The sequence below is a fragment of the Lithobates pipiens genome, unplaced genomic scaffold (genome assembly GCF_037356315.1).
Source record: "Lithobates pipiens isolate NorthernLeopardFrog02 unplaced genomic scaffold, aLitPip1_a1.2 Scaffold_27, whole genome shotgun sequence".
NCBI classification, from domain to species: Eukaryota; Metazoa; Chordata; class Amphibia; order Anura; family Ranidae; genus Lithobates; species Lithobates pipiens.
Genome location: NW_027507788.1, coordinates 6,987,859 through 7,241,742, shown reverse-complemented (window position 1 = coordinate 7,241,742; position 253,884 = coordinate 6,987,859). Strand labels below are relative to the sequence as shown.

At 45.7% G+C, this 253,884-nt stretch overlaps 5 protein-coding genes and 1 long non-coding RNA gene across 6 annotated transcripts in view; 2 read left to right on the top strand and 4 right to left on the bottom strand.

Moving 5' to 3' along the window:
- Positions 1 to 10,458: 10,458 nt before the first annotated feature.
- On the bottom strand, positions 10,459 to 60,645 carry LOC143933347 (serine protease hepsin-like). The gene is given in 15 exon segments (XM_077456212.1): positions 10,459 to 10,584; positions 10,586 to 10,633; positions 10,802 to 10,819; positions 10,821 to 10,945; positions 11,015 to 11,110; positions 11,188 to 11,369; positions 13,608 to 13,775; positions 14,877 to 14,915; positions 15,190 to 15,312; positions 16,237 to 16,366; positions 16,758 to 16,799; positions 17,766 to 17,864; positions 21,196 to 21,265; positions 25,372 to 25,445; positions 60,497 to 60,645. Coding segments are annotated over 13 exon segments (1,236 nt in total). The 5' UTR covers positions 21,236 to 21,265; positions 25,372 to 25,445; positions 60,497 to 60,645.
- Positions 60,646 to 65,744: 5,099 nt separating this feature from the next.
- On the bottom strand, positions 65,745 to 134,012 carry LOC143933461 (polymeric immunoglobulin receptor-like). The gene is made up of 11 exons (XM_077456364.1): positions 133,872 to 134,012; positions 106,104 to 106,219; positions 95,706 to 96,050; positions 91,967 to 92,290; positions 87,018 to 87,344; positions 80,943 to 81,251; positions 78,857 to 78,944; positions 74,061 to 74,176; positions 71,929 to 72,048; positions 71,793 to 71,815; positions 65,745 to 68,253 (listed from the first exon to the last, which is right to left on the bottom strand). Exons 2-11 carry the CDS (start codon positions 106,159 to 106,161, stop codon positions 68,176 to 68,178), a joined length of 1,788 nt encoding a protein of 595 aa, XP_077312490.1. The 5' UTR covers positions 106,162 to 106,219; positions 133,872 to 134,012; the 3' UTR covers positions 65,745 to 68,175.
- Positions 114,803 to 149,818, top strand: LOC143933462 (uncharacterized). The gene is made up of 3 exons (XR_013263099.1): positions 114,803 to 115,273; positions 133,319 to 133,494; positions 149,673 to 149,818. It is a non-coding gene; the product is annotated as an uncharacterized LOC143933462 (long non-coding RNA).
- On the bottom strand, positions 149,745 to 204,329 carry LOC143933459 (polymeric immunoglobulin receptor-like). The gene is made up of 13 exons (XM_077456363.1): positions 204,183 to 204,329; positions 198,080 to 198,239; positions 197,528 to 197,857; positions 195,669 to 196,007; positions 192,244 to 192,570; positions 189,823 to 189,918; positions 162,601 to 162,711; positions 162,412 to 162,516; positions 160,178 to 160,252; positions 159,299 to 159,458; positions 156,056 to 156,171; positions 152,699 to 152,830; positions 149,745 to 149,890 (listed from the first exon to the last, which is right to left on the bottom strand). Exons 2-13 carry the CDS (start codon positions 198,129 to 198,131, stop codon positions 149,883 to 149,885), a joined length of 1,851 nt encoding a protein of 616 aa, XP_077312489.1. The 5' UTR covers positions 198,132 to 198,239; positions 204,183 to 204,329; the 3' UTR covers positions 149,745 to 149,882.
- A 7,248-nt stretch (positions 204,330 to 211,577) lies between these two features.
- Positions 211,578 to 229,991, bottom strand: LOC143933346 (sacsin-like; the record flags this gene model as incomplete). Its single annotated transcript, XM_077456211.1, has 4 exons — positions 211,578 to 222,599; positions 224,890 to 224,978; positions 226,645 to 228,043; positions 229,829 to 229,991. Coding segments are annotated over 4 exons (12,465 nt in total), but the record flags the coding sequence as incomplete, so codon positions are not given.
- A 5,917-nt stretch (positions 229,992 to 235,908) lies between these two features.
- The window catches only part of SELENOH (selenoprotein H), a 19,221-nt gene continuing 1,245 nt past the window's right edge, over positions 235,909 to 253,884 (top strand). The window contains exons 1-3 of the mRNA XM_077456210.1: positions 235,909 to 236,136; positions 248,006 to 248,238; positions 253,283 to 253,428. Of these exons, the coding sequence (XP_077312336.1) occupies positions 235,909 to 236,136; positions 248,006 to 248,238; positions 253,283 to 253,428 (607 nt within the window). The remainder of the gene's footprint in view (positions 236,137 to 248,005; positions 248,239 to 253,282; positions 253,429 to 253,884) is intronic.

Genomic DNA, 253,884 nt, shown 5'->3' with positions numbered 1-253,884 from the left:
TCCATTTTCTCCAACCCCTTACTCACTCCTGAGGACCATCCATTTTCTCCACCCACCTACCCACCCCTGAGAACTATCCATTTTCTCCATCCCCTTACTCACTCCTGAGGACCATCCATTTTCTCCACTCCCTACCCACCCCTGAAAACCATTCATTTTCTCCATCCCCTACCCACCCCTGAAAACCATTCATTTTCTCCATCCCCTACCCACCCCTGAGGACCATCCATTTTCTCCACCCCCTCTACTCACCCCTGAGGACCATCCATTTTCTCCACCCCCTCTACTCACCCCTGAGGACCATCCATTTTCTCCATCCCTTACCCACCCCTGAGGGCCATCCATTTTCTCCATCCCTTACCCACCCCTGAGGACCATCCATTTTCTCCACCCCCTACCCACCCCTGAGGACCATCCATTTTCTCCAACCCTTACCCACCCCTGAGGATCATCCATTTTCTCCACCCCCTCTACTCACCCCTGAGGGCCATCCATTTTCTCCATCCCTTGCCCACCCTGAGGACCATCAATTTTCTCCACCCCCTACCCACCCCTGAGGACCATCCATTTTCTCCAACCCTTACCCACCCCTGAGGACCATCCATTTTCTTCAACCCTTACCCACCCCTGAGGACCATCCATTTTCTCCAACCCTTACCCACCCCTGAGGACCATCCATTTTCTCCACTCCCCAATCACCCCTGAGGACCATCCATTTGCTCCAACCCCTACCCACCCCTAAGGACCATCCATTTTCTCCGCCCACCTACCCACCTCTCAGTAGCGCCCCCTTCAGAGAATGCAGACTCAAATATTATTTTGTGGTGCTAAATATTTTTTATGGAATGTGTTAATGATAACACGAAAGGCAGTAATAATAGATCCCCTGCAGCCAACAACAATAGACACCCCCTCCCCAACAATAATAGATCCTCACCTGCAACAATAGACCCCCAGCATCAACCTAGCTCTCAATTGTCCCAACTGATTTCAAGGGACTGTCCCTGATGTGGAACAAAGTCCCTCCTTTCTCCTCATTTGTAGAAGTCTTTAGCGGTCTCCTGTAACATAAGCAGTTTCTGGTAACCTATAAGCAGTCTCTAGCAGTTTCCGGTAACTTAAAAATCAGTTTCTAACCGTCTTTAGGTAACTTGGTCTCCTGCAGTCTTCTAAAAACTCAACAGCGGTCCCTCAAATCCTAAACTCCTACAACACGTCCCTTTCACTAAGTAGACAGAACCGTCCTGTGGTGTTGTGGACCTTAAGTGACATGACAGAAGTCTCTTGTACCTCTACAGGTACAAAGGCGTTCAAAGCCGGGTTTTCTACAGGGCGCCAGTCCTGGGGGGGGGGGTGACTTTGGAAACACACAGGCACAGGCCTAAAATTCAATGACTTAGGCTTCAGGTCACACCATGCAGCTTTGACGAAACGCGTGCACATCCATTTCAATGGGCTGCCCTACAGGAGCAAATGAAGTCCATAAAACCTTTTATTCAAAATTGGTAACACCGCAACGTATGGTTCTGCGGCACTATGCATTTTGGCATGTGCATTTGCAGATGTGTGGAGGTGCCATTAAGAGGTAATGGCTCCACCGGGCATCTGCTGAAGGGCAACGCGTTTCTTCAGGTGTCAGGAAAGCATGCACTTTTGTGTGCATTCCTGACATGTGCAAAGTATGAAAGAAACCTTAAGATTAATGATTGATATGATTTATATCAGTGAGGAGACAAGGCCCTTTAACACCCAAGGTGAAAAGGCCAAAGAGAGCCCCCTCTCCCCTGAACTGCGAACTACTGCTACAGCGTAGGTTGTACGTTACTGGTGCCAAACCTGCAGCCCTTTGGTATATGATGTGCAGGTCTCGAGCCCAGTACTGGGACAAGCCCATCTAAAGCCCAGAGCGAACATGCCAAGCTGCACCCCCCCCCCCACAGATGTATGAGCACCATGCGTTGGATTTCCCCCTATCCAACCTCCTAGCACAAATACCTCCCCTCCCAATCATCCCTACTAGCACAAATCCCCCTTCCTAAAATTACCCCTCCTAGCACAATTCCCCTACCCTCCCCCCCACACCATTTCACCTCCTAGTGCACAAACTCCCCAAATCCCCCCTCCTAGCACAAATCCTCTTCCCCCATCCTCCCTCCCAACACAAATCGCCCCAAATCACCACTCCAGGCACACAGCCCAAATTTCCCCTCCTAGAACAATTCGTATCTCCTGTTCCCTCCCAAATTCCCCAACCCAACACAAATCCCCCCCCCCCCCCCCAATCTCCTTGTGGCACCCTCCCCCCCACCTCACAGGCTACCACAGTGCCCAGGCCAGCTGCCCATCTTGCCCACCCCTTTGTCCTGACCCTGCTCGGACCTCAGCAGTCTGTAGTGGGAACAATGAGGGTAGTAGCATTCAGTACCGGGACAGGTTTGTCTAGCGCCCAGGGCAAGGATGTAAAACTGCCCTTCCCCTATCGTTAATGCATGCCGTAGAATAGGTTTTTACTGTCCTGTGTCCATTCTCTGCCCCCATTGCTCCGCTGTACTCAAGGCACCTGCCCCTCCTGCCCACCCATTGTCCCACACCTTGATCTCTACTAGCCTCATGTAACATCTTCCCAGGTTCATATGGTCTTCTGCAGCATCTCCCCTGCCAACCATGGATCCTGCCCTCACCCTCTATTAGCTCTGCACTTCAGCATTACATAAACTGAACATTATGCACGGCCCTTTGGTGATGTCAGGGGCCGCATTTGAGGCCCCCCTTTAGCTCATAAGCTGACAACCACTGTTGTAGCTCCTACAACTTTTGCGCCCCCTGCCTGCTAAAGTGCTCAAAGACAGCCATCTGTTCTGCCTACCCCTCGGCCCCCGGCCTTTTTCGGTCTTCTCAATGCTACCATGAGTTTGATCCAACTGGTGATTGGTATCGCCTCCCTGATTCCTGAAAAAAAATGTTATTTATTAAAAAAGATACTATTAGACTATAGAACAGCCATTCTCAACCTGGGTTCCGTGGAACCCTAGGGCTCCTCCAGAGGTGGCTAAGGGTTCCTTGAGCTGTGGCTAAATGACCTTGTCATGTGATGGTGCCTGCATGGTTCCAGGTCCAACGCCACTTGGCATAGCCAGAGCCATGTCTGCAAAAGGAGCATTTTTTCCCACTGTCCACCGCCACCGGAGGGGGCAATTTCTCTAAGACCACCAATGGACTACGTTTAGCAGGGATTCCCTGGGACCTGAAAATGATTGCAAGGGTTTTCTTCGAGGGTAGAAAGGTTGAGAAAGGCTGCTATAGAAGAAAGACAAAGTGCAAAGAGCAATCATGTGCTACAATGTATCCTGTTGGTCAGCCCTCTTCTGATTGGCTGATAACACGCCGGTTTCTTTGCACTATTTTATTAAATAAAACTGATAGTAGATCAGAGTTCTCTATAATAAAACACATAACTTCTTATACTATAAAATACTTCTATCTATACAAATCTTTGGTATAAAGCTGATTGGTATAAACCGTCAAAAGAGACCCCCCCCCCCAAAAAAAATGAACATATAGATTTAGTCCTTTCATGAGGACCCATTCACACTGAGGCTCACGTTATAAATCTGCTATTGGATTAAGATTTAGCTGGAGCTTAAAGTGGACCTGTCATCAGATATACTATTTCATGTTAAGTGCAGTATGCATAGTAAGATTTCAGTGTAACAATTCCAAGTATTTATTCTTTATCATAGTAACCCCCTCCCCCGCCCCCCCCCCACCCCACCTCACCCCACAAATGCCTTCATCTGCGTTATTTCTCCAGAAAGAAAGTGCCATCTTTGTTCAGGCATCATCCAGGGTCACCATTTACTTCGTGGACTGAGATGTCGGCTCAGAGATGACACAGATATTGGTGCCTGTCTGACAGAAACTAGGTAGGATGGGATTTTAAAGGTTCTGTTTTGAGCCCACAAACCAAGTATAAAAATCATAATATTTTATTTGTACAAAGGTTAAAAACCAAATACATATAGACAAATTCCATATATATAACAAAAATTTCAGCCGTTGCTTGATTTTTTAGATTTGATTCCATACTGGCAATAATTAAACACTTCCTGAAGAAGCCATGTTGGTGAAACATGTGGAAGACTACATGTTTCTCCAAAATTACTTCTTCAGGAAGTGTTTAAAGTGATTGTAAAGTTTAGTTTTTTTTTCTATAAAAATAACAAACATGTTATACTTACTTGCTCTGTTGAAGTGGATTTCCTCAGAGCAGCCCAGATCCTCCTCTTCTCGGGTCCCTCTTCTGTGCTCATGGCCCCTCCCATGTGGAAGACTACATGTTTCTCCAAAATTACTTCTTCAGGAAGTGTTTAAAGTGATTGTAATTTTTTTTTTTTTCTATAAAAATAACATACATGTGATACTTACTTGCTCTGTTGAAGTGGATTTCCTCAGAGCAGCCCAGATCCTCCTCTTCTCGGGTCCCTCTTCTGTGCTCATGGCCCCTCCCATGTGGAAGACTACACGTTTCTCCAAAATTACTTCTTCAGGAAGTGTTTAAAGTGATTGTAAAGTTTGTTTTTTGTTTTTTATAAAAATAACAAACATGTTATTTTGTTACTTACTTGCTCTGTTGAAGTGGATTTCCACAGAGCAGCCCAGATCCTCCTCTTCTCGGGTCCCTCTTCTGTGCTCCTGGCCCCTCCCATGTGGAAGTCTACATGTTTCTCCAAAATTACTTCTTCAGGAAGTGTTTAAAGTGATTGTAAAGCTTTTTATTTTCTATAAAAATAACAAACATGTTATACTTACTTGCTCTGTTGAAGTGGATTTCCACAGAGCAGCCCAGATCCTCCTCTTCTCGGGTCCCTCTTCTGTGCTCCTGGCCCCTCCCTCCTATTGAGTGCCCACACAACAAGCAGCTTTCTACGGGGGCCGAGTCACTGCTCCCTGTGTCCATTCAGACATGGAGCCGCGTCCCCGCCCCACCCCCTCTCCTGATTGGCTAGCTGACTTTGATTGACAGCAGTGGGAGCCAATGGCGCCACTGTAGTGTCTCAGTCAATCAGGAGGGAGAGTCTCGGATGGCCGAGACACTTCTGGACATCGCTGGACAGAGATGGGGCTCCAGCAAGTATTAGGGGGATGAGGGGGGTGGGGGATGCGTCACACAGAAGGCTTTTTTCTTACTGCATCCTACCTTCTGACTTTACAACCACTTTAAGTGTTAATAACATAACTAAATGAAAAAATTATCACAATTAGTACAAATACATACGTGGGTCAGTTCATGTAACATATCAAGTACAACATCACATACCAAATCCTCCGATGGTCTGCACCCAGATGGAGTCAGCGGGCCAAGGATGGAGGGGAACGGAAAGCATTATGTAATGCGGCTCTCTGAGATTATTACTCCTCCATCCTTGGCCCGCTGACTCCATCTGGCTACAGACCATTGGAGGCTTTGGTATGTGATGTTGTATTTGATATGTTACATATACTGACTTATATATGTACTTCTTCTAATTGTAATCATTTTTTTTTTATTTATTTCGTTATGTTATTCACACTTAAACACTTCCCGAAGAAGCCATTTTGACGAAACATGTAGTCTCCTACATGTTTCGCCAAAATGACTTCTTCAGGAAGTGTTTAATGTTAGTCCATATGGAATCAAATCTAATCTAACAAGCATTGGTTGAAATTATTGTCAGATATATGGAATTTTGTCTATATGTATTTGTTTTTTAACCTTTGTACAAATAAAATATTATAATGCTATACTTCGTTTTTGGGCTCAAACAGCACCTTTAAAATCCCATCCTACCTAGTTTCTTTCTCTTATCGTTATATCGGGATGTGATGGAAGTCACCATTACAATCTTTAGCCATACAGTGTCCACCTTTTTGAAATTAGTGCCTGCCTGTTCTTTGCTCACAAATGTCTTACACAGATCAGGTCCCTGCTGCCACCCCTCATCTTGTGACTTGCTACAGTGTTGCAGTCTGACCACTGGGGGGAGACTGAGGAAGTGCTTCCTCCTGCCTGCAGCAAACTAATGACATCATCTCACAGACTGGAACTTTAAGCTGGACTCGGGGATAAGCAAATTTTGGCTAAATCCATTCATCGTGTGTATTCTTCTTGAATCTCGGTGAGCTTTGTTTATTTCTTCCAGATCTGTGCAGTAGTCCAGTGAGAGGTAGGTGCTTACTGGTGCTGCAGAGCTATACAGGTGGCTGATATAAAGACAGATTCCGATATTTATACTAGTTTTATGTAAGTATGCATTGAATTAATTTTTCTGAGCATATAATTGCATTTAATGTTTGATACAGATCAGCCCCTGCTGCGGCCTCTCACCTTGTGACTTGCTACAGAGTTACAATGTACAGTCTGATCACTGGGGGAGGGGGGATTGAGGAAATGCTTCCTGCTCCTTCTACAAAGTTACAATGTACAGTCTGATTACTTGGCGAGGGGTGACTGAGTAAATGCTTCTTCCTCCTTCCACAAAGTTACAATCACCGGGGGAGGGGAGACTGAGGAAATGCTTCCTCCTCCTTCTAGGAAGTTACAGTCTGATCACTGGGGAAGGGGAATGTACAGTCTGATCACTGGGGAAGGGGAGACTGAGGAAATGCTTCCTCCTGCCTGCAGCGGACTGATGGAATCATCTCAGCCTAGGCAAAGTCACTAGCCGGAGCTCAAGGTTTATGTGCACCGGTACAAGTATATACTAGTTCAAAGTATTGAACCAGAGGACCAACATATCAGCATTTCCCTCATCGTGGGTTTAATTTAAAGCCAAGCTCCAGCCAAAACTTGTATATTTTGTTTCAGATAGAGTGGAGAAGGGTTAGAGCCTCTGTCTGGGTTTTTATTGCCTTTATTGTCCCTTTTAGCGAGATATTTTATATTCCCATAACAATAAACACACTTTGTGTTTCTTCTTTGGTCTGATGTGGAAGCCAACAGCCGGCCCCTCTCCTGTTATTTACTATGTACAATGTGGCAGTACCAGGGCAAGGATCCAGAATTGCACCCTCTCTCCCACTGTTAACACATGCCTTAGAATGGGTGTACCACCCTGCGTCTCTTCTGTCCCCTTGCTTGTCTGTGCCCGGGGCAGCGGCCCCGTCTGTGCCCGGGGCAGCGGTCCCTCCTGCCCCCCCCTGTCCCCGGCAATGCAATGTGGCTGGTTTCAGTCACTGAGCACGTGCGCACTCTTCACAGTCACCGATGAAATGTGATACACAGTTCAATCCTGGGAAGGCAAGAAGAGAGAGAAGCCGAAATATCGTCATGGATTACCAGAATTAATAGAGCAGTCGATTGGAGGATTAGGAGGGGGGGGGGGGGATTCGGATGAAGATGGAGTTTTCCTTTCAAAGTGTCTGAGTGCTCCTCAGTAGGTTGTCCTGGATCGTAGGGTTGTCAGACTCCTGAGTGGCTCATGACCAGAATAATAACATTGTAGCAGCGTATTTCTTTAAACCTTATATAATGACGATTATAAAACGTGGCAACAAGGACGCGAGATCCGTCAGTCACTGCCGCCGCTGCTGGTTCCGTCCGGCAGAAATCTAGATCCAGCCATTCCATTGTTGGCGGGTGTCCTTTATCATTGCATCTCCGTGATCCCCGTGGCATCTGCTTTGGTCTAACAAAAAATAAATACATATATATATATATATATATATATATATATATATATATATATATATATATATATATAAAAGTTCAGAAGGGTGAGATGCACATCGGTCGAAGTAACAAGTGCAAGAAATCAAGCCCTCCTTTTATATATATATATACAGGCTTATATTATAGGAAATGAAAGGAAATGAAATGCCTTTTTGAGGCATTGCTGCACAAAAAAAGGTTTAAATGAAAAATATAATCAAAAAATCCAAAGTATATAGGCCATCATAGTGATTGATGACGGCCAATATACATTGGATGCTTTGATTATATTTTTCATTAAAACATTTTTTGTGCAGCAATGCCTTGTCGTTTCCTATATATATATATATATGTGTGTGTGTGTGGAGAGGGAAAGAGGGAGAGGGGAAGAGGGAGAGGGAAAGAGGGAGAGGGGAAGAGGGAAAGAGCGAGAGGGAAGAGGGAGAGGGAAGAGGGAGAGGGAAAGGGGAAGAGGGAGAGGAAAATAGGGAAGAGGGAGAGGGAAAGAGGGAGAGGGAAAGGGGAAGAGGGAGAGGAAAATAGGGAAGAGGGAGAGGGAAGAGGGAGAGGGAAAGAGGGAGAGGGAGAGGAAAAGAGGAAGAGGGAAAGAGGGAGAGGGAAAGAGGGAGAGGGAAAGAGGGAGAGGGAAAGAGGGAAAGGGGAAGAGGGAGAGGGAAAGAGCGAGAGGGACGAGGGAGAGGGAAAGAGGGAAAGGGGAAGAGGGAAAGGGGAAGGGGGAAAGAGCGAGAGGGAAGAGGGAGAGGGAAAGAGGGAAAGGGGAAGAGGGAGAGGAAAATAGGGAAGAGGGAGAGGGAAAGAGGGAAAGAGCGAGAGGGAAGAGGGAGAGGGAAAGGGGAAGAGGGAGAGGAAAATAGGGAAGAGGGAGAGGGAACGAGCGAGAGGGAAGAGGGAGAGGGAAAGAGGGAAAGGGGAAGAGGGAGAGGGAAGAGGGAGAGGGAACGAGCGAGAGGGAAGAGGGAGAGGGAAAGAGGGAAAGGGGAAGAGGGAGAGGGAAAGAGCGAGAGGGACGAGGGAGAGGGAAAGAGGGAAAGGGGAAGAGGGAAAGGGGAAGGGGGAAAGAGCGAGAGGGAAGAGGGAGAGGGAAAGAGCGAGAGGGAAGAGGGAGAGGGAAAGAGGGAAAGGGGAAGAGGGAGAGGAAAATAGGGAAGAGGGAGAGGGAAAGGGGAAGAGGGAGAGGAAAAGAGGGAGAGGGAAAGAGGGAAAGGGGAAGAGGGAGAGGGAAAGAGGGAGAGGGAGAGGGAGAGGGAAAGAGGGAAAGGGGAAGAGGGAAAGGGGAAGAGGGAGAGGGAAAGAGCGAGAGGGACGAGGGAGAGGGAAAGAGCGAGAGGGAGAGGGAAAGAGGGAAAGGGGAAGAGGGAGAGGAAAATAGGGAAGAGGGAAAGGGGAAGAGGGAGAGGAAAAGAGGGAGAGGGAAAGGGGAAGAGGGAGAGGGAAAAGAGGGAGAGGGAGAGGGGAAGAGGGAAAGGGGAAGAGGGAGAGGGAAAAAGGGAGATGGAAAAAGGGGAAGAGGGAGAGGAAAAGGGGAAGAGGTAGAGGAAAAGGGGAAGAGGGAAAGAGGGAGAGGGAAAGAGGGAGAGGGAAAGGGGAAGAGGGGAAAGAGGGAGAGGGAAAGAGGGAGAGGGAAAGGGGAAGAAGGAGAGGGAAAGAGGGAGAGGGAACGAGGAAGAGGGAAAGGAGGTAGAGGGAAAGGGGGAAAGAGGGAAAGGAAAGAGGGAGAGGAAAAATGGGAGATGGAAAGGGGGAGAGTGTAACATAAAGAGGGAAAAGGGGAGAGGAAGGGAGGGTGAGAAAGAGGGGGGAGGGAGATGGAGAAGGAAAATGAGGGAGAGGGAGAGGGGAAAGGAGGAAAAGAGGAGAGAAAAGGGGAGAGAAAAGGGAGAAAGGAGAGGGAAAGATGAAGAGAGGGAGAAGGAAAGGGGGAGAGGGAAAGGGGGGAGGGAAAATGAGAGAGGAAAAGAAGGGAAGGGAAAATGGAAGAGGGAAAGGGGGAGAGAGGAAGAGGGAAATAGGGAGAGGAAGAGAGAGTGAGAAAGAAGTGGAGAGGGAGATGGAGAAGGAGAAGCAAAATGGGAGAGAGGGGAGGGGGAGAGGGAGAGGGAGAGGGAAAGAGGGAGAAGGAAAACGGAAAAAAGGGGGAGAGGGAAAGATTGAGAGGGGGAGAGGGATAGAGAATGAGGGAGAGGTCAAGATAGGAGAGGAAGAGAGGGTGAGAAAGAGGAGGAGAGGGAAAGAAGGAGAGGGAGATATAGAAGGAAAGAGGGTGAAGGAGAGGGAGAGGGGGAAAGGAGGAAAAGGGGAGGGGAGAGGGAAGTGGGAAGAGGGGGAGGGGAGAGAGTGAAAATGAGAGGAAAAGAAGGGAGGGAAAGAGGGAGAGGAAGAGAGTGTGAGAAAGAGAGAGATGGAGAAGGAAAAGAGGGAGAGGGAAAAGAGGGAGCTGGGGAGAGGGGGGGGGGGGGTGGTGGAGGGCAAGAAAGAGGAGGAGAGGGAAAGAAGAAGGAGATGTAGAAAGAAAGAGTGGGAAGGAAAGGGTGAGAGGGAGAGAGAGGGAAGGGGAGAGTGACAGAGGGGGAGGGGAGAGAGGAGGGGGAAAGAGAGAAAAAAGGAGAGAAAGCACAAAAATTAGACAATAGTGTATATAGAGTAGAAATGTTTTTGCTCTTCATTGCAGACAGAGTAGGTAACAATTTTCATCACAATTTTGATTTTATTTCATTTTTTATTATTTCTTTTTTTTTCATTTCAGAATTGGCTCACCCACCCTTCATGGCTCTGTAGATCCAGCTCTGGTACTGATCTACTTTAGCGTACACCCCAGGCTTGTTTGGAAGAGCGCAGCCAATTCCCCAGCTGACAATGCCACACAGCCGCCATCTTGACAGTGCGGGAGATGGTGTCCTCGCACACGAAGGGGCCGCCGCTGTCCCCCTGTAGAAAACACAGACACGGCAACTGAGAGACCCGTCCCGAGCGGCAAAATATTCCACCGATATCACTGACCAAAACCAAATGGACATCACTGAGATGGGAACCGTCTACAATAAGCCCCTTTTATACTCCAAAAAATATGTCTGATCTATCCCCTATCCCAATCACCTGGCAAGCGTCAATTCCCGCCTTCTGTGTATCCCGCGCAGAACATCTTCCCGGTGATCTGGTTGTCGTAGTAGTCCGGCTGGTTGCACACCGTGCCGCTGATAATTGGCACCGACGCCTCTTGCAGGATGTCGGACTGTTGACCTGAGAAGAGATATTTGCGATGTAAAAGTCATATTTCCATTACAGGTGGATCTCACGGAGGATACTCACCGTAGTACTGGGTGTTGCCCCATCCGGTGACCGTACAAATCTTCCCGTCTGTGATCTGCTGGCCCAAGGCTGGAAGGCAAACCGGCTGCACATATTCTGGTAAAAATCAATCCTGGCATTAATATATAAAGATGTAGAAAAGGCAATTAACACAAAGGAAAGGTTGGCGGTACCTGTCAGAGTGAAGGGGGTCAGGAGATGCACCAGCGCTATGTCATTGCTGTTCTCTTCGCTGTCTGGGTAGATGAAAGGTAAGTAGCCAGCGTGGTACACAACGCCCTTCACTGCCAGTTGTTGCCCCTGTAAGGAGCTCTGTGACACACCTCCCTGCCACAGACTCACGACGCGGTTTCTCCTGCACAGATACAGACATCATAATCTCTGTTACCTTGAAGGGGAACTGTTTTCAGCGAGGAACAAATTTCAAGTAATTGCAAATGCCGTTCCACACGGTATCTCACAAAAGTAAGTACACCCCATTACATTTTTTGTAAATATTTCATTCTATCTTTTCTTGTGACAACACTGAAGAAATGACACTTGTCTACAATGTAAAGTAGTGAGTGTACAGCTTGTATAACAGTGTAAATTTCCTGTCCCCTCAAAATAACTCAACACACAGCCATTAATGTCTAAAGCATGGCAACAAAAGCGAGTACACCCCTAAGTGAAAATGTCCAAATAGGGCCCAAAGTGTATTTTGTGTGGCCGCCATTATTTTCCAGCACTGCATTAACCCTCTTGGGCACGGAGGTCACCAGAGCTTCACAGGTTGTCACTGGAGTCCTCTTCCCCTCCCCCATGATGACATCACGGAGCTGGTGGATGTTGGAGACCTTCCCCTCCTCCACCTTCCGTTTGAGGATGTCCCACAGATGATCAATAGGGTTTAGGTCTGGAGACATGCTTGGCCAGTCCATCACCTTTATCCTCAGTTTCATTAGCAAGGCAGTGGTGGTGTTGGAGGTGTGTTTGGGGGGGTTATCATGTTGGAATACTGCCCTGCGGTCCAGTCTCTGAAGGGAGGGGATCATGCTCTGCTTCAGTATGTCACAGTACATGTTGGCATTCATGGTCCCCTCAATGATCTGTAGCCCCCCAGTGCCGGCAGCTCTCATGCAGCCCCAGACCATGACACCCCCACCACCATGCTTGTCTGTAGACAAGACACACTTGTCTTTGTCCTCCTCACCTGGTTGCCCCCACACACGCTTGTCACCATCTGACACCAAATACCTTTATCTTGGTCTCATCAGACCACAGGACGTGGTTCCAGTAATCCATCTCCTTAGTCTGCTTGTCTTCAGCAAACTGTTTGTGGTTCTTTCTTGTGCATCATCTTTAGAAGAGGCTTCCTTCTGGGATGACAGCCATGCAGACCAATTTGATGCAGTGTGTGGCGTATGGTCTGAGCACTGACAGGCTGACCCCCCACCCCTACAACCTCTGCAGCAATGCTGGCAGCACTCATACATCTATTTCCCAACCAAGACAACCTCTGGATATGACGCTGAGCACGTGACCTCAACTTCTTTGGTGGACCATGGCGAGGCCTGTTCTGAGTGGGACCTGTCCTGTTATACCACTGTATGGTCTTGGCCACCGTGCTGCAGCTCAGTTTCAGGGTCTTGGCAATCTTCTTATAGCCTAGGCCAGTGATGGCGAACCTTGGCACCCCAGATGTTTTGGAACTACATTTCCCATGATGCTCCACTACAATGCAAGGTACCAGAGCATCATGGGAAATGTAGTTTCCAAAACATCTGGAGTGCCAAGGTTCACCATCACTGGCCTAGGCCATCTTTATGTAGAGCAACAATTATTTTTTTCAGATCCTCAGAGAGTTCTTTGCCATGAGGTGCCATGTTGAACTTCCAGTGACCAGTATGAGAGAGTGAGAGTGATAATACCAAATTTAACACACCTGCTCCCCATTCACACCTGAGATTTTGTAACACTAATGAGTCACATGACACTAGGGAGGGGAAAATGGCTAATTGGGCCTAATTTGGACATTTTCACTTGGGGTGTACTGACTTTTGTTGCCAGCGGTTTAGACATTAATGGCTGTGTGTTGAGTTATTTTGAGGGGACAGGAAATTTACACTGTTATACAAGCTGTACACTCACTACTTTACATTGTAGACAAGTGTCATTTCTTCAGTGTTGTCACATGAAAAGATAGAAGAAAAGATTTACAGAAATGTGAGGGGTGTACTTACTTTTGTCAGATACTGTTTTTCCATTTTTAGATTTCATATACAGATACCCCCACTTAAAACTTTATATTGTTAAGTGTTACCAATTTGCATTTCTAAAGATCCTGCAAAAGTCTTACGTGAACTTACGGAACTTTTTACACACCCATACACCCCTAGATACCAATAAGGGTCACTTAAAGTGATATTCGGGTCGCATTGGACAGTCCCTCCATTATCCCTCCGTTATCCCTCCATTATCCCTCCATTATCCTCCATTGTCCCTCCATTATCCCTTCATTATCCCTCCATTATCCCTCCATTATCCCTCCATTATCCCTCCATTATCCCTCCATTATCCCGGCATTGTTGGGCCTTTCACACTGAATACTCACTCAGGGAAACAATGCGCAGCCGTGAGGACCCACTCACTGGAGATCAAGGAGCCCCCACACAAATGGGCTCCATTGTAACGTAAGCTGACCTGCCATGGCCAGCGACCCAGAGCGGCGTTCTGTCCGCCCACAATTCTGTCCACCGCCATCTTCCTGCGACCGCAGTCTGAGGACACATGATAAAAAAAAAATGAGGATTGGAGCAGAGAAGAAATGGAGGCAAAGAAAAGAAGAAGGAGAGAAGAGGAGAGGGAAGGGGGAGGGGAGGAGAGGGAAGGGAAGAGTGGAGGAGTGGAAAGGGAAGAGGGGAGGGGAGAAGAGGGAAGGGAAGGGAAGAGGGGAGGAGAGGGAAGGGAAGAGGGGGAGGGGAGGGGAGGAGAGGGGAGAGGAGGGAGGAGAGGAGAGGGAAGGGAAGAGGGGGAGGAGTGGAAAGGGAAGAGGGGTGGGGAGGAGAAGAGGGGAGGAGAGGGAAGGGAAGAGGGGAGGAGAGGGGAGGGGAGGAGAGGGAAGAGGGGAGGGGAGGGGAGGAGAGGGGAGAGGAAAGGAAAGGAGAGGGGAGAGGAAAGGAGAGGGGAGGGGAGAGGGAAAGAGGAGAGGAGGGGAGGGGGGGGGAGAAGAGAGGGAAGAGGGGAGGGGAGGAGAGGGAAGGGAAGAGGGGAGGAGTGGAGAGGGGAGAGGGAGGGGAGGAGAGGGAAGAGGGGAGGGAGGGAGGGAAGAGGGGAGGGGAGGAGAGGGGAGAGGAAAGGAGAGGGGAGGGGGAGAGGAGAGGGAAAGGGGAGAGGAGAGGGAAAGGGGAGAGGAGGGGAGGGGGGGAGAAGAGGAGGGTAGAGGGGAGGGGGAGAGGAGATTATATAAATATATAATAAAAAAATATATAAAAATTGATATATAAATCGTGTATAAATAATAATAATAATAATAATGAGAAGAGAGGGGAGTGGAGAGGAGAGGAGGGGAGATGGGGATGATTTTGGAGAACAGGGGAGAGGAGAGGTGAGCAGAGGGATGAAGAAATGAGGAAAGGTAAGTAGATGGCAAGGAGGGGAGTGAAGGTGGAGTGGAAGAGGTGAGGAGAGGATGGGAGGGAGTTGCATAGGGAGGAGAGAAGAGGAGAGGTGAGTGAAAGAGATGCAGGGAAGGGGAAGGAAAGGAGAAGAGAGGAGGTGGAGTGGATACAAATTGGGTGAAGAGAAGAAGGCAGAGGGGAGGAGAGAAGAAAAGAAAGGGTATGTAGGGGAGATGAGCGAGACCCAAATCTCTTTGTTCCCTTGGCACTGGCCGGAGAGGAATCTCCCACTTGGACAGTCGCTGAGGAGGAAATCAGAAGAATGGAGTCAGTGACAATGGCGGGAGGAATATACTTTATATACTTTGTATACTTTATATTGGTGTTCTTGTGGTCGGTGGGAAGTTCTTGTGGAGACGAGTTTCGGAGACGCTCACTGGGACTGCGGGAGAAATACCGGAAGTGGAATTCTCTTTCCGTTATGTACTAATCTATCACCGGCTTCCTCCTACCCGGACCGGTGAGGTCTGTGGGACGCACCCGTATGTCATTTCAAGTGACCAATCGGAGACTCACCACACTGTGAGGACCTCTAGAAGTCTCCTGGCGCCGGTCAGCTGCGGTTCCTGCACGCAAAAATATCCTGACGTGTCATTGGCTCCCGCTGTCTCCGCTCGCAGCTCCTGATAACTCATAGACCTTATAAGACAACACAGAAGCATGAAGGTTTCTATGACACCGACTGAGAGATAGACAGAGGAAGGAGCAGAGTCCCCCAGCAGAGGAGAGTATTTCAGGAGAGGAGAGTTATAGAGGAAGGAGCAGAGTCCCCCAGCAGAGCAGAGTATTTCAGGAGAGGAGAGTTATAGAGGAAGGAGCAGAGTCCCCCAGCAGAGCAGAGTATTTCAGGAGAGGAGAGTTATAGAGGAAGGAGCAGAGTCCTCCAGCAGAGCAGAGTATTTCAGGAGAGGAGAGCTATAGAGGAAGGAGCAGAGTCCCCCAGCAGAGCAGAGTATTTCAGGAGAGGAGAGTTATAGAGGAAGGAGCAGAGTCCCCCAGCAGAGCAGAGTATTTCAGGAGAGGAGAGCTATAGAGGAAGGAGCAGAGTCCTCCAGCAGTGAAGAGTATTTCAGGAGAGGAGAGTTATAGAGGAAGGAGCAGAGTCCTCCAGCAGTGAAGAGTATTTCAGGAGAGGAGAGTTATAGAGGAAGGAGCAGAGTCCTCCAGCAGAGCAGAGTATTTCAGGAGAGGAGAGTTATAGAGGAAGGAGCAGAGTCCTCCAGCAGAGCAGAGTATTTCAGTAGAGGAGAGTTATAGAGGAAGGAGAAGAGTCCTCCAGCAGAACAGAGTATTTCAGGAGAGGAGAGTTATAGAGGAAGGAGCAGAGTCCTCCAGCAGTGCAGAGTATTTCAGGAGAGGAGAGTTACGGAGGAAGGAGCAAAGTCCTCCAGTAGTGCAGAATATTTCAGGAGAGGAGAGTCATAGAGTGGGAGGAGCAGAGTCCTCCAGCAGAGCAGAGTATTTCAGGAGAGAAGAGTTATAGAGGAAGGAGAAGAGTCCTCCAGCAGACCAGAGTATTTCAGGAGAGGAGAGTCGTAGAGGGGGAGGAGCAGAGTCCATTACCTAATAAATCCCATCTCTTCACAGCTTAGTGTTGCCACTGCCTCATTGGCGAGAGACGAGCACACCAAGCGCCACGTCTTTTCCTTTTCATCGTACACGGTGAGCCGGTGATCTGGTGAGTTCACCTGGACTGAGACAACATAGAAGCAAAGCTGGTGAGTACTGGATACATCGCATCGCCCCGTGTGTCCCGTCCAATCAGAGATTGCCCTCCTCAACTGGAATCAAATGTTAAAGCGATTGTAAACCCCGGACACAAAATCTGAACAAAGCACATCCCTCTATGGTGTCTACTTGTCTCAGTCCAGAGCACTAAGTGTCATTTCTGTCCGCTGCCTCCTTCCTCTGCTATCAGCGTGAATCACTTCTGAAAGTTTTCATGACACCAAGAGAAAAAAAGGGGAGGGAGCTCCGGCACACAGCCTGTGATTGACAGCCTCGACTTTGTTACTGTGAGCTGTGTGGAGAGGGGGGGAGGGGGGGTTCCCCTTCCAAACACAATTATCCCCAAGATGACTTACCTATGTAGATGTTTGTTGTCTCGTACTTTAGAACATACGTCACTGTAAGACAAACAGAAAAGGGTGAGGTGGGATTCCGAGAACGGGAACAATAAACCTCAAACATTAAACATTGTTGATATTTAATTGTTTGTCTCCCTCTAATGGGGGTTCCAAAGATTTGCACCCGCCAAAGCCCAAACAGAAAAGCTTATATTTGTAAGACTTTCATCATTTTTACATGTTTGCTTTGTCCATATTTTTCTTTTTTAATAGATGGAATATTGAAATTTGTAGATTAGCCACCAGAGGGAGCTAGCATGCATTGTACTGCAAGCAGCAATGCTCAACTGTTGTGTAGCAATACGACAGCCCGCCCTACCAAAATAAAAATCGGAAAGAATATATATATTTAAAAAAAGCATTCGCCCGCGGTTGCAGCGCAGCCTATTCGCTTACATAGAAGAGTTTGGCGGTAACCACCATTGAAGCTCTTCGTGTACCATTAAATAAATATGATACAATAAATAAATAAAATAAATAAAATCAAATCTAATAATAAATTAAAAAAAAAATCGAATAAATAAAACCTAATAAAAAATAAAATAAAAAATAAATATATATATATATATATATATATAAAATATAATATTTTAATATTAATATTTATATATATATAAATTAAAAATGATAAATATAAGGATAAGGATAAATAAATAAAATCAAATCTAATAATAATTAAAAAAAAAATTGAATAAATAAAATCTAATAAATAAAACCTAATAAATAAACAATATATATATTTATACACCATTAAAAATTACCGCACTGTCCCTGCTTGAAGGTGGGTGGTCAGGGGGCAATAAAAGCACCAATCAACTGTCTGTTTTTAATCATCCCCCCCCCCCCCCCCGGCCACCCACAGGAAAGGAGCCTAAACCTAAAACAGTTACAAAAACACTGTATACAAATATTTTATGTGACATTCAAAAATAAAAACAAAAGAGACAAAAACGGGCTTCGTCTTACCTACTGCCCAAATTGTGACTCCGATTCCAGCCAATGAGATGAAAATGCAGACCGTCATTCCCAGAATCCTCAGCGGGGTCCAGTGACAACCTTTACTCACTAGCAGCAGAAGGAGGCACAGGAAATATGATCAAAATTGGCAAATACAATGAAAGGATACATTGTATCTCTATAAATAGAAAAAAAAAGGATAAATAAAATAAAAAAATCAAGGAAATAAAACCTAATAAAAAAAAATATATCTATCTATCTATATATATATATCTATATATATCTATATATATATATATATATATAGATATATATATATATCTATATATATATATATATATATAGATATATATATATAAAAAGGATAAAAAAAGGATAAGGATAAATAAATAAAATAAAATCTAATAATAAATAAAAAAACTAATAAAAAAATCTAATAAATAAAACCTAATGAATAAAAATAAATATATAAATAAAATAAAAAATTATAAATAAAAGGATAAGGATAAATAAATAAAATAAAATCTAATAATAAATAAAATAATCTCATAAATAAAACCTAATAAATAAAAAAAATATATAAATAAAATAAAAAAGGATAAATAAAAGGTTAATGATAAATACATAAAATAAAATCTAATCATAAATGAAAAAATCTAAAAAAAATAAATAAATATATATATATATATATATATATATATATATATATATATATATATATATATATATATATATATATATATATATATATATATATATGTATATATATATATATATATATATATATATATATATATGTATATATATATATATATATGTATATATATATATATATATATATATATATATATATATATATATATATATATATATATATATATATATATATATATATATATATATATATATATATATATATATATATGTATATATAAATAAAATAAAAAAAGGATAAATAAAAGGATAAGGATAAATAAATAAAATAAAATCTAGTATTAAATAAAAAATCTAATAAATAAAATCTAATAAATAAAACCTAATAAATAAAAAAAATATATACATAAATAAAATAAAAAAGGATAAATAAAGGATAAGGATAAATAGATAAAATCTAATAATAAATAAAAAAAAGTCTAATAAATAAAATGGATGAATAAAAGGATAAGGATAAATACATAAAATAAAATCTAATAATAAATAAAAAAAATCTAATAAATAAAATCTAATAAAACCTAATGAATAAATATATATAGAAATATACATATATATATATATATATATATATATTAAAAAAAGGATAAATAAAAGGATATTGAAAAAGGATAAATAAAAGGATAAATAAATAAAATAAAATCTAATAATAAATAAAAAAATCTAATAAATAAAATCTAATAAATAAAACCTAATAAATAAAACATATATATATATATATATATATATATATATATATATATATATATATATATATATATATATATATATAAATAAAATAAAAAAGAATAAATAAATAAAATAAAATCTAATAATAAATAAAAAAATCTAATAAATAAAATCCAATAAATAAAACCTAATAAATAAAATAAATATACAAATAAAATAAAAGAGGATGAATAAAAGGATAAGGATAAATACATAAAATAAAATCTAATAATAAACAAAATCTAATAAATAAAATCTAATAAAACCTAATGAATAAATATATATAGAAATATACATATATATATATATATATATATATATATATATATATTAAAAAAAGGATAAATAAAAGGATATTGAAAAAGGATAAATAAAAGGATAAATAAATAAAATAAAATCTAATAATAAATAAAAAAAAACTAATAAATAAATAAATAAACAAATACATAAACAACATAAATAAAGTGCAAAATCTGGTGCAGCTCTGCATAGAAACCAATCACAAAATGTATGAAACAAAAATTAGGAACCAATCACCTTCCAGGTTTATTGTCAACGCTCAGCCGAGGTTAGAAGCTGATCGGTGTCTATGTAGAGCTGCGTCAGATTTTGCACTCTCCAGTTTTAATAAATCAACCCCAACAGAGCATTCTACACAGTTCTACACTCGTCATTTCTTTTTTCTAGGCTTTCCCTCAGCTTTTTTTTTTTTCTTATAAATCTTTTTTTTTTCTTTTCTTAAAGCGGGATTCCACCCTAAAGTGGAACCTCCGCTGATCGGATCCCTCCGCTGATCGGATCCCTCACAATTGACACCTTTCAGGGGGGAGGGGGTGGAGATACCTGTCAAAGACAGGTATTTTCACCCACTTCCGGGCATAGACTCCCGTGGGAGTCTACGCCATTTCCTGCCCTGCTGCGCTGTCTGCTGGGACACACACGGGTCCCAGTGACAGCGCGGAGATTTCCTATTGCGCGGCGCGGCTCGCGCATGCGCAGTAGGGAACCGGGAAGTGAAGCCGATTCGCTTCACTTCCTGATTCCCTCACCTAGAATGGTGGCGACAGCAGCCGAGAGCCGAGCGATCGATCGGCCTCGGCTGCCGGCATCGCTGGAACCCGGGACAGGTGAGTGTCCATTTATTAAAAGTCAGCAGCTGCAGTATTTATAGCTGCTGGCTATTAATATTTTTTTTTTTTGGTGGAATCCCTCTTTAACAAACAAACAAAACCAGACAAAACAACACATCATACACCTTGGACCAAAATATTAGTGCAAGTCCAGGATCCGATCACATTACATAGCATAACATTTTTTTTTCTTTTTTAAAAAGAGACTTTGATTGATAACTCCATGGCATGGAATTTAATTCTTTACAGCTATTGAGGCTTTTAAATCTTTTCACAATTTCAAGAAAATAAAAGTGGACTAAGTCTGGTTCCCGACAGATTGCCGCACCGTTGATCCGATCTTTTCATCGCTAGAAACATAGCATCGGTTGGCTGTCAAGATTTATTTTCATAGTTTTTTTTTTAATATGCAATATTCACTATAAACAGGGATAGGCAATCAGCGGACCTCCAGCTGTTGCAGAACTACAAGTCCCATGAGGCACAACAAGACTCTGACAGCCAAAAGCATGACACCCAGAGAGGCATGATGGGACTTTTGGAACAGCTGGAGGTCCGCCAACTGCATATCCCTGCACTAAAATAATCCCCGGTGATCCCACCGGGAAGGTCCTTTGGGTGACAACACTCTGTTCCCTGTCTCCTAATTTTGCTCCTATGTTGTCACCTTGTCATTTTGAGCTTCCGATAGAGACTACAAACGGTGGTTTCAGCTCACGTTACACAGTATGAACGGGGAACGAGCGCAAAACATCACCTCTTCCAGTGCCGCACGCGCAGCCGACTCGTATCGGCAACCGGCCGCTGTAGTTGGCTGAAGGTTTCACCCAAATACTTTGGATTCTGATTTTTATTGTGTTTATTTTTAATTAAAGTGATGGGTAACTCACCGTCTTTCTGTACCATGTCTGAGGACCGGTCATGTACCATCCCAGGAATGTAACGAGAGGTCTGGACACCCTTGAAGAGAGACCTGGGTTAGTATCGGTAATTATCTCCCCATAAGAGCTCCTTTGTCTGCCCCCCCAGCATGTCCTCTTCTTAACCATCTGCAGGCCATAATATCATAAACAGCAGATAATTGGACGGCTACTGATCCACTGTAAGCGGAAATTTTCTACAAGCAGGTTGGGGTACATTCTGGGACCACCACCAGCATTCTGCCTGTTTTCGGGGGTTAATAAATGAGGTTTGTTCCTATTACAGGGCCGAAAAACTTACCTGGGAAATGGGGCCCCCGGGCCTGGGCTGTACACAGCGCCATGACTTTTTTTTTTCCAAGTCGCTACTAAGCCTCGCCCCCTTCCTGGCACTAAGCCCCACCCCCCCAACAATTAACTGTCCAATACCTGAGCTTCTCCTGGCCACCGAGGTGCCAGCACTAGACAATTACATCACACATGGCAAAGCTAATCACCGGGAGATGGCCAGGAGGTGAGGTTCTCTGGACAGCCTGGGCCTGAGATCAAAGGTTCCTGATTGTATGTGTTCCTGATTGCGTGGATTTCTGTAAAGCCCCATACACACTATCAGATTTTCTGCTGATATTTTTTCCTTCAGATTTACCAAAACCATGTAAGGTTTGACCTCATATTAACCACGTAAATCTAAGGTTTGACCTCGTATTATATAGTTTTGGTAAATCTGAAGGAAAAAAAAAAAATTAACAGAAAATCTGATAGTGTGTATGGGGCTTTACTCTAGATTTCTCATTGCACAGATTCTTGATTGTATGGATTCCTGATTGCCTGGGATATTGACTACATTGATTCCAGATTGCCTGGATTCTTGATTACATGGATTCCGAAAGTCCCGGAGTCTTGATAGCATGGGATCCTAACTGATTGGTTTCCTGATTTAATTGATCCTTGATTGCATGGATTCTTGATTTCATGTATTCCTGATTGTATGGATCCCTGATTGCCTGGATTCCTGATGGTATGGATCCCTGATTGCCTGGATTCCTGATTGTATGGATCCCTGATTGCCTGGATTCCTGATTGTATGGATCCCTGATTGCCTGGATTCCTGATGGTATGGATCCCTGAATGCCTGGATTCCTGATGGTATGGATCCCTGATTTCCAGGATTCCTGATTGTATGGATCCCTGATTGCCAGGATTCCTGATTGTATGGATCCCTGATTGCCTGGATTCCTGATGGTATGGATCCCTGAATGCCTGGATTCCTGATTGTATGGATCCCTGATTTCCAGGATTCCTGATTGTATGGATCCCTGATTGCCAGGATTCCTGATTGTATGGATCCCTGATTGCCTGGATTCCTGATTGTATGGATCCCTGATTGCCTGGATTCCTGATTGTATGGATCCCCAATTGCCTGGATTCCTGATTGTATGGATTCCTGATTGTATGGATCCCTGATTGCCAGGATTTCTGATTGTATGGATCCCTGATTGCCTGGATTGCCAGGATTCCTGATAGTATGGATCCTTAATTGCCTGGATTCCTGATTGTATGGATCCCTGATTGCCTGGATTCCTGATTGTATGGATCCCTGATTGCCTGGATTCCTGATTGTATGGATCCCTGATTGCCTGGATTCCTGATTGTATGGATCCCTGATTGCCTGGATTCTTGATTTCATGTAATCCTGATTGCCTGAATTTTTATTGCATAGATTATTATTTTTTTATTAAATTGAAACAAAGCAGCAACTGCTCATCAATCCAGAACCAAGTGGATAAACATATAACCAGCACACAACTGCAGCCTCCACAAGCCGCTAATAGATGCGATCAAACTGCAGATGGAGTCGGGAAACCAGTAAAAAAAACAGTACAAAATGCTTTATTGAAAACTTTGGAGTTAAAAGTCCCAAGATACATGTAAAACACTGACGCATTTCTGCCCTTGAGTGGCCTTAGTCCTAGCTATGACAAGGGCCCCTTGAGGAAAGAAATATATCAGCGTTTTTTGTGCACCACATTTAACTCTGAAGCTTTCAATGAAGGATTTTGTGCCTCTTCTTTTACCAGATTGCCGACTCCATCTACAGTTTGATTGCCTGGATTCCTAATCGCCTGGAGTCTTGATTGCATGGGTTATTCATTGCCTGGATTCTTGATTACATGGATTCCTGACCGCCTGAAGTCTTGATTGTGTGGGTTCTTGATTGCCTTGATTTAAGATTACATGGATTCCAGATAACATGGATTCTTGATTCTTGATTGCCTGGATTCCTGATTGTCAGGATTCCTAATCGCCTGGATTTCCAATTGCCTAGATTCCTGATTGCCTGGATTCCTGATTGCCTGGATTCCTAATCGCCTGGTGTCTTGATTGCGTGGGTTCTTGATTGCCTGGATTCTTGATTACTTGGATTCCTGATCACCTGAAGTCTTGATTGTGTGGGTTCTTGATTGCCTTGATTTTAGATTACATGGATTCCAGATCACATGGCATCTTGATTTCATGGATTCCTGATTCCTCAGATTCTTGATTGCATGAATTCCTGATTGCCTTGATTACTGATTGCCTGGATTCTTGATTGCTCAGATTCCTGATTGCCTGGATTCCTGATTGCCTGGATTCTTGATTGCCTGTATTCTTGATTGCCTGGATTCTTGATTGCCTGGATTCTTGATTGCCTGGATTCCTGATTGCCTGTATTCTTGATTGCCTGGATTCCTGATTGCCTGGATTCCTGATTGCCTGGATTCCTGATTGCCTGGATTCCTAATTGCCTGGATTCTTGATTGCCTAGATTCTTAATCGCCTGGAGTCTTGATTGCATGGGTTCTTGATTGCCTGGATTCTTGATTACATGGATTCCTAATCACCTGAAGTCTTGATTGCATGGGTTCTTGATTGCCTAGATTCTTGATTACATGGATTCCTGATCACCTGAAGTCTTGATTGTGTGGGTTCTTGATTGCCTTGATTTTAGATTACATGGATTCCAGATCACATGGCATCTTGATTTCATGGATTCCTGATTCCTCAGATTCTTGATTGCATGAATTACTGATTGCCTTGATTACTGATTGCCTGGATTCTTGATTGCTCAGATTCCTGATTGCCTGGATTCCTGATTGCCTGGATTCTTGATTGCCTGGATTCCTGATTGCCTGGATTCTTGATTGCCTGGATTCTTGATTGCCTGGATTCCTGATTGCCTGTATTCTTGATTGCCTGGATTCTTGATTGCCTGGATTCCTGATTGCCTGGATTCCTGATTGCCTGGATTCCTGATTGCCTGGATTCCTAATTGCCTGGATTCCTAATTGCCTGGATTCTTGATTGCCTAGATTCTTAATCGCCTGGAGTCTTCATTGCATGGGTTCTTGATTGCCTGGATTCTTGATTACATGGATTCCTAATCACCTGAAGTCTTGATTGCATGGGTTCTTGATTGCCTAGATTCTTGATTACATGGATTTCTGATCACCTGAAGTCTTGATTGTGTGGGTTCTTGATTGCCTTGATTTTAGATTACATGGATTCCAGATCACATGGCATCTTGATTTCATGGATTCCTGATTGCATGAATTCCTGATTGCAGGGATTCTTGATTGCCTGGATTCCTGATTGCCCGGATTATTGATCGCCTGGCTTCCTGATTGCCTGAATTCCTGATTGCCTGGATTCTGGATTGCATGGATTCCCGATTGAATGGATTCCAGATCACATGGATTCTTGATTTCATAGATTCCCGATTGCCTGGATTCTTGATTGCATGGATTCTTGATTGCATGGATTCCTGACTTCCTGGATTCTTGATTATGGATTCCTTATTGCCTACAGATCAGAGAGACCTACATGCAACTATTCAAGTAAGGGAAAAATTTGTAAAGCTTACGACTTTCCTGACTTGATCTTCTTCACTATAAACATTATGAAAACAGGCTTTTCCTGCAACAACTTGTAACGTGTTTGTCAGTTTTTTTCAGGATAAAGGAATTTAAGTCGGTAGTAGACGGCTCCTGTGCTCCGCAACAACATTTCACTGCAAAGTCATCGTGTCTTTGCGCGCACTTTGCCTTTTCTATAGCCTGTGGGAACGATCATTCCATAGGGTGTGAACAGACGTGTAATCTCACCTACCTTACTGGATCTCTGCTGCTTGCTCCCCCTCAAATCTCAGCCGAGGAGGCCGGGGGTCTGTGGCGACCATTCCACTGGAAAGAGAGACAGACGGACGTGAGAATGAGGAGATGTGCTGATAAGGAGAGACGACAGTCAGCTGGGAGAGTGACAGTATTGTCTATAGAAGAGGGGACAGAGGGGCCGAGAGGTGACAGTGTTGTCTACAGAAGAGGGTGACAGAAGAGCTGAGAGGTGACAGCATTATCTACAGAAGAGAGGACAAAAAGTGATGCTATTGTCTACAGAAGAGGGGACAGAGGGGCCGAGAGGTGACAGCATTGTCCAGAGAAGAGGGGCCAAGAGGGGTTGAGAGGTGACAGCATTGTCCAGAGAAGAGGGGCCGAGAGGGGTTGAGAGGTGACAGCATTGTCCAGAGAAGAGGGGCCGAGAGGGGTTGAGAGGTGACAGCATTATCTACAGAAGAGAGGACAAAAAGTGACGCCATTGTCTACAGAAGAGGGGACAGAGGGGCCGAGAGGTGACAACGTTGTCTACAGAAGAGGTGTCGAGAGGTGACAGCATTGTTTACAGAATAGGGGACAGAAGGGCTGAGACGTGACAGCATTCTCTACAGAAGAGGGGACAAGAGGTGACAGCATTGTCTACAGAAGAAGGTGCAAGGGGTGATGGTATTGACTACAGAAGAGAGGACAAAGGTTCTGAGAGGTGACAGCATTGTCTACAGAAGGGGGGCAAAGAGGTGACGGCATTGTCTACAGAAGAGAGGACAGAGGGATGGAGAGGTGACAGCATTCTCTACAGAAGAGAGGACAGAGGGATGGAGAGGTGACAGCATTGTCTACAGAAGAGGGGACAGAGGGATGGAGAGGTGACGGCATTGTCTACAGAAGAGGGGACAGAGGGATGGAGAGGTGACGGCATTGTCTACAGAAGGGGGGACAGAAGGGCCGAGAGGTGACAGCATTGTCTACAGAAGGGGGGACAGAGGAGCCGAGAGGTGACAGCATTGTCTACAGAAAGGGGGGCAAAGAGGTGACGGCATTGTCTACAGAAGAGAGGACAGAGGGATGGAGAGGTGAAGGCATTGTCTGCAGAAGAGGGGACAGAGGGGCCAAGAGGTGACAGCATTGTCTACAGAAGAGGGGACAGAGGGATGGAGAGGTGACAGCATTGACTACAGAAGGGGGGCAAAGAGGTGACGGCATTGTCTACAGAGGAGAGGACAGAGGGATGGAGAGGTGACGGCATTGTCTACAGAAGAGGGGACAAGAGGTGACAGCATTGTCTGCAGAAGAGGGGACAGAGGGGCTGAGAGGTGACAGCATTGTCTACAGAAGAGGGGACAGAGGGATGGAGAGGTGATGGCATTGTCTACAGAATGGGGGACAGAGGGGCCGAGAGGTGACAGCATAGTCTACAGAAGGGGGGCAAAGAGGTGACGGCATTGTCTACAGAAAAGGGCCGAGAGGTGACAATGTTGTCTACAGAAGAGGGGACAGAGGGATGGAGAGGTGATGGCATTGTCTGCAGAAGAGGGGACAGAGGGGCCGAGAGGTGACAACGTTGTCTACAGAAGAGGTGTCAAGAGGTGACAGCATTGTCTACAGAAGAGGGGACAGAGGGATGGAGAGGTGACAGCATTGACTACAGAAGGGGGGCAAAGAGGTGACGGCATTGTCTACAGAGGAGAGGACAGAGGGATGGAGAGGTGACGGCATTGTCTACAGAGGAGAGGACAGAGGGATGGAGAGGTGACGGCATTGTCTACAGAAGAGCGGACAAGAGGTGACAGCATTGTCTGCAGAAGAGGGGACAGAGGGGCCGGGAGGTGACAACGTTGTCTACAGAAGAGAGGACAGAGGGATGGAGAGGTAGCAACGTTGTCTACAAAAGAGGTGTCGAGAGGTGACAGCATTGTCTACAGAAGAGGGGACAGAGGGATGGAGAGGTGACGGCACTGTCTACAGAAGGGGGGACAGAGGAGCCGAGAGGTGACAGCATTGTCTACAGAAGAGGGGACAGAGGGGCCGAGAGGTGACAGCATTGTCTACAGAAGAGAGGACAGAGTGATGGAGAGGTGACAGCATTGTCTACAGAAGAGGGGACAGAGGGGCCGAGAGATGAAGACAACGGGTGAGAAAAAAAGAGAATGAAGAAAAAAAAAGTTTGAAGGGTAAGATGTCTGCGGGAACCTGCAAGGAAGGTGATTTCATGGAAGAGAAACGCAAGTTGCTGGAAGTCCTGAGGGGATGAGGTGGGGAAGGAATGAGAAGATACGGGAGGGGTGGTTGGGGGGGGGGGGTGATGAGAGGCAGGACGGCAGCAGGGGAGGAGAGAACCAACGCACACCTGACAACACCTTCAACCCATCCCCCTTCACCTAGAAGGTGGGGGGGGGGGGGGGCGCTTCCTGGTCACCTGATATCAGACAAAATACAGAAGAGCCCTCTATAGATTCGGCCGGCCTTAGCTGCCTGCTCAGGGGGAGGTGTTCATAAACAAGACAATATTTATTTGTCAATACGGAATACAATTTGTAACAATTTATAACAAAAAAAAAAAGTATTTGTTTATAGTGAAACATTATTACCTCTCAGGGTCCATTCATAGCGCTGGTGGTGCAGGAAACGCACGTTTCCCACGCCACGCGGGAACGCACTTCTCCCTTGTGGGCCTCATTCTTACCTCAGCGTTTTGCAGATCAAACCTCCAAAACGCTGGAGTAGAAAAAAATAACTATTATTTTTTATGGAGATGGTTCACATCTCCAATACAAGTCGCCTGAAGCCAAAAATGTTCTGGAGCTTTTTTTTTTTTTTTTTTATGTTTTTCTTCTCAAATGCAAATAAGATACATAAATAAAAAAAATTATAAATGAATTAATACATAATAAATAGAATAAATAATAATAAAAAAATAACAAAAATAAATGCTTGATTTGCGTGTTTTTGGGCATTTTAGTGTATTTTGTTGCATGTTTTTGAATGTTTTTTCTGCTCAATTGCAATAATTTCATAAAAATAAAAAATAGTAATAATAATTAAATACATTTAAAAAAAATGCATCAATAAATTACAATAATCATAAATAAATAAATAAATAAATAAATAAAAATAAATGAGTAAATGCTTCCCATCTTCACTATAAGTTGCCTGATGCCAAACGCTTAGGCACTAAATAAATAAACATAAAAAAAAAAAAAGTAATGAATAAAAAACAAAACAAATGAAATACATACATAAATAATAATCATCATAAATAAATATATAATAAATATAATAATAATAATAATAAATTAAAAATAAATAATTATTAATAAAAAATAGAGAAATAATAGCCCCAACCCTTAACCCTAACTCAAATTCTAACCCCTAATACTAATCCCTAACCCTAATATTAACCCCTAATCCTGATCCTAACCCTAATCCTAATTTACAAAAAAAGTAAAAAAATAAATAAAAAAATGTAAAAAATAAATAAAAGCAGGTGAAAAAGCTGAGAAACATGGCAACAAGTGATGAAACTAATTATATTTTTCTCTATTGGATCATTTAAAAAAGCCCAAAACACTTTAAAAACGCTGTACAAAAGTGCGCATTCTAATGCCTGAAAGCACTTTGTCCCCATTTTGATGGAGTCAAGGGCCTCTTCCTCACAACCCTGGGCGGTGGTTGTGGGGGTCTGCGGACAGCGGGCTTATCAGAATCTGGAAGCCCCCTTTAACAATGAGTAAAGGTACAATGTACTCCTACTGTCATGGTTATGCAGTGATCTTCCTGTGTTTGCTTACCTTCCCTCGTGTCTTCAGACTAAGAGGCCAGCCACTTCCACCTGGTGGTTTTTATAACCTTTCCTCTAAGCATGGCTCCACCCCAGGCCCTATCAGGGAGCCCTATATTAACCTGTGCACTGCAGGCCATCAGGGCTGATCAACCATTGTGTATTCCTTTGTGTGTTAGCTTCCTGTTTCCTGCCGTGTGCTCTGCTACTGTTTTCCGTTACCGACTTTGGCGTGTCTTGACTATCCCTGTTTGCCCGTGATCCTGACCTTTTGGCGTGTACCCAACTATTCTTGTCTGCTTGTGGCCCCGACCTTGGATTTGTCCCTCACCATCCCTATCCTCCTGTTGCCTACTGTGGGTGTGAGCTGGGAGACCCTGGGGGTCGCGACCTGGAGCCAGCTGCAGCCAAGTCCATCCTCACCACTGGAGGCGCTGGTGAACACCTGCTGGCTCTTAGACTCCGCGCCCCAGGGAATCTTATGCTCTAACCCCAGTGGGATCTGTCCCCCGTCTGCAGCAGTCAGCCGTAGGGTCCACAACCTTGCGGTGCACTCCTGATCCCTACGGTGTGCATCTGTCACCTCGCCTCAAGGTGACCTGACACCTACTCATTCACATAGGGAGGGAGGGCCAGGATCTGGGGGCCCCCTTCGGGTGTTCACCGAACGGGGCAAACAGGCCAATCTCTGCTCGGCTTGAACTCTTTTCGCCCCAACTCTAATCAACAGGTATAATTAAACGCCTCCAATTATATATTTAACCAAAAAGGGGGCAAATACGTTGGGGTTTATATCCACTGACCGCATTTTGCGAAGTTCTTCCCCGCATTGTCTCCGGAGAAGTCCTCCTGAAGTTTCTCTCTCTCTCTCTCTCTCAGTTAATAAATAATAGAAATGGCTGAAGCTTTGGCGACTACCCCACCCCCCCCCCCCCCCCCCTCAGCCACCCAACAATGCGTTATTGTCCGGGGCGGGATGTCTTTCAAGGAGAAGAGATTAAAGATACCTGCCTGCATTTCATTAATAGGAGTGTACAATGGGATTAATTAGGACGGGGGGGATTAGGACGGGCGCTCGGGTTTCAGGTGGGGGAGAGGGCTGCACACAGCGGAGAGAGGGAAGCGGTGCCCGTCGCCCAGCTGGACAGGAGGAAATGAAGAGTCATCATTCGATATTGTAATCGGTGCATGCCGGTGTGATGGAAGAGAAGACGTATCGCTGCGTCCAAGATCTGAACCACGGTCCTGGATGGACGAATACGGAGGAGAACTTGGTACAAAAGGCCATCTAATTTGAAGGACTTTTTGAAACAATTAATGGTTAAGAGTGTCAAATACAGTCAACGTGTTTTGGGGGAAAGGCCTCCTACTTCTTTAGGACTTCTGCAGTCAATATTAAAGTGGTTGTAAACCCTTACAAACCACTTTGACCTACAGGTAAGCCTAGATTAAGGCTTACCTGTAGGTCCAAGCAATATCTCCTAAACCTATATGGTTTAGGAGATATTTGCCCGTATTTGCCCGCATGCGCCGTAGACAGCGGCGCGCAGGCGCACTGAACGCGGCAGTTCCAAAAATGGAGCTGCCGCATTTGTCGACTCCCGTGCGCATGCGCGGGAGTGACGTCATCGCGGCTTCGCCGAATGACAGCGGCGGAGCTGCGAGACGCCACCAGCAAGATGGATGCGGCGGACTACAGGGGACAGCGCGACTTCGCTGGCTCCTGTGTCAGGTAAGTGACACATAATGGGCTACTATGCGATGCGATGCGATGCGATGCATAGTAGTCCATTATGCTTTACCTTTGCAGGGAAAAAAAGAGGAAGTAAACTCATCAGGGTTTACTTCCTCTTTAATAAAAGCTGGGCAGAATGCACTAAGGGACCTGTGAAGGCTTGATGAAGAAAGACTAGAGTCTTCTGACCCAGCCGGCTGACTTTACAAAGATGGTGGTCTTCATCAAGCCTTCGCAGGTGCCCTAGTTCAGAGGTCCCCAACCCCCGGGCCACGGACCAGTGCCGCTCCCTGTTGTATTGGGGACTGAGCCGCGCAGGGGCAAAACAAGCCTGCGCAATCTGCACTGCCACCCTCCTACCACCAGAGGGCGCCTGCTCCCCTTCTCCCTTCCCTTTCTGTGGTCATGTCACTCAGCCAATGAGCTACAGAGAGGAAGGAGGAGAAGGGGAGGGAGGAGAGCAAGGCCAAGGACAGGATTGTCACAGAGCACTGGGGAGCCCTGTACACCGCTATCTTCAGGTGACAGGCTGCACCCCCCCCCCCCCCCCATCTCCAGTTGACAGGCTGTGAACAAAACACCCTTGGTCCATGGAGGGGTTGTCTTTTGCGAGGCCGGTCCCTAGTGCCGGTAGGGTTGGATGAAAGAGCCGCACCACTGAAAGAGGTCCAGATACAAATTGAATTTCTTTAGATTGGGGACAATCCAAAAAGTATCCAATGTGTTTTAAGGGTCCAAACGCACCTTATAAGGACATCTCCATATCAATCCGATATCAGTACAATATGTCCTCCATAGGGTCATACCATTTCAGTTCATCGGTTGGGTAAAAAATAATACAGATGATACTAATAATAAGAATATTAATCATGATAATACATTCTGACTAAAATAGGGACCTAATGAGAATAAATATTTAACTTCTTGCCAGCGATATAGACGAATGACGGTTACAGCGCGATTGCACATTTCTAGGAGGGCGCCTATTGAAGTCCTCCCAGAACCCAGCCCCGCTGCCTGCCCCATTCAGACACAGCTGATCACAGATCGAGGTGAAGGGCCAATCACAGCGGCCCTTCACCATGTGATCAGTTGTCTCCAATCACAGCTGATCACATGCCAGTAAACAAATGGTAGTTATCAGTGTTTCCTTTCCTCAGTGCTGTCACTGTATAAGGCAGGGGGGTAGGCAACCTGGGGCGCTCCAGCTGTTGTGGAATTACATTTCCCACGAGGCTTTGCAAGTCTGTCAGCTACAATTACTCCCAGAGGCATGATGGGAATTGTAGTTTTGCAACAGCTGAAGGGCCCCCAGGTTGCTTACCCCAGAACCGATAACTGGATTTCCTGTAACAGGGCACATTTACACTGATTATCAGTGCAGACGCATCAGTGCCAATCATTGTCCATCAGTGCAACATATCAGTGCCACATATCAGTTCCTATCAGTGCAGCCTCATCAGTGCCCATCAGGGCAGCTTATCAGTGCCCACCAGTGCCCATCAGTGCAGCTTATCAGTGCCCATCAGAGCTGCCTCATCAATGATCATTAGTGTCACCTCATTAGAGGCCATCAGTGCAGCCCCATCAGTGCATCCTTATCAATGCCCATCAGTGCAGCCTTATCAGTGTCCATCAGAGCAGCCTTATCAGTGTCCATCAGTGCAGCCTCATTAGAGCCCATCAGTGTCGCCTCATTAGAGACCATCAGTGCAGCCCCATCAATGCAGCCTTATCAGTTCCCATCAGTGCAGCCTTGTCAGTGTCCATCAGTGTAGCCTATCAGTGCCAATCAGCGCAGCCTCATCAGTGCCCATCAGTGCAGCCTTGTCAGTGTCAATCAGTGCAGCCACATCAGTGCCCATCAGTGCAGCTTTATCAATACCCATCAGCGCAGCCTCATCAGTGCCCATCAGCGCAGCCTCATCAGTGTCCATCAGTGCAGCCTTGTCAGTGTCCATCAGTACAGCCTCATCAGTGTCCATCAGTGCAGCCTTGTCAGTGTCCATCAGTACAGCCTCATCAGTGTCCATCAGTGCAGCCTTGTCAGTGTCCATCAGCACAGCCTCATCAGTGCCCATCAATGCAGCCTATCAGTGCCCGTTAGTGAAGCTTTATCAGCGCCCATCAATGAAAAGAACAATTATTTATTTGCTAAATTTTATAACAGAAATTAAGAAAATGTTTTTTTTTTTCAAAATGTTTGGTCTTTTTTCGCTTGTTTAGCAAAAAATAAACCCCAGTGGTGATTAAATACCACCAAAAGAAAGCTCTATGGCCCCTTTCACACGGGACAGATTAGTAATGATCCGCCCCGTGATGATCTGCTTGCTCAGCGCCGGGGACCGCCCTGTCAGCTCTCCGCTCTCCTCTATGGGGATCGGATGAGCGCGGACCGTCTGTCCGTGTTCATCCGATCCGCTCTGCAGACGGATAGAAAAATAGGATTTTCCTCCGTCTGCAGAATCGGACAGTTGCGGAGGCGGACGATATCGGATGTCTGAGGATGTTCATCCACAGACACCCGCTATCCCATAGGAATGCATGTATGTCTGTATTTCATCCGCGAACGGATGGATGAAATACGGACATAATGTCCGCATGTGTGAAAGGGGCCTATCTCTTTAAAAAAGATATGTGTATAACTTGAGCCATAAACTATAGGACAGGACTACAAACACCCACCCCCCCCCCCCCCCCCCACATACACAAACGTATAAATGTAAATGCACACGTCAGAGGCAGGGGTGTTGCTAGGTCTGCAAAAGATCTGGGGCCTGAGCCCATAGCAGCGGTCACCAACCTTTTTGCAGGCCTTGGAGGGGGGGGCACACGGGTGGTAAACAAGTGGTTCAACTCCATAACCATAATGCAGAATCCGTGGGAGCCCTGGGCATGTCAATTGCCACATCTCCTGCCACCAGATGCAGTGTGTCACTTGCCACCGTCACCTGTCACCAGATGCAGCTTGTTACTTGCCACCGTTACCTGCCACTAGATGTGGATTGTCACTTGCCACATCTCCTGCCACCATTTGCAGATTGTCACTTTCCACGTCACCTGCCACCATTTGCAGATTGTCACTTGCCACGTCACCTGCCACCATTTGCAGTTTGCCACGTCATCTGCCACTACATGTGGATTGTCACTTCCATGTCGCCTGTCACCAGATGTGGATTGTCACTTGCCAAGTCACCTGTCACCAGATGCAGCTTGTTACTTGCCACCGTCACCTGCCACTAGATGTGGATTGTCACTTGCCATGTCGCCTGTCACCACATGTGGATTGTCACTTTCCACGTCACCTGCCACCATTTGCAGATTGTCAGTTGCCACGTCACCTGCCACCATTTGCAGATTGTCACTTGCCACGTCTCCTGCCACCATTTGCAGATTGTCACTTGCCACGTCTCCTGCCACCATTTACAGATTGTCACTTGCCACGTCTCCTGCCACCATTTACAGATTGTCACGTGCCACGTCTCCTGCCACCATTTGCAGATTGTCACTTGCCACGTCTCCTGCCACCATTTGCAGTTTGCCACGTCATCTGCCACTAGATGTGGATTGTCACTTGCCAACTGATGTGGATTGTAACCTGCCATGCCAGCCAGTGCCACCAAATGTGCATTGTCGCTGCATTGGTGGCAGGCTGGCAGCACTGGTCCATTTAGTGAGGGCAGGAGAGGGGTGATGCGGGGCGGGCAGTGGGAGATGACATCGTCTCTCTGCACCTCGCTTCCACAATGAAGAGGCCCGGCAGTGAAGAGCGCTGATGTGGAGCGGTCAGAGAGAGATGATGTCAACTCTGCTCGTCTACCTGCTCGCTTCTCTCCTCTCCTCTCCTCCGCCTCTCTCGTGCAGCCAGCCTGCCTGCCGCAGCCATGGTCAAGGCCCGCTGATTAGGCAGGGACCCTGTGGCAAGAAACTCGGGGCTATGGGCCCCAGATTCGGGGCTATAGCCCCAATAGCCACCCCCTAGCGACGCCTCTGGTCAAAGGCATCTATGTGCAAAAACACTGATTGAGATACAAATTGTACACATAGCCACACACGCCATGGGGTAAGATCAATAATCCGAGGCCCATTACTCACAGTTGGCTTGAAACTGATGACCCGTAAGAGCTTTTAAAGCATCGCCTATGAAAAATATACAGTACTGAAGTTTGTCACCGTTCCCCAGACAGACACAGTTTTAGGTTTTGACATGTTTGGTATCTGTTTACTCGATGCAACCTCCTCTTTTATACTTTACTAAAAAAAATCAGGTAATATATTAATAAGCTGCACTGATGGACAATGACAAGGCTGCACTGATGGGCACTGATGAGGCTGCAGTGATGGGCACTGATGAGGCTGCACCGATGGGCACTGATGAGGCTGTACTTATGGGCACTCACGGAAGGGAGTTTGACAAGACACGTAAAATTAGAAGAAAAGAGGTTTAACCTTAAACTACGTAGAGGGTTCTTTACTGTAAGAGCGCCAAGGATGTGGAATTCCCTTCCACGGGCGGTGGTCTCAGCGGGAGGGCATCGATAGTTTCAAGAAACTATTAGATAAGCAATTGAAGCACCTGAATGTTTGGTATCTGTTTACTCATTGCAACCTCATCTTTTATATTTTACTAAACAAAATCAGGTAATATATTGATAGGCTGCACTGATGAGGCTGCACTGATGGGCACTGATGAGGCTGCACTGATGGGCACTGATGAGGCTGCACTGATGGGCACTGATGATGCTGCACTTATGCGCACTCGCAGAAGTGATTTTATTAAGACACGTTAAATTAGAAGAAAAGAGGTTTAACCTTAAACTACGTAGAGGGTTCTTTAGTGTAAGAGCGCCAAGGATGTGGAATTCCCTTCCACGGAAGGTGGTCTCAGAGGGAGGGCATCAATAGTTTCAAGAAACTATTAGATAAGCACCTGAATGTTTGGTATCTGTTTACTCATTGCAACCTCATCTTTTATATTTTACTAAACAAAATCAGGTAATATATTGATGATGAGGCTGCACTGATGGGCACTGATGAGGCTGCACTGATGGGCACTGATGAGGCTGCACTGATGGGCACTGATGATGCTGCACTTATGCGCACTCGCAGAAGTGATTTTATTAAGACACGTTAAATTAGAAGAAAAGAGGTTTAACCTTAAACTACGTAGAGGATTTTTTACTGTAATGCCGCGTACACACGATCGGAATTCCGGCCAGAAAAAGAACGATGAGAGCTTTTCATCGGAAAATGCGACCGTGTGTACGCTCCATCGGAATTTAGCTGTCCGAATTTCCGCCAGCCAAAAATTGATAGCGCGTTCTCAATTTTTTCCCCCGACGGGAAAACTTTCTAGCGGTAATTCCGATCGCGCGTATGCAATTCCGACACGCCAAAAATCACCCATGCTCAGATACAACTACGAGACGGAAGCTATTGGCTACTGGCTATTGAACTTCCTCTTTCTAGTCCCGTCGTACCTGTTGTACGTCACCGCGTTATAAACGATCGGAATTTGATGTGACCGTGTGTAGGCAAGACAGCTTGAGCCGAATACCGTCGGGAAAACCATCAGAATTTTTTTCCGACGAGAATTCCGATCGTGTGTACGCGGCATAAGAGCGCCAAGGATGTAGAATTCCCTTCCACAGCTGGTGGTCTCAGCGCGCGGGGGGGGGGGGGGGGGGGCATCGATGGTTTCAAGAAAGTATTAGATAAGCACCTGAATGACGGCAACATACAGAGATATACAATGTAATACATAATACTGACATATAATCACACACATAGGCTGGACTTGATGGACTTTTTTTTTTAACCTCGCCTACTATGTAACTATGTGTTTATGTGCACTAAAATGAACTTTAGTGTATTTTTTACTGAAATTTGCGTTTTCCTGAACCATTGTGCTAATATTGTGTGACATGAAATAATGGAACTACCACTATTTTATTCTCTAGGGCAGTGATGGCGAACCTTGGCACCCCAGATGTTTTGGAACTACATTTCCCATGATGCTCAACTACACTGCAGAGTGCCAGAGCATCATGGGAAATGTAGTTCCAAAACATCTGGGGTGCCAAAGTTCGCCATCACTGCTCTAGGGTGTCGACTTTCAAAAAATAATATAACTGTTGTTTTTTTTTTTTTTTTTTGTTGTTGTTTTTTTCAGGAGGCCTAAAGTGATTTTCTAAACGTGTGCAAAATAAAAAAAAATAAATAAAAAAAAATAAATAAAAAAAAAATAAAAATAATAAAAAAAAAAAGGTTCTGGCAGCAGGACATACACTTCAAATGTTTATTTTTTTATTTATTTTTTATTGTAAAGCTCCCCCGGGTTCAGCCACACAGACACAGACATGTATCATCACATAGCTCAGACCTAGATGAGGGACGGCTATGGAGGAGATGATCAGAGGGGTTTGGGTCCAGGAGAAGGACCTTTTTTGGGGGATTGTCCATGTGGGGCGATTGGACGTCCATCGTTTGGCAATATATAGATTAGTCGGGACGAGAAGACAGACAGACAAGCAGCCTCTGCCCCGAGGATACGTTTGGCTGATTTTGTTCTAGTAACTATTTAATTATTAGCTGAGGGTGAAATGTTTCTGGAAGGACTTTAATCTTTGCTGTGCGGTCACTTTGCCTTTCAGAGGACACACCACACACACACACATATATCAGGACACGGCCAGACTGCCCGCTGGGGGGACGAGGGGGCCCAAGGCACGGGCTCAGTGCCTGCAGGCGAGCGGTTTGCTATGTGCAGGTTTCCACAGATTTCTGTTTTACACCCAAAAGACATCAAAAACGGGTTATTGTGTATGAAGCCTACAGAGACCCAAATTTATGAGATGACACATGTCTATGGCTCCGTCTTACTTTCAAAGGTTTTTATTTGTTCAACACAAGAATACATGAAACAACACTACCTCCAGCGACGTATAATAAGAACCAATACGATTATAAGTAAGAGCAACTGTTGAGGTAGGGAAGGGCCGTTATCTCTGGGTCGGCAGGGCCGTTTTTAAGGCAGGGCAAAAGGGGCAGCTGCCCTGGGCCCTGTCATTGTTGTGGGGCCCAAAGCAGCTGCCTCACACTTGCCAAATATCCTGGTTTAAATTCCCTTGAGGTTTTAGTCCCGTGCTATGTCCCGATATCTCCGTGTGAAGTGCTGCTACTAAAGCTCTGCCCTATTTTGGTGTACAGATGATTTACATGTAAATTACCGGAATTCATATGTAAATAGCGGTGGCCGGCAGCATTGATATGTATATAATGCCCCCCTGAGGTCATATCCACAGTAATCTCTAGCAACCAATCAACAAGCAGAAATCATGTGCTGTAACCTCTAGCAACTAATCAGTGAGCCGTAATGTGTGCTGTACCTTTGGGCGACCAGTCAGTGAGCGATAATGATACACTGTAACAACTGGCAACCAGTCAGTGAGCGGTAATGATACACTGTAACCTCTAGCAACCAGAGCTACTAGCTGCTATTTATTGTATGTCTCAGGTGTCAGAGCAGGTGGAGAGCAAAACCGCATGGGGGGGAGGGGCCCCAAGAAATTTTTTGCCCAGGGTCCAATCAATATTAAAGACGGCCCTGTGGGTCGATACTGTATTGCCCGCGTTACATTCCAGCTTTTTGGTATCTGTATCTGGGTATTTGGTGATGCCCTAAAGGGATCACACCATGCCTGGAGAGCCTCCTCCAAACAACCAGAGATTAACATTCACCGTGATCGAGCATTGAGCCTTGCATACGGATAAAGGGTTCAAGTGCCTAGCCTTTATGTCCAAAAGGAAGGGCCCTTTATCCAATAGACCTAGAGGGGCTTCGTCTGAAGGGTCTCTCCGGTTGTCATAGAGGGCCATAGTGTAGAGGAGAAAGGAGGGGAGGAGGGGTAGGTTAGTGGTTTGGGAATAGAAGAGATGGTGATGTGATGTGAGGGTGAAGTGAAGATGGGTAATAGTTATGTCCGTACCCCAGGGATGAGGGAGATGCCCAGGTGTAGGGCCCAGGGTTTCCCAGATCGATTCAAACTGAACTGTGGTATCTAGTAAGATGCTGTTCAATTTCTCCTGGGACATAATCCACCATATTTTAAGTTTGGCAGCTCGGAAGGAGACCCTGGGTTGCTTGCATGCTTTGGCTATTGTAAGCTTGGCACCTAGTAAAATAAAGTGGATTAATTTGTGGTTGGTTTTGGAGGTCTTGGGGAGGTTTGCGTTGAGGAGGGCATTGGCAGGGGTTCTTGGGACCTGGAGGTCCTGGATCAGAGCAAACATCCTCTTCCATAATGACCTTATTCTGGGACATTCTCACCAGATATGGGTCGTTGAGCCTATAAGTTGACTGAAGCACGGAGAGTTTGCTGTGGGATACATGGCAGCCAATTTGGCAGGGGTGAGGTACCATCTGGTCATTACCTTGAGACTCGATTCTATTAGGGATATATTCCTTATTCCCTTAAAGGCTCTAGAAAAGGATGCCTGCCACTTCTCCATGTCCCAGTGTATTTGTAGGCCGTTTTCCACCCCTCTGTCCTGTGGTCTGTCCACACCATATTTCATAGGGTGTGAATCTGGGTGGGGCAGGTTTCCCCTTCCAGATTTTGTGAAAAAAATGTTGTTTCTGATGAAATCAGTAGTGTTTTAGGGTCGGGATCTCCAGCTGGTACACACAGAATTTCAGGGAAATTGGTCCAGAGGAATTGAAAAAGTGTCCGATTTGATACAACCCCTTATCCAACCACCATGTAAAAGCTTTGATATCTTGGCCAGGGATGAAGTCTGGGTTGTTAAAGATATGGGCTAGACTTTCCGAGGTCAGCGAGGTCTCAGTTCTCATCCTGTCCCATAGAATCAGGGATTGCGAGAGGATAGGAGAGAGTACTGGGGGTCGTTCCCTGGGGGGGACCCATAGTAGATATTCTAGGGTGAAGGTAGGGGGTCACCCCGGACCCTTGTGTCAGTGTGTAACCATAGCATTTGAAAAACCCAGCTAATAGTAACTTATCTAATAAACATTGGGTAGAAAAAAATGCAGATAATGTAACCTGAAGAGCTTCTATGGGGGATTAGCCCCCAGGTTCTCCTTCGGGTGTCTCTCCCTCCCCGCAAATAGGGGGGGAGCCCCTGAGGATATAAGAGTGAGCTTGAGGCCCTTTGGTTGTCTGTTGGGGACCCCCGGATCTGGTCATGCCATTGGTCCATTAGTTAGCGTGGACCTCAATTTCCGGGGTTCCCTGTGAATGTCCTTCAGGGAGGGTGAGACCTCTACAGATTAGGGCCCCGATCCCCGAAAAGAACATCATGACTAAAAGTGAAAACGGGACAGGTAGGGGAGCAGAAAAGAGAGTCTCTCCGCCTTGTCCTTTGGGTTACTTGTGAACAAGGACTGCTGAAGAACTTGGAGATTAAGCAACGGGGGGCCAACAATTCGGCAACTTGGGTTAGGAGCGTATATAGCTTCATCAACAAACGGGACTGCTGTACCACTAAAGAGTGCCCTAGCGAGGGCGGGGTGGTGATAGACACGGTCTGCCATCTTATAGAGGTCTACTATCCTTGTATTTCTTGATCCTCGCTTTGTTCCAGAGAGCAGAGACTGGACTTGCTGAAGGGGGTCGCTTGGAGGATCCAGCTGATGCCATGGAGAAGTCCATGGACGCTTCCTGAGATATTAGCTTGAGGTGTAGGAAGAGTTTCTCGCCATCCGGTAAGCTTGAGAAGGAGCGTGCCTTACCCTGGATTGAGAATTTCACTGCAAATGGGAAGGCCCAGCGATATATGTCCTGTTGCGTGAGGACTGTTAGGAGTGGTTTGAGAGTTCTCCGTTTTTTGGATGGTGGAGGGGGAGAGGTCTGCAAAGATTTGTATTTGGTGCCCCTGGCACATCACTTTCGACTTAATGCGTGATTGTCTCATGACCTCTTCTTTTATGGGGTAAAAGTGTGGCTTAACGATGACATCTCTCAGGGAGCCATCTTTTCTGGGGGTTCCTAGGCCCTATGTGCCTGGTCCAGCTCCAGGCGGTGAGGGGGTGTTCATAGCAACACTTGTTTCCTTCTCCCATCTTTATAGGGGTACTTATCTCCTGCCACCCCCCCCCCCCAACTACTAAAATAAACAGAATGGACTACCCAAGCTGAGCCTTACTGGTATCAGAGGGCAGTCAGGACATGAAAGCATCCCAGACCACCAGCCTTCTACATCCAGGGGGGCATTGATTTCATATTTTCACCACTAGAATACATGGATTTTTTTGCACGTGATAAATATGCACAGAACTGTGGCATGTGGTATACATATCGGTGCTAAAAATATGCAGGTAGTGTAAATACACTCGTGTTTTTGAGTTGGGAAATTGTAGACCAAAAAAAAAAACGCCAACTCAGCTCAAATAGCCAAAACTTACTGCACCTTCCCCACCGCCAACACCACACAACAACCCAACTCCCAGCCACACTGCGTACTTACAGTGTATGGCACACATTATGTGGATTTCCCTCCAAATGATGGAGTTTAGGTGTTTCCAATGAAGGGTACTGTCTGTTAATGCTACAGCATACAAAGACATGTGTGTCCCCAAGCTCACGAAAACAGTTTGAGGGAGCCCCCTTTCTTCTACTGTGTACAAAGCCAGCTCCTTTAAGACATGGTTTCACCAGTTTGGGGGTGGAGGACTTTCGTGCACAGAGCCCTGACTTCAATTCAACTGAACACCTATGGAATTGGAACACTGATTGCAAGCCAGGTCATGACCTCCTAAATGGACACAAATTTCCTCAAAATCTTGCTTCGGGAAAGCCTTCCCAGAAGAGTGGAGGTGTCAGGGCTGGCGTAGCCCTTCCTTCTCTGAGCTGGCTGCTCAGCTTTTGGCTGATTGCCAGCTCTTATCTCTCTCCACAGTTACCCAGCTGTTCCTGATCCTGCTCATCTGACCTGCCTACTTAAAGCTGTCCAGCTCACTTCATCTCTGCCTTCGCCCTGGTCACATCACAAGAAACCATCTCCTGCGTACCTGTTCAAAGACTGGCTTGCTGATATCCCTTCTGGCTCCTTAACCTGCTTGCTGTTCCTCCACTTGGATCCCTGACTTCTGGCCTGGCTGATTACCCGATCTGGTTATTGAACCCTGGCTGACTACTCGATCCGGTTACTGGACTCTGGCTATGCTTTGACTATGCTTTCTCTATTTACCTTTTTATTTTTATTTAATAAGCAAGTGTCATTTAATTGTACTTCTGTCTCGGTCTGATTCATGGTTTCTGACAGGAGGCTGTTAAAAAAAGGGGAAGGGGGCAGGAGCAACTCTATAATAATGGCCATTATTTTGGAACAGGCGAAGGATCCTCAGTAGATGCTGGAGAAAGATACTTAGTAGATAGAGGAGTCCTTTGTTGAGTTGAATGGGTTTGGGTTTGGATTTGGATTTGGCAGCTCTCCACAAGGGTGGGGAATGGGGATGGGGGGCAATGGCCATAGTTTTGAAACGGAATGTCCAACAAGCTCACATAGGTGTGATGGTCTGCTTGCCATAAAGTCCACAGAAAGGTGAGAACAAAATGCTGGAGAAGAATCCTAAGCTTAGCAGATAAAGGGATCCTTGGCTAAGCTCAATTAATTTGGGTTTGGCAGCTCTATATATGGGTGGGGTGGGGGGGACTCTAAAACAATGACCATGATTTTGGAATGGAATGTCCAACAAGGTCATGTAGGTGTGATGGTCTGCTGGCCATATAGTCCAAACATAGGTGGGAACAAGATGCTGGAGAAGAATTCTCAGGTTAGTCGATAGAGGGGTCTTTGGCAGAAGCCAAAGAGTTTGGCTTTTGGGTTTGGCAGTTCTCCACAAAGGGGGGAAGGATCTAAAAAAAATGGCATGGTTTTGGAATGTAATGTCCAGTAAGCTCACGCAGGTGTGATAGTCTGATGGCCATATAGTTCGAAGAAAGGTGGGAACAAGATGCTGGAGAATAATCCTCAGCTTAGTAGATAAAGGGGTCTTTTGTTGAGCCCAATAGGTTTGGGTTTGGCAGCTTTCCACAAGGGGGAAGGGGAAGGGGGGATTCTAAAACAAAGGCCATGGTTTTGGAATGGAATGTCCAACAAGCTCATGCGGGTGTGATTGTCTGCTGGACATACAGTCCAAATTAAGGTGGAAACAAGATGTTGGAGAAGGATCCTCAGCTTTGTAGATAAAGGGGCCCTTGGTTAAGCCCAATGAGTTTGGGTTTGGTAGCTCTCAACAAGGGTGTGTCTGGGTGTGGGGGGGACTCTAAAACAATGGCCATGGTTTTGGAATGTCCCACAAGATCATGTAGGTGTGATGGTCTGCTGGCAATATAGTCCAAAGAAAGGTGGGAACAAGATGCTGGGGAAGGATCCTCAGCTTTGTAGATAAAGAAGTCCTTGGTTAAGCCCAATGGGTTTGGGTTTGGCGGTTCTGCACAAGGGGGGGGGGGGGGGCGGGGGCGGGAATAAAAAAAAATGGCAATGGTTTTGGCATGGAATGTCCAATAAGCTCATGTACAGTAGGTGTGATGGTCAGATGACCATATAGTCTAATGAAAGGTGGGAACAAAACCCTGGAGAAGGATCCTCAGCTTAATAGATAAAAGGGTCCTTGGTTGAGCCCAAAGTCTTCGAGTTTGGCATTTGGAATTGGCAGCTCTCCACAGAAAAAAATAAGGAGGGGGGAACTATAAAAGAGTGGCCATGGTTTTGGAATGGAATGTCCAACAAGCTCATTCAAGTGTGATGGTCTGCTTCTGCTGGCCATATAGTCCATGACTCCACAAGATGATGGAGAAGGAACCTCATCTTAATAGATAAAGGGGTTCTTGGTTGAGCCCAATGGGTTTGGCATTCGGGTTTGGCAGCTCTCAACAAGGGGTGTGTGTGTGTGTGGGGGGGACTCTAAAACAAAGAGTTTTGGGCTTTGGTTAAAGGGGTCCTTGGTTTGAGCCCAGTGGCTTCGGGTTTGGCCTTTGGGTTTGGCAGCTCTCCACAAAGTGGGAGGAGGATCCCAGAGACAGAGATAGGGACAAAGGTCATCCAAATTGAGGAGTCTAAACGTAACTGAACCAGAAGGAGAGTCAAACAAACATTTGGGAGTCCAGAAGCATGTTATAATTTCATAGTAGACAAAAGAAAAGCCAGAAGGCAGCCAACACATTTTCAGGGTCAAACGATCCCCCCTTCATCAGGGCTTTAACAGTTATCAATTTTTCTGCAGCCCTGATGAAGAGGGTTTTTTTGGCCCCCTAAATGCGTCGGATGCCTTCTGTTTATGCTTTTATGCACTATGGAATCAATAAAAATACTTCTGGACTCATGAACTTAGTTTGGCTCTCCTGGTTCAAAAATATTGTGGCCTTGTGGTGTCTTCTGTATATGGGATAAAATACCGTATATTTGAATACTTTTATGATAGTATATAATTTATAGTAGAAAGAAAGTAGGAAGTAATTCATGAAAGTAGGAAGGATAAAGGAGATGGCGTTCTTTTTTTCTTTAATGTTACTGAACCCGATCTTACCTATGGGAGATAATATTTTAATATTAATACCTGGGCATTGTACAAGCCTACAAGGAATAAAATGTTCCAACCAGAGACCAAATACACCTAAATAGTCTATATAGTGTATATGCTTATTGTCATAAACCTATCATCCCTTTATACTGAAATAATAAAAGATCGCAGGAAATAAAATGTATACCTTTAGTCCCTCTTGATCTGGTGGTAGAGATACCGGCCATGTTTAGTATTGGCTATGCTGCAATGGTTCTAATGGTCGTCATCATAAAAGTCGATCTGAAGCCACTTTAAAAAAAAAAAAAAAAAGATTTGGATAGCGTATAACACCAATCAGGAGACGTCACTTCCTGTCTTGCGAACACAACAGGAAGTGAGTGGAATTCTCACCAAAGTTAGAGGCAAGCCCCCTTTTTATGCATTATCATCTTTCTCCACCAGAGGGCAGTGACTTTTATTTAGAAAATGTATGCGGATATACTGTATCTACACACACCGGCCACTTCATTAGGTCCCCCTTGCTTGTCCTGAGTTGGACCCCCTCCCTTTGCCTTCATTCCTCGTGGCATAGATTCAACAAGAAGGGAAGAAAAGATTGATCGCACACTTGGATCCAAAAGATGCTGTAGACAAAAGCCAGACAAAATTGCAATGATGATCGGTTGACGCGTTTCACGCGAAAAGAACCGTGCTTGTCCACAATGACTCAACAGGGCGTTGGAAACGTTCCTCAGAGATTTTCCTCCATATTGACATGATAACATCACGTGGTTGCTGCAGATTTGTCGGCTGCACATCCATTCCACCACATCCCAAAGGTGCTCTATTGGATGAGATGTGGTGAGTGTGGAGGCCATTGGAGGACAGGGACCTCATTCTCCAGTGGTGAGATGATTGGAGCTTTGTGACATGGGGCATTATCCTGCTGGGAGGAGCCATCAGAAGATGGGGACACTGTAGTCATAAAGGGATGGACATGGTCAGCAACAATACTCAGGTAGGCCGTGGTGATTAAACCATGATCAGTTGGTACTAAGAGACCCAAAGTGTGCCAAGAAAATCTCCCCCCCCCCACACCATTACACCCCCACCACCACCAGCCTGAACCGGTGACACAAGGCAGGATGGATCCAACGCGCCAAATTCTGACCCCACCCATATCGGAGCTGAAATCCAGACTCATCAGACCAGGAAACGTTTTTCCAATCTTCTATTGTCCAATTTTGGTGATCCTGTGCCAATTGTAGCCTCAGTTTCCTGTTCTTAGCCGAAAGGAGTGGCACTCGGTGTGGTCTTCTGCTGCTGTAGCCCACCTGCTTCAAGGTTGGATGTGTTATGCGTTCAGAGATGGTATTCTGCATACCTTGGGTGTAACGAGTGGCTATTTGAGTTACTGTTGCCTTTCTATCATCAGGAACCAGTCTGCCCATTCTCCTCTGACCTCAACAAGGCATTTTCCTCCACACAACTGCCGCTCACTGGACATTTTCTCTTTTTCTCCCACCATTCTCTGTAACCCTGAGAGATGGTTGTGTGTGAAAATCTCAGAAATACTCAGACCGGCCCGTCTGCCACCAACAACCACGCCACGTTCACAGTCACTTCAATCCCCTTTCTTCTCCATTCTGATGCTCGGTTTGAAATTCAACAAGCTGTCTTCACCACATCTAGATGACTAAATGCATCGAGTGGCTGCCATGTGATTGGCTGATTAGCAATTTGTGTTACCGAGCAATTGTACAGGTGTCCCTAATAAAGTGGCCCGTGAGTAGATACAGTATAAAATAATATGCAAAGTGGTTGGAGGGAAGCTTCCGAATGGCAAAAGATGTTTTCATTACAAATGATGTGAGTCAACTGCAGTTCCCCTTTGGTACTCCTCTCAGGGCCCCTCGGGCCTTGAAGCAAGCTGATGATTGGCCCTTGACAGGAGTTATGAAAATATAAAAATGTCTTGATGGGTGAGTGCAGCTAGCATTACTAGATAGGATCAGGGCCGTCTTTAATATTGATTGGACCCTGGGCAAAACTTTTCTTGCCTCCCCCCCCCCCCCCCCCATGCAGTTTTGCTCTCCACCTGCTCTGAGACATACAATAAACAGCAGCTAGACTCAAATTCAGTTTACTGAATCAGATCAGGCAGCTATTGAGATTGGTTGCTAAAGGTTACAGTGTATCATTACCGCTCACTGACTGGTTGCCAAAGGTAGAGCACACATTACGGCTCACTGATTAGTTGCTAGAGGTACAGCACATGATTTCTGCTTGTTGAATGGTTGCTAGAGATTACTGTGCATATGACCTCAGGGGGGCACGATATACATATCAATGCCGCCGGCAGACACTATTTACATATGAATTCCGGTAATTTACATGTAAACACGGGGCCTGCAGGTGAGCCATCTGTACACCACAATAGGGCAGAGCTGGGCAGCATTAGTAGCAGCACTTCACACTGAGATATTGGGATACAGCACGGGGCTAAAACCTCAAGGGACGAGGGAATTTAAACCAGGACCAGGACCATTTTAACCAGATTGGCAAGTGTGAGGCAGCTGCTTTGGGCCCCACAACAATGACGGGGGCCCAGGGCAGCTGTCCCTTTTGCCCTCCCTTAAAGACAGCCCTGGGTGGGCTGTACTTGCATGATAACACCCACAGGTAAGCCTCCACAAAAATAAAGGAAATACAATAAATGAAAGGGGCGGGGCTCTATCTGACTTTTTGCAGCTTCTAATACACATTGTGAGAAGCTCACAGTGTGCGGCAAAATCAGAGGAAGCTGTTTCAGTCCAGGAGAGGAGACTGATGGGAAGGGGGAGGGAGGATTTAAAGCGTCAGTCCACCCTAAAGTGATATTTTAGCTATTGGCTAAGTCTTCTGGTATTAGTCATATACTGCCTTTTTCAAAACTTCTTTTGGAGTCAAATGGCAAGTTCATCCTTTCGAAGTTATTTTTCTGATGACCCTTAATTTATATCCGAAGGCTCCTGTGTGGTCTCAAATCCAGCGATGGAGTGAGATTTATTGTCCATCATTATGTCTCACACACTTCCCCTTCCAGATACTGCAGCTCCTAGTGGGAGGGTTTTCACCAGCACAATTAGTTCTGCCAATCCAGAAAGCAGGGGGCAGGGCTAGGGGAGGTCTGATTGGGGAGCTACAGGCCTTATGAGTTAGCAATGACAAAGCTGAAAGCCATGCCCCCTGTGATGTCTCCTCCTCCCACTGTAGCAGTCACAGCCTACACAAGAGTGACAACCCTGCTCTGAATTCAGGAGCAGTGCAGCATTGTTGCCACTCCATCAAAGGAAGCTCAAACACACGTGCACAGTAGGGCAGAGGACAGTGTCAGTAGAGCAGAGAAAGGTGTCAGTAGGTCAGTGGATGATTGATGTCAGTAGAGCAGAGGACGGTGTCAGTGGAGCAGAGGACGGTGTCAGTAGAGCAGTGGACGGTGTCAGTAGAGCAGTGGACGGTGTCAGTAGAGCAGTGGACGGTGTCAGTAGAGCAGAGGACGGTGTCAGTAGAGTAGTGGACGGTGTCAGTAGGGCAGTGGATGGCGTCAGTAGGGCAGTGGGCGGTGTCAGTAGGGCAGAGGACGGTGTCAGTAGAGCAGTGGATGGTGTCAGTAGGGCAGAGGATGGTGTCAGTAGAGCAGTGGACGGTGTCAGTAGAGCAGAGGATGGTGTCAGTAGAGCAGTGGATGGTGTCAGTATGGCAGAGGATGGTGTCAGTAGAGCAGTGGACGGTGTCAGTAGAGCAGAGGACGGTGTCAGTAGAGCAGTGGACGGTGTCAGTAGAGCAGTGGACGGTGTCAGTAGAGTAGTGGACGGTGTCAGTAGGGCAGTGGATGGCGTCAGTAGGGCAGTGGGCGGTGTCAGTAGGGCAGAGGACAGTGTCAGTAGAGCAGTGGATGGTGTCAGTAGGGCAGAGGATGGTGTCAGTAGAGCAGTGGACGGTGTCAGTAGAGCAGAGGATGGTGTCAGTAGGGCAGTGGACGGTGTCAGTAGAGCAGTGGATGGTGTCAGTAGGGCAGTGGAGGGTGTCAGTAGGTCAGAGGATGGTGTCAGTAGAGCAGTGGAGGGTGTCAGTAGGTCAGAGGATGGTGTCAGTAGGGCAGTGGATGGTGTCAGTAGAGCAGTGGACGGTGTCAGTAGGTCAGAGGACGGTGTCAGTAGAGCAGTGGATGGTGTCAGTAGAGCAGAGGACGGTGTCAGTAGGTCAGAGGACGGTGTCAGTAGAGCAGTGGATGGTGTCAGTAGGGCAGTGGACGGTGTCAGTAGAGCAGTGGATGGTGTCAGTAGAGCAGTGGATGGTGTCAGTAGGGCAGTGGACGGTGTCAGTAGGTCAGGGGACAGTGTAAATAGAGCAGTGGACGGTGTCAGTGGGGCAATATAATTTTATTTTTTGTTTTTTAGGAGCAGCATTAAGGGGCTTTGGCGAAATTGCAGAGAAGGGGACTGAGGACAGAGATTCCCCAGGTTCCTATCGCTGTAGTCTCAGCTACAGTAGGAGGTAGGGGTGTTGAGCACTGACAGGCTGACCCCCCCCCACCCCTACAACCTCTGCAGCAATGCTGGCAGCACTCATACGTCTATTCCCCAAAGACAACCTCTGGATATGATGCTGAGCACGTGACCTCAACTTCTTTGGTGGACCATGGCGAGGCCTGTTCTGAGTGGAAACTGTCCTGTTATACCGCTGTATGGTCTTGGCCACCGTGCTGCAGCTCAGTTTCAGGGTCTCGGCAATCTTCTTATAGCCTAGGCCATCTTTATGTAGAGCAACAATTCTTTTTTTCAGATCCTCAGAGAGTTCTTTGCCATGAGGTGCCATGTTGTGCTTCCAGTGACCAGTATGAGAGAGTGAGAGCGATAACACCAAATTTAACACACCTGCTCCCCATTCACACCTGAGACCTTGTAACACTAACGAGTCACATGACACCGGGGGGGAGGGGAAATGGCTAATTAGGCCCAATTTGGACATTTTCACTTAGGGGTGTACTGACTTTTGTTGCCAGCGGTTTAGACATTAATGGCTGTGTGTTGAGTTATTTTGAGGGGACAGGAAATTTACACTGTTATACAAGCTGTACACTCACTACTTTACATTGTAGACAAGTGTCATTTCTTCAGTGTTGTCACAAGAAAAGAGAGGAGAAAAGATTTACAAAAATGTGAGGGGGTGTACTTACTTTTGTGAGATACTGTATATCTCATTCCCCTTCTCTCTTACACAGGTGGGTGTGCCAGGTGTGCATGCCTGGGCACACCTAATCACTCTGTGCTGTTCTTATTCCCTCTATTGCCCAGGCTCCCCCCCCCCCCCATGATGCACCCCCCATTGCAGTGCTGCTGGTCCCCTCTTCCCCTCATTTATTCATTTCCAATAGTGCGGGGGATGTTTCAGGGGTGTACTCACTTTTGTGAGATACTGTATGTGCATAGGAAGGGTGGATGAGTCTTAACGCCCAGCCGCCACACGTATGCGTCTATGGAGAGCCACGGATCTGGGTTGAGAGCGCGCTCACTACACACAAACTGCCCCAACTGTGGGCGCTCACTGTGGGACGGATCTCACAATCATGTGACAGCCAATCACCTGATCAGGAAGCCGCCTACTTAAAGGGCCAGCAGCAGAAAAGGGGTCTATGTAATAATTCTGGTTACTAAATGTGCGTTTCTGTTACACACCGTGACAGAAGTAACGCAAAAATCCCAGCAGCGATGGTGGGACCACTTCATAATCAGGTGTGTTTCGGAGGTTTGCTCCTCTGCCAGGTTTTTGTTGAGTCTAAAATTGAAGCTCCACATTGTAATATTCAAGTTCAGATATAAATTTATTTCAAAGGCAAATTGCTTGCAAAAACTAACACGTTTCGGGTCTTAAACCCCTCCCCCCTGCATCAGGGCAGGAATGTAACATGAACGATAAAAAAAATTACGATATGTAGCCATTGTACGCATCAATGTTTGGTGCCTCAATTGTTTTTACATCAATATACGTACAGTAGATATTTAGCATTACTTTTTAGCTTAAAAATGTTTTTTTTTTTTTACTTTTTAGCTTAAATTTTATTTTATTTTTTTTAAACAAAAAACGAAAAATAAATAAATTGAAGTGCAATCTCCGCAACCCACTCCAAAACAACACTATACCTCCAATATGTGATACGTTATTACTATTCTGAATCATTTTAGTTGCTGCTCAAAGCCCTTGTACGCACGGTCGGAGATTCCGTCGGAATGTGTCCGATTGGACCGTTTTGTCGGATAATCCGACTGTGTGTGGTATGCATCGGACTGTTTCCGTCGGAATATCCGACGAACCAAGTTTTCCAACTTGTTGGTAAAATTTTCAGACAAAATGCTCCGATCGGACATACTCCGATCAGAGGCGGCTCTAGACTTTTTGAGGCCTAAGGCAAAACCTATACATGAGGCCCCACCCCTGCCCATAATGGGAAAAATAATTCAAGCGATAAAAAAATGAACTGTACAAATTACATATATTAAGAGCTTTAAAGTGCTGGTGTCAGTGCTCTTGGTGCTGGTGTCAGTGCTCTCTATCTCAGTGCTGGTGTCTGTGCTCTCTATCTCACAGGCAATGTTAAACCGTTGCCGGTCTGAGCTTAATGCCGCAGCGGCATTGTTGTCAGCAGAGGCGGCTCTTCAATTAGGCTGTCAGAAGGCCCCTGTGAGTGCGAGGCCTTAGGCGACCGCCTTATTTGCCTAATTAGAGAGCCGCCTCTGACTCCGATCATGTGTAGAGAATTCCGATCGGACAAAGTGCCACGCATGCTCAGATCAAATTCCTACACCAAAGCGATTGGCTACTAGCCTGAATGTAGTCCCGTCGTAACGAAATAACGTCATCACGTCAGATTTTCCGACAACTTCGTCCGACCGTGTGTATGCAACAGTTTCGGACAAAATCCGTTGGACAAAATGCAACGGATTTGGTTGTCGGAATGTCCGACCCGTGTGTACAAGGGCTAAAGCCGCGTGCACACGACCAGACTTATGTCCGACAGACTTTCGACGGAGTTCTGACGGAGTTCTGGCAGAATTCTGACGGACTTTCCGACTGAGCGGACTTGGCCACACACAATCACACCAAACTCCGACGGATTCGAACGTGATGACGTACGACTGGATTCGAATAAGGAAGTTCATAGCCAGTAGCCAATAGCTGCCCTAGCGTCGGTTTTAGTCCGTCGGAATAGCATACACACGAGCAAATTTTTTGGAGGGACCGGGTCCGCGGAGTTCCGTCGGAAAAATTTGAAGCATGTTCCATATTCTAAAGTCCGTCAGACTTTGGCGAATCAAAAGTCCGTTGCAGCCCCACACACGATCGAATAGTCTGACGGAATCGTTCCGTCAGACTTTGGATGTTGAAAAGTCCGCTCGTGTGTACGGGGCATAACACTTCAATTCCACAACACCTCCCTCATATAAACACACGTGCAAAATGAGTGTAGCCCAACCATATATGACAAACAAAATCTGTGCCAGTCCCAACAACTTGTGCGATTCAATCTTCAATAGAAGCGATGACAAACAAGACCGCCACCGGATGTGCCTGCACCCTGTGGGCAGAAAACCCGCTCACCTCCTTGCAAGACCACATCAAAACCTGCTTGTGCCCCTCCCTTCAAAAATCAGAAGGTAGCTCAGTTTTTTTATATTTTTTTTGGTATCTCCATTTTAACTTCATCACTTGTTCCAGCGTCACACTAATTCTTTCTCCTCCGATTCTCAGATATCCCAGAGACCAGTACAGATCACATGAAGCCATCTTGGAAGGAAAGGTGGTGGTGACCCGAAATTGATACAAAGTAAGAGCTCTTGAGATTATATATCCTGGATTAGTGTGACGCTGGAACAAGTGATGAAGTTAAAATGGAGCGAACTTCTGTTTTTTAAAGAGCGTGCCACAAGCGATTCGTGACCTCTCTATGTGGTCTTACAAGGAGGTGACAAGGTTTTTTTTTGGCCACAGTATGTGTTGTTTGTCATCACATCTATTGAAGATTGAATCATCCTAGTTGTTGGGACTGGCACAGATTTTGTTTGTTAGATATGCTTGCGCTACTCTAATTTTGCATGTGTTTGTGTTACTTTTTATTTGTCATGTTACATTCCGGCCCTGATGAAGGGAGTGAAGTTTAGCGCACTGGATTTGGTATACAATTGGCCTTTAAATAAACTTATCTCTGGACTTAAATATTACAGGTTAGAGCTTCAATTTCAGACTCAGGCCGCGTACACACGGGCGGATTGTCTGTCCAACTTAGTCCGCTGAACCGTGTTTCAGCGGACAATCCGCTCGTGTGTGGGCTTCAGCGGACTTTTTCAGCGGACAATCTGACGAACAAAGTTTTACGGAAATTACTGTAAGACAGTCCGTTCAAACTTGGTTTTGTCCATCCAAACTTGGTTTCAGCGGACAGTCCGCTCGTGTGTAGGCAAGTTGGACGGACTAAGTATGGCGCATGCTCAGAAAGGGTTTACATGGCCGAAGGTTGCATTGCAGTGTATAGGACGTCGTTTTTCTAGTCCCGTCGTACGTGCTGTACACGTCATCACGCACGCTTTCAGCGGACTGTCTGCTCATCGTGTGTGGTCAAGTCCGTTCATGCTAATTTTGAACGGACTGTCTGTCGGATTGTCTGCCGAACTTAGTTGGGCAGACAATCCGCCCGTGTGTACGCGGCCTCATTCATCGCAAACCAATGTGATCATGAAAATCCTTTGAGGTGTAGAAACTGAAAAGTTCATAGTCTCACTACCATCATACTATTGGATGATACCGACAATACAAAATCAATACATATTCATCAATATATCAATACTGGGACTCCAGCTCCTTCCTTCTTTTTTTCTTTCTTCCTTTCTCCCTAACTTTCTTTCTTTTTCTCTCCCTTCCTTCCTACCTTCTTCTCTTTCTTGTATTCATTTTTCCTTTCCTTTCTTCCTTGTTTCCTTCCATTCTCCCTTCTTCCCCGCCTTCCTTCCATACTTCTTTTCCTTACTTTCTCACTACCTTCCTAAAATCCTTTTTTCTTTCCTTTTTCTTTCTTTCTTTCGTTCTTTTTTTCTTTCTTTCTTTCTTTCTTTCTTTCTTTCTTTCTTTCTTTCTTTCTTTCTTTATTTCTTTCTTTCTTTCTTTCCTTCCTTTCTCCTTCCCTTCCTTCCTTGTTTCCTTCCCTTTTCCCATCTTCCCTGCCTTCCTTCCTTCCTTCTTTTCATTCCTTTCTCACTTCCTTCCCTTCTATCCTTTCATCTTCCCTTCTAGCTTTCTTTCTTTCTTTCTTTTTTTCTTTCTTTCTTCCTTCCCTTCCTTCCTCCCTTCTTCCCTTTCTTTGTCCCTCCCTTCCTTCCGTTTCTCCCTTCCCTTTCTTTCTTTCTTCCTCCCTTACTTCCTTTCTCCCTCCCTCCCTCCCTCCCTTCCTTCCTTCCATCCTTCCTTCTTTTCGTTCTTTCTCACTACCTTCCTAAAATCCTTTCTTCTTTCCTTTCTTTCTTTCTTTCTTTCTTTCTTTCTTTCTTTCTTTCTTTCTTTCTTTCTTTCTTTCTTTCTTTCTTTCTTTCTTTCTTTCTTTCTTTCTCTTTCTTTCTTTCTCTCTTTTTCTTTCTTTCTTTCTTTCTTTCTTTCTTTCTTTCTTTCTTTCTGCCTCCCTTCCTTCTTGTCTTTCTTCCTCCCTTCTTCTCTTTCTTTCCTTCCTTCCATTCTTCCTTACTCTCTTCTACCCTTCCTTCCTTCCTTTCTTTCTCTCACTTCCTTCCTTCCTCCCTCCCTTCCTTTCTTTTTTCTTTCTTTCTTTCCTTCCTTCTCCCTCTCTTTCTTCCTTGTTTCATTCCCTTTTCCCTGCCTTCCTTCCTTCCTCTCTTCTTCTCTTTCTTTATCCCTCCCTTCCTTCCTTCCTTCCTTCTATTTCCTTCCTTCCTTTCTACTTCCCATCCTTCAACAAGTGTTATGGTTATTGTGTTGACAGCTAAAATGGTAGTAGGTGAGGTCGAAAAAAGACACAAGTCCATCAAGTCCAACCTATCTGTGTGATTATATGTCAGTATTACATTGTATATCCCTGTATGTTGTGGTTGTTCAGGCGCTTATCTAATAGTTTATTGAAACTATTGATGCCCCCCGCTGAGACCACCGCCTGTGGAAGGGAATTCCACATCCTTGCCTCTCTTACAGTAAAGAACCCTCTACATAGTTTAAGGTTAAACCTCTTTTCTTCTAATTTTAATGAGTGGCCACGAGTCTTGTTAAAGTCCCTTCTGCGAAAAAGTTTTATCCCTATTATGGAGTCATCAGTCCGGTATTTATATAATGAAATCACATCCCCTCTCAGGCGTCTCTTCTCCAGAGAGAATAAGTTCAGAGCTCACAACCTTTCCTCATAACTAATATCCTCCAGACCCTTTATTAGCTTTGTTGCCCTTCTTTGTAGTCGCTCCATTTCCAGGACATCCTTCCTGAGGATTGGTGCCCAGAACTGGACAGTATACTCCAGGTGCGGCCGGACCAGAGTCTTGTAGAGATGGAGAATTATCGTTTTATCTCTGGAGTCGATCCCTTTTTAAAGCGGGAGTCCGCCGGGAGTCCACGTTTTTTTTTTTTTTTTAAAAGCCAGCAGCTACAAATACTGCAGCTGCTGACTTTTAAAATAGTGACACTTACCTGTCCAGCGCGCCCGCGATGTCGGCACCTGAAGCCGATCTCTAGATCGTCTCTCGGGTGCTGTCGCCGCCATCTTGGGTATGGGAATCAGGAAATGGAGCCTTTCGGCTTCATTTCCCGGTTCCCTACTGCGCATGCGCGAGTCGCGCTGCGCAATAAGGACGGTCCCCGCTGCCTCTGGGATCTGTGTGTTTCCCAGCAGGCAGCGGGGCACTTGCAGAAAGGGGCGGGCACTTGCGGAAAGGGGTGTAATCTACGCCCCTTTCCGCAGAGAGCTATCCCGGAAGTGGGTGCAGATACCTGTACTGTACAGGTATCTGCACCCCCCCTCCCCCCTGAAAGGTGCCAATTGTGGCGCTGGAGGGGGGGAGGGTTCCGATGAGCGGAAGGTCCACTTTAGGGTGGACCTCCACTTTAATGCCAATATTCTGTTTTCTTTGTTAGCAGCAGCTTGGCATTGCATGCCATTGCTGAGCCTATCATCTACTAGGACCCCCATGTCCTTCTCCATCCTAAATCCCCCCAGAGGTTCTCCCCCCAGTCTATAGATTGCATTCATATTTTTGCCACCCAAATGCATTATTTTACATTTTTCTACATTGAACCTCCTTGGTCATGTAGTTGTCCACCCCATTAATTTGTTCAGATCTTCTTGCAAGGTTTCCACATCCTGCGGAGAAGTTATTGCCCTGCTTAGCTTAGTATCGTCCGCAAATACAGAGATTGAACTGTTTACCCCATCCCCATCCTCCAGGTCGTTTATGAAAAAATTAAATCGGATTGGTCCCAGCACAGAACCCTGGGGGACCCCACTACCCACCCCGACCATTCCGAGTATTCCCCATTTATCACCACCCTCTGAACTCACCCTTGTAGCCAGTTTTCAATCCATGTACTCACCCCTATGGTCCATGCCAACGGACCTTATTTTGTACAGTAAAGGTTTATGGGAAACTGTGTCAATTGCTTTTGCAAAATACAGATACACCACGTCTACGGGCCTTCCTTTATCTAGATACACCACGTCTACGGGCCTCCCTTATCTAGATACACCACATCTACAGAGCTTCCTTTATCTAGATACACCACGTCTACGGGCCTTCCTTTATCTAGATGGCAACTCACCTCCTCATAGAAGGTTAATAGATTGGATTTGCAAGAACGATTCTTTGTGAATCCAGGCTGATTACTGCTAATGATACTGTTCTCATTACTAAAATCTTGTATATAGTTCCTTATCATCCCTTCCAAGAGCTTACATACTATTGATGTTAGGCTAACTGGTCTGTAATTCCCAGGGATGTATTTTGGGTCCTTTGTAAATATTGGTGCTACATTGGCTTTTCTCCAATCAGTTGGCACCATTCCAGTCAGTAGACTGTCAGTAAAAATTAGGTACAATGGTCTGGCAATTACTTGACTGAGTTCCCTAAGTACCCTCGGGTGCAAGCCATCTGGTCTCTGTGATTTATTTATGTTAATTTTCCCGAGTCTAATTTTAATTCTGTCTTCTGTTAACCATGGGGGTGCTTCCTGTAATGCGCTATGAGGATAAACACTGCAGTTTTGGTTACTGAATCCCCCCGATTCCCTCATGAAGACTGAGGAGAAGAATAAATTCAATACCTTCACCATCTCCCCATCCTTTGTAACCAGATGTCCTTCCTCATTTTATATGGAGCCAATATGGTCTGTCCTCCCTTTTTTACTATTTACATATGTAAAAAAATTTCTTGGGATTTCTTTTTGCCCTCCCCCTCGCTATGTGTCTTTCATGTTCTATCTTAGCCGTCCTTATTGCATCCTTACATTTCTTGTTGCATTCTTTAAAAAGTCAGAATGCTGATGATGATCCCTCAACCTTGTATTTTTTGAAAGCCTTCCCCTTTGCTTTAATATGCATTTTTACATTGAAGTTAAGCCATCCAGGACTTTTTGTTCGCTCTTTTAAATATATTACCCAATGGGATTCATTGGCTAATGCCCTTATTTAATATGCTCTTAAAGCAAACCCATCTCTCCTCCGTGTTCTTTTTTCCTGAGATTTGATCCCAATTCATGCCTTCTAGAAAGGTTCGTAGTTTAGGGAAGTTGACTCTTTTGAAATTCAGTGTCTTTGTATTCCCCTGAAGCCAATTGACCTGTGATCGCTTTTACCTAAATTGCTCCGTATTTCTACATCTGTGATCAGGTCTGTATTGTTGGTAATCAGTAGATCCAGTAACGCTTTATTTCTAGTTGGTGCGTCTACCATCTGACCCATAAAATTGTCCTGCAAGACATTTAGGAACTGCCGAGCCTTAGACGACTGCGAAGTTCCCTCCGCCCAGTCTATGGCTGGATAATTAAAATCCCCCATTATGATAACACTTCCCATCCTTGCTGCTAATCCAAATTGCGATAGGGGACCTGTCTCCCCTTCTTCCCTCAGGTTAGGGGGCCTATAGCATACTCCCAGTACTACTTTCCCCTTAGTTTCCTCCCCTTGTAGCTCTACCCATAAGGATTCCACCTCCTCCCTAGCTCCCTTAGTGATGTAATCTCTCACATTCACTTGTACATTATTCTTGATATATAGGCATACCCCTCCCCCTTTTTTTTCCCTCTCTATCCTTGCGATAAAAGATATACCCTTGAATGGCTGCCAGCCAATTATGAGAGCTGTTGAACCAGGTCTCTGAAATTTCCACAAAATCCAAATCCTCCTCATACAACGGTATCTCTAGTTCACCCGTCTTGTCCGCCAGGCTCCAGGCATTGGTGAACATGCCACGTAGTTTAGACCGGTCGCTTATTATCCTCTTATTGGGTGTTCTGAGATTTCAACTAGGACTTGCTACTATACTTACCTTGGGTTTATGTGCTTTGGTCAACCTACCACTAATGCCCCCAATACTACCCCCTCTGGAATATGTTCCACGCTGACTATCTCTACCTCTGGGCCCTCCCCCCCATCGCCTAGTTTAAAAACCCCTCTAACATTTTGGCTATCTTCATTCCCAGCTGATCTGCACCCTCCTCATTTAGGTGCAGTCCCTCCCTTCTATAGTACTGGTTATCGACTGAGAAGTAAGCCCAGTCCTCCAGGAACCCAAACCCCTCCTTACTATACCAGCTCCTCAGCCACTTGTTTACTTCCCTAATCTCCCTCGGCCTTTCTGGTGTGGCTCGATGTACCGGTAGTATTCCTGAGAATACTACCTTGGAGGTACTTTTCCTCAATTTAGCTCCTAAGTCCCTAAAATCGTTCTTTAGGACACTCCATCTGCCTCTGACTTTGTCATTGGTGCCAACGTGCACCATGACAGCCGGGTCTTCCCCAGCCCCTCCCAGCAATCTGTCCACCAGATCTGTGATGTGCCGAAACCGAGCGCCCGATAGACAACATACAGTTCGGCGCTTCAGGTCTTTGTTACAGATTGGCCTCTCTGTCCTTCTAAGAATTGAGTCCCCTACCACCAGAATCTGTCTTTCCTTTCCCGTCGCTTCCCCACCACTCTCACTGGAGGAGTTCTCCCCCCGGCAGCTAGGAGAGTCCCTCAGCTCCAGCAGTGCTGGTCCCTGACTGGTTTTACGAATGTCATTCAGTGGAGCGTACTTATTGGGATGCTCCAGCCTTGGATCGGCCTCCCTGGCACTTCCCCCTCTATCCTTCCTGACTGGCACCCATCTACTCTTTCCTAGTGCCTGCACCTCTTTGTCTCCACCCGCCTCTGTGCTGGCCCCTGATGGGTACGTTCCCGGCTCTCCTTTAGTCAGGGCCGTCTTTAAGGAAGGGCAAAAGGGGCAGCTGCCCTGGGCCCTGTCATTGCTGTGGGGCCCAAAGCAGCTGCCTCATACTTGGCAACTATCCCAGTGTAAATTCCCTTGTCCCTTGAAGTTTTAGTCCTGTGCTGTGTCCTGATATCTCAGTGTGAAGTGATGGTACTAATGCTGCCCAGTTCTGCCTTATTGTTGTGTACAGATGACTCACCTGCAGACCCTGTGTTTACATGTAAATAACCGCCATTCATATGTAAATATTGGCAGCATTACTAAGTAAATAGAGGCAGCTAGCAACATTGATATGTAAATAAAGGTGGCATTCATATGTGTATCATGCTCCCCTGCAGTGAGGAGATGATGTACTGTAACCTCTAGAAACCAATCAGTGAGCAGTATTACTTAACAGTAATCTCTAGCAACCAATTAACAAGCAGAAATCATTTGCTGTAACCTCTAGCAACTAATCAGTGAGTCGTAATGTGTGCTCTACCTTTGGCAACTGTCAGTGAGCGGGAATGATACACTGCAACCTTTAGCAACCAATCTCAATAGCTGCCTGATCTGATTCAGTGAGCTGTAATGTGTTCTGTAACCTCTAGCAACCAGTCATTAAGCAGCAATGATATGCTGTAACCACTGGCAACCAATGGCAATTGCTGCCTGATCTGATACAGTAAACTGATTTTAAGTCTAGCTGCTATTTATTGTATGTCTCAGAGCACGTGGAGAGCAAAATTGCATGGGGGGGGGGCCCCAAGAAATTTTTTGCCCGGGGTCCAATCTATATTAAAGACGGCCCTGCCTTTAGTATGGAGGGACTTCTCAGTGCTGACAGTTGCTTCTCTAGATTCAGAACCTGGGCTTTCAGGGAAACAACGTGCTTACATTTTGCACAGCAGTATTCACCCTCGATCGGATTATCAAGGGACGCATACATGCCGCAAGATGTACAACGAGTCGCTTCTCCACACCCACCGGGCATCGTACCTATTACATTTAATGAGGATGGGGGATTATACCCCATCCAAATTACCTAAAAACTAGCTTCCTAACACTAATACTCAACAAGATAATACACAGGTACTCGCAGACCTGTGATTTCCCTTTACTTCCTGTAAGGTCTCTAGAACAGGAAATGGGTGGGAATCTATACACTAGGACACTGGCAGTAAGAGGAAACCTGGCATGGGTCCTAACTCCTACTACATCAAAACAATAAAAAAAAAAATGATTTTAGATACACTTTAACGAGACTTGATGAGTCATTATTGAACAGCCTAGAAAACAATCATATAGCTATCTAGGGAATTGGTCAATAATAGAGCTGGTCGAAAAACAGGAAGTCCCAAGGACTCAGGAATTGTCTCTGAGAAATTGGTTACATTTGGTGACATTGTATATAATAACCTCCCCTTGTTAAGAGGTCCTGGTCATGTGACCTGACCACTTTCTAGAGCCCCTTCTCTGTGATGTCCAAGACAAGTGGTCAGCCATGTTTTGACGCGATCAATCCCCAGACCAACGCAGACTACAAAACGCACAATTTTATCCAAAACAGATTCTGGTTCCTCCATATAAAGGAGGGACGGGTCACTTACCCGGAGGGGGGGAGTCTGCAGTCAGCCCAGACAGGAGAAAGGTGGGGGACAGTCGGACATCAGGGCGCTGGATGCGTCGTGTCTGCGATGGTGGTGGGAAGTGAGAATTGACCCTTCGACTGGATTCCCTGTCACTCATTAACCAGACAGGCTGCTGATTTATAACTAACAGACCAACATCACATCTACCCTTCTCCAGATCCTAGAATGTTCTGCTCAGAGGAAATCTAGATAGAAGGAAGGAAAGGAAGGAGGAAAGGAAGGAAGGAAGGAAGGAAGGAAGGAAGGAAGGAAGGAAAGAAAGAAAGAAAGAAAGAAAGAAAGAAAGAAGAAAAGAGATAGATAGATAGATAGATAGATAGATAGATAGATAGATAGATAGATAGATAGATAGATAGATAGATAGATAAAGAAAGCAAAAGAGAAAGGAAGGAAGGAAAGAAAGAAAAAGAAATAGATAGATAAAGCAAAGAAGGAAGAAAGAAAGAAAGAAAGATAGATAGATAGATAGATAGATATAGCGAAAGGAAGGCACAGTGGTGTAGTGGTTAGCACTCTCACCTAGCAGTAAGAAGGTCACTGGTTCGAATCCCAACCATGACACTACCTGCCTGGAGTTTGCATGTTCTCCCTGTGCCTGCGTGGGTTTCCTCCGGGTACTCCGGTTTCCTCCCACAATCCAAAGACATGCAGGTAGGTTAATTGACTTCTGTCCAAAATTGGCCCTAGTATATGATCGTGGGCTCCTTGAGGATAGGGATCGATGTGGGTGTAGCAATGTACAGGGAAAGGGACCATTGTAGACACTCACTCAGGTTGAACTGGATGGACTGGTGTCTTTATTCAACCTAACTAACTATGAAAGAAAGAAAGAAAAAGAAAGAAAGAGACCCATTTCCAGTTCTAGAGACCCAGCAGGCAGTAAAAGGAAATCACACCAAAGTGAAGGGAAATACCGTGTTCATTGTCACCAGAACACGTGTCCCCATTGAAAGATTTCCCTCCACCTCCTGTTCTAGTCACAGTAACCATAACACTTATATTTCCAATCTCATGGAAGGAAGGGCAGAAGGGAAGAAGGAATAAGGAAGGAAGGAAGGAAGGAAAGCAGGGAGGAAGGAAGGAAGGAAAGCAAGGGAATAAGGAAGGAGGTAAGGAAAGCAGGGAAGAAGGAAGGGGGCAAGGAAAGCAGGGAAGAAGGAAGGAAGGAAAGCAGAGAAGAAGGAAGGAGGAAAGGAAAGCAGGGAAGGAAGGAAAGCAGGGAAGAAGGAAGGAGGGAAGGAAAGCAGGGAAGAAGGAAGGAAGGAAAGCAGGGAAGAAGGAAGGAAGGAAGGAAAGCAGGGAAGGAGGGAAAGTAGGGGAGAAGGAAGAATGGAAGGAAAGCAGGGAAGGAAGGAAAGCAGGGAAGGAGGGAAGGAGGGAAGGAAAGCAGGGAAGGATGGGAAGGGAGGGAGGAAAGAAAGAAAAAAACGAGGCATAATAGATAAATAGGTAGATTGATCATTCTCCTTCTCGGCAGCTTCTATCAGGAGCTTCTCGCACAGGTATATAGCTTTCTGACATACTAATTGATAAGAACAACAGATATGGAGGACCCCCCCCCCCAGCATACTGGGAAACTGATCAATGGAAAAATAAGGTGCCACCCACTATAAGGGCAGGGTGTATATACAAGAAACTAGACCATAAAAATTGAAATATGCATTTTAGTGCATTTTGCAGATTTGCACTACAGCCCATTTATCATGGTTTCTTATGGAACACATTCTGTCGGGCAAATCTGCAAAATGTAAAAAGCACAAAAAATGCCCTATGTGTGAATCGAGCCTAAGGCCGCGTACACACGGGCGGATTGTCTGCCCAACTAAGTCCGTCCGACAATCCGACAGACAGTCCGTCCTACTTTCGAATGAACGGATTTGACCACACACGATGAGCAGACAGTCCGCCGAAAGCTTGCGCGATGACGTGAACGGCACGTACGACGGGACTAGAAATACGACGTCCAATACACTGCAATACAACCTTCGGCCGTGTAAATCCTTTCTGAGCATGCGCCATACTTAGTCCATCCAACTAGCCTACACACGAGCGGACTGTCCGCTGAAACCAAGTTTGGACGGACAATATTACGGAAATTCCGAAAGACTTAGTCCGCCAGACTGTCCGCTGAAAAAGTCCGCTGAAAAAGTCCGCTGAAGCCCACACACGAGCGGATTGTCCTAAGGCCGCGTACACACGGGCGGACTGTCTGACGGACTTGGTCCGCTGAAACGTGTTTCAGCAGACAGTCCGCTCGTGTGTGGGCTTCAGCAGACTTTTTCAGCAGACAGTCTGGCGGACTAAGTCTTTCGGAATTTCCGTAATACAGTCTGTCCAAACTTGGTTTCAGCGGACAGTCCGCTCGTGAGTAGGCTAGTTCAACGGACTAAGTATGGCGCATGCTCAGAAAGGATTTACACGGCGAAAGGTTGCATTGCAGTGTATTGGACGTCGTATTTCTAGTCCCGTCGTACGTGCCGTACACGTCATCGCGCAAGCTTTCGGCAGACTGTCTTCTCATCGTGTGTGGTCAAGTCCGTTCATTCGAAAGTAGGACGGACTGTCTGTCGGATTGTCGGACGGACTTAGTTGGGCGGACAATCCTCTCGTGTGTACGCGGCCTTAGAATATGGATCCCCAACACTGACTCCCCTAGAGGAGCCCGGAGCACCCCTCCCGGAAAGCTAGGACAGTGCGACCTCAGCCCCCCTTTTTATTCAATAAATATACATTTTTGAGGAGATAGCTTTTGGGTGTTTGCATAGATTTTTTTTATTTTTTGCAATTCTTATGGACTTTCAGTCATTCCCTCCACCAGCAGATGGCAATCATTTGACTCTTCTGGTATTTAATGTTATGTTCCTTCCTCACACCAGATGGCGCTAACATGTAAAGCAATCCTGTCCTGGGAAAATATCAGGCCTGCTGAACTCTCTTTTGGGAAAATTCTAGTTCTGCTGCCTGTTATGTTGATACAGCGTATCTAATCCCAGTGTTCTGGTGCCACCGCCGGAGCCCAGCTAGCCATGGCAGCACCAGTGATGGGTCAGATCTTCCTTCTGGGCCATAGACACTGACCAAACTGTCCCCCACTTTATCCAATTCTTTTTGTAGAAAAAATAAATATATCTTTTTTTATTTTTATTTTTTTATTATTATATTGGGAAATGGAGGGACTGACTCTGTATGGAGGATCTTTCTTGGAATAGAGAGTCTGTCTTGGTATGGAGGGCCTATTCATTTTTTTTTTCTATTCTATTCCTTTATTTTCTATTCCATTATTTTATATTCTATTCTGTTTTATTCTATTCTATTTCTTTATGTTCTATTGTATCCTATTCTGTTTTCCTTATGTTCTATTGTATTCTATTCTGTTTTCTTATGTTCTATTATTTTCTATTCTATAAAACAGCCTAAGTAGGAATCATTGTCGTATTTCATTTTTATACCTGACTGTATTTGTTTCAATATGTTTCCATTTCTAATTCAAATTTATTTTTGAATTTGAATAATTTGTTTTGTCATAATTTATTTCTGATTCATTGAAATTCGTTACTATTTGCATTCGGGAATTCGGATACATTCCAATCTTCGAATAAGGAAAATTTTGTCTGAATTCGATTCGTAATGAAACGGATCTCACATGTCCATTGAGGGTCTGTCTCTGGATGGGGGGGGGGGAGTCTGTCTCAACATGGAAGGTCTGCTTCTTTATGCAGAATATTAGGCTGGGGATGGGGGAACTGGCTCTGTATGGAAGATCTGTCTCATTATGGAGGGTCTTTCTCTGGATGGAGGATTATGCTCAGGATGGAGACACTGGCTCTGTCTTAAATGTCTATCTCAGGTTTGAGGTTCTGCTTCACTGTATGGAAGGTCTTCGTTTGGGATGGTGGTTCTACTTTGGGATGGAGGGTCTGCCTCTCTATGGAGGTTTATAATAGGGATGAAAGGACCGACTATAGTGAGTATGGAGGGACTTCTTTTCAATGGGGAGTCTGCTTCTGGATAGAGTGTCTTTGTCGGGATGGTGGTTCAACTTCAGGATGGAGATCCTGGCTCTGTATGGAGGGTCTGCATCTTTATGGAGGATTATAATAGGGATGAAGGGACTGACTACGGTGATTATGTTGTTGTATTGAAGGCCTGTCTGTGGATGGGGGGTCTGTCTCAGTATGGAGGGACTTCTTTTTAATGGGGAGTTTTCTTCTGGTTAGAAGGTCTTCATTGGGATGGTGGTTCAACTTCCGGATGGAGATCCTGTCTCTGTATGGAGGGTCTGCCTCTCTATGGAGGATTATAATAGGGATGAAGGGACTGACTACGGTGATTATGTCGTTGTATTGAAGGCCTGTCTGTGGATGGGGGGTCTGTCTCAGTATGGAGGGACTTCTTTTTAATGGGGAGTTTGCTTCTGGTTAGAAGGTCTTCATTGGGATGGTGATTCAACTTCAGGATGGAGATCCTGTCTCTGTATGGAGGGTCTGCCTCCCTATGGAGGATTATAATAGGGTGAAGGGACTGACTATGGTGAGTCTCTCTTTGTATTGAAGGCCTGTCTGTGGATGGGGGGTCTGTCTCAGTATGGAGGACCTTCTTTTTAATGGGGAGTCTGCTTCTGCAAAAAGCGTCTTCGTCAGGGAGTGTGGTTCAATTTCAGGATCGAGACCCTGTCTCTGTACGGAGGGTCTGCTTCTCTATGAAGGATTATATTAGGGATGAAGGGACTGACTATGGTGATTCTGTTGTTTTATCGGAGGCTTGTCTGTGGATGGGGGGGGGGGGGCTGTCTCGGTATGGAGGGTCTGCCTTTTTATGGGGAATCTGCTTCTGGGTGGAGGGTCTCCTCTGAGATGGAGCTCCTGTTTCGGAGCTTCCTCGGTATGGAAGATCTGCCTCTCTATAAAAGATTATACTTAGAATCGAGGGACTGGCTTTGTATGAAGGGTCTATCTTGGGATTGAGGTTCTGCCTCTGTATGTAGGATCTGTGTGTCGAGTACTATGCTCGGGGTGGAGGGGTCAGCTTTGGGATGGTTCCTAGGCCCCGTCCACTGGTTTGCAATTTATAGATATAATGGGGTCTACACGTTCAAGCAGAAATGCTCAGGTACAGGTACTCCGTTTTCCCCTAAAAACACACGTGTGTATTTTATTGAACCCAACACTTTCCGTTTGACCAAAGTAATAACAAAGGCTCTATCTGATAACTGCAAGAATATTTTGTTTGCAATTTTATTTGCAAGGAAGCACAGCAGTAGTTTTGCAGCAAGACATAAACAATACAGCCAATTAATAAGATGTGAATCAAAAGAAAATGGCAACACAAAGCAAATTTTAAAAGGTAGAATTATGTTTATTTAAAAAATGATAATTGATAAGGCAGGCATTGGCTGCTTTAGAACATGAAACCTTTGTATAGAGGTTCTTTGTCTGTATAGGGGAGTCTATCTTTGTATTGAGCGTCAGCCTGTCTAATGGGGGGGTCTCTCTTGGTATGGAGGCTCTGTCCAGGTATACAGGGTCTGTCTCTGCATTGAAGGGTCAGTCCCTGAGTGGAATGTCTATCATGGTATGAAAAGTCTGCCCATTTATAGTAAGTCTGTTTCTGGATGGAGGATCTTCATTGGAATGGTGGTTCTGCTTCAGTCTAAAAGTCCTGTGTCTGTATGGAAGGTCTGTTGGAAGGGGTTGGGTCTTGGTATCAAGGATCTGCTTCTTTATGGAGGATTATGCTGGGAATGGAGGGATTGCCTTTGTGTGAAGGATCTGTCTCAGTGTAGAAAGTTGGTCTATGGATGGGGATCTATCTTGGTATGGAGGGTCTGCCCCTTTGTGAAGAACTTTGGATGGAGGGTCTTCTTTGGGGTGGTAATGATTCTGCTTCAGTATGGATTTCCAGTATGGAGTGTTTCTATATGTATGGGGGGTGACAATCTCAGCATGAAGGGTCTGTCTCAGTATTGAGGGTCTGTCTCTTGATGGTTGTGTCTGTCTCAGTATGGAGAGTCCACATCTTTATGAAGGATTATGCCGGGGATAAAAGGATCGGCTCTGTATGGAGGTTCTGTCTTGGTAAATAGGGCCTGTCTTTGGATGGAGAGGTCTGTCTCAGCATGGAGAGCTTGGGGAGTCTCTCTCTTGGTAGAGGGTCTCCGTTGGGATGGTGGTTTTTGCTTCAGGGTGGAGGTCGTGTCTCTGTATGGAAGGTCCGTTTCTGGATGAGGGGTCGTGTCTTGGTATTAAGGGTCTGCTTCTTTATGGAGGATTATGTTGGGAATGGAGGGTCTGTCCCAGTATTAAGTGTCTGTCTCTGGATGGGGGTGTCTGTCTCAGTATGGGGGGGGGGCAACTTATTTATAAATGACTATGCAAGGATTGCCTCTGTATGGAGGTTCTGTCTTGGTTAATAGGGCCTGTCTCTGGACGGGGAGGTCTGTTTCAGTATGGAGAGTTTGAATTGTAATGGGAAGTCTGCTCCTGGATAGAGGCTCTTTGTTAGGATGGTGGTTCTGTTTTGGGATGGAGGTCCTGTCTCTGTATAGAGGGACTGCCTCTATGGGGGATTATATAAGGGATGAGGGAACTGACCCTGTATGAAGGGTCTGTCTATGGATGGGGTGGTCTGTCTCAGTATGAAGGGTCTGCCTTTTTATGGGGAGTCTTCTTCTGAATGGAGGGTCTTCATTGAGATGGAGCTTCTGCTTCAGGATTGAAGTCCTACCTCTGTATGGAGGGTCTGCCCCTCTGTGGGAGATTATGCTCAGGATGGGGGGACTGGCTCTGTACGAAGGATCTGTCTTGCTATATAGGGGCTGCCCCTGGATGGGGATGTCTGAATCATTATGGAGGGTCTGCCTTTTTATGGGGAGTCTTCTTCTGGAAAGAGGGTCTTCATTGGGATGGTGTTTCTGCTTTCAGGTGGAGGTCCTGTCTTTGCACGGAGGATCTGGCCCTCTATGGGGAATTATGCTCAGAATGGAGAGACTGGCTCTGTATGAAAGTTTTATCTCAGGATTGAGGTTCTTCCTCTCTGGGTAAGAAGCTCAGCTCTAGGATGGTTCCTAGACAATAACTAGCCTAAAGAAAACCCCATCTACTAGCTTGAAGCTTGCAGATATCAAATGATCTAGGTATGGCTCAGGTATAGCAGCTTGCAATGCTTGGGTAAGGGCTTCACACATTGGATTTTAATGGTAACCCATGTTTGCACTTACAGTACAAAATAATAACACAAAATACTAAAAATACATGTTCCTTCACCCTAATCCTTATATCATTATTATTTTATATTTGTATATTTTATTTTTGTAAAATCATATGTGATTTAGAGTTGCATATCAATTACAGGTACTGTATTGAATCATAAGCAGCTGTGGTATTTTCACATAATTTTCTTTTAACAGGCTAAAATACTTCTATTGGTAAGATCTCTGCAGCGAGTTCCCGCCTCACGCACACTTGTTGTGCCCATTATTTTGTGAATTTCCGCATTCACACGCAGGTTGCAGCACATTGAAGGTTATCACATCAGAGTATAGAATTGATTCCTTTTAGCTATTACATTTCATTGGAGTGTGCACAGATCTCTAGCAAGCAGGAATGGCCTAAAAGCACATGGGATGGGCAGAGCGCCCATTATTCAACCACTTGCTCAGTAGGGTTGCCAACATTATTGATCAGGAAGGAGGAATAATCCAGGTTCTCTCGGGATCCCTGTAATGATACACGTGAAAGTCGTTAAGCTGAGGAATTCACCACCATTGTTCTATAGGGGTTGAGTTAATTTTATATATGTTCTCTTGTCTTGTTTTATACTTTACTGGGATAACTGTAAGGCCGCGTACACACGGGCGGACTGTCTGCCCAACTAAGTCCGTCAGACAATCCGACAGACAGTCCGTCCTACTTTCGAATGAACGGACTTGACCACACACGATGAACAGACAGTCCGCTGAAAGCTTGCGCGATGACGTGTACAGCACGTACGACGGGACTAGAAATACGACGTCCAATACACTGCAATGCAACCTTCCGCCGTGTAAATCCTTTCTGAGCATGCGCCATACTTAGTCCGTCGAACTAGCCTACACACGAGCGGACTGTCCGCTGAAACCAAGTTTGGACGGACAATATTACGGAAATTCCGAAAGACTTAGTCCGCCAGACTGTCCGCCGAAAAAGTCCGCTGAAGCCCACACACGAGCGGATTGTCCGCTGAAACACGTTTCAGCGGACCAAGTCCGTCAGACAGTCCGCCCGTGTGTACGCGGCCTAAGACTTAAACGACATAGGAAAAATCAAGATGGATTGTGAGTAAAGCCGCGTACACACGGGCGGACTGTCTGTCCAATTTAGTCCGCTGAAACACATTCGCTCGTGTGTGGGCTTCAGCTGACTTTTTCAGCGGACAGTCTGGCGGACTAAGTCTTTCGGAATTTCCGTAATACAGTCCGTCCAACTTTGGTTTCAGCGGACAGTCCGCTCGTGAGTAGGCAAGTTGGACGGACTAAGTATGGGGCATGCTCAGAAAGGATTTACACGGCCGAAGGTTGCATTGCAGTGTATTGGACGTCGTATTTCTAGGCCCGTCGTACGTGCTGTACACGTCATCGCGCAAGCTTTCAGCGGACTGTCTGTTCATCGTGTGTGGTCAAGTCCATTCATTCAAAAGTAGGACGGACTGTCCGTCGGATTGTCTGACGGACTTAGTTGGCCAGACAGTCCGCCCGTGTGTACGCGGCTTAAGAGTTGGAAGGAACCCTGCTCTTCTGAAATATTTTGTTTAGAGCAGATTATTATACTGAAGGTGATATTACAAGCCATTAATCAAGCCAACGGATAAGATTTTGCAGGCATTGGATGAGCATTTGTACAAGACATAGGGTGAGCCATTGGACAAGCCATTGCAGACACTGGACGAGCCATTGGACAGTTCATTGCAGCCATTGGACAAGCCATTGTAGCCATTAGATGAGCCACTGAACATGCCATTGGTCATCACTTAAGCAAATCTTTTTATAAACCACTGTGCTTATTGAATGAGCCGTTGGACAAGCCAATGCAACCATTGGTCATCCCATGGAGAAATCTTTGGTTGGGCAATTGTGAATATTGAATAAGCCATTTGAGAAGCCATTGCAGCCATTGGTCATCCCATGGGAAAATCTTTGAATAATCCATTGCAGCTGTTCGATGAATCATTCAATAAGGCTATTGCAGCCATTGGATATACCATTGGACATACCATTGGTCATTCAATGGGCAAATCTTTGAATAGGCCATTACAGACATTGGATGAACCATTGGATAAGCCATTTTGGAAATTGTTCATCCCATTGGCAAATCTTTGGATAAGCCATTACAGACATCAGATGAACCATTGGACAAGTCATTGTGTCCCTTGGTCATCCCATGGGCAAATCTTTGAATAAGCCATTGCAGCCATTCGATTAATCATTCGATAATGCTATTGCAGCCATTGGATACACCATTGGACATTCCATTGGTCATTCCATGAGCAAATCTTTGTATAGGCCATTACAGACATTGGATGAACCATTGGACAAGCCATTTCAGACATTGGTCATCCCATGGGCAAATCTTTGGATAAGCCATTACAGACATTGGATGAACCATTGGACAAGTGTTGGTGTCCATTGGTCATCACATGGGCAAAATCTTTGGATAAGCCATTGCAGCCATTGGACAGGTCATTGCAGAAGCCATTGAAACCACTGGACAAGCCATTAGGAAAGCCACTGTGGCATTTGGATCAAGAATTGCAGCAACAGGAGGAGCTCATCACGGCTTTGGTTCTTCAAAGTAAAACAGATCCTCACCAATGAGGTAAATCATTATTTCCGCTAGGGAGTAGTTAAACTGTCATTTATAATTTCTCATAAATTTTGTCAAAAAAGGAGATTTTGGGAAAACGTTGCCACTCCAGCAAAATGCATTGGGGCCAAAATTGCAAAATAAGGGTGTTTTTTAATGAGACCATCCCGAATCCAGTGCACTCTATTGAACTGGCAAAACTTTGCTAAAACCTCCAGATTTTTCCGGACAGTTTGTGAAATGAAAACTTTTTTTATCTGAAATTTGTATGTCCTTAATTTTCAATGCTCCCAGCCTGGAGCCTTTCCAAAGACAAAGCGCTACTACATCAATAGATACCAGTGTTTAATCCCGGCACCATAATTTACTGCCTTACCTTTAGACCAGGGGTAGGCAACCTCGACGGCCCACCAGCTGTGTTCAAACTACAAATCCCATTATGCCTCTGCCTCAAGGAGTCATGCCTGTGATTGTCAGGGTCTTGCAATGGCTCATGGGACTTGTAGTTACAAAACAGCTGGAGGGCCGAGGTTGCCCACCACTGCTTTAGACCATCTCAGAACTGTCAATTATTCTGTATAATGCAGATCATGTAGTGACCCTGTCTAATGACAGCAGCATACATCTTTGGATTTTTTATTTTTTTTTAGGGGGGGGGGGGGGGGGTTATAATTTCTTGACAATATAAAATCCATTATAGCTGTAACAATGTAACTCTGTGAACATAAGAACACAGAGCGAGTATATTGAAGTTCTGCTGTCAGCAGGTTTGCAACTTCCTCCTGTTACTACTCTGAGTGTCTAGACAGGATGTGAGTTGCTCAAACACAGCGACCACGCGGCAAATCACGACCCAAGGCCACGGCGTCCTGCAAACTGCACATGGCCTGAGACAAGTGGGGATAAATATGTATTTCCTGCTAGAAGTAATGGGATGAGACATGTGAATGCTTTCTGTTTTAAGAAGGCTTGGCTGTGCTACACACTGGCAGGAGGACCTTTTTTAGTTCCCTTTAGTCCGGTTTCACCATAACCTATATGGTTATACTCAGGGCCGGGACAAGGGGTGGGCAAGAGTGGAAGCCGCCCTGGGCATAGCAGAGCAAGGGGGCAATGAATGGACACAGGGCAGTAAATACATTCCACGACCTTCATTGAGAGTTGGAGAGGGGGTGCAGTTAGGAATCCTTGCCCCGGGCACTAGACAAACCTGTCTCGGTACTAGTTATACCATCTCATTGGGTTCCAAACCCTACGCCATGGTTTCCGTGCCCTCTACTGACGATGTTGCCTGAACTCTATAAAGGGAGAAGCAGCCCCTTTGTTGGTGCAGCCCATATGTACAGGTCTACCTAATCCCACCCTAATCACCCTCATTGTGTCCTTATTTCTTTAACCTGTCTGGATGGGTGACTTACCTTTTTCTTTGTCTTTGGTGAATCTTAAAGTAGAAATAAAGCCAATGGAAAAAGCAGAAAAAAAGGAGAAAATTAAGATTAGTTAATTATGCATCAACAGTCCAGCTTGAAGGCCACTAAGTAATGAAATTCATACCTTCGAAGCGACTGACATCAGTCTCCTGCAGCTCGGTCACCGCCGGGTTCTCTTTGCCGATGTTGTGGTCCAGGTCAGACATACTTATATTAGTCCGGTAACTACCAACAGAGACCAAATCTGTGGAGGGACAAGAAGGCATAACAAATGAAAATATGAAGGATGCCATTGCTGGGAATGCCAGCTTCCTGGCTGTCTTGTTGATCCACTGGCTTTAATACTTTCTGATTCTCTGTCCTGGGAACAAATGAGCAGCTAGGGAATTCCAGAAACCCAGTTGTACTGAGGTGAGGGGTACAGAGCAGCATGGACACCAGCAAAGTCTACTTTAAAAGTAGAACTGACGTTTTTTCAGGCTTGTAAATCGGCAGTTGCATCACCACCACACCCTGCAACATCATCTTATCCCACTGTACATGGGAGTGACTAGTCTGCTCTGAATTTAAGAGCAGGGCTGACACTCTATCACAGGAAACAGCATTAGGTGGTGTAGCACCCCTCCGACACCCCAGAGGGCAGGATAGCACCTCCAGAGACGGGCTAGCATTTCACACCAGGGCTGAGTCCATGGCTAAAATAGGGGGACTGAGAAAGGATATTGGGCTCCAGTCGTGTTTTATTGCAGAAAGATTAAGGAGGTGAGGGTTAGGGGTCCCTGATACTGTAGTAGCTCACTTACAGGCTCTCCAGCTTCACAGTCTCAGAACCTTTAGGCCAACCCAGCAACACTTTAAACACGTTCCCAAATTTTAAGTGGCCCATGTCTATTTATGCGGTTGTCTCAGTCCCCTGCCAGCCCACTTCTGGGGATTGGCTAAGACTCCATAAATATTCATGACAGCTCCTCCTAACCCCAGCCCTCTAGTTCCAGAACATTCTCCAACCTTCCAGACACCAGGGGGAAGCACCAGAGAGCTGCCAGGGTGAGTCATTCAGGCCTGGCCTCTATTATCCCTGACCCAATTTAATGACTCTGGTTATTCCTGGCCAGAATACAGTATGCTTTTTCCTACTCTCACACTAGTAGCACACACTAGAGGGTGCTGCAGTGGTTTTAGGGAAGGCTAGAGTCCCCATAAGGTCCCCTTTAACCACTTGCCGACCGATGCACGCTGATTTACGGCACAATGGCATCGGTGGGCAAATGGGAGTATCTGTACGTCCCCTTCAAGAGGCGGGGATAGCAGACGCCTGGTACAGCGTGACCGTGCCTACGGGACCGGTGGATTCAATGTCTTCCGGAGCCGCAGGATGGGGAAGTGCCTCTGTAAACAAGGTACTTCCCTTGTTCTGCCTTGTGTCATGACAGGGATCACTGCCCCCTGTCATCGGGAGCAGCGATTGCTGTCATGTGACTTGAAGCCCATCCCCCCCCACAGTTAGAATCACTCCCTAAGACACACTTAATCCCTTCATCACCCCCTCGTGTCAAAACTGTCCGTTGCAGTTCTGATAAAAATTGCAGATCACCACCATTACTAATATAAAAAAAAAATTTATAATAAAAATGCCATAAATCTATCCCCTATTTTGTAGACACTAGAACTTTTGTGCAAACCAATCAATATACGCTTATTGTGATTTTTTTTTTTACCAAAAATATGTAGAAGAATACGTATCGGCCTAAACTGAGGAAAAAAAATATTTTTTTTATATATTTTTGGGGGATATTTATTATAGCAAAAAGTAAAAAATATTGCGTTTTTTTTTTTTTTTCAAAATTGACGCTCTTTTATTGTTTCTAGCACAAAAAATAAAAACCACAGATGTGATCAAATACCACCAAAAGAAAGCTCTATTTGTGGGGAAAAAAAGGACGTCAATTTTGGTTGCAGCGTCGCACGACCGCGCAATTGTCAGTTAAAGCGACGCGATGCCGAATCGCAAAAAAGTGCTCTGGTCAGGAAGGGAGGTAAAATCTTCCGGGGCTGAAGAGGTTAAATACAACGTTTCGTAATTCTCAGACACTTTGCTGCCATTTAACGGCTAGGAAAAGGAACATTCAAATCACACTTTGTGCTGACAAATTTAATAGGTTTTGCACAATTTTATTTGCCCCCCCCCCCCCCCATCAATAAATCATTTTTTTTATAGCGTCATCACAGATTATATGTACGAATGGTCATACTTACCCGAATTCTTCCTCTGTCTCAGTCTGAGGAATAAGAACACAGCACAGACCACCAGTACAGCGGCACACACAGAGACCACAGCGGCGGTGATGGTGCCGCTCTTGTTGACGTCAGAGCTAGAAACGGGCAAAGAAAAGATGTATTCAATAAAAAGCCCCAAAATGTTAAAGTGAACCTGTCTGGTGAACAAGAAACTTTGAAAAGTTAGCATATAACCACCTGAAGAAGCTTAGAGGGGGAGGGGGCTTGGATTCTGGTCTTTAAGCTTTGACTAGTAGTGTTGAAGGCCAACCCTTGCTCCTGCACCCTTCCATTGGCCCGGTCGTCATGATGATGGACGGCTTTACAGGCCAACAGTGAAATAAGAGGTTGTAGAGTAGCAGGAATTAGGAATAAAAAGACTTCTTCACCCTTTTAAGTGTATGGATTGTAAGCGTATGCAAAGTTTTGGTTTCTTTTTGGGTTTTGGATGAAGTAGGGAATCTATAAGACCTTGCCTGTGTCCTGTCAATGAGATTTCCCTTTATTTCATATCCTAGAGACACAGGAAGCAAGAGGCTAGCTCTCCAAATCCAGGCAACATCTCAGTTGTCACCAAAACAGGTTGGATTCTGGTCTTCAAGCTTTGACTAGTAGTGTTGAAGGCCAACCCTTGCTCCTGCACCCTTCCATTGGCCCGGTCGTCATGATGATGGACGGCTTTACAGGCCAACAGTGAAATAAGAGGTTGTAGAGTAGCAGGAATTAGGAATAAAAAGACTTCTTCACCCTTTTAAGTGTATGTATTGTAAGAGTATGCAAAGTTTTGGTTTCTTTTTTGGGTTTTGGATGAAGTAGGGAATCTATAAGACCTTGCCTGTGTCCTGTCAATGAGATTTCCCTTTATTTCATATCCTAGAGACACAGGAAGTAAGAGTCCTAGCTCTCCAAATCCAGGCAACATCTCAGTTGTCACCAAAACAGGTTGGATTCTGGTCTTCAAGCTTTGACTAGTAGTGTTGAAGGCCAACCCTTGCTCCTGCACCCTTCCATTGGCCCGGTCGTCATGATGATGGACGGCTTTACAGGCCAACAGTGAAATAAGAGGTTGTAGAGTAGCAGGAATTAGGAATAAAAAGACTTCTTCACCCTTTTAAGTGTATGTATTGTAAGCGTATCCAAAGTTTTGGTTTCTTTTTGGGTTTTGGATGAAGTAGGGAATCTATAAGACCTTGCCTGTGTCCTGTCAATGAGATTTCCCTTTATTTCATATCCTAGAGACACAGGAAGCAAGAGGCTAGCTCTCCAAATCCAGGCAACATCTCAGTTGTCACCAAAACAGGTTGGATTCTGGTCTTCAAGCTTTGACTAGTAGTGTTGAAGGCCAACCCTTGCTCCTGCACCCTTCCATTGGCCCGGTCATCATGATGATGGACGGCTTTACAGGCCAACAGTGAAATAAGAGGTTGTAGAGTAGCAGGAATTAGGAATAAAAAGACTTCTTCACCCTTTTAAGTGTATGTATTGTAAGCGTATCCAAAGTTTTGGTTTCTTTTTGGGTTTTGGATGAAGTAGGGAATCTATAAGACCTTGCCTGTGTCCTGTCAATGAGATTTCCCTTTATTTCATATCCTAGAGACACAGGAAGCAAGAGGCTAGCTCTCCAAATCCAGGCAACATCTCAGTTGTCACCAAAACAGGTTGGATTCTGGTCTTCAAGCTTTGACTAGTAGTGTTGAAGGCCAACCCTTGCTCCTGCACCCTTCCATTGGCCCGGTCGTCATGATGATGGACGGCTTTACAGGCCAACAGTGAAATAAGAGGTTGTAGAGTAGCAGGAATTAGGAATAAAAAGACTTCTTCACCCTTTTAAGTGTATGTATTGTAAGAGTATGCAAAGTTTTGGTTTCTTTTTTGGGTTTTGGATGAAGTAGGGAATCTATAAGACCTTGCCTGTGTCCTGTCAATGAGATTTCCCTTTATTTCATATCCTAGAGACACAGGAAGTAAGAGTCCTAGCTCTCCAAATCCAGGCAACATCTCAGTTGTCACCAAAACAGGTTGGATTCTGGTCTTCAAGCTTTGACTAGTAGTGTTGAAGGCCAACCCTTGCTCCTGCACCCTTCCATTGGCCCGGTCGTCATGATGATGGACGGCTTTACAGGCCAACAGTGAAATAAGAGGTTGTAGAGTAGCAGGAATTAGGAATAAAAAGACTTCTTCACCCTTTTAAGTGTATGTATTGTAAGCGTATCCAAAGTTTTGGTTTCTTTTTGGGTTTTGGATGAAGTAGGGAATCTATAAGACCTTGCCTGTGTCCTGTCAATGAGATTTCCCTTTATTTCATATCCTAGAGACACAGGAAGCAAGAGGCTAGCTCTCCAAATCCAGGCAACATCTCAGTTGTCACCAAAACAGGTTGGATTCTGGTCTTCAAGCTTTGACTAGTAGTGTTGAAGGCCAACCCTTGCTCCTGCACCCTTCCATTGGCCCGGTCATCATGATGATGGACGGCTTTACAGGCCAACAGTGAAATAAGAGGTTGTAGAGTAGCAGGAATTAGGAATAAAAAGACTTCTTCACCCTTTTAAGTGTATGTATTGTAAGCGTATCCAAAGTTTTGGTTTCTTTTTGGGTTTTGGATGAAGTAGGGAATCTATAAGACCTTGCCTGTGTCCTGTCAATGAGATTTCCCTTTATTTCATATCCTAGAGACACAGGAAGCAAGAGGCTAGCTCTCCAAATCCAGGCAACATCTCAGTTGTCACCAAAACAGGTTGGATTCTGGTCTTCAAGCTTTGACTAGTAGTGTTGAAGGCCAACCCTTGCTCCTGCACCCTTCCATTGGCCCGGTCATCATGATGATGGACGGCTTTACAGGCCAACAGTGAAATAAGAGGTTGTAGAGTAGCAGGAATTAGGAATAAAAAGACTTCTTCACCCTTTTAAGTGTATGTATTGTAAGAGTATGCAAAGTTTTGGTTTCTTTTTTGGGTTTTGGATGAAGTAGGGAATCTATAAGACCTTGCCTGTGTCCTGTCAATGAGATTTCCCTTTATTTCATATCCTAGAGACACAGGAAGTAAGAGTCCTAGCTCTCCAAATCCAGGCAACATCTCAGTTGTCACCAAAACAGGTTGGATTCTGGTCTTCAAGCTTTGACTAGTAGTGTTGAAGGCCAACCCTTGCTCCTGCACCCTTCCATTGGCCCGGTCGTCATGATGATGGACGGCTTTACAGGCCAACAGTGAAATAGGAGGTTGTAGAGTAGCAGGAATTAGGAATAAAAAGACTTCTTCACCCTTTTCGTCATGATGATGGACAGCTTTACAGGCCAACAGTGAAATAAGAGGTTGTAGAGTAGCAGGAATTAGGAATAAAAAGACTTCTTCACCCTTTTAAGTGTATGTATTGTAAGCGTATGCAAAGTTTTGGTTTCTTTTTGGGTTTTGGATGAAGTAGGGAATCTATAAGACCTTGCCTGTGTCCTGTCAAGGAGATTTCCCCTAATTTCATATCCTAGAGACACAGGAAGTAAGAGTCCTAGCTCTCCAAATCCAGGCAACATCTCAGTTGTCACCAAAACAGGTTGGATTCTGGTCTTCAAGCTTTGACTAGTAGTGTTGAAGGCCAACCCTTGCTCCTGCACCCTTCCATTGGCCCGGTCGTCATGATGATGGACGGCTTTACAGGCCAACAGTGAAATAAGAGGTTGTAGAGTAGCAGGAATTAGGAATAAAAAGACTTCTTCACCCTTTTAAGTGTATGTATTGTAAGCGTATGCAAAGTTTTGGTTTCTTTTGGAGTTTTGGATGAAGTAGGGAATCTATAAGACCTTGCCTGTGTCCTGTCAAGGAGATTTCCCCTAATTTCATATCCTAGAGACACAGGAAGCAAGAGGCTAGCTCTCCAAATCCAGGGAACATCTCAGTTGTCACCAAAACAGGTTTGACCATTGGAGGAACACCCCTCTTTTGTTTTTCCAATGAAAACTGAAAAATTTGGGTTTTCCCAACAATTTTGTTCTGCAAAATAGCAAGGGTGAATCTTTCTAAATGGGGACAGCAACAAAAGCCCCCCCAAAAAAGGAGAAAAAAATGGCGGCACTTGACACATTTAACACGGGTGTAAACTTATTGGTCACTTCAGCTTTTAGGTGAAATGCGTCAGCCGTCCCAGACAAGGATTTGGTGTTTGCTGGCCTGGAACAAAAAAAAGTTACACCTACATTGTATTTTAATGGAGTACCGCTGTCTTCTTCTCCTGGTTGAGGAGTTGGATGAACCCTGATTGGCTTCTGGTGCCCAGTCAGCCAACAGAGTGACCCAGTGCAATGGGCTTGGTGAACATATTTCTTCAGCAGTAGGAACCCCACAGGGGTGCTAACTCTTCTACGTTCTACTCAAAACTGGAAAAAAAAAACAAGTTTTGTCTTTACATACACTTTAATGTTTACCATTGGGTATGGTCTAGCTTATGGATGGCCAATGGTGGCCATCAGTTTTTTGTCCATTGCTTTAACTTGTGATTGAAGAATAACCCCCCAGAGGATGGGCTGCATTGCCCCAAAAGAAAAAAAAAACACGTGATGGTGGCTTCTGAAGGTTTTTCCCCAAACAATTGATCAGTGGACATGAAATCACATCTGTGGCCTCATCGAAATTGGGCTCCGAGCACACCGACTGATCACAAAAAAACAATACTTTCACTCTATACTCTATAAAATGTAGGCTTCAACCGGGCCACACCCACAATACTAATCAAATGCAATTTTCTGAACCATAACAGATGTCTCTGCAGACTCGTTCAGGACTAACCTGGAAGGGGTGACAACCACTTGCACGTTTCTTGACTCTCCACCAAGGTTTGCCTGTGCGTTGATATTGGGCACGTCCCTGCTGGGTTCTGGGGTAAGGAAAGACAGGCATTTAGTCAACTGCAACAGTGGTCTCCGAACTGCAGCCATGGGGCCGGATGTGACCCTTTGTTTACTTTTACCTGGCCCTTGGGGCATTATTCCCCGCGCCATCAGTAAAAGTGGGGCATTGTCCCTGCCACTGCCATCGACAATGGGGTACTCTTCTTTCCACTGACACCAATAATGAGGCACTATTCCTCCCACGGACACCAATGATGTGGCACTATTCCTGCTATTGATACCATTGATGAGGCACTATCATGAACTAGATGGGCTTGTGTCTTTTTTCAACCTGACTAACTATGTAACTATTCCTGCCATTGATACCAATGATGGGGCACTATTCCTCCCACTGATACCAATGCTGGGGCACCATTCCTCCCACTGACACCAATGATGGGGCACTATTCCTCCCATTGATACCAACAGTGGTATTAAACAATGCCCCAGCATTGGTATAATTGGGAGGAATAGTGTCCCATCATTGGTGTCAGTGGGAGGAATAGTGCCCCATCAATGGTGTCAGTGGGAGGAATAGTGCCCCATCAATGGTGTCAGTGGGAGGAATAGTGTGCCATCATTGGTATCAGTGGGAGAAATAGTGCCCCATCATTGGTGTCAATTGTGCCCCTTTATTGTGGCATAGTGTCCCATCATTTGTTTCAGTGGGAGGAATAGTGTCCCATTGTTGGTATCAGTGGGAGGAATAGTGCCCCATCATTGGTGTCAATGGGAGGAATAGTGTGCCATCATTGGTATCATTGGGAGAAATAGTGCCCCATCATTGGTGTCAATTGTGCCTCTTTATTGTGACATAGTGTCCCATCATTGGTTTCAGTGGGAGGAATAGTTTTCCATTGTTGGTGTCAGTAGGAGGAATAGTGCCCCATCATTGGTATCAGTGGGAGGAATAGTGCTCCATCATTGGTGACAGTGTGATAAATAGTGTCCCATCATTGGTGTCAATTGTGCCCCATTATTGTGGAATAGTGGCCCATCATTAGTTTTAGTGGGATGAATAGTGTCCCATCATTGGTATCAGTGGGAGGAATAGTGCTCCATCATTGGTGACAGTGTGATAAATAGTGTCCCATCATTGGTGTCAATTGTGCCCCATTATTGTGGAATAGTGGCCCATCATTAGTTTTAGTGTGATAAATAGTGTCCCATCATTGGTGTCAGTGGGAGTAATAGTGCCCCATCATTGGTGTCAATTGTGCCCCATTATTATGGAATAGAGTCCCATCATTAGTTTCAGTGGGAGGAATAGTGTCCCATTGTTGGTGTTAGTAGGAGGAATAGTGCCCCATCATTGGTGTCAGTGGGAGGAATAGTGCCCCATCATTGGTGTCAGTGGGAGTAATAGTGCCCCATCATCGGTGTCAATTGTGCCCCATTATTATGCAATAGAGTCCCATCATTAGTTTCAGTGGGAGGAATAGTGTCCCATTGTTGGTGTCAGTGGGAGGAATAGTGCCCCATCATTGGTGATAGTGTGAGAAATAGTGCCCCATCATTGGTGTCAGTGGGAGGAATAGTGCCCCATCATTGGTGTCAATTGTGCCTCAGTATTGTGGAATAGTGTCCATTCATTAGTTTCAGTGGGAGGAATAGTGTCCCATTGTTGGTGTCAGTAGGAGGAATAGTGCCCCGGACATTTTTTTCTCCACTGGCCACAGTCTGGCCCCCCTAAAATTTGAAGGATAGTCAACTGGTCCTTTGTTTATAAAGTTTGGAGACCCTGAACAGCATAGCAATCCATGGCTCTTTCTGATCCTCAACAATAAAAATGTCTGTAGATATCAATGGATGGTTGGACGTACGACTATGGCGATCCAACAAACACAAGATGTCTCTTGGTCTGGCTCTGTGCATAGATATGAACATGTTTGCCACCCCATTAATGACACCCATTGGTGTAAATGAGGCTCTTGTTTATTTTTGGACTTCGTAATGAGCATTCCTCTCGTTGGGTCAGAACTCACCTACAACAATTAGGCGCGAGGTGATGCTCTCCACGTATCGGCTGCCATCTTTGACTCCACACCAGTAGAATCCACTGTCCTTCAGGGATACGGACCTGATGGTGAGCACCAGCTCCTCGGTCTGGCAGGTGACCAGCTGACTATCTTGAGTATCTTCCACGTCGCTCAAAGGTTCACACTTGTTGTTTCCCCATCGGCACCAATACTTCTCAGCCGTCTTAAACCTACAGGGATAAGAGCAGGTGATTTTGGCCGGATCACCGGCGGGCACTTGGACAAATTTGTTTCCGGACAGTCCTGGGAGGTTTTCTGCAGAAAAATTCAGATTATATTATATACACACGGGTTTTTTTTTTTTTCAGTGTAACGATATTATAGAGCGTAGAATTCCAAAGAAAAGGCTTTTTTAATTTGCTCAGGAAAGAGATACATTTTTTTTGCTGTGTCCTATATAGGGAAATTTCCCTTCAGTTTCAGTCTTGGAGACACTCCAGGTTCTGCTTCAATCTGCACTTCCTGTGTCACCCAGTGCTATGCCTTGAATTGAACTTCTTGTGTCTCTTCAATTCTTGTCTCAGTGACACCAAGGGGGGTCTCCATTAATCTGAACTTCTTGTGTCCCATCACTCCTTGTCCCATGACATCCAGAGCTATGCCTTGAGTTGAACTTCCTGTGTCCCTTCACTTCCTGTGTCAGTGACACCAAGGACTCTCCCTTGGGCTGGATTTCCTGTGTCCCTCATTCTTTGTTCTAATGCCACCCAATGCTATGCCTTGAATAGTTGACCTTCCTGTGTTCCTTCACTTCCTGTCTCAGTGACACCAAGGACTCTCCCTTGGGCTGGATTTCCTGTGTCCCTCATTCTTTGTTCTAATGCCACCCAATGCTATGCCTTGAGTAGTTGACCTTTCTGTGTCCCTTCACTTCCTGTCTCAGTGACACCAAGGAATCTCCCTTGGGCTGAATTTCCTGTGTCCCTGATTCTTTATTCTACTGACACCCAATGCCATGTCTTGAGTAGTTGACCTTCCTGTGTCCCTTCACTTCCTGTCTCAGTGACACCAAGGAATCTCCCTTGGGCTGAATTTCCTGTGTCCCTCATTCTTTGTTCTAATGCCACCCAATGCTATGCCTTGAGTAGTTGACCTTCCTGTGTCCCTTCACTTCCTGTCTCAGTGACACCAAGGAATCTCCCTTGGGCTGGATTTCCTGTGTCCCTCATTCTTTGTTCTAATGCCACCCAATGCTATGCCTTGAGTGGTTGACCTTCCTGTGTTCCTTCACTTCCTGACTCAGGGACACCAAGGGGTCTATCTTGAGCTAAACATCCTGGGTCTATTTCAGTCCCCGTGACACCCAGTGGAAATACTTGACTCCTGATCTATTGTTTTTTTAGTAATATTGGCAAGAAATTTCATTTTTGACAGGCAAACTAGAAAAAACACTGATCCTACCTTTCTCTCCTCATTTGTCCCAGTGGCACCCAAGGCTCTGCCATGAGCTGAATTCAATGTCTCCCATCATCTCTTATCCTGATGCCCTCAGGGCAGTGCTATGAGCTGAACAGTCACCTTACTTCCTGTCCCATTGACACCCTGGACTCCTCTATGAATGGAACGTCCAGTGTCACCTTAACCTTCCATCCCATTGACACCTAGAGTTCTGCTATGAGCTGAACTTCCAATGTCCCCTCACCCTCAGTACGAGTGACACCCCGGGCTCTGCTGTGAGAACATCTCTGGGTTCCATACTTATCAACATTTAAGTCCCAGTCCTTGGGACCGTCACCCCCCGTCACAATGTCCACACTGCAATTCTCTTTATTTGGGATTGCCAAAGATGCCAGTGCAGAAGCTTCAACTCATTCAAAATGCCGCGGCTAGGCTGTTCATGGATGTCCCATTGAGGGATCATATCACCCCTGTCCTCTGCCCCTTGCATTGGCTGCCGGTCTACTATTGCACCTTATTTAAGGTAGGATGTATTATGTTTAAGATTACGAGAGGCCCCCAAGCTATCTCTGCTCTCGTTTTCAGAAACAAGCTCTTGTCAGATCACTCAGATCTACCGGCAGAGATCTCCTTTACATCTCGGTGCCCAAGAAGATCCGGCGTGGTGGTGGGGCCTTCTCCCACCAGGGTGCCGTACTATGGAATAGCCTCCCTGTCGAGCTCCAGGAGGTCCCCACTACTCTGGTCTTCCTCAGGTCACTGAAGACTTGGCGTTTCCTGCCTAGCCTCTTTTTTCTACCCTTCTGCCGCTCTGTGCTGCTTCTGTTCCCTGGGCCCTCTCTTTCCAGGATCTTTGCCATGTGCGTCGGGACTCTTCGGAGGGAAGACCGCGCTATATTAAGATTCCTCTCACCTCACCTCAACTCAACAAGTCACAGCCTCCTAGCACCCACTTATGCCGCGGACACACGATCGGAATTCTCGTCGGAAAAAGCTCTGATGGTTTTCCCGACGGAAATTCCGACGGAATTCAGCTCAAGCTGTCTTGCCTACACACGGTCACATCAAATTCCGATCATTTATAACGCGGTGATGTACAACACGTACGACGTGACTAGAAAAAGGAAGTTCAATAGCCAGTAGCCAATAGCTTCCGTCTTGTAGTTGAATCTGAGCATTGCGTGATTTTTGGCGTGCCGGAATTGCATTCACACGATCGGAAATTACTGATAGAAAGTTTTTCCGTCGGGAAAATTGAGAACATCCTATCAATTTTTGGCTGGCGGGAATTCGGACAGCTAAATTCCAATGGAGCGTACACGCGGTCGCATTTTACGATGAAAAGCTCTCATCGGTCTTTTTTCTGGCCGGAATTACGATCGTGTGTACGCGGCATTAGCCTTGCTGCCCACCTCTGGCTGGGGGATCCATATGAACTCTACATAGAAGAACAAAACAGGGCACATCGGCCTTGTGCGTGAATCATGACACCTTCTATTTAACGATAAAAGGTATTGTACTCACAAAACGTGTGGCGCTTCAAGCCCAATGCAAATTTCCAATAGAACAGCCAGAACTATTAAAACCCTTTGAGAAAGACCAAAATGATGTCCCTGAGTTCTGTAGATACTTATAAGTTTTGAGGGCACCCCCCCCCCCCCATTCATCAGATCTGCCCATTATTACCCTTTTTTGAGTTAATGCCATGCTCAGTAATGCCAATAAGGGTGATGCTGTGATCCCAGGACCCAGGACACTTTTGGGACAGAGGACTGAAATGCGGGACTATCCTGGCAAATGCGGGACTATCCTGGCAAATTCGGGACTATCCTGGCAAATTCGGGACAGTTAGCCTCTATGGACCTCTATTCTCCATATATTCAACAGAGTATTGAAATACGGGACTACCCTAGCTAGTGAAAATAAGGGACTACCCCCCACCCCATTCGATTCGCACCAGAACATACGAACAGGCAAACACGCGAACACCGTTAAAGTCTATGGGACACGAACATGAATAATCAAAAGTGCTCATTTTAAAGGCTTATATCCATGGTATTGTCATAAAAAGTGTTTGGGGACCCGGGTCCTGCCCCCGGAAGCATGTATCAATGCAAAAAAAAGTTTTAAAAACTGTTTTTTAATAATGCTTAAAGTGAAACAATAAAATTGTGATATTCCTTTAAAGTTTGTACCTGGGGGGGTGTCTATAGTATGCCTGTAAAGGGGCGCATGTTTCCCGTGTTTAAAACAGACTGAAAGCAAAATGACATTTCTAAAGGAAAAAAAAGTCATTTAAAACTACTCGTGGCTACAATGAATCGTCGGTCCGCAATACACATAAAAGTTCATTGATAAAAACGGCATTGGGGATTTCCTCACAGGGGAACCCCCGAGCCAAAATGTAAAAAAAAAAAAAAAAAAAAAATGCGTGGGGGTCCCCCTAAATTCCACACCAGGCCCTTCAGGTCTGGTATGGATTTTAAGGGGAACCCCGCACCAAAATGTAAAAAAAAAAAGGACTTGTCAAAAACTGTCTCTTGTCTTTTTTAACCTTTTTGTCACTTTTTGGTACCTCATTACGAATTGATACAGGAGGGGGGCTGGGATCTGGGGGTCCACTTGTTAAAGGGGGCTTCCAGATTCCGATAAGCCACCCGCCCGCAGACCCCCACAATCACCGGGCAAGGGTTGTGGGGAAGAGGCCCTTCTCCCCATCAACATGGGGACAAGGTGCTTTGAGGGGCTATCTCAAAGCACCCCCCCAATGTTGAGGGCATGTGGCCTGGTATGGTTCAGGAGGGGGGGCGCTCTCTCGTTCCCCCCTCTTTTCCTGCCAGATTGCGTGCTCGGATAAAGGTATGGCATTGATTTTTGGGGGGACCCCACACCATTTTTTTTTTAATTTTGGTGCGGAGTTCCCCTTAAAATCCATACCACACCTGAAGGGCCTGGTATGGAATGTAGGGGGACCCCCACACATTTTTTTTTTATTTTGGTTCGGGGTTCCCCTGTGGGGAAATCCCCATGCCGTTTTTTATCAATGAACTTTTATGTGTATTGCGGACCGACAATTCATTGTGGCCGCGAGTTGTTGTAAATTACTTTTTTTCCTTTAGAAGTGTCATTTTGCTGTCAGACTGTTCTAAACACGGGAAAAATGCGCCCCTTTACAGGCATACTATAGACACCCCCCAGGTCCAAAATTTAAAGGAATATTACACTTTTATTATTTCACTTTAAGCTTTATTAAAATCACTGCTCCCGAAAAAACATCAGTTTTTAAAACTTTTTTTGCATTGATGCATGTCCCCTGGGGCAGGGCCCGGGGTCCCCAAACACTTTTTATGACAATACCATGGATGTAAGCCTTTAAAATGAGCACTTTTGGTTTCTCCCATAGACTTTTAAAGGGTGTTCCGTGGCTTTCGAATTTTCCGCGAACACCCCAAATTGTTCACTGTTCGGCGAACTGGCGAACAGCCAATGTTCGAGTCGAACATGAGTTCGACTCGAACGTAAAGCTCATCCCTGATCCTGGCAAATCCGGAGAAAGTTAGCCTCTATGGACATCTATTCTCCATATATTCAACAGAGGACTGAAATGCGGGACTATCCTGGCAAATCCGGGACAGTTAGCCTCTATGGACATCTATCCTCCATATATTCAACAGAGGACTGAAATGCAGGACTATCCTGCCAAATCCAGGACAATTAGCCTCTATTATCCTCCATATATTCAATAGAGGACTGAAATGTGGGACTATCCTGGCAAATCCGGGAAAGTTAGCCTCTATGGACATCTATCCTCCATATATATAGTTACATAGTTAGTAAGTCCATCCAGTTCAACCTCAGTGAGTGTCTACAATTGTCCCGATCCCTGTACATTGCACCTTCACATCAGTCCTTACCCTCAAGGAGTCCATGATCCAAGGTCCCCATTCATATACTAGGGCCAATTTTGGACAGAGGCCAATTAACCTACCTGCATGTCTTTGGAGTGTGGGAGGAAACCGGAGTACCCGGAGTAAACCCGCACAGGCACAGGGAGAACATGCAAACTCCAGGCAGGTAGTGTCATGGTTGGGAATCGAACCAGTGACCCTTTTTACTGCTAGGTGAGAGTGCTAACCACTACACCACTGTGCCGCCCCATATATTCAACAGAGGACTGAAATGCGGGACTATCCTGGCAAATCCGGGACAATTAGCCTCTATGGACATCTATTCTCCATATATTCAACAGAGGACTGAAATGCGGGACTATCCTAGCAAATCCGGGACAATTAGCCTCTATGGACATCTATTCTCCATATATTCAACAGAGGACTGAAATGCGGGACTATCCTGGCAAATCCGGGACAGTTGGCATCTATGCTCTTCTATTCTCCATATATTCCTTTGGAGAATCCATTAGGGGCTAAAAAAACATAAGACAGGGAAGAGAAGCAGAAAGTTTAACTCACAGCAATGCCTCCAGGACAGAAAATGAAGGAAAATCTACCTAATGGGGACAGAGATAGCAAATAAAATAAATAAATAAGTAAGAGCATTGAACTCTTCCCCAATCTAAAGCTTAAAAAGGAAAACTTGGCCAAGGGTTTCTGGTGCCTCACTCACCTGTGGAGATCCTGACCTGCACGGCAGAGGTTTGGTCGTGCTTTTCACCGATCATTACACACCAGTACCAGCCTTCGTCCTTGCTGGAGATGTTGGTCATGAGGACCTGCATCAGCCCGCTTGTAGAATTGTCATGAATGAGTACCGTTCCCTCATAGGAACTCTTCACGTACCCATCGGTTTTTACGATCGGATTGCAGACTCCATCTTCCAGTTTGCACCAGAATTTCTCCGTGTATTTTTTTTGGGGGTTGTAATTGCACTGAGCGGACAGGGACCCTCCCAGCCTGGGGGTCAGCAGATGAGATCCTTGAGGAATGTCCGTCTCTGCAGAAAATAAGTCAGGATTTACTTATAGTTAAATACATGAAGGGCGATATTCCAGAACTTATGCTTTTCAAGAGATTTCAGGAAGCTAATAGAAAGATCACTTGTACTAGCTGCACGGAAATGTATGACATGAATATGAAGGTGGATTGAATTTTGAGGTTATATATCTGCCTGGGAGGGCAACTTTAATGTTAGTGCACCTTATTTTAAAGTGGAACTCCAGGTGAGCAGATAAAGACAGCATTGGGCTACATCCCCGGGATGGTTTTTACTTTCTGAAGGACTTTTCATGTGGTCCAACCATTCTCAGATTCACAAAGCCCTGCCAGATGGAAGTCAGGTTGGTAAGTTGAGTTTTCTTTACCGCAGTTAAGGAGTAAGTTCACCTTCAGGAAGATCCCCCATGCAATTCTACATATGGATAGTACATACCGGGACTCCTATTGTAAATGGTGCACATGCTATTTTGGGGGCCTCTCCACAAAAAAAAAAAAAAAAAACAGATGGACACCCCCCCCCCCCCCACCCCCGGGCTGTTCTTTATACCACTGGCTGAACATTACAGTAATGCGCCCCCCACATGGACTCTTTGGGCTATTTAAACTGTGCACGGTCTCCTTCTCTAGCTGAGCTTACCTAGAGGAGACCCTGCACTGTGCACGAGCATGCATTCGCTCTCTCCTTCTATAGCTGAGCTGAACTAGAGGAGGCCGTCCGCTGTGCAAGCACACACATTCCTTTTCTCCTTCTTTATCTGAGCTTAGCTAGAGGCGGCCCTGCCCTGTGCACGTGCACGCACACACATTCCAAACACATTCCCTTTCTCTCTAATTGGGCTTAGCTAGAGAAGGCCGTGCACTGTGCTTGTGCTGCATGTGCTCTCTTCTCTAGCTGAGCTTAGTTAGAAGAGGCCCTGCAACGTGCATGTGCATGCATGTGCATTCTCCTTCTCTAGCTGAACTTTGCTATATGAGGCCCTGCACGTGCATGTATGTGTTCTCTCCTTCTCTAGCTGAGCTTAGCTATAGGAGGCCCTGCACATGCATGCATGTGCTCTCCTTCTCTAGCTGAGCTTAGCTATAGGAGGCCCTGCACGTGCATGCATGTGCTCTCTCCTTCTCTAGCTGAGCTTAGCTAGAGGAGGCCCTGAAACGTGCATGTGCATGCATGTGCTTTCTCCTTCTCTAGCTGAGCTTAGCTATAAGAGGCCCTGCATGTGCATGCATGTGCTCTCTCCTTCTCTAGCTAAGCTTAGCTAGAGGAGGCCCTGTACGTGCATGCATGTGCTCTCCCCTTCGCTAGCTGAGCTTAGCTATAGGAGGCCCTGCACGTGCATGCATGTGCTCTCTCCTTCTCTAGCTGAGCTTAGCTATAGGAGGCCCTGCACGTGCATGCATGTGCGCTCCCCTTCTCTAGCTGAGCTTAGCTATAGGAGGCCCTGCACGTGCATGCATGTGCTCTCTCCTTCTCTAGCTGAGCTTAGCTATAGGAGGCCCTGCACGTGCATGCATGTGCTCTCTCCTTCTCTAGCTAAGCTTAGCTATAGGAGGCCCTGTACGTGCATGCATGTGCTCTCCCCTTCGCTAGCTGAGCTTAGCTATAGGAGGCCCTGCACGTGCATGCATGTGCTCTCTCCTTCTCTAGCTGAGCTTAGCTATAGGAGGCCCTGCACGTGCATGCATGTGCGCTCCCCTTCTCTAGCTGAGCATAGCTAAAGGAGGCCCTGCACTGTGCGTGTGTATGCATGTGCTTTCTCCTTCTCTAGCGGAGCTTAGCTAGAGGAGGCCCTGCACGTGCAAGCATATGCTCTCTCCTTCTCTAGCTGAGCTTAGTTAGAGGAGGCCCTGCACGTGCATGCTTGTGCTCTCTCCTTCTCTAGCTGGGCTTAGTTAGAGGAGGCTGTGCAATGTGCACGTACATGCATGTGCTCTCTCCTTCTATAGTGAAGCTTAGCTAGAGTAGGCCCTGCACTGTGAACGTGCTGCATGTGCTCTCCTTCCTTAGCTGAGCTTAACTAGAGGAGGCCTTGCACTGCACATGCATCGCACACTGCACATGCGCAGAGTTTGACTGGCACAAAGCGGCTGCTATTAAGCACAGATGGAGCGGGAAGAGTGCTTGTGTGCAGTTTGAATGTCCCAGAGCAACACTAAAGGGTGCAATTATTGTAATGTTCAGCCAGTCCTGAGGGGGATGGGGGGGGGGGGGGGGGGAGTCGGCAATTGGCCCCTCTAACAGTTGCATCTGTAATGGGAGGATGTGTATCATTTACAACAGGAGGATATCGGGTATGTACTATCCATATAGGATTCAGAATGAACCGGGGATTTTTAGAAAATCGTCCTGAAAGTGAACTTACACATTAAATGATGCTTAGATCTCCACCCCAGCCTGTGATTGGACGGCAAAACTCGCTCCTCCTCCTGCCACCATGTTCCTTGTCAGGATGCCGATATCTGATTGGCTCCTATTGCTGCCCTCCCCATCTGAGTGATGTTGTATAGGGGATTACTAGAGGCTAACACCAATACAGATTCAGGTACTTACACTATCTGTATCTGAGTGTTGCATCAGCACCCCTTACATCAGAGTGTCCCATCAGCACCCCCTTACATCAGAGTGTCCCATCACCAGCCACCTTACATCAGAGTGTCCCATCAGCACCCCCTTACATCAGAGTGTCCCATCAGTACCCCCTTACATCAGAGTGTCCCATCAGCACCCCCTTACATCAGAGTGTCCCATCAGCACCTCCTTACATCAGAGTGTCCCATCAGCACCCCCTTACATCAGAGTGTCCCATCACCAGCCACCTTACATCAGAGTGTCCCATCAGCAGCCCCCTTACATCAGAGTGTCCCATCAGCAGCCCCCTTACATCAGAGTGTCCCATCAGCACCCCCTTACATCAGAGTGTCCCATCACCAGCCCCCTTACATCAGAGTGTCCCATTACCAGCCCCCTTACATCAGAGTGTCCCATCAGCACCTCCTTACATCAGAGTGTCCCATCAGCAGCCCCCTTACATCAGAGTGTCCCATCACCAGCCCCCTTACATCAGAGTGTCCCATCAGCACCTCCTTACATCAGAGTGTCCCATCAGCAGCCCCCTTACATCAGAGTGTCCCATTACCAGCCCCCTTACATCAGAGTGTCCCATCAGCACCTCCTTACATAAGAGTGTCCCATCACCAGCCCCCTTACATCAGAGTGTCCCATCAGCACCTCCTTACATCAGAGTGTCCCATCAGCAGCCCCCTTACATCAGAGTGTCCCATTACCAGCCCCCTTACATCAGAGTGTCCCATCAGCACCTCCTTACATCAGAGTGTCCCATCAGCAGCCCCCTTACATCAGAGTGTCCCATCAGCAGCCCCCTTATATCAGAGTGTCCCATCACCAGCCCCCTTACATCAGAGTGTCCCATCCACAGCCCCCTTACAACAGAGTGTCCCATCACCAGCCCCCTTACATCAGAGTGTCCCATTACCAGCCCCCTTACATCAGAGTGTCCCATCACCAGCCCCCTTACATCAGAGTGTCCCATCACCAGCCCCCTTACATCAGAGTGTCCCATTACCAGCCCCCTTACATCAGAGTGTCCCATCACCACCCCCCTTACATCAGAGTGTCCCATCAGCACCTCCTTACATCAGAGTGTCCCATCAGCAGCCCCCTTACATCAGAGTGTCCCATTACCAGCCCCCTTACATCAGAGTGTCCCATCACCAGCCCCCTTACATCAGAGTGTCCCATTACCAGCCCCCTTACATCAGAGTGTCCCATCACCAGCCCCCTTACATCAGAGTGTCCCATCACCAGCCCCCTTACATCAGAGTGTCCCATCAGCACCCCCTTACATCAGAGTGTCCCATCACCAGCCACCTTACATCAGAGTGTCCCATCAGCAGCCCCCTTACATCAGAGTGTCCCATCAGCAGCCCCCTTACATCAGAGTGTCCCATCAGCAGCCCCCTTATATCAGAGTGTCCCATCACCAGCCCCCTTACATCAGAGTGTCCCATCACCAGCCCCCTTACATCAGAGTGTCCCATTACCAGCCCCCTTACATCAGAGTGTCCCATCACCAGCCCCCTTACATCAGAGTGTCCCATCACCAGCCCCCTTACATCAGAGTGTCCCATTACCAGCCCCCTTACATCAGAGTGTCCCATCACCAGCCCCCTTACATCAGAGTGTCCCATTACCAGCCCCCTTACATCAGAGTGTCCCATCACCAGCCCCCTTACATCAGAGTGTCCCATCACCAGCCCCCTTACATCAGAGTGTCCCATCAGCACCCCCTTACATCAGAGTGTCCCATCAGCAGCCCCCTTACATCACAGTGTCCAATCACCAGCCCCCTTACATCAGAGTGTCCCATCAGCAGCCCCCTTACATCAGAGTGTCCCATCACCAGCCCCCTTACATCAGAGTGTCCCATCAGCAGTCCCCTTACATCAGAGTGTCCCATCACCAGCCCCCTTACATCTGAGTGTCCCATCACCAGCCCCCTTACATCAGAGTGGCCCACTGAGCCATCGGCCCACCGGGAAACTCCCGGTAGTCCCGATGGCCAGTACATGCCTGGTTGAACGCGGGTCGCAGATTTTTCTTACCTTCGTTGGTCCTTAAATCAAAACTTGGCGTATATTTGGCTTCTTCTGGGTTGTCTGAGCCGCAGGTGTAGTAAGCGGCGTCTATGTTGCGCACCTGCACCATTTTTACAGTGAAGGTCCCCGCCTCCTTGTCAGCGGAAACTCTCCCTTCGTAGCTGGAGTCCGTCTTCCCCGCGCTGTCGATGATCTCCAGGCAGCCAGTTTTGGTGACCTTGCACAGAAATTTCCTCTGCGGGGCGCCCTGCTCTCTATATTTACATTTAAAGTTGACGGCGCCCCTCAGCTTGACATAGAGAAGTGTGGCGTCCTCTGCGATCTTGTCATCTGTTGTGGAAAGAGCGGAGAAAAGGCTCAGAATGGGTCCATTCAACAGCTGATGGGGGGGCCACAAAAATTCAATGCTACACACGACACAACTACAAGTGTCCGGATAATGTAATTACATCTTTGTTTTAGCCTTTAAAAATGTGCAAAAATCTGGAGCCCCCCCCAGTCTAAAATGTAAAGAACTTACATGTTTTATTCAATGGGGAACTACTTTGATGAAATTAACTTCACATAAGCATTCGTTCCCCCATAACATCTGAGTCTCCGATATCTCTTACATGAGAGCCCCCATCACATTAGAGCCCCTCCATCACCTCCAAGTCCCCCCCCCATCCCCAGAGAGTCTTCTCTTAACATCAGGGCCCCCCCCCCATCAGGAGCCCCTTAATCAAAAGGGGGGCCCGTTACATGAGAGCCCCCCATCACATCAGATTTCCCCCGCCCATCACCACAAAGTGCTTTCATTCAGAGACACCCACACAGTTCCCCCCATCACAGAGCCCCCAATCACACAGTCCTCCCATCACAAAGCCCCCCCAATCACACAGTCCCCCCATCACAGAGTCCCCTAATCACAATGTCTACTCCCTATCACAAACCCCCAAATCACACATTTCCTATCACAAAGCCCCCCAATCACACAGTCTTCCCATCACAGAGCCCCCCAATCACACACTCTTCCCATCACAGAGCCCCCCAATCACACATTTCCCCATCACAGAGCCCCCCAATCACACATTCCCCCCATCACAGAGCCCCCCAATCACACATTCCCCCCAATCACACATTCCCCCCAATCACACATCCCCCATCACAGAGCCCCCCAATCACACATTCCCCCATCACAGAGCCCTCCAATCACACATTCCCCCCATCACAGAGTCCCCCTCACAGAGCCCCCAAATCACACATCCCCATCACAGAGTCCCCCTCACAGAGCCCCCCAATCACACATTCCCCCCAATCACAGAGCCCCCTATCACAGAGCCCCCCATCACAGAGCCCCCCAATCACACATTCCCCCCACCACAGAACCCTCCAATCACACATTCCTCCATCACAGAACCCCCCATCACAGAGCCCCCCAATTACACATTCCCCCCAATCACAGAGCCCCCCATCACAGAGCCCCCCAATCACACATTCCCCCACCACAGAACCCTCCAATCACACATTCCTCCATCACAGAACCCCCCATCACAGAACCCCTAATCACACATTCCCCCCATCACAGAACCCCCCATCACAGAACCCCCCATCACAAAGCCCCCACCACAGAGCCCCCCAATCACACATTCCCCCCAATCACAGAGTTCCCCATCACAGAGCCCCCATCACAGAGCCCCCCAATCACACATTCCCCATCACAGAGCCCCCCAATCACACATTCCCCCAATCACAGAACCCACCATCACAGAGCCCCCCATCACAGAGCCCCCCAATCACACATTCCCCCCAATCACAGAGCCCCCTATCACAGAGCCCCCCATCACAGAACCCCTAATCACACATTCCCCCCATCACAGAACCCCCCATCACAAAGCCCCCACCACAGAGCCCCCCAATCACACATTCCCCCCAATCACAGAGTCCCCCATCACAGAGCCCCCATCACAGAGCCCCCCAATCACACATTTCCCCATCACAGAGCCCCCCAATCACACATTCCCCCAATCACAGAACCCACCATCACAGAGCCCCCCATCACAGAGCCCCCCAATCACACATTCCCCCCAATCACAGAGCCCCCTATCACAGAGCCCCCCATCACAGAACCCCCCAATTACACATTCCCCACCACAGAACCCTCCAATCACACATTCCTCCATCACAGAACCCCCCATAACAGAACCCCCAATTACACATTCCCCCCATCACAGAACCCACCATCACAGAGCCCCCCATCACAGAGCCCCCATCACAAAGCCCCCATCACAGAGCCCCCCAATCACACATTCCCCCATCACAGAGCCCCCCATCTCAGAGCCCCCCAATCACACATTCCCCCATCACAAATCTCCCAATCACACAGTCCCCCATTACACAATTCCCCCATCATATGTCCCCCATCACACAGTCCCCCCATCACACAGTCCCCTCATCACACAGTCCCCTCATCACACAGTCCCCCATCACAGAGTCCCCCCATCACACAGTCCCCCCCATCACACAGTCCCCCATCATACATTCCCCCATCACACAGTCCCACATCACACAGTCCCCCATCACACAGTCCTCCATCACACAGTCCCCCCATCATACAGTCCCCCCCATCATACAGCCCCACATCACACAGTCCCCGCCATCGCACAGTCCCCCCCATCGCACAGTCCCCCCATCATACAGTCCCTCCATCACACAGTCCCCTCATCATACAGTCCCCCCATCACACAGTTCCCCATCACACAGTCCCCGCCTTTACAGAGCCCCCAATCACACAGTCCCCCATCACACAGTCCCCCATCACACAGTCCCTGTCATCACACAAACCCTGACATCACACAGTCCCCCATCACACAGTCCCCCCATCACACAGCCCCCCCATCATACAGTCCCCCCATCATACAGCCCCCTATCACACAGTGCCCTATCACACAGTCCCTGTCATCACACAAACCCTGCCATCACACAGTCCCCCATCATACAGTCCCCCCATCATACAGTCCCCCCATCATACAGCCCCCCCATCATACAGCCCCCCCATCACACAGTCCCCCATCATACAGTCCCCCCATCATACAGCCCCCCCATCATACAGTCCCCCCCATCACACAGTCCCCTCATCATACAGTCCCCTCATCATACAGTCCCCCATCACACAGTCCCCCCATCACACAGTCCCACCATCACACAGTCCCCCCATCACAAAGCCCCCCAGTCACACAGGTCCACCCCATCACAAAGCCCCCAATCACAGATCCCTCCATCGCAGAGCCAGAAGAAGGTGGGAGAGACCAGGTTCTGGCCTCCCTGAATTCTGGGGTTGGCCCTGCAGCCTTGCCCTGGACCAGCTCCATGCGTTGTTGGGGTGTGGGCGCACTGACCACCAACATCTAAGCAGCCAATGACGATGTGCGCCCTGGTCCTAGAGTGTCATTGGTTCTTAGGGTGCTGGTGGCCGGCAACTCCAGGGAAAACTAGACCCTGTGCCCGGAGGGAACCAAAAAGGCACCTCATTTAAGAAACACGGGTATAGAATCCCCCACCCTTCCAAGCCAATTCCGAATTTCGGAAATTTGAAATTCGGAAATTTGAAAATTTTGCAAATTGAAAAATTTCGCAAATTTGTGAATTAACGAATTTGTCAAAATTAGTTAAAAAATTAATTCGAAACGAAACGCGTGAACTTTCTTTTAATAGAATTGGGGGTGTTCGGGGGAAGGGGGGGGGGGGCTGCTGACGTTACAATTACCTTCGACAATGGACAGACTAAGAACTCCTTTGATCCCGTTCTCATCCGGCCCGATGCCGCATATATAAGTGCCTTGGTCTTCCTTCAGTAATCCGGTGATGGTGACAGTAAAAAAACTTTGCTCTCTGGAGTCCACCAGCGCAATCCGCTCCAGGAACTGGTTGGACACATAGCCGCTGTCGGAGACGACCGTCTGTTTGCATCTCCCGGGGCGGGAGCCTTGCAGGCAGCAGAACTTGCGGCTGTATTTGTTGGCCTTGGGAGTCGGGGAGTAAAAGCACTGGAAGCTGACTTCGCCGTACTCCTTCCCCGTCACTTGCCCCGGGCAGGCGATTTCATCGGACTCTGCGTGGAAACAGCAAATAACAGAAATTGTGAAATATCAATTTACTAATTATTTTTTTAACCACTTCAATACTTATACACTTAGACCCCTTCCTGCCCAGGCGCCAATTTTCAGCTTTCAGCGCTGTCGCAATTTGAATGACAATTGCGCGGTCGTGCTACACTGTACCCAAACAGATGTTTTATCATTTTGTTCCCACAAATCAAGCTTTCTTTTGGTGGTATTTGATCAGAATGCATCAGAACTAAAGCCCCCAATCAGAAAGGAGCTTGAGCTTTGCTGGTTGGAGGGTTATAGGTTTGCTGCAGTTTGGTAAAACTTACAGGTCTTGTCCCCCCCCCCCCCCCCCAGGGGCCAATGACTGGGCAGTGATAGGAGAAAACAGCAGACTGATAAGCTCATCTCTATGACACTCTGCTCTCTCCTCCTCACAGTGTGCTCCTTGTCAGGACAAGTCAGCACAACTGATTGTCTCCCGGTGCTGCTTCTCCCTCATCCAATCTAAACTCTGCTGTACGGGGGGACTTTAAAAGGCAGATACCAAGTCACATTCGGGTACTGCTTGCTTTAAAAAAAAATGGCACCTTGTATAAAGGATTACAGAGCTGTGTGAATTATTAAACTACAAAAAAAGAAGTTTCGTTCTAATTAAATCCTTTGGACTTCGGGCCTTCCTTCCTTGGCTCTGCTCGCTGAACTTCAGCCATGCCTGACGAACTGGAACAACCCCCGCCATTGTCCTCCGTTCTCAGCATTTACTTTTATTTTCGATTTGCTGAAAACGGAAACTGAAAAACGAATTTGAAAAAAAAAAAAAATGCTACGATCTTTGGCAGGGGGCGCTATAGAGGAAAGAAAAGAACCTTCCTCCTTTAACCACTTCAGCCCCAGGAAGCTTTGCCCCCCCCCCCCCCCCCTTCCTGACCAGGCCATTTTTTGCCGATAGGGCACTGCGTCGCTTTAACTGACAATTGCGAGGTCGTGCGACGCTGTACCCGAATCAAATTGACGTCCCCCCCCCCCCACAAATATAGCTTTCTTTCGGTGGCATTTGATCACCTCTGCGGCTTTTATTTTTTGCGCTATAAACAACAAAAGAGCGACAATATATATATATATATATATATTTATTTTATTTTTTTCCTTTTTTTTTATTTATTTATATATAGTGATGGACGAACTTCCGACGGGACGTTTCGCGAACGCGAAACGCGAACGGGCACAAACGTTCGCGAAAACGACCGTTCGCCGCGGGCTCCATTGACTTCAATGGGAGGCGAATTTCGCAAACCTTTAGGTCGAATTTGCGGCCACGGGGTAATTATTAGGGGGTAGCACGCAGTCCCACCACCTGGACAATAGCATAATACATGTATGAGGTGAATTTGGGATCGATAACTACAAGCATTTTTTTTTTATTTGGGAAATTGTTCTGACAATTCAGGACTATGGAGCTAATGAAGGCAATGGAGGAGAGGGAAGGTCAGGGACCAGGGTAGGCAAACAAGAGGGTGCAGGAGATACAGAGCACTGACAGCAGCACCGTAATACAGAGCACTGACATCAGCACCGTGACATACAGCGCTGACAGCAGCTCCGTGACATACAGCGCTGACAGCAGCTCCGTGACATACAGCGCTGACAGCAGCTCCGTGACATACAGCGCTGACAGCAGCTCCGTGACATACAGCGCTGACAGCAGCTCCGTGACATACAGCGCTGACAGCAGCACCGTGACATACAGCGCTGACAGCAGCTCCGTGACATACAGCGCTGACAGCAGCTCCGTGACATACAGCGCTGACAGCAGCTCCGTGACATACAGCACTGACAGCAGCTCCGTGACATACAGCGCTGACAGCAGCTCCGTGACATACAGCGCTGACAGCAGCACCGTGACATACAGCGCTGACAGCAGCTCCGTGACATACAGCGCTGACAGCAGCTCCGTGACATACAGCGCTGACAGCAGCTCCGTGACATACAGCACTGACAGCAGCTCCGTGACATACAGCGCTGACAGCAGCTCCGTGACATACAGCGCTGACAGCAGCACCGTGACATACAGCGCTGACAGCAGCTCCGTGACATACAGCGCTGACAGCAGCTCCGTGACATACAGCGCTGACAGCAGCTCCGTGACATACAGCGCTGACAGCAGCTCCGTGACATACAGCGCTGACAGCAGCTCCGTGACATACAGCGCTGACAGCAGCTCCGTGACATACAGCGCTGACAGCAGCTCCGTGACATACAGCGCTGACAGCAGCTCCGTGACATACAGCGCTGACAGCAGCACCGTAAGCAGCCCCAGGAGGAAGTCAGCACAGCACAGGGATGGTGTGATCCCCTCATAATAAGAACCCCCAGGAGGAAGTCAGCACAGCACAGGGATGGTGGGAGCCCCTCATAATAAGAACCCCCAGGAGGAAGTCAGCACAGCACAGGGATGGTGGGAGCCCCTCATAATAAGAACACCCAGGAGGAAGTCAGCACAGCACAGGGATGGTGGGAACCCCTCATAATAAGCAGCCCCAGTAGAAATATGACACCGCTCAACCTCTTCAAAGAGGAGGGTAGGGGCATATAGTACGGTGTGCTTTTTTGGGTCAGGGAAGTGAGCCAAATGAATTAAGAAGGTCTGTGTGCTTGATTCCAAAAATTGTTTATAGACATATACATGGTCTACTGATCACATGTGTTGAATTCCTCCGAGATCCATGCCTCATTCATTTTTAGAAATGTGAGGTAGTTAACACTGTCGTGAGCTAGGCGAGTACGCTTATCGGTCACAATCCCCCCTGCTGCGCTGAACGTCCTTTCGGACAGGACACTGGATGAGGGGCAAGCCAACAGTTCGATTGCAAATTGGGCAAGCTCTGGCCAGAGGTCAAGCCTGCCCACCCAGTAGTCTAGGGGTTCATCACTCCTCAGAGCGTCCACATCGGCCGTTAACCCAATGTAGTCGGACACCTGACGGTCTAGGCGTTCCCTGATGCTGGATCCGGATGACACCTGTCGATGGGTCGGCTGAAAGAATGACCTCATATCCGAAGTCACCAACACATCTTCAAACCGGCCTCTTCTTGCAGGCGCTGTTGGATTGGTACCCGCAAATCCTTCTCTGGGAGTGGGAATTGCTCCTCTGCCAGCGCACGCAAAAGCAGAATGCAGCATTTCTCGAAGCAAGGCCTGGAAGTGCTGCATTCTGACAGCCCTCTGCGACGGCGGTAACATTTCCGCCATTTTGTGTTTGTACCGGGGATCTAAGTACGTTGCCACCCAGTACTGGTCCTTGACCCTCATGCTTTTTATACGGGGGTCCCTATTAAAACACTGGAGCATGAAGGCCCCCATTTGCACTCAAGCGGAAGGTATGTGGTGGTGGTGGTGTTGTTGGTGGTAGTGTCTTTGGGGGTGCACATAGCAGAGAGTGAAGAAGAGGGTGCAGATCGAGAGGATGAGGAGGGTGCAGAAGAATAAGGCTGAGTGAGCCACTCAACCAAGTCTGGTGCGTCCTTTAAAGTAATTGAACGCACCTTCTGCAACTTCCCACTTTGGCTCAAGGCTGTTGCTCCTGCCCTACCCCTACCACCCCTGCGGAAGGGCCTGCCTCTTCCTCTGCCTGTCATTTTTTAAATCACCCTGTGACAAAACTCTTAGTCCCTATACCGCTGAAGGACTGCTGCAGTATAGGGCAGCGGTCAGCAGTAGTGCACGTCAACCCTATGTATTGTGGACCGATAGCGGTCCTTACAGAACAGCAGACTGTACTGCACTCAGGCCTATGTACCGTAGCACCCTATACCAAGTTACCAGTCCTTATAAGAACTTTTGTGGACCAAGCAGGTTGTGTGTTAGTGATTAGCAGACTGTACGTCAGTCCCTATACCAATGAAGGACTGCTGCAGTATAGGGCAGCGGTCAGCAGTAGTGCACGTCAACCCTATGTATTGTGGACCGATAGCGGTCCTTACAGAACAGCAGACTGTACTGCACTCAGGCCTATGTACCGTAGCACCCTATACCAAGTTACCAGTCCTTATAAAAACTTTTGTGGACCAAGCAGGTTGTGTGTTAGTGATTAGCAGACTGTACGTCAGTCCCTATACCAATGAAGGACTGCTGCAGTATAGGGCAGCGGTCAGCAGTAGTGCACGTCAACCCTATGTATTGTGGACCGATAGCGGTCCTTACAGAACAGCAGACTGTACTGCACTCAGGCCTATGTACCGTAGCACCCTATACCAAGTTACCAGTCCTTATAAAAACTTTTGTGGACCAAGCAGGTTGTGTGTTAGTGATTAGCAGACTGTACGTCAGTCCCTATACCAATGAAGGACTGCTGCAGTATAGGGCAGCGGTCAGCAGTAGTGCACGGCAACCCTATGTATTGTGGACCGATAGCGGTCCTTACAGAACAGCAGACTGTAACGCACTCAGGCCTATGTACCGTAGCACCCTATACCAAGTTACCAGTCCTTATAAGAACTTTTGTGGACCAAGCAGGTTGTGTGTTAGTGATTAGCAGACTGTACGTCAGTCCCTATACCAATGAAGGACTGCTGCAGTATAGGGCAGCGGTCAGCAGTAGTGCACGTCAACCCTATGTATTGTGGACCGATAGCGGTCCTTACAGAACAGCAGACTGTACTGCACTCAGGCCTATGTACCGTAGCACCCTATACCAAGTTACCAGTCCTTATAAAAACTTTTGTGGACCAAGCAGGTTGTGTGTTAGTGATTAGCAGACTGTACGTCAGTCCCTATACCAATGAAGGACTGCTGCAGTATAGGGCAGCGGTCAGCAGTAGTGCACGTCAACCCTATGTATTGTGGACCGATAGCGGTCCTTACAGAACAGCAGACTGTACTGCACTCAGGCCTATGTACCGTAGCACCCTATACCAAGTTACCAGTCCTTATAAAAACTTTTGTGGACCAAGCAGGTTGTGTGTTAGTGATTAGCAGACTGTACGTCAGTCCCTATACCAATGAAGGACTGCTGCAGTATAGGGCAGCGGTCAGCAGTAGTGCACGTCAACCCTATGTATTGTGGACCGATAGCGGTCCTTACAGAACAGCAGACTGTACTGCACTCAGGCCTATGTACCGTAGCACCCTATACCAAGTTACCAGTCCTTATAAAAACTTTTGTGGACCAAGCAGGTTGTGTGTTAGTGATTAGCAGACTGTACGTCAGTCCCTATACCAATGAAGGACTGCTGCAGTATAGGGCAGCGGTCAGCAGTAGTGCACGGCAACCCTATGTATTGTGGACCGATAGCGGTCCTTACAGAACAGCAGACTGTAACGCACTCAGGCCTATGTACCGTAGCACCCTATACCAAGTTACCAGTCCTTATAAGAACTTTTGTGGACCAAGCAGGTTGTGTGTTAGTGATTAGCAGACTGTACGTCAGTCCCTATACCAATGAAGGACTGCTGCAGTATAGGGCAGCGGTCAGCAGTAGTGCACGGCAACCCTATGTATTGTGGACCGATAGCGGTCCTTACAGAACAGCAGACTGTAACGCACTCAGGCCTATGTACCGTAGCACCCTAGACAGACCAAGTTACCAGTCCTTATAAGAACTTTTGTGGAACAAGTGAGTTGTGAATGATTAGCAGACTGCAGCAGAAGGGCAGCAGTCAAGTATAATATTCTTTCTATATTTGGAAGAAAGAATATTATACGTGTACAAGCCTATTACCGTACCACTGATACCAGTCCTGAAAAGAACCTTTGTGGAACTAATAGTAACAGCAAGTCTTTAAAATTATCCTCACTGCCTGACACACTGCTTCCTGCCTGTCCCTATACAAATTGGCAAAAAAGAGTAGGCTGGAACGATTAGCTGGAACAGCTCTTTTGTGGACCTGATAGTAACAGCTAATGATGATGATGATGATGATGATGAAGAAAGACTAATCTGGCTGAGCTGTCCCTAAAATAGCAGCATACAGCGCTCTGTCCCTTTATCTAAACTGACAAAAGAAACTCAGGCTGCTGACCTAACACCTATACCAGTCCTGAAAAGAACTTTTGTGTACCAAATAGCTAGCGTTTTCTCTGTCCCTACTCCACACAGGATCCTTTCCCTACAGTGACAGAAGAAAGAATGTAAAATGGCCACCGGATCGGGTGTATTTATAGGTTAGGGGGAATGTCCAAGTGTCCATGAGCTGTCATGTCTCAATTGGTTGTCCTGTAACACATGATAAACGTGTCACGAAAGGTTAAAGTTCTTGTATACATTAAACACGTAAGTCCGCCGGGGCGAACGACGGAAAAAGGCGTTCGAACCCGCGGACGGCGAAAGTCGGAAATTCGCCGCGAAACGACCGCCGGGCGAACCGTTCGGCCATCACTATTTATATATTTAATTTTTTTATTTTTATTTTTTTATTACCGGTATCCAACATTTTTATTTATGTAAAATGTAAAAAACAAAAAACTGCTACGATCTTTGGCAGGGGGCGCTATAGAGAAAAGAAAAGAACCTTCCTCAAAAACAAAAAAAGAGAGACAATATATATTTTATATATCTTTTGAGGCTGCCTTTGTCTGATTGAAACCTCAGATGCCGCCATCCAGCAGGGGAGAAGTCACTGGTCTCGTTTATTAATTGGATCGTCCAGATTTCACCTTGAGCTTGCGTGAAGATGGATCGACTTCAGCACAACCAGCTTGCCCATGAATGGATCGACTCTTGGGCCAGTCCCTGCTGAACTGGCTGACGTTCGATTCCATCTATGGGCAGGCTGGTTGCACCCAAGTCCATCCATGGATACAATTGGGTACAACCAGCCTGTCCATAGATGGATCCAATCTCAGTCAGTCCCTGTTGAACCGTCCAATATTTGATCCAGCTACGGCCGGCTTCAAGGTCAACTATGGTGGCACCTAGTGGCCACAGTGCAGAGCTACGCCAAGCATTCCTGTGCGGTAGCAGTCACATTCAGCTGGGCCTGTTCTTTAACCACTTGCCGCCCACCCTATAGGGAATTTACGGTGGCAAAGTGGTTTCATAATCCTGATCGGACGTCATATGACGTGATCAGGATTATGAGCCGCTGCACGCCCCCGGGGGCGCGCATCGCGGCGATCGTTGTTGCGGGGTGTCAGTCTGACACCCGGCAACAACGATCTCGGTAAAGAGTCTCCGATGGAGACTCTTTACCATGTGATCAGCCGTGTCCAATCACGGCTGATCACAGTGTAAATGGGAAGAGCCGATGATCGGCTTTTCCTCACTCGCATCTGTCAGACGCGAGTAGAGGAGAGACGATCGGCTGCTCCGCTGACAGGGGGGGTCTGTGCTGATCGATTATCAGCACAGCCCCCCCGAGGATGCCCACACTGGACCACCAGGGATATCACCAGACCACCAGGGAAAAGGTAATCCTCCCTAGACGACCAGGGATGCCAGTCAGCACAATGGATGCCAATCAGTGCCCATAATGGATGCCAATCAGTGCCCACAATGGGCATCACTGATTGGCATGCATTATTGCTTGGTACTGATTGGCATCCATTAGCACAGTATAACACCAATGCCGCTTATGAGTGCCCACCTGTGCCGCCTATCAGTGCCCACCTGTGCCGCCTATGAGTGCCCACCTGTGCCGCCTATCAGTGCCCACCCATGCCCATCTGTGCCGCCTATCCATGCCCATCTGTGCTGCCTATCCATGCCCATCTGTGCTGCCCATCCATGCCAATCCGTGCCGCCCATCCATGCCAATCCGTGCCAGCTATCAGTGCCAATTTGTGCCACCTATCAGTGTCCATCCGTGTCGCCCATCCGTGTCGCCCATCAGTGCCGCCTATCAGTGCCACATATCAGTGTCCATCAATGCCACCTCATCAGTGCCACTTCATTGGTGCCACATCATTGGTGCCCATCAGTGCCACCTTATCAGTGCCCATCAGTGTAGCCCCATCAGTGCCCATCAGTGAAATTAGAAAACATACTTATTTACAAAGTTTTGAAACTGAAACAAAAAAAAACATTTTTTTTTTCAAAATTTTCGGTATTTTTTTATTTGTAGCGCAAAAAAAAAAACCGTCGAGGTGATCAAATACCACCAAAAGAAAGCTCTATTTGTGGGGAAAAAAATGATAAAAATTTCATTTGGGTACAGTGTAGCACGACCGCGCAATTGTCATTCAAAGTGCGACAGCACTGAAAGCTCAAAATTGGTCTGGGCAGGAAGGTGTTTAAGTGCCCCCCCCGGTATTGAAGTGGTTAATGTTTGAAGAAATTTCTGAGGTTATCAAAGTGGCAGTTCTAAATAGGGTCAGGAATCAGACTCCATCATTTATAGCCATGTGGGTACCTTCCTCCATTCACTATCAGTCAAGGCAGATATTGATAGTCTACCAATGTAATGAGAGTTGTGAAAGTATGTGAACACATTCGATTTATGCCACGTACACACGATCAAACAATCCAGTGGAAAAGTCCGGCGGAGTCTGCCGGGCAATCCCCGCGTGTGTAGCCTCTGGCGGACTTTTTTTACCCAAAAGTACGGCGCACTTAGAAAGTAGTTTTGCACTCCAATCTTTCCGTCGGACTCGCATTCCGGCGGACAATCCGGCCGTGTGTGTGCCAGTCCACCGGTACTTTTGAAATGAACGAACTTTTCCAGCCCGGAGAAAAGTCCGCTCATTTTGAGCGCGTCTCCAGGTAGCCGGGGCCAGCGAAGGAGGCGTCTCTGGCCCCGTCACCTGGTATGGACTTAAACACCAAAAAAAAATTGGCGTGGGGGTCCCCCCCAGGTCCACATCAGACCCTTGTCCGAGCACGCTACCCGGCCGGCCAGGAAAGGGGGAGGCGAGCGAGCGCCCCCCCCCTCCTGAGCCATACCAGGCCGCGTGCCCTTAACATGGGGGTGTACATCTGAAGAGAAGAACAGAAGACGGTGACGGTGGCGACGGCGGCGACAGAAGACCGGGCCACCGCCTGTAAAAGAGCTAGAAGAAGGCGCGGTGGCCCGGCAAGAAGAACCGAAGAGGGGGACAAGACCCTTGAAGTCGGAAGAAGAAGGCGGTGAAGGCGAAGAAGAAAGCCGGGCTCCTCCGCTAGCAAAAGAGCTAGCAGAAGATAGCGGAGGAGTCCGGCGAGAAGACCCCCGAAGACGGACAGAAGACCCCCGGAGCTGTGCAATAAACTATTTTAACCCTTGTGTGTTGTGTTTTTTTTTTTACTTTTATTTACAGGTGAATGGGTAGGGGTACATTGTACCCCATACTCATTCACATAGGGTGGGGGGCCGCTATCCGGGGGCCCCCTTATTAAAGGGGGCTCCCGGGTTCCGATAAGCCCCCCGCCCGCAGACCCCAATAACCAACGGCCAGGGTTGTCGGGAAGAGGCCCTTGTCCTCATCAACATGGGGACAAGGTGCTTTGGGGTGGGGGGGCGCGCGGCCCCCCCCTTCCCCAAGGCACCCCCCCATGTTGAGGGCACGCGGCCTGGTACGGCTCAGGAGGGGGGGGCACTCGCTCGCCCCCCGTTTTCCTGGCCAGCCGGGTAGCGTGCTCGGACAAGGGTCTGATGTGGACCTGGGGGGAACCCCAACGCCGATTTTTTCCATACCAGGTGGCGGTGCCAGCAACCGCTCAAAATGAGCGGACTTTCCTCCGCGTGTGTGGGCGAGTCCGTTCATTTCAAAGGTACGGCGGATAGTCCGGCGGACATAGTACGTCGTATTAGTCCACTGAAAAAGTGCCGTGTGTGGGCAAGTAGCCCATTCAGAAAGTCCGGCGGGAAGTTAGTTGGCTACGTGTGTACACGGCATTAGAGAACATAGAGATTTGGCAAACTTTCACACCCCTCGTCATGATCTTGGACACCAAAAGTCTGCCTAATAAAGTGTCCATTGAGCCTATCATGTCATGTTTTTCCAGTAACCGTGCCAACGATAACCTTCCTCTTGCCAATTTTGGGAAATATTTCGAGAATTGCGGAGTTTCGGCAACAGAGCACCCATTACTTGCAACAATTCCCCATGAAACTTTCCATTTTAGTTGTTTTAGGCAACTCACCAGCTCCGGGGATCAATACGACGTAAATCAACCCCAACAAAAACACTGCGTTATTCATGGCGACCCGGAAGGAGGATCCAGGAATTGGTTCTCTGTTTTTCCACTTCTTCTGAAATCTGAGAAGAACAATGAGAAGATTTATAAGCCAAGGGGAAATTCTAGAATAAGTTCTTTGGGTATGGTGAAGGAGCTGGCGCAATTGGCTTGGCATCCATCCATCTCATCAATCTAAAATAGAGCAAAAGGGAGAAGACATTTCCAGAATTAAAGGAGAACATTGACCAAAACTGACCATGACTGATCAAGCTGCCATAGAATTTAGGGAACCTTTAAAGTGAGCTTCAGAAACGCCAAAGCAGCCTTTAAACCAAGGATATGCAGGTAGCTGACCTCCAGCTGTTGCGAAAACTACAAGTCCCATCATGCCTCTGTATTTGGGAGTCATGCTTTTGGCTCTCTGATGGGTTTACTTCCTCTTTGATTCCCTGCAAAGGTAAAGCATAATGGACTACTATGCATCGCATCGCATCGCATCGCATAGTAGTCCATTATGTGTCACTTACCTGACACAGGAGCCAGCAAAGTCATCGCTGTCCCCTGTAGTTCCGAGCGTCCATCTTCTTGGTGGGTCTCGCTGCTCTGGCGCTGTGATTCGCCGGAGCAGCGATGACGTCACTCCCGCGCACGGGAGTCGACACTCGCAGCATAGTGCCGCGATCTGCGTCTTGCCCAGTGCACCTGCGCGCCGCGTCTACGGCGCATGCGCCGTAGACATCGGTGGCTGTCTTTAGGTAAATATCTCCTAAACCGTATAGGTTTAGGAGATATTTCCTGGACCTACAGATAAGCCTTAATCTAAGCTTACCTGTAGGTCAAAGTGGTTTGTAAGGGTTTACAGCCACTTTAAGCCATGCTTTAATCTTACATTGTCTTACATTGGTTTAAAGCATGGGTGCTCAACCAGCGGCCCTCCAGCTGTTGCGGAACTACAAGTCCCATCGTGCCTATGTCTTTGGGAGTCATGCTTGTAACTGTCAGCCTTGCAATGTCTTATATCTTGTAGTTCCGTAACAGCTGGAGGGCCGCTGGTTGAGCACCCATGCTTTAAACCAATGTAAGACAATGTAAGATTAAAGCATGGCTTAAAGTGGTAACTAACCTTTTACTGTAACGGGGGACTCTGCAGACTCTGATGTAAGGGAGAACTCTGGGGACTCTAGCATAAGGGATGCTCTGGGAATACTGAGGGTGTACACTGAGAACTCTGATGTATGGAGAAGACTCTGATGTAAGGGGAAACACTGTGGCCTCTGGTATAAAGGGGAACTCTGATGTAAGGGGTGCTCTGAGAACCCTGATTTACCTTGGTGTACTTACTCAGAGGCAAGAGGGAAAAGGGGGGAGGCTTCAGTCACAGACAGGGATGGATGGTGAGCTCACTCACCCCTTGGCAGTCAACACCTCTCATCCAGATGGATCTGAGGCTGCTGGACTTCAAATTTCCGGCCCCCACTTTCCTTTTCTGAGGCACAGCGCCAGGGATTGGAGTGTGGGCAGACAGAGAGGTGGGGGGGGGGGAAGAGGTGCAGTTCGAGCCCTCTCTCCTCTGCCCTCTGTATGTGTTTGGGGGGAGGTTTGTTAGTGTTGGCTTTGGGCAGTGTGAAAGAATGTAACAGACACTCTCAGCTGAGACAACTGCAGTCAGTAACCCTAGCCATAGTCCAGTCTAAATAATGTGTCCGGGTTTCAGATAGTCCAAAACCTGGACACATGATTCCAAACCCGAACTGTCCGGGTGAATCCTGGACAGGTGGCAACCCTACTCTAGCAACCAATCGCAATAGCTGCCTGATCTGATTCAGTAAACTGATTTTGAGTCTAGCTGCTATTTATTGTATGTCTCAGAGCAGGTGGAGAGCAAAACTGCATGGGGGGGGGGGGGGGCAAGAAAAGTTTTGCCCAGGGTCCAATCAATATTAGAGACGGCCCTGCCTGCAGTTCAGTTAACGTGTGCAGGGATCCACCAAACTTCCATAGTGGAATAGGTCTCTGGTGGTCCAGGGAGAAGACATCTGGTGGGTCAGGCTATCTGGCAATATCGGGGGGGGGGGGGGGTTACAAGCAAAGGAAGTCAGGAGCAAACTAATGGAGGAAAGTTGATGCTGCTGCACCAATTTGCGCCAAAGTTTCCTGAGCTGCGCCATTGGGCCAAGCAGCCGCGAGGAGTCTACCTCCGCACCCGCACTCCATAGTAAACTATTTGGGTGTATGGGGGCCAGCCATAGTTTCTCTATTTCGGTCCACTTATTATAGGAGCGAATTGTGAACCAGGAGGCGATCGCCTTCAGCTGTGCCGCCTGATGGTATTTAATAAGGTTGGGGAATGCTAGTCCTCCATCAGTCAGAGCTGCCTGCAGTACCGAGCGCGGGATTCTGTGACGTTTATAATTCCAGGTAAACTGTAAGAGCTCTGCCTGTAAGAGCTTTAATTGGCCATAGGGGACAGGGACGGGTAGGGTTTGGAAAAGATATAGTAATTTCGGGAGGATGGTCATCTTCACCGATGCGATCCGCCCTAGTAAAGAGATGTGGCGTTTTTTCCACTGTTGTAGGAGACCTCTAATAGTGTGGAAAAAGGGGGAGGGTAGTTTTCCTGAAAGAGGGTAGAGTATTGCGGGGTAAGTTTGATCCCCAGATAATTTAGAGCCGCAGTTTTCCAGCTGTAGGGGAAGTTCGCTTTCAAGTGTTCTACCTCTTCCTCTGGTGTGTTGATAGGGAGGGCTTCTGATTTAGATGCGTTTATTTTATACCCTGATAAGGCTCCGTAGTGTTCCAATTCCGCATGGAGAACCGGTAAGCATACACCCCCGAGGAGTACGGCCAGAGTTACTCAATTAGGATGGAGAAGAAGTTGGGTTCTAATCTATGTTCTTTAAAAGGGAACAGCAGACCCCATAACCTATAAATAACATAAATTATAGGTCCCCAGAAAATAGGTAAGGTTAAGCCCCCGAGGAGTACAGCTGGAGTACGGCCAGAATACAGCCAGAGTTACTCAATTAGGATGGAGAAGACGTTGGGTTATAATCTATGTTTTTAAAAGGGAACAACAGACCCCATAGCCTAAAAGTAACATAAATAAATAAGTACCCAGAAACCAGGTAAGGTTACAGCCCCAAGGAGTAAAGTCTGGAGTACAGCCAGAGTTACTCAGGACATAGAAGAAGTTGGGGGTTTTAATCTACTGTATGTTCTTCAAAGGGAACAGAAGACCCCATAACCTATAAATAACGTTCCTCAGAAACCAGGTAAGGTTACACCCCCCCACCTAAAAAATAACATAAAGTTCTCAGAAACCAGGTAAGGTTACACCCCCGAGGATTACAGCCTGGCGCACGGCCAGAGTTACTCAATTAGGATGGAGAAGAAGAAGTTGGGTTCTAATCTATGTTCTTTAAAGGGACCCCATGACCTATGAATAACATAAATATATAGGTCCTCAGAAACCAGGTAAGGTTAACCCCCCCCCCCCAAGGAGTATGGCCAGAGTACAGCCAGAGTTGCTCAATTAAGACAGAGAAGAAGTTGGGTTCTAATCTATGTTCTTTAAAGGGACCCATGACTTATAAATAACATACATTATAAGTCCCCAGAAACTAGGTAAGGTTACGCCCCCGAGGAGTACAGCTGGAGTAGGGCCAGAATACAGCCAGAGTTACTCAATTAGGATTGATGGAGAAGAAGTTGGGTTATAATTTATGTTTTTAAAAGGGAACAACAGACGCTATAACCTAAAAGTAACATAAATAAGTAAGTACCCAGAAACCAGGTTACAAGGAGTAAAGTCTGGAGTACAGCCAGAGTTACTCAGGACATAGAAGAAGTTGGGTTGTAATCTACTGCATGTTCTTCAAAGGGAACAGAAGACCCCATAACCTATAAATAACATAAATATATAAGTCCTCAGAAAACAGGTAAGGTTACACCCCCCCTCCCCCGAGGAGTATGGTCAGAGTACAGCCAGAGTTACTCAGGACATAGAAGAAGTTGGGTTGTAATCTACTGTATGTTCTTCAAAGGGAACAGAAGACCCCATAACCTATAAATAACATAAATATATAAGTCCTAGGCTAGAGTACAGCCAGAGTTTCTCAATTAAGACAGAGAAGAAGTTGGGTTCTAATTTATGTTCTTTAAAGGGGCCCATGACGTATAAATAACATACATGTATAAGTCCTCAGAAACCAGGTAAGGATACGCCCCCGAGGAGTTACTTAATTAGGATGGAGAAGAAGTTGGGTTCTCACGTATCTTCTTTAAAGGGAACAGCAGACCCATAACCTAAAAAATAACATAAAGTTCTCAGAAACCAGGTAAGGTTTCACCCCCGAGGATTACAGCCTGGAGCACGGCCAGAGTTACTCAATTAGGATGGAGAAGAAGTTGGGTTCTCACGTATCTTCTTTAAAGGGAACAGGAGACCCCATAACCTAAAAAATAACATAAAGTTCTCAGAAACCAGGTAAGGTTACACCCCCGAGGATTACACCCTGGCGCACGGCCAGAGTTACTCAATTAGGATGGAGAAGAAGAAGTTGGGTTCTAATCTATGTTCTTTAAAGGGACCCCATGACCTATGAATAACATAAATATATAGGTCCTCAGAAACCAGGTAAGGTTAACCCCCCCCCCCCCCAAGGAGTATGGCCAGAGTACAGCCAGAGTTGCTCAATTAAGACAGAGAAGAAGTTGGGTTCTAATTTATGTTCTTTAAAGGGACCCATGACATATAACTAACATACATGTATAAGTCCTCAGAAACCAGGTAAGGATACGCCCTCGAGGAGTTACTCAATTAGGATGGAGAAGAAGTTGGGTTCTCACGTATCTTCTTTAAAGGGAACAGCAGACCCATAACCTAAAAAATAACATAAAGTTCTCAGAAACCAGGTAAGGTTACACCCCCGAGGATTACAGCCTGGCGCATGGCCAGAGTTACTCAATTAGGATGGAGAAGAAGAAGTTGGGTTCTAATCTATGTTCTTTAAAGGGACCCCATGACCTAGGAATAACATAAATATATAGGTCCTCAGAAACCAGGTAAGGTTAACCCCCCCCCCAAGGAGTATGGCCAGAGTACAGCCAGAGTTGCTCAATTAAGACAGAGAAGAAGTTGGGTTCTAATTTATGTTCTTTAAAGGGACCCTTGACATATAAATAACATACATATATAAGTCCCCAGAAACTAGGTAAGGTTACGCCCCCGAGGAGTTACTCAATTAGGATGGAGAAGAAGTTGGGTTCTCACGTATCTTCTTTAAAGGGAACAGCAGACCCATAACCTAAAAAATAACATAAAGTTCTCAGAAACCAGGTAAGGTTACACCCCCAAGGACGTACAGCCTGGAGCACGGCCAGAGTTACTCAATTAGGATGGAAAAGAAGTTGGGTTCTAATCTATGTTCTTTAACCCTTTAACGTTCTGCTCCACCGTTTGGTAGAGCCCATTTTGAGTCACGCTAACTCATTGAAAAACGTGGACTTTAAAGGGAACAGCAGAACCCATAACCTATTACTAATATAAAAAGGCCCCCGAGGATCGCTACGTTTCCAGCCCTGGTGAGAAAACCATACTTAGAAATTGGCATCTTCTGAACGCGAAGCATGAAAACCTTATCTTTCTTTAAGAGGCTCAGCTTATCGGCTTCTTATTTAATTTGCTGCATGATCAAAACTGAATTCTGGCGAAATAGGCAGATTGCGATAGAACTTTAATCGTGAAGCAACGCCGCAGGTAAACGGAGTTAGCGAGCCAAATATTTACTCCCGGAAACATCTCAAGGATTAATTGAACCGTTTATATTAGAGTCTGCAGGACTGGTGCCAAGAGAACAAAGCAAATACGTGAGGAGGGGTGTATTTTGTGCTTAGCCGGGTATTTCCCGGGAACAGTTTACTTCCTTGTACGAGGCCCAGGTATCCTTATTAAAATATTAGCTGACACAGGAAAGATCGGGTTCAACAATCGGTGACACAAGATAGAATGGATAGAACACCACCTCCTCTATCCTTCCTACCTTCACTGTATACTATCAGAAGTTTATGTAATATCTTCTATATCATATCTCATATACAGCAGACACTCAGTAAGCAGCACTGAGCTTTATCACTTAATTGGTCACATTGCCATAAACTTTGTATTCTCAGTCTATATCCAGAGCTCCCTATCATTCTGGCCCTCAAATGCATTCAATTTCTTCTTTAATCACCCCCTTGACCTCTCATTGGGAGGGAAATTTTCAGCAGGAAGGTGATTGTGCGCAGTCCATCAATTATTTTGATGCTGGCTGCTTGGGGATATACTGCCACCAAGGGGCAGTGTAGTGTTGCTAGTGGGGGGGGGGGGGGTCTATTGTTGCTACAGGGTCTTTTGTTTCTGGGGGTATCTACTTTTGTGGTGGGGGGTCTATTGTTGCTGGCTTCTGGGGGACGGGTCTATTGTTGCTGCTGTGGCATCTATTGTTGCTGGTGGGGGATCTATTATCTATTGTTGTTGGATGGGTCTATTGTTGCTGGGGGGGGGGGTCTATTGTTGCTGGCTTCTGGTGGTGGGGTCTATTTTTTCTGCTGTGGCATCTATTGTTGCTGGTGGGAGATCTATTGTTGTTGGGGGTCTATTGTTGCTGGGGGGGGGGTCTATTGCTGCTGGCTGCTGGAGGGGTCTGTTGTTGTTGCTGTGACATCTATTGTTGCTGGTGGGGGATCTATTGTTGTTGGGGGGAATCTATTGTTGCTGGTGGAGGACCTATTTTTTCTGGGGGGGTGTACTTTTCGTGGGGGGGGGGTCTATTGTTGCTTACTGCTGGAGGCTCTTTTGATGTTATTTTTATATTTTTACATTTATTTTCTATATTTGTATTATTATTTTTCCGGACGTAAGAGGCATAGCTATGTAAACATAAATATAAATACAGATTTTTTAATAAAAATATTATTTATTTATTTTGTATATATTTTATGTCTTTTTTTATTATTATTTCTCTTTTTCATGGAGTAAGAGTTATCTTTGTGGTGCAGGTTTTTTTTTTTTTTTTTTTTTTTAATATAGCTCTATATATTATTTATTTATATTTTGTATACGTTTTATATTTGTTTTTTATGTTGCTTACTGCTGGAGGCTCTATTGATGTTATTATTATTTTTATTTATGTTTTTTATATTTATTTTCTATATTTGTATTAATATTTTTCCGGACATAAGAGGCATAGCTATGTAAACATAAATATAAATACAGATTTTTTAATAAAAATATTATTTATTTATTTTGTATATATTTTATTTCTTATTTTTTTATTATTTCTTTTTTTTCATGGAGTAAGAGTTATCTTTGTGGTGCAGGTTTTGTTTTTATTTTTGTTTAATATAGCTCTATATATTATTTATTTATATTTTTTACATTTATTTTCTAGATTTGTATTATTATTTTTCCAGACGTAAGAGGCATAGCTATGTAAACATAAATATAAATACAGATTTTTTAATAAAAATATTATTTATTTATTTTGTATATATTTTATTTCTTATTTTTTTATTATTTCTTTTTTTCATGGAGTAAGAGTTATCTTTGTGGAGCAGGTTTTTTTTTTTTTTTTTTTTTAATATACCTCTATTTATTATTTATTTATATTTTTTATACGTTTTATATTTGTTTGTTTTTTTATGTTTCTTACTGCTGGAGGCTCTATTGATGTTATTATTATTTTTATTTATATTTTTTATATTTATTTTCTATATTTGTATTATTATTTTTCCGGATGTAAGAGGCATAGCTATGTAAACATAAATACAGATTTTTTTTTAAATAAAAATATTATTTATTTATTTTGTATATATTTTATTTCTTTTTTTATTATTATTTCTTTTTTTCATGGAGTAAGAGTTATCTTTGTGGTGCAGGTTTTGTTTTTCTTTTTCTTTAATATAGCTCTATATATTATTTATTTATATTTTTTATATTTATTTTCTAGATTTGTATTATTATTTTTCCGGATGTAAGAGGCATAGCTATGTAAACATAAATACAGATTTTTTAATAAAAAATATTATTTATTTTGTATATATTTTATTTCTTTTTTTTTTATTATTTCTTTTTTTCATGGAGTAAGAGTTATCTTTGTGGAGCAGGTTTTTTTTTTTTTTTTTTTTAATATAGCTATTTATTTATATTTTTTATACGTTTTATATTTGTTTTTTATGTTGCTTACTGCTGGAGGCCCTATTGATGTTATTATTATTTTTATTTATATTTTTTATATTTATTTTCTATATTTGTATTATTATTTTTCCGGATGTAAGAGGCATAGCTATGTAAACATAAATATAAATACAGATTTTTTTTAAAATAAAAATATTATTTATTTATTTTGTATATATTTTATTTCTTATTTTTTTTTTTATTTATTTCTTTTTTTCATGGAGGAAGAGTTATCTTTGTGGTGCAGGTTTTTTTTTTTTTTTTTTTTTTTTTTTTTTTAATATAGCTCCATATATTATTTATTTATATTTTTTATACGTTTTATATTTGTTTTTTATATATATATTATTATTTTTCCAGGAGTAAGAGGCGTAGCTATGTAAACATAAATATAAATACAGATTTATTTATTTTTTTATATATTATTTATTTATTTTTGGGGAGTTCTGCTACTGAAAATTTGTAAAAAAAAATAAAAAAAAAGTTTTGGTTGTGCGTAGATTTGAATCTTCTCAGAGGAAAATGTTTTAAGTGCTGTACAAATGTGTAAAATAATAACTAACAGTCTATGGTTTCTGCAGCTATGTTTGATCTGCAAGTAGTGGCTTGCCTATTTTTGACTATTCAATGACTATGAATTGCGTACCTTCCTCCACCCCGAAAATTCAGATGGATATAGAGAAGGGATAAGACTTCCCCGAACTAGCATTCCATAGCCTGCATCTGTTTGTATAGGCACAGTCCGTGTACACCGTACTATCCCCCATACGCAGAATTCCACCGACCTCATTACTATGAATGGGCACCAGTAGGACCTACCTGGGATTATCCAACAGGCCAGTTCCCTGCAGCTTGTGTCAATGTTCTCCTGATGCCTTCACACATCCTACATGACGAGGCTGGAGGCTGAATGGAGGTAAGTGATTTGTTTTATTGTAACTCCATATTCATATCTAATGTTCAAAGATGGTTTGTATCTGAAAACCTTGTGCCATTAAAGGGTCAGTCCACCCAAAATCGATATTTTAGTTCTTGGTAGAGAACTCAACGCAACTCAACTGGTGAGATGTCTGAAATTAGTTTCCAGGTCTGTAAACCTGTTGGACCCATCGTGAGGGGCCCTCCCCGCCATCCCTGCACTGAGTTTCCTGGTCTGTACAGCTGCTGTGCCTATTATTGGGGGCTTCTGCCATCCCCGCACTGAGTTTCCAGGTTTATATACCTGCTGAGCCCAGTATGAGGGACTCTCATCATCCCTGTGCTGAGTTCTGAAGTCTATACACCTGCCATGGCTATTATGATGTGCTGCCACCCTTCCTGCTGTGGATTGCTGGGTCTCTACACCTGCTGTACCCATGAGGGGTTCCCATCATTCCTGCACCGAGTGCCCAGGTCTGTACACTTGCCGTGCCCATTATGAGGGATTGCCACCATCCCTTTGCTGAGTTCCTGGGTTTGTATAGCCGCTGTGCCCATTATGGGGGATTCCCACCATCCCTGTGCTGAGTTCCTGGGTCGTCACACCTGCCGTGGCCATTATGAGGGATTCCCACTATCCCTTTGCCTAGTTCCTGGGTATGTATACCTGCTGTGCCCGTTATGGGGGATTCCTACCATCCCTGTGGTGGGTCCCTGGGTCTTTACACCGGCTGTGGCCATTATAAAGGAATTCCCACCTTCCCTGTGCTGAGTTCCTGGGTCTGTACACCTGCTGTGGCCATTATGGGGGATTCCCACCATCCCTGTGCTGAGTTCCTGGGTCTGTACACCCGCTGTGCCCATTATGGGGGATTCCCACTATCCCTGTGCTGAGTTCCTGGGTCTGTATACCTGCTGTGGCCATTATGGGGGATTCCCACCATCCCTGGGCCAAGTTCCCGGGTCTGTACACCTGATGTGGCCATTATGAGAGATTCACACCATCCCTGTGCTGAGTTTCCATGTCTGTACACCTGCCGTGGCCATTATAGGGGGATTCCCACCATCCCTGTGCCAAGTTCCCGGGTCTGTACACCTGCTGTGGCCATTATGAGAGATTCACACCATCCCTGTGCTGAGTTTCCAGGTCTGTACACCTGCCGTGGCCATTATGATGGGCTGCCATCCTTCGTGCACCGGATGCCTAGGTCTGTACACCAGCCGTACCCATAAGTGGTTCCCATCATTCCTGCACTGAGTTCCCAGGTCTGTACACCGGCTGTGCCCATTATGAGGGGTTTTCACCATCCCTGTGCTGAGTTCACAGGTTTTTACACCTGCTGTGGCTATTTTGAGGGGCCCGCACCGGCCTACAATGAGTCTTTATGGTCTGCACATGTGTTGTGCCCATTATGAGGGTCTCCTGATCCTGCTGGATTTTTTTTTTATATAGTTTATATTATGGAGAATATAAGAGGAAGATCTCGGACTCACAATGATGGATGGGAACACTCACAACTCCCAGGTGGGCAAGAAAAGGGGTTGTAGTAGCAAGATCACACTCTTGGAGCATCCAAGAAGTATAAGAAACCAGGGAATGACTCAGCTCACAAAGCTCATCGCATCACTAAAGGATCACTTTTGGGTAGACTAACCTTTAGGAATTGTATTTCTGAGGATACTGCCTTTCAGTCAAATATACTCTGTTTAATGAGATCCCTTCCTTAATGGGTACATGTGTGCTTTTCCATAGAGCCTCACGTATAAATTCCAACAGCAGAGCACTGAAGGCTTTTTGGCAACTAAGCCAGTTGTATGCACTTGAGGTGGTGACCATTGGCTGCCCAATAAAAGACAAGTAGGTCAGGTCATGGTAAGGGGGTAAGGGGGCGGACATTTCCCAGGGCTCAAATGACAAGGTGCTCCTAATCAAGGGGTATCAAGATTTCCTCAAAATGGCCCAGAGAGGATTTTAAGGTGCAGTTGTGGCTATTGAGGTGCAATGCCTGGAGAAGAAACCCAAGTAGGACTTGGGGCACTCAAACCAGTTGTAGGCACTTGAAGTGGTGACCATTGGCTGCCCGATAAAAGCCAAGTAAGTCAGGTCACGGTAAGGGGGCGGACATTTCCCAGGGCTCAAATGACAAGGTGCTCCTAATCAAGGGGTATCAAGTTTTCCTCTAAATGGCCCAGGGAGGATTTTAAGGTGCGGTTGTGGCTATTGAGGTGCAATGCCTGGAGAAGAAACCCAAGTAGGACTTGGGGCACTCAAACCAGTAGTAGGCATTTGAAGTGGTGACCATTGGCTGCCCGATAAAAGCCAAGTAGGTCAGGTCATGGTAAGGGGACGGACATTTCCCAGGGCTCAAATGACAAGGTGCTCCTAATCAAGGGGTATCAAGTTTTCCTCTAAATGGCCCAGGGAGGATTTTAAGGTGCAGTTGTGGCTATTGAGGTGCAATGCCTGGAGAAGAAAGCCAAGTAGGACTTGGAGCACTCAAACCAGTGGTAGGCACTTGAAGTGGTGACCATTGGCTGCCCGATAAAAGCCAAGTAAGTCAGGTCACGGTAAGGGGGTGGAAATTTCCCAGGGCACAAATGACAAGGTGCTCCTAATCAAGGGGTATCAAGTTTTCCTCTAAATGGCCCAGGGAGATTTTTAAGGTGCAGTTGTGGATATTGAGGTGCAATGTCTGGAGAAGAAGCCCAAGTAGGACCTGGAGCACTCAAACCAGTTGTAGGCACTTAAAGTGGGAACCATTGGCTGCCTGATAAAAGACAAGTAGGTCAGGTCCTGGTAAGGGGACAGACATTGCCCGGGGCTCAAAGTACAAGATGCTCCTTATCAAGGGGTATCGAGTTTCCCCTTAAATGGCCCAGGGACGATATTAAGGTGCAATGCCTGGAAGAGAAACCCAAGGCACTTAAAGAGCACAGGAACTAAAGGTAGTGGAAAGGAACATGGCAGTGAGCTAAGAACAAATACAAAAGGATAGAGAGGAGAAAGAAACTACAAGAGGAGGGATGGAGCGTTGGTTAATTGAGCATCAGTTGGATGGAGTTTCAGTTGATGGAGCTTCAGTTGATATAGAATTGGTTCTTGGAACGTGGGTTGGCAGAGCATAGCTTAAAGAAGCGTTGGTTGGCAGAGCATAGGTTGATAGAGCACCAGCTGATGGCCCATCAGTTGCTGGAGCATCAGTTGATGGACCCATGGATGGCCTTCAGTTGATGCCTGAACTAGTAGGAGGAAAGAAAGACAGCAGTGAGCTAAGGACAAGGAGTAAGAGATTAATAGAAACAGAAAGAGACCAAAATGAGAGGGATGGAGCATCGGTTGATGGCCCATCATTTATAGTATAACTAAAGGCAAAACTTTTTTTTTTTTTTTCGTTTTGGATGGAGTGCAGAGATTAGATGCATTTCAGTTTTCATTGCCCCTGTTAGGGAGATTCACCCTCTCTATTTGTCCTGTTTACCATTAAGTAAGTAAAACAAAATCCCAAATTTTGAGTTGTCCCTAGAAAGGTAATAGAGGGGACATTTTCCAATGGGGGCACTCGCTTTGGTAACCTGGGGGGGCCCCAAAGAAAATCCCTTAATTTGCAGGGATTTTTTTCTCACTTCCTGTTTTAGCTACAGGACAGAAAGTGAAGGTGCATGTGTCCAATGGGACACAGATGGCAAAAAATAAAATGATAGGAGTTATAACCCTCCCTTACTCCATCCAAAATGAGAAAAAACATTTTTGCCTACAGTTCTACTATAATTGGAGCTTCAGTTGATGGAGCGACAGTTAATATAGCATTGATGTTTTGAACGTAGGTCGCCAGAACATAGATTAAAAGAGTGAACATAGGTTGTTAGAGCATCGGTTGATATCAGATCAGTTGATGGACCCATTGATGTCCTTCAGTTGATGGACTGTCGATTAATGGAGGGTAGGAGGAAAAAAAGACAGCAGGGAGTTAAGAATAAGAGAAAGGGATATATTGCAGGAGAAAGAGACCAGAAAAGGAGGAATTGAACATTTGATGATGGAGCATCCCTTCAGTTCATGAAGCATCAGTTGGTGGAGCAACAGCTGATGTAGAATTGGTTATTGGAATCCGAGTTGCTGGAACATTGGTTATTGGAGTGTCGATTGACATAACATGGGTTGGTAGAGCGTCAGTTGATGTCAGATCAGTTGCTGGAGCATCAGTTGATAAACCTGTTGATGGCCTTCAGTTGATGGGCTGTCGATTGATGGAAAGTAGGAGGAAAGAAAGACATGGTAAGCTAAGGATAGAGAGAAAGGGATAGCTAGAAGGAGAAAGAGACCAAAATGGGAGGGATGGAGCATTGGTTGATGGAGTTCCACTTAATTGAAAGCTTCAGTTGATAAAGCATCAATTGGTGGAGCAACAGTGGATGTGAAAAATTGGTTATTGGAATGCGGGTTAATGGACTGTTGATTGACAGGGCATAGGTTAGTAGCGCGTCAGTTGATGTTAGATCAGTTGCTGGAGCATCAGTTACTGGACCCATTGATGGCCTTCAGTTGTTGGACTCTCAATTGATGAAGAGTAGAAGGAAAGAAAGACAGCAAGGAGCTTAGAATGAGGAGAAATGGATGGATTGAAGAAGAAAGAGACCAAAATGAGAGGAATGGAGCATTGGAATGTCACTTAATTGGAGCTTCAGTTGATGAAGCATCAGTTGGTGGAGCAAAAGCCGATGTAGAATTGGTTATTGGAACGTGGGTTGCTGTAGCATTGGTTAATGGCGTGTCAATTGACAGAACATAGATTGGTAGAGCGTCAGTTGATGTCAGATCAGTTGCTGGAGCATCAGTTGATAAACTTGTTGATGGCCTTCAGTTGATGGGCTGTCGATTGATGGAAAGTAAGAGGAAAGAATCACATAGTAAGCTAAGGACAGAGAGAAAGGGATAGATAGAATGAGAAAGAGACCAAAATGGGAGGGATGGAACATTGGTTTATTGAGTGTTGATTGACAGAGCATAGGTTAGTAGCGCGTCAGTTGATGTCAGATCAGTTGCTGGAACATCGGTTACTGGACCCATTGATGGCCTTCAGTTGATGAACTCTCACTTGATGAAGAGTAGGAGGAAAGAAAGACAAGAAAGACAGCAAGGAGCTTAGAATGAGGAGAAACGGATGGATTGAAGAAGAAAGAGACCAGAATGGGAGGGATGGAGCATTTGAATGTCACTTAATTGGAGCTTCAGTTGATGAAGCATCAGTTGGTGGAGCAACAGTTCATGTAGAATTGGTTATTGGAATGTGTGTTGATTGACAGAGCATAGGTTGGTAGAGCGTCAGTTGATGTTAGATCAGTTGCTGGAGCATCAGTTGATGGACCCATTGAAGGCCTTCCGTTGATGGACTTTCGATTGATGCAGAGTAGGAGGAAAGAAATACAGCAGTGAGCTAAGGATGAGGAGAAAAAGAGTGATAAAAGCAGAAGGAGACAAAAATGGAAGGGATGGAACGTTGGTTGATGTAGCGTTACCTGACTAAGCATCAGTTATTAGAGCATCAGTTGATGGAATGTTGGTTTGGTAGAGCATCGGTTGATGGAATGTTGGTTTGGTAGAGCATCGGTTGATGGAATGTTGGTTTGGTAGAGCATCGGTTGATGGAATGTTGGTTTGGTAGAGCATCGGTTGATGGAATGTTGGTTTGGTAGAGCATCGGTTGATGGAATGTTGGTTTGGTAGAGCATCGGTTGATGGAATGTTGGTTTGGTAGAGCATCAGTTGATGGAATGTTGGTTTGGTAGAGCATCAGTTGATGGAATGTTGGTTTGGTAGAGCATCGGTTGATGGAATGTTGGTTTGGTAGAGCATCGGTTGATGGAATGTTGGTTTGGTAGAGCATCAGTTGATGGAATGTTGGTTTGGTAGAGCATCGATTGATAGGGTGTTGGTTGTTGGAATGTCGGTTGATAGAGTATCCCATGATACAGAGTTGGTTGATGTAGTAGCTCCAGTTCCAATTGGAAGAAACAACATACCCCTAGGTGTTATAGAAGAGAAGTGGATCCAAGTGGCATCAAGCAGGACAAGTATTTTCGGTAAGACCGCATGGAATGTTGTAGGTCCAACTCTGAGCAATTATAAACAAGGAGCTCAGTCAGTGTTTTTAAAAGATTAAATAAGCAGCTCTGGCTGCAATGTTCACCTACTCCCCAGCACTATCCCCTGCAGTACCTCTTCTCAGCCACAAGATGTCTTCAGTCTTCAGGGGTTATTGACACCCAGCCAGGACATATTGAGAGTGAAGAACGTCAAAGACCCTCCCCCTAAAGGGCACCCAACACTCACAGCATAAATATGCAGAGAGTGGTGCTGGTGTCATCATGGCTGCTCTCTGACTCATTGAGGGACCACCCATGGCCATGAGAAGACCTGAAGAGGACCCTGCACATCACATGAAAAAGATAAGTGTGAATAAAAAAGTGTGGGTGTGGGGGGGGGGGGATGGGGGGCTGAGTTCGGTGTTAATATTTTTATATCACATTTCTCATTTTCATATGCTTGCTGTACCACATTTCCTTTATCACACTTCTTAGCCCCTGTACACACGGTCAGAGATTCTGCCAAAAAAAATCCGTCGGATTTTGTCCGTCAGATTTAGTCTGACGGATTTTGTCCGAAACTGTTGCATACACACGGTCGGACTAAGTTGTCGAAAAATCCGATCGTTCAGAACGTGATGAGGTAATTTCGTTACGATGGGACTACATTCAGGCTAGTAGCCAATAGCTTTGATGTAGGAATTTGATCTGAGCATGCGTGGCACCTGGTCCAATCAAAATTCGCTACACATGATCGTAGTATGTCCGATCGAACCAGTTGGTCGGGAAATATTTCCAACATGTTGGAAAATTGGGTCCGACGGATATTCCGATGGAATCAGTCCGATGCATACCACACACAGTCGGATTATCCGACGACGCGGTCCGATAGGACACATTCCGACGGATTCTCCGACCGTGTGTACAAGGGCTTACACAGAGACAAAAAAAAGCTGCTCCCTCTGGACTCTGGAGGGTAAGTGCATAGTACAGCAATGAATTAGCCTGACTGCTCAGCAACTGTTGAGCTAAAATCTCCAAATGAATTGTTTCCAATCAGTCATACACAGGGCCGGTGCTACCACTAGGCAAACTAGGCAGCCGCCTAGGGAGCACTGCTGCCTAGGGTGCCTGGCCACTGGTGCTCCTACTTCCTTCTCTCTGCAGCAAGCAACTATGTTTCAGAATCAGCAGGCAACCGCCACTGCGTTCGCTTATAGTGTCAGAGGCGCAGCAACGGAAGAGTACTGTGTCTGTGTTCCGTCACCTGAATGAATGAAAGCAAGTAAACATTAATTGATGGGAGCTGGTGAGGCTGCATTGATGGGTGCTGGTGAGGCTGCATTTGATGGGTGCTGGTAAAGCTGCATTTGATGGGTGCTGGTGAGGCTGCATTGATGGGTGCTTGTAGGCTGCATTTGATGGGCACTGGTAGGCTGCATTTGATGGGTGCTGGTGAGGCTGCATTTGATGGGTGCTGGTAGGCTGCATTGATGGGCGCTGGTAGGCTGCATTTGATGGGCACTGGTAGGCTGCATGTAATGGGTGCTGGTAGGCTGCATTTGATGGGCACTGGTGAGGCTGCATTTGATGGGTGCTGGTGAGGCTGCATTTGATGGGAACTAGTAGTGCATTGATGGGTGCTGGTAGGCTGCATTGATGGGTGCTTGTAGGCTGCATTTGATGGGCACTGGTAGGCTGCATTGATGGGCGCTGGTGAGGCTGCATTTGATGGGCGCTGGTGAGGCTGCATTTGATGGGCGCTGGTGAGGCTGCATTTGATGGGTGCTGGTGAGGCTGCATTTGATGGGTGCTGGTGAGGCTGCATTTGATGGGTGCTGGTGAGGCTGCATTTGATGGGCACTGGTAGGCTGCATGTGATGGGTGCTGGTGAGGCTGCATTTGATGGGAACTAGTAGTGCATTGATGGGCGCTGGTGAGGCTGCATTTGATGGGCGCTGGTAGGCTGCATTTGATGGGTGCTGGTGAGGCTGCATTTGATGGGCGCTGGTGAGGCTGCATTTGATGGGCGCTGGTGAGGCTGCATTTGATGGGCGCTGGTGGGCTGCATTTCATGGGCGCTTTATTAAAAAGGAGGGCTATACATAGGCAGGGCAAAGGGGGTTTGTCAGGGGTGGAGCCAGGGGGGCGGCAAAATTAGGTTTCGCCTAGGGTGTCAAAAATCCTTGCACCAGCCCTGGTCCTGCATGACTGGTAGGCTTCCATTGAGCAAGAAGAATAGTAAAGTACTATCACCGTTCCGGTGTATATGTCATGTATGGCTGCTTCCCACATTACAAACTACATTGATTTCCCCTTTAAGGCCACCGTTCCCCATGTCTTTGCTTCGGCACCAACCTTTGAAAAGCTGCCACCTATCTAGCCGATCCTGTTTACCAGAATGCCGGGAAGATAAATTTGCATTGGCACGATCTGGTTCCTGGTTACATTGTAACTTTAGACAATGTTGATATAGAGCCGCCAAGAAGGTTAAAGTAAACATCGTTATTGGCCGTCCTCGTGATTACGGCTATTTCTGCTTTGCAGTGTAAATCTGAAAATAAAAGTGTTGGCTAGCTGGAAAAAATGAGGGGGATCGGGTCAGTTTCCTGTGATCTGATTGGTTGGTTAAGGTAAATGCACCCAGTTCTGAAAATTAGCTGCTTGTGGATCTCCCTTTTAAAAATGCTATTTGCCTGGCCTTGTCTATCCGCAATACTCTCTGGGCCCCTGACCTTCAAGGAATAGACAGGAAGTGCTTATAGAAGTCTTCTGCTTACGTGTCCCAGCGAGTAATAGAGCCCATTCACACCAGCGGAAGTAACGCTTCTCCTTTCACCGTCCAGTCACAGATTGTGGGCGGGCCCAACGCAACCTGGGCTCAGTGGAAGTGGGTTGAATGATGCTGACAATCAGACTGAGGACATTTTGTGGCGTGAAAAGAATACTACAGGGGATATCTCTGGATCAAAGAAAAATGTTTTGCAGCAAAAGTTGTTTTTGTTATTTTATCCTTTAATGGGCTATTTATGTTTTCTTGTTATTGGCTGATGTTCTTTTTTTACCACCAGACAAAACCTTTTCCTTTTTATTGAACTTCTGTCTGCTATCAGGGACTGCAAACATGCTACAAGAGATGGTCAGAGAGCACGAGCATGCTACAAGAGATGGTCAGAGAGCATGAGCGTGCTACAAGAGATGGCCAGAGAGCATGAGCATGCTATAAGAGAGGGTCAGAGAGTATGAGCATGCTACAAGAGATGGTCAGAGAGTATGAGCATGCTACAAGAGATGGTCAGAGAGTATGAGCATGCTACAAGAGATGGTCAGAGAGCATGAGCATGCTATAAGAGAGGGTCAGAGAGTATGAGCATGCTACAAGAGATGGTCAAAGAGCATGAGCGTGCTACAAGAGATGGTCAGAGAGCATGAGCATGCTATAAGAGAGGGTCAGAGAGTATGAGCATGCTACAAGAGATGGTCAGAGAGTATGAGCATGCTACAAGAGATGGTCAGAGAGTATGAGCATGCTACAAGAGATGGTCAGAGAGCATGAGCATGCTATAAGAGAGGGTCAGAGAGTATGAGCATGCTACAAGAGATGGTCAGAGAGCATGAGCATGCTACAAGAGATGGTCAGAGAGTATGAGCATGCTACAAGAGATGGCCAGAGAGCATGAGCATGCTACAAGAGATGGTCAGAGAGCATGAGCATGCTACAAGAGATGGTCAGAGAGTATGAGCATGCTACAAGAGATGGTCAGAGAGTATGAGCATGCTATAAGAGAGGGTCAGAGAGTATGAGCATGCTACAAGAGATGGTCAGAGAACATGAGCATGCTACAAGAGATGGTCAGAGAGTATGAGCATGCTACAAGAGATGGTCAGAGAGCACGAGCATGCTATAAGAGATGGTCAGAGAGCATGAGCGTGCTACAAGAGATGGCCAGAGAGCATGAGCATGCTACAAGAGATGGTCAAAGAGCATGAGCGTGCTACAAGAGATGGTCAGAGAGCATGAGCATGCTATAAGAGAGGGTCAGAGAGTATGAGCATGCTACAAGAGATGGTCAGAGAGTATGAGCATGCTACAAGAGATGGTCAGAGAGTATGAGCATGCTACAAGAGATGGTCAGAGAGCATGAGCATGCTATAAGAGAGGGTCAGAGAGTATGAGCATGCTACAAGAGATGGTCAGAGAGCATGAGCATGCTACAAGAGATGGTCAGAGAGTATGAGCATGCTACAAGAGATGGCCAGAGAGCATGAGCATGCTACAAGAGATGGTCAGAGAGCATGAGCATGCTACAAGAGATAGTCAGAGGCTATAGACATTCATGGTACAAGAAATGGTCAGAGACTGCAAACATGCTACAAGAGATGGTCAGAGAGCACGAGCATGCTACAAGAGATGGTCAGAGAGCATGAGCATGCTACAAGAGATAGTCAGAGGCTATAGACATTCATGGTACAAGAAATGGTCAGAGACTGCAAACATGCTACAAGAGATGGTCAGAGAGCACGAGCATGCTACAATAGATGGTCAGAGAACATGAGCATGCTACAAGAGATGGTCAGAGAGTATGAGCATGCTACAAGAGATGGTCAGAGAACATGAGCATGCTACAAGAGATGGTCAGAGAGCACGAGCATGCTACAAGAGATAGTCAGAGGCTATAGACATTCATGGTACAAGAAATGGTCAGAGACTTCGAGCATGCTACTACGGATTGCCAGAGACTACATGCATGCTACAGGGGATGGTCAGAAACTGCAGATGTACTACAGGAGATGCCCAGAGACTACAGGCTTGATACAAGGGATTGTCAGAGACTTAGGGCATGCTACAAGGGATAGTCGGAGACTGCAGACATACTACAGGAGATGGTCAGAAACTGCAGACATATTATAGGGGGTGCCCAGAGACTACAGGCATGCTACAGGGGATAGTCAGAGACTTCAGGAATGCTACAAGGGATAGTCAGAGACTGCAGACATGCTACTGGAGATGGTTAGAGACTACAGACATACTACAGGAGATGATCAGAGACTGAAGATATACTACAGGGGATGCCCATAGACTACAGGCATGCTCCAAGTAATGGTCAGAGACTACAGACATACTACAGGTGACGGTCAGACGGTCAGAAACTGCAGATGTATTACAGGGGGTGCCCAGAGAATACAGGCATGCTACAGGGAATAGTCAGAGACTTCAGGCATGCTACAAGAGATGGTTAGAGACTACAGACATACTACAGAAGATGGTCAGAGACTGCAGACATACTACAGGAGATGGTCAGAGACTACAGACATACTACAGAAGATGGTCAGAGACTGCAGACATACTACAGGCGATGGTCAGAGACTGGCTGTGCCAAGTGCAGAGTTGCCTCTGGCAGTCTGATGTGTGATGATGGCACATCCTTCAGCTGTACCTGCGTTTTCACACTGTCAGGGCCGGGCTCAGCCCTTCCTTCTCTGGGCTGGGTGCTCAGCTGTTGGCTAATTGCCAGCTCCCATCTCTCTCCACAGTTACTCACCTGTTGATGATATCCTGCTCGTCAGTCCTGCCTACTTAAGCCGTTCAACACAGAGGATCTCTGCCTTCGCCTTGGTCAACATAACAGAGACCATCTCCTGTGATCCTGTTCAAGACTTGCTTTGCTGACATCCCTTCTGGCTCCAGATCCTGCTTGCTGTTCAAATACATTGATCCCTGACTTCTGGCTTAGCTGACTATCTGTTCCGGTTACAGAACTTTGGCTGTGTTTTGACTACGTTTGCTGTTTTTACTTTTATTATTAAACAAGTGCGATTTGACTGTACTTCTGTCTCGGTCTGATTTCATGGTTTCTGACACACACACACACACACACACACCAAACAATACGCAGTTGCTTGTTCTGCCCTTATTATAACCCACTTTGTAACAAATTTGTCCCACACTCCGCTTGAGTGCTTTAATCATATACTGCTTCCTCCCAGTCTGAATATAGATATCAGATATTCCAACCGCTCCCAACAACAAACAAGGCCATACTCGTTTGGTTGCTGGACATGAACTGAACTGATTTGAGATGACACACAAATATATACAGCAGGCTGACAATACAAAACTGTAACCAGAAACCTAATTAACATGAGCTAGTTATCTAATCATTTACCCAGACTAGGTGACTTAGAGATATGACCTTTCATGGTAGACTTGCCGTCTTCTCGCTCCCTACTTACAACAATACACATAAGTAGAAACACATCCCCTAATAGTTTGCTAGGAGACAAAGGTGTGTTAATGAACACAATAGGGTGAAAGACCGGGGCTTTCCAGATCTCATTGATCAGCATTCCTTTCACATACATCTGTCCCCTGAGCCCCAAGCTGGCAGAGACCAACATGGCCTCCATAATAATGTCCTTTTGCATTACATAACAGAATATCTTCCTAAATGCTTGTAGCTCCCTCAAATGTCAGGGCCCATAGTCGGTAGGCAAGGGGCTAGCGTTCAGTCCCCTCCAAAAGCCTCCGTCCTGGGCGAGTCTGTCACACACACACACCTCTGTGATAATCACCTGTTGATCCTGCCAGTAAACTTGTTATTTTTCCACTTCCTGTAATTGGGTGACAACGCTGTTCGTTCTGCAGTGAAATCGCTCAGTAGCGTTGTCACCCTGTGGACAGGGCAGCCTTCGATGGACATGGAGGTTTAGCCCAGGTTCACAATGAGAGGAATGAAGCCGTGCGAGTTTAGTTGAACTCGCACAATTTCACTCCCGCATGTCAGACCCGATTTCGGCCGCAATTTTAGAGACAGGTTTCTGCGCAGAGGTCAATGTAAATTGCAGCCTGAAATCGTAAAAAGTAGCACAGATCAAATTTTCTGGTAGCGTCGCACCGATTAGGATGATGCCATTGCCAGCATTTGCCGCCGATTCGACATGCGATTTGATATGTCAAATCACACCAATGTGAACCAGGGCTTAGAAGGACTTTAGAGGATGAAAAAAATTAAAACCCAACTCCAGCTAACACTAAGGAACATTCTTCCCACTGATCACCAATGTAAGGAACATTCTTCCCACTGATCACCAATGTAAGGAACATTCTTCTCACTGATCACCAATGTAAGGAACATTCTTCCCACTGATCACCAATGTAAGGAACATTCTTCCCACTGATCACCAATGTAAGGAACATTCTTCTCACTGATCACCAATGTAAGGAACATTCTTCTCACTGATCACCAATGTAAGGAACATTCTTCTCACTGATCACCAATGTAAGGAACATTCTTCCCACTGATCACCAATGTAAGGAACATTCTTCTCACTGATCACCAATGTAAGGAACATTCTTCTCACTGATCACCAATGTAAGGAGCATTCTTCTCACTGATCACCAATGTAAGGAACATTCTTCTCACTGATCACCAATGTAAGGAACATTCTTCCCACTGATCACCAATGTAAGGAACATTCTTCTCACTGATCACCAATGTAAGGAGCATTCTTCTCACTGATCACCAATGTAAGGAACATTCTTCTCACTGATCACCAATGTAAGGAACATTCTTCTCACTGATCACCAATGTAAGGAACATTCTTCTCACTGATCACCAATGTAAGGAACATTCTTCTCACTGATCACCAATGTAAGGAACATTCTTCTCACTGATCACCAATGTAAGGAACATTCTTCTCACTGATCACCAATGTAAGGAACATTCTTCCCACTGATCACCAATGTAAGGGACATTCTTCTCACTGATCACCAATGTAAGGAATATTCTTCTCACTGATCACCAATGTAAGGAACATTCTTCTCACTGATCACCAATGTAAGGAGCATTCTTCTCACTGATCACCAATGTAAGGAACATTCTTCTCACTGATCACCAATGTAAGGAACATTCTTCTCACTGATCACCAATGTAAGGAACATTCTTCTCACCGATCACCAATGTAAGGAACATTCTTCTCACTGATCACCAATGTAAGGAGCATTCTTCTCACTGATCACCAATGTAAGGAACATTCTTCTCACTGATCACCAATGTAAGGAACATTCTTCTCACTGATCACCAATGTAAGGAGCATTCTTCTCACTGATCACCAATGTAAGGAGCATTCTTCTCACTGATCACCAATGTAAGGAACATTCTTCTCACTGATCACCAATGTAAGGAACATTCTTCTCACTGATCACCAATGTAAGGAACATTCTTCTCACTGATCACCAATGTAAGGAACATTCTTCTCACTGATCACCAATGTAAGGAACATTCTTCTCACTGATCACCAATGTAAGGAACATTCTTCCCACTGATCACCAATGTAAGGAACATTCTTCTCACCGATCACCAATGTAAGGAACATTCTTCTCACTGATCACCAATGTAAGGAACATTCTTCTCACTGATCACCAATGTAAGGAACATTCTTCTCACTGATCACCAATGTAAGGAATATTCTTCTCACTGATCACCAATGTAAGGAACATTCTTCTCACTGATCACCAATGTAAGGAACATTCTTCTCACTGATCACCAATGTAAGGAACATTCTTCTCACTGATCACCAATGTAAGGAACATTCTTCTCACTGATCACCAATGTAAGGAACATTCTTCTCACCGATCACCAATGTAAGGAACATTCTTCTCACTGATCACCAATGTAAGGAGCATTCTTCCCACTGATCACCAACGTAAGGAACATTCTTCCCACTGATCACCAATGTAAGGAATATTCTTCTCACCGATCACCAATGTAAGGAACATTCTTCTCACTGATCACCAATGTAAGGAACATTCTTCTCACTGATCACCAACGTAAGGAACATTCTTCTCACTGATCACCAATGTAAGGAACATTCTTCTCACTGATCACCAACGTAAGGAACATTCTTCTCACTGATCACCAATGTAAGGAACATTCTTCTCACTGATCACCAATGTAAGGAACATTCTTCTACTGATCACCAATGTAAGGACATTCCCATAGACACACTCCTAAACCTTGTGGACGGCCTTCCCAGAAGAGTTGAAGCGGTTATAGCTGCAAAGGACGGGCCAACCCAATATTCAATCCTACGGACTAAGACTGGGATGCCATTAAAGTTCATGTGTGTGTAAAGGGAGGCGTCCAAATACTTTTGGCAATGTAGGGTATTTAATATATACATTAATATACATGTTCTATAGTGTCATTTAATATTGTGTCATTGTAACTTGTTTATAACATCTTTTTCCCCATATGAGGCGGTGGCAGTGAGAATATCGTAATGTAAAAAAATCCATCAGAATACGACAAGGAAAGAATTGAACTCAGCATGCAAAGAAATTAGGGTTTTACTTCACAAGTGGCCAACCAATAGCCATACACACAGCAGTTCTTAGTAAATTTCGTAAATTTTAATACATTTTTTGTAAATTCCCACCATTTTCCAACTGCAGGTAGCGAATACCATTGAAAGTAATGGCCAGAAAATTAGCATTCCACCACCTGTGATTCTACTGAAAAAAATTGATGTGCGGGATTCTATTTGTAATCAAATCCACATGAGATTGAAACAGGAAAAAAAAAAAAAAAAAAAAAAAAAGAACAGCAATCTCACCAAAAGTGATCGGATTTTCCTGCCATGTTTGAACAGAGCAATTTCAATTCCATCCCCAGGCAGCAATACTGGAAATCGGATAGGACATCGACTTGATACAAATTGATACAAAGTAACTTTTAGATGTCCGTAAATAGTTACAAGGTACACCTCAAGAGCCTGTAGTGTAACAATAGCCATAGCAGCTGATGGAGCTGCAATGGGGGCCTGGGGTAGGAGGGGGACCCCATTAAGGGATTATGCTAAAGAAAATGAAACTAATGTTTTCAGTACAGGAGGGATGAAATCAGAATCCAAGATGTCCACTAGTCACAGATCCCCCCCCCCCCCCATGTGCAATAAGAAACTCTCCCAGCTGAATAGTGTAGGGTCATTTTCTTTTGCTACAGACTTGCTTTAGCCTGAATGCCCAATGCAGTCACACATCCCAGAATTTTTCTGCAGCTAAAAGGCTGAAGCTTGTAGTTCTCCAAAAAATAATAAAAAAAAAATTGTAAAGAAGCTAGAGTTAAAGAGATTTGCATTAGGGTTGCAGAGTAATTATGTTCAAGAGCATTAATAATTTTGTCATATTATAAGATATCACTACGTTTTTTTTAAATCATAATTTTGGTTTAATATATTCTTTTTATTTTTACTATTATTATTATTATTATTATTATTATTGCTAAGTCAACTATAACATCTATCCACAGCACTGGACCCTTGTAGAGTACTGACTAATATTTTGTTTATTATTGCTATTTTGTTATTATTATTATTACACTATTACTATTTTTTTTATGTATTTTGTGTTATTATTATATATATATATATATATATATATATATATATATATATATATATATATATATATTTATTGCTAGTTAAAATATAGGTTTTATGTACAGCACTGCACCCCTGTAGTGTACTAACATTTTTGTTATTATTGTTATTTTATTATTATTATTATTATTACACTATTACTATTTTTTTATTGAGTTTGTGTTATTATTATATTTTTGTTATTGCTAGTTAATCTATAGGTTTTATGTATGGCACTGGACCCTTGTAGTGTACTGACTAACATTTTGGTTAATATTGTTATTTTATTATTATTGTTATTATTATTATTATTACACTATTACTATTTTTTTAAATGTATTTTGTGTTATCATTATATTTTTTACTGATAGTTAAACAATAGGTTTTATGCATGGTACTGGACCGTTGTAGTATACTGACTAACATTTTGGTTAATATTGTTATTTTATTATTATTACACTATTACTATTTTTTCAAATGTATTTTGTGTTATTATTATATATATTTTTTACTGCTAAACTATAGGTTTTATGCACAGCAATTGACCCTTGTAGTGTACTGACTAACATTTTGGTTATTATTATTTTATTATTATTACACTATGACTAATTTTTTACATGTATTTTGTGTTATTATTATATATATATTTTTATTGCTAGTTAAACTATAGGTTTTATGCACGGCACTGGACCCTTGTAGTGTACTGACTAACATTTTGGTCATTATTTTTATTTTATTATTATTATTATTATTATTATTATTACACTATTACTATTTTTTTAAATGTATTTTGTGTTATTATTATATATATATTTTTTTTTTTTACTGCTAGTTAAACTATAGGTTTTATGCACAGCACTGGACCCTTGTAGTGTACTGACTAACATTTTGGTTAATATTGTTATTTTTTTATTATTATTATTACACTATTACTATTTTTTTAATGTGTTTTGTGTTATTATTATATATATTTTTATTGCTAGTTAAACTATAGATTTTATGCATGGTACTGGACACTTGTAGTATACTGACTATCATTTTGGTTAATATTATTATTTTTTTATTATTATTATTATTATTATTACGCTACTACTATTTTTTTTAAATGTATTTTGTGTTATTATTATATATATTGTTTATTGCTAATTAAATTATAGGTTTTATGCACAGCACAGGACCCTTGAAGTGTACTGACCAACATTTTGGTTATTATAGTTATTTTATTATTATTATTATTATTATTATTACACTTACTATTTTTTAAATGTATTTTGTGTTATTATTATATATATTTTTTACTGCTAGTTAAACTATAGGTTTTATGCACGGCACTGGACCCTTATAGTGTACTAACATTTTGGTTATTATTGTTATTTTATTATTATTATTATTACTACACTATTACTATTTGTTTTAAATGTATATTGTGTTATTATTATATATATATATTTTTTACTGCTAGTTAAACTATAGGTTTTATGCACGGCACGGGACCCTTGTAGTGTACTGACTGTGCTGACAGCTCCTCTCTTTAATTTAGGCATAATTTAATGTTAAAATCATTGACATGGACTTTCACAGTTGAAATTCAAATCTTTTCCGTGAGCAAAATAATGCTTAGAGAGCAAAACCACAAGAGAAAAATGCTCATCGCCAGGTGGGATCAACGCCAGGGCTCTAACAGAGCAGCCATATGCTACTCTGGGAACACAATAGGTAGGTGACTACAAGAGCCTGCACACTGCTAGAACAATGAGAATGTATGTAGAGCAATGAGAATGTATCTAGAACAATGGGAATGTATCTAGAACAATAAGAATTTAACAGTTTTACTAGAACAATGAGAATGTATCTAGAACAAGGAGAATGTATCTAGAACAATGAGAATGTATCTAGAACAAGGAGAATGTATCTAGAACAAGGAGAATGTATCTAGAACAATGAGAATGTATCTAGAACAAGGAGAATGTATCTAGAACAATGAGAGTGTATCTAGAACAAGGAGAATGTATCTAGAACAATGGGAATCTATCTAGAACAATGGGAATGTATCAGTTTTACTAGAAGAATGGGAATGTGTGACTTTTACTCACCAGTCAGGTCTCGGGGCTCCCCAGCAGGAAGCAGTTGTGTGTTCAGCTCAAATCTGTTTATTCTGAGAAGTGAAAGCGCATCCAGGACTTTTTATTGCTCAAGTCCTCCTGGGCACGCCCTCCCAGGACGCTGGTCACAGGTGTGCCAGTGCTGCAATCCTGTCCGGTGTGCCAGGGGACAGAAAAAAAAAAAAAAGAGAGGACCTGTCACTGTACAACTATGGGAGCCGAGATCACAAGCTGGTTGTGCCATCTCTCCATCCCGACCTCACTTGTGCCCATCACCGGGTACCACTTTTTAAATCAGATTTCCCCACTGCAGTCAAAGTGATTTAAAAAAAAAAAAAATAAATACAGATTTTTCTACTGGCAAAAATTCACTCGATTGAAAACTTTCAGTATTACTGTCTGAGCTCTTATGCCCCGGTCGGACTTTCCGACTGAAAAATGTGCGATCGGATCTTGTTGTTGGAAAGTCCGATCGTGTGCGTGTGCGCGGGCTCCATCTGACTTTTTCCTGTCGGAATTTCCGAAACACACAAAGTGTGAGGACAGGATTTTAAATTTTCGGATTTAAATTTTTTCTGACAACAAAACCCGATCGTTTAAATTCCGATCGTGTGTAGACAATTTCCACTGCACAAAGTGCAGTGCGTGCTCAGAATAAATTAGGAGACGAAAGCTATTGGCTACTGGCCCCCGTTTATAGTCCCGACGTACGTGTTTGATGTCACCGCGTTCTGAACGATCGGATTTTCCGACAACCTGTGTGTGTGCAAGACAAGTTTCGGGGGAAAATCCGTCGGAAAAAATCCAACGGATTTTGTGGTCGAAATGTGTCCGTCCGGGTGTACGGGGCATTCGGGGAAATTTGCATTACCTACTTTTTTTCATTTAGTGTTATTTTTTTTTTTTTTTTTTTTTATTTTTTTTTTTGATGGGAGGATGTGTATTTAGAGTAGTCTGTTTAATTTAACGTTCTTCAAAAGTGTGCGTTTTCCTTTTTATATTTGGAATTTTTTGGAAGGGGAATATTTAGTGTAATTCAGTTTTATTAAATTTAGTGTTCTTCAAATTTATGTTTCATTTATGTTTTTATTTTATTGGAGGGGATGTATTCAGGGTACTTTATTTCATTTAGTGTTTACTTTATTTATTTACTTTATTTCATTTAGTGTTCTTCAAATTTATGTTTTTTTATGTTTTTATTTTATTGGAGGGGGTGTATTCAGGGTACTTTATTTCATTTGGTGTTCTTCATCATATCTGTGTTTTTTTCCCCCTTTTTGGAGAGGGTATATTTGGGATAGTTAAATTTTTTTTAGTTTAGTGTTCACCAAATTTATGCTTTTATCTTTTTTTTTCTTGGAGGGGTACATTTTGGGTAGTTTAGTTTATTTAATTTAGTGTTCTTCAAATTTGTGATTTTTTTTTTTTTGGATGGAGGTGCTTTTGGAATCATTTACTTCATTTCATGCTGTGTCCCCTCCTCTGAAGAGTACCTTGTTTGCTGCACCCCTTCCCTTCTGGCCCAACATTAGTGAATCCCCTCTTCTTCTATATGACAACCTCCATTGCTGCATCCGCTCCCCTTCTTCCCCTGGAAAGCCACAGGACCCCTGTGTGTTGGAATGAACCTTTGTCCTCACCATGCACCTTGTAGTACGCTTTACTGGTTTATGTTTTTTTTTATATATACGGTACCTCCTCTAATGAGCACCTTCTTTGCTGCATCCCTTCCCTGCTGGCCCACCATTACTGCAATCAATTTCTTGCTGGTTCCTCTCATTCAATAAGCGCCTTCCTTATTACAACCCCTCCCTGCTTGCCCATCATTACTGCAACCTCTCGCTTGGTGGGTCCCCTCCTCTAATGAGCACCTCCTTTGTTGCAACCCTCCCTGCTGGACCACCATTACTAAAACCAATTTCTTGCTGGTTCCTCTCATTCAATAAACGCCTTCTTTATTGCAACCCCTTCCTGCTTGCCTATCATTACTGCAACCTCTCGCTTGGTGGGTCCCCTCCTCTAATGAGCACCTTCTTTGCTGCATCCCTTCCCTGCTGGCCCACCATTACTGCAATCAATTTCTTGCTGGTTCCTCTCATTCAATAAGCGCCTTCCTTATTGCAACTCCTCCCTGCTTGCCCATCATTACTGCAACCTCTCGCTTGGTGGGTCCCCTCCTCTAATGAGCACCTCCTTTGTTGCAACCCCCCCCGGCTGGACCACCATTACTAAAACCAATTTCTTGCTGGGTCACCTCCTCTGAAGAGCACTTCATTTGTTGCACCCCCCCTTCCTTCTAGCCCACCATTAGTGAATCCTCTCTCTTGCTGGGTTCCCTCCTCTGATGAGCACCTTGTTTGCTGCACCTCCACCCTGCTGGCCCACCATTACTGCAAACCATTTCTTGCTGGGTCCCCTCCTCTTTAGAGCACCTCACTTCCTGTACCCCTTACCTGCTAGCCCACCATTAGTGAAATCCTTTTCTTGCTGGGTCCTTTGATGACAATCTCCCTTGCGGTAATCCCCTTCCCACTGGCCCATCATTACTGAAACCCTTAACTTGCTGGGTCCCCATCTTCGATGGGCATCTCTTGCCTGCTAACCCATTCTTATGCCGCTTACACACGACTGGACTTTTCGACAGCAAAGGTCCGACGGAACTATTCGATCGTGTGTGGGCTCCATCGGACCTTTGCTGTCCAAAAATCTGACGGACTTTAGAAATAGAACATGTTTCAAATTTTTCGTCCGAAACTCCGCCAGACCCAGTTCCTATCAAGAAATACATTCGGGTGTATGCTAGTCCAACGGACAAAAACCAACAAGAGGGCAGCTATTGTCTACTGGCTATGAACTTCCTTATTCTAGTCCGGTTGTACGTCATCACGTTTGAATCCGTCTGACTTTGGTGTGATTGTGTGTGTCCAAGTCCGTTCATTCGGAAAGTCTGCCGGAATTTCCGCTGAAAGTCCATCGGGAAGACCGTCGGACCTAGTCCGTTGAAAAGTCCAGACGTGTGTACGCGGCATAACACAACAACTCATTTACTAGGCTTCCCCCCTTTATGGTCCCTTTCCGGCTTACCAGTGGCGTAACTACAACCTTCAGGGCCCCGATGCAAGAAACCATGAAGGCCCCCCTGAACCCCAGCCAGGGCCCTTCCCTCCGAGTCCGGCGGTGGAACTCCAGTGCGTGGTCACAGGTATGACCTTTGTGAGCCCTGTAGTTCCACCACTGGCATCAGTAGTTTTTTTTTTTTTTTTTAGGTGCCCCATTGGGGGACTGTCCCTAGGCAAGATGGGGTCCCTGTCCCCAGAAGAGATGAGGTCCTTTTCTCCAGGGCAGATGAAGTTACTGCCCCCAGGTGAGAAGGGGTCCCTGTCCCCAGGGGAGGTGAGGGTCCCTGTCTCCACGTGAGAAGGGGGCCCTGTCCCCAGGGGGAGATGGAGGGGGTAAGTAATGGTGTGTGGGGGATGGGGTCCTCTCACTCACTATGACCAAGCTGCAGGCCGCGCACTCATCCATGTTGGCCTGGGCTCCATCCAGTGTGCTGGACGGGTGATCGGCATATCTCCCAGAAAGACCTTTCATCATCTGTGTATGACGGGGGAGGAGGGGGGCTGGCAGACAAGCCTGCAGTGTCCTCTGGGGGGCTCTCATAGGGCTGCACTGCATCTGCGTGCTTAAAGTTTGTTTACCTGGGAGAAGTATGCAGCGCAATGTGGGCCGGACTCGGTGGGGGCGGGACTCTGGCTGGGGAGAACAGACATCGGACTGAGCGGCAATGCATGGAGCAGGAGAGGGGTACTCTGAGGAGCCAGCTGAGGACACAGGTCATGTGGGGAATGCACAACTAAAGAGCAGCCAGTGCGATAGTCGAGCATGGAGCTCTGCTACTCACCCTCCACCTCCAGCCACCCTTGTACATGGTGCACTGGTACCCCTAGCTGCCTATGCTGCTGCTAGCCATGTAGAGGGGGCTGCATGGGCCTCCTGCATCACAGGGCCCGGTTGCGGTCGCGACTGCTGCACCCCCTATAGTTACGCCCCTGCGGCTCACCCTCTTAGTGCCGCAAATCCCTTATTGGCCCCACTTTGATGGGCTTTTCCCTTCCACCAGTCTTGCCACATGATCCAAATTCCTCCTAGAAACACCGTGACTGGTTTATTGCCTTCCTCCAAAAACTTGCAAAACTGGCTGGGTGGAGACTGCAAGCTGCTCGGGGGCGGGTCCGACATCAACGCTTCGATGTGGAGTATTACACTAAAATGGTTGCCTTTGAAAACTGGGCATATTGGGTTTAACTGTGTGTCCAGAGAGGGTTTAATGCCGCTGCCACCCCCTGTATATATCACACACCCAGGATTTGGCTCTGAAACCACTCGAAGGACTGGGAAATCTGTACTTTGGACACAGCGAGATATCAAACAGGTTCACTATGAAGCACCACCTTCTCTTTATAAGATTATCTTACTTATGACATAAATAATCTTCTTTGCTTTTAATTTAACTTTCTGCTGCCCGTCTTCACACCCACGCAGATCATATTTCATTTATAAGTGCCGTCGACCTAGTTGTATAAATATACTCAGATTTCAGGCTGTAATTCCTGTTCACCGGGCCGAGAAGCCACGACTGCACAATGTGATCTTGGCGAGCTTCACTGAAAGGGCAACGTGGTATAGGTACTTACCCAAGAGACTACCGTAGGTATGTACACTCACCGGCCACTTTATCGGGTTCACCTTGCTAGTACCGGGTTGGACCACCCTTTGCCTTCAGAGCTGCCTTCATTCTCCATGGCATGGATTCAACCAAGTGTTGGAAACGTTCCTCAGAGATTTTGCTCCATAATAACATAACATCACGCAGTTGCTTTAGATTTGTCGGCTGCACATCCATGATGCCGATTTCCCGTTCCACCAAATCCCAAAGGGGCTCTATTGGATTGAGATGTGGCGAGTGTGGAGGCCATTGGAGGACAGGGACCACCTCATTGTCCAGTGGTGAGATGATTGGAGCTTTGTGACGTGGGGCATTATCCTGCTGGAAGGAGCCATCAGAAGATGGGGACACTGCAGGGCTGGACTGGGACAAAAATTTGGCCCTGGACTTCATCAAGACCAGGCCACTTTAATTTTGCGAACATGCACAAAACAGTATATATATATATATATATATATATATATATATATATATATGCTGTTGGGGAGTGGGGTGGAGGACACAGAGGGACAGTGTGGGTGGTGGAGGACACAGAGGGACACTGTGGGGGGGGGGGGGGGTGGAGGACACAGTTGAACACCGTGGGGGGTGGAGGACACCGTTGGACATAGTGGGCAGTGGAGGACACAAGGGGGTGGAGGACACAGGGGGACACAATGGGGGGGTGGAGGACATAGTGGGGGTGGAGGACACAGGGGGACACAGTGGGGGGTAGAGGACACAGTGGGGGGGTGGAGGACACAGTGGGGGTGGAGGACAGAGGAGGACAGCATGGGGGGGGGAACAGGAGAGTATCATGGGGCCTCCTGTGATCCTGCTTGAGCCATTACTTTGACAGGCTGTCACTCAAAGTGGCCCACTGATCCATCGGCCCACCGGGAAACTCCCGGTAGTCCCAATGGCCAGTACATGCCTGGGACACTGTAGTCATAAAGGGATTGTCACGATCGTCCTGGCGTCTCGGTCACACACGGGAGAATTACCCGCAGAAGCCTGTTGTCGAGAACCCGTCGTTCCCCTTTGACGCGTGTTAGCGCGAACGGACGCACTCGCGTCGGCACGAACGAGCGCACGCGTGCACGCGGGGTCACGAACGGGCGCACGGCCACTTGCGGGGACACGCTGACTCTTCGTGCGACCGTTTTGGCGCCCTAAAGGCTTCTTAAGGTCTCCGCTCCATTCCCTTCTTGCTGTCCAGTCTACAGCGTGTTCGGAGATTCTGCTATTCTGTTACCTGTACCTGTTGCCTAGATTCCTGTGACCCGGCTTGTTCTTCACCACGATCCGTTGCTGCCTGCCTACGACTACCTGCTTGTCTGACCACGTCTCTGCCTCGTCCCCTTGTACTGTGTTGACCGCCTGCTGCCGACCCGGCCTGTACCCGACTCTGCTGTTCCTGCCAATCCGGTCGGATTTCCTGTGACTGCTATCTCCGCTGACGACCGTCTGCTTGCCAGTCTACCCACTTGTGCCTGCCGTCACCAGCCGATTGTCATCAGCCTTATCTACCTGCTGTCTGTGTGCTGCTGACTATCCGGACCTGCCTCAGCCTGCCAGGCACTTGTGCCCTCTGAACTTTTGAATCCCTGTTTCCACCTCCAAGGGTTCTTTAGCCAGGGGATACGAGGGGCCGCTCCCTGCATTCTGGGCTCGCCTACTAGGTACGTGACAGTACTGGACAGCCATGTCCGAGCCTGCACAGGGAGCCTCCCCCACGGATGAGCTCTGCCGCCACATGGCTGGCCTTACTCAGGCGGTAAAGAGTCTACAAGAAGGTTACGGCAGATTGGAAGAACAAGTCCAGGCGCTATCTGCAACCACGCCAGCTGCCCCAGGGGCCCATGCCCTACCATCAGTGGTGATGATGCCACCCGAACCCAGGGTCCCAACTCCGGAGCGATTTGCCGGAGACCGGAATAAGTTCAGAGCCTTCCGCAACTCCTGTGAGCTCTATTTTGCCCTGCAACCGAGGACCTTCTCCCTCGAGGCGACCAAGGTGGGGTTCGTCATTTCCCTACTGACGAACGAACCTCAGGCCTGGGCACACCGTCTACTGGAACGCAAGGATCCGTCCTTAGACACCCTGAACACCTTCTTCCTGGCGATGTCTAGACTCTACGAGGACCCCCAACTCGCTGCGACCGCAGAGGCAGCCTTACATGCCCTGCAACAAGGTCGCAGGCCTGTGGAAGATTACGTGTCGGAATTCCAACGTTGGAGCGCTGACATGGACTGGAACAACGCGGCCCTGCGATACCAATTCAGCATGGGTCTGTCCGAGCCTCTGAAGGACGAATTGGCACGTGTAGGCATTCCCGAGACTTTGGAAGCTCTGATAGACATTTCAGTCCAAATTGACAGACGCCTGAGAGAGCGCCGCCAAGAGCGTTCCACCGCAGCTACTCGCCCGGTCTGGATGTTGCCACGGGTGCCTAGCTCCGCCCACCCAGCTCCTTCTGCTCCTGCTACAGTCACACTGGATCCTTCGGAACCTATGCAGCTGGGGCTACTCCCTCCATCCCTGACTCCAGAGGAACGTCAATGTCGCCGGGCCGGTAACCTCTGCCTGTACTGCGGAGAACCTGGACACTTTGTTCGCACTTGCCCAGCTAAGATGCGTAAGTGCCTCCTCGTCCCACCTGTCCCCTCACCTGTGTTGTCTGATAATACCTCTCACCTGGCTGTTCCTGTTCTTTTGCAGCTTCCAGGAAGGACTATCTCAACCCACGCAGTTATTGACTCCGGGGCTTGTAGTGGCATTGTAGACTCGTCCTTCGCCCAGAAGAACAAGATTCCCCTTAGACCTAGAGAGAAGGGGCTTTCGGTATTTCTGGCCGATGGGTCTACCTTGGAATCAGGACCAGTGACTCAGGAGACTACCCCCTTATCTGCTGTCATCGCCGGGACTCACCAAGAATTCCTTTGTCTAGATGTCATCAAGTCTCCTCTGTTCCCCATCATTCTAGGCATGCCTTGGTTGAGAGCACACAACCCACGCATCGACTGGGCCACTGCATTGTTGCCCAGCTGTTAACAGGGACTCTTCGGCCCTCCTCTGTTTGGAAGCGGATGAAGAAACCCGGCAAGCTGTACCCAAGGACTATCATGATTTCCTAGACGTTTTCAGTAAAAAGGGGGCCGAGACCTTACCACCCCATAGGCCTTATGACTGCCCTATTGAACTACTTCCGGGGGCAGAAATCCCTTTCGGAAGAATCTTCCCTCTATCCGAGTCGGAACTGAGTACCCTGAAATCCTACTTGGATGATAACCTTGAAAAGGGATTCATCCGACCTTCTACCTCCCCGGCTGGCGCAGGGATTTTCTTCGTGGAGAAGAAAGACCACTCCCTAGGCCCATGTGTGGACTATCTGGCTTTGAACAAGATCACCATCAAGAATCGTTACCCCCTGCCATTAGTACCCAAACTTTTTCAGAGACTAGGTACTGCTAAGTTATTCTCCAAGCTGGATCTTCGGGGTGCCTACAACCTCGTCCGTATTCGGAGGGGTGACGAGTGGAAGACTGCCTTCCGTACCCGCTTTGGGCACTTCGAATATCTGGTGATGCCATTCGGGTTGTGTAATGCCCCAGCTACATTTCAGCATTTTGTCAATGACATTTTTAGAGACTACCTTGACCTATTTGTAATTATTTACCTTGATGACATCCTAATTTTTTCCCCCACTTTAGCCGACCACCGAGAACACGTCAAGAAGGTCCTGACTCGTCTCCGTCTTCACGGCTTGTATGCTAACCCCGAAAAATGTGTCTTCGAACGGCAGAGCATCCAGTTTCTCGGCCTGGTCATTTCTGTAAGAGGGATTGAGATGGATCCCCAGAAGGTCTCTGCAATCCAGGACTGGCCTGCCCCTTCCGATAAAAAGGGGGTTCAGCGATTTGTGGGGTTCGCTAACTTCTACCGGAAGTTTATTAAGGGATTCTCTTCCATTATATCTCCCATTACCGGATTGACCAAACAGGGTCAGAAGTTCCGATGGACCCCTGAGGCACAAGAGGCCTTCAAGACCCTGAAGGATGTGTTTGTATCGGCCTCTGTCTTAAAACATCCCGATCCCGCTCTACCATACATCCTCGAAGTGGATGCTTCGGAAATAGCAGTTGGAGCGATACTTTCCCAGAGGCAGGGGCCCAAGTCCTTACTTCACCCGGTTGCCTTCTTTTCCCCCAAACTGTCAGAGGCGGAGAAGAACTACGACGTCGGAGATCGTGAGTTACTGGCAATAAAATCGGCACTCGAGGAGTGGCGCTATCTTCTGGAGGGTGCCACCCATCCGATCCTAGTTTATACTGACCATAAGAACTTGGAGTACCTTAAGACAGCAAAGAGATTGAAACCACGTCAGGCCAGGTGGGCACTCTTCTTCTCCAGGTTTTTATTCCATATCACCTACCGTCCCGGATCCAAGAATACCAAGCCTGACGCCCTGTCCCGAATGTACAGTCAGCCGGAGAGTCTGCCATCCACAGATACCATCCTCTCTACGGGGAACTTTCTTCTGCTCCAGGGGGACGTGATGTCTCAAGTTAAGCAGGCTTCCATAGGCACAACACCTCCATCCGGTATCCCGTTATCATCCAGTAATGACCTTCTGTGGCATGAGGACAAGATTTTTGTTCCCCAGGAAGTTCGGACTCTGGTTCTGGCCTCCTGCCACGACCACCCATTGGCCGGCCACTTTGGGGTATTCAAGACGTTGGAGTTACTCCGACGTACATTCTGGTGGCCACGAATGAAGGACGACTGCAGGAGATATGTGGAGGCTTGTGTCACCTGTATCCGGAGTAAGGGCAGCAAGTCAAGAGCCTGGGGTCTGCTGAAGCCACTGCCTGTTCCTGATAGACCATGGAGGATGATCTCCATGGATTTCATTGTTGAACTACCCCCTTCGGAGAATTACTCAACAATTTTCGTCATAGTCGATAGGCTCACCAAGATGGCCCACTTCCTGCCCATGAAGGGCACCCCCTCAGCCACAGAGACAGCCAACACCTTCATTAAGGAGATTGTGAGACTCCATGGCATCCCCGCCAACATCACATCTGATAGGGGGGTGCAGTTCACCTCAAGGTTCTGGAGAGCGCTCTGCGGAGCCCTGAAAATCGATCTTTGCCTGTCCTCAGCCTACCACCCGCAGACCAACGGCCAGACCGAGAGGACGAACCAGATGCTGGAGCAGTACCTACGTTGTTTCTCGTCCTTCTCCCAAGACGACTGGGTCTCCCTTCTGCCTTTGGCTGAGTTCGCCTACAATAATACAGTCCACTCTGCCACCAAGCAATCCCCTTTCTATGCGAACTTTGGCTTCCACCCACTGTTCTTGTCTGGCAATCTCCCCGAGTGTTCGGTACCAGCGGTACAGGAGAATCTTAAATTCTTTGAAGTAAATAACAAACTTCTGCAAGAAACCCTGACCAAGTCACAGGAGTACAACAAAGAAGTTTTTGACAGAAAGAGAAGGGGGGAGCTGGATCTCAAGATTGGGGATCAGGTCTGGTTGTCCACCTTGAATCTTAGACTGTCTTGCCCCTCCAAGAAGTTGGGCCCGAAATTTGTGGGCCCCTTCCCGATCAAGAGGAAATTAAATAATGTTGCATTCGAGCTCAAGCTTCCTGAATCCTTCCGGATCCATCCAGTCTTTCACGCGTCACTACTTAAGCCCGCAGTCCCGGATCCTTTCGCTGACAGAATTACCAGTCCTCCAGAACCCGTGATGGTCGATGGGGAAATTGAATTCGAGATTGAATCCATACTGGACTGCAGGAAGAGACGGAACCAGATCCAATTCTTGGTCAAGTGGAAGGGTTACAGACCTGAGGAGAACTCCTGGGAGCCAGAATCCAACATTCACGCTAAGAGACTCATCCGTGCCTTTAAGAGCTCCCACCCGAGTAAGATGGCTCAATTGGGCATCCGGAGGCTGCCCCTTGTGGGGGGCAATGTCACGATCGTCCTGGCGTCTCGGTCACACACGGGAGAATTACCCGCAGAAGCCTGTTGTCGAGAACCCGTCGTTCCCCTTTGACGCGTGTTAGCGCGAACGGACGCACTCGCGTCGGCACGAACGAGCGCACGCGTGCACGCGGGGTCACGAACGGGCGCACGGCCACTCGCGGGGGCACGCTGACTCGTCGTGCGACCGTTTTGGCGCCCTAAAGGCTTCTTAAGGTCTCCACTCCATTCCCTTCTTGCTGTCCAGTCTACAGCGTGTTCGGAGATTCTGCTATTCTGTTACCTGTACCTGTTGCCTAGATTCCTGTGACCTGGCTTGTTCTTGACCACGATCCGTTGCTGCCTGCCTACGACTAACTGCTTGTCTGACCACGTCTCTGCCTCAGCCCCTTGTACTGTGTTGACCGCCTGCTGCCGACCCGGCCTGTACCCGACTCTGCTGTTCCTGCCAATCCGGTCGGATTTCCTGTGACTGCTATCTCCGCTGACGACCGTCTGCTTGCCAGTCTACCCACTTGTGCCTGCCTACACCAGCCGATTGTCATCAGCCCTATCTACATGCTGTCTGTGTGCTGCTGACTATCGGACCTGCCTCAGCCTGCCAGGCACTTGTGCCCTCTGAATTTTTGAATCCCTGTTTCCACCTCCAAGGGTTCTTTAGCCAGGGGATACGAGGGGCCGCTCCCTGCATTCCGGGCTCGCCTACTAGGTACGTGACAGGGATGGACATGGTCAGCAACAATACTCAGGTAGGCCGTGGTGTTTACACCATGCTCAATTGGTGCTAAGGGGCCCAAAATGTGCCAAGAAAATATACCCCCCCCCCCCCCCCAACACCATTACACCACCACCACCAGCCTGAACCGGTGATACAAGGCAGGATGGTTCCATGCGCCAAATTCAGACTCTACCATGAAATCCAGACTCATCAGACCCGGCACTATTTTTCCAATCTTCTATTGACCAATTTTGGTGATCCTGTGCCAATTGTAGCCGCAGTTTCCTTTTCTTAGCTGACAGGACTGGCACCCGTTGTGGTCTTCTGCTGCTGTGGCCCATCTGCTTCAAGGTTGGATATGTTGTGCACACAGAGATGGTGCTCTGTATACCTTGGGTGTAACGAGTGGTTATTTGAGTTACTGTTGCATTTCTATCATCTGGAACCAGTCTGCCCATTCTTCTCTGACCTCAACAAGGCATTTTCCTCCACACAACTGCCGCTCACTGGATATTTTCTCTTTTTCCCACCATTCTCTTTAAACCCAAAAGATGGCTGTGTGTGAAAATCCTAGAAATACTCAGACCAGCCCGCCTGGCACCAACAACCATGCCACGTTCAAAGTCACTTAAAGACGCTTTCTTCCCCATTCTGATGCCCATTTTGAACTTCAGCATGTGGTCTTCACCTCGTCTAGATGCCTAAATGCATTGAGTTGCTGCCATGTGATTGACTGATTTGCGATTTGTGTTACCGAGCAATTGCCTAGCATGACTTTATGACCACCCCCTTAAAATGGAGTAGGCCCCCCTTTTTGCTGCCAAAACAGCCCTGACTCATCAAGGTATGGACACCACCAAACCTCTGAAGGTACACTTTGGTATCTGGCACCAAGCCCTCAGTAGCAGATCCTTCAAGTCCTGTAAGTTGGGAGGTGGGGCCTCCATGGATAAGACTTGTTTTTCCAGCACATCCACACAGATGCTCGATTGGATTGAGATCTAGAGAATTTGGAGGCCAAGTCAACACCTGGACCTCGCTGTTGTGTTCCGCAAACCGTTCTTGAACCATTTTTGCAGTGTGGCAGGGCACATTATCCTGCTGAAGGAGGGCACTGCCATCAGCAAATGCTGTTTGCATGAAGGGGTGTCACCAACAATGTTTAGGTAGGTGGAACGTGTCAAGAAACATTCAAATGGTAGGATCCAAGACTTCCCAGTAGAACATTTCCCAAAGCATCACCCTGCCTCCACTGGCTTGCCGTCTTCCTGTAGCGGTACCCCCGTAGGGGCTGCTGGATATTGTGGTCCACCTGTCACCCTGCCCAGCGGGGCATTCACTGCCTGGACACTCCAAGACAATGAACAGTCCATTAGCTTTATTTTTTAACAAGGGATTATAACTTGGATGGGGTTCAGGAATTCATGGGATGCCCAGAAAGATTTGCATAGCTTGGGACAAATGATACAATCTCCTCTTCCTCCAGCACAACTCTTTCTGCAGACTATTCCTTCTTCCAGCACAACTCTTTAGGCACAGCTAGCACATGGATAGGCCTGATGCTGGCTTCAGCCAGGCCCTAGCAAACTGCCCTTTGCAGGCAGGGACCGCGGGCCCCTTTGGTGTAGCAAAAAGAATGTAAAGTTCTGCTGCTAGCTGTCCTAGGCGGACTACTGATCCCAGGTCAGCCCTCCTCAGGCCCTGCCAGCCCTCCTGGCTGCAGCTGCCTGTCTCCACTGCCCATGACACCACAGTCCTCACTGGCTCTACATCCATCTCAGATTGCATCCTCCCAATCTGCCCCGGCATGCCTCCCCAGCTGTCCTGGCTGTGTGTCATTCACCGACACCTGGTGGATCCCTCCTGGAGACTTGCCCAGCAGTACTCTCCACTGTCCTCTCCTGCTCCTGGTCAGGACACCCCTGTGGTTTTTATCAGGGTCCCTTCCACTTCCGAGCTCCAATTGCCCTTTGCAGGCAGGGACCCCGGGCCCCTTTGGTGTAGCAAAAAGAATGGAAAGTTCTGGTGCTAGCTGTCCTAGGTGGACTACTGATCCCAGTCAGCCCTCCTCGGGCCCTGCCAGCCCTCCTGGCTGCAGCTGCCTGTCTCCACTCCCCATGACACCACAGTCCTCATTGGCTCTACATCCATCTCAGATTGCATCCTCCCAAGCTGCCCCGGCATGCCTCCCCAGCTGTCCTGGCTGTGTGTCATTCGCCGACACCTGGTGGATCCCTCCTGGAGACTTGCCCCGCAGTACTCTCCCCTGTCCTCTCCTGCTCAAGACACCCCTGTGGTTTGTACGAGGGTCCCTTCCTCTCCCGAGCTCCAGGTCCAAGGTCACGCCCCCAGATTGGGGAGCTTCCTCTAAGGCCCCCCGACAGCTAGTACTCCATCTCCAGTTCTTCCACCCGACAACTCCTCCCCAGCAGGGCTGACTCTAGGTATTTGAGGAGGCCTGCCCCCCTGCCAATCCAGGTTAGAGATGAGTCGGGGGGTCCTTAGAACCTAATTCTAGAATCCTCTAGAACAGCCTTTTTCAACCTTTTCAACGCAGAGGAACCCTTGAAATGGTTCTCCGGTCTGGGGGAACCCCTGATAAAAATGAGAAATCTACAACTCATGATACATTAGTGTGATGGTCAGTGGGAAGAATGATCCTCACACTTGTGGTCAGTGGGAAGAATTACCTCCTTACAGAGAGCTAAAAAGATCAATGGTGGGAACTTATCTGAGAGGCAGAAATTGTCCAATGCTGAAGGAACCCCTAGCAACCTCTGGAGGAACCCTAGGCTTCCACGGAACCCTGGTTGAGAATCACTGCTCTAGAAACCAGAAGGAGGCGACAGAGAAATGAAGCCGCACGTGAGTCACCTGCTGCTGCTCTAGGCCACTCCCAGCCCAATAGATCAAAACAGACAGGCCTAGCTTACTGCTGGGCCTGATTAAATTAACCTGCACTCTCAAAAATCCTACTACTAGCACCTACCTAAAGTAGAGGGTGCTACATTCCCATACTGCACCCTGATGCCATCCCTTCCTCGGGTAAGTGACGCACCCACCCAGCCATCCACATGATGCGATTCCCCAGACCAGGCCACCTTCTTCCATTCCTCCATGGATGGTCCAGTTCTGATACTCACGTGCCGATGTTGGCTGTGGACACCGGTCGGCGTGGGCACTCCGACTGGTCTGCGGCTACACACCCCCCATACACAACAAACTGCGATGAATATTTTTTTTATTTTTTGGGCTTTCAACACACCAACTTCAGGGACGACATGTTCACTTGCTGCCTGATATACCCCACTTCCAGATGTCATTGTAACCGAATAATCAATATTATTCACTTCACCTATCGGTGGTCATAATGTTATGGCTGATCGGTGCCTATACAGAGGTTGAAAGAATAAAAAAAAAAGATAAAAAAAACGGACATCAAAAGAAGATTTTTATTTCATAAAGACATTTGATAAGATGAGATGGAGTTGTTCTCGATCAAATGTATTAAAAAAAAAAAAAAAAAACATTTTGAATGTATAATATTTAGAATACACTCCAGATGTAACCCCCAATAGAATGACATTTGGGGGGTCCATTTATAAAGCAGTGAATGTAACATTCATCACACATTTGCTGCAGGTGAATCTTCCTGGTGCATGCGTTTTTAAATAACAGCGATTGATTCACCACCAATGAATGTTTCCTGAAAGTCACAGTTTTTTTTTATTTATTTTTTTATTTTTTATGTGACAATTTTTTTTTAAATGTAACAATTACATTTTTTATGAAAAAAATAAAAAAATCGTTTTCACCTTTTCATTTCTCCTTTTTTATATCTCAGCTCTGCCGATCCCCCTGCAGCCTTTTTGCAGCCACTCCCAGTCTTCATCCAAACTCCAATGATGGCTGCGCGGTATTGGGGCGAGGGGGGGGGGGGGGCGGGGCTGGGGGGGGCTTTCTTGACGGCGCCAACATGGACCAAGCCTGAGTAATGTGTGCAGAAACTTGTAGGGTCCATCGGAAGCCCCTGTAACAGGGTGACAACGCAGGAGCACCATTGAAATACAGAGATAGGGCGTTGTCACCCCTTAACAGGAAGTGCCTGAATGTGGAAGGATCGCCAGTGATTCATTTTTTTTTTTTTTTTTTTTTTTATGAAAGCTGCAGATTTAGAAATATTTCTTTTGAAATAATATTAACATGTGAAAGCTTTTTAAAAAAATAAAAAATAAAATAAAAAAATTGTGATGAGGTTTAAATCTAGTTTAACCTTGGTCAGAAAACGTTTTGTCTTCAGATTAAAATAAATGACGGAATGAAAGTTGATAAAAAAAGCATTAAAAATCACAACTTTCACCTTTATTCCAACAGCGATGAAAGAAATATAAAGGATCTGAATTCCTGTATTCTGTCCACATCCTCCTCCTAATTATATAGGATAATGAAGACGCTCGCTTCTCATTCCTTCCTCCGCTAAAAACACGATCAGGAAACTTTCACAAACACGATTATAGACGAGCAGCATCCGAGAAATCCGATTCTTTTGGATTATGTGGATTGGATACTCCGGGGGCTCCGTGTTCAGACATCTGCAGAAAGACGACAACGGCTCATTAGGACATCAATATTTATGAACAGGTGAGGTGCGCTAAACCTGGAATATTCACAGAATAATTATCATTGGCAATACATGCAGGTTGTATTTACAATGTATTTATTTACAAACCTGCATATAGCACAAGTGATAATTTATATGAGTTTTATAATTCTATATTAATACATTTGTTATATAAATAATGGTATTGATAATATATTACATATATAAAAAAAAAAATATTATATATGTATATATTTTTTTTAAATAAATACATTTATATATTTTTTATATAAATAAAAATATATATTCTTTTAATAAAAACTTATATATATATATGCACATACATACATTTATTTAAAATATATATATATATATATATATATATATATATATATATATATATATATATATATATATATATATATATATATATATATATATATATATATATATATATATAATTGATTTAAATATATATATATATAACTATCTATATCTATCTATATATCTATATATATAAAAGTTCTGGGTGAGGTGCAACACACAAATGCGTAAAAGTACCGAGCAATATATATATAATATTGCTCGGTACTTTTACCCATTTGTGTGTTGCACCTCACCCAGAACTTTTATATATATAGATATATAGATAGATATAGATAGATATATATATAGATAGATATAGATTTTTAAATCAATTATACATACATACATATATATATATATATACACACACACATTTATTTAAATATATATATATATATATATATTTAAATAAATGTGTGTATGTGTGTGTGTATATATATATATGTATAATTGATTTAAAAATCTATATCTATCTATATATATCTATCTATATCTATCTAAATATCTATATATATAAAAGGTCTGGGTGAGGTGCAACACGCAAATGCGTAAAAGTACCGAGCAATATTATATATATATATATATATTGCTCGGTACTTTTACGCATTTGTGTGTTGCACCTCACCCAGAACTTTTATATATATAGATATAGATATATAGATAGATATAGATAGATATATATAGATATTTAAATCAATTATACATACATACATATATATATATATATATATATATATATATATACACACACACACATTTATTTAAATATATATATATATATATATATATATATATATATATATATATATATATATATATATATAATTGATTTAAATATCTATATCTATCTATATAAAATTTCTGGGTGAGGTGCAACACACAAATGCGTAAAAGTACTGAGATATATATATATATATATATATATATATATATAGATAGATAGATATACACACACACATTTTTTTTAAATTACATTATACACACACACACACACACATACATTTATTAAAATAAATATATATATATTAAATAAATATATAATTGATTTAAATATCTAATATATATATATTAGATATTTAAATCAATTATATATTTATTTAAATAAATGTATGTGTATATATATATATATATATATAAAAATGTAATTTAAAAAAATATATTTTTCTATTTATATTAAAAAAAAAATTTGATATATATATATATATATATATATTATATTATATATATATAAATATATATATATCGGTACTTTTACGCATTTGTGTGTTGCACCTCACCCAGAACTTTTATATATATAGATAGATATAGATATTTAAATCAATTATACATATATATATATATTTAAATAAATGTGTGTATGTGTGTGTGTGTATATATATATATATATATATATATATATATATATATATATATATATATATATATATATAAAATCGATCTATATCTATAAAAAAGTTCTGGGTGAGGTGCAACACAGCAAATGCGTAAAAGTACCGAGCAATATATATATATTTTTTTTTTCTTTTTTTTTTCTTTCTTATATAAAGATATATATTTTTTTATATAAAGATATATATATTTTTATTTATATAAAAAATGTATATATGTATATTATATATATACACATACATTTATTTAAATATATATATATATATATATATATATATATATATATATATATATATATATATATATATATATATATATATATAAAATAAATATATAATTGATTTAAATATCTATAAAAAAGTTTTGGGTGAGGTGCAACACAGCAAATGTGTAAAAGTACCAAGCAATATATTATATATATATAATTTTTTTTTTAAATAATATATATAATTGATTTAAAAAAAATGTATAATATATATATATATATGTTCTGGGTGAGGTGCAACACAGCAAATGTATAAAAGTACCGAGCAGTTGGGCCATCACACCGGCCATATATAGAAAAATCCAAGAGAATGACTGCTGCACTTAAAAATGTATTGGAAAAAAATTAAACCATATATCAAAATAGCAGTAGTGTTCCATAGAAAGTCCTACCCTTTCTTTGCTGTTCCTTTTCACAGGCTTCAACCTCAAATGCTTTATGGATGTGTGCCCTTACCATCTAATGATTTAATTCATTTAAGCAATTTAAATTGGCCCCCAACAGTAATAAAAAAAGACAGATCAGGTTGAGCTGCTCCATCAATCTGGTACTGTACACAGTAGTACATTTTGAATGTCCTTCCATGTCCTCAGTCTTTCAGTTAAATATGATCACCCAACTTGGAAGTCTGAGGACCTACTGTGAGTATGAGGCTTCAGGGGCTTGACTTTCTTTATGGGAGGGACAGTGATGAATCTATATGGGGTGTATAGGATAAGTCCACTTTAATAACAAATAATATAAATCTTAAGATATGTAGCAGATGCTCAATGGACAAACCTGTTTCTCCAGAAAAATCTTCAGGATCTACCAAAATAAACACGTTGCTGTCATTATGTTGTGCGTTTTTCGGCTTTGCCTCTCCGTCGATCATTGCGATATGTTCCGGCTCAGTGGTTTGACCATTGGCTGCTGTGTACATAAAACAGGAAATACAAGGACGAAGCTCAGACTGTAAATTAGGGTATGTACAGAAAGGCCACCAATCTGCTGTCACAAGACATTTAATAACTCCTATACTGAGAGCTGCTAGTCTACTGGTCATTACTAAATCTGGTTTACAAGGAACTCAGAGGAGCATCAATACTCACCTCTCACAGTGAGTTAGAAAAATATACCCGAGGCACTCTATGATATTCTATCTATGTACTAAAGCAGGGGTCTTCAAACCTTGGCCCTCCAGTTGTTCAGAAACTACAATTTCCATCAAGCCTAGTCAAGTCTGTGAATGTCAGAGTCTTACAATGCCTCATGGGATGCGTTGTTCCGCAACAGCTGGAAGGCCGTAGATTGAGGATCCCTGTACTAAAGGTTAATAAAAAGAGTAATTCTCAGTTGCAGGTGTGCCAGTTAGTCGCCAAATGACTATTGGCAAAGGGTGCATCCAACGGTCATGGGGTGTCCATAAACAGCGTGATCAATTTGATGACCCAATGCTGCATTTTTGAAAGGATCCGTCCATTTAATGCTACCAGTGATAGAAGAAAAGGAAGGATTTAGCCATCAGTCACATTGCACCAAGAGGTGGTTTCTGGCAGGGTAGATTATGTTCTCTGAGGGGATACGTCCGCAGGTCTTTGGACAGCCGCAGAAGAGGAGGAGACAACTACAAGTCTGCAAGCCTTTGACCAGCCTTGGAAGAGGAGGAGACATCTGCAGGTCTTTGGCCGACCATAGAAGAGGAGGAGACATCTGCAGATCTTTGGCAAGCCATTGAAGTGGAGGAGACATCTGCAGGTCTTTGACCAACCATAGAAGAGGAGGAGACTTCACTTCAATGGCTGGCCAAAGATCTGCAGAAGTCTCCTCCTCTTATGTGTTTGGCAAAGGACTTGCCGATGTCTCCTCCTCTTCTATGGCTGGCCAAAGACTTGTCAATGTTTCCTTCACTTCAGTGGATGACCAAAAGATCTGCATATGTCTCTTCCCCTTCTACAGCTGGCCAAAGACCTGCAGATGTCTCCTCCACTTCAATTGCTGGCCAAAGATCTGCAGATGTCTCTTCCTCTTCTATGGCTGGCCAAAGACCTGCAGATGTCTCCTCCACTTCAATTGCTGGCCAAAGATCTGCAGAAGGAGACATCTAAGGGTATCTGGCTAGCCATTAAATCAGAGGATACATCTGGAGGTCTTTGGCCAACCATAGAAGAGGAGGAGACATCTGCAGGACTTTGGCAAGCCATTGAAGTGGAGGAGACATCTGCAAGTCTTTGACCAACCATAGAAGAGGAGGAGACTTCACTTCAATGGCTGTTCAAAGATCTGCAGAAGTCTCCTCCTCTTATGTGTTTGGCAAAGGACTTGCCAATGTCTCCTCCTCTTCTATGGCTGGCCAAAGACTTGTCAATGTTTCCTTCACTTCAGTGGATGACCAAAAGATCTGCAGATGTCTCTTCCCCTTCTGCAGCTGGCCAAAGACCTGCAGATGTCTCTTCCTCTTCTATGGCTGGCCAAAGACCTGCAGATGTCTCCTCCACTTCAATTACTGGCCAAAGATCTGCAGATGTCTCTTCCTCTTCTATGGCTGGCCAAAGACCTGCAGAAGGAGACATCTAAGGGTATCTGGCTAGCCATTAAATCGGAGGATACATCTGCAGGTATTTGGCCAACCATAGAAGAGGAGGAGACTTCACTTCAATGGCTGGCCAAAGATCTGCAGAAGTCTCCTCCTCTTATGTGTTTGGCAAAGGACTTGCCGATGTCTCCTCCTCTTCTATGGCTGGCTAAAGACCTGTCAATGTTTCCTTCACTTCAGTGGATGACCAAAAGATCTGCAGATGTCTCTTCCCCTTCTACAGCTGGCCAAAGACCTGCAGATGTCTCCTCCACTTCAATTGCTGGCCAAAGATCTGCAGATGTCTCTTCCTCTTCTATGAATGGCCAAAGATCTGCAGATGTCTCTTCCTCTTCTATGGCTGGCCAAAGACCTGCAGAAGGAGACATCTAAGGGTATCTGGCTAGCCATTAAATCGGAGGATACATCTGCAGGTATTTGGCCAACCATAGAAGAGGAGGAGACTTCACTTCAATGGCTGGCCAAAGATCTGCAGAAGTCTCCTCCTCTTATGTGTTTGGCAAAGGACTTGCCGATGTCTCCTCCTCTTCTATGGCTGGCCAAAGACTTGTCAATGTTTCCTTCACTTCAGTGGATGACCAAAAGATCTGCAGATGTCTCTTCCCCTTCTACAGCTGGCCAAAGACCTGCAGATGTCTCCTCCACTTCAATTGCTGGCCAAAGATCTGCAGAAGGAGACATCTACGGGTCTCAGGCTAGCCATTAAAGTGGAGGATACATCTGCAGGGCCTTTTCCAACCATAGAGGAGGAGGAGACATCTGCAGGACTTTGGCAAGCCATTGAAGTGGAGGAGAGATCTGCAGGTCTTTGACCAACCATAGAAGAGGAGGAGACTTCACTTCAATGGCTAGTCAAAGATCTGCAGAAGTCTCCTCCTCTTAGGTGTTTGGCCAAGGACTTGCTGATGTCTCCTCCTCTTCTATGGCTGGCCAAAGACTTGTCAATGTTTCCTCCACTTCAATTGCTGGCCAAAGATCTGCAGAAGGAGACATCTAAGGGTCTCTGGCTAGCCATTAAATCGGAGGATACATCTGCAGGTCTTTGGCCAACCATAGAAGAGGAGGAGACATCTGCAGGTTTTGTGTTCTACTCATGGCCTGATAATTATTCTACTCATGACCCAAGGAGGAGTTTTAAATGAGCTGGATGGTGACTGAAAAAGTGTGAACTTCTACTGCTCCATCTGCGATCCTATTGCTAGTGACAGGTTTTGAGCCCTGAATCACATTGGTGGGGTACAAGCTGTTTTTTTGCAGTCACCACCTGGACCTTGTGAAGCCCCATCACAGGCCACCAGCGGGAGCAGGCCACCAGCGGGAGCAAGCCACCAGCGAGAGCAGGCCACCAGCGAGAGCAGGCCACCAGCGAGAGCAGGCCACCAGCGAGAGCAGGCCACCAGCGGGAGCAAGCCACCAGCGAGAGCAGGCCACCAGCGGGAGCAAGCCACCAGCAGGAGCAGGCCACCAGCGGGAGCAGGCCACCAGCGGGAGCAGGCCACCAGCGGGAGCGTAACACAATACAGTAGATGATAAAATCATAGTACATAAGGATGTCATCCTACCTTTTTTTTTCTGGCCTTTAACATGAATGGCAAACACTGTTGCCAGAATAGAAATGGAGGCAATCACCAGCACAGGGATGAGAATGAGGTATAGGTTCTTGTGCCTGGAAACTAAACTGTGATAAGACTTAGTTAGTAAAATGCAACCCTGGCCATTAGGAAAGGGGCTCCATCTAGACTGCAGGCCCCTGTACATGGTATATATACAAATGGAGACGTAAAAGGAAAAGTATGGCCAAAGCTTTCTTGGCTGTACTTCCCCTATGGATCACAAGAGTCCAGATCATTCTGCACTCCTCCGACCGACTTTCAGCAAACAGCGACATCACAGAGCCAGTCCAGGCTGGGCAAAGATTGCGGACCATATGGTCAATTTCCAACCAGTTTCCTGGACCGGCAGCTGGCTCAGCCTCTCAGTGTGACACTGAGAGGCTAAGTCAGCCGCTCCCACCCACTCCACAGCTCGGCGCTCCAGTGAGTACTGAAGGAGCAGAGCACAGAGCCAGTGACTGACAGTCACCAGTCTCTGCTCAGAGCAGACCCAAGAACTGAGCGATCAGTGGTCTTTGATCATTCGGTGTAGAGCTGGAGGAGGACAGCTGCAACTCAGATCAATGCAGCAGTCATCCAGCTGAGTATGTAGGTTGTTTTTTTTTTGTCTTGATTCACTTATCTTTTCATTTTGAGTGTGTAGGTCCACAGCAGCGCAGAGAGAATGATTCTCCTTAGTCCATTCTCACAGGAGTGGTGGCTGAAGGTCGGCTGTTAGCTCCAGTAGGGACTGGGTGTGCCAGAAGGAAAGTGCCAAAAGCAGAACATATAAAATCCTTATGGGTTAAAATTCCAACGCGTTTTGGAGATTCAAAGGGTCCTTCGTCAGGGCTTGGTACTGTTGTGTACTGGACTGATAAAACTGGGAGGGATCCTGAGGGGTAATTAGCATGATTACTCTAGATGCCGGTTAACTCCTATAATTACTCTGCGTCAGTGGCGTCGCTAGGGGTGGCTTTTGAAGCTAGAGCCCCGAATCTCTTAGAGGAGGTTGTGGCCTCTATGCAGCCGGGCTGCGAGTGCAGTGGGCAGCACGGGAGACCCAGGTGGGTGAGAGAGCAGAAAGATGACATCTCTCACCGTCTGCCCTGCATCATCCCTGTTCTGCTCTCACTGTGCAGCCGCGGGCAGCATAGAGATTACATAACCTCTCGCTGCCCGTCCCCTCTCCGGTGACCCTGATGTAAGGAGCGGCTCTCTGGGGACTCTGAGGTAAGGAAGGGCTCTGTGGGGACCCTGATGTAAGTCGGGGAGGCTCTCTTGGGACCCTGATCCAAGGGGGAGGCTCTCTGGGGACCCCGATGTAAGGGGGGGGCTCTCTGGGGACACTGATGTAAGAAAGGGGCACTCTGGGGACCCTGATGTAAGGAAGGGGCACTCTGGGGACCCTGATGTAAGGAAGGGGCACTCTGGGGACCCTGATGTAAGGAAGGGGCACTCTGGGGACCCTGATGTAAGGAAGGGGCACTCTGAGTACTCTAATGTAAGGAAGGGGCTCTCTGTGGATCCTTATGTAAGGAAGGGGCTCTCTGTGGATCCTTATGTAAGGGGGGGCTCTCTGTGGATCCTTATGTAAGGGGGGGCTCTCTGTGGATCCTTATGTAAGGGGGGGCTCTCTGTGGATCCTTATGTAAGGGGGGGCTCTCTGTGGATCCTTATGTAAGGGGTGGCTCTCTGTGGATCCTTATGTAAGGGGGGGCTCTCTGTGGATCCTTATGTAAGGGGGGGCTCTCTGTGGATCCTTATGTAAGGGGGGGCTCTCTGTGGATTCTTATGTAAGGGGGTGCTCTCTGGGGACACTGGTGTAAGGAAGGGGCTCTCTGTGGATCCTTATGTAAGGGGGTGCTCTCTGGGGACACTGGTGTAAGGAAGGGGCTCTCTGTGGATCCTTATGTAAGGGGGTGCTCTCTGGGGACACTGGTGTAAGGAAGGGGCTCTCTGGGGATACTTAGGTAAGGGGGGGGGGCTCTCTGTGGATCCTTATGTAAGGAAGGGGCTCTCTGTGGATCCTTATGTAAGGAAGGGGCTCTCTGTGGATCCTTATGTAAGGAAGGGGCTCTCTGTGGATCCTTATGTAAGGGGGGGGCTCTCTGTGGATCCTTATGTAAGGGGGGGCTCTCTGTGGATTATTATGTAAGGGGGTGCTCTCTGGGGACACTGGTGTAAGGAAGGGGCTCTCTGGGGATACATAGGTAAGGGGGGGGGCTCTCTAGGGACCCTGATGTAAGGGCAGGCTCTGTGGGGACCCTGATGTAAGTGGGGGAGGCTCTCTTGGGACCTTGATGTAAGGGGGAGGCTCTCTGGGGACCCTGATGTAAGTAGGGGCTCTCTGGGGACCCTGATGTAAGTAGGGGCTCTCTGGGGACACTGATGTAAGTAGGGGCTCTCTGGGGACACTGATGTAAGTAGGGGCTCTCTGGAGACACTGATGTAAGTAAGGGCTCTCTGGGGACACTGGTGTAAGGGGGGGCTCTCTGGGGACACTGATGTAAGGGGGGGCTCTCTGGGGACACTGATGTAAGGGGGGGCTCTCTGGGGACACTGATGTAAGGGGGGGCTCTCTGGGGACACTGATGTAAGGGGGGGCTCTCTGGGGACACTGATGTAAGGGGGGGCTCTCTGGGGACACTGATGTAAGGGGGGGCTCTCTGGGGACACTGATGTAAGGGGGGGCTCTCTGGGGACACTGAAGTAAGGGGGGGCTCTCTGGGGACACTGAAGTAAGGGGGGCTCTCTGGGGACACTGATGTAAGGGGGGGCTCTCTGGGGACACTGATGTAAGGGGGGGCTCTCTGGGGACACTGTTGTAAGGGGGGGCTCTCTGGGGATCCTTATGTAAGGGGGGGCTCTCTGGGGATCCTTAGGTAAGGGGGGGCTCTCTATGGACCCTGATGTAAGGAGAGTCTCCCCGAGAACCCTGATGTAAGGTGGGGGGGGCTCTCCGGAGACCCTGATGTAAGGGGAGGCTCTCTGTGGATCCTGATGTAAGGAAGGGGCTCTCTGGGGACCCTAATGTAAGGAAGGGGCTCTCTGGGGACCCTTGTGTAAGGAAGGGGCTCTCTGGGGATCCTTAGGTAAGGGGGGGCTCTCTAGGGACCCTGATGTAAGGAACAGGCTCTCCGAGAACCCTGATGTAAGGAAGGGGGCTCTCTGGGGACCCTGATGTAAGGAAGCGTATAGTCGATGTCTAACCTTTCATTTCTGCTTTCATTGTTTCCTGAGACTGGCTGTCTATAAAGCGTAGAATTTTCTGTCCATCGTGTGGTTCCGAATACATATTGGGGCCCCAAAGTTGACGGTGCTCCGGATTTGTGAGTGGTTTGCGTCCTGCTGCTTCTGGAAGGGTTCATACCTATTGAAGAATATGAAGATAAAGGATTTCATGATATTTAATATGTAGTGCGCGCCCCTTAGAGAGCACCCTGATTTGCCACAGTTTCCCCTCCCCACTAGTGCAGCGGCAGCCAGGCACACAGCAACATTCACTTTTCTGGCTCAGTGAACAGTCTAGAAGTTGCTTTTTTCATATTTATTGCTGAAAAACTTAGATAGGAGCAGTCATTAGAGGGCACTCTTCACTCCGCAGCTCCTTCTTAGAACCATCCCTGTAATAATAGCCCAGGAAATGGACAGCCCTAGGATACCATATACAATGTCCCAGGCCAAGTAAGTCTTGCTATTAGTGCACAAGGGCTAATAACAGCAACAGTCACCCAGATCCTGCACTCATTCTGTACTCACAAGGTCCCTGAATACTTGGATACCTCCTTCCAATATCAGACAGAAACTTACTTAGTGAACTCTCCAGACTGGATTGTAGGTGAAATCCAATTGTTTGGCTGTGTGGATTCTTAGCAAGCAGGCAGGCAGTGCTTTAGCATTGCCGGGACCTCGATGACCTCAGGTAAATTTCAGCAGGACTGCCTAGGAGGGGCAGCAGCCCTCCCGGCAGGGAACTTCTCCCTTCTGGAAAAACACCAGACTGTTCCAGGTCCCAGGCTATTTATGAGCTCCGCAGCCACATACTGGGCACACCCCCACTTAATTTCTTTAATCTAAGGCCCAACGAACCTTTAGCAGCAGCTGAAGACGCAGAAGAACTCGCCGGTCTGCTGGTGGGACTGAAGAACAACACAGAGGTACGTTCTAAAGGAAGGTGGACAATATTATCACATCACATATTACTGGCAATTTGTGAACAAATTATTTGGACTTGGAACTGATGTTAAAGCATTATAAGGTAGTTGTGTGTGTGTATATATATATATATATATATATATATATATATATATATATAGATAGATAGATATACATATAGATAGATAGATAAATAGATAGATAGAGAGAGATAGGTATAGATATGTATATGTAATGTAGCTACACATAGTTACCTTATAATGTTTTAACATAAGTTCCAATTTTATTAATATATATAAACTGTATATAGTAGCAGAGTTACACATAGTTACATTGTGATATTTTAATTTCCAATCATTTTTATTGAGTATTTAACAAGCTACAAAAGCCAACATTGGAATATATGGCAAAAAAAAAAAGGTGTGCTCTGGATATATATAGGAATACAAAGTCGGAAAGAAAACAAATAGTTTTTATTCCAGTACATATGGATCTCCCCAATTTATAATTTGGAATATATATATAAGATAAGTTCCAATTTTTTTTAAAGTTCCAATATATATATATATATCATTTTTTTTGTAATGATAAAAACATTTATACAGTAATATATATATATATATATATATATACATACACACACACAGATATATATATATTTATTATGAACTGTATAAATATTTTATCATCACACAATAAAAATGATTATATATATATATACACACACATATACATACATAATATAAATAAATATATATATATATATAAAATTATTGGAACTTATGTTAGAACATTCTAATATAAAATTATTTAATATACATTATATATATATATATATGTGTATATGTATATTAAATAATTTTATATTATAATGTTCTAACATAAGTTCCAATAATATATATATATAATATTTTTTTGTGATGATAAAATATTTATACAGTTCATAATAAATAATATATATATATATTTTTTTTTTTGTAATGATAAAAATTTTATACAGTTCATATTATATATATATAGTACCAGTTACATTGTAATGTTTTAACACTAATTCAAATAATTTATTTTATATATAATATATACACACACACACACCCAAAGTATTGGAAAGGCCGTCCACAAGGTTTAGGAGTGTGTCTATGGGAATGTTTGACCATTCTTCCAGTGAGGACCATATCAGTGAGGTCAGGCACTGATGTTGGACGAGAAAGCCTGGCTCACAGTCTCCACTCTAATTCATCCCAAAGGTGTTCTATCGGGTTGAGGTCAGGACTCTGTGCAGGCCAGTCCAGTTCCTCCACCTCAAACTTGCTCATCCGTGTCTGCTTTGTACACTGGTGCGCAGCCATGTTGGAACAGGAAGGGGCCGTCCCCAAACTGTTCCCACAAAGTTGGGAGCATGAAAATTGTCCAAAATGTCTTGGTATGCCGACACCTTAAGAGTTCCCTTCACTGGAACTAAGGGGGCCAAGCCCAACCCCTGAAAAACAACCCCCCACACCATAATCTCCCCCTCCACCAAATGATTTGGATCAGTGCACAAAGCAAGGTCCATAAAGACATGGATGAGCGAGTTTGGGGTGGAGGAACTTGACTGGCCTGCATAGAGTCCTGACATCAACCCGATAGAACACCTTTGGGATGAATTGAAGCGGAGACTGCAGTCCAGGCCTTCTCATCCAACATCAGTGCCTGACCTCACAAATGAGCTTCTGGAAGAATGGTCAAACATTTCCCATAGACACCCTCCTAAACCTTGTGGACGGCCTTCCCAGAAGAATTGAAGCTGTTGTAGCTGCAAAGGGCGGAGCCAACTTAATATTGAACCCTACAGACTAAGACTGGGATGCCATTAAAGTCTGTGTGGGTGTAAAGGCTGGTGTCCCAAAACTTTTGGTAACGTAGTGTGTAAATGATTTAACATTTTAATAAAATAAAAAAATTATATAATAATATATATAAATAAAATGATTATATATATATATAGATAGATAGATAGATAGATAGATAGGTAGGAATAGAGAGAGAGAGAGAGCGATAGTTATATTATATATATTTATATATACACATATATATATACATACATACATACATACATACATATATACACACACACACACTGCATATCAGTATATAAGCCAGACAGGTGTTATGGCATTATCACCAACCTTGTGTGCTGTCTGTGCCCCTTACAGGGTTAGAGGGCATTGGACTGAATTCTGTGCTGCGCTGCCCTCTGCTGGAGGATGTTGAGTACTGCACTGCAGAACTGTCTGCGGCGCATTGAGACAAAATACATAAATTCACATAAAGCGCTGATACTGGGGTGATGTGTAATATATGATCAGGTCCCTCACCTTGCGTGGAGATATTAGAAGGAGGAACGGTGTGACTGTAGTTCTGGATCGGTGAGATGGTAGATGCCCCGCCATGGTTTGTAGTACTGATGCTTTGGACTGTACTGAGCTCTGCAACAGTTTAAAAAATGGATTAATTAGAATCTGCAGATTTTCAACCATATGGTGCTTCCTCAGGTCCTTTCTCCATCATAATCCTGCAAACAATTCCCATACGGGTGCAATCTCAGCTCATCACCTGGAAATATGTAAGCTCACAAAAGGTCCAGACAGCTGCACCCTGAAAGCGCACCTCTTTATTGAGTCATAAAAGTGACTTGCCACAGTAACAAAACACCGTGGAGCATGAGAAAAGTCTACGTGTTTCATGCCACATCAGCTCTTAATCAGTTGACGTGTTTCATGCTACATCAGCGCTTAATCAGTTGATGTGTTTCATGCTACATCAGCGCTTAATCAGTTTACGCATTTCGTGCTGCATCAGCGCTTAATCAGTCTACGAGTTTCATGCCACATCGGCGCTTCATTAGGTGAAAATGTAGTATAAAATGCACAGATTTTTTGTCATGCCCCACAGTGTTTTGTTGCTGTAACTAGTTGCTTTTATGACTCATTAAACATGGGAAATTTCGGAGTGCAGGTGTCTGGAACTTTGTGATCTTACACAATCTGCAGGTCGTTCGCAATGAAATAGAATGATTCTGCATGCCGTCATCAAAAGAGAGCCAAAGGGTAATTCAATCAGAAGCCGTAGAAGCATTTTTGGGCATGGCTGGGGCAAGGATTTTTGGCACCCTAGGTGAAAGCTCATTTTGCCGCCCCCCTGGGCTCCACCCCCTTTGCCCTGCCCATGTATACCTCACCTTTTTAATGAAGCACCCATCAATTGCAGCCTCACCAGTGCCCATCAAATGCAGCCTCATCAGCGCCCATCAAATGCAGCTTCACCAGCGCCCATCAAATGCAGCTTCACCAGCGCCCATCAAATGCAGCTTCACCAGCGCCCATCAAATGCAGTATCACCAGCGCCCATAAATGCAGCCTCCCCAGTGCCCATCAATGTGGCCTTACCAGTGCCCATCAAATGCGGCCCCACCAGCACCCATCAAAGCAGCCTCACCAGCGCCCATCAAATGCAGCCTCACCAGCGTCCATCAAATGCAGCCTCACCAGCGCCCATCAATGCAGCCTCACCAGCGCCCATCAATGCAGCCTCACCAGCGCCCATCAATGCAGCCTCACCAGCGCCCATCAATGCAGCCTCACCAGCGCCCATCAAATGCAGCCTCACCAGCGCCCATCAATGCAGCCTCACCAGCGCCCATCAAATGCAGCCTCACCAGCGCCCATCAATGCAGCCTCAACAGCGCCCATCAAAGGCAGCCTCAACAGCGCCCATCAAATGCAGCCTCAACAGCGCCCATCAAAGGCAGCCTCAACAGCGCCCATCAAAGGCAGTCTCAACAGCGCCCATCAATGCGGCCTCACCAGCGCCCATCAATACAGCCCCACCAGCGCCAATCAAATGCAGCCTCACCAGTGCCCATCAATGAATGTTTGCTTGCTTCCATTAATTCGGGAGTCGGGACACAGATACAGTCCTCCGCTGCCGCTGCGCCTCTGACACTATGTGCAAATGGAGCGGGGTCTGCCTGCTGATGCTGAGACTTAGTTGCTTGCTGCAGAGAGAAGAGAGTAGGAACACCAGTGGCCGGGCGCCCTAGGCAGCAAGGCACCCTAGGCAGCTGCCTAATTTGCCTAGTGGTATCACCGGCCCCCGTTTATAGGAATCATGTGCTTGCTTGATGCATGTCAAAGCCTACTAAGACCACCCTAAGTAATGCCCACATGTGAAGCTGAGCCTCCATGAAAGATCTGAAATCCAAAGAATGAAAGGGGAAGGCCAGGGACAGGCTGGGGAAGAAACGGCTTGATGATATTGGATGTCCTCCAGCCAAGAAAGGGATTGGAGACATGGCTGGTGTGAAGGTTACTCTAGTCTGCCCTCTGGTGGTCACCCCTGGAGTAGAACGCTGTCACCCTCACTCGACAGACAACATGCAAAGGTCAATACTATGAATTGTTACTCATACACACTAAGTTATTACTTGGTTGGAATGGTGACTGGATTTGGTAAATCTGGACCCATTTACCGGTCTCCTCTTCTGGGACTGGTCCATGTTTTCAGGTGGAACCCGTATGAGCATGGTAGGATTGTAGTAGGAGTCAAACCCGTGAATAAGATAGGCTGGTGTATGGAGCTTCTATCTAATGATAGCATGGTGCCCTGCAACAAAAGATGGGACCCTCTGCTCTCCAGTCAGGTGCAGGGAGTCCGCAGTGCCCGGGGGGGGGGGGCGTGGGCACAGTCCTGCCCTGCCTGCTCAATCTATGTCTTTGACTAATGAAGTACTGAAGCGAATGGAATAGCTATGAAAGCCAGGCAAATAGCATCTTCAGCAGGTCAACAATGGTACCAAGGATCTGACTGTCCTCATTCATAGTCCCAATCTACTAGCTGGACAGCTCCAATTTAAAGTGGAACTCCAGTGTAGCACCCTCCTGTTTCGGAGAAGGCTGCTAGGTGGGTTCAGCTCCTTTGTAATCAGTGGAGCAGGGGTTGATTGCTTAGGGCTGTTCAGGGTCTTGCTTCTGCCTGTGCTACGCCGTCTGTTTTCTAGAGACTTCTGGAAACATAGTGGGAGGGAGAGGGGAGCGGGCAGTCTGAATATTTAAGGGAACTCCAGCCAATCTCTGGAGGATGTGTGCCCAGAAGGTGGGGGGGAGAGTCAATAAATATTCTGAGGCCTGACGGCAGAGTGCAGAGATCCTGGGTCCAGTCCATCAGGAGGAGACCCCCTTGTGCAAGGGCTCTGTCCCCCCCGGGGCAGAGAGTGAGAAAGGAAGTTTGAGGAACCTCAAATATTTTATTGGCCCCAGTTCCAGGGTATCCCATGCTCCCCATCCCTATCCAAGCTCCTGTCCACAAAACGAACCCTAAAAGAAACTCCTAGGTTGATTTTTGAGGAATCAGTCAAAAAGGAAAGGAAAAATGCTGTGGGACTGGCTATGAATTCTGCGAGTAGGGGGGGGGATAGGACCCTGGCTCCTGCGGGGTAGCGCTACAGATATAAAAGACACACATTAATGCAGCTTTATAATCCTTATTCCATCATTAAATGCATTTTTGTTTTTAGTCTATGCACCTGGAGTTGACCTTCTGAAGCCCCTATACAGCAGAGCTCAGACTGGAGAAGCAAAAAGCAGCGCGGGGAGCCAATAAGTTGTGTTGCAGTGCTCATATGCTAACATGGACCATCCTGATAGGGGAAGAGAGCAGAACGACGGAGATGAGCTCGTAATTTTGCTGCGTTTCCTTTCATTGTCCAATCACAGGCTGGGGGGAGGGACAAGACCTGTATATCTTATTAAACTGCAGCAGAGAAAGAAGTCTGGTCTCTCCTGCCCTGCCAGACTGGGATGAGCTGTGTACTGCAAAATTGGATTGTGAGGTTCCAATTAGAGTCCCTGCCTGCTAATAGTACAGATAATACAGAACTACAAGAGTTACAGTGATACAGCTCTGCGGTCTGCGGCCCCATGATCCGTACTTACCCCCCCCCCCCCCATTAGATAAAATAGATCTACAAGCAAAATTTAAAGCTTATACTATGACCTCACCAACCTTGTCTGCGGTCTGTAGAGGTTACAGGGTCAGAGGACACCGTGCTGAATTCTGTGCTGGCCTGCCCCCTGCTGGAGGATTCCGAGTACAGCACTGCAGTAGTATCTGCACAGAGCAGAGGCAATAAATGTCATTTTCATGTGAAGCTTCTAATATCTCCTTATTGGGCAAAATACGAACTCACTGACCTGGCAGAGTGACCCCGGAAGAAGGGGGGGCAGAGCCGCCGTACCTATAGATCGGGGAGACGGTCACACTGCCGGCACCGCTGTCCCGGATTGTACTAATCTCTGCAAAAAGTTTGGAAATGGATTATGCAGAGGGAAGAGTCTTTGGTGGTTCCCCCCTCCCTCCCCCACCCCATGCATGCGCATGTAGATCTACTGCCTTTAGAGCTTCTGGTTGTTCCAATCAGATTTATTAAAATTAACCGCGACGCGGTCCTAAAGCTCGAAAAATCCCGAAGTGTCTCCGCAGCTAAAAACCGATAAGACGGCCGAGATTTGTAATTCTGCAAAAATAAAAAATAAAAAAATCATCGTTTTTTAGTAATGTGCTGATGATGCCGACAGCAACCTGCCTACCTTGTCCTTGATTTAGGCATCCTTTTTTTAATTAAAATGTATTAACACTATTGTTCCAGCTGACACTACCTCATAGAGGTCGCCGAGGGGTCCCTTAAAAATGATGCCATGGGGGGGCGTGGCCTGGCCGCTGAGTGAGATGGCCGCTTGATCGTTCGGCTCCGCTCCTCCACACCATACTACAGCGAATACTGCCGTCTCCCGCTGCCCGAACGGATTGCTGTTCGATCAGACGACTACCGGAAAGTCTCCGGAGTATGTCCAAGAAGAAGGGCAAGCTCAAGGGACCCCGCAGACTCCTCGATTTTTACATGCGGCCTTCGCAGCAGGACTCCCAAAATGGCGCCGACCGGGACCCAGGAAACCTGAGGCGACCTCATAGCTGCCCTGCGGAAGCGCCTCCAGCGTTCCAGGCCCTGGATGAAGGGATGGATCAGACCACAGAGCACTCCATCTCCCCTGGGGACAGAGGTAAGAGACTAGCAGAGTTTCCCTCACTCTCCCCTGACAAACAGCCTCCTCATAAGAAGCAGCATGGCGCTGGGACATGTAGTACCACAGGCTCTGAGAATCCAGCTGCACAATCCCTTGCTGAGTACCCCACCTCAGACAATCCAGCCTCTGAACACTCACTTAAAGCAATGCTGCTGTCTTTACAGACTGAGCTGCACAGAGACTTAAAAATCTCTCTTAACCATATGCAAGAAAAAGTCACCTCACTAGAGCACCGCACTGACCGCATAGAACAACATCTGTCAGAAGCCACTGAAGCTCACAATTGTATGGTGAATATACAGGATGAGCAAGCTGCCATGGTCACCCAGCTCCGTCTTAAAATCGCGGACCTTGAGGACCGCTCGAGGAGAAACAATATTAAAGTCAGGGGGGTATCTGAGTCGCTTGCAGCATCAGAAATTGTGCCTTATTTACATCAAATGTTCCGCAAACTAGTGCCTACGCTGACGACACAAGATATGCTTATAGACAGAGCACACAGGATCCACAAGCCGCAGCACCTCCCAGACTCTGTCCCTAGAGACATCCTGGCCAGGGTACATTTTTTTCATGTCAAGGAGGAGATCATGAGAGCAGCAAGGGCCCTGCGCTCGCTTCCAGACCCCTTCCATGGAGTGTCTCTATTCAATGACATTTCGGCGACTACTTCCCAAGCCCGCAGGGCCTTCTCCTCAGTCACCTCTGTTCTCAATGAACAAAAAATTCCCTACAAATGGGGATACCCTGTGAAGCTTATTGTCTCTCACCGCAATCAACAAGTTGCTATGTTATCGCCTAAGGAGGGCCTCAAGCAGCTTCTCAACTGGGGCCTGATAACTCAGGCACCTCCCCACACTTCACCTGTACGGCCATCCTCAAAGATAGCTAATCTGAGGGAGTCCCACGTTCCGGCCTAACTGCAAATGCTTGCTTGTAACATGCAGCATTCTGTTATGTGTTTATGTTCTTCCTCTTTTAGATGGTTTTTTCCTCACAATAAGTTTTACAGTTTTTGTCATGGTGTGGAGGAGTGGAAGTAGATGTTTGTCCCTTCCACGCTCCACAATTGTTGATGTGCTAAGCACATTCTTGGTTTCTATTTTTTTGGCATATTTTGCAGTTCTACCTGATTCTCTTACATAAGATACGCCATTGTATTACTGCTTTGCTTTCATAGCTTTAACTTTGCTGGCGCAGATCGGGCCCGTTTTGCCCGCTCTGATTCAGCTCACTGCCTATTTGTTACTGTATATTACACTAAGCTGTGCAACGTTTATTTCCCCCCCCCCCTCTCTGCTCGCCCCTCCCCCGCCTATTTCCTTTCTCCCTTCTATTACCTTTGGCTTCCCATTTTCTCCTTGTTTCTCGAGACAGTCCCCCTCTGATATTGTGCAGACCATCGCTATATAACCTTGCCTCACCTCTGCAATGTCGCTCACGATTGTATCTCTTAATGCTAAGGGCCTCAATAGCCCCTTTAAAAGGTCTCTCCTATGGCGTGAAGCCCTAAATCAGAAAGTGGATATCCTATGCGTACAGGAGACCCACTTCTCAGAGACTAATTCCCCCAAGTGCACTCACAGATTATTCCCCCATTATTTCCATGCCCGCGCTGAAACTAAAACAAGGGGGGTGATGATTGCAATTCGCTCTTCGGTGGCCTTTGTCCTGAAGCACGTAGAAGTGGATCCTGGTGGCAGATTTATCATTCTGTCGGCTACATTCAACGACCAACCAATGGTTGTTGTTAACGTATACGCACCTAATACTCACCAGAAAGCTTTCCTTAAAACACTGCTCCTCAAGCTTCAACCTTACCCAAAAGATGAAATTGTACTCTGTGGAGATTTCAATGAAATCTTAGATCACCACATGGACTCCTCCAATCCAAAACGTAAATCCTCCATGGCGCTGTCCACCTTTGTTTCCCAAGAAGATCTTTATGACCCTTGGCGATGTCTGCATGGTACGGAGAGGGACTACTCCTTCTATTCCCACACGCAGAGATCTTATTCTCGGATTGATCTGTTCCTGGTCTCTAAGATCCTGCTGCAAAAAATTGACAAAGCAACTATTGGTCTTATCACATGGTCGGACCATGCGCCAGTCTCTATTTCCATTTCCCTGTCGCCTCCTGCCTCTAGACACACGATTTGGCGTCTGAACGCAGCATTACTAAATGTAAAAGAGATCAAGGAGCAGATTGGGTCCGAAATAACCTCTTACTTTACCTCTAATGAAGGCTCTGTTTCCAATCCAGCCACTCTTTGGAACGCGCACAAAGCGGTCATTCGGGGTATTTTCCTTAAGTTGGGAGCCCAGGAAAAGAAAAAAAGATCACTTGCGATCAATGCCCTACTGCAACGCATCCAGACTCTTGAAAAATTAAACAAACAACATCCTACCACGGTTAATGCAGGTACACTTAGCTCTCTGCGGAATGAACTATGTTCGCTCCTTCAAAGAAGTCACGACTTCTATCTCAGACGGCTTCGCTTAACCTGGTACTCTCAAGGCAACAGAGCGGGGAAACATTTAGCACAACAGTACAAGAAAAAAGCAGCTCAAACTAAAATCCCATTCCTACTGAATCAGCAGGGCCAAAAACTGTCCAATCCCAAAGACATTGCGAATGAATTCGGAACCTTTTACTCCAAACTGTACAACCTCTCTCAATCTACTTCTACTCCGCAGCCCTCAGCACAATTGATCCAGACATTCCTTGCCCCCTTACAACTTCCCACGATAACCCCCTCCCAACTTGACGATCTGGCCAAACCATTTTCTCAACTGGAAATTCTTAAAGCGATCAACGAGCTTCCTTTGCATAAAGCCCCTGGTCCAGATGGTTTCATTAATGAATACTACAAAACTTATAGGGATCAGATCTCATCCCACCTCTGTAATGCCTTCAATGGCTTCCTATCCACCGGACAGATCCCATCGGAATCACTAGAAGCAACTATAACTACCATCCACAAGCCCGGTAAACCCTCCCATGATCCAGCAAATTATCGCCCCATCTCACTCCTGAACACGGACACGAAACTATATGCCAAATTATTAGCCTCCCGTCTAGCATCATTTATCCCCAACCTGATTCACCCTGATCAGGTGGGCTTTATTCCCCTACGACAAGCTTCCGATGGCACCCGCAGGTTCATAGACATGATACATTGGGCGGAGCACCGTCGAGTGCCTTCTCTGCTGATCTCTCTTGATGCAGAGAAGGCATTCGATCGGGTTAGCTGGCTCTATCTAGACCTTGTCCTACAAAAATTCGGCATTCATGGATCCTTCAAGCAAGCCATTTTAGGCCTATACTCCTCCCCAAGTGCAAGAGTTTTAACATCGGGACTATTGTCTTCCCCATTCCCCATCACAAATGGGACTCGTCAGGGCTGCCCCCTCTCCCCACTCATTTTCGCGATGGTCATTGAACCACTAGCACAAGCTATCAGAACACACCCGAGCATAGCCGGTCTTCAGATAGGTTCCACTGCACACAAAATTGGGCTATACGCCGACGACATTATCATTTGGCTCACTGATCCCCTATGCTCTCTGCCCCCGCTCTGCGATCTTTTACAACAATTCAGTCTTATTTCCCTTTATAAACTAAACCACTCTAAATCTGCCATGCTAGGGATATCTCTATCCCCGCAGCTCAAACTCAATATCTCCTCGATATCCCCGTTTTCCTGGGCTACCAACTCCTCTCTGACTTACTTGGGTATTCAGCTGACCTCCTCTACCTCTCTACTATTGCGTACTAACCTAGCTGGGCTCACCCAGAAGCTACAAAACCTTTCTACTTCGCTCCTACAGGTACAGACCTCATGGATAGGTAGAATAGCTCTTACTAAAATGTTCCTATTACCACATATTCTTTATATGTTCCGAACTTTGCCGATACCGATGCTTCAATCCGACATAGCTAGTTTACAACGACTGATTAACAAATTCATATGGTCGGGTCACAAACCACGGGTTAAAGCCTCCTCGCTCTACACACCGACAAAGACTGCTGGCATGGGAGTGCCTAACCTTAAACTGTACTATAAAGCAACATTGCTCGATCAATCCAGGAGGCTCTGGAATATGTCTTCACTACTACCTTGGACTCTCATTGAAGCAACGGATCTTATACAAGAGCCTTCACATCTTCTAGCTGCTGTTTGGTTGGGCTACCACCCCGATAAATCCTCTCTACCCACTGTGAACGCAACTCTGACCAATTGGAAATCCCTGCTACAAACCGCAGGAGGAATCCACCACCATGCTCTTCTCCAGCTACCCTTCGCAGCGATCTCCTTCCTCTCTCCGGATTTACCTTTACAAAGATGGATACAGCATGGTATTCGGACTATAGGAGACCTGTTTCAGGCCTCCCAGCTCCTCTCCTTTCAACAACTAATAAGCAGATTCTCTCTCCCTCACAAAGACTTCTACATTTACCTGAGAGTACGCCACATTCTCACCTCCATACCAACGTCCAGTTGCATCTCAACCAAGTCCATCATACAGCTTCTTTCCTCGCCCTCCAACAAAATCCGAGGCATCTCCTGCTTTTATACCCTCCTGACCCAGCAGTCTCAACCCGCCAACCCTCCGGCTATCTCCCATTGGGAGACCAAATTAAACTTTCATCTTCCATTAGCAGATTGGTATCGAGCAATTCACCTAATAACCAAATATTCAAGGAATATATCCCACCGAGAAACTGTCCTTAAGATCCTCTACAATTGGTATCATACACCTGTAAAACTCGCTCGCATTTTCCCTACCCACTCCAGCAACTGTTGGAGAAATTGTAATACAGACGGACATTTACTTCATATTTGGTGGGGATGTCCCTTCATCAAAGTGTTTTGGACGGATGTCACCAACTTTATTACTGGTTTAACTGGTTTGTCGCGTGTCATCACCCCGCAGATGGCCTTATTTGGTCTTGACATCTTGACCTGGCCTCCATCCTTCCAACCTATTGTTACACAAATTCTTATAGCAGCTCGGCTAGCTGTAGCCCGCCAATGGAAGCAACCCGTTGTTCCCACTATCAGCAATGTCATTATTATCTTAAATGAACACCTGCTGATGGAACACCTGTTTGCAAAATCGCAAATGTCCCTGAGTAAATTTCATACCTACTGGAAGCCCTGGCTCTCTGATCCTAGAGCTAAATCCTGTACCTGATTTAATTGTACTCTCCCTCACCGGTGCTAACTTTCATTCTGCAGTATCCTTACCGAATTGCACCCTTCTAGAATAACCTGAAACCACTGTGATGTGATTGACACGCTGATAGACAACAATGTTTACTAACCTTATTCTAACCATACTTCTTTGCTGCCACTCACCTTTCCTGCTTCCTTCTACCTCTCCTCGCTTCTTCCTCCCCCCTCTTCCCCTCTTCAGCTCCCTTTGCACAGAGGGAACTGGATTGGGGACCTGGTATGTACCTTTAACTATAAGCACCTCTATAAATATTGTGCCCCTTGGCACTTCGGTATATTGCTGTTGTAGCTTATCTGAGATATGTCTCTAATCCCTTGTGTATGTATTCCTCTAATTAATTATTTTGTTTTCTTTCATGCCCTACTCTGTACTTCATTTCTTATTTTCAATAAAGCTTTTTGAAAACTAAAAAAAAAAAAAAAAAAAAAAAAAAAAAAATGATGCCATGACCCCCCCCCCCACCCCCCCAGTGATTGGAACTTACACCCCGTTAGATAAAAATAGATCTACAAGAAAAAAATTGAAGCTTCTTCTATGACCCCCACCAACCTTGTCTGCTGCCTGGACTGCTTAGAGGGATAGATGGCACCGTGCTGAATTCTGTGCTGGCCTGCCCCCTGCTGGACGATTCTGAGTACAGCACTGCAGTAGTATCTGCACAGAGCAGAGGCAATAAATGTCATTTCATGTGAAGCTCTAATATCTCCTTATAACACTATTGTTACTGACACTGCCAGAGAGAAAGAGGTCACCTGGGGGGTCCCATCAAAATTATGCCATGATCCATACTTATGCCCAGGGGCGGACTGACCATTCGGGCACTCAGGCACTGCCCAAGGGGCTCCATGCCACCAAGGGGCCCCATCAGGGTTGCCAGGCTCATTAAAACCAGGGAGAGTATGTAAAAACCTGTGTTTTTTTTTTTTAAATCCCAAGATTATAGCTGCCCCGCCTCTCCAGTATAATGTATATTGTGCGTCTGTGTGTATACTGTATGTGTGTGTATACTGTGTGTGTATGTATACTGTATGTGTGTGTATACTGTATGTGTGTGTATACTGTGTGTGTATACTGTGTGTGTGTGTATACTGTATGTGTGTGTATACTGTATGTGTATACTGTATGTGTGTGTATACTGTGTGTGTATACTGTATGTGTGTATACTGTATGTGTGTGTATACTATGTGTATACTGTGTGTGTGTGTGTGTGTATACTATGTGTATACTGTATGTGTATACTGTGTGTGTATACTATGTGTATACTGTGTGTGTATACTGTATGTGTGTGTATACTGTGTGTGTGTGTATACTGTATGTGTGTGTATACTGTATGTGTATACTGTATGTGTGTGTATACTGTGTGTGTATACTGTATGTGTGTATACTGTATGTGTGTGTATACTATGTGTATACTGTGTGTGTATACTGTATGTGTGTGTATACTGTGTGTGTATACTGTGTGTGTGTGTATACTGTATGTGTGTGTATACTGTATGTGTGTGTATACTGTGTGTGTATACTGTATGTGTGTGTATACTGTATGTGTGTGTATACTATGTGTGTGTGTATACTGTGTGTGTATACTGTATGTGTGTGTATACTGTGTGTGTATACTATGTGTTTATACTGTATGTGTGTGTATACTGTGTGTATACTGTATGTGTGTGTATACTGTATGTGTGTATATTGTATGTGTGTGTATACTGTATGTGTGTATACTGTATGTGTGTAAACTGTATGTGTGTGTATACTGTATGTGTATACTGTATGTGTGTATACTGTATGTGTGTGTATACTATGTGTGTGTATACTGTATGTGTGTGTATACTGTATGTGTGTATACTGTATGTGTGTGTATACTATGTGTGTATATACTGTATGTGTGTGTATACTATGTGTTTATACTGTATGTGTGTGTATACTGTATGTGTATACTGTATGTGTGTGTATACTGTATGTGTGTGTATACTGTGTGTGTATACTGTGTGTGTGTGTATACTGTGTGTGTGTGTATACTGTATGTGTGTGTATACTGTATGTGTGTGTATACTGTGTGTGTATACTGTATGTGTGTGTATACTGTGTGTGTATACTGTATGTGTGTGTATACTGTATGTGTGTGTGTGTGTGTATACTGTGTGTGTATACTGTGTGTGTATACTGTGTGTATACTGTGTGTGTGTGTGTGTGTGTGTATTAGGGTTGCCACCTTTTCTTCAAGTCAAACCTGAACACTTTATCGGCGCACGTTTCTTTCTTTTTTTGGGTATAAACTATACATATATTTTGCTATTAAATAACATTTCTAATCATATGACATTAATAACAAGAGTCCCCCATTACATCAGAGTCCACAGAGTTCCCCTTTTCACATCTGAACTTGCAGAGTTCCCTTTCACTGTACGGGAGAACTCTGGGGACTCTGACATAAGGGATGCTCTGGGAACACAGATTTAAGGGGGAACACTAAGAACTCTGATGTAAGAAGAGGACTTTGATGTAAAGGGGGAACACTGTGCCCTTTGGTGTAAAGGGGAAATCTGATATAAGGGGTGCTCTGAAAACCCTGATTTACCTTGGTGTACTCTCTCAGAGGCAGGAGAGAGAAGGGGGGAGACTTCAGTCACAGACAGGGATGGATGGTGAGCTCACTCACCCCTTGGCAGTCAGCACCTCTCATCCAGATGTATCTGAGGCTGCTGGACTTCTAATTAAGAGAGTAAGAGGTACAGATCAAGCCCTCTCTCCTCTCCTGTCTGTGTGTGTGTTTGGGGGGGAGTGCTGGCTTTAGGCAGTGTGAAAGAGGGTGTAACAGACACTCTCAGCTTAGATAACTGCAGCCAGTAACCCTGCTGGAAAGCCATGGTCCAGTCTGAATAATGTGTCCGGGTTTAACCTGGACGCATGCTTCCAAACCCGAACTGTCCGGGTGAATCCTGGACAGGTGGCAACCCTAGTGTGTATACTGTATGTGTGTGTATACTGTGTAGCACCACAATCTATTGCCTGGGGGCCCCATAATCTCCTATTGCCCGAGGGCCCCATAATCTTCTCCTATTGCCCGGGGGCCCCCCATGAGCTGTCGGTACACCCCTGCTTATGCCCCCATTAGATAAAATAGATCTACAAGCAAAATGTAAACCTTATACTATGACCTCACCAACCTTGTCTGCGGTCTGTAGAGGTTACAGGGTCAGAGGACACCGTGCCGAATTCTGTGCTGGCCTGCCCCCTGCTGGAGGATTCTGAGTACAGCACTGCAGTAGTATCTGCACAGAGCAGAGGCAATAAATGTAATTTCATGTGAAGCTTCTAATATCTCCTTATTGGGAAAAATACGAACTCACTGACCTGGCAGAGTGACCCCGGAAGAAGGGGGGGCAGAGCCGCCGTACCTAGAGATAGTCCCGCTGTCCCGACTTGTACTAATCTCTGCAAAATGTTTGGAAATTGATTATTGCCTTCAGAGCCTTTGGACGTCTTGATTGGCTCTTTGAAATGAACCCCCAACACCTTCCTCCTGAAGCCCAACAAATCCCAGAAATTCTCCACAGCTAAAAAAAAACGATCAGACGGCCGAGATTTGTAATTCCACAAAAGACAATCCTGACAACTCCCCCAGATACCTCGTCCTTGATTTAGACACATTTTATATTAAAGTTTAATAACATTATTGTTTTCCGACTGACGCTGCGCAAATTCCCGCCAGCAAAAGATTGAGAGCGGGGGTTCTCTATTTTTCGGGGTTGGAAAAAGTTCAGATCGGGAAATTCCGACGTGCAAAATTCCTACGCGTTGCTCGGAAACAATTCGACGCATTTTGCTCGGGAAGCATTGAACTTAATGTTCTCGGCTTGTCGTAGCGTTGGACGCCACTGCGTTCTTGGCGGTCGAAAGTTCAGAGAACTTTTGTGTGACCCGTGTGTATGCGAGCCGAGCTTGAGCGGAATCCCATTGGAAAAAAAAAACATCCAAGTTAGGCATTAAAATGATGCTACGGGGCCCCATGATCTGTTCTTACACCCCATTGGATGAAATAAATAATATGTAACAATTCTTGATATATTGTAAACGTATTTTTATGGCACGTAGCCGACTGTCTGCCGGACTTTCCGAACGGGCTACTTGCCCACACACGGCACTTTTTCAGCGGACTAATAACGCGTACTAAGTTCGCCGGACTATCCGCCGTACTTTTGAAATGAACGGACTCGCCCACCCACGTGGAGGAAAGTCCGCTCATTTTGAGCGCGTCTCCAGGTAGCCGGGGCCAGCGAAGGAGGTGTCGCTGGCCCCGTCACCTGGTATGGACCTGAAGGGGAACCCCAACGCCGAAATAAATCGGCGTGGGGGTCCCCCCCCAGGTCCACATCAAACCCTTGTCTGAGCACGCTACCGGGCCGGCCAGGAAAGGGGGGGACGAGCGAGCGCCCCCCCCCCCCCCCGAGCCGTACCAGGCCGCGTGCCCTCAACATGGGGGGTGCCGCGCGGCCCCCCCACCCCAAAGCACCTTGTCCCCATGTTGATGAGGACAAGGGCCTCTTCCCGACAACCAACGGCCAGGGTTGTCGGGAAGAGGCCCTTGTCTTCATCAACATGGGGACAAGGTGCTTTTGGGGTGGGGGGGCCGCGCGGCCCCCCTTCCCCAAGGCACCCCCCCATGTTGAGGCCACGCGGCCTGGTACGGCTCAGGAGGGGGGGGGGCGCTCGCTCGTCCCCCCCCCCTTTCCTGGCCGGCCGGGTAGCGTGCTTGGACAAGGGTTTGATGTGGACCTGGGGGGGACCCCCACGCCGATTTTTTCGGTGTTGGGGTTCCCCTTTAAGTCCATACCAGGTGACGGGACCAGCAATACCTCCTTCGCTGGCCCCCGGCTACCTGGAGACGCGCTCAAAATGAGCATACTTTTCTCCGGGCGAGAAAAGACCATTCATTTCAAAAGTACGGCAGAAATTCCGCCCCAGCAAAAGTCCGATGTGAGCTTTTGGTTGGAAATTCCGACTGTGTGAACGCTCCATCGGACTTCTGCTGGCGGAATTCCCGCCAGCAAAAGATCGAGAGCAGGGGTTCTCTATTTTTCGGGTTGGAAAAAGTTTCCGATCGGGAAATTCCGATCGTCTGTACAAATTCTGATGCGCAAAATTCCTACGCATTGCTCGGAAGCATTGAACTTAAAGTGGTTGTAAACCCTTACAAACCACTTTGGCCTACAGGTAAGCCTAGATTAAGGCCTAGATTAACCAGTTGCCGACCGCCGCACGACGATGTACGTCGATAGCATGGCACGGGCAGGCATATTGGCGTACATGTACGTCCCTTGCCTCCCGCGGGTCGGGGGCCCGATCGGGCCCCCGCCCGGTGCCTGCGGCGGTCGGTATTCGTGCGGGAGCGATCCCGGACGAGGGGACGGCCATTCGTTCATGGCCACCCCCTCGCGATCGCTCCCGACGAATAGGAATCCCCCGTGACATCACTTCCTCTCCTGTAATGTAAACACAGGAGAGGAAGTGATGTATTCTCTCCTCCGTGTCGGTATTTTTCGTTCCGACACGGAGGAGAGCGGATCGGTGAGTTGCACCAACACTCTACACACACAGTAGAACATGCCAGGCACACTCACACCCCCCCTTTACCCCCCGATCACCCCCCCAATTACCCCTGCCCCCCCAGTCACAGTGACACCAATGTCATTTTTTTTTTTTTTTTTTTTTTTTTTGCATTGGTGTCATTTGTGACTGTAATAACTGTTAGGGCAGTTAGAGTTAGCCCCCTTTAGTTCTAATGTACCCCCCTAACCCCCCCAATAAAGGTTTAACCCCGTGATCACCCCCCGTCGCCAGTGTCACTAAGGCTGGGTTCACATTGCAGCGGTTTATGAGAACGAATGTGATTCGCACCGCACTGCAGTGCAAATCACATCCGATCTCTGTGCGATTCGAGTTCAGCCATTCGCCGCACCCGCCACACCCGCCGCACCCACCGCAAATTCGCACGGGACCCTTTTTTTGGCCCGCAGCAGAATCGGATCGCATGGGTGTTCACACCATGCGATCCGAGTTTGCAGATCGCACTGCGATATGCGAACTGATCTGGGGGTGTCATTAACATTTCACTGACACTCCCAGCAGTTCGCATAGGGCAGTGTGAGCTGCCGCCGGGAGGCATGTGATGCGGGAACCCGCCGCGGATTCGTGGCGTTCCCGCATCGCTCCAGTGTGAACCCAGCCTAATAAGCGATCGTTTTTCTGATCGCTGTATTAGTGTCACAGGTGACGCTAGTTAGGCAGGTAGGTATTTAGGTTCGCCGCAGCTTTTTATAGCGCCAGGGACCCCCATATACTACCGCATAAAGCCCCCTGATTGCCCCCTAGTTAACCCTTTCACCAGTGATCACCATATAACTGTTACAGGTGACGCTGGTTGGTTAGTTATTTTTTTATAGTTTCAGGGCACCCGCCATTTATTACCTAGTCTCACTAGTGTACCCCTAAATTTAGGGGTGTCTACTTTCCAAAATGGGGTCATTTGGGGGGGGGGGGTTTGTGCCATCTTGGCATTTTATGGCCTTCAAAACTGTAACGCCCTTAGAAAGCCTGAAGGCGGTGCTTGGTTTTCGGGGCCCCGTACGCGGCTAGGCTCCCAAAAAGTCCCACATATGTGGTATCCCCGTACTCAGGAGAAGCAGCAGAATTTATTTTGGGGTGTCATTTCACATATGCCCATGGCATGCGTGAGCAATATATCATTTAGTGACAACTTTGTGAAAAAAAAAAAAGTTTGTAATTTTCCCGCAACTTGTGGCAAAATATAAAATATTCCATGAACTCAACATGCCTCTCAGCAAATAGCTTGGGGTGTCTACTTTCTAAAATGGGGTCATTTGTGGGGGTTTTGTGCCATCTTGGCATTTTATGGCCTTCAAAACTGTAATAGGTAGTGAGGAGTGAACTCAAAAATTTACGCCCTTAGAAAGCCTGAAGGCGGTGCTTGGTTTTCGGGGCCCCGTACGCGGCTAGGCTCCCAAAAAGTCCCACATATGTGGTATCCCCGTACTCAGGAGAAGCAGCAGAATTTATTTTGGGGTGTCATTTCACATACGCCCATAGCATGTGTGAGCAATATATCATTTAGTGACAACTTTGTGTAAAAAAAAAAAAAAAATTTTTTTTTTGTCATTATTCAATCGCTTGAGGCAAAAAAATAAAATATTCAATGGGCTCAACATGCCTCTTATCAATTTCCTTAGGGGGTCTACTTTCCAAAATGGGGTCATTTGGGGGGGTTTTGTACTGCCCTGCCATTTTAGCACCTCAAGAAATGAGATAGGCAGTCGTAAACTAAAAGCTGCGTAAATTGCAGAAAACGTACCTTAGTTTGTAGATGTGACAACTTTTGCGCAAACCAATAAATATACAATTATTGACTTTTTTTTTACCAAAGACATGTGGCTGAATACATTTTGGCCTAAATGTATGACTAAAATTGAGTTTATTGGATTTTTCTAATAACAAAAAGTAGAAAATATCATTTTTTTTCAAAATTTGCGGTCTTTTTACGTTTATATCGCAAAAAATAAAAATCGCAGAGGCAATCAAATACCATCAAAAGAAAGCTCTATTTGTGGGAAGAAAAGGACGCAAATTTTGTTTGGGTACAACATTGCATGACCGCGCAATTACCAGTTAAAGCAGCGCAGTGCCAAAGTGTAAAAAGACCTCTGGTCATTTACCAGCAAAATGGTCCGGTCTGAAAGTGGTTAAGGCTTACCTGTAGGTCCAAGAAATATCTCCTAAACCTACACGTTTTAGGAGATATTTGCCAAAACACAGGCGCCGCTGTCAACGGCGATATGCCGCGAGCGACGGCTCCCGTGCGCATGCGCGGGAGTGATGTCATTGCGGCTTGGTTGAATGACAGCTCCGGAGCAGCGAGACCCACCGAGAAGATGGAGGCTCCGAACTACAGAGGACAGCGGTGACTTCGCTGGCTCCTGTGTCAGGTAAGTGACACATAATGGACTACTATGAGATGCGATGCGATGCATAGTAATCCATTATGCTTTACCTTTGCAGGGAATCAAAGAGGAAGTAAATTCATCAGGGTTTACTTCCTCTTTAATGTTCTCGGCTCGTCGTAGTGTTGGATGTCACCGCGTTCTTGGCGGTCGAAAGTACAGCGAACTTTTGTGCGACCCATGTGTATGCGAGCCAAGCTTGAGCGGAATCCCGTCGGAAAAACCATCCAAGTTTTTTCTGATGGAAATTCTGCTTGTGTGTACGGGGCATTAGAATTCTGCAAAAGAAAAAAAAAAAAACATTGGTTTCTAGAAGTGTGCCGACTGTGCCGACTGCTCCTTAGCTGCCTTGCCCTTGATTTAGGCATACTGTTTGTTTAGATCAATAACACTATTGATCAATAGTGATCAATAACATTAATCACTATTGATCAATAACACAAATGACACTGCTAGGTGTCCCGCAGAGGTCACCGAAGGTCCCCATCAAAACTATGCTATGGGGCCCCATGATCCGTACTTACCCCCCATTAGATAAAATAGATCTACAAGCAAACATTAAAGCTTATACTATGACCTCACCAACCTTGTCTGCGGTCTGTAGAGGTTACAGGGTCAGAGGACACCGTGCTGAATTCTGCGCTGGCCTGCCCCCTGCTGGAGGATTCTGAGTACAGCACTGCAGTAGTATCTGCACAGAGCAGAGGCAATAAATGTCATTTCATGCGAAGCTTCTAATATCTCCTTATTGGGCAAAATACGAACTCACCGACCTGGCAGAGTGACACCGGAAGAAGGGGGGGCAGAGCCGCCGTACCTATAGATCGGGGAGATGGTCACGCTGCCGGCACCGCTGTCCCGGATTGTACTAATATCTGCAAAAGTTTGGAAATTGGTCATCCAGGACCCTCTGATGGCCGACAGGACATTAATATATAACAATTCTTGATATATTTTACCTGATATATTCTAAGGGTTGTCCACTCAATGACTTTGATGACGAATCTGATTCCTATGAAGACTCCAGTCTAGAGGAGCTGAAGTCAGAGGCTCAGGGGGTGTCTTTGGGATCTCAGATTATTCTCGCACCCCCCCCCCCCCATATATTAGTACATTTATTGCCTTCAGAGCTTTTGGTCACCCCAGTCGGCTCTTAGAAATGAGCCCCAAATACAGTCCTAGAAGCAGGGCTGGACTGGGACAGAAATTTGGCCCTGGACTTCATCCAGACCGGCCCACTTACATTTTGAGTGTCCCATCAGCACCCCCTTCCATCAGAGTGTCCCATCACCAGACCCCTTACATCAGAGTGTCCCATCACCAGCTCCTTACATCAGAGTGTCCCATCACCAGCCCCCTTACATCAGAGTGTCCCATCACCAGACCCCTTACATCAGAGTGTCCCATCAGCACCCCCTTACATCAGAGTGTCCCATCACCACCCCCTTACATCAGAGTGTCCCATCACCAGCCCCCTTACATCAGAGTGTCCCATCACCAGCCCCCTTACATCAGAGTGTCCCATCACCAGCCCCCTTACATCAGAGTGTCCCATCACCAGCCCCCTTACATCAGAGTGTCTCATCACCAGCCCCCTTACATCAGAGTGTCTCATCACCACCCCCTTACATCAGAGTGTCCCATCAGCACCCCCTTACATCAGAGTGGCCCACTGAGCCATCGGCCCACCGGGAAACTCCCGGTAGTCCCAATGGCCAGTACATGCCTGCCTAGAAGGTAACAAATCCCAAAGGTTCTCCAAAGCTAAAACCTGATAAGACGGCTGAGATTTGTAATTTCCCGCAAAAAAATAAATAAACCATTGGTTTCTAGTAGCGTGCCGACCCAGCTGCCCGCCCCCTACCTATCCTGTCCTTGATTTAGGCATACTTTGTTTTGTTTTTTTGGTGCCCTTTGAAAACGTCACGTGTGACGAAACATGTCAGAGATAAGCTACGCACCGACGTCACCGCGCTATACGTGACCCCGGAAAGCACGGATATTTTTTATTGCCGGAAAATTCTTATTTTTTTTAAATCTTTTTATGAATAAACCTAACGGTGTATAAAGGATAACACACTATTGGAGCCTCCTCCTCCTTTTTTTTCTATCCTCCTATGTGGCCCATTCCAGTCCCAGAGAGCATTTTAGCTCCTGCTAAGAGAAATCAAATTTCTTCGTAGAGCGGACGGAAGACCGGCGTTACGAGTGAGGAGGTGCTCGGAGGTACGGACACCCCGGATCAGTGTGAAGACCCCCACAGAGGGTCATATCTGCAGGCGTTAACGACTTTGCTTTGCGGATAGGGGGTCCACCTTATCCGGTAAGGGTCCCCATTACTTTCCGGTGTGGACCCCAAGGACAGACCTACCCTTCACTCTCTCAGTGGTGGCGGAATCGTCTTTCAACTTCGAATTTTCTTTTCCTCTTCTTTTCATTGTGGAATTGGACTCAATGTACAACAATATGCTGATTTTTGCACATAGGGATCAATTTAATCATTTAAATTAATTTTGCACTATATGGATTTTACGTGGACACTTTCTTTCAATGATATTGTTGTTCAAGTATATTGATTGACATTATTTATATTTACTTAATATTTATTTAAGGCATGCGATTTTGCACATTGGATTTTGAACACGTATATCAATATATATGATTGGTTTTTGGGAATTTAATATATATTTTTTTTCCCCAAGTAGCGCGAATTTTTATCCTTATACTTCTTTTTGTTACATTCGAAAACACTATTGTTACTGAGACTGCCAGGTGCCAGAAAGAAAGAGGTCACTGGGGGGGGGTCCCATCAAAATTATGCTATGGGGCCCCATGACCCATACTTATGCCCAGGGGCGGACTGACCATTGGGGCACTCAGGCCCTGCCCGAGGGCTCCATGCCACCAAGGGGCCCCATGATCCATTCTTATGCCCAGGGGCGGACTGACCATTCGGGCACTCAGGCACTGCCCGAGGGCTCCATGCCACCAAGGGAGCCCATGATCCATACTTATGCCCAGGGGCGGACTGACCATTGGGGCACTCAGGCACTGCCCGAGGGCTCCATGCCACCAAGGGGCCCCATGATCCATTCTTATGCCCAGGGGCGGACTGACCATTCGGGCACTCAGGCACTGCCCAAGGGCTCCATGCCACCAAGGGAGCCCATGATCCATACTTATGCCCAGGGGCGGACTGACCATTGGGGCACTCAGGCACTGCCCGAGGGCTCCATGCCACTAAGGGGCCCCATGATCCATTCTTATGCCCAGGGGCGGACTGACCATTCGGGCACTCAGGCACTGCCCGAGGGCTCCATGCCACCAAGGGGCCCCATGATCCATTCTTATGCCCAGAGGCGGACTGACCATTCGGGCACTCAGGCACTGCCCGAGGGCTCCATGCCACCAAGGGGCCCCATCAGGGTTGCCAGGCACAATAAAACCAGGGACAGTATGTAAAAAAAAATATATATTTTTTTAAATCATATTAAATTATTGCTATGGGGTCCCATGATCCATACTTAAACCCCCCCCCCCCCCCCCCCCCCCCCCGTTAGATAAAATAGATCTACAAGCAAACATTAAAGCTTATACTATGACCTCACCAACCTTGTCTGCGGTCTGTAGAGGTTACAGGGTCAGAGGACACCGTGCCGAATTCTGTGCTGGCCTGCCCCCTGCTGGAGGATTCTGAGTACAGCACTGCAGTAGTATCTGCACAGAGCAGAGGCAATAAACGTCATTTCATGTGAAGCTTCTAATATCTCCTTATTGGGCAAAATACGAACTCACTGACCTGGCAGAGTGACCCCGGAAGAAGGGGGGGCAGAGCCGCCGTACCTAGAGATCGGGGAGACGGTCACACGGCCTGCACCGCCGTCCTGGATTGTACTAATCTCTGCAAAAGTTTGGAAATTGGTTACCCAGAACCCTCTGATGGCCGACAGGACAGAAATATATAACAATTCTTGATATATTTTATTTGATAGAGTGTAAGGGTATTCTAAGGGTTGTCCACTCAATGACTCTGATGACAAATCTGATTGCTATGAAGACTCCAGTCTAGAGGAGCTGAAGTCAGAGGCTCGGAGGGTTCATTCTTGCACCCCCACCCCTCCCAATATATTAGTACATTTATTGCCTGGAATAATTAATAATTATTAATTGGAAATTGGTTACCCAGGACCCTCTGATGGCCCGACAGGACAGAATTATAAAAAGTTTAAAGGGATGGATTAAAATGTCTTTTGCGCTGCATTGCTGAAAAGATCAGGAAAAAGAACACAAAAGTTCACCAAGAAAATCGCATGGCTGGAGGCCCATCAAAACTGCATGTAAATGCGAATGTCCTCTGCCATAGCTCCCAACCGTCCCGGATTTGGAGCAAAGTCCCTCTATCCCTCATCCCTCTTCATTTGTCCCTCATTTTGGTCTGATCTATATAGATGTATATAAAACGCACTTTTTATCTATCAAACAGAGTTTCCCCAGAGATAAACGTTTCATCTAAATTGCTACATTTGTAAATTCCAAAAGCCAATATAAAGGAAATAGCAGTGGTAAAAAAAAAAAAAAAAAAATTAAAAAAAGTCCTTGTGGATTTAATTAACCTTTTTCTTTTTGTACAATTCTCCTTTAAGGGGCGTGGCAAGGGGTGTGACCTATCCCTGCATACTTTTGCTGGTAGGTATTCCTTATTTTGGTCTGATCCATATAATTGTATATAAAACGCACTTTTTATCTTTCAAAAAGTGTTTCCCAGAGCTAAACCTTTCATCTGATTTCTTTTTCATTTGTACATTTTGAAAGCCACTATAAAGGAATAGTAGCAGTAAAAAAAAAGTCCTTGTGGATTTAATGAACCTTCTTTTTTTGGTTAATTCTCCTTTAAGGGGGGTGTGGTAAAGGGGGCGTGTCCTATGCCTACATACTTTTGCTAGTAGGTGTCCCTCATTCCCATCTCAAAATGTTGGGAAGGTATGCTCTGGCCATATTCCAGAGCTGCACGATTCTGGCCGAAATGAGAATCACAAATTTTTTTTGCTATTTTACTGGTTCGTTTTTTTATTTATTTTTTATTTTTTAATTCATTAAAGTAATTTTTTCCAAAAAAAAAAAAAATAAGCATTTGAAAGACCGCTACGCAAATACAGTGTGACATAAAATATTGCAACAACCACCATTTTATTCTCTAGGGTGTCTACTTAAAAAAAAAAAATATATATATATTATATATATATATATATATATATATATATATATATATATATATTATACACATACACACACACACACATATACAGTATATATATATATATATATATATATACACACACACACACACATATATACACATATACAGTATATATACATATATATATATTTTTTTTGCTAGAAAATTGCTTAGAACTCCCAAACATATTATATATATATAATATATATATAGATATATAGATATAGATATATATATATATATATATATATATATATATATATATATCTATATCTATATCTATATCTATATCTATATCTATCTATCTATCTATCTATCTATATCTATCTCTCTCTATAAATATTATATATATATATATAATATAATATGTTTGGGAGTTCTAAGCAATTTTCTAGCAAAAAAAAAGATTTTAACTTGAAACCAACAAATGTCAGAAAAAGATTAAGGCCCCTTTCACACGGGGCGGATCAGTAATGATCCGCTCCGTGATGATCCGCTCGCTCAGCGGGGATCGCTCCGTTGTCCCCGCTGAGCCGGCTGCGGACAGGGCGGTCTCCGCACACTGTGCGGGGACCGCCCTGTCAGCTCTCCGCTCTCCTCTATGGGGATCGGACGAGCACGGACCGTGTGTCCGTGTTCATCCGATCCGCTCTGCAGACGGACAGAAAAATAGGATTTTCCTCCGTCTGCAGAATCGGACATTTGCGGAGGCGGACAATAGCGGGTGTCTGCGGATGCTCATCCGCAGACACCCGCTATCCCATAGGGATGAATGGATGTCCGTATTTCATCCGCAAACGGATGGATGAAATACGGACATATCATCCGCATGTGTGAAAGGGGCCTTAGCGTTTCAACTTTTTTTCACTTGCACACAAAGTCTATTCCATTGACAAATTGTTACAATGTTTATACTTGAAGAGGAGTTCCCATTCTAAAAAATAAATAAATGAATTAAAAGTCAGCAGCTACAAATACTGCAGCTGCTGACTTTCAATAATTGGACACTTAACCTGTCCCAGGGGGTCCAGCGATGTGGGGGAATCGAAGCCCCCACTCGTCTCCCCCCTCCGTTCGGCGGCGCCGGCATTGTAACTGTGGGCACCCCGGCCGTGGCTTCACAGCCGGGCACCCACTGCGCATGCGCGAGTGGCGCTGCGAGCCGCGACTGGCCGCGCAGTCATCTGGGACCTGTCACGTGTCCCAGATGATTGTCAAGAGGGAGGGGGCGGAGCTGAGCCCTTCCTGCGCCAAGGGGGAAGTGATGTCACCAGCCCGGGCACTGAAGGAGGCCGAATACGAGGGACCCCCTAGCAATAGGCATTTAGAGGTAAGTAAAAAAAAAAATCCAAATTTATTTATTTTTTTATTGTTTTTTAGGAACGTTCATGTCATTTTTTTTTTTTAAGTTCAACTGATAAAGAATGTTGTGATTCTTGGCAGACTGCCCGGTTTTTCTCTTCCTTTTCTTTTGATGGCTGTGACTTCAGAAGAGCAGAGAGAATGCTTTGCATAGAAAGAATCGGGAAACACTTTAGTCAAGATCGCCGATAACGATTCTTGGCGATTAATTGTGCAGCTCTGCTATATTCTCTGCAATTCCAATGTATGAAGGTGTAAATTACCACAGTGTGGCCACTAGATGGCGCCGAGAAGCATACTTATTTTCTTCGGTAGTCAGCGCCATCTAGTGACGATCGTGGGGTCATTTACACATTCACGCATTGGAATTGGAGAGAAAATAGCCTGAGAGTATTTGATTTCCCCCACGGCCACAGAACAAAGTAACATGCACTTTCAATGGACACACAGCTATGCAAATTTTTGATATTAATTCACCCCCAAGGTTTAGGTAAGTACACACATGGCTCTGTCTATATAGACACGTAATGTGGCCATTCAATTGGGTTGGACCGGAAGCGGTTTTAATCAGAAACTGTGTAGGGGGCTCTTTCCTGTTAGAGGGGTAAGGATGTAGAGCTCACTTCCACAATTGGTGGTCAGTGGGGAGTGTCGATAATTTAAAAAAAAAAACTCTTAGATAGGCATCTTAGGGAACGGAATATACAAATATATGGAAAATGGTAGAGACATGAATACCTACATTCCTCATACACCCACATAGGCTGACCTGGATGGATCGATAGCAACAGCTCCAGGCTCCTTGTCTGCCCAGCTCTGCTAAAAAGAGTGTAGGCTGGGAGGAGAGCTTGTCTCGGGTTCAATGCGTAAACACATAGGAATAGGAGGAAAAGATCCCAAGTGCCACATATCCAGCAAAGCCCGATGGTCTCTATATTAAAAGCAGCCTCAGGCCAAGCTCCATCGAGGTCTGACTTCGCCTCACTCATGCATCGGGGGTTGGTCTGAGGCTGCGTTTGCTATAGACATAGACACCATTGGGCTTTGCTGGATCGGTGACACTTGAGATCTTTCCTTCCTACATATACACTATATTGTCAGAAGTATTGGGACACCTGCCTTTACACGCACATGAACTTTAATGGCATCCCAGTCTTAGTCCGTAGGGTTCAATATTGAGTTGGCCCCGCCCTTTGCAGCTACAACAGCTTCAACTCTTCTGCGAAGGCCGTCCAGGAGTATGTCTATGGGGATGTTTGTCCATTCTTCTAGAAGCACATTTGTGAGGTCAGGCACTGATGTTGATCTTGGCTCGCATTCTCCGCTCTATCATCTGAAAGGTGTTGAGGTCAGGACCGCCAAGTTCCTCCACCCCAAACCCACTCATCCATGTCTTTATGGACCTTGCTTTGTGCATTGGTGCGCAGTCATGTTGGAACAGGAAGGGGCCGTCCCCAAACTGTTTCCACAAAGTCTCTGCTCTATATCATCCGGAAGATGTTCTATCGGGTTGAGGTCAGTACGCTGTGCAGGCCAGGTTCCTCCACCCCAAACTCGCTCATCCTTGTCTTTATGGACCTTGCTTTGTGCACTGGTCCAAACCATTTGGTGGAGGGGGGGGGGATTATGGTGTGGGGGGTTGTTTTTCAGGGGTTGGGCTTGGCCCCTTATTTCCAGTGACGGGAACTCTTAAGGCGTCAGCATACAAAGACATTTTGGACAATTTCATGCTCCCAACTTTGTGGGAACAGTTTGGGGATTGTCCCTTCCTGTTCGAACATGACTGCGCACTAGTGCACAAAGCAAGGTCCATAAAGACATGGATGAGCGAGTTTGGGGTGGAGGAACTTGACTGCCCTGACCTCAACTCGACAGAACACCTTTAACATGAATTAGAGGGGAGACTGTGAGCCAGGCCTTCTCATCCAACAAGCTTCTGGAAGAACGGTCAAACATTTCCCATAGACACACTCCTAAACCTTGTGGACGGCCTTCCCAGAAGAGTTGAAACTGTTATAGCTGCAACGGGCGGGCCAACTCAATACTGAACCCTATAGACTAAGACTGGGAGGCCATTAAAGTTCATGTAAAGACAGGCGTCCCAATACATTTGGTCATATAGTGTAGCGACTTCTATCTGCGTCTGGTTAAAGCTTGTGGGAGGAGTTTTCATTCTTCCCTGATTGTCCTATGAGTCTGTAGGACCCCTGACTCATGAAAGTTCATGTGTGTGTAAAGGCAGGCGTCCCAATACTTTTGCTAATATTGTGTATTACTGGGTTTGTTACCTTGGCTTTACTGCGAAAAGTAGAGCTCCAAAAAAATAAAAAGCATAATACAAACGTACTTTATAAAGAGGACAAATCATTCCCCGGGCAATTATCAGCAAATCATCATCAGATTAACCAATTGGCCTCTTATAAATGAACCCTTTAGGTCAGGCAAAGGTTGCCCATTGTGGGGATAGCCAGACATTACAGGCTCTTTGCTCCTATGCATTGCTGAAGTAGATTGGGCGAATGACGCCAGAACAAAGATGGGGTCGTCATCATCCTGGGATGGAAGGGAGAGGAGGGCTTTGTATGGTCCTCTATAAACAAGGCACTGTACCTGTGACGGGGTGAAGGTCAGCCGGATGTGTCCCAGCGCTGGTCGGGTCTGTGCTGCTGCTGGTGGAGCCGGAATAGACTCCGGTGCTGGTGGTCGCTGTGTAACATCAAGCGAGCAAATCAGAACTAATCATAATGAATTGTTTTGTATCAATTAAAAAATGAATATAAGGTGTTTTCCGAACTCTGGACACCCCCTTTACATACCCCAAAGTGTGCTGAACCTCTTGCTTACCGGGGCACTTATACCCCCCTTCCTGCCCAGGCCAATTTTCAGCTTTCAGCGCTGTCGCACTTTGAATGACAATTGCGCAGTCATGCTACTCTGTACACATATATGAGATTTTTATCTTTTTTTTTCACATAAATAGAGATTTCTTTTGGTGGTATTTGATCACCTCTGGGTTTTTATTTTTTGCTAAACAAAAAAAGACAAACATTTTTGAAAAAAAAAGAAAAAAACGTTTTCATAATTCGTTATAACATTTTGCAAACAGGTACATTTTCTCCTTCACTGGTGTGCGCTGATGAGGCTGCACTGATGGGCACTGATAGGCTGTATTGACGGGCACGGATAAGGCGGCACTGATAAGTGGCACAGATGGGCACTGATAGGCTGTATTGATGGGCACAGAAAAGGCAGCACCGATGGGCACTGATAGGTGGCACTGATGGGCACTGATAGGCAGTACTAATGGGCACTGTCAGGTGGCACTGAAGGGCAATGATAGGCAGCACTGATAGGCGGCACTGAAGGGCACCAATTGGCAGTACTGATGGGCACTGATAGGTGGCACTGGTAGATAGGCAGCACTGATAGGTGGCACAGATGGCCACTGATAGGCTGTATTGATGGGCACAGAAAAGGCAGCACCGATGGGCACTGATAGGTGGCACTGATGGGCACTGATAGGCAGTACTAATGGGCACTGTCATGTGGCACTGAAGGGCAATGATAGGCAGCACTGATAGGCGGCACTGAAGGGCACCAATTGGCAGTACTGATGGGCACTGATAGGTGGCACTGGTAGATAGGCAGCACTGATAGGTGGCACTGAAGGGTACAGATTGGCAGTACTAATGGGCACTGATAGGTGGCACTGGTGGGCACTGATAGGCAGCACTGGTAGGTGGCACTGATGGGCACTGATGAGCAGCATTGACAGGTGGCACTGAAGGGCATCAATTAGCAGTACTGATGGGCACTAATAGGAGGCACTAATAGGAGACACTGATAGGCAGCCCTGATAGGTGGCACTGAAGGGCACCGATTGGCAGTACCGATGGGCACTGATTGGTGGCACTGGTAAATGGCACCGGTGGGCACTGCTTAGCAGTACTGATGAGCATTGGTAGGTGGCACTAGTGGGCACTGGTAGATGGCACTGGTGGGCACTTCTTAGGAGCAGTGGCTGTCAGTATGTGGCACCAATGTCCCATTTACACAAGCTGACAGCTGGTCACGTGGTAAAGGGTCGAGATCCCAAGGACTCTGTGATCACAGAGCACAGTGAGCGGGCAGCACGAGCAGGGGTGACGTCCATGTACACCCTTCCGGCAATTTAGGCTCGTGAAGCCATCTTTTGGCTATTGCGCGGGCATCAAGTGGTTAAGGCATGCTTAAGCAGCCCCCCAGCCAATATTATCGAATACCGTTTTGGCATGCTATAAGTCCTATGAAGAACACCTAAAGCCCAAAAATGTTCTTTTTGGATTTTGATGGAGTGGCGAATGGTTATAAATCCTCTTTGTGTAGATTCACCCTCTCTCTCTCTCGTTAGTCCTTGTATCCCTTGCTGAATCCCGGGGCAAATATAAAATGTTGAGTTGTAAACGAGCAATGTTAATGGAGGGGAAATCTTCCAATGGGCAATCGGGTGACAACTGTTTAAAAGGGGATTTCACTCAACGTGGATTCATTTCCTCCCACTTCCTGACGTGTCTACAGGACAGGAAGTGAAAGAGAATCTCCCCAATGCTAAAGCAAAATACAAAACCCGATCATTAAATTTTAACGGGCAACTTTATCACAGCTTGATGAATCAGAGATATACTATGACTTTTTTTTAAATAAATCGCCTCCTTACAGCCACTACCCTATTGGTCGCCAATGTTTTTTTACGAAATCCCGCCTCTGCTCTTGTTCACGGATTTGGATTCGCTTATATACATCTCCCCAAGAAATAGAGGATTGCAAGATCAGCAGATTCGCCACACATGTGCCCCAGAGCCCTCACACTATTGGCCCACACATTCTCTGACATTCCCCTGAAACGTCACTAGGAAAAACATAAATAATGTACATTGATGGTGCGTATGCGCGAGGAATAGTTGCAGATTGGAGCAAATCCATGGCAAATCCAAGGAAAATCCCGGACGAGCCCCCAATTCCAGGATTTTGGTGTTCGTGTAAAATCCTTACCTAAAACGATGACGTCCATGGATGATGACGCCACCTTCAACCCATCAGTGGCGACGCACCAATACCATCCGGAATCCCCCACTTCTAAATGGTTCACGGTGACTGTGTATGCCCTCCCGACGGTGGAGTTGTCGGAAACGAGGCTTATTCGGCTTTTAAAATCTTCATGAATGAATCCGTCGGAGTCTAAAAGAGGCGGACACCCCATGGGGCTCCATTTACACCAATAGGTCAGAGCACCGGAGCCAAAGTCTTTTGGAACTTGGCACTTCACGTGGAGAGATTGGCTGGCACTCAGCGGCCTGAACATCTTCCTCCTGGTTGGCTCTACAAAAAAAAAAAAGTAAAATTACAATGTCACCAACCTCTGTACAATGGCTGCCAAATATAACCCCTACAGTGCACATAGTCACCTCCCTCGCGAAAGAAAGGTAAGGAAGTGCATTAGTACACTATATTGTCAAAAGAATTGGGACACCTGCCTTTACACGCACATGAACTTTAATGGCATCCCAATCTTAGTCCGTAGGGTTTAATATTGAGTTGGCCCCACCCTTTGGACGGCCTTCCCAGAAGAGTTGAAGCTGTTATAGCGGCAAAGGGTGGGCCAACTCAATATTGAACCCTACGGATTAAGACTTGTCTTGCCATTAAAGTTCATGTGCGTGTAAAGGAAGGTGTCCCAATACTTTTGACAATATAGTGTACTTTATTTCCATACGTTTTTAAACCTTCTAAAATAAATGGATCCATAGACTAATGTAACAGGATATTTTTGGTGGGTTATGGATATAGTATGGAAGGATTGACCAATTTGTCAGGTTTTCCATTATGATTCAACCAGTGGTGACCCGTCCTTAAGGGGCGCACCGGCGCCGCCGCCCCTAACCATGCGTCCGGTCCCTAATCTACATGCAGGGTGCCAGATGAATGGATTCAGGAGCCATATAAACCAGTGAACCCAGGGACCGTACGCGTAAAACTAGGGACCGGACGCCACCCCTAACCATGCGTCCGGTCCCTAATCTACATGCAGGGTGCCAGATGCATGGATTCAAGCGGGGTGTGTTCTTTTTTAAGCACGTGATTAGAGCCAGAGGCTCTAATAGGCTTTGAAATAGGATGGGCTCGGGCGCAGAGCACTGTGCTCCGAGCCCACCCAGTTGTGTAACACTAGCGAAGGAATATTGGCTAGGGTTACACTAATTCTCCTCTCGGCCAATCAGGAAGCGGGTCTGAGACCCATTTCCTAATTGACCAAAAAGGAGACTCTGTGCTGGCCTGTCGGGAGGAGACACGATGAGAGGAGACACAGGTGAAGCTAGCCGGTCGCCCGGAGGGAAGCCCGGGGTAAGTGTTGCGGCCGGGTCACAGACCGAGGGAGGGAGGTGCAGGTGACCTGACCAGGGGGTGGCTGGCTGTGCACTGTGTGCCGCCCACCCCCCCCCCCCCCCAAAAAAAATATACCACTGAATTCAACACGCATGTAATTTTTTAATTTGTTCTAGGCAAACAATTTTTTTTTTTTATGAAAAATAAATGATGTACAAACATTGCTCAAATAATCACCGTAAATTGTCTAGTATGTTTATTTCCTATAGTCGTCAGCTCCATCTAGTGGTCATAATGTAGTATTTTCCTGAAACACCCCATTCAGGAGAACGCTGCATTTTGGCCAATAGATGGAGCTGACGGTCTTAGGAATCAATCATATTAGACAAATTACGGGAACTTATTTGTGAAGGCTTGAGACATTCACACAGTATAGTGATTTTTTTTTTTTTTCCTTAAAAACAGAAACCATAAAGTCACTGCATGGGGGAAATACCTACATGGGGCACCATTTCAACCAAAAGACTACTTAATGTGATTGTAGCCGTATTAGTGCAATTGTGACAGAGAAAATTGAGTACTGTCCGTGATACTTTTTTTATTTGCACTAACATACAATTTTTCAGGACAAGCTTTCGGGGTATGTCCCCTTCTTCAAGGTCCTTGAGTACTGCTTGGACCATGAAGAAGGGGACATACCCCGAAAGCTTGTCCTGAAAAATTGTATGTTAGTGCAAATAAAAAAAGTATCACGGACAGTACTCAATTTTCTCAACCAAAAGACTGGACTTAATTGTGGTTTCTACAAAGTGCAGCCAGAAAGGACAAGGGGCATGACTGTTTGGAACAATAAAGTTACATGCACATTGAATTTAATTTAGAGTGTCAATGGCTTTTTCTTCTTGGGTTGACTGGTTTATATGGCTCCTGTCTAGTTGACTTTGGGGGATTAATTTCATTTAAATATGGGCATTAGCCCATGCATGATATTGGGTTCATGGTATGAGCCATTGAAGTTGTGATCTTAGGAAAGATTTTCCTCAACCAAAACCATCAAAAGACCACTTGTGACCTGATCGGAGTCATTTACCGGTACCTTCAGAGATTTAAAAATAAGTCGATCTGCTCTGCTCATACAAACTAAGCCCCTTGTACACACGGTCGGAGATTTCGACAACCAAATCCATCGGATTTTCTCAGTCGGATTTTGTCCGTCGGATCTTGTCCGAAACTGTTGCATACACACGGTCGGACTAAAGCCTCATACACACGGTCGGACTTTGTACAAACTTTTCCGTGGACTTTTGTACAAAGGGCGTGGTCCACAAGTTTGTATTGCATACACACGGTCTGACTTTTTGACAACAAACACGAACGTAATGACGTCACAACGTACTGACGCCGCTTCAAAAGAGGACGTTCAATGACTCCAGCGCCACCTTTGGTGAACTTCTGTATTGTAGTCTGATCTTTTGCAATGGTTCTGAGCATTGCGTGTTTGTACCTTGTACAAAAGTCCGATGCTTTTGCGCACACACGGTCGGACTTTGCTCCATCGGACTTTTGTTGCCAGAAAGTTTGTCCGTTCGCACAGCCAACAAAAGTCCGATGAAAACAGAAAAAGTTTGTCCGATGGAGCGTACACAGCGGTCGGATGTTGCTCCAAAACAGCTAATTTGCATGTTTGTTGTCAAAAAGTCCGACCGTGTGTACGGGCCTTTAGTTGTCGAAAAATCCGATCTTTCAGAACGTGATGGCGTAATTTCGTTACGATGGGACTACGTTCAGGCTAGTAGCCAATAGCTTTGATGTAGGAATTTGATCTGAGCATGCGTGGCACTTGGTCCGATCAAAATTCTCTACACATGATCGGAGTATGTCCGATCGAACCAGTTGGTCCGAAAATATTTCCAACAAGTTGGAAAATTGGGTCCGACGGATATTCCGACGGAATCAGTCTGATGCATACCACACACAGTCGGATTGTCCGACAAACCGGTCCGATAGGACACATCCCGTCGGAATCTCCGACCGTGTGTACAAGGGCTTAGAGGTTTCTGAATGGACTACTTTTTTTTGAGTATCTGACCTACCATTTATAATATGGACGTGAACATCTTTCCAATCCAGTTCTTCAATGGCCGAATACGCCCCACAATGGTAGAATCCAGAATCGCTCATCCTGAGGTCATTCACAAGTATGTTGAAGCTGGTTGTGTTGCTTTGTTTCTGGATCAGGACTCTTCCCCAGAATTGACTGTTCACCTTCCCGGAACTGTTGACGATGGTGTCACAGACGGCAGATTTGGAGTTAGTCACTTTGCACCAGTAAAGGGTCTCATTATGAGGCCTCGCGAGAGCTCGGCAAGGGATGACGAGGGAACCCCCGAGTCTTCCGATAAAGATTTCAGAAGACGAAGGGACCTTTTTTCCTAGAAAGATTGTAAAAAAACTCAATTTTGATAAATGTTCTCAACATTTAGGAATAGTAATAGCAATAATAAAACAACTAAGCGAGAGGTAGACTTTTAAACATGAACTAATGAGAGTTCCTTTGTAAAAGGCCAGCTCCATAAAGACGTGGTTTGGTGTGGAGGAACTCGAGTGGTCTTCACAGGGTTCTGATCTCCACCCTACTGAACATCTTTGGGTTGCATTGGAATGCCAATGGGGAGCCAGGTCATCTCATGCAAGATCAGTACCTGACCTCACAAATAGAACCAAATTCCACAAACACCCTCCAAAATGTTCTTAATGGAGTGGAGGCTGTCCTAGCCACAAAGAGGCACCAGTTCCATAATAATGTCCAAGGATCAGTGGCATAACTAGAACCTTCAGGGCCCCGATGCAAGAAACCATAAAGGGCACCCCTGAACCCCAGCCAGGGCCCTTCCCTCCGAGTCCGGCGGTGGAACTCCAGGGCATGGTCACAGGTATGACCTTTGTGAGCCCTGTAGTTCCACCACTGGTATCAGTCGTTTTTTTTTTTTTTTTTTTTTTTTTAGGTGCCCCATTGGGGGACTGTCCCTAGGCAGGATGGGGTCACCGTCCCCAGAAGAGATGAGCTCCTTTTCTCCAGGGCAGATGAAGTTACTGCCCCCAGGTGAGAAGGGGTCCCTGTCCCCAGGGGAGATGGGGGTCCCTGTCCCCACGTGAGAAGGGGGCCCTGTCCCCAGGGGGAGATGGAGGGGGTAAGTAATGGTGTGTGGGGGATGGGGTCCTCTCACTCACCATGACCAAGCTGCAGGCCACGCACTCATCCATGTTGGCCTGGGCTCCATCCAGGGTGCTGGACGGGCGATCAGCATATCTCCCAGAAAGACCTTTCATCATCTGTGTATGACGGGGAGGAGGGGGGCTGGCAGACAAGCCTGCAGTGTCCTCCGGGGGGCTCTCATAGGGCTGCACTGCATCTGTGTGCTTAAAGTTTGTTTACCCGGGAGAAGTATGCAGTGCAGTGTGGGCCGGACTCAGGGGGGCGGGACTCTGGCTGGGGAGAACAGAAATCGGACTGAGCGGCAATGCATGGAGCAGGAGAGGGGTACTCTGAGGAGCCGGCCGAGGACACAGGTCATGCGGGGAATGCACAACTAAAGAGCAGCCAGTGCGATAGTCGAGCATGGAGCTCTTCTAGTCACCCTCCACCTCCAGCCACCCGTGTGCATGGTGCACTGGTACCCCTAGCTGCCTATGCTGCTGCTGGCCATATGTAGAGGGGGCTGCATGGGCCTCCTGCAGCACAGGGCCCAGTTGCGGTCGCGACTGCTGCACCCCCTATAGTTACGCCCCTGCCAAGGATTGAGATGTCTGATAAGCCTGTAGGCAAGTGCAATCTGCGTTCTCCTCTGGGTACACGAGAGAGGTACCCCCACGTGCAGGGCGAGTAGGCCCCACCCACAGTCTTCTCAACTTTTTAAAAATTAAATTGATTTCAAAATGAAGAGCAACCTACCTTGAGAAACAATCAGATTCACGGGATAATGGAACCCATGGTTGCTGTTTCCAATTCCGCACCGGTATTCTCCAGAATCTTCAGGTTGAAGGCTCGTCATATTAATCATGAAGTAGTTTGTGAAGTCTTGTAGATACGTTCGGTTGATGTAGTTTTCCTTAATATAAGGTGTGGTGGATACAATGGTGTAACATTGACCTTTGTGCACCTTGCACCAAAACTTCCTACCATGGATGTTAGCAGATATGGAACTGTAGTAACACGAGACCGTCACTGATCCCCCTAGTGATCCGGTAACTTGTCTTGGCCCAAAGAGATACCCGGTTGCCACTAAGTAAAGAGAACAGTTAAACAAAAAGTTTTCCTTATAGAACACAGTCATCAACAGGAGGAAATGTTTTTAAAATACTTTTGTTTTTTTCCGGAGGTATTGGAGTCACAAGGCAAAGAATAAAACAAGAGGACTGCCATAAATTGTATATATGGCATCTTTTTTTTTATTATTCCACAAAATATCTGACATTTAGGGTAATGTGATTTTATAGAACCCACCTTGAATGAGGGAAGACCAGACAATAAGAATAGATGGATTCCACGCCCTCATTATGGACGAGCTCCCGTCTATTAGACTTGTGGTTTAATTTCAGTTCCTCCCAGAAGAGAAGGAAGTTGTAGATCGTGTTCACGGACAGATGTGTCAGATGTCTGTGGCCTAAAATAAAACCGAAACTCAAAAGAAATCAAAGAAATCAGACATTAGTCAGGATGTAGCCACCAGTGCCAAGAAGACCATGGCATGTTCCACCATGATGTGCCTCTCTCGAAGGGACAGTCCCTTTCCTCAACCTAATACTTATGGTTCAAGATTGGTCAAATCCCAAGTGTTAAATTAATCTGACAACGTGAATCAATATGGGCACAGTGAAAAATCCACAAACTTTTGCTGGTCCACTCTAAAAGTTGCCTTATTTTTGTATGTTGACCTCCATCCTAAACTAGCTGTCATGGTCGTCCCCGGAATCCAGTGGCATATGGAAGGCCTGCTCACGGAACCCCCACGTTGAGAACTAATCAGTATCCATGGGCGCGCATTGGCGCGAACGGACGCACGCGGGTGCGTGTTGGTACGAACGAGCACACGCGGGTGCGCGATGGTACGAACGGGCGCACGCGGGTGCGCGGGGTCACGAACGGGCGCACGGTTACACGCGGGCGCGCGCAGACACGACCGTTCTTGGCGCCCAAAGGGCTACTTAAGGAACCTGTTACTGTGCCTCCTTGCTGTCCAGTCTACAGCGTGTCTGGTTATTCTGTCTTCTGCTACCTGATTGCCCCCGATTCCTGTTACCCGGCTTGTTCCTGACGACGTTTGCTTGCTGCCAGCCTCTGACCTTTGGCCTGTCCGACTACACTTCTGCCTCTTCCTGTGTACCGTTGCTGCCCGCCTGTTACCGACCCGGCTTGTACTTTGACCTTGCTTCTGCCACCTGCTGTTCCAGCCTGACCGCCTGTGCCTGCTGCTGTCTGCTGTCTGCTGTCTGCCACCTGCTGTTCCAGCCTGACCGTCTGTACCTGCCTCCGTCTGCTGTCTGACCAGTCTGCCGGGTGTCTACATTCCAGCTCTCCTGTGGTTCCTCCACTACTCAAGGTCCGGACCTATCCTTCACCAGTTCGGCACTTGTGCCCTCTGAACTCCTGAATTCCTGTTCCCACCTCCAGGGATTCTCGAGCCAGAGGCTTACGAGAGGCCGCTCCCTGCATTCTGGGCTCCTATACCAGGTAGGTGACACTAACCCATCTTGAGGTTTCCGTTGTTGCCCAAACCCCAACCAAGAGGCTTTGTGTCATCAGACATGCCCAACCACATTATAAGTTGGAGTAATTTCACCTGGACCCTAAACAACATATGGCACCCCCTAGTGTTGTCCATCCAGTTACCACAATAGGGACCACAGGGGAGATCCACATGTTTTTTCCAAGATGGAGATCCAGTGACACAAATAGTCTCTGGTTCCCCACTCGGCTTAGGTTCAATGTAGATCAAGGCAATGCCAGGACTCACACAAAAATATACAAAGGAGGTCTCACACTGACTTCAGTGGTTTACAGGCTTGGTTTTGTGGGGGGCAGTAAGCGGGGCCTCAGACAAGGTACCCACCTGGGAGGAACCACATACACACACACACAGGACCTTCAGCAAGAATATAATGATTGTTTGCAGTTATAGCAATTATAATGGAATAATGTTATGGCACACTGGCTGAACAAGATAGAGCCAATATAGCTGTAGGATAGTAATGTTGCCGAAGGATGGTCGCCGCTGGACAGCTATCTTATTTTACCACAACTGAACTGGCTCACTAAGAGAAGTCTTCTTCCTGCACCAGGCAATGTCCCCTGAACTATCCATAGTCAGTAGGAACCCTTCCCAGTGCTAAGCGCTTTCCCTAACCAGCGGGTTCCTTTCCCTACCTTGCCACTTGCAAAAAGCGCTCCCAAATGACATGGGATTGCCTTTTTTTTAAAGGTTCCCTCGGTCAAGATGGCTGCCTGAACTCCCACAGAAACTTGGCATCAAATCAGACACATACCTTCGCAGAGATGACTGACAGAGTCCATAGGGAGGCAAATTTCCCTTATCAGGTTCCATATCCCCTGTAGCATTGGCACAGTGCCACCTAGAGGTTAGAAGGATGTCTGCACAGGTCCCACCAAACACCCAAGGCCCAAGGCTCATGAGACATGGAGAACTGGGTCACCAGGTGCTTGACACCAAGGAACTATTTAAATTTACCACCAGGCAGGCAAATCTTCCCCCATCAAACCACCACTCACTCCCAACTCAAACTGGGTATCTTCTTACACACTCCCCAGTTATATGCCTTTCCATGCTAATAGTCTGATCCAACACTTCTATCATTGGACTCTTTGCCATCCTGCTAATATTCCTCCTTGCTTACAGCATATTTTGTCTTAGCCCTTGTACACAAGGTCGGACATTCCGACGGAAAATGTCCGATCGGACCGTGTTGTTGGATAATCCGACCGTGTGTGGGCTCCATCGGACTGTTTCCGTCGGAATATCTGACCGAAAAAGTTTTAGAGCTGGGCTACAAAATTTTCCGACAACATGATCCGATCTGACTTTGTCCAATCGGAATTCTCTACAAACGATTGGACAAAGTGCCACGCATGCTCAGATCAAATCCCTAGACCAAAGCTATTGGCTACTAGCCTGAACGTAGTCCCGTCGTAACGAAATAACTTCATCACGTTGCGAACGATCGGATTTTCCGTCAACTTTGTCCGACCGTGTGTATGCAACACCAGTTTCCGACGAAATCCGACGGATTTGGTTGTCGGAATGTCCGACCGTGTGTACAAGGGTTTAGAGTTTCTACTGTCTTCAACTTCATACTATAGGACATAATTAATAGTCAATTGTTAAAAAACACGGTTCCATAGGTATGGTGCATTTCCAAAATTATGGGGGTCCCTCATCAAGATGGCCACCTGAACTCTCGCGGGAACTCAGCATCAAATCAGACACCTACCTTCCCAAACTGACCACAAAGGGACAACTTCACTTATCAGGCTCCTCTTCCCCCTGTAGAATTGACACCTATTGGTGGGAAGAATGCCTGCACCTGTCTACGGTCCCACGAGACACCCAAGGCCCATAAGACATGGAGGAACTTGAACACCAGGCGCTTGACACTTAGAAACCATTTACTTTACAACCAGGCAGGCAGTCCTTACCCCAACAAACCACCGCTCACTCCCAACCCAAACTGGGTATCTTCTTCCACACTCCCCAGGTATTGGTGGTTCCATGCCAATAGTCTGAACCAACAATGGAAACCTCAAGATGGGCTAGTTTAGGATGGAGGTCAACATATAAAAATAAGGCAACTTTTAGAGTGGACCAGCAAAAGTTTGTGTATTTTTCACTGTGCCTATATTGATTCACATTGGTCAAATCTCAAGTGATAAAAGATTCTGTCAGTCTTGAACCATAAGTATTAGGTTGAGAAAAGGGACTTCTATCATTGCACTCCCTGTTGTCCTGTTGATATTCTCCATCACACACAACAAGAAGGCATATTTTGTCTTAGAGCTTTCACTGTCTTCAACTTCATAATGTAGGACATAAGTAACAGTCAATTGTTACAAAACACAGTTCCATTGGTAGGGTGCATTTCCAAAATTATGGGGGTCCCCCTTGATACTAAAGGCTCATGAGACATGGGGGTTAGGTCATCATGCGTATGATAAGGTAACATTTACTTTGCCCTCAGGCATGTAGATCTTCCCTCATAAAACCACCACTCACTCTTGAACCAACCCAGATATCTTCTTCCACACCCACTAGGTTTTGGCTGTTCTGGGTCGGTAGTCCGACTCAACACTTCTAAGACTGGATATTCTCCATTACACACAACAAGAAGACAACTTTTGTCTTATATCTTTTACTGTCTTCAACTTCATAATATGTGACCTATGGAACAGTCAATTGTTGCAAACCACGGTTCCAAAGGTATGGTGCATTTCCAAAATTATGGGGGGTCCCTCCAGATATCCAAGGTCGACGGAACACGTAGGGCCAGTTCACCAGGTGCATGATACTAAGGAAACATTTACTTTGCCACCAGGCAGGCAGACCTTCCCCCATCAAACCACCACTCACTCTCGAACCAACCCAGATATCATCTAGCACACCACCTAGGTTTTGGTTGTTCCGTGTTCTGTAGTCAGACCCAACACTTCTAAGCCCTTGTACACACGGTCGGACTTTCCGACGGAAAATGTCCAATCGGACCGTGTTGTCGGACAATCGGACCGTGTGTGGACTTCATCGGACTTTTTCCGTCGGAATGTCCAGCCAACAAAGTTTGAGAGCTGGATATGAAATTTTTCCGACAACATGATCCGATCGAACTTTGTCCGATCGTTTGTAGAGAATTCTGATCGGACAAGGTGCCACGCATGCTCAGATCAAATTCCTAGACCAAAGCTATTGGCTACTAGCCTGAACGTAGTCCCGTCGTAACTAAATAAAGTCATCACAATACAAACGATCGGATTTTCCGACAACTTTGTCCGACCGCATGTATGCAACACCAGTTTTCGGACAAAATCCATCGGACAATTGTTTTGTACAAATGATCCACCTGCAGACCTGTGTTTACATGTAAATGACTGGCATTCATATGTAAATAGCTGCATCTGGCAGCATAAATATGTAAAAAAAGGCGGAATTCATATATCATGCCCCCCCTGCAGCGAGGAGATGATGTGCTGTAACCTCTAGCAACCAATCAGTGAGCAGTATTACTGTACAGTAATCTCTAGCAACCAATCAACAAACAGAAATCAAGTGCTATAATATCTAGCAACTAATCAGTGAGCCGTAATGTGTGCTGTAAACCTCTAGAAACCAGTCAGTGAGCAGTAATGATACAATGTAACCTCTAGCAACCAGTCAGTGAGCGGTAATGATACAATGTAACCACTAGCAACCAGTCAGTGAGTGGTAATGATACAATGTAACATCTAGCAACCAGTCAGTGAGCGGTAATGATACAATGTAACCTCTAGCAACCAGTCAGTGAGTGGTAATGATACAATGCAACATCTAGCAACCAGTCAGTGAGCGGTAATGATACAATGTAACCTCTAGCAACCAGTCAGTGAGCAGTAATGATACAATGTAACCTCTGGCAACCAGTCAGTAAACAGTAATGATACAATGTAACCTCTAGCAACCAGTCAGTGAGCGGTAATGATACACTGTAAGCTCTGGCAACCAATCGCAATCGCTGCCTGATCTGATAAAGGAAACTGATTTTAAGTCTAGCTGCAATTTATTGTATGTCTCAGAGCAGGTGGAGAGCAAAATTGTATGGGAGGTGGGGGGCCCAAGAAAACGTTTGCCCGGGGTCCAATCAATATTAAAGATGGCCCTGGGAAGGGTGCTGCAGTACCCATTAAACTGAAAGAAGCTTGCCTGTCATTGTCTCCCATCTCTCCTTCTGCCTTCTGTGAAAAAAGCCCATGTGCACCATGTGAACATTACATGTGCACGTGATGCTCTTCTGCCCTCAACACTCCTCTTCTGTGTACCCCACCAACCCATCAGGCACCACCCACGCGATGATCCAGGATCACAAGAGGGAAATCCTAACCAAGAGCTAGACTCCTCTACCCATGCTATAAGTTACCTTACAAACCCATAGACCTCCAAACCTGCCTGTCCATCCAACCTGTACATTGTATGTCTTGCTGCTGTCAGGGGAGGACTAGACAAGCAAGACAGCCGCAAATACAACAAAAACAAGTCTCATTCTGATCTTTAGGACAACAGTAGAGATTCAAGTTTGTTTGTAACCCTCACATAAAGGTTCAGCTCTTCTATATTTGGAGTTTTGCATCTATTTAAAGTTTAAAGAAACTAAAGTGAACTTTTTGGTTAAAAAAAAGCCAAACTCGTGCTCCAGAGACTTTGTCTAGGCTGAGATGATGTCCTCAGTCTTCTGCAGGCAGGAGGAAGCATTTCCTCAGTCTCCTCTCCTACTTACGTAAAACTGGTATAAGTACCTGAATCTGTCTTCATATCAGCCAATAGTATAGCTCTGTAGCAGTATTAAGCACCTACCTTGTACCGAAGAGGAAACTCCTTCAGCTGCTATCAGTCATTGGTCTAAGGTTGTCACCAACCGTCTGCCACAAGTCCAGAGATTGGCCGGCAACTCTCTTGGAAGAAGTCTGAGGACGGAATATCTGCAGACTTCTCTCTAAGAACGACACGTGACTCTGAGCCGATTACCGAATAACTGAGAAATGAAAGTCCCCATAACACAGTCATCACTTCTCCATAGGACTCTTCTCCATTCTGTTCATGAATCCAGGAAAGAAGAATATTGAAACAATGGGGGATATTTACTAAAACTGGAGAGTGTAAAATAGGGTGCAGGCATGCATGGTAGGCCAATCAGCTTCTAGCTTCATCTCGTTCAATTAAGCTTTGACAATAAAACCCGGAAGCTGATAGGTAGATAGAGAGCAGCTCTGCATAGAAACCAATCTATCTACCTACAGTGGGGGGAAAATAATGATTGGATGCCCACTTTTGCCCACTTACAAAGAAATGAAGGGTCTATAATTTTTATCATAGATGTATTTTATGTGATAGAGACAGAATATCAACCAAAAATCCAGAAAAAAAACCACATGATACAAATGTTATAAAGTTTCAGTTCAGTGAGTAAAATAAGTATATGATCCCCAAGCAAAACATGACTTAGTAGTTGGTGGAGAAACCCTTGTTGGTGATCACAGAGGTCAGACGTTTCTTGTAGGTGGTGACCAGGTTTTGCAGACATCTCAGGAGGGATTTCGGTCCTCTCTTCTTTACAGATCTTCTCTAAATCCTTTATGGTTTCTTGGCTGTCTCTTGGCAACTCAAAGTTTCAGCTCCCTCCATACATTTTTTTATAGGATTAAGGTCTGGAGATTAACTAGGCCACTCCAGGACCTTAATGTGCTTCTTCTTGAGCCAGTCCTTTGTTGCCTTGGCCTCGACTCCTTGGGTCATTGTCATGCTGGAAGACCCATCCATGACCCAGCTTCAGGAGGGAAGAAGATTCTTATCCAAGATTTTTCAATACATGCCCCCCCCCCCCCCCCCCGTCCATTGGCGCCTCCATGCGGCAACATCAACCTTTACCTTTTGCAGAGAGACAATCAAAAGGATAATGTTGCCACCTCCGTGCTTGACTGTAGGGATGACGTTATTAAGGTCATAGTCAGCATTTTTCTTCCTCCAAACACGGCGAGTCGAGTTGATGCCAAAGAGCTCAATTCTGGTCTCATCTGACCACAGCACTTTCTCCAAATCCTTCTCTGAATCATTTAGATGTTCATTGGCAGACTTCAGACGGGCCTCTACATGTGCCTTCACGAGGAAGGGAACCTTGCGGGGTCTGCAGGATTTCAGTCCATGGTGGTGTATTGTGTTACCAATGGTTTGTTTGGTGACTGTGGTCCCAACTGCCTTGAGATCCTTCACAAGCTCCTCCCATGTTCTGGGCGGATCCCTCACTTTTCTCATGACCATCCTCACCCCATGAGGAGAAACCTTGCATGGAGCTCCAGACTGAGGGCGATAGATGGGTATTTTGTATTTCTTCTCAGTTGTCTGCTTCTCACCAAGCTTCTTGCTGATGGTCTTGTAGCCTATTCCAACCTTGTGCAGGTCTACAATCTTGCCCCTTTGGTCTTTGGTCTTACCCATGAGGGTGAGGGTTTGAATGGAAGAAAGAGGTTCTGTGGACAGGTGTCTTTTATACACATAACGAGTTGTCGGTTGGGGCACCTTCTTACATTGACAGGACTTATCTGTGTACCACATGAGCACCTACTGTAGCCAGTCTGTGGGGGGCAGAATTATTTTTGGTTGGTAGGGAACCAAATACTTAATTTTATTCACTGAAGTGCAACGCAATTTATAACATTTGTATCGTGTTTTTTTCAGAATTTTTGGTTGATATTCCATGTCACCTGGCACCAGATGTGGTTGGTCACTTACCAACCGCTGTGGATTGTAAGTTGCCATTCCAGTGCCACCAAATGTGCATTACCGCTCACTGACTGGTTGTTAAAGGTTACATTGTATCATTACCGCTCACTGACTGGTTGCTAGATTTTACATTGGTGGCAGGCTGGCAGCACTGGTGCATTTAGTGAGGGCAGGAGAGTGGTGATGCGAGGCGGGCAGTGAGAGATGATGTCATCTCGCTGCTCCCCGCCGCGCCTCCGACTTTGAAGCAAGGGGGGGGGGGTCTGGCTGCAGAGTGGAGCTCCACCGATGACAGGAAGCACGTGACCTCCACTCCACCTCGCTGTGAGGGCGGAAGAGCGCCGATGCGTGGCGGGCAGGGAGAGATGACGTCGTCTCTCTGCACCTCGCTCCCACATTGAAGAGCCCCGGCTGGGAAGAGCGCCGATGCGTGGCGGGCAGGGAGAGATGACTTCATCTCCCTGCACCTCGCTCCCACATTGAAGAGGCCCGGCTGGGAAGAGCGCTGATGTGTGGCGCGCAGGGAGAGATGACGTCGTCTCCCTGCACCTCGCTCCCACATTGAAGAGGCCCGGCTGGGAAGAGCGCTGATGCGTGGCGGGCAGGGAGAGATGACGTCATCTCCCTGCACCTCGCTCCCACATTGAAGAGGCCCGGCTGGGAAGAGCGCTGATGCGTGGCGGGCAGGGAGAGATGACGTCATCTCCCTGCACCTCGCTCCCACATTGAAGAGGCCCGGCTGGGAAGAGCGCCGATGCGTGGGGGGCAGGGAGAGATGACATCGTCTCTCTGCACCTCGCTCCCACATTGAAGAGGCCCGGCTGGGAAGAGCGCTGATGTGTGGCGGGCAGGGAGAGATGACGTCGTCTCTCTGCACCTCGTCCCACATTGAAGAGCCACGGCTGGGAAGAGCGCTGATGTGTGGCGGGCAGGGAGAGATGACGTCGTCTCTCTGCACCTCGCTCCCACATTGAAGAGGCCCGGCTGGGAAGAGCGCCGATGCGTGGCGGGCAGGGAGAGATGACGTCATCTCCCTGCACCTCGCTCCCACATTGAAGAGGCCCAGCTGGGAAGAGCGCTGATGCGTGGCGGGCAGGGAGAGATGACGTTGTCTCCCTGCACCTCGCTCCCACATTGAAGAGCCCCGGCTGGGAAGAGCGCTAATGCGTGGCGGGCAGGGAGAGATGACGTCGTCTCTCTGCACCTCGCTCCCACATTGAAGAGGCCCGGCTGGGAAGAGTGCCGATGCGTGGCGGGCAGTGAGAGATGACGTCGTCTCCCTGCACCTCGCTCCCACATTGAAGAGCCCCGGCTGGGAAGAGCGCTGATGTGGGGCGGTCGGAGAGAGATGATGTCATCTCTGCTCGTCCGTCCCGCTCGCTTCTCTCCTCTCCTCAGCCTCTCTCATGCAGCCAGCCTGCCCGCCGCAGCAGCGGCCGCGGCCCGCTGGTTAGGCAGGGACCCTGCGGCAAGAGACTCAGGGCTATGGGCCCAAATAGCCCCCCCCCTAGAGACGCCTCTGGTACCCAGCATGGACATTTATATCCAGTGTCGGGTCTGCTTTAAATAAATGAATAAAATAAGTAAATTTAAAAAAATATAAAATAATACAAAATTCCGTAAATAAAAAGGAACTTTCAACCTCAATAGTTTCTATTGTCTGAATTTCTGATCACAGATCATCAGTCATGCTTTAATAGTGGAAGAATTTACAACTTCCCTAAAATCTCCAATTTATTTATTCATTTATTCCCACTTCTCCAAAATCCCGAATTGCGCACATCCCCCCTCCCCCTCCCCCCCACCTCCCGAAATCATGAATGATTCCTTCTATGTACAGAAATGTCCTTTTCAGAAAACGTCGTCTACAACAACCCACACCGGGGACTTTCATCGATGACAAGGCGTCTGACCGCTCACAGCAACCAATCAGAGGATGGCGCTGATATACAAGAGACTCCCACCAGTATTATGGAGCAAGTAAATATCCTATACAATGGTTCACCAGGTAATACTAGAAAACTAGATACACTATATTACCAAAAGTATTGGGACACCCGCATGAAATTTAATGGCATCCCAGCCTTAGTCCGTAGGGTTCAATATTGAGTCCCCCCCCCCCCCCCCCCCTTTGCAGCTATAACAGCTTCAACTCTTCTGGGATTTTTTTTACCAAAAGACATGTAGCAGAATACATATCGGCCGAAATTGATGAAGACATTTTTTTTTTACATTTTTTTTATTGGATTTATAGCAGAAAGTCAAAAATACTGTATTAAAATTTTTTTAAAGTTGTTGCTCTTCTTTTGTTGATAGTGCAAAAAATAAAAGCCACAGATGTGATCAAATACCACCAAAAGAAAGCTCTATTTGTGTGTGTGGGGGGGGGGGGGGGGACATAATTTTTTTGGGGTGAAACGTCGCACGACTGCGTCATTGTCAGTTCAAGCAACGCAGTGCCGTATTGCAAAAAAATGGTCTGGCTATTAGGGAGTAAAACCTTCCGGGGCTGAAGTAGTTAAAAAAAAAAATTTCTTCATATATTTAGGCCAAAATGTATTCTGCTACCTCTCTTTGGTAAAGAGAAAAAATAAATCCCAATAAGTGTATCTTAATGTGTTTGCTTGAAAGTTATATGAAAGTCTATAACCTATGATATATGTATATATGTATATATATATGTATATATATATATATATATATATATATATATATATACACACACACACACACACACACACACACACACACACACACACACACACACACATACATACATACATACATACATACACACACACACACATACATACACAGAATCTCACAAAAGTAAGTACACCCCTCACATTTTTGTAGCTCTTTTCGTCTATCTTTTCATGTGACAACACTGAAGAAATGACACTTGTCTACAATGTAAAGTAGTGAGTGTACAGCTTGTATAACAGTGTAAATTTCCTGTCCCCTCAAAATAACTCAACACACAGCCATTAATGTCTAAACCGCTGGCAACAAAAGTCAGGACACCCCTAAGTGAAAATGTCCAAATTGGGCCCAATTAGCCATTTTCCCTCCCCCTGGTGTCATGTGACTCGTTAGTGTTACAAGGTCTCAGGTGTGAATGGGGAGCAGGTGTGTTAAATTTGGTGCTATCGCACTCACTCTCTCATATCACTCTCTCGTACTGGTCACTGGAAGTCCAACATGGCTCCTCATGGCAAAGAACTCTCTGAGGATCTAAAAAAATAAAAATAAAAGAATTGTTGCTCTACATAAAGATGGCCTAGGCTATAAGAAGATTGCCAAGACCCTGAAACTGAGCTGAAGCACGGTGGCCAAGTCCATACAGCGGTATAACAGGACAGGTTCCCCTCAGAACAGGCCTCGCCATGGTCCACCAGAGAAGTTGAGGTCACGTGCTCAGCATCATATCCAGAGGTTGTCTTTGGGAAATAGACGTATGAGTGCTGCCAGCATTGCTGCAGAGGTTGTAGGGGTGGGGGGGGTCAGCCTGTCAGTGCTCAGACCATACGCCGCACACTGCATCAAATTGGTCTGCATGGCTGTCATCCCAGAAGGAAGCTTCTTCTAAAGATGATGCACAAGAAAGACCACAAACAGTTTGCTGAAGACAAGCAGACTAAGGAGATGGATTACTGGAACCACGTCCTGTGGTCTGATGAGATCAAGATAAACGTATTTGGTGTCAGATGGTGACAAGCGTGTGTGGGGGCAACCAGGTGAGGAGGACAAAGACAAGTGTGTCTTGTCTACAGTCAGGCATGGTGGTGGGGGTGTCATGGTCTGGGGCTGCATGAGTGCTGCCGGCACTGGGGGGCTACAGATCATTGAGGGGACCATGAATGCCAACATGTACTGTGACATACTGAAGCAGAGCATGATCCCCTCCCTTCAGAGACTGGGCCGCAGGGCAGTATTCCAACATGATAACGACCCAAAACACACCTCCAAGATGACCACTGCCTTGCTAAAGAAGCTGAGGGTAAAGGTGATGGACTGGCCAAGCATGTCTCCAGACCTAAACCCTATTGATTATCTGTGGGACATCCTCAAAATGGAAGGTGGAGGAGCGCAAGGTCTCCAACATCCACCAGCTCTGTGAGGTCATCATAGAGGATGGGACGAGGACTCCAGTGACAACCCGTGAAGCTCTGGTGACCTCCATGCCCAGGAGGGGTAAGGCAGGGCTGGAAAATAATGGCGGCCACACAAAATATTGACACTTTGGGCCCAATTTGGAGATTTTCACTTAGGGGTGTACTTACTTTTGTTGCCAGCGGTTTAGACATTAATAGCTGTGTGTCGAGTTATTTTGAGGGGACAGGAAATTTACACTGTTTACAATGTAAAGTAGTGAGTGTACAGCTTGTATGACAAGTGTCAATTCTTCAGTGTTACATGAAAAGATAGAATAAGATATTTACAAAAACGTGACAGAGGTGTACTCACTTTTGTAAGATACTGTACATATACTGTATTTTTTTTATACTAGTAATGAAGGTGATCAGCGACTTGTAGTGGAGTTGTGATAGTGCGGCGGACAATCCGACACCGACTGACACTTTGTGGGAACTGGCTAACTGCCACTGACATCACCAGTGACATCAATACAGTGATCACTGCATTATAATATACACTGTCACTGTACTAATGACACTGGTTGGGAAGGGGTTAACATCTAGGGTAATCAAAAGGTTAAAAGGTGTGCCTAACCATGTGTACTGTGTGCTGATTTTTACTAAAGATCTCTGGTTTCTTATTCCTGCAAAGCAGAGATAAGAAACAAAGATTGTTCCCACTGTACAGAGCCCTGTGTTGATTGTCAACACAGGGCTCTAGGCTGTGATTGGACACAGCAGATCAACAGGTCCCAGACGTGAATGACCTTCTGCCCAAGACCCGCTTTGCTTAAAGCGGAGGTCCACCCTAAAGTGGACCTTCCGCTCATTGGAACCCTCCCCCCCCTCCGGCGCCACAATTGGCACCTTTCAGGGGGGAGGGGGGGTGCAGGTACCTGTACAGTACAGGTATCTGCACCCACTTCCGGCGTAGATTCTGCAGAAGCTACGCCCCTTTCCGCAGAATCTACGCCCCTTTCCGAAAGTCCCCCGCTGCCTGCTGGGAAACACATGGATCCCAGAGACAGTGGGGACCATCCTTATTGCGCAGCGCGACTCGCGCATGCTCAGTAGGGAACCGGGGGAAATAAAGCCGAAAGGCTCCACTTCCTGATTCCCATACCCAAGATGGCGGCGGCACTCCCGGCGGACTCCCGCTTTAATCAGAGTCAGCAGGGGTGTACACCCTGAACCCAAAACAAAGCCACGATGTACGGGTACGTTACGGTGCCTGTATGAGCCGCCCTGTATGGGTTGGCAAGCGGCTCATCCATACAGAAGCATACAACATTCCCAATTTAAAAAAAATATATACACAGACACAGAACATAGGCAGAAAGAAAAAGTTTACTGCAAATTTGCATATTGAAAAATAACAATGTACACCCAAAAGTGGTTCACGAAGATAGTTTACCAAATATAAATTGAAAGTAAATAAATTTGAAAATGAAGAAAAAAAAAAAAAAAAAAAGTTCCTCTACACCGATACAGTATTTTGGAAAAAGATTGGCTTCTGTGCTGAAGGACATCCATTGGATGCGTTCTCAGAGGCGTACATAACTTGCTATTCTCCGTAAGACGTCCTCGGCCAAAGTAATAACTTCCTCCTCCTTGTCAGATGCAAAGCCATCATTGGGAATTTGAGGGGGCGAGTGGTAGTCGGGGTACTGAGTTCCTTTGTTATCCACGCCAAGAGCTTTCATTTGCGACACCCGATCTCCAATCGAGCGAAGGTCGCTACTGTACGTGGCTACAGCACGCGCCAATTGGGCAATGTCGGTGTCCCGGTCAATTTTCCCGTTTTTAATATACTGTGCGGCGAATAGCGCCTTTTCCACGGCCTGGTGTACTTTGTAGAACACCCATTCCGTGTAGCGGTTGACGTCGTTTTCTGCGGCCTTCAAGTCGCACTCCGCTTGCCTCAGCCATCTTTCAGCCTCTTGAGGTTTTGGTTGTGAAGCGCTGCAGTGATGGCGCCAAAAGTCGTAGTTGCATCCAGTTGTTGTTGAAAAGCGTTGGCGATTTTGCCGGTGGTGAGCAGCTTCTTGATCCCACTTGCCCCAAAACGTGGAGAAGCCCCCAAAAGAGCTGGAATGGTGATTGGGCGTTGTGTGGTTGGAAGGATTATCTTTCTTCGCACCGGATTCCAATTCTTTGACCCTTTGCTGAATGTATTTAAAGATCTCAGTTGCGATGCCTTCGTGGCCATCGTTTTTGTCTGGGTGGTACTTTAGGTAAAGACGTCGTATAGCCTTGATCTTCTCAGCTTGAGGCAGCTGCCATATTTGGCTTAACTGAAGGTCGACGTCTGCTTTAATTTTTTCCACTGAGCTTTCAAACCATCGGTCATCGACCTGCTGTTGGTGAGTCGGTGGGGTGCCGAGGAGGACAAGAGCTTTTGAATTTTGGCTCGGAGGCCTTTTGAACTGATATAAGTCAAGGACGCTGACTTCAATTGTTTCTTCTTGACCGATGTCTATGCGATACATGCGAAATTCCCAGTTGCCAAACATTTTTGCTTGCAGTTCCCCAACAACTACAGCATACAGGTATTCCTCATCTTCTCCCGGAACCATGTAGCCCACATAGTCACCTACCTTGAATGTATTCAGAACGCTCATGTCCAAGCAATCATACCATTCATCTGGAATCTTCTGTCCAGGTTTTGGCAAAGTAAAGGCATTTTTGGTTTCCAGCCTTTTGCTCCACACCTCATGTTCTTTCAGCACCTCAATCATTTCCTCCGGATCATCGCAGGCAAGCATCTCCGCAACGACGTCTAATGAACTATGGTCTAATTTATTTCCAATCAGGTTATTAATTTCTCTTGAAAGGGAATGCATGACTTGAAAGGCCTTTCTTCTTTTGGCGAGTTTACTGTGTTCAAGATAAATCTGGCAGCACATGTCAACGTATCTTACGAAAACGGTTCTTTCCAAAGATGTACCCTTTAAAGTGGTCTTCTCGTACACGAGACTGGTCTGTAATTTACAGCAGCATATTATTTCTATTCTTCCAAAGATATTGCTGCAGGTTTGTTCGGCTTCTTTCTGGTCAATTTTACCATTGCTCTGCTTGCACAGAAGGCAAACCAGGCCGTTGGAAAATATTGGTGAAAAGAGGAGTTCTGTGAATTTCCTTTTAAACATGCAGCCTTCTCCAAGAGAACAGGCCTCAAAATTATCGATTAACTCTTCTGTGATGTCAGAAAGGAATCTTGGCCGAATATCTACAGGTAGAAGGTTGAGGAGATGTCTTGTTCTGTATCGCTCCATATCAGAGTGAAGAAACTTAAATATACTGCTCAGTTCCGACATGGTCTCATCCGATCGGCAGTCATTTAGAATTAACCCAGATGACTCGTAGAGTTTGCCATCGATAGCTGGAAGGTAAAGTAGCTTGAGGTTCTGAAGATCTTCCGGCGCGGTCTTTTCCAGGAACGTAAAAAATTGGCTGGTTGTCTCAGAGACGGTTTTTGTGAGATTAGCGTGCAAAGACGTTTTAGCTAGAGTTTCCTCATGAATAGCCAAAAGAACCCGGGCAAAGTGAAATATAGATGCCTCTTCCTCAACCCCTACCTTCTGGAAGAGATTGCTAAAGCAGGCCAGCAATGGAGGCAACTTGTAAAGATACGGACGAAAGTCATCGTGGTTTTGTAGACTGAATACAATTTGTTTTGGCTCGGCGAGGGCGGCATCGTTCTCTACTAAAATGAAAGGAACATTTTCCAGAGAATAACGATCTACATTATCAATGTGGTTCTGAAGGAAATTGTAAGCAATCTTTAAGACTTGGCCCCTAGTTTCGAAATGTTTTTTGTTGCACTGAGCGCTACAAACGTTTTTTATGTTCTCAAGTACCTTCTGAACAGCTGGCTCAAGATGCGCCCCACATCTTTTCATGAAAAACAGCTTTTTCTTGCCCTTTATGTCATTTTCTATTAATGTCATGGAAGTCCAAACCAAATAATGTTCTAGGCCGTCTTTCCTCACTAGTAGTGATCCATTGAGAGCCACTGTCGGGACTTCCCCAGCAAATGAAGGGTGTAAATCTTTTAACTCTTTTTGGACATCGAAAGGGATGATGAATTTAATTTTTCCCACCTCTGAAGGAAAATTGGCACTCACTTTATTCACATCCATAGATAACAAGTAAGCAAATAACTCTTTGGCTTTTGCAGTCAGGGATTTTGAGGGGACCATCATTTTGGCTTCTTGTTCTACTTGAGTCGCAAATCTGATGACATCATCTTCTGTAAAGTAGCGTTTGATTCCAAGTTCACGCAGAAGCTTTTCGAATGGTGGTTCAAACCTTTCAAACATCTCCAACACATCGCTTGGGATAAAATAGACCTGTAGACCAAATGTAGAGAAGAGTTTTACGGTATGGTCATAGAAGTAGGAGACCGGCTCTAGTACTCCTCGTTTGCTTCTGATGAGTTTGACACTTCCAAGAGAAGAGAAAATTAAATCTTTTTTACTTTGGAAAGCTTGAGAGCTTTGCAGTTTCATAACCAACTCTAGAACTCCATATAATTGATTTTCATTGAGGGACTTCAGATGAAGGAGCAGGAATTCAGTAATTAATTGAAGTTCATCGATTATTGGAATGTTCATTATTCTGGAAGCTTGTTGGTTAAAATTTGTATTTTTAAGGAACGCAGTCTGTGAGTCAATTTCTGAAAGTTCAAGAGATTCTAACTCAAGTGCAGTGTGAAGTACATAGATCTTTCGGCATCCATTTAGTCTTCGTCTTTTGCCATCATAGGTTTCAAACAAAGGTAAACAATGGAGATCTTTTATGTTTTTCTGGTTAATTTGTTTTTGGAGCTGTGATAAGATCCAGGCTAGAATCATCTCCAGATCCAATGCTTCCAATAACTCCCACTTAAGCTCTTTTCTGGAGCTTAGATGCTCAAGAACATTCCCAACATTTTCTGGGTCAATCAGATAGGGCTTTAAGAAATCAACAATGTCATGAGGAAGCAAACGCAAATTCAATTTAGGGAATTCCAATTTCAGCATGTATTTGGCAATGTCACTGCAAAGTGGAAAGATCGTATCTTTGATGTGAGCAAAAGAAAGGACTTTTGGTTCCTGTTCATAACACACCGGCAATATTGCCCAATGTTCATAATCAGAAACAATAGTCTCAAAATGTGCTTTCCTCCCGTCCTTTTCTTGCTTAAAAATTTCACTTTTAAAGAATTCCCATAGTTTTTTTATCCAGCTTTTTTTCTCCTTGGAAAGGGTAAGGCCACACTTGCTTTTTGAAGAAGACAAGTCATGCAATGGCCCCAAGTGTCTCTTAACAAAACTTACAGAATTTTCAAGAGTTAGGGATTTTAAAAAGCCACGATCCATCAAAAAGGAATCCTGGAATGTGGAAAACTGATTGCTTTCTTTGGGGAAAAGCTCAGAGAATCCGGAAAACATTTTTGGATCATTTCTGTCAAATCTGCGGAGCATTCCATCCACGGTCACTAGTAAAGGAACCCCTTGCAGGTCAACTGGGTTCTGTGAACAATCTTTCAAGCAGTACTCTAATATCTTTTGGCACCTTTCTACATTTCTAAAAAGAGACATGGAGACAGGTGCAGGAAGTACTTGTCCATCAGGAAATAGCTGAGAATGTCTTAGGAACTCACACAAGGTCTGAGGACTCAATTCCATAACAGATACACCTGCTGATTTAAGTTCTTTGCATAGAAAGTTCATTAGCCCTCCAAATGCTATATGCATGTTAATATTTTGGAGTAGATCTCCAATAATTTTATATTGTTCTTGGGGAAGAAAGAAGGGCTCCTCTAAAATGCTGGGTTTTCCAATACTTGACCACTCAACATGAACAGTTGTCATCTTTCCATTTTTTTCTTTCACTTCATGCACCTTGTAAGTTGGAATCACTTGTGCTTTACTTTTAAAAATTGTCAAGTAGACTTCCTTAACCAACGTTTGCCATTGAGGTGGTACAGAACTTTTCACAGATGGAAAATGAACAAAGTATGAATTCAAAAACCAACTGCAAGAGTCAACACTTGGAAAAATTAGTGGTTCCCCTTTAAGCTTAGTAAATATTTCACACAAGCGCTTGAGAAGGCGACAGTAGAGTGGAGCTATAATGTCCGATAACAAAAACTCATTCCATTCAGTCTTTGGGCTATCACCATCCTCTATGCAGATGCCTCTCCTTGCTGAATCCACAATAAAATTTGCATTGACATGTACAGGGAGACCAGTTTCTAGAGGGAAAGGTAAGGTGCAGAAAGCTCTACCCTTCCAGTTCATTAGAAGACGGTCTGAAAGGTGACCCGAGATTGGAAGGTGGGTTGCGACAGCACCATGGGGAATTATTGTTTGATGTAAACGAGCAGAAACTTTTTTCATGGTGTCCAGGCCTTCTGTACCCAGCTGCTTGGCTATCAGCCAGTTGGTTGCCCTGCTAGAGTCATTTCGAGTTATTTGAAGTCTATAGATCACTAGGAATGGTGAGGTGTCAGACAAATGTGCCGAATTCCCAGCCAGATTGGAAAACTTTTGTTGGAAAGAAGAAAACTCTTTTTTATCACAATCATCTATTTTAGATTCGATTGAAAGGATCTCATTAAAACATCCATTGGATGCAATTTCAGAAAAACGTATTCTCCTGATGTTACTCAAGAACAAGATCATGTTGTCAGCATCATTCTTTAATTCCTCGCACATACATCTAATGTCATCCATTGTTGAAGTTTGGTCACTGATTTTAGACCTCAATACTGTGTTTGCCATCCTTAGCGGTAGACGAAAAAGAGTGCCCTCTTCCAGTTTGAAAAACGAAGGCAAGAATGTATCATACACGTCTGTAAATGTGATCTTGAATTCGTCATTCACAGAGAACATGCCGCCTGGGCTGGTTTCATCAGCACTTTCCAAAAACATAAGATTAGGGTCAAAGATGCACAAGGTGGCATCACCTGTGACAAAAGAAGGACAATCGGTTATGTGGTATACGGAATTAAAGCCGAGTCCAAACTTTCCAGTTTTGTCTAATCGGTCTTCATTGCCACCTATTCCCAGCTGCTGAATGCCATCAATATCTTTAGGCTTAAATATTTTGTTGTTGTAAACGCAAAGAGCCGGACCTTGTAATGGATTCCACTGATCGCCAAAAGTTCTATTTGTCTGGTGAGTTCTGCAGTCCAACACAAAATGAATTTCAGAAGCTTCGGAGTCATCTGCGTTCTGAATGAGTTCCTTCAAAATATCTTTCTTTGACGAGTACTCCTTTATGATGTTCTTGATGCGGGTAATTAGTGGTTCCTTGGCACCGAATTGTGAGACCCACTTGGACAAACCACAGAGTTTCAATTTTTGAAGGGTGTAATGAATTTTTGTTTTGACCCCCAACATTGATACCACGGCTCGAGGAACAAGCTCGTGGCAGAAATGTAGTTTTTCGTCACAGGAAAGCCAGGGAGTATCATAGTAAAAGATTTTATCCACGTGACGCAATACACTTTGTTTGTCTGGTAAAAAAACAAACTGCCTATTTATCAGATTATGTGAATTTAGAGTCACCAAGCTGTGATTAATTAAGTGCAATGCCAGTTGGAATTCACTTGCCGAAAGAGGTCTTTCTCCTTGCTCTACAGCCATCCGTTTCAAAACGGAAAGGTAATCGTCAGTGGAAAATTCTTCTTGCAGTCCAACACAAGACCAGAGTTCATTGAAGGTTTCATAATCTTTTGGCAGTTTATGCAAATAAGGGAGCGCATGAAAAGGGACCTTCTTTGCAACCACTTTCACTGGGACAAACTCATCATCAGCATAGACCAAAGGTATAGTAGAGGCTTTTTCCTTTACTTGGGGAGCAAGATTCGGCTGTTTATGAACCCATTTATTTAAAAAACTATAGCAGCTTTTGGCCACCCAAGACATTTCTTCTGAATTTAACAAGTTTGATGCTTTACAAGCTTCTTCCAGTTGAGATAGCACAGTTGAGAAAGAAGGAGACTGATCAAGCCCTAAGAAGGTCAGCAACGGTTCGGACAACTTGACTTTCCCCAAATGTTCTTTGCCTAGCACTGGTTCCACCAGGCAGACAAGTGCTCTGTGCTTGTAATGATAAAGTCCTTTTGATTTCATCAAAGTCAGATTTCCTGAGATATTTTCTTTTTGAGGTGGTATTGCAGGAAGAAATATGATGTCTCTGAATTTTCCACAATGGACATCATTTGGTTCTTGCTGAAGTAAGTCATTTAACAATTCCAAAACGCAACAGATTTGTTTTAAAGCTTTTGGTCTGTCAATCCTCCAGACACTTGATATTCTGCTGGTTCTTGCCATGAGCTCTTCCATGGGTAATCTGTCCTTCAGCATCCCTAAAATCTGTAAACGTGCCAGTCTTTCTGGTTTGAGGAACTCATCTCCTTCAGGAAAACGTCCTTCTTCGGGATCATACAGTATGGAGACTTTTCCCATTGGATGCACCAGTTTTCCAATTAGCTGCAATTTCCCGTCAGATGATGGAATGCAAGGTTCTGACGACAGCATGCTGTCCAGACTTCTATTTTGTAGATCAATGGCATAAAGTACTAGCATATCTCTGTCTTTTGCATTTATGGCATCCAGATTTTCAAGAAGGATCTCTCTGTAGAACCTTTCAGTACTGTAAAAATTATTATGCAGTTCCTTGAGGCAACCACAGGCACTGAGACTTTCCCTCACCCATTGGGGGAGGCTTACTGACAAACTTGGCTTTTTAAGAGCAGAGGAGAACACCTTTTTGGCAATGCTTTGAATGGCCAGGTTTTCAAAATCTTCCAGTTCGAGAAAGCAAGCTTGTCTTATGGTGCACCATTCCTGACCATTGCTAACGAGGGTGGGAAGGAAATTTCCAAATCCAAAGGTTATTGCCTGGTAGAAGCTTTTCACAGCTCCTGTGAAGAATGTGTTGACTTTGCTGATGTCTGGCCAGAAGGTGTAGTAGTAGTAGTCCTTCAAGTCACCGTTCTGGTGTAGTATCTGCAACTGCGACAGGGCAGTGATGGCAGCGACTAGTAAAGCATCACAGAGTAGCTTCTTATTCCAGTCGCCCTTTACAGTTGTGTCCCACAGGTTTTTCCGATTGGACATGACGGCAAAAGCTGCATTTATATGAAAAGGAAGTCCAGAGGAGACTGGGAGTGGAAGGAAACAGAAGACCATCCCCTGGAAGTCTTCTAAATCTGGGGCCCATTTTCCAGTGCTGTGATCTCTCTTTAGTGGAATGGCAAGTCCAGAAACTGGAAAAGAAAATATATTGTCATCTTGCATGAACATCTGGAACGATTCCTTGACTCCGAGGCTAGATTGTACAAGATAGTATTTTTCGTCATCTTCCACTTCTTGCCGCACGCTAATTTTTATGATTTTTGATGTGGTGATGTCTACCAAGACTTCTGTTGGTACAGCAAGTTTCTTGGAGACATCTATTTGCTCCTTTTGTAAGAGGACAGTCTGAGGGACAGTCAGTCTTTCAAGGATATCTTTCCGAAGATGCACTTTGGTCAATTGATCTTCAGGGTTAGATCCCTGGTTAAGGCAATTTAATTCCACTTCTTTGACATTCTTTATGAAAATCAAGAGAATATCTGCGAAACTCTCAAAATCGCTTATGAGCATGTTGATCTCTTCGTCTCTAAATGCTTGGTGGCAGATTTTCGATTTGTTTGCTTCTTCTTCGCTCCGAAACGGTAAGCGAATAAGAGTCCCATCAAAGTTAAAAGGTTGTGCAAAGTTGCAACCGAACACACCAATGAACGGCTGGAACTGGTCAGGAAAAGTATAAAGGGGTTTTGCATTCTTTTGAAAATTTAGCTTAATTCCTGGGTTATTGCTGGGAATGTGTTTCTGCAAGTGATTCACATTTGGGTCAAATATGATTAGGGTGGATCTGCTCACAATTGCTGGCACATCGGTAATATGGTAAACGGTATTAAAACCCAAGCCGAATTTTCCAATTTTTTGCATCCGAGTTTCTTTAGTGGCTGCTCCGATACGGGTAATGTTGACAAAATCCTTATCTGTGAATCTGCTGTCATTATAAGACCACAAGGCCGGCCCGTGACAGCTAGCCATGCCTGGATCTATCAGGGTTTTCCGGGAGTCCAAATTTTGTCTTCTATCCACCAAGAATTTGCAAACTGTTGCTTCTGCATCATCTGCATTTTGTAAAAGTTCTTTAAAAACTTCAGAGTGTTCACTGTATTCTCGAAGGATGTTTTTAATGCGAAGAGTCACTGGTTCACTGGGGCCCCAGGCTTTGAAAAACTCTGGCTTCAAGACCTTGGTGCTCAGAAGTTGGATCTTCAGAAACTTTGCTGTTGCCATAGAAACCTCATCATGTACAATAAAACAGTCTGTATCGGTAAAGTTATCAGACAAATTCCGTTTATCAATGTCACAGAAGAGAGTTTTAGAGAGTGGTTCGAGGCTAAATCCATTGTTTTCAGACTGGACTGGTATAGGAAGGTCATCTGTTCCCTGTATAGAATTTGTTTTCATCCAGTCCAAGACCGAGAGTGCAAGTTTCAAGTCTTTGTAAGCGTGGACCTTAGAACAAGCATCACCTAAGCGTTTTTTTACCGTATGCAGTACATTGACGACATCTTGGTTTGATAACGTTTCCTTTACCCCACATTTTGAGAAAAGGTTTTGGTAAGTTAAGTAAGCGGGTGGAACTTTTTTGGTGAAGGAGCTCAAATCCAAACCTTCAGGATAGGACAAAACAATTTCATCTGGGCAGGAAAAACTATCTCCATTCCAAATCCTGACTTCCGAAAGAAGACCATCGTGCAACTCGTAAAGGTGATCTTGTATGTACTTGTAAATATTATGAAGTTTCCTTTCAAGAGAGTACTGATCCAACTGAGAATATTTTTGACTGAGGACTTTAAGGCTTTCAATCACTTTTGCACAAGGTGGTGGTTTGCGTAAGCCAAGGCGGTCACTTGCCTCTTTTTTAAAGTCATCAGTTAGAGGCATTGAAAATTCCACTATGTCACGGTAGGCAACGTCTCTGAGGTTTTCTGGTTCACCAAAAACCATCTGCGAGTTGTAATTTTTAGCTGGGACCCAGGAAAGGTTGCAGAGCCTCTTTAAGTTGCCTGAAGTAAACTGAGACAAAACCGCCGTTTCATTGCAAACCCTTATGAGAGCTTTGGCCTTTCTTAAGCAGCTTTGGCCTTTTTCATTCTTCACGCGACTTAAAGTTTCAGCAACCTGTAAAACTTCATCAGGCGTAATTTTGTGGATAGAGTCTTTAATCCCCAATTGCTTCAGTGATGTTAAAACCGAATCTTCCCGAAAGTTTGAAGGGGGGAAATGATGTGCGTCAAACAGTTCTTTCAGTATGTCCACGTTCGGATCAAAGAGAGAAGACGGTTGTTTGAGGAGACCATCACACGGAATGAAGCTAAGGCTTCTGCAGAGGTTCTTCAGCTGGTCGTTCTGGACAAACAGCGCATGTCCATTTCTCAAGATCCACAACATTGTCTTCTCAATTTCAGCCGGGAAAGCAGAGTAGCTACCAGTTTGGATGGCTTTTGCCATCAGTAGAGCCACATCTTTTGCATTGAGCAATCTGATTTGCATTAGTTGGAGAAGCCTCTGGTCTGAAGCATTTCTGCATTTTATTACCACATCTGGGAACATCAGGCTGTCCAGGACAGTGGGGGAGGTGTCCTTGTCTAGGGCCGCTAAGTGGACAGCAGCCACCAGTTTTGAGGATGGGGTCGTAATACAAGGGGCGCTGCAGAAGATTGGCAGCTTGTACAGAATTTCCAGCTCTGGAGACGTGAATGAGTAGGCCGGAGAAAGGACTTCACAAAACAGCTTTATATGTTCTTTAGGGGCATCTGTAAGTACCTTTGTAACCTGATCCAGATTTAAATGTGACAACGTTTTCAGGATATTATTTGGCGTTGGGGCTAAAATGTACACGTCCAGGTTTTTGTGCCACAGCCAAGAATTCCCTTCCCGTATGATGGTGCAACCAGCTTTCTCCAGTAGCTTGGAGGTGCAGTCATCCAAGAGGTGCCCGTCTTTATTTTTCAGAAGCAACGTCGATTTCTTTTTCAGCCGAGCAAGTTGAATATTTGATGACTTTTCTGTGACTTTATTTAGCGGCACAATCGGTTGGTTCTCAAAGTGATGGAGAGTGGGATATCTTTGGAGGAAGGACCAGAGAGTATTGATCCATTGTACCGGTGGACTGTCCGGGTCTTGGGGGTTCCAGTTGACAATGTCAAGATGGTTTCTCCAACTCTGAGGAAGAGCTTCATGTAGCTTTCCAAGAACCACATCTTCGTTTAAGCACACAAGATTCTTGAAAGTTTCTAAAGCAGAAAAAAAAAAAAAAAATAAGCAAGTTAATTATTTATTCTTGGAGAAATACAGAAGATTGAAACAAACCCACTACTTTGCTCCGATTAGGAAAAACATAGTTGTGCCTTCAATCGCATCTAAACCCATATACAAAATGAAGTTTCTGGTTACCAGTCCTTAGATGCAGTGGCTGTATACCTTTTTAATTTTCAAGTTTAACCCCTTTCAGTGGGAAAAAAAAAAAAAAAAAAAAAAAAACGAGACAAGAAACTTTGCACCATAAAAGATTATTCCTCCTCCATGAATTTTTTTTTTTTTAATATATATATATATATATTATTTTTTAATAATAATAATAATAATAATAATAATGTTAAACCACTGGCTGTATGAAATTGTTTTATTTTTTTTAATAATATAAATATATATATAAAATATAAATATTAATATCTATATTAAAATATCTATATTAATATAAAATATATATATATATATATATATATATATATATTTTTTTTTTTTTTTTTTAATATAATAATAATGTTAAACCACTTCAGCCCCAGAAGGATTTACCCCCTTCCTGACCAGGCCATTTTTTTGCGATTCGGCACTGCGTCGTTTTAACTGACAATTGCGTATTTGTGCAATGTTGTACCCAAACAAAATGTATGTCCCCCCGCCCCCCAAAAAAAAGAGCTTTATTTTGGTGGTATTTGATAACCTCTGCGGTTTTTATTGTTTGCGCTATAAAACAAACAAAAAAAAGACCGAAAATTTAGAAAAAAAAACAAACAAAACACAATATTTTGTAGTTTTTGCTATAATAAATAATAATAATAATAATAATAATAATAAAATATATATATATATATAAAAAAAACACAACTAATCTTTTCTTCATCAGTTTAGGCCGATATGTTTTCTTCAACATATTTTGGTAAAATAAAAAAATAAAAATAAAAAAAATTTGCAATAAGTGCTTATTGATTGGTTTGCACAAAAAAGTTATATCGTCTACAAAATAGGGGATAGATTTATGTCATTTTTATTTATTTATTACTAGTAATGGTGGCGATCTGCGATTTTTAAATCGGGGCTGCGATATTGCGGCGGTCAGATCCTACACTTTTGACACTATTTTGGGACCATTGACATTTATACAACGATCAGAGCTAAAAATAGCCATTGATTACTGTATAAATGTCACCGGCAGGGAAGGGGTTAACACTAGGGGACGATTAAGGGGTTAAACGTGTTCCCTGGGTGTGTTCTAACTGTAGGGGAGGAGACTGATCGGTGTCCATACATAGTATGAACACACAATCTGTCTCCTCTCCCCTGAGAGAACCAGGGATTTGTGCGTTTACACACAGATCCTGTGTTCTCGCTCTGTCACGAGCGATCGTGGGTGCCCCCCGCAGTCATCGTGACCCGCCTGGCACGCGCATCGACTCCGAACCGGGCGTGTGCGCACCTGACGTTTTTACGTCTTAAAGGAGCAATGTACAGCTACGCCAACTGGGCGGCTATAACTGCGGCGGCTGGTTGGTTAGTGGTTAATACAGATCAACTGCTAGGGTTGGGCCGAACGCCCCCTGGTTCGGTACGCGCCAGAACTCTCGAACATTGCAAAAGTTCCGACCCGAGCGGCGTACCCTATTAAAATTTATGGGACTCGAACTTGAAAAAAAAAAAAAAAATCATATGCCCATTTTAAAAGGCTTATATGGAAGTTATTGGCCATAAAAGGGTATGGAGGCCTGCTCACTGCCCTGGGGGACATGTATCAATGCAAAAAAAATAAATTGGGGTCTGGTATGGAACTCCATACCAAAATTTAAAAGGAAGTCAAATTTATTTATTTTTTGTTTCAAAATAACAAACATGTTATACTTGCCTGCTCTGTGTAATGGTTTTTCACAGAGCAGCCCACATCCTCCTCTTCTCAGGTCCCTCTACGGTGCTCCTGCCCCCTCCCTCCCACTGAGTTCTGCCACAGCGAGCAGCAGCTTGCTATGGGGCGGCACCCGAGCCGCGTCACAGCTCCGTTTGTGTCCATTCAGAAACGGAGTCGCAGCCCGACCCCGCCTCCTTCCTCTCATTGGCTGACTGACTTTGACAGCAGCAGGAGCCAAAAAGGCACCGCACTGCCGTCTCAGCCAATGAGGAGGGGTTTGATGGGGCATTTGGTGTAAGAAGAAGCAAAGGGACAATGTGGATGGACTTTTAAGGTCATTGGATCGTATTTATATAAATATACACTTTTATATTACCGTATCTAAGCAGGATAAATGAACTTACTTGCTTTTCCAATGTTTGAGAAGAACGTGCGTAGATCTTCCGGTAAATCTTCAGGAATAAATCGATCCGCCAGTCCAGGCAATAAAATTCTGGAAGACATTTTATTTTATTTTATTTTTTTATTTTTATTTTTTAATCTCTCTGACACGTTTTATTAAAACTGTACATAATATTGCAACTACTTCGTTTTTCCTTTTCCTTTTTTTTTCCCCTCTCTCAGGACAAATTTTGGATTTCATTTTGTAGTAAATGGCATCTCTGAATTTTAGGGTTATTATCAAAAATGGAAATCTGGCCCAATATATATATATATATATAAAAAAAAAAATAATAATAATAATAAATAAAAAAAACACAACAGATTATATACATATGTGTTAGTTGTTGTATATACCTGTAGTACAGCCCAGAAATAATATAGTGCGCATTTTGTTTTGTTTTTTAATCCTGCCTAAAATACACGAAAACTGACTGACACCAATTTTAAAAATCCTACCTAAAATATGCTGACCCTGACCCTAGTCTTGACCCCAACACTGACCTGGATCAAATCTCGATCTCGCTATTTTATTCTTAATTTAAAAAAAAAAAAAAAAACAAACACCACAACCACACTTGTTTGTTTACATCGGGGTCACCAATCTTTCTAATCAAAGGGCCAGTTTACTGTCCTTCAGATTTTGGGGGGGGGGGCAGACTAGGGCTAGTGGGAGTGAACAATCCCCATCTTTGTTGTCAATGTAAGGACTTCTGCCCCATTCTTGGTGTCAGTGGCAGAAATAGTACCCCATTGTTGCCGCCAGGGGCAGATTCCCGTCCCCATTGTTGCCGCCAGGGGCAGATTCCCGTCCCCATTGTTGCCGCCAGGGGCAGATTCCCGTCCCCATTGTTGCCGCCAGGGGCAGATTCCCATCCCCATTGTTGCCGCCAGGGGCAGATTCCCGTCCCCATTGTTGCCGCCAGGGGCAGATTCCCGTCCCCATTGTTGCCGCCAGGGGCAGATTTCCGTCCCCATTGTTGGCGCCAGGGGCAGATTTCCGTCCCCATTGTTGGCGCCAGGGGCAGATTTCCGTCCCCATTGTTGGTGCAATGGAATAGTGCCCCAAGGGCCAGATAAAAAGGCAAGCAAAGGGCTATGGGCGGAAGTGAAGTTTTGATGGTATGACCATCTTCCCCTCACTCGTCTCCATAGCCAGCAAGGAAGAGGAACTGATCACCTCCGCCGCTGCCGATGGCTCCAGTGAGATCAGAATAATAAAAAAAAAAAAGAGACCACTATTATCTGAAACCGGACCGCTAGCCGAAGAAGAGGATACCGGGGTTATGGCAGCAAGCTGCCGCCATAACAACGATATTCCTCTTCAAAGTTAGGATGTATATCGTGGTGCGGCGGTCCGGAAGTGGTTAATTAGTATGTAGCACCGGGGTCCTGCGAGATACGACATTTCATTCTACCATATGTCCTCACGTGTAGTAGAAGGACAATAAGGCTTGACTAGAAGGACGATAAGGCTTGACTAGAAGGACAATAAGGCTTGACTAGAAGGACAATAAGGCTTGACTAGAAGGACAATAAGGCTTGACTAGAAGGACAACACACTGGCCCTTTGTTCAGAAAGTTGGGAGACCCCTTCCCTAGAGTATTTTCAAAAAAATTGAAAATAGACCACCATCGTTTCAGATACAAAATATAAAAGTTAGTACCATTAATTTTTCCCCACAGTAAGGCATTTAAGCACTCTATGGCTGGCTCACCTTGGAAAGTCTTTGCCGTCAATGTAGACCATGCCATTGCATTCTGTGCTCTGGAAACTTGTGAATTTTCCATCTGCCAATGGCAACAGCTGAAGATTGAGTAACTTGTTGTACTGTCCATCGCTGATGGCATACTTCAGTAGCATCATTTTTTTTTCGTGCGAGACCCCACGGCAGCCCTCTTTGCGCAAGAACTGCCTCACCAGAAAAGGAGAAACACTGCCCAGTTCTGTAGCTAACTGCAGCGTTGAATAGACGTGCCTGGGGACTTTAACAAGTGGAGCCCCCAACAACAGAAGAACTTCCTCTAAGCATGCAGAGAGTTGGGCCTCGAAATCTCTTTCCAGTAGAAAAATGGCTTCAGAGGGAGATACCCAACGGGATTGGTCAGCCATCCGGAATACTCTTACCTTCATCAGTGTTTCAGCCATTTGTCTAGTAAGTTTATGCCATATCTTTTTGTGTTGAGTCCTTTCTGGGTCTGGCCAGATTTTGTAAATGACATCAGCGGATATTTTGGACGACTTGACCAAAGACACCGTATTACAGACCGCATATTTATAGAGTAGAGGCAGAACTTGTTCCACCAAAATATGGTTCCACTTAGCAGCCTCGTCATGTTGCTGGTCTATTTCTGGCCACTTTAGGCTTCTCCTGTCGTCGGTAAGGTCGAAACAACCATTAATGATCAACGGTAGACCTGTCCTGTTTTCCTCCTTGTCTGGAAGTGGCAATATGCAACTTAAGCGGCCACCATACAAGTCCATGTAGGCCTCAGATAAGGGATAGGCCAAGTCAAGTGCTGGTTTGTTGCAGAGTTTGTTGCTCAGTTCAGTCAAGTCTGGAAAGATATTTCCTTGAATGGTACTGGAGATCACTAACCACTTACTGACTTCTTTTTCTCTTTCAAACCGCTTCAGAGTAGTAAACATAATATGTGTCTTAATGTCAAGATCAGCTGACTTGTTCACAAATGTCTCTTTGGTGGACACCTCAACAGTAAGGAGAGTGGTCAACGCTCCACTACGGTCAATATTCTTGAGAGCTACTCTAGTAACATGGCGAAGGAAGAGGAGGCTGATGCTAGCGTCCCTGACGAAAGAATCAAAGAGCTCCTGAACCCTCTCAGAGTCGTAGATATTATCGGAAATTTCAGAAGGATCGAGTCGCAGAGGGAAGCGAAAGAGAGTTCCATTGAAGTGGCCGGAGTTGAGAATCTCCTCCCAAGGCCCTAAGCCAAGAGCCTCCAGGGCTTTTTGGAAAGGTTGGAACTGGTCAGAAGATTCCTCTAAATCTTGTCTCTCTTTTTCTAAGTTCCATAGGCGTCCTCCTCTGCGAAAAATCCGTTCCTGTGGATCCAGAAACCCAATATTTTTGCTGCTAAAGATTGCTGGGTAATCTGTGCATTAAAGAAAACAACACATAAGAAGCTTTGCAAAGAGGATTTACAAATACAAGGCAATGAACAATTTAATGCAAGCAGCCATAACCTTCATTATTCCCAGGTTCACCGGTACACCAATAGGCATAGGAACATGTAGCACTAGACTCTTCATCAACCAGGGTAACCACTCCATGCGGTCTTAGGGCCTACACACCGTCTCTGGGTACTAGCTCAATGGGGTCTGTATTTCCCCAGTACAAGAAATCAAAACAGAAAGTCACTTTATTTCCTCTTCAACTTCACAAAACGTTACTGCTGCTTTAAGGAATATACAGCAAACTGAGGCACATTTCTCTCCATCAGACCTTGCTTCTATTCCTTGGACGCGTTTCACCACAAATAGGGCTTAGTCATAAAGGTCTCCAAGGTGTCACCCAATTTGGGGTAAATTGCGCCAAAGGAGTAGGAGAAGTGGTAGGTGGAGAACTAAGTGTTTCGGTTTGCTGTAAAATAATAAAAAATGCGATGGAGGTGTGGCTTTTTTTATTGAAATCAACCTCCAAACTACATAGTTTTACAGTTTCGGAAAATGTCTGGTATCTCTTCTTTTGAAAGTAGAAGTCCTTGGTCTTCAATGTTAAGTCACTCAGCCTTGAAGATATAAAAAAACATTGTGAATGTAGTGCATCATGTGCTTCCCCCATGAGGGGGCGCCACTGCTGTAAGCTGCATTCACCGCATGAAGGAAGGAAAGGAAGGAGGAGAGGAAAGGGGAAAGAGGAAAGGGGAAAGAGGAAAGGGGAAAGGGGAAAGGGGAAAGGGGAAAGGGGAAAGGGGAAAGGGGAAAGGGGAAAGGGGAAAGGGGAAAGAGGAAAGGGGAAAGGGGAAAGAGGAAAGGGGAAAAGGAATGGAAGGAAAGAAAACGAAAGAAAGGACAAAAAGGACGCAAGGACAAAAAGGACGCAAGGACAAAAAGGACGCAAGGACAAAAAGGACGCAAGGACAAAAAGGACGCAAGGACAAAAAGGACGCAAGGACAAAAAGGACGCAAGGACAAAAAGGACGCAAGGACAAAAAGGACGCAAGGACAAAAAGGACGCAAGGACAAAAAGGACGCAAGGACAAAAAGGACAGAAGAATATCCTCTGGTATAAGGCGACTATGCTGTAGACTTTGAAGAAAGGTAGGTAATGTGAGTGACTGTGAACTCTACCTTAATATTTTGGGTTACGAAGAAATGTGCAAAGGTGTCCATGAATTCATACCAACATGCCTGCACGTGAACTTTGGAGAACAATCTATGAAATATTTCCTAAATGTTCGCACATAAAATAAGGACTCTGAGGCCAAAATGACCCTCAAGCCTCATACACACGATAGGACTTTGTACAAACTTTCCCTTGGATTTTTGTACAAAGGGCGTCGGCCGTGAACTTGTATTGCATACACACAGCAGGACTTTTTCAGCCAACTTTCACCAAATCACGTGGTTTTTCTGCTCTTTACCGCCACCTTTGGTCAACTTCTGTATTGTTGTCTGATCTTTTGCATTGGTTCTGAGCATGCCTGTTTGTAGTTTGTACAAAAGTCCTATGGTTTTCTGTACACACGATCAGACTTTGCTCCATCGGACTTTTGTTGCCAGTAAGTTTGTCCGTTCGCACAGCCAACAAAAGTCAGATGAAAACCAAAAAAGTTTGTCCGATGGAGCGTACACACGGTCGGATGTTGCTCCAAAACAGCTAATTTGCATGTTTGTTGTCAAAAAGTCTGATCGTGTGTATGGGACTTCAGGCTGACCTGTAATGTGATAGACCGAGTTGAACCCGAGTCCAAATCTTCCAACGGTGTCGGGGTCTTTGCGCTTGATGCTGTTTCCGGGTTTCTGGATCCCATCCCAGTCTTGATCGGTAAAGATCTCGTTGTTGTAGGCCAGAAGAGCCGGGCCTGAGGGAAGAAAACATTACATGAAAAAGAATACAAGGCAATAGAGGAATCATCTGACAATTTTGGTGGGGGGTTTACTAAAACTTGAGAGTGCAAAATCTGTTGCAGCTCTGCAGAGAAATCAGCTTCTAGGTTTTATTGTCAATGCTTAATTCAAGAAGCTACACCAGATTCTAAGTGCTCCAGTTTTAGTAACCCCCCCCCCCCCCCTTTTACCTCTTGTTCCTCATGCCAAAATGTTGCAATCTAATTTTTAAATAAAATTTAAAAAACTGGAGGATTAAAAAACATGCAAACGTTCCACCCAGTTTCTGCTCATGGCGTCTAGAGGGAGAATAACGTCAGTATCCTGTGGTGAGATCCCGGGAATGCCGAGTCTCTCAAATCTTGTGAAGTTGCTCCAGCATTGCCTTCTCTTGATACTTAGGAATGGATCCTCTTCACTCCCAGGATCTCACAAGAAGGATCTGAACATCACTCTTCTGTAGATTGTATGGGAAGAACTGGGTGTAAGGTTAGTATTTTTTTTTTTTTCTACGTAGTTTCTTTTAAAGCGTGGAGAAATGTATTTTCTTTCTTATTAACCACTTCAGCCCCGGAAGGATTTGCTGCCTGAATGACCGGGCCATTTGTTGCGATGCGCCACTGTGTCGCTTTAACTGCCAATTGCGTGGTCGTGTGATGCTGTACCCAAAACAAAAAATTGACCTCCTTTTTTTCCCCACAAATAGAGCTTTCTTTTGGTGGTATTTGATCACCTCCTGCGTTTATTTTTTGCACTATAAACAAAAAAAAAAAGAGCGACAATTTAAAAAAAAAAAAAAAAAAAAAAAAAACCCTATACTTTTTGCTATAATAAAAATCCCCCCAAAAAAATTTCAAAACCATTTTCTTCATCAGATTAGGCCAATATGTAGTCTACATACTTTTGGTACAAATAAAAAAAAAAAAAAAAAAAAAAAAATATATTGCAATAAGTGTATATTGATTGGTTTGCGCAAAAGTTATAGCGTCTACCAAATAGGGGATAGACCTGTAGATGGACACAGACATGGACCTGTAGATGGACATGGACCTGTAGATGGACACAGACATGGACCTGTAGATGGACACAGACATGGACCTGTAGATGGACACAGACATGGACCTGTAGATGGACACAGACATGGACCTGTAGATGGACACAGACATGGACCTGTAGATGGACACAGACATGGACCTGTAGATGGACACAGACATGGACCTGTAGATGGACACAGACATGGACCTGTAGATGGACACAGACATGGACCTGTAGATGGACACAGACATGGACCTGTAGATGGACACAGACATGGACCTGTAGATGGACACAGACATGGACCTGTAGATGGACACAGACATGGACCTGTAGATGGACACAGACATGGACCTGTAGATGGACACAGACATGGACCTGTAGATGGACACAGACCTGGACCTGTAGATGGACACAGACCTGGACCTGTAGATGGACACAGACCTGTAGATGGACACAGACCTGTAGATGGACACAGACATGGACCTGTAGATGGACACAGACCTGTAGATGGACACAGACATGGACCTGTAGATGGACACAGACATGGACCTGTAGATGGACACAGACATGGACCTGTAGATGGACACAGACATGGACCTGTAGATGGACACAGACATGGACCTGTAGATGGACACAGACATGGACCTGTAGATGGACACAGACATGGACCTGTAGATGGACACAGACATGGACCTGTAGATGGACACAGACATGGACCTGTAGATGGACACAGACATGGACCTGTAGATGGACATAGACATGGACATGGACATGGACCTGTAGACAGCGGCGGACTGACAACTCATGGGGCCCGCGGGCAATAGGAGATTAGGGGGCCCCCAGGAAATCAGAGATTATGGGGCCACACAGTATACACAAACACACAGTATACACAGACATGTTTCTATTGGCTGAGAAGGTACTGGAAAGGTGGGGCAGCTATAATCTTGGGATTTTTAGACCAAAAGCATGTCGGTAAGGGACATTTCAGAGACAGATGTAAAAAACAAAAAAAAACTATTTTACATACTGTCCCTGGTTTTACTGAGGCTGGCAACCCTGATGGGGCCCCCTAGTGGCATGGGGCCCTTGGGCAGTGCCCGAGTGGCCCAATGGTCAGTCCGCCCCTGCCTGTAGATGAACATGGACCTGTACTGTAGATGCATGTCCACGCCCATTTATAGGTCCATGTCCATCTACAGTACAGATCCATTTCCATCTACAGCTCCTTGTCCAACATTGCAGCGGACAGATTGGACACCTTCAACGCTTTTTTTTTTTTTAAGGACCATTGACATTTATACAGTGATCAGTGCTATAAAAATGCATTGATTAATGTGTAAATGTCACTGGTAGCGAAGGGGTTAACACTAGGGGGTGATAAAGGGGTTAAATGTGTTCCCTCATGTGTGTTTCTATCTGTGGGGGGGGGGGAGGCGAGAAATCGCTGTTCCTAATTACTAGGAACAGCAGATCATTCTCTCCTCCCCCGTCAGAACGGGGATTTGTGCCACGAGAGCACTCTGGCTCTCGTGCACGCGATCGCTGTCGGACATCCCGGCCATCGGCTCCCCCGCCGTGCAGCGCTTGCTATGGCTCTTAAAAAAAAGAAGGAGCCGACGTACCAGTACAGCGATTTGAAGGAACCAGCCAACCTGCCGTCGTATAATGGTGGCTGGTCGGCAAGTGGTTAATGGCGGTGATACTAAACACACACACAGTTTAAATTTACATTGTCCCTTCTATTTCTGTATGTGGATGACGGCACTGTAATTATTTTAATTAAAAAAAAAAAATTTTTAAAAAAAAGCATCCAAGTATTTCCCCCCCCCCAATCAATATCCAGCTGTCACATGACCCGGCTCTCTTCCAGCCTGCCTGCAGGAAAACACAAGCAGGAGGAGCTTCTAGTCCTCTGCTGCTGGTCACATGTTAAAAAAAATAAAAAAAAATGTAAAAAAATAAATAAAATAAAAAATATTAAATAGGCCCTTGGAATACAGAATAAAAATAAATAATACCAATCAACTGTTTTAAACTGTCATAAAAATAATAGTTTGTGGCAATAACATGATGTGGGCGGATTTCTGCCTGCCACGCCCCTCCAGCCCATGCCTTAGAATAAGAGGGAGGGCGGTGAAGCCTCCATCAATCTACATATAAATATGGAAATACCCCGTCCCCATTGTGTTTAGCTGGTTAGTGGGCATGGAGGAGGAGGAGGAGGAGGAGGAGGAGAAGGGGGGGAGGGATTGGGCTGTCATATACCACGCCCACATGTGTGACTCTATAGTCACATGGGCCGCTCAGATGCGATTGGGAGGAAAAGCTCAGCATAGAAACTCACTGAAAACTGAGCATGTGCAGAGTTGCCAACACCGTTCTGCAAAATCCCCCAACTGCATTGGGAACATGAACAGAAGGGGGAAGACAGACAGAGGGCAGCAGGATCAACCAGGTTTTTGTAAGATACAGAAATGGAATATCATAGTGACTAAAGTGAACAGTATGGAATACACCATTTATTGGTCGTTTTTTTTTTTTTTTTTATGGTGTGGGTCTAGTGACACTTTAAAGTGTTACAATGTATAATGCTCACAAACCATAAAGTACTCAACATTGTAGCACTTAATTATTGATCACACATTAGGTTTTGCACAGCGGCTTCATTTTTTTGATTGAAGCGCGGGTAATTGTTTTTTTTTTTTTTTCCCAGGAGAGATTAGACCTCCCGTTGGGTTTTTATTGCCCCATTAGGGGTATTTGTTCTGTGTACGGTTATCACTGAGAGTTAAAGAAAATCCCACATTTTGGGTTAATATCAGAACAATAATAGGAGGGAAATTTTCCAGTAGGGACACACTAGTCCTGGGATTCATTTGAAGAGATATCCTTTCACTTCCCGTTTGGCTACAGTATGGGACAGGAAGTGAAGGGAAATCTCCCCCGATGGGGACGCATGTCAAAACTAACCTGACAGAGGTTATAACCCTCCCTTCCGCTATCCAAAATGAAAAAAAAAAAAAAAAAAAATTTTACCGTTCGTTTTAAATGAAAGTAGAAGAATGTTCTACCTTGGGTGACATGGAGGTCTTTGGAATGTAAAGTTTCTGTCCCGTATTGTCTTCCATCGTAAACGAAAATGACTTCAGTTGCTTTGGCGTCGTCTGCGTTCTGAATCAGTTCCTGAAAGCGTATAGAAATAGAAGTTATTTATACAGAACATTGCAGGTTTTGTTTTTCTGAGTACTCCATGCATTGCCCGTTGATCCTGCCAGTAGATCCAATATTTTACAACTTCCTGTGGTAGGGGGACAACGCCGTTTGCCCTGCAGTGAACTGACACAACACAGCAGCGTTGTCACCCTGTGGACGGGGAGTCTTAGATGGACCTGTACTGTAGATGGATCGTATTATTGGGTTAGCGCAGTAATATTTCTTATTTATATTCTGTACTGTAGATGGATGTGGGCCTGTAGGTGGATGTGGGCCAGTCGAGTGACACGGACGTGGGCCAGTCGAGGGACGTGGGCCAGTAGAGTGACATGGACGTGGGCCAGTAGAGGGACATGGACGTGGGCCAGTAGAGGGACATGGACGTGGGCCAGTAGAGGGACATGGACGTGGGCCAGTAGAGGGACATGGACGTGGGCCAGTAGAGGGACATGGACGTGGGCCAGTAGAGGGACATGGACGTGGGCCAGTCGAGGAACGTGGACCAGTCGAGGGACATGGACGTGGACCAGTCGAGGGACGTGGGCCAGTCGAGGGACGTGGGCCAGTCGAGGGACATGGACGTGGGCCAGTACAGGGACACGGACGTGGGCCAGTACAGGGACACGGACGTGGGCCAGTCGAGGGACGTGGGCCAGTCGAGGGACGTGGGCCAGTCGAGGGACGTGGGCCAGTCGAGGGACGTGGGCCAGTCGAGGGACGTGGGCCAGTACAGGGACACGGACGTGGGCCAGTACAGGGACACGGACGTGGGCCAGTACAGGGACACGGACGTGGGCCAGTACAGGGACACGGACGTGGGCCAGTACAGGGACACGGACGTGGGCCAGTACAGGGACACGGACGTGGGCCAGTACAGGGACACGGACGTGGGCCAGTACAGGGACACGGACGTGGGCCAGTACAGGGACACGGACGTGGGCCAGTACAGGGACACGGACGTGGGCCAGTACAGGGACACGGACGTGGGCCAGTACAGGGACACGGACGTGGGCCAGTACAGGGACACGGACGTGGGCCAGTACAGGGACACGGACGTGGGCCAGTAGAGTGACACGGACGTGGGCCAGTAGAGTGACACGGACGTGGGCCAGTAGAGTGACACGGACGTGGGCCAGTAGAGTGACACGGACGTGGGCCAGTAGAGTGACACGGACGTGGGCCAGTAGAGTGACACGGACGTGGGCCAGTAGAGTGACACGGACGTGGGCCAGTAGAGTGACACGGACGTGGGCCAGTAGAGTGACACGGACGTGGGCCAGTAGAGTGACACGGACGTGGGCCAGTAGAGTGACACGGACGTGGGCCAGTAGAGTGACACGGACGTGGGCCAGTAGAGTGACACGGACGTGGGCCAGTAGAGTGACACGGACATGGGCCAGTCGAGGGACGTGGGCCAGTAGAGGGACGTGGGCCAGTAGAGACATGGACGTGGGCCAGTAGAGACATGGACGTGGGCCAGTAGAGTGACATGGACGTGGGCCAGTAGAGTGACATGGACGTGGCCCAGTAGAGGGACATGGACGTGGCCCAGTAGAGGGACATGGACGTGGCCCAGTAGAGGGACATGGACGTGGCCCAGTAGAGGGACATGGACGTGGCCCAGTAGAGGGACATGGACGTGGCCCAGTAGAGGGACATGGACGTGGCCCAGTCGAGGGACGTGGCCCAGTCGAGGGACGTGGCCCAGTCGAGGGACGTGGCCCAGTCGAGGGACGTGGCCCAGTCGAGGGACATGGCCCAGTCGAGGGACATGGCCCAGTCGAGGGACATGGCCCAGTCGAGGGACATGGACGTGGGCCTGTCGAGGGACATGGACGTGGGCCTGTCGAGGGACATGGACGTGGGCCTGTCGAGGGACATGGACGTGGGCCTGTCGATTTCTATTATACAAGATTTATATAGCGCCAACAGTTTACGCAGCGCTTTACAATGTATAAGGGGGGGGGGGCAACACAATTACAGTACAATACAAAAAGTTAGAGGAGGGCCCGGCTCGTAGAGCTTACATTCTGAAGGGATGGGGTGGTGGTACAAAAGGTAATAGCTTTGATGGGGGTGTAGATGTAGACAGACATGGACCACGCTGCTTGTCCTGCAGTGAACTGACACAGCAGTGTTGTCACCCTGTGGACGGGGAGTCTTAGATGGAGTTTTAAATGGACTTCAATTAGAAGACAAATTACGCTGAATGTGCTCAGCAGGCCCATGTGCAACAGGCCTTATAATAGTGTTTTTTTTTTTTTTTTTTATGTGTTTTTTTTTTTTTATGGAAGGGTTTAAAGCATATGGATGAAAGCATAACATCGTTGTAAGCGCCCCGTCAGTGTTGATTGGTATGGAAGCCAAGCAGTTAGCATTTGTTTAGATGGACTGATCAGTATTTGAAAGCCAGGCAGCTCACATTATCAGAAGGAACGGTCAGCACTAGATTTCTTTTTAAACGAAAATGGTGACCGTCTCACATTTGACCACAAAAAGAAGTACACACGGGGCGAGGGGGGCGAGGGGGGCGAGCTCAGGGGCCCAGAGCAGGGCGGAGAGGGTCATATAATAAAGGAATAAAACATCAATAATATAGGAAAAGCTAAAATAGTCTTTATTTTTTTTAGGCTGCCCCGACACTAAACCATCAACCCAAATGTACCCCAACATTTAACCCTGACCCCAACATTTAACCCTCACCCCACCTATACCCTAACACTTAAACCTCCTGACCCTGCCTGTATCCAAACACTTAAACCTCACCCCACCTGTACCCCAACACTTGCCACTCACCTCTTCTGTACTCTTAACATTACCATTATTAACGCTTGTCTCACCCAGGGGCGGCCCGTCCATTAGGGGCACCCAGGTGTCACCCCCCCCCCCTCTTCAGCCACCCCCTTATAAGCAAAGGATAGATTCAAGCCAAAAAAAAAGTGCATTTATTTATTTATATTTTTTTTAAGTGAAATTATCTAAAATAAACCAGTTAAAAACTTACTTTAAGGATCTGTCCTCCGTCCGGGTATTTTCGCAAAATATTCTGCAGTTGGATCAGGAAGGGCGGGGCCCTCTGGAAGAAATCTGCAGAGATATTGTGTCTCAATCAATTTTAAGTAGCGTTACAAGTTGCACAAATCATTTCGTGACACGTCACCACATTATAATTTTTCTGAAAATCTCCACCTTTTATCACTTGAGAAAGTCGTGTGACGAAACACGTGTGGGGCGGAGCTTTGCGACATCATCACGCAACCAGTAGGAAGTACACTGCATCGTCCAGAGCCAAGTAACTGTGAATATCTATATGGCTGGTAAGGGACCACGCACCCCCCTATGTGTATAGCGACTTGCTCAAGTGCACAGGAGGCAGTGCATCCTACAAATGTGAGTGCGATTTTTAATTTTTTTTTAATAAAGTTTGTATACAGTCCAGCACTGCGCCAGTTTCTCCTATTTTATGAGCACAACATGCATGAGGTAAAGTCGCACAAGGGAAACAAGTGTCCCAGGAATAAACAAAGAATGGTGGAGGGCACATGTTCTCCATGTTTGAAGAACACGGCATTCACTGAAGCTCGATATATTTTAAAGGAATGATGTTTTGTCTCATTCACTTCTTTGACTTGGTTCACATCTAGCAACTGTTTACAAAAAGACTGCATGTAAACCACCAGTGACATGACACCACAGCAGACTCCACCCTACGTGTTTTGCCACAACTGCCATCTTTCCCCGTTCATGCCTCAGGAAGACGTCAGTTGTGACGGAACGCGCAGGGCGGCAACTACTGTCATCGCGCCACTGGTTGTTTTCATGCAGCCATTTTGCAGAGCAGCCGAAATAATTTTGTTTATGCCATTCTGGTTCATGTTAAATGTGAGTGTTACTCTTTTTTTTTTAACCACTTCAATACCAGGCCTATTCTGGCTATTCTCTCCTACATGTAAAAATCATAATTTTTTTTGCTAGAAAAGTATTCAGAACCCCCCCCCCCCAACATATATATATATATATATATATATATATATATATATATATATATATATATATATATACATACACACACATACACATACACACACATACATTTTTTTTTTTTTTTTTTTAGAAGATATCCTAGGGAACAAAAATGGTGGTCGTTGCAACTTTTTATGTCACATGGTATTTGCGCAGCAATTTTTCAACCGTGTATTTTTTTTTTTTTTTTTTTGAGGAAAAAAAAAAAAAAAAAAAAAAAAAAACACCACACCACACACAATCAAGTTATCCTGATCTTTTTTTTTTTACCATGTGAAAGAGGATGTTACATTGAGTAAATAGATACCCAACATGTCACGCTTTAAAATTGTGCGCGCTCGTGGAATGGCGCTAAACTACTTAAACAAGTCCATAGGCGACGCTTTCAAAAATGGTTACACGTTACCAGTTTAGAGTGAGAGGTTTTGAGCTAGAATTATTGCTCTCGCTCCAACGTTCGTGGTGATACTTCACATGTGTGGTTTGAACGCTGTTTACATACGTGGGCGTGACGCACGTATGCGTTCTCTTCTCCGTGCGAGCACAAGGGGACGGGGGGTGCTGTACATTTATTTATTTTATTGGTTTATTTCACTTTAAAAAAAAAAAAATTTTTGATGCTTTCCCCCTCCTTTTTATTTTTTTGATCACTTTTATTGCTATTACAGGGAATGGAAACATGCCTTGTAGTAGGAATATGGCATGACAGGTCCTCTTTACAGCGAGATCTGGGGGGTGAATAGGACCCCACATCTCTCCTCTAGGATGGAAAGCCTGAAATAAAAACAAACAAACTATCTCAGCTTCCCAGCCGAGGCAACGGCGGTGTTTACATCTGCCAAGGCTGGACGCGACATCGTGCCCGGGCCTCCGAAGGTCATTCAATAACGGCACACAGGCTCCCCTCCCCCAGTGATCACACTGTACATTGTAACTTTGCAGCAAGTCACAAATGTGAGAAGCTGCCAATAGGGGCTGACTTGTGTCAGACATTTGTGAACACAGCCGAGAACTACACAGACACCAGGATCTAGGTGATCGTGCCAACTCTGAGTTGGCAGCTCCGTCCAGGAAGTAGATGATGCCTGAATAAAGATGGCGCTGTTACTTCTGGAGGGGAAAGAAGATGAAGGTATTGCCAGGGGGGGGGGACTACTGTGATCTATGTGAGAGGTCATACAATATCTCTGATGACAGGTCCACTTTAGGAAGTGTATCTCATCCAATGACTCCTGAGTGCCTGTGAAAGATCCCAGTTCATCTGCGGCTCCCAAAGGGGTGCGCTACATTGGGGGGCTCGTCCGGGATATTGCCTACGGTAACCTGCACACCACCGTTACTCCTAGCAACCTGAGTTCTGTGGGGGGTGCGCTACATATGTAAATGTTTTTTTTTTTTTGTTTGTTTATTTTTTTAAGTCATAAATGTAAAAAATAAAAAAAATTTCAAATGTTGAACCTGATCCCTGTATGTGATCAAACCAATTAAGAAAATTTTTTTTTTATAAAAGCCAGATATATAGAGGCAGCTGAAGTTCTATTCCAGTCCACAGAAAGCCGAGCCTGGCCTTGTACCGCCAAAGTCTCCCTTTCTGGCCAATGAGGAAGCCCATTATAATTTAATGGACCAATAGGGAAATGGTAAAGGGGCAGAGCCAAGCTGGACTAGATTTGCACAGAACTTCAGCTGCTATATCTCAGCATCCAATGAACATTCCACATGAACCTCCCCCATCTATGTTTAATTTAATTAAATTATATATTATATAAGACACTTACCCATATTTTATTTGATGTTCAGGGAGGTCTTTTTTTTTTTTTTTTCTAAAAGACAAAAATAAAGAGAGATATTAAAGCTGAGCTCCAGGTCTTAAAAAAAAAAAAAAAAAAAGGAAGGACAAAATAAAATAATACAGCTCCATTAGACATGTGCAGTTCACTTCGTTTAGAATTTAGATTCGGAAGAATTTTTGTTTTTTTCGGAAATTTGGATGTATCCGAATTTTCAAATTACAATAGTACCGAATTTAAATGAATCCGAAATAACCAAAAAAATAAAAAATAAAACAAAAATGGACGAAATTTGAATAGTTTTCGATTTTCCAAAGAGAATTAAATAGAATAGAAAATAAGGAATAAAATAGTAAAAAAATTGACAATGAGAGCTGATCATGTGATACAACGGAGCCGGTAATCGGCTATATTTCCTCTTCGCGCGAGGAGAAAAAAAAAAAGAGCCGATCACGGCCAGCTTACCAGTGCCCACCTGCCCCCAGCCAGTGCCACCTCAGGAATAAATAAGTGCCCCCCGTCAGTGCCACCCAGCAGTGCCCACAGTGCCACACATCAGTGCCCACAGTGACACACATCAGTGCCCACTATCTGCCTCAACAACGGTGCTGCACCCCAGTGCCACATATCCATGCCCATCAGTGTCATCTACCAGTGCCCATCAGTGCCGCCCATCAGTGCCCAGCAGTGCCACCTATCAGAGCCACCTATCAGTCCCATCTATCAGTGGTACCTATCAGTGCCCCTTAGTGCCACCCATCTGTGCCACCCATCCGTGCCATCTTATCTGTGCCCATCTTTGCCCATCAGTGCCGCCTTATCTGTGCCCATCAGTACTGCCTTATCTGTGCCTATCAGTGCCACCTTATCTGTGCCTATTAGTGCCGCCTTAACTATGTCTCATAGACTCGCCGATCACAGAGCGCGCGCGCGCGCCCCTCAGGGGGCGTGCAGGCCGCTCGTGCACGGGACAATGTCAATAGACATCTTCCCGGCAAAGGAGGTCCGCACTGTAGCCGTCATTTGGCTATAGCGCGGATCTCTAGGTGGTTAAAAGTCAGCAGATACACTTTTTATAGCTGCTGACTTATAAAAGGGTGGAGCTTTACCATCTGCTCGGAGTCTCACAGTCTGAAGTGGCCATTGCTGGTTTTGGGCATAGAGACCCCCAAATACAATCTGTATCGGGGTCCTCCCCAGTTCCCGGAGTCTGGGTGTTTTTCTGTGTGTTTTGGGGAAACACCGACTTGAATCCAAAGCAAGACCACTCCAATGGTGCCCCCCCCCCCCCACACACACACCTCCCAAAGAGTAGTGTTCACCCTTAAAAGCCAGGGGACCCCTCATTCGGCAAGAGGCCCCCCATACAGTCCCCTCCATGTATGGTTGGCTTTGGTCAGGTGGAGAGTCAGGCAGCCAAAAAAAAATGATGTTATATATAAAAATATTAATTTTTTTTTATATATTTATTTTTGTAAAATGTATTATTTAGAACCCCCCCCCCCCCCCATGCATAATTAATATATTTTTTATTTATTATGTTTGGGGGAGGGGGGGGGGTTTCTAAATAATTTTCTAGCAAAAAATAAAATTAAAAAATAAAACAGATTTTTTGGGGGGGAAAACGCATGCACATCAGCCCATTTAAATGCCCGCACAAGCGTGAACCGGGTGTGGGGGGGGGGGGGTGGGGGGGACATCTGGGGCATTTTTAGTGCTTTTTGCATATTTGCCCTACAGAACGTGTTCCATAGGAAACCATGATAAACGGACTGCAGTGCAAATCCGCAAAAAATGCAAAAAGCACTAAAAGTGCAATAGGTGTGAATCCGGCCTTATTGCTCACATGTGAACGGGGGCCGATTGAAAAGCGCGGCATTCGGCTGGGCGAGCGTTTTGGAGCTTCCAGTTCATATGTGAAAGGGGGGGGGGGGGGGGTCTGGGGCTTTTCTTTGCAGGACATGCAATTTTTATTTTATTTTTTTTTAAATAAAAAGAAATACCTGGTGATCCTGCAGACTGTATTCCAGCCGATCCTCCCCTCCTCCCTCTGTATGCTGGAGCCGGGGGGTGGAGCCGTGTATATCCTCACCTCTCCATCACCTGCTCCATGATTGGAGGCGTCCTTCACCTCCTGCAGATCTTTAGGACTCGTTACACTTTTTAGCAGCTCTTCCCACCCCTCTGATAAGAGTTCTGCGGGGAATATGTTGCCTCCTCACCGCCCCCTTCTAACCCTGAATATTCCCATACCACTGTGCCCGCCGCAACCACAGGTGGTGCAATGTGGCCCCATTCACTTCAATGGGTTGCATATGGTGGTGCAGCAATTTTTTTTTTCCTGTGGTATATGTGTCCCCCCCCCCCCCCCCCGTCTGGCCACTGTTATATTTTAAGGTAGCGGGCAGTAAAACAGTGGCTCAACCACTTTTTTTTTTTTTAGGGCAGTCCCTGGGTGCACACTGCACTAAGGCTGCATTCACACCTGAGCGATTATCTGCTCGAAGCTTAAAAACGCTGGAGGAGAGAAAAAAATAATAATAAAAAACAAAAACTCAAACGAGCTCTGGAGCTTTTTTTTTTAGTATTTTTTTTAATTTTTTTTTTATTTTTTTTTATTTTATTTTTTTTATTTTTTTTTTTTTTTCGCTGGAATTGGGCAGATTTGGGTGTTTTTTTGGCAAGTTTTTATTATCATAGAAGTTAATAGAAAACTCGCGCCATTTGCGCATTTTTTTTTTTTTTTTTTTGTGCATTGGTAATAATATATGAATAAATAAATTTAAAATAAATACACAAATAACTAAAAATCAAATAAGTAAAATAAATAATATGTAATAAATTAAACCTCCCCATCCCCCCCCCCCCTCATTTCTCCCTCCCCTCCCCCCCTCCCTCTTCCCACTGTAATTGCTACCAGGATTATGAATACTGATATGTTTAAATTGATAATTCTTATCATATGCCGAATGAATGTATGCTAGCTGTAGCTATATTGTCAACTCCATGTACTGTGTCAATGTCACCTTTTATACTTTTTTTCTAAATAAAAATGTTAACTGTTAAAAAAATAAAAAATAAAAATAACTTCCAACCTTAAAAAAATAAATAAAAATTAAATAATAATACATTAATAATAAAAAAGACACATTATTATTATTATTATTATTATTATTATTAACAATTATTTATTAATAAAAAATTTAAAAAATTATTATTAATAATGTATTTTTTTGTTCGAGCTTGGGATGTTTTTTTATAATATTATTATTATTATTATTATTATTATTATTAATAATAATAATATTATAATAAACATCCAAAATCAAACAAAAAAATACATTAAAAAAATAAATACATTAGTATTATTAATAACATTATAATTAATAATAATTTTCATTTTTTTTATTATTAATAATGTATTTTTGTTCGAGCTTGGATGTTTATTATATTATTAATAATATTATAATAAACATCCAAACTCGGACCAAAAAATACATAAAAAATAAAATAAAAATGATAAATAAATAAAATAATATTATAACAATAAACATCCAACCTTGAACAAAAATAAAATACATTATTAATAATAATTTAATTGTTTCAGGCTTTAGGGCGTTTAGTTATTTAATTATTATTTTATTAAGCAGCAGCAGCTTTCAGCCTCTCATAGAGCTTTTTCGGCTGGATTCAGACTTATGCATTTTTTTTTTTTTTTGTGCTTTTTGCAGATTTGTACTACACAATGCGTTCCATTATAGGAAACCACTTTAAATGGGCTGCAGTGCAAATCTGTAAAATCCAAAAAGCGCAAAAAAATAAAATAAAAATTAAAAATTTTTTTAAAAAAATGCCATCGGATTGAATGAGGCCTTAGGCGCCCGTCCACACCAGAAACGGCACAGAACTGCGATTTTTGACAGCACGTTCACATTGAATTGAAAGTGTGCTTGAATGCGTTTTGCGCTGCGTTCGATATTGCATCTGCATTTTGTATTTTGCTAGGCTTGGCTTAAAATAGGGTTGCAGTGTGCGGTGCATTCCGAGTGCGGTTTGTAGCGCGTTCCGTGCATTTGTGGTGCAGATAAAATCGCAGCTCTACTTTTTTTTGCACTGCCTGGACAGGCTGCATTTTATTGCAGCACATCACACAGGACCGCATGTCGCATCGTGCCGCTGTGCAGCAACATACCTGAAGGGTGCTCTTTGGATCGGATTCCCTGGATTTTGGGTTCTGTGCAGTTCAAAATGAATCCAACCAGCAGCCGGCTGTGTTCAGTGTGAAAAGGGGCCGGAGGTGGGGGAGGGGGTTGGTCGGTGCACCTGAGTCCTCCACCTGCGATCTCATGCAGCACCTGGGCTTAAAGAGGAACTGCGGTCGGCTCACAACATTTGTAATAAAAAAAAACATCTTTTGCCATTCTGAAGCTTCCCTCCAACTGCTTTGCATATTATTTTATATATACTGCGGCAGGGCGGGCCCCTAAGCGCAAAGTCGCTTTTTAAGGTGCTTTGGAAGGGCCCCCCGTTCATTTTCGGTGGACAAGGGCATTTTTGAGGCGCTTTTTTAACCACCTCCATACCGGGCACTTTAGGACATTCTTGCCCAGGACAATTTTCAGCTTTCAGCGCTGACGCACTTTGAATGACAATTACGCGGTCATGTGACACTGTACACAGAACAGACTTTTAGCGTTTTCTTCCCACTAATAGAGATTTCTTTTGGTGGTATTTGGTCACCTCTGGGGGGTTTTTATTTTTTGCTAAACAAACTAAAAAAGAACAAAATTTGGGGGTGGGTTCTCACTTTCTGTCATAAAATGTTGTTTTCCCCTTCAGTGACGGGCACTAATGAGGTGGAGCACTGATGGGCACTGATGAGTTGGCACTGATATGTAGAATTGATGGGCACTGATAGGCAGTACTGATATGCAGCACTGATAGGCATAACAGGCGGCTGTGATGGGCACTGACAGGCAGCACTGACAGACGGCTGTGATGGGCAATGTCAGGTGGCACTGACAGGTGGCTGTGATGGGCACTGACATGTGGCTGTGATGGGCACTGACAGGCGACTGTGATGGGCACTGACAGGCAGCACTGACAGGTGGATGTGATGGGCACTGACAGGCGGCACTGACATGTGGCTGTGATGGACACTGACAGGCGACTGTGATGGGCACTGACAAGCAGCACTGACAGGTGGCTGTGATGGGCACTGACAGGTGGCTTTGATGGGCACTGACAGACAACTGTGATGGGCACTGACAGGCAGAATTGACAGGTGGCTGTGATGGGCACTGACAGGTGGCTGTGATGGGCACTGACAGGCGGCTGTGATGGGTGCTGTCAGGCGGCACTGACATGTGGTTGTGATGGGCACTGACATGCGGCTATGATGGGCACTGATAGGCGGCTGTGATGGGCACTGACATGCGGCTGTGATGGGCACTCACATGCGGCTGTGATGGGCACTGACATGCGGCTGTGATGGGCACTGACATGCGGCTGTGATGGGCACTGACAGGCGGCACTGACAGGTGGCTGTGATGGGCACTGACATGCGGCTATGATGGGAACTGACATGCGGCTGTGATGGGCACTGATAGGCAGCTGTGATGGGCACTGATAGGTGACACTGACAGGTGGCTTTGATGTGCACTGATAGGCGGCACTGACAGGTGGCTGTGATGGGCACTGATAGGTGACACTGACAGGTGGCTTTGATGGGCACTGATAGGCGGCACTGACATGCGGCTGTGATAGGCACTGATAGGCGGCACTGACAGGCGGATGTGATGGGCACTGACAGATGGCTGTGATGGGCACTGATAGGGGGCACTGACAGGTGGCTGTGATGGGCACTGATAGGTGACACTGACAGGTGGCTTTGATGGGCACTGATAGGCGGCACTGACAGGTGGCTGTGATGGGCACTGATAGGCGGCACTGACAGGTGGCTGTGATGGGCACTGATAGGTGGCACTGACAGGTGGCTGTGATGGGCACTGATAGGCGGCACTGACAGGTGGCTGTGATGGGCACTGATAGGTGGCACTGACAGGTGGCTGTGATGGGCACTGATAGGTGGCACTGACAGGCGGATGTGATGGGCACTGATAGGCGGCACTGACAGGCGGATGTGATGGGCACTGATAGGCGGCACTGACAGGCGGATGTGATGGGCACTGACAGATGGCTGTGATGGGCATAATACATAATATGTAGCAGAATACATATCGACCTAAACTGAGGAATTTCATTTTATGCTGAATAACTGAACTGAATAGTTTTATTTTATATATATATATATATGTATTTATTTTTGGATATGTATTATAGCAAAAAGTAAAAATAAATATATATTTTTTTCAAACCTGTCAGTGTTTTTTGTTTATAGCGCAAAAATAAAAACTGCAGAGGCGATCAAACACCACCAAAAGAAAGTTTTATTTGTGGGAGGAAAAAAAGACGTCAATTTTATTTATGTACAGCGTCGCACAACAGCGCAATTGGCAGTTAAAATGTTGCAGTGCCGTATCGTAAAAAAATGGCCTGGTCAGTAAGGCGCGCGTTTGGGGAGGGGGGAGGGGGGGGTAAAACCTTCCGGGGCTGAAGTGGTTAAAAAAAGTATAAATATTCTGTGTACTAGAGCTGCACGATTCTGGCCAAAAAGGGAATCACAATTTTTTTTTTTGCTTCGAATGAAAAGATCCCGATTCTCGTGACATAAAATCTTTCACAATATACAAAAAAAAAAGGGGGGGGGGGCTAACTTTACTGGTTAGTTTTTTTAGTTTTTTTTTTATTTAAAGCGGAGGTCCACCCTAAAATGGACCTCCGCTCATCGGAATCCCCCCCCCCCTCCGGCGCCACAATCGGCACCTTTCAGGGGGGAGGGGGGTGCAGTTACCTGGATAATCCAGGTAACTGCACCCACTTCCGGGCTAGCTCTCTGCGGAACGAGCGTACGTTACGCCCCCGTTCCGCAAGCGCCCGCCCCCTTCAGCAAGTGCCCCGCTGCCTGCTGGGAAACACACAGCTCCCAGAGGCAGCGGGGACCGTCCGGATTGCGCCGCGGCGGCTCGCGCATGCGCAGTAGGGAACCGGGAAATGAAGCCGAAAGGCTCCACTTCCTGATTCCCATACCCAAGATGGCGGCGGGACCCGGCAGCCGAGCGAGCGATCGGCTTCGGGTGCCGACATCGCGGGCGCGCTGGGCAGGTAAGTGTCACTATTTTAAAAGTCAGCAGCTGCAGTATTTGTAGCTGCTGGCTTTTAAAAAAAAAAAAAAAAAACGCGGAGTCCCGGTGGACTCCCGCTTTAAGTAAATTTTTTCCAAAAAAATTGCGTTTGAAAGACCGCTGCACAAATATAATGTGACGTAAAATATTTCAAATATTGTAACAACCACCATTTTATTCTTTAGGGTGTTTACTAAAAAAAAAATATATATATATATATATATATATATAGATAGAGATAGATAGATAGATAGATAGATAGATAGATAGATAGATAGATAGATAGATAGATATATAGATATAGATATATAGATATATCTATATATATATATATAATGTTTGGGGGTTCTAAGTAATTTTCTGGCAAAAAAAATAAAAATAAAAAATGATTTTAACTTGAAACCAACAAATGTCAGAAAAAGGTTTATTGTTTAAGTTGTGAAACTCCATATACGCCCGGCTTCCTTTTTTTTTTTTTTTTTTCCATAATAAATAATACACTATTTTTGGTATTTTTTTTTTTTTTGAAGGTTGCCAATGATCATAATGCTAAAGATGAGCACAAGGTGCAGTGCCTCCCTCCCACCACCAGAGGGAGCGCGCTCTCCTTCTCACCACCACCAGAGGGCGGGCGCGCTCCCTCTTTCCTCTCTCTCTCTCTCTGTGGTCACGTGGCGTAACCAATGCGCTAGACTAGACAGAGACAGAACGTAGAGCAATTAAGGCGGGAAAAAAAGCGGCGTGGACGCGCACGTGGGGAGCGCGCATTAGAGGAGTGCGGAGAGATGGCGACACGCGGTGGGAAGAAGAGGAAGAGAGAGGCGGCGGCGGACGAGGAGGGAGAGAAGAAGATGGAGAAGAGAGAGAAGGAGAAGAGAGAGAAGGAGAAGAGCGGAGCCCCGAGAGGGACAGGATCGTCATAGAGCACTGGTGAGACCCCCAACCACCGCCACTGTCTATGGGAGCGACACCCCACCCATCCCCCACCCATACAAGTACATTCTAATATATATATAAAATTATTAACCACTTTCAGCCCCGGACCATTTGGTTGGCCAAAGACCGGAGGTACTTTTTTTGCGATTCGGCGCTGCGTCGCTGACAATTGCGCGGTCGTGCGACGTGGCTCCCAAACAAAATTGGCGTCCTTCCCTTTTTTTTTTTATTCCCCCCCCCCCCCCCCCCCACACTTTACTAGTAATGGCGGCGACTTTTTTTTTTTTGTGTGACTGCAACATTATGCTGGACACATCGAACATTTTTCGTGCGCTCCCGATGGCAGGGCAGCAAATTTAAATTGACGTACAGGTACGCCCGTTTGCCTGCCCCGTGCCGTTCTGCCGACGTACATCGGTGTGCGCCGGTCGGGAAGTGGTTAATAAAACAAATTATGTATATCTTTTAACCGCTTCCCACCCGCCCTTATAGCCAAATGACGGCTATAGAGCAGGCGCTCTCGTCCAGGAGGCCGTCCCGGGACATCCTGGTGTTTACTTCCGCAAAGCGCACCGCCGCGGGCGCGCATCGGGGAAGTTTGTGTTTGCCGTGTCCCCCGGAGACAGGCAAACGCAGATCGCTCTAAAACGGCCAATCACAGCGGCCGTTTACAGCGCGATCGGCCTATCCCAATGAGAGATGATCTCATATGTAAACATATGAGATCATCTCTCAGCGCCGCTCTCCCTCCTCACACAGACAGCGTGTGAGAGGGGAGAGGTGAACCGCTGCAGCGCCGTAAGTGTAAAAAAAAATAAAAAAAAGTGCCATCCTCCCCAAGTGCCACCTGTTGTCAGTGCCACATATTAGTGCCATCTGTCATCAGTGCCACCTGTCGTCAGCATGTTGGGCCTCTCTATGTGGCCAGGCTGTGAAAAAGTCCCACACATGTGGTATTGTAATACTCAGGAGGAGGAGCAGATTTTTTTGGGGGTGTCATTTATGGAATACACATTACGTGGGAGAAATAACCTATTACAATGACAATTTTGTGGAAAAATTCTTCTTTCTTCCTTCTCCTCCTTCTTCTTCCTTCTCCTCCTTCTTCTTCCTTCTCCTCCTTCTTCTTCCTTCTCCTCCTTCTTCTTCCTTCTCCTCCTTCTTCTTCCTTCTCCTCCTTCTTCCTTCTCCTCCTCCTTCTTCTTCCTTCTCCTCCTTCTTCTTCCTTCTCCTCCTCCTTCTTCTTTCTTCTCCTCCTCCTTCTTCTTCTTCCTTCTCCTCCCTCCTTCTTCTTTCCTTCTCCTCCTCCTTCTTCTTCCTTCCTCCTCCTCCTTCTTCTTCCTTCTCCTCCTCCTTCTTCTTCTTCCTTCTCCTCCTTCTTCTTCCTTCTCCTCCTCCTTCCTTCTTCCTTCTCCTCCTCCTTCTTCTTCTTCCTTCTCCTCCTCCTTCTTCTTCTTCCTTCTCCTCCTCCTTCTTCTTCTTCCTTCTCCCTCCTCTTCTTCTTCTTCCTTCTCCTCCTCCTTCTTCCTTCTTCCTTCTCCTCCTCCTTCTTCTTCTTCCTTCTCCTCCTCCTTCTTCTTCTCCTTCTCCTCCTTCTTCTTCTTCCTTCTCCTCCTTCTTCTTCTTCCTTCTCCTCCTTCTTCTTCTTCCTTCTCCTCCTTCTTCTTCTTCCTTCTCCTCCTTCTTCTTCTTCCTTCTCCTCCTTCTTCTTCTTCCTTCTCCTCCTTCTTCTTCTTCCTTCTCCTCCTTCTTCTTCCTTCTCCCTCCTTCTTCTTCTTCCTTCTCCTCCTTCTTCTTCTTCCTTCTCCTCCTTCTTCTTCTTCCTTCTCCTCCTTCTTCTCTCTCTCTCCTCCTTCTTCTTCTTCCTTCTCCTCCTTCTTCTTCCTTCTCCTCCTCCTTCTCCTCCTTCCTTCTCCTCCTTCTTCTTCCTTCTCCTCCTTCTTCCTCCTTCTCCTCCTCCTTCTTCCTTCTCCTCCTCCTTCCTCCTTCTTCTTCCTTCTCCTCCTTCTTCCTCCTTCTCCTCCTCCTTCTTCCTTTCTCCTCCTCCTTCTTCCTTCTTCTTCCTTCTCCTCCTTCTTCTCCTCCTTCTTCTTCCTTCCTCCTCCTTCTTCTTCCTTCTCCTCCTTCTTCCTCCTTCTCCTCCTTCTTCCTCCTTCTCCTCCTCCTTCCTTCCTTCTCCTCCTCCTTCCTCCTTCTTTCTTCCTTCTCCTCCTTCCTTCTCCTCCTTCTTCTTCCTTCTCCTCCTTCTTCCTCCTTCTCCTCCTTCTTCTTCCTTCTCCTCCTTCTCCTTCCTTTTCCTTCTCCTTCCTTTTCCTTCTCCTTCCTTTCCTTCTTCTTCCTTTTCCTTCTCCTTCTCCTTCCTTTTCCTAACCTATTACAATGACACTTTTGTGGAAAATTCTTCTTTCTTCCTTCTCCTCCTTCTTCTTCTTCCTCTTCCTTCCTCCTTCTTCTTCCCTCCTTCTTCTTCTTCTTCTCCTCCTCCTTCTTCTTCCTTCTCCTCCTCCTTCTTCTTCCTTCTCCTCCTCCTTCTTCTTCCTTCTCCTCCTTCTTCTTCTTCCTTCTCCTCCTCCTTCTTCTTCTTCCTTCTCCTCCTCCTTCTTCTTCTTCCTTCTCCTCCTCCTTCTTCTTCTTCCTTCTCCTCCTCCTTCTTCTTCTTCCTTCTCCTCCTCCTTCTTCTTCTTCCTTCTCCTCCTCCTTCTTCTTCTTCCTCTCCTCCTCCTTCTTCTTCTCTTCTCCTCCTCCTTCTTCTTCTTCCTTCTCCTCCTCCTTCTTCTTCTTCCTTCTCCTCCTACTTCTTCTTCCTTCTCCTTCTTCTTCTTCCTTCTCCTCCTTCTTCTTCTTCTTCCTTCTCCTCCTTCTTCTTCTTCTTCCTTCTCCTCCTTCTTCTTCTTCTTCCTTCTCCTCCTTCTTCTTCTTCTTCCTTCTCCTCCTTCTTCTTCTTCTTCCTTCTCCTCCTTCTCTTCTTCTTCCTTCTCCTCCTTCTTCTTCTTCTTCCTTCTCCTCCTTCTTCTCTTCTTCCTTCTCCTCCTTCTTCTTCTTCTTCCTTCTCCTCCTTCTTCTTCTTCTTCCTTCCTCTTCTTCTTCTTCCTCTCCTCCTTCTTCCTTCTTCTTCCTTCTCCTCCTTCTTCTTCTTCTTCCTTCTCCTCCTTCTTCTTCTTCTTCCTTCTCCTCCTTCTTCTTCTTCCTTCTCCTCCTTCTTCTTCTTCTTCCTTCTCCTCCTTCTTCTTCTTCTTCTTCCTTCTCTCCTCTTCTTCTTTCTTCTTCTTCCTTCTCCTCCTTCTTCTTCTTCTTCTTCTTCCTTCTCCCTCCTTCTTCTTCTTCTTCTTCTTCCTTCTCCTCCTTCTTCTTCTTCTTCTTCTTCTTCCTTCTCCTCCTTCTTCTTCTTCTTCTTCCTTCTCCCTCCTTCTTCTTCTTCTTCTTCTTCCTTCTCCTCCTTCTTCTTCTTCTTCTTCTTCCTTCTCCTCCTTCTTCTTCTTCTTCTTCTTCCTTCTCCTCCTTCTTCTTCTTCTTCTTCCTTCTCCTCCTTCTTCTTCTTCTTCTTCTTCCTTCTCCTCCTTCTTCTTCTTCCCTTCTCCTCCTTCTTCTTCTTCTTCTTCTTCCTTCTCCTCCTTCTTCTTCTTCTTCTTCCTTCTTCCTTCTCCTCCTTCTTCTTCCTTCTTCTTCCTTCTCCTCCTTCTTCTTCCTTCTTCTTCCTTCTCCTCCTTCTTCTTCCTTCTTCTTCCTTCTCCCCTCTCTTCCTTCTTCTTCCTTCTCCTCCTTCTTCCTTCTCTTCCTCCTCCTTCTTCTTCCTTCTTCTTCCTTCTCCTCCTTCTTCTTCCTTCTTCCTTCTTCTTCCTTCTTCTTCCTTCTTCTTCCTTCTCTTCTTCTTCTTCCTTCTTCTTCTCCCCTCCCTCTTCTTCCTTCCTCCTCCTTCCTTTTCCTTTTCCTCCTCCTTCTTCTTCCTTTTCCTTTTCCTTCTCCTTATTCTTCCTTTTCCTTCTCCTTCTTCTTCCCTTTTCCTTCTCCTTCTTCTTCCTTTTCCTTCTCCTTCTTCTTCCTTTTCCTTCTCCTTCTTCTTCCTTTTCCTTCTCCTTCTTCTTCCTTTTCCTTCTCCTTCTTCTTCCTTTTCCTTCTCCTTCTTCTTCCTTTTCCTTCTTCTTCATTCTTCTTCCTTTCTTTTTTTCCAAAATATTTTCCCTGGCTAATTGAACTCTATAATAAAAAAACTATATCTATATCTAACACACACCCCTTGGATTGCGAGTAATGCGGTTAACGAGCGTTTTGCAAGACGAACAAGTGGCGTTCCACCCAAACGTGTAACTTCCACTTTAAGCACTCCTCACCCCCCCCCCCCCCTACATGTCACATTTGCCATGTCATATTTTTTATTTTTTTGAGGGGCTGGGTACCTGGTTTTGAGTGGGGGACTTCCTGTCCCACTTCCTCCTAGGTGCCCCCCCTCTTCCCCCCCCCCCCCTCCTCCTCTTCTCTCCCGGCAGTGTTCTTGGACATGTAGCAGAACGTTGCCTTGCCATTGACCGAGCACAGCGTGGCTCACCCATGCGCAGTGCGCGCCCCCCGGCTGTGAAGCCGAAAGTTGTCACAGCCGGGCACCTGCGCTCAGTGTTGGCGCTGCGAAGAGGAGGGGGGGGGAGAGAACGCGGGGCTTTGGGCGGCTGCTTTGCTGGGGGTGAGTGTCTGTTAAAAATCGGCGGTTTGACATTTTGTAGCTGCTGACTTTTAATAAACTCCAGATGTGTTTTATTTTACCAGAGATTCGGGTGGGGGGGGGGGGGCACCGGAGACACTCGGTTACCAAGTTTCTCTGGCGCCCCCTGCACCTCTGGCCACATACAGCACTGCATACACCGGCAGTCACCGGGACGAGTTAGCAGAGTTTCCATTGATCCCTATGGGGAAACAAGTGATTTTGGATTTTTTTTTTATTTCCCGGTTACACCATCAAATTGTGTGCACTGTAACTGGCCGACCTCTTGTGCTCTAATTATCTTTTATTTTATTTTATTTTTTGACTTGTTTTCTTTGTCCTCAGCACCAGCTGACGAGTGTACGGGCGAGCTGCGGAAGAGCTGAAGAACGCCATTCTGTCTGATTTTCCAGAGATTTGCATTGAGGAGAACCCGGCCAAACCACGAAGAGGAAGCTTCGAGGTGACGCTGCACCATGGGGGTGCCGAGGGTGAGTCCTAATTTTAATTCCATGCCAAGCGCTCGGTATTCCAGTTATCAACCTCCTTTCCGGGTACATAACACCTATGTGTGGGCGGGGGGTGGCATAGAGTGTGCCTTAAAGTGGATCTTCACCTATTTCAATGACTTGGCTCCTCAGCATCCCACCCAACAGTCCGCTGCGTTTGGGTCTTGGTTAGGGTTGGGTCTTGGTTAGGGGTTGGGTCTTGGTTAGGGGTTGGGTCTTGGTTAGGGGTTGGGTCTTGGTTAGGGGTTGGGTCTTGGTTAGGGGTTGGGTCTTGGTTAGGGGTTGGGTCTTGGGTCTTGGTTAGGGGTTGGGTCTTGGTTGGGTTCTGATATGGATGTTTGAGTTCAGAGCCAGCACGCGTCCTTCCCATTCCCAGAAGCCGGCTACTGCATCTTCTATTGAGAACTACATCTCCCATCATTCCACTTGTCGCGGAAA

What these genes read in the sequence shown, in the direction of transcription:
- LOC143933461 (XM_077456364.1), bottom strand. Translation starts at nt 106,161, where the DNA reads ATGAATAACGCAGTGTTTTTGTTGGGGTTGATTTACGTCGTATTGATC. An exon ending in TGATTTAAGGACCAACGAAG is followed by an intron (nt 87,345 to 91,966) that starts GTAAGAAAAATC and finishes TATTTTCTGCAG; the next exon opens with AGACGGACATTCCTCAAGGA. An exon ending in GAGACAGAGGAAGAATTCGG is followed by an intron (nt 72,049 to 74,060) that starts GTAAGTATGACC and finishes GTCCCTCCACAG; the next exon opens with ATTTGGTCTCTGTTGGTAGT.
- LOC143933459 (XM_077456363.1), bottom strand. Translation starts at nt 198,131, where the DNA reads ATGAGGGCGTGGAATCCATCTATTCTTATTGTCTGGTCTTCCCTCATT. An exon ending in CATGGACGTCATCGTTTTAG is followed by an intron (nt 189,919 to 192,243) that starts GTAAGGATTTTA and finishes GATGTTACACAG; the next exon opens with CGACCACCAGCACCGGAGTC. An exon ending in TGACCTTCACCCCGTCACAG is followed by an intron (nt 162,712 to 189,822) that starts GTACAGTGCCTT and finishes AAACTGTTGCAG; the next exon opens with AGCTCAGTACAGTCCAAAGC.